Here is a 239,593-nt window from a genome sequence, read left to right as displayed (position 1 = left end):
CCAGTGGGGGCCATGCAGGAGGCAGCCCATTAGTGGTTCTCATCACTGATGTTTCGGTCTTTCCCTTTCCCTTCCTCCCTGACATCAATAAAAATATATATTTTTAAAAATAAAAGTTTAAAAAACAAAAAAATACCTGCCAGTTAGGGATGCCAGGCTGGCATCAGCCCCAGAAGGTCCAGTGGCAGCACCACCACCTCTACGACAACTGGGTGCCGGAGCAGAGGGGGTGGTGCAGGGGCGAGCGAGGCCCATCGGGGAGGCCGCTGACCTGAGCTTGCTACAGGTGTTTTTTAGGTAAACCAGGCCTGAGCCCCCAGGAAGCCCCGAACCTCGAGATCCAGGATGCTCGCATTCCGTGCCCCATGAGAGATGAGGGCTAAGCCGAGGTGGAACGCGGGCTTGCCTGCCCACGGGCTGCATTTTGTGGTGGTCACGGTGGCTTAGTTTCATTTAAGGACAGGGGCGATTGCAGATTATACAACGACACAGAAGCCTCCGCCCCCCCCCCCCCCCCCTGAGATTCGGCATTCCCTGGCTAAACTGGCCCAGGTAAGAAACGGGGGCGGCCCCGCGCGTCTGCGGACGCGGGCCGGAGGTAGGCCGGGTGGAGGGGGTGCCTACTCCGCTTGTCAGCACCGTCTCCCTGCCCCAGCCGGGCCCTGGGAATCCACGGGCGGGCTGGGCGGGCGTCCCGGGGACACGGGACCTGGGACTTTCTCCCGCTCCATTCTCTGGCCTGGCGCGTGTCTGACAACCCACGCGGAGGAAAAGCTGGTGCCCGGGGTGGAATCCACAGTCGTGCTCCGCAAGGTGCGCTCTCGCTCTCGGAACCGACACGCTGGGGGGTGGGCGAGGCGAGCTCCCACTGACAGGGCTCCGATCGATCGGCGGCCGGACGGTAACGCACCGTGAGTTTCATCACTAACCTCCGTCCCCACACTCCGCGCCTGTTTTTGCGGAGGGGGCCGTGGGGCAGCCCAGCGGCCAGGCGGCGCACAGCTGCCAGCAAGCTGTGGGGAGCAAAGTCCTCCGCGCTCCGGTCCGCGCCGGGAAACTACAACTCCCAGGGTGCCCCGCAACGGACGACCACGACTCCCAGAGTGCCCCGCGCGCCCGCGGACTACAAATGGGTGCACGCCGAGCCAGCCCGCCAGTGAGCGGCTCCCGGAGCGACCCGGCTACCGGACACGGGCAGGCCTGGCGGGCGCGCGCTGATTGGCGGCACGGGCGGCGCGTGGGCTACGGCGGCCGGCAGGGGGCGGCGGCAGTTGGCCTTGGGTCCAGAGGCGGGACCGCGGGCCTCGGGCGCGGATAGCCCGGCGGGCTACGACTCGGCCGCGGCGAGGTGCGGGCTGGATCATGAGCGACCGCGGCGGCGCAGGCGGCTCCCGGCGCCGGAGGACGGGGTCGCGGACCTCGAGCCAGGGCGGCGGCGGCGGCCCCGCGGCAGCGGAGGAAGAAGTGCGGGACGTGGGCGCCGGGGGGGATGCGCCGGCCCCGGCCCCCGAGAAGGACAAGGGCCGAGACGCCGATGTGGGCAGCGGCTCCTGGGACCTAAGGTGAGCGGTGCCACTGACTCATAACCTCTGACCCCTGACCCAGGCCCCCGCGACCCTCCCTGTTCCGGGGCATGGCCGCGGCAGCGCCAGCTCCGAGCCTGAGAGCCTGGTCCCCGGACTTCGCGTAGCCAGGGGTGCCCCTGGGGCGCCCACAGGGAAACTGAGGCCTAGGGGTGCAGGTCGCCTGCCGGGGTCACTCAGGCGGGGGCGCCGAGGGGAGCCGGCAGCAGCCCCGCTTGCAGACCCTCCTGCATCTGCGCATCCTCAGGGGGGTCAGGAGCCTGGCGGCGTGGGGGGGCTGGTCCCCGCCGAGCTCAGGTTCCCTCGGTTCATCCGGAAGGAGACGGTTCGGATCTGGGGTTTGCGATGAGCGGGGTCTCCTGAGGGCTGTGAGGGTGCCTTAGGGGTGGGGGGCCAGCAGAGACGGGCTGCCTGATGACGGGGGGGGGGGGGGGGGGGGCAGTGACAGGCTGTCCCCTGGAGGAGGAATCGGGGTCCCTTCCTTTCCCGGCGCTTTCATCCCTCGCCCAGCGCTTGGCGGGCTGGGGCCCTGCTGTTCCAGGAGGAGTGTTTGCTGTGAGGATCGCTGGGCCTTGGTTGGGTGCAGGAGGGGGGCCCACCCCCAGGTGGACAGAGAGGAAGGGACGGAGGAGCAAGTCCAGGCCGACAGGACCTGGCTCCCCCTTCGCCGCCCGGGGCGGGGGTGGGGTGGGGTGGGGTGGGGTGGACTAGAGGTTATCGAGGCGGAAGCGGGCAGTCGGTCACCGGTTGGCAAGGATTTGCTCTCCGTGGTTGAGAACTGAGGCTTTCCTCACGGACACCCTGGGGACGGGTGGGCGAGGGCGGCTGGGGTGTGGGCACTGCCCCTGCCCTTGGAGCGCTCACAGTCCACCTGAGCGATAAGATAATCCCCGCCGCGGAGCAGGTGAGCAAAGGTCAGACACGAAGTTCATGAGGGCTCCAGAGAGGGATGCTTTCTTCGGGCGGGGTGGGGCGGTGTGGGAGGGGGTGCTGCTGAGGGAGGCTGCAAAGAATGGGGGTTCTCGAGGCCCTCTGCTAGCTCCCCGAGTTATTCTCCAGGGGGCGCGGGCATGGCTAGCATGATCTCTGGAGGAGGTGGAATTCCGACCTTTTGTGTGAGATGGGGTGGGGGCGGGCATGCTGGCTCCACTCTGGGAGAGGCAGTCACTGTACATGGGCCGGAACCGGTCCTGTCCTTTGCTAGCTGGGCGAGGGGGAGCCCACCCTGGAGGCCTGGACCCCTGGGAACGGAGCAGACGGTGGCAGGGATGGGCTGCCCAGGGCTGGAGGGGGAGCTGGTGACCGCATTCCCTCCTGGTTTCCAGGCCATGCAGGCCATGTGTGCTTGTCTCTCAAACCAGGATGCCACCAGGTTCGGGGTCCCTGGGGCTGTGGCCATGGTTGGGGGGTGGGGGCTGGGGGGCTGAGCCTGCCTTGCTCTGGCTGCCTTCCTGGGATTGGCCTCTGGCACTAGGCCTCCACCTGCCTGTCCTCCTCCCTTCTGTGTTGCCTGTTCTTTCCCCTTCCTGCTCCGCCCCCCCCTCCTGCTCACCTGCCCAGGCTCTGGTGTGAGCTCATTTCTTCCAGCCCAGGGCCAGGGTGTGGCTGTGGGCAGGAAGGAGAGGACACCCCTTTCTGCCCTGCCTGGCTCACTCCTTCCCAGGGCTCCACACACTCTCCCTCAGTGCAGGGCTCTCCCAGGGGCTTTGTCCCAGGGGTGCCCTCTGCCTCTCCCCCCTTCCAGCAGGTCCGAGGCTTGGGGAGCTCACTCAGCCACCTTGCACCAGGCTTGGCCCAGGGGTTGGGGGGTGAGCTGGCACTCTGCTGCCCCTTTGCTCCGCTTGGCCCACGAGCTGGCCCACGTGGCCTGGGTGTGGCTCACAACCGGGCCTGTGCCTCTGCACCTGCTTCAGACCTTGTTGGGCCTCGGTTTCCCTGTGCCCAGCCCCCGGTGCTGATGTGCGGGTTGCGTGAGGCGACACACATGATGGTTAGAAGGGCCCTGCTGGCTGCTGGGCCTGGGGCGTGGGTGTGGGTGCTGGCAGAGGCTGGAAAGCCTCCCCAGGAGGGGAGAGGGTGAGAGTCTGGTGTGGGGCGGAGCCTGCCTCCGGAGCCAGCGTGCCTGTTTGCTCTCTGGCCCTGCTGCTGATGCCTGGCCAGGCTGGGCCTCTGTGGGCCTCTGTGGACGGTGTGCTTTCTCCCCTGGCCGGGGCCTCTGACCTGGGGTTGACGAGGCCAGGAAGCTGGTGGAGGGCCCTGAGGGGTGGCTGTGGGCTGTTTGGGGAAGGTCTGAAAGGGTTCTGAAACGTTCTGTGTCAGATTGGAAAAACCCTTTGTCCACCCCTATTTTCATCTTGGAGTCTGACGCAGATAAAGCCAGCACAGTCTTGGTGGCCCAAAGGGGGCAGGGGTCACGGTGTTGTGAAAGGCCCTGTGGGTGTGCCCGGCTGGTTCCAGTGAAAGCCAATGGGCTTGAACCTGGGGGAGGGTGTCTGGGACAGGCTCAGAGACCCTCCTCTCTGGGGAGCTGGGCCTCGGACCCCTACCCACCTCTCGGAAAGGCAGGTGCAGGGCCTCAGGGGGAAGAGGGCCTTGGGTGGAGGTCACAGCCTCCCTGTGAGGCCAGGACGGACCTGGAAGGTGGTGCCAGGAGGCCAGGGAGAGGCTGGGAGAGGCAGGTGGGCCAGGCAGGTCCAGCCTGGGTCGGGGAGGCAGGAGTGCGTGACCACTGTGTGGGCTGAAGAACGCTGAGCAGCATCTTGGCTTCTTGGTCCCTCGCCTCCCCATCTGAGTGCTGACCCCAACCACAGCCAGGCTCGCCACTGCGGCCGGCCTGCTTCGCCATCCGGTGCCTCAGGCAGAGATGTGTTTGCAGGCGGGAAGGGAGGCCCCGGCCTCACCTGTTACAAAACTGGAGACCTTGCTCAACGTTTGTGGGGCTTCCTGCTGGCGTGCTGCTGGGGTGAGGCTGTGTACAGCCTGTGAGCCAGCTATGGTGCCCCCCCCCCCCCCCACGGCACCTGAGGGTCAGGCAGGGACGTGAGGGTCCCCCATCCCTAGCACTGGGTGGGAGCAATCCTGCCTGCTTCTATGGGAGACCCCAGCCATCAGGTGCGCGGCCCCCGATGGGCTCCTCTCGGCCCCCAGCCCAGCAGGAACACCACGCTGACCTGTGGTTGGAGGCCACAGTACCTGAGAGCTGGCCACACTGCTCCCCGAAGGTCACACCAAGCTGGGTGCTCAGCTGGCCCTGGCAGGGTCCCTGTGCCCGCTGAGCTGTGTAGGCCAATGTGGGGAGGTGGTGGTTTGAGGGGGGTCCTGTCAGCTCCCTGGTAGGTGGGATGGGCTGCCCACCCACCTCTGCCCAGCCTTGTTGGGTGGACTCTGGCTGTGGACCCATCACACTCCGTAGCTAGTGTGGGTGGCAGCAGCGAGTGGCCTCTGGAGCGAGGCTGGGTCTGGCCTACAGTGCTCTGGCCGACGTTGCCCTGGGCTGGGCAGGCCCCTGCCTGGCTCCCCTCAGACTGTCAGGGGGCGGGTTGGAGTGGGGAGTGGACACAGCTGCTGGGCTGGGAGGGATGAGTTGCCCAGTGCGAAGGGCTGGGTCTGGCTGCCCCCAATCGGGGGGGGGGGGCAGCTTGTGGCCCTCCCCGAGGCTCTCACTGCCTCCTGCCCTTCAGGTGCCACCGCCTGCAGGATTCTTTGTTCAGCTCGGACAGCGGCTTCAGCAACTACCGTGGTATCCTGAATTGGTGTGTGGTGATGCTGGTGAGTGGGATGGTGGCTGGTGGGTTTGTGTGGGAGGCTTCTGTGCTGTGAGCTGTGGCTGAGGGGCATTGGGGAGCAGAGAGGAGTGAACAGGAGGGGTGGCTGGCCCTGGGCTGATGGGCTGTGGGGTTGAGGATGGGGTGTTCTGTGGGTACGGGGCTTCCTTGGCAGCATGTGTGAGTCGTTTTGGGGTCCCAGAAGAATCCCCTCTGCTCCTGAATGGCCCTCGTGGGTGGGGAGCCCCTGGCTGGCCTGGCCTGGGGCAAACAGGGCTGAGAAGATGGCTTTTGGGCTCAGCACAGCAACCCAGCCACTGCTCTACGGGCCCCAGTCCCTCTCCCTTAGCCCGGGTCATAGGTGCCCCCAGGAAAATGCCTCTAATGCACCTTGTAGCCTGGCTGAAGCCCCTGCTGCTGGGGCCCAGTTCCTGCTGGCACCTTGTGGGGGTGGGACTGGCAGTGCTGGCCCAGGAGCAGCTGGAGTCCAGGGCTCAATGGGCAGAATGCAGGGTGGGGCTGGGAACAAGGGTCTGTTTGGGCTGATATGGCCCCAGGCCTTCAACCCTCGGCCCGAGACACACCTGCCCCAAGGCTCCTGGCTGCCCCTATGGAGGCCCCAGGCACACCACACCCTCCCTGCGCAGTCCTAGGAGGCGCCCTGGGAGCTGTGGGCGCACTGCCTGGTGGGTGAGAGGCTGGTGGGATGGGGTCCTTGTCCTCTGGAGCCATTGCAGGCCTGGGCTGGGCTGGCAGAGGCCTGGCAGCGGGCAGCACTGCTCGGCTCAGCCCCACAGCCTTTCCCCTGCTTCTGGAGCCTCTGCCATGCCCGCCGCAGATGTGCGCCGCCCTCTCTTGCAGATCTTGAGCAATGCACGGCTGTTTTTGGAGAACCTCATCAAGTGAGTGTCTTCCCCAGGGCCCTGGCCCCACCCCTGAGGCCCCCCTCACCTGCTCAGGCCTTCATCTCCCCACCCCCAGGTACGGCATCCTGGTGGACCCCATCCAGGTGGTGTCTCTGTTCCTGAAGGACCCCTACAGCTGGCCGGCCCTGTGCCTGATTATTGGTGAGCTGGGCACTGAGGAGGGTCTTGGGTGGGGGAGGGCTTACTGAGCCTGAACCGCCCTGTGCTCTTCTGTCCTCAGTGGCCAATGCCTTTGCTGTGGCCGCCTTCCATGTGGAGAAGCGCCTGGCGGTGGTAAGCAGTGCCCGCATGCCACTGCCTGGGCCAGGGGTCCCCTCCTCACAGGCCTGGGCTCAGGGCAGGTGCCACCCTCCCCACTGTGTGTGGCTCTCCTGGGAGGGGCTGCACCCTCGTCCTGGCAGCCTTGCCCAGGGGACCCGTGGTCCAGGGAGTGGGCCCTGGCTGAGTGTTGCCCCTACCCCCCAGGGTGCCCTGACGGAGCAGGTGGGACTGCTGCTGCACGGGCTGAACCTGGCCACTATTCTCTGCTTCCCAGCGTCTGTGGCCTTCCTGCTGGAGTCCATCACGCCAGGTGCCCCCCATTCCACCTGTCCCATCCCAGCCGGTCGTGGGGGGACCCCAGGAGAGCCCAGGCCAGCCTCAGGGGCTGCCCCTGGCCGCAGCTCTCCTGTGGGTGGTGTGGGAGGCCACGGCCTGACCCTGCCTTTCCTGCAGTGGGCTCCGTGCTGGCCCTGATGACGTATACCATCCTCTTCCTCAAGCTGTTCTCCTATCGGCACGTCAACCTGTGGTGCCGAGAGCACAGGGCTAGTGCCAAGGCCAAGGCCGGTGAGGCTGCCTGCCAGGGGCGGGCGGGACTGGGCAGCAGCAGGGCCTCACCTTGTGCATCCCTCTCCTTCCTTCCCTTGCCACCTCCCAGCTTCTACCGGGAAGAAGGCCAACGGTGGGGCGGCCCAACCCTCGGGCACCGTGAGCTACCCGGACAACCTGACCTATGGAGGTGAGGGGCCTACAGCTGGCCTGGAGGTGTGGGACAGGGGTGGGGTCCGCAGGCTGGGCCCTGGTGCCAGCTCTGCCCTCCCGTTCCAGATCTGTACTACTTCCTCTTTGCCCCAACGCTGTGCTACGAACTTAACTTTCCCCGCTCCCCCCGTATCCGAAAGCGCTTCCTGCTGCGGCGGCTACTTGAGATGGTGAGGCTGGGGGTGTGAGGGGCTGGGTGGTCCCAGATGCTGGGGCTCAGTTTGCTGCTCTGCTTCCTCCCCCAGCTGTTCTTCACCCAGCTCCAGGTGGGGCTGATCCAGCAGGTATGGGAGCAGGACGGGAGGGTGCAGAGGGGTGCCTGGTGCTCTGGGTGGAGCTGATGCTGTGCCCTCCTTTGCAGTGGATGGTCCCTACCATCCAGAACTCCATGAAGCCCTTCAAGGTGAGTGGCCAGGCTCCCCTGTGGCTGGAGGGGGTGTGGCCTGGGAGCCAGCTGAGCCTTGTCCCCGCAGGATATGGACTATTCCCGCATCATCGAGCGCCTCCTGAAGCTGGCGGTGAGCAGGCTGGGCTTGGGCAGGGGGCGGGGCGGGGGCACTGAGGGGTGGGGGTTCTGAAACCTGACACCACCTGTCCCCCAGGTCCCCAACCACCTCATCTGGCTCATCTTCTTCTACTGGCTCTTCCACTCCTGCCTGAATGCTGTGGCTGAACTCATGCAGTTTGGGGACCGCGAGTTCTACCGGGACTGGTGGTGGGTGACCTCAGTGGGGGCTGGGGCTGGGGCTGGGGCCAGGGCTGGTCATGGTGCCTTCTGATCATGGTTTCTTACCCCAGGAACTCTGAGTCCGTCACCTACTTCTGGCAGAACTGGAACATCCCTGTGCACAAGTGGTGTCTCAGGTGGGTGTGTGGTGGGTGGTGGGAGGCCCTCGAATGGACCTGGGCACCTGCCCACGGCCGCCTCCTCCCACAGACACTTCTACAAGCCAATGGTCCGGCGTGGCTACAGCAAGTGGGTTGCCAGGACCGGGGTGTTCCTGGCCTCGGCCTTCTTCCATGAGGTCAGTGCTTTGTGGGCACCCTGCTGTGGGCCCGGAACTGGGGTGCTGTGGCCCCGAGGAGCCAGCTGACAGCCCTCTCTCCCCTCACCCAGTACCTGGTGAGCATCCCTCTGCGCATGTTCCGTCTCTGGGCTTTCACCGGCATGATGGCTCAGGTGAGCACCAAGGCCTCTTCGCCTGCCGTTATGTGCCCGGGGCAGCCAGCCCGCGGTTACCACAGTCAGCTGTGTATCGTCCCCAGATCCCGCTGGCCTGGATAGTGAGCCGTTTCTTCCGTGGCAACTATGGCAATGCAGCCGTGTGGCTGTCGCTCATCATCGGGCAGCCAGTGGCGGTGCTCATGTACGTCCACGACTACTACGTGCTGCACCACGAGGCCCTGGCGGCAGAGGCCTGAGCTGCTGCCCACACTCCTCACTGCCACCTCGCCTGCCTCACTGCCCATGGCCTCCTTCTGGCCCTGGGAGGCCTCTCTGCCCCTATGGGGCTCCTGCCCCTCAGGAATGGGAGCAGCAGCACAGGCCAGTGCCTCAAGGACCTGTGCTGACCCTACCCAGGGTCCGAGGGTGTCAATAAAGTACTGTCCAGCGTAAGCTCGGCCTGCTGAGGGCGCTGGGTATGGTCTCACCACCTGATCCAACAGCGCTGGCTGTGGGGGCAACTGCTCAGCGACTCAGAGGGCCTCAGTCTGTGCTCTTGGGATGGGGGACTGGGTCCCTAGGGTCCATTCGCTGGGAGGACAATGCCCTCAGGGTGGGGGCCAGAGGGGCTGGGCAGATTGCACCTGACATCATGGGTGGCAACTCTCATTGCCTGAGGTCTGCTGTGTCCAGACTCTCTGCCCAGATGCCCATTAACATGTGTGGGACGTGGCTCAGAAGTGGGTGCCCAATTCTCCTAGAAGTGGAGCTGGGCTTGGGGCCGGGCCTGGAGGGGGTCAAGTATTGGCGCCAATCCTTGCCTGGGGTCTCCCCCTTGGTGGTGATGTACCCATGGGGGCAGGGGCACCTGCCTCAGGAGCAATGTCTGCATGACCCGAGCGGAACAGCTCTTCCCCCCCTGCTCTCCTGGCCTTGGGCTGGGCTGTCCCCATGGTGTAGCATCAGGACACTGCCCAGACCCTCCTACCTGCCAGGTGGGAGGCAGCCTGGGCCTGTTCCCACCTTACCTTACTGGATCTGGCTCAGGATAGAAGAGCCTGGGGCTGTGCCAGGTCAGGTGTGCCGATTGGCAGCTGGGCCCCACAGGGAGCACCTGAGATGCCCAACAAGAGCCCACTCTACCCAAGTCCTCTCCCTTGGGCCTTAGGGGCGGGGCCTGCTGGGGCAGTGCCTCCTGTCCCTGCCCACGGAGGATGGTGAGCACTGGGGAAGCTCCTGGGCGCTGTAGGGTGGACTGTGCCTCCCCCACCCCTTGGCTGACAGCACAGGAGCCAGACCCTCTTCTCCCAGAGCAGGCCCCGCACCCAGAAGGCTCTGCTGAGCAGACAAGCCACATCCCCAGGGGCTCCTGGTGGGAGGCGGGGCAGGGGTCCTGCAGGCCCTAGAGCGGGTGTGCTGGGCATCCTCCTGGCCCCTGGGAGGAAGTGGCCACAGGCCAGTGTAGAGCTCGTCTTGTCCATCCACGGCCATCTACATATATACCTGTATGTTTATTTCTATGAAGGGGGAAGGGGACTCATGTAAAAACCAAAATACACTTTGTGAAAGCCACAGTATTGGTCAGTTCGGCGTGGCTGTGAAGCCCCAAGCAAGCCATGGCATGCGGGGCTGGGCCTCACTGCTGACGGAGACCAGCTGGCCCTCCTGAACCCTTTAGGAGACAGTGGGGTCCTTGGCTTTGGGGGGCTCAGAGCCCGTCAGCAGGGAGATGGTGGGGTCGTCTGCATAGTCGTCCCCCTCTGAGAAGTAGGAGCCCTCCCCCAGCTCGAAGAGCACAGGCAGGTCGCTGCTCCCCACGTCCATGGGGCCGGGGTCCATCAGGAGCAGGGGCTGTGCTGTGTAGTGCACCAGCTGCTTTCCTGGGGGTGGGGATGGGGGGCACGGTTAGGATGCTGGTGGGAGGGGACGGGAGGGGACGGGAGGGGTGCAGGTGGGCTTGCTCACCTGAGTCGGGGCTGCTATTCTCTGCCTCGAGAGGCCTGGGGGGATCCTGGGGAGAAAGGAGCTCCTGGATCTGCTGGGGCAGGAGGGTTTTGAGGGTTCCTGCTCCCCCACCCTCGTCACCTCCCCCCACCCCACCCCCACTCTACACACACTGGCCAGGCTGCTGTCCAGGTCCGGCAGGTTCATGTCTGGCACTGTCACCGAGGGGCTGAACAGCTGGGAGAGAGGAAGAGAGTCAGGCTGGGCCTGCGAGCAGGGTGGGTAGCGGCAGGTGGGTGAGGTGGGACTCACGTCCAGCAGGGCACTGGTGTCCACACTGAAGCCGTGGCTGCTCAGCATGGTCTGCAGGTTGTCCAGGTTGGAGTCCATGGCATCCAAGTGCTCACTGAGCTCAGCCCTGGCCGGGTGAGGGGGCAGCTGAGGCATCACTCCAGTGCCTTCACCCTCAGCCACACCCCCCTGCCAGAGGGCTCCCCTCAGCCACACCCACCCCTGCCTGGGGCCAGAGCAGCAGTGTGTGGACAGGGCCTGGGTGCCTGGCAACTGGGGGGAAGAGTGGCTTGGGCCACACGGGCTGGCCCGCCCCTGCCGGCCTCCAACAGCATGAGGCTGGGCCAGGAGGGTTCAGGCCTTGAGCAGCCCGAGGGCAGCTGTTCAGGCTGGAAGTCTTGCCTTTGCATGGAACACAGTAGGGAGGGGAAGGCTGTGCTCAGTGTGAGGTGGGCCAGGCTTCCCTCGTGCGGGTGGGAAAGACCCAGGTCTGGCGGCTGTGACCTAGAACGTCCGGGCCATGGGGCGCACCGAGGACCCAGGAGTGGCCAGCCCGCCTGAGAGAAAGCCAGTTTGCACAGTAGCAGGGACCTGGACAGACTAGTAGCCGGGCTTGCCCGGAAGGCCCCTCGCTGTCGGCCAGTGATTTGGGGAACAGGCTTGGGCCCTGCAGGCGGCCTGGGATACTGTTCACCAGGCTCAGCCAAGTGGTCCTCAGCTGGGGAGGGGCCCGAGCTCTGGAAGAGCCTCCTCCCTCCCCAGTGGGGACGTCGCTAACCCTGGCTGGAATCGGCCATGCAGAGAGGAGGAGGGGTAGGGGAAGAGGCGGGCGACCCCAGACATCTGTGGAGTGCGAGCCAAACTGCAAGATATAAAGACAAGAGCCCCATTGCAGCCGGGCCCAGAGGGCGCGTGCCCCCGCCCACGTGCCTGGCTCTGGTGGCAGGGCCTCTGCTGGGCAGCAGGACCAGGTGACTGACAGCTGAAGCCAGGGTGGCCCAGAGAGCAGGTGCAACAGGCCACCATCCTCGGCTCCTGAGTGACAAGGCTGTGGGAGCCAGGCTGGTCTCCAGCTCCCTCCCCAATCCCAAACTCGGAGCTGAAGACCATGTCTGCAGCCCTGTGCCCAGCCCTCCAGGACAGTCCTAGCCAGAAGCCCCAGGCACGTCCGGGGGGAGGGAAGTGGAGGGCAGCACTCACTTGTCCAGGCAGGCTACGCTGAGGCACTTCTCAGGGGCCGAGGTGGGCGGGGTTGAGGGGGGCCGGCCCCCCACATCTGGGAGGGTTGTGGCTGAGGCAGCTGGGGCAGGCTCACTCTCCCGCAGAATGGAGTCAATGAGGGCAGTTGGGGACAGGGGGGTGTCCACAATGGAGGACTGGCGCCCAGGACTCGCTTCCTCCACCGGGGGGCTCCGAGGAGGACTGGGAGGCTCCTCCTTGACGTGCACCAAGGGGCTGCTCGACAGGGGCCTGCGGGTGGGGGCACAGGCGTCAGCAGGCACCTCTGTGGCCCCAGCCCTCTTCAGACCACAAGGGAGGTGGCACGGTCCCCACCGCTCATCTATGCTCCTGCCGGGAGAGGCCACGGGGCTACTGGGAGTCAGCTCGGTGATGTCGGAGATGATGGGTCCGGAGCTGGAAACGGCATCTGGGGAGTAGAGGCTGGAGCTGCTGTAGGCCGGGGACGGAGCCTGCCATCAAAGGACGGGACACATGTGGCTTGTGCCCAGGCAGCACTGTCCCCGCCAGGCCAGCTGTGCCCAGAGCTCACCGAGTAGGGACCGGAACCGTGGATGGGCTCCAGGGAGTACTGCCGGCTGTACTTGGGCAAGGAATGTGCTGAGCCACTGTCGTTCAGCATCAGGGGGCTGCGGGGAAGGGTGGGTTAGCTGCCTCCTGGCCCCGGTGGCACCCAGGACCCAGTGCTGAGAGACGGGCACCCGCAGCGCCTCACATCTTTCTTTTCACCCCCAGGATCCGGTTCGACTGCACCAGCGAGATGAGGAACTGGATAAGCTGTGGGGGTGGGGGGAGGTGCACAGTTAGCCCAGCCGAGGAGGTTGACAGCAGGTGCCCTGCAGGCCCACCGTGTACCTTGTTGACGACTTTCTGCTGCTGGGCGTGCTTCTGCCGCAGGCTGGCCACCTCCCGCCACAGGGCCTCGTTTTCACTGCAACAGACCAGGTGCAGTCAGTGGGGCCAGGTCCCAGGAGCCCCAGATTGAAGGGCTCCACAGACACTCCACCCCCACCCGGGCAGGTGCAGGGCTGTTGGTGACCACACATCGCTAGCTTGTCTCTCCACTACGGACAAGGATGGGCCATGGAATGTGACCCGGGCAGGCCAGACCTTGCTGCCACTATCCCCCTCCTTGCTCACTTGCACCTCAAGGGAGGGATGCTCAGAGTCAGGTGGGGGGAGGGGATCAGCTGGAGGCTGAGGTCAGATGCAGGCGGAGTGTTGTCTGCACCCCAGAATCCTGCTGAGACCTACTGGGGGCCTTCTTGGCCAGGTGAGCTGGCTGACCCTTGAAGGCCTCCCCCACCCTCAACCTTAGCCCAGCCTGAGGACAGGAAGGCAGGCCAGAGGGACAGTGGTAGCCCAGCTCTTCAGGCTGCAGAGCAGCATATAGGGTTGATCTGTTACCTTTCCAGGGCTCAGAACCTGAGTGTAGCTCAGAGGTGGCCCAGGGAGTGGGAAGAGCCAGGCGAGCCCACCCTCCCAACAGGTGAGCAGGGTTATGAGCAGGTCTGCCCTCTGCTGGGCCAGCCCTGCCCCCGCCCCCCCCCGGCCCCCCGCATGTTTTCTTGATAGAGTGGACCCTCTTGGCCTCACCTAGAGGTGCCCTGACTGAAGGCCATGCTCATCTGGCCCCCAATGTGAAGAGTCAGAGCCCAGGAGCCACCTCTATGACACAGGGGTCACAAGAGCACCAGCACCTGCCCCCCTGAGCAGCTTTGAGGTGACCCTGAGCCGAGGACACCACCCTGGCTGGGGTTCCTGAGGTCCCCAGGGCCCTCACGGGCATGGGAGGACACCCAAGCAGGCATTTCTGAGGGTCTCGGGTGAGGGGGTAGCACAGGGCTGTTATGTGGTCACCAGACATGAGCCAGGGACAGGGATTCCAGAAAGTACCTGCTCCCTGCTCCCCAGGCCTAAGGTGGGGAAGGCAGGAGAGGGGACGTCTATGCTGAGTGATGCCAGGGACAGTGGGAGCCAGCAGGAGGGGCCTGGCCACCCTGGTCTGCGGGGAGGGCCTGGAGGGCTGGTGTGAGCAGGCGGAGAATGGGGCCAGTGCTGTGAGGAGCCCAGCTCCGCATGCTGCTGCAGGAGTGGTCAGACCCCACCTCCCGGGGAAGGAGGATGGCCTGGCAGGCGCCTCGAGGGCGTGCAAGAAAAAAACCTAACTCTGGGGAGCAAAAGGCCCGAGCGCACCTGCCACACCTCCTGCACCCTTGTCTGCCCCACCTGCCGCCCGCTCCCCGTGGGACCTACTGCTTCATGGCCAGGAGCTTGGAGTCCATGCTCTCCTGCTTCCCCTTCATCAGCTGCACGTCGGTCAGCAGCTTGGTGACACTGTCCTGGTGAATCTTCATGTCCTCACTCTTCAGGGTGGACACCTGGGTCCCCACAGGAGGGTCACTGTGATGGGCCCCACAGAATCGGGGGGTCTGGACACGGGGAAAGGGCCAGGGGCTGCAGCCTTGAGATCGGCCTTCTCTGCAGCAGCTGGTGCGGCACAGGCGGGGGTCCATGCGGACAAGCGGAGGGGGCCATCAGGAAGAGGGCTTGGAGCAGCCAGGCCAGGCCAGCAGGGCACCAAGTGGATGTGGCAACCCCACCGCCGGAGGGAGGTCAGAGGGTGTGGGGACAGGGAGGCCGCTACTTACGCTGGTCACCTTCCTCTTGATGTTCTCGAGGAGCTGCTCCTGGCCGCGCAGGAAGCAGGGGTGCTGGAACTCGGTGTCGTCCCGCTCCGGCTTGACCAAGCCGCCCTGCTCGATGTGCACCACCTTCCGGAAGCCATCTGCACACGACGGGACACGGGCAGCTCTGCCTTAAGACTGGGACCAGACCCCCCCCCCCCCCCATCTCAGAGTTCCTGCCCGCAGTGGCTGGGCAGTCTGGCCTGAGCCCCCACAGAGACATGGCCTCTGGACCTCAGGTTCAGGCTCATGAGGACTGCTTGCCCCCAGGTGTGCTGGCTCCATGCCACACCCTGGAGAAAAGGGACCGGAACCCGGTGGCTCCACCCTCACCACAGGCAGGGTCACTGCTGGCGCCCCCCCCCCCCCCCCCCCGTGGCGGGCGGGCACTCACACATGTTGAGCTGCCGCACGAAGCTGGCCATGTTGTTGTGCTTGAAGTACTTGGGCAGCACCTCCTTGGCAAACTGGCCCTGGTCATACACGTGGAAGCTGTTCCCACTCTGCCAGGAGACACGCAGGCGAGTCAAGCGCAGCAGGTGAGGGCACAGGGCCTCCGCGAGCAGCAGGCAGCCGCACTCCCTCCTGTGGGGCGGAGGCCACGGGAGCCGCTCGCCTGAGAGATGGGGACCTCATCGCAGTCAGGGTGCCCCGCCCAGGGTCCTAAAGCTTCCCCAAGGCCACTCCAGGAAGCACCACAGCACTGCAGGCCCATTCTCTAGGGCAGTGGTCAGCAAACTTAGTCAACAGAGCCAAATATCAACAGTACAACGATTGAAATTTCTTTTGAGAGCCAAATTTTTTAAACTTAAACTGTATAGATAGGTACATTGTTATTAACTTAATTAGGGTTCTCCTAAGGCTTAGGAAGAGCCACACTCAAGGGGCCAAACAGCCGCATGTGGCTCGCAGTTTGCCGACCACGGCCCTAGGGGAATCCGCTTTAGCTCAGCAAGCACCTGAGAAGAGCTGAGACCCCATCTAAGGCAAATGGGTCCCTAATTCCAGTGACTCTGGAGGAAAGCTGTGCTCAGAAACGCAACTTCCTCTTCCTCTGGGCATCTGAGTTGAGAAACAGGCTGTACAAAGCCCCTGCACGACCCGCTTCTCCATGTCCTTCCACGAGGGGTCAGGCAGGCCCTGTGACGGCGCAGGGTGACACGCGACCGTGCCTGTAGTGACATGCAGGGAGCGCTCCCCACCCCGGGGGAGGGGGAGAGGGTTAAGGAGATGAGGGAAGGCCCGGATGGTCCCTGCAACATTAGTCTAGGCCTGGAGCACTTTTCACTTTTTTTTATTTTAGAGAGAGAGGAAGAGGAGAGAGAGAAAGAGAGAAAAATTGATGAGAAACATTGATATGTTGCCTCCCATATGCGCCCTGACCAGGGATTGAACCCAAAACCCAGGCATATGCCTGAACCGGGACTCAAATCTACAACCCTTTGGTGCAGGGGATGATGCTGCAATCAACTGAGGTACCCAGTCAGGGCAGCGTTTTTAGATTTTCTTTTCTTTTTCTAAATTTTTTAAAAATATATATTTTATTGTTTTTTTTACGGAAAGGAAGGGAGAGAGTTAGAAACATCGATGAGAGAGAAACACCAATCAGCTGCCTCCTGCACACCTCTTACTGGGGATGTGCCCGCAACCAAGGTGCATGCCCTTGACCGGAATCGAACCTGGGACCTTTCAGTCCCAAGGCCGACGCTCTACCCACTGAGCCACACCGGTCAGGGCTTCTTCTTACTTTTTTAACACTTTTATTGATTTTAGAGAGAGAGGAAGGGGAGAGGGAGGGGGAGGGGGAAATATCAATGTGAGAGAGAAACATTGATATTGGTTGCCTCCTGCACACACCCCAATGGAGATAGAACCTGCGGCCTGGGTATGTGCCCCGAGTGGGAATCAACCGGCGACCTTTCAGTGCGTGGCACAACACTTAACCCACTCAGCACACCGGCCGAGGTTACATCTTCTTCTGTTAGATGCCTTAGGACAATCTCCAGGGACTAAGTTATTTAAATAAGCTTTGCTGGCTTTGCTGTTTGTTTGATTTGACCCACAGCTCTCCCAGTATAAAAAGCCTTTTCTCTAGGATGTCTAATTTTCTTACTTTGTTAATCCTCATCCGAGAATTTTTTCCCATTGATCTTCAGAGAGAGTAGAAGGGAGAGAGGGAAGTAGGGGGAGGGGAGGGATCGAACCTGCGACCCTTTTAGTGCGCAGGCCGACACTCTAACCACTAAGCAAAACCAGCCTGCACAGATGTCTACGTTTCATATCTTCTGGCTGCCTAAGACAGTGGATAGCCCTAGCTGGTGTGGCTCAGTGGGTGGAGCGTCGGCCTACAGACTGAAGGGTCCCAGGTTCGATTCTGATCAGGGGGGCATGCCTGGGTTGCAAGCTCAGTCCCCAGTGGGGGGTGTGCGGGGGGCAGCCAATCATTGATTCTCTCTCATCATTGGTGTTTTTCTCTCTTTCTCGCTGAAATCAATAAAAACATATTAAAAAAAAAAAAAAGACAGTGGATACCAATTGGGAAAACTTAAAAGGAAGATCTGGGTAGAGATATCAAGAAGAAATAATGGCCCCAAACTCCCCCAAACTGAAAAATATCCAGTAAGCTAAACGAACCCCAAGACGGGTAAATGCAGAAATCCACACCTGGACACTCCACAGGCAAACTGCAGAAGCGAAAGATGAAGGGGACCGGGAAAGCAGCAGGAGAGGAGACTCCTCACGACGAAGCTGCTTCCGCCAGCAACCACGAGGGCAGAAGCCACGGGTCAAGTAACGGTGCTGAGGCACACTCCCTCCAGGGAGCACACCTGCCGTTCCCTTCTCCCTCTCCTTCCCCCACAGGCATGTACCCCTGAAGCTCTAAGTGACCCCACGAGACCTGCACCCCGGGGAGCAATGGGCACCCTCGGAACCTGTCTCCAAGGCTCCCTTTAGTCCGACTTCCCCGAGCGAGCGACCAAGCAGCCCCGCCTGGGCGCCCCGGGCTTTCTCCGGGCCCTTCGCCGCCCTGTCCCTGGGGTGTGCGCTGTGCTCAGTAAGACTAACTGTGGAAAGGGAAGGAGCGAGTTCCACTCCGGGCCGGGCAGTGGGAGCCGACCACCGAACCACTTCCATGTAAAGCAAGCAGCGCGCACTCAATACCCTGGTCTCTGAAACTGTCCCAAAGGCGAGTAACAAACGAAGAAACATTTATTCAAGAAAATCTACTAAAATTCTGTAGGAACAGTGAGTCTGCAGCACTTGAGCCACAACCCACTCCCCCTTCCACCCCAGTGCCTTGGTTGATGCTACGCTTGGAGGGGCACAGCCAAGACGACGGACTACTCTCCCTCCGGCCCCACCCAAGGCGACCGCAGCTCACGAGGGAGCAGGCACAGCGCCTCTCACCCGACCCAGCTCCCGGTGAAGAGGGGAAATGCCCGGTGATAGCAACCGAGAGGCTGGGGGTCCCCTTCATGTTGCTCCCATCCAGGGATGGAGGCTCTCACGCAGGCATGGCAGCTGAGAACACTGGGGCTCCCACCACCCCCACCCAGCTAGCAGGTAGGACAAGCACCCATGCCAGGAGGGGCAAGCTGAGAAGACAGAGGCTACTGCCCTGTCCAACACCCCAAGCAGCGACTCAGAGATTTGCTCGGGGGATAGGCAGTCCGAAGGCTAAGTGACTCGCGCATGCGCCAATCACAGGTGTGTTTCGATCTGTCACCGTCCATCGTGAATTTGGTTGACGCTTCTATTACAGAGAAAAGGTGAAGAGTGATTGTTAAAATATTTCTTCTAATTAATTTCTGCACTGGGACACTAGTTAATAAATAATAATACAAGGATGAACTCTGTGCCTTGGCCATGGTGGCTCAGTTGGTTGAGTGGTGTCCCATGCACTGAAGGGTGGCCGGTTTGATTCTTGGTCAGGGTTCTGGGTAGGCTTGGTCCCTGGTGGGGGCCTGCAGGAGGCAGCAGATCCGTTTCACTCTCACATGGATGCTTCTCTCTCCCATTCCCTTTCTCGCTCTCTAAATGTCAACGTTTTCTAGGAATGGAGAGAGTCTTATGTCTTACTTTCCAATCTTTATGTCTTTCATTGGTTTATCTGCCATATTGCGTGACCAGGAGGTCCAATGCATTGTTAAAGAGCAGGGCTGCACCCGACTGTGAGCCCTGCAGGAGTGGTCAGTCCAAGTGTGGCTGGGGCTAAGAAAGCAGCTGGAGTGGGGCCAGAGCTTTCACCCCGTGGGCCTTAGCGGGCAGTCTCCAGTCGGAAGACCTGGAGTTCCTGGCAAAGGCAGGCAGAGAGCAATCAATGGCTGGATGTCAGCAGAGAGAACGTCGACTTCAGAACTGGCTCAACGATTCTCTAGCTCTTACTTCAAGTTTCTTGATGTCTTTGAGACTCAGTCTTCTCTACAAAAGGGCCATCTGTCACCTCCCCGCATGGCTGTGGATGGAGCACAGCTGATACACAGGAGTCAACAAGCACAGCTGTGCTACCCAGCGGTGGTCATCGGTGCAGCCACCCTGGCTCCGGGAGGCACCGAGAGCCTCCAGCCATGCAGGGCACCTCACATTCTGCTCCTGGAGTGCTGTGACCTGGGGCACCCCTGCAGCATTTTTCACCAAGGGCGAGGCCCACAAGGACCTGTTGGGTCCTGCCGGTTGTCTGAGAATGGGCTTGGCAGGCTTTCGGGCCACGGCAGGCTGAGCCAGGGAGGCGGGTGGGCCTATCTGCCATGGGAGCTCTGAAAACAGTCCACGGCCAGCCGAGTGCCCAGGTGTGACCAGGCCAATTCATGGAGTGGTCTCATGGGGAGCTGGTGACCTAACTGCAGGGACTGCTCTGCTCCAGACTCTCCAACCAGAGACCAGCCCCTCGAGTGACCCTCTGACCACTGGTGGCCTCTGACACAGGCCACGTGGGACGGACCCGGACTTGGGGACCTCCAGTCACCAGGTCTCTGGGACTTCTCCCAGCCACACACAACCGTTAGGGTCATTCCTACTCGCAGCGAGAAGAGAACGGCACTGACCAGGCGGGGACTACAGTGAGGCCCCGAGACACCAGGGCCAAAATTTAAGCAGGGCCTCCCAGTACAGGAGGCCCTCGTACTCCAAGTAAAAAGAAGTGCCTCCTCCAACTGTTCGAGTGCTCCCGGCCTCATCTGACCACGGTCCTAGGCTACACAGACTGGGTCAGACACGCAGGCTCCAGCTGTTCTTCGTCCCGGGAAGAACTTGCCAACCGGGCTCACGGCCGCTGTGGGCACCGTGAGTGGAGGCCGCCACAGGTCTGATCGTATCGGACTCTTCTACTCAAAGGCTTTGCCCAGAACACAGACTGCGGGTCCTGGGAGTATGCCGGCAGGGCTCCCCCTACAGACCTCACAGTCTTTCCTTTTTTAAAATACGTTTTTATTAATTTCAGAGAGGAAGAAAGAGGGAGAGAGAAACATTGATAATGAGAGAGAATCATTGATCGGCTGCCTCCTGCCACCCCACACCGGGGATCCAGCCTACAAGCCGGACATGTGCCCTGACAGGGAAACCGAACCGTGACCTCCTGGTTCATAGGTGGACACTCAGGCGCTGAGCCACCCGGGCCGGGCCGCCTCACAATCTTTAAGCGCAAACAGCAAGCCGATTAAGGGGCAGGACAAGTCATCCTGGTAGAATTAAGCTCAGATGTCCCTCCCCGAACTGGGGGAGAGTGTTCCCCGAGAGCTCAGGAAGGAGCAGGAGGAGGAAGGCAGAAGAAGGGAAAACAGAAACAGGGGCCATTTCCTCTGGTCAAGGGAAGGGTGGGAACGGGCCTGGGGAAGGGGGCGCCCGCCGCAGGACGACTGCCCTGGGACCAACAGGAATGTCTCCAGCGGGACTTCTAGCCTCTTTATTTCCAAACACTCTTCCCGCAGGGCCGCGCTTCAGCCACCAGCCGGCCCAAGGGCAAGAGCCTGGCTCGGGGGGGCTGCTTCCAGCCCAGCCTTCCCGCCTCCCCCAAGAGCTCAGGACTAGGAGCGGGAGGCTTAACGGAGCCAAGAACCCGCCTGCCCTCAGCGGCCCGGGCGCTCGGAGGCACCGGAGCCCCGGCTGGACGTGGCGGCGCAGCCAGGATGCGAGCGAACAGCAGCCTCGGCTCTCGCCTCCAACTGCAGACACAGCCCTGACGGGCCCCGCGGCCAGGCCGGAGCGGCCGTCCCGCAGGCTCAGGCCTCGCCTGTCAACAAGCCCGCTGCCAGGCAACGGGGCGCGGGGCGTGGACCGAGACGCCGCCGGGGGAACGAACACCCAGGCTGATCTGGGGAACCAGCTCGCTATCCGGCGCGGTCTGCACGTCCACCGGGCTTCCCGGCCTTTCACTTTCCGTTTCCGCGCCGGAGCAGCGCCCTCGGCTCCGTGAGCGAATCCTGGTTTCCGCGCGGCTGCCGACCGCACCGCCGGGAACGCAGGGGAGAGGCCGCCGGGACACCACTGCCACTAGCGACGCGGGGCGCCCGTCGAGGCACAGGCGCGCCCCGCAGCTGTCCGGCCGGGAGCAGAGCCCGGGAAGGGCAGGCCCACCTCCTCCCTCCCCGCCCAGGGGAACTTGGCGCGGGCAGGAGCCGGCGGGAGGCCTCGGACGCTCCTTCCCCCTCGGGCCCTCCGTCCCCACACCCGGCGGCCGAGGCGGGGCCTGCCCTGGCCTCCCGGGGGCGCGCCCGCCCTCACCGGGCTCCAGCAGATGAGCGCGTCGGTGTCCGGGTCGCTCACGAGGGTCCACAGCTTGGTCAGGAAGGCCGGGACGTTGCTGGGCCCCGCAGCGCCGGAGCCCACGGGCAAATCCATGGCGGGGAGAGGCGGGAGTAGCGACCGCAAAGAGAGGCCGGGGCCGGGCTAGCGCCGCCGCCGCGTCTGTAGGCCGGGCCGCGCCGCCGCCGCCGCCCGCTGCGCAGACACGGCCCACAGGCCTGGCATGGCCGCCGCCATCTTGCGACTGGCGCCCCCACGCCGGCGCCGCCTTTCTGCGTCCGCACGTCCCCAGGCCCCGCCCCGCACGCGGCGCGCCTGCGCATCCCGGCTGCGCTGCGCCTGACCAATCAGAGCGCGTGGGGCGGGCCTTCCGCGCCATCTGACCCCGCCCCCAGGCCCACGCGACCGAGTCGCTGCCGGAAGTGGCGGGACCCGCGCGGATCATGGTGGGCGCGCGGGGCACGGGGTGCGCGGGCGCGGCGGCGGGAGCTCGGCCCGGGAAGCGGCCTCAGGAGCCGGAACCAGCGTCCGAGGAGGTGACAGCTGGCGCCGCGGAGTGTGAGCGGGCGGCGTGGGCCCCACGTGGTGGCTGGGGGCGTGGACCGAGCTCGCGTGCGGGAACGTGAGCGGGAGTCTGTCCTGCGGGGCCGGCGGCCCTGGGGGCGTCCAGGGCAGAGCGCGCCTCTGGCGCCAGGGGCGGCCGGATGGGAGCGGAGGGGACGGTCCGTGGGGAGGAGGGGCAGCAGCAGAGGAACAGCCACGGGAACCGGCCCCTCGCGCAGCCGCCTCTCGGCCCCGGAGCTCCGTCCCCGCCAGGGCCGATGGCAGCCGCCCCCGCGGGAGCTCGTCCGTGTTCACACGTCGCTCACGTGCGGAGGCGCCGGGAAGGGAAAGGCTGTGAGACTAGGACGCCTCGTTCTCACTGGACTCACGGCCACTGTGCGGTCCGGCCGGACCCCGCTCGGCAGTGGGGCTGTCATCCGACCGGGTCCTCCCGCGCGGGCAGGGGAGCCTCCGGCCGACTCCACGCAGCGGAGTTGCCTCGCTTTGCGGCGCGTCCTCCTGCTCCCCCACCGGCCGGCCGGCCGCCCTGGGCGCAGGCTCGGCCCTGATGCCGTTTGTGCTGCTGCTGCCATTGCGCGGCCAACTGAGCGTGGGAAGGAGGCAGCGGGGAGCCGGGCCGCCGGCCTCTGTGCTGCTGAGCGGAGCGCCGCGGGGTCCCCGGTAGTGAGGCTGTCGTTCGGCGAGAGGCACTGACAGACAGGACTCCACTCAGCTGCTTCCTAAATGTCTGCAAGTTCCGTTTTGCAAAGAGGAATTTCTTTTTCTTTTCAAATTTTTAAAATTTACTCCTTAGAGGGAGGAAGGGAGGGAAACATTGATTGGCGGGGTTGACGCCCAACCAACGGAGCCACATGGGCCAGGGTTCTTGTTCCACTTTCAAAGGCAGTGACAGGCCCTGGCTGGTGTGGCTCAGTGGACAGAGCATCAGCCTGCGGACTGAAGGGTCCCAGGTTGGATTCCAGTCAAGGGCACATGTCTGGGTTTCGAGCTCGATCCCTAGTAGGGGGCGTGCAGGAGGCAGCCGACCCATGATTCTCATCATTGATGTTTCTATCCCTCCCCCTCCCCCTCCCCTCCCCCTCCCCTCCCCCTCCCCCTCCCCCACTTGTTCCGGATGGGAACAAATCTAAGAAGGGGACAGTGTGAGATGCTGGGACTTAACTCTCCCTTCCGAGGGTGGTGGTCCTGCTGCTGGCAGAGGTGGGCTGTGCGGACGGCCTGCCCTGGCTTGTGACCTGGCCTTGGAGGCTGGCCACACTGAGCTGTGGGTCCGTGTGTGGCCAGGGGCAGGCTGTGGGTCTGCGGTCATTCACACTGTGCTCCTTGCAGCCTTCTCTCCTCTGGGCCCGTGCTCCTAGCCTCGGGGACGGCAGCGATTCTGGCCTGTCGGACAGCGAGGAGAGCGTGTTCTCAGGCCTGGAGGATTCTGGCAGCGGCAGCAGCGAGGACTCCACTGAGGGACAGGATGGGGCCAGCGGTGATGAGGGCCACCGCAGGACAGGGAAGACCGCTGAGCAGCAGGTGAGTGGCCCAGGGCCCCGCGCCGTGGGCTCCCTTGTCTCCATGAAATCGTCCAGGAAAGAGAGCACCTGGCAGGCCTTGGGGACACACGTCCTGCACGGCTTCCTCCCAGTTTCCTGAGGAACCCAGGCCCTTGTCGCTCCTCTGATGCACCTGGGACGCATCTGGGACCAGGTGGAACACGTGTTTGAAGCTGGGATGCTCTCCAGGGCACTCAGCCCCTGTCGCTAAGCTGGGTTTTTAGGGGCAAATCCTGAGGGATTCGCAGGCAAGGGACACGTGAGGGAGCCAGGCCACCTGTTCTGTGATGGTGGGGGAAGGTGCACCTCGCTCTTGTCTTGTTAGCAACAGGGAGAAGGGCTGAATTTAACGGAAACGCGTTTGTTAGGATGTTCTGAGGAACAAGCTTTCACTGTGACCACTGGCCCTGCGTTCGGAAGGGAAGACCTTGGCTTGTACAGAACTTACTCTCGCAACGGACACCAGAAAGCAGACTGGGTCCCTCTGTTTCCTTGGGAAGGAAAGATTTAAACCAGACCGAACCCTCCCACCGCCCAGGCTCTGCCTGCCACGCTGGGCGCTCAGAGGAGAGGGCGCCTTCATGCTCCTGATCCTGGTGTGTAGGGCTATGAGCAACTGTTTTTCCACATCTTTTTTAACTTTTTAAAAAAATCCTTACCCAGGGATATTTTCCACTGACGTTTAGAGAGAGTGGAAAGGAGGAGGAGGGACAGAGAGAGAGAGAGAGAAACATCAATGTGAGAGAGACATAGCAATTGGTTGCCTCCCACAGACACCCCAGTGGGGGTTGGGGATTGAACCTGCAACCCAGGTACGTGCCCTTGACCGGGAGTGGAACCCGAGATCCTTGTAGGGGCGGGCACTCTGACCACTGGGCCATGCCGCAGGGCTGCTCTGTCTGTTCTTTTCAGTCCCTTTTCCTAGAACTCCCTTTCAACCCAACTTTCCCGCTAAAACGCAGTTTACTGTCCAGCCTGAAGTTCCTTTCCTCTTTTCCTGGTGGAAACAGCTGTGTGTTTACCTGGCATGTCCTTCCCACGGGGCTGGGAGAGCACAGGCCATCCTGGCCTCAGATGTCCGAGCTCCCCCACCTGGCCGTGGGCAGGAGGAGCTCATGGAGGAAGAGCGCGGTGTCCTTGGGTGTGAATGAGGACGGGGCCACCACCTGGCAAGGCGGGCTGGGCGCTGGCTGCTCCCCCACCCTTCCTGCAGGAGCAGTGGCCCCAGCCCTACTGCTTGGCCGGGTGTCGTTGAGGGGGACTCCTCACTCATCTTGTGTCCGCTCTCCTCTGTGCACCACCCTGCCTCTGGCCCCCTGCGGGGGACAGCCTGTCCTGTCCTGTATCGCCCTGCTGACCTGAGTCCCTGTCTGCCAGGCCAGTCGCCCGGTCTGCTGGCTGCACTCTCCAGCTCTGTCCCACACTCTTTTTTTTTTTATTATTATTATTATTTTTTAATTGATTCTAGAGGGAGAGATAGAAACACCAATAACGAGAAAGAATCATTGATCAGCTGCCTCCTGCACACCCCTACTGGGGATCAAGCCCGCAATCTGGGCATGTGCCCTGACCGTAATCGAACCCAGAACCCTTCAGTCCGCAGGCCAACACTCTACCCACTAAGCCACACCGGCTAGGGCTGCCCCTCACACACTTGACAGCGTGTCAGTGTCTTTGAGCTGCTGGGGGCTCTGTGCCCGCGGTTGCACCTGGGCCCTGGAGGAGGCCACACTCCCCGTCTCCCATGTCCGCCTCCGTCCTCCCTGGCTCTCCACTGGCCACCCACACCCGTCTTCTCTCTCCTTTGGGTTTGACTGCTGGTTTTAGCCCCCCACCTTCCTCCCCCACCCCCACCTTCCCCCCCACTTCCCCCCCACCTTCCCCCCCACCCCCACCCTTCCCGGGGCCTCCACCACCTCCCAGCAGAGACGCTGGCCGGGTCACTGCCTGCTCTTGGTTCCACGTCTCGGTGGGTTTGTGCCTGAAGCCGTTTCTTCCCTTTTCTGCTTGTTTCGCTCCTTTTTCCTACTTGTTGTGTTTGGTATGGTCTTTTCTATTTACGTGAGGTCATTTTCTATTTTTCTTTAAATATATTGTATTGATTTTTTACAGAGAGGAAGGGAGAGGGATAGAGAGTTAGAAACATCGCTCAGCTGCCTCCTGCACACCCCCTACTGGGAATGAGCCCGCAATCAAGGTACATGCCCTTGACCCGAATCGAACCTGGGACCCTTCAGTCCACAGGCTGACGCTCTATCCACTGAGCCAAACCGGTCAGGGCCAGTTTCTATTTTTTTTAAGTGTATTTTTATTGATTTCAGAGAGAAAGGGAAAGGGAGAGAGAGATAGCAACAACAGTGATGAGAGAGAATCATTGATTGGCCGCCTCCTGCACGCCCCCTACTGGCAATCAAGCCTACAACCCAGGTACATGCCCTAGACTGGAATTGAACCCAGGACTCCCCAGTCCGCAGGCCGACGCTCTGTCCAAACTGGCTAGGGCTCTATTTTGTTTTTTTAACCTTTTGTGAAAAAATTCCCACTTTCATTAGTTTGCTTGCTGCAATCGAAAGAGACCTAGTAATATTTTGGCCCAATGAGTCGTATTTTCCAGATGACTGAGAGTGCTGTACACAGAACTCACTGTAGACCCTGGGAATGGTGTGTGGGGACCCCGGCCAGATCTGGGCTCCTCCACCCACAGCCCCTCCTCAGTCCCTGGCTGGGGCCAGTTGCTTACAGAGCCCTGCTTCCCACAGGGCAGGTTCAGGGGGCAGTGCCAGATTGTGCCTGAGCCCCTCCAGGGCATGTGGATCTGGTACCCCACCACCTTGGGGGTGTGCCTGAGGACCCGGTGCTGGCGGCCAGGACTGGGGTGCTGGGCAGGGACCTTCATGTCCGTGCTGGCATCCTTTCTGTTTGTTTTATGTCTTCCTGGTCTTGTTTCTTAGCTGAGTGTTTCTTTAATGCACTGCCCCCTGGCGGCTGGCGGCTGGCGGCTGCCCTGCAGCATGGGGTCTTGGAGGTGGAGGGAGGGGTACGTCGTGTCCCAAGGGGACTGCACATTGAGTCTTGTGGGAGTCGCTGCTGCACGCGGAACAGGGCACGTGTCTGCGTCTCCCGCCAAGATCCTTGGCCACCCCGGTGGCACAGATGCCGTGGGACTTGGCGCCCGAGGAGCATCGGGCAGGCTGGCGCTGTGGGCGGCAGAGAGCCATGGCCCATTGGGTGCTTGTTGAGATTCGCAGACAGCCAGGCCCAGGGCCTGGGGCAGGGGTGCTTGCTGGGGGCTTCGTGGGCACCAATGGCAGAGAGCTCTGGGCCTGGGTAGGGCAGAGGCTTGGGGGTCGCCCTCTGTATCCCCACCTGTGCCCACGCCTTCCGGGCCTTGCCCACCCACTTTGACAGGCGGTGCTGGGAGCAGGGGCAGGGGGACATGGAGACCAAATCCTGCCTGGGTCCTGGCTGGGAAGAAACCTAGGGTTCACCCTCCTCACACTGAAGGGAAAAACAGGAGGAAGAGCTGCCTGCAGGCCTTTGGCTCTCGCCGGGGAGCGGGGGCGGGGGGTGGGCTCTGGGCGGTGGAGGGCTCCTGCTCCCCAGCACTTACTGCCCCCGGGGGTGAGTGCGGACTGTTTTCCCCATCACCCCCTTCCAGTGCACTGGTCCCCCCACCCTGCTGGTGGAATCTGTTTTCCAGGTTGAGGTGTGAATGCTCAGCAACACCCACTCACTGACCTGGTGGATGGGGTCAGCCTGGGGCCAGGGATGTGGTGGGTGGGGCAGGGGCCTGGGGGCCGGCCCAGGTGCCTCGGGGCTGGCTGTGATGCTCCCCTGGGCCTGGGCCAAAGGCAGGGGTCTGCTCTGGGAGGGGCTGCTGTGGCCCCTGGGATGTGGCTGACAGCACCACACCTCTCTCAAGTGGGACCTCCAGCCCTCGCTTTGCCCCGGACCCCAAGTTGGCACGGCCTGGCAGGGCTGGTGGTGGGACTGTTAGGCCAGGATCCCTGCAGCCCCCTTTCGTTTCGGGGCTCAGGGACCCTGGTGGCTGGTTGCTGCCTGGTACCAGGTGTCGTCCCCTCCCGGGGGTCCTCTCCCAGAGCTTGGACATGGTGATGGGTCTGGCCCCTGACAGAGGACCCGGGCCGGGCCCCCACCCCCCAAAAGGCCCACTGAGGCCTGGGTGTTCCTGGTCTTGTCCTGAGGCCCCGGGCTGATTTGGAGCTTCTCAGAGATAGGGGGTGGCGGGAACCGTGACCTCAGAGTCAGCTGGATGGACAGTTTGTCCTCACGCCCCCACCACCCAGGAGGGGCCTGGGGCCTGCCTGGGGTCAGAGGGCGTTGGTGTCACTGGAGCACGTTCTCCTCCCTCCACAGGCTGTCAGCACCCCCTCCTCGCCCCCGAGGACAGAAGCGGTGGCAGGAGCACAGGACGAGTACGTAGAGGACAGTTCCGATGAGGAGGTAGGGCGGCGCTACGGGCAGGGGAGGGCAGGGGAGAGGGGAGCCAGCCCTCGGGCGGCCGAGTGGGCGTCTGGCCCCAGCCCCATTCCGGGTCTGGAAGAGAGATTTGGGGTCTGGGACTCATGACTACAGGAGTGTGTGTCATCGCGGGGGGAGGGGGTGCAGTGGCCCCATGCCCTGGCCCTGTGGGGGGCTGGCACGCCAGGGTCACACTCCAGGTGGCATTCCCCACACCACCCAGGCCTGTCACTCTGAGCCACCGTCTCCAGTGGAGGGAGATGGGCAGCAGCCCTGTCGCTTCCTGCAGAAACCCTGCCTGAGGGCCTTGCCCAGTAGGGCCCATGTCCTCCAGGCACAGGCTGGGCAAGGCCCCTGGATCTGGTTGCCCCTCAGGTTCACAATCTGGAGGGGAAAGTGGGGACCGTGTGATGTGGGGCCAGGGGTGCGCAGTCTGGGGTCCAGAGGTCCTGATGGGTGGGAGGGCGGGGAGCTGGGAGCTCTGAGTCCACGGTGGCCGTGGTCCTTGTCCACCTGTCCCCTCCCTGGTGCCTCTGGGTCAGGTGTGGCCTCGAGGCTGGGGGGCCAGGTCCTTGGCCGCAGGAGCACTTCCTGCCACCTATGGGGGCGGCCAGGCCTGGGGAGGGCGGCCCCCCACTTGCTTCCACCCCCATCCTAGGCTCTGCTGGCAGCGGCTGCAAGAGCCTTGGCTGTCCGCCCGATCCGGTCTCTGTGCGTTCAGAGAACAGAGACAAAACAAAATAAATTGGTTTCCTGGCCGGAGCAGCGGGCGCGCTCGGCGAAGGGGGGCCAGGCGGAGCGGCTCCCTGCCTGTCTCCCCTCCCAGGGGCTCTGGCTGTCGGCAGCCACATCCTGTCGGCTACTTTTTTATATTTGGTATTTTGAGAAATCGATGATGATTGTAAATGGAGTGCAGGCCGGGGGAGGGGCCTCCCACCTGGGGGAGGGGCGCTCCTGTCCTGGAGCCACTGCGGGGGCTGCGGGCGCTTCCTCGGAGATGAGTATCCCATATGGCGGCTGAGTGACAGGCGGGAGCCGCTCTGCCCGCCCTCTGCTGCCAGAGCAGCCCCCTGGTGGCTGGAGGGGTGGCCAAGCCCGGCTTTCGGAAGTCCGTCGGATGCCCCCACCGCCAGAAACGGTTGCCCCTTGGGTGCTCACGGGCCCGTGGCTCCCACCCTGAGGTGGCCGTGGCTGTGTCTCCAGAGTCTGAGCGATGTTGGGTGGGCTTGGGGAGGAGGCCCTGGAGGCTGGGGCGCGTGTGGTGTGGGGTGCGGCCAGGTCCCGGTGCTCCCTGGGCTGTGCCTGGTTGACTGGTGCCTGTGAGGCCAGGATCTGTGACCACTGCTCTGGTCAGGGCAGCCTTTCTCCCAAGAGTCTGTGGAGGTGGCCAGTGGTGCCAGGACCCCACTTGGCAGTGGGCAGGGCTGGGGGCTGGGGGACACTGGGGCTTCTGGGCCCTCTGGCTGTGGCCTCTGCTGGGCCTGAACCCCCCACCCCCCATCCAGACACTGCTGGCTTGGTGCCGCCTGCCTTCATGGGAGACGTGGTCCTGTCTTAGGACTCACACTCTGTCCCTTTCCCCAAGCTCCCTGGGCGAAGCCCCCGGATGTCTGCTGGTCCTGGCAGGGTCCTGGCCTGTGGGGAGCCCTGAGGAGCCTGTGGGCTCGTCTGCCCAGCCCCCACGTGTCCACCTCGCCCCTCTCCAGGGCACCGGCACCTCACAGACGTGATCTCATCCAGCCGCCAAGGCCCGGGGTGGGGGAGGGGCGCGGGGAGGGGGCTGGCGGTCTGCACTGCGCTGCCCCTCCTCTTTGTTTAAGCAGCTGGAGAAACTGAGGAAAACGGAGGCCGAGAGGGGCCCCCAGCAGGCCTGTGGCTGTGTCTCAGGTGAGGGGTCAGGGCCACTGTGAACTCTGGCAGAAAGCAGAGAGGACCCTGGGCCCAAACCATCAGTTGCGCCCAGGCCTGGATGGGGGCAGGGCTGTGGTGCTGGCTGGCTCCTTGGCCCCCCTCGGCCCCCCTCGGCTCGAGCTATCTCAGATCCGCAGGGACAGCCAGGCCTGTCTGCGTCCAGAACCCGCGATCCCCTCTGCTCTCGCGCCAAACGCCGTTAATGGCTTCTCCGAGCTACCGAACCGGCAGCTGCCTCCAGTGCTGGCGGCCTCCCGCTCCTCCGGGGCGCCCGCCCCGCCCGGCCGGCCGCGCTTGCGTCGTTGCTGGCAGCCAAGCAGGCGGCTCGGGTTTCTGAGCTGTTTGTGGGACGCCCAGCGCGGAGCCTGCTAGTGTCTCAGCCTCACAGACCGCCCCGCGCCCCGGCCCCCCTGGCGGCCTCCACCCCCCAGCCAGCCTCCGAATGGGGCCACTGGCCCCGGCTGCCCACGGCCTCGGCTTGTAGGTGGCGGGAGGGCTGGTGGGGTGATGGTCATGACCGCAGGTTGCCCCCTGGTCCCTTTGCCCCGGCTCCAGCTCTGAGCCAGGCCAGGGTGCGTGGGTGGGGCTCCTGCCCCGTGTGGAGAGAAGCCACCCGAGGTGGGGGACAGGCAGGGCTGGTGAGAAGGGAGCAGGGGGTGTCCTTGCCCCATAGGAGGTGTGCAGTGAGCACCCTGGGACCCAGCCAGGTCTTGGGTCTGTGCAGCAGCCGAGGTGAAGGTGGCCGCAGAGCCCCAGCCTGCTGGGTGCCCACTGAGAGCTGCTTTCCCTGGCACTGGGAGCCCGGGCGGGTGGGCGGGTGCTGGGCAGGGCCTCCTTCTAGAGCAGCGGTTCTCAACCTGTGGGTCGCGACCCCTTTGGCGGTCAAACAACCCTTTCACAGGGGTCGTCTAAGACCATCCTGCATATCAGATATTTACATGACAATTCATCACAGTAGCAACATGACAGTTATGAAATAGCAACGAAAATAATTTTATGGTTGGGTCACCACATGAGGAACTGTATTTAAAGGGCCAGAAGGTTGAGAACCGCTGTTCTAGAGGGTTGCCTGGGGCTTGGGTGTGCCCCCTGGGAGGCAAGCTCTGTGGGGAGGTTGGCAGGGGTGTGGCTCAGGCAGGGACGGCTGAGGGACCTGCTTGGGGCTGGGACAGGTCCCCTGCAGGAGGGGGGGCTGGGAAAGGTGTGCAGTTCCCAGGCCCAGGCCCAGCTTGAGGGCTGCTCTGTCTCTGAATAATGTGGCTTTACCGCTCTGAGGGGCCAGAGCCTGCACCCCCCTAGCAACGCTCCCTGGACCCTGGTCAGCGCAGGGGAGGGGCCGGAGGTTGGGGTCTCAGTGCTTTCTCCCTGCAGACCCCCTGGGGGCAGACTTGCTCCCCCAACAGCCGAGCAGGTCGGGGCGTGCAGTGAGCTTGGAGGGCCCTGTGTCTACAAGTGTCTGCTGGCTCAGGGGCGGGCCCAGCCAGTATGGCTTTTGTGAGGGACGGACAGCAGACGAGTGTGGGGCGCCTGGGCTGGTCTCGCAGAGCTGCCCTGCTCCTGAGTCCAAACCTAACGCGCAGCCGACGGAGGAGGTCTGCCTGGCCATCAGCGGGCCCCGCCTGCCTCCAGCCGCTGCTGGGTCCCCTCGGCCAGCGTTGCTCTAGGGCAGGACCTGGCTTTCTCAGCCCTTGGGTCTAACGACCAGGATTCATGCTGGAGCCTCCGTGGGTTCCCTGCAGCAGGTGAGCGGGGCCCTGAGATCAGACACCTCGGAGGAGCCGGAGGACTGAGCAGGAAGGCCCAGGCCTCCAAGACAGGCGGGAGCTTCGTGCAGGGGCTGCGAACAGGGCCGCATTGTAATCGGAGAGGGGCCGGGAAGAGCGAGCGGAGCGAGGGCGGCTGACCCCGCGCTCCCGGGGGACAGGTGGAGAGGGAACGAGGAGCGAGTGAAGGATTCCAGAGGTGGGCCGGCTTCCTCCCTCGCAGACAGACGGGCGGTGGCAGCCGGCCAGCGTACCTGCAGTTCCAATCTGCGGTCCTGACAGCTGCAGCCACTTTGGGGAGGGGGAGGGGTGGGCTCATCGGGCGGAACCGTCGCCGCCGCCTCAAGCAGCCACTGGCTGCCTTGTCCGGTGCAGTAGGGGTGGGGACCTGCCCCTGTATCCCACAGACTGATGGGGCTGGTCCCCGGGGCAGAGCCGCCCCAGGAGAGCGGGGCTGGGGCTGCCTGTGCCCTCAGCCGGGCCTGCAGCACAGGGCCTGACCTGGAGGGGCTGGCGTGCTCACCCTCGGGGTCACATGTGCTTCCTGGCAGACGCAGGTGCTGAGCAGGGTGGGGGCCGGCTGGCCGCGGGCGCAGGCGGCCTGGTGATGAATCATGTGGTGCCGCCAGCAGCTCGTTCCCCAGGCCGGGGACAGGGAGCTGACAGCCGAGGCCGATGGGAGTGTTTCCAGTCCAGCTTGGCCTGCAGAGGCGGCTGCTGGCCCCGGTGCGGGCGGCCCCCTCCTTTCCAGATGCCTGTGGGGCACACGGAAAGCCCTGGGTCTTTGTCCCTGGCCAGCGGTGGAGGGAAGGAAGCAGGGCTGCGGTGGGCGGGAGCACCTGCCACCCCCGGCCCAGCGGGCTGTGCAGCCAAGGGGACGTGCGTGGGGCCGCCCCCAGTCTGGTTTGAATTTCTGGAGCAGTGGAGGGTGACGGAGTGCTCCTCCCCACCCCCCTGCTGGCTGGCGGTCCAGCCACTGCTACTGGTGCAGCTCAGGGAGCAGCCGGGCCCGCTGCCCAGGCCCGAGGCAGCCAAGCTGCAGCCGCTGTTGGAGTCATAGGCGCGGCAGCGGAGGGCTTGGCCCCCGTGCACCCGACCAGCTGGGCCCTGGGGACCATCCCAGAGGCCTGTCCTCCCACTGACTTCCCACCTCCACACGTCCTCCTCCCGCACGCGCCCCGGCGGGTCACTGCCGCTGCTCCCCCTGCACACCCCTTACCAGCCTCCCCCCCCCCCCCCTCCCCGTCTGTCCTCCAGGATCCTCTCGGCCTCACTGCATGCCTCCCCTTCCCCGTGGGCACTTTGTGGTGGTGAGGGAGGCGCACAATGGCTACCCGTCATCGTGCGGGGTTCATGAAGGAGGTTTGTCCCCTGCAACCTGGGCCCAGGTGTGGAGATGTGAGGCCAGTGTGCCATGGAGCCTCCCACACCTGCATGGTGCTCAAAGCAGCAGGGGGTGCCTCCGACACCCCAGCGCACTGCCTGCCCAGCCTCCCCCAGGGCATGTTCTTGGTGTCCTGGGGTCCCAGGAGGGGAAGGGGAGCCTTTCTCAGCCCCCAGGTGGGTCCCGGAGTCCCCTGCTGGGTCCTGCTCCCCAGCAGGCCGGTGGGGGGACTGGTGCAGTGACTGAGCGCGCCCTCCGCCCTCCCTGGGCCAGCTGTGGGCTCCTTCAGGATTAAGGAGAGGAAATTTGGGGTTGGGTTTCTCTGAGTGGGACCTGCGCTGTGACTTTTTATCCTGTTATATTTCTATCAGATTGGACACAGCCCCCCTCTAGCCCTTAATGGCTCTGGCTTTGAGAATTTCCTCCAAAATTACACCACCGCTTCCTGTTCCGCAGTTCCCTGGAGCCCGTCCATGCAGAGGAGGGGGCAGCTCTGGCCCTGCCCTGCTGGGTTGCCCACGTGAGCCTCAGCACCTGGCCGCTCCCCTGGGGCCCAAGAGGGCATGTCCGAGAGGCCTGGCGCCTGCACTGAGGGCTGAGGCCCAGGGCTGGTACCTGCCCTTCGGCCGTTCCTCACACTCGCCAGAAGGCAGGCTGCTGGCCTGTGGGGTGGGGGGAGGAGGCCCACCTAGGGCCACCCCGCCTTTCTCCTCCCCTGTGCCCTTGGTGATCACAGCCGCTGAGCTATAATTGTCACCTGCAGGCTTTTAATGGTGAGCCAGCTGTGCACAGCCGGGGAGGGGCCCGTCGCCCTCCTCATTGGCAGATGGGGCTTTGGGGTAGACTCGGTGGTAAGTGGCTAGGGGTCTTTCCCGTGTGGGCCGAGTGCAGGGCTGGGCTGGGGGGCGTGTGCCCCAGGGTGCATGTGGGGCTGCCTCCTGGCCCAGGCCCACTTCTGCCAGGCAATGCCCCTCACTCAGCTTACCCACACGTCCATTTCTTGGGGCTCCATGGTCACAGGCTGAAGTGCCAAGGCCCTGAGATCCACACGAAGCCCTGGGCGCCATACAGGTCCTGAGAGTGGGGCCCCAGGGCGGGCTGCATCCCACCAGCCCTGTCCTCCCCCATCCCCCTTCTCCTTTGTCCCCCAGGCCCACTGCCCTAGCAGGAGGCGCCGCACTGTGCCTTGGGCCTGGGAAGGACAGCCGAGGCCTGGCAGGTGGGACCTGCCCCGAGAGCTGGGTGCCTCCAGCCCAGTGCGGACAGGGCGCGGAGAGAGACAGCCCTGGGGGCAGATGGGCCCGGGAAGGATTCTGGACCCTTTGAGAGGAAGTGGGCTCCCACTTTTGGAAGATACTGTTTTGTTTTTAATTATACAAAATTTCCAGACTTTATATTATCATATCAAAGACACAAGATGCCAACATGTAGTGACCAAAAGAAAACCCAGGTAGGAAGCCAGCGTGGACAGTTCCAGTGGCCTGGGCAGTGCTGTGGCCAGTTCAGAGTCCCGTCGCCACCTGCCTGTCCATCAGCCCCACTCGCAGCGGGAGGCAGAGCAGGCCTGTGGGTGCCCGCACGGGAGGCCTGTGCCCGAGTCAGGTCCATGGGGCTCTCCGGGGGTCGCCCAGTGGCATCAGCCTCTAGCTCCGAATCGCCGTCTTTCTGTCACGGTCCTTGCTCTGCAGAGGGGAGGGCAGTGTCAGGGCCTGGGCGCCTCTGGGACCCTGCGCCCACGGGCTGGCGGGCCAGGAAAGCCCCTTCCGTGCTCGCCCCGCATCCCCGTGCAGTGGGAGGAGAGCACACTGCGCAGCCGGAATTGTAAAATTAAATTTCCCAGATGTTCGGGCCCCAGGAGCTCGCGCGTGCTGTCTGGAGAGGAAGTGGGGATTGGGGAAAGCCGGGCCGTATTTTCTCCCGCTCGCCCTGCTGCTCCGGTGCCACCAAGCACAGCAGGAGCTGTAAATCACGGCCCTCGAGTAGCCCCCCCCAGCCCCTGCCAGCCTCCTGCCTTCAGACCCACAGCCACATCTGGGTGGGCAGCCCTGGGGCCCGGCTGGGCCAAGGGAGGGACAGCAGGTGCCCGAGAAGCCTTAGGCCAGGGCAGGGGCTGTAGCCTGGCAACTGTCCCCGAGGGGTCCTTCCTGCTTCCTTCCCCGTCCTGTGGAGGCAGAGGGCCCGGCATCGCTCAGACCAGCCCTGTCTGTGCCCTGCCTGCCTCTCAGACCCCCCTGGCCCTGGGTGGGCCGTTCTGGTCCCGTTCTGGTCCCGTTCTGGTCCCATAGGACCTGTTTGGGACGCACAGAAGGCCCAGCCCTGCCGCCTCCGCCTGGCCTCCTCCCTCCCTGGGACGCGCCCCTTCGGTTACAGGTGCTGCTGGGGGTGGGGGTGGGGGTGGGGACTGCTCCTTGGCCCTGCCTCTGCCCAGCAGGTGTGGGCTTGTAGGGGTGCCAGCCTTCTCAGGGCCCCGTCCTTGGGTGCCCTGCGTCCACACTCACCAGCTTCCTCTGGTTGCTGAGGCAGAAGGTGCAGATCTGCTTGGGCTGGGCATTCTCCGCATCGCGGGCCGGGGGCGGCAGGGGCGGTGGGGGGCTGCCAGCCCGCGCAGCGTGGAAGAAGGCGGGCCCCGAGTGGCAGGGCTGCCCATCGCCGCAGGCCTCGCCCACCAGCAGCACGTTGCCCAGGTGCGAGATGTAGCTGGAGGCCAGGCGCAGCGTCTCGATCTTGGAGAGCTTGCGGTCGGCCGGCTCCGTGGGGATGAGGGTGCGGAGCGCCGTGAAGGCCGTGTTCACGCTATTGGTGCGGTCCCGCTCGCGCGCGTTTGCCGTGTGCCTCTTCCGGGGCTCCCGGCCGGGCCGTCCTCCGGGGCCCGAGCCGCCCCCCGTCCTGCGCCCCCCGGCCCGTCTCCGGGCTCCCTGGAGGCCGCAGCGCGCGGCGTGCACGCGGCAGGGCTTCTCGTCGGAGCCCGAGCTCTCGCTGCCCTGGTCCTCGTCCTCCGACAGCGGGCTCACCTCTGGGTACAGGTAGCGGCCGGGCGGCGCCGAGCGCAGCATGGTGAGGGGCAGGGCCGGCGGGCACGCCGTCAGCTCCTCCGCGCGCAGCGCATGCCGCCGAGCCTCGTGGGCAGGCGCCCGGGCCGGGGAGGCGCGCGTCTGGGGCGCCCACGGTGGCGGCTGCAGCACCGCGCGCACGTGTGCGTCCCGGGCTGGAGTGGGGCCGCGGGCCCGGCCTTTATAGCGGCGGCGGCCCCTCCCCCTCGCGGCCCCGCCCTCCTCCCGCCGCCCCGCCCCTGGAGGCCGCGGAGCTGGGGCCCTGCGTCCCTTTGCCTCCCGGCGCCGCGCTGAAGGGGCACTGGCGTGGCCCGGAGCATCTTGCTGCCTCCGGGGGATGCGGGAAAGTGGGAGCCCCCTTCTGGGTGGATCTGGGGCTGTGCTGTGCAGCCCTCTCAGCCGGGCAGGAGGGTCAAAGGGGGCCCACGACCCCAGCCTTTTTCTCTGGCATGACCAAGTTAACCCAGCTGCCCTGGCCCAGGCGCCTGGCCACACCCTGTCTGTCTCTCCCTCCCATGTACACTTGGGCCTTTTGTGCCAGGAGTGCGGGGGGTGGGGGGGGGCCACAGAGGATTATTGAGGAGCTACAGTTCAGCCCCAGTTCCTGCAACGCCCCCTAACATTTACACGTGGGGTCCCCTGGTGGCACACAGCCTCCTCTGCACCTGCCCCCACCTGGCATCAGCTGTACCCTCCAGGTCTGGCACAAGCTGTGTCCTCTGCCTGGAAACCACCCCCCCTTTCCTGGCTCATGCCTCTTCTCTGGAGAAGCCTCTGAATGCCCCTCCACACCCCCTGCCCCTGGATCCGCACCCCCCCCCCCAATCTGTCCAGTTCAGAAATGGCCGTGCACTGGAGGCCCCACCCTGTGCAGAGAAGGAAGGGGCTCCTGGCACTGAACGGGCACACGGGTGCCGGTGCTGGGAGTGCTAAGGCCGGTGGGCAGGTGCAGAGGGTTCTGTCCTGCAAGGGCCTGGGCTCCCAGCTGGGCTCACTCTCCTCTGGGCCCCTCCCCCTGTGGCTACTGTTGCAGGAAGCGGCGCCTGGGCAGCAGTCTCGGTGCTGGGTGGAGGGAGGGTGGTGGCTGGCAGGGGCCTCGACCAGGAATGTGTGTCCAGGAATGCAGCTGCTCTGCCCATAGGGGGTGGCGGACAGGATGGGGGTAGCTGGGGGGTCTTTGCATGCCTATAGGCAGCATGCAGTGGCCTCTGCCTCCCCTTGGAGGGGTTGGCGGGGTCTTCCCTGCCTGTGGCTGCCCATTTTTGCTTAAGGCCCTGCCAGGGGAGGGAGCCCACGCGATGAGCTCACCCTTGTCTGTGGCTCCAGAGCCTTGGCCAGGGAATCCGGGGGGGCTCAGGGTCGGCACCACTTCAGTGGAAAATGTGAGGTGCAGCTCCGGAGTCTCTGGGCTGAAGGGGGGCAGCCTGGCCCCTGTGCCACGTCACGCCCAGGGCAGGCATGTGTCGGGGTGCCTGGTCCTGCCTTGAGGCCTGTCCCCTGGTTCTCGCCCTTCCCCCCGGCCTGTCTCTGAGGGGCTTGAAAAGGGCGGGGGAGGTGGCACGATGGCTTTGCAGTGCTGACCTGCTGCCTGCTGCCCTAGGACGTGCGGAACACGGTGGGCAACGTGCCCCTGCAGTGGTACGATGACTTCCCACACGTGGGCTATGACCTGGATGGCAGGCGCATCTATAAGCCCGTGCGAACCCGCGATGAGCTGGACCAGTTTCTGGACAAGATGGATGACCCTGATTACTGGTGAGCCTGGGGGGCAGGATGGGGGATGAGGGATGGGGGCTGGGAGCTGGGCTCTGATGGGTGGTCCCCCAGGCGCACAGTGCAGGACCGGATGACGGGGCACGACGTGCGGCTGACAGATGAGCAGGTGGCCCTGGTACAGCGGCTGCAGAGGGGCCAGTTTGGGGATGCGAGCTTTGACCCGTATGAGGTAGGTGGCTGTGGCTGTGGCTGGCCCCGGGGTCGGGACACTGTAGGGACCTGGCCACAGCCTGTGCTCGTCTCCCCAGCCGGCTGTGGACTTCTTCAGTGGGGACCTCATGATCCACCCTGTGACCAACCGCCCCGCTGACAAGCGCAGCTTCATCCCATCCCTGGTGGAGAAGGAAAAGGTGGGTGCCCTTCTCCAGGTGCGGCCACACTGCCTGCCCTGCCCTGCCCTGACCACATCTGTCTGCAGGTGTCGCGCATGGTGCACGCGATCAAGATGGGCTGGATCCAGCCTCGCCGGCCCCGTGACCCTGCCCCCAGCTTCTATGACCTGTGGGCTCAGGAGGACCCCAATGCCGTGCTGGGACGTCACAAGATGCATGTGCCGGCGCCCAAGCTGGCCCTGCCGGGCCATGCCGAGTCCTACAACCCGCCCCCCGAGTACCTGCCCAGCGAGGAGGAGGTGGGTCTGGCTCAGGTGGGGTTTGTGTCCTGGGCCCTGGCCCCAGCTCACCCCCGTCTCTGTGTCCACAGAGCCTGGCCTGGGAGCAGCAGGAGCCCAGTGAGCGGAAGCTCAACTTCCTGCCACGCAAGTTCCCAAGCCTTCGGGCCGTGCCTGCCTATGGCCGCTTCATCCATGAGCGCTTTGAGCGCTGCCTGGATCTCTATCTGTGCCCGCGGCAGCGCAAGATGAGGGTACACGGAGGCGGGATTCTTGGGTGGGGGCGTCTGGGGAGGGAGGGACACAAGATGACCGTGTGCTTCCCTGCCTCAGGTGAATGTGGACCCTGAAGACCTCATCCCCAAACTGCCTCGCCCACGGGACCTGCAGCCTTTCCCCACATGCCAGGCCCTGGTAAGCAGGGGGCGGGGGGAGCCCACTCCTGGGAGCTAGCTGTCCATGTCCTCACTGCCCCTTCCCTGCAGGTCTACAGGGGCCACAGCGACCTCGTCCGCTGCCTGAGTGTCTCCCCTGGGGGCCAGTGGCTGGCTTCAGGTGGGCCTAAAGTGGGGGAACCCCAACATGGGAGCCTGGTTGGGAGGGTGGGTGCTGAGGGTCTATCTGCTGTGTCCAGGCTCAGATGATGGCTCCGTGCGGCTCTGGGAGGTAGCTACTGCCCGCTGCATGAGGACTGTGCCTGTGGGGGGCGTGGTGAAGAGTGTGTCATGGAACCCCAACCCCACCATCTGCCTGGTGGCCGTGGCTGTGTAAGTGCGAGGCTGGGTGGGGAAAGGGGGCGGGCAGCAGGGACTGCCTGTCTGAGTGGCCACGCTTGGCTCTGCCTGCAGGGAGGACACGGTGCTGCTATTGAACCCAGCCCTGGGGGACCGGCTGGTAGTGGGCAGCACGGACCAGCTGCTGGGCACCTTCACCCCACCTGAGGAGCCTGCCCTGCAGCCCGCCCGCTGGCTAGAAGCCTCAGAGGAGGAGCGCCAGGGGGGCTTGAGGCTGCGCATCTGCCACGGCAAGGTGTGGGGCATGGGAGGATGAGGGGCGTGGGTTGTGGGTTTGCGGGGGGCAGAGGAGGGCCTGCTCAGCCAACCTCACTTCCTGCAGCCGGTGACCCAGGTGACCTGGCATGGGCGTGGGGACTACATGGCCGTGGTGCTGGCCACCCAGGGCCACACCCAAGTGCTGATCCATCAGCTGAGCCGCCGCCGCAGCCAGAGCCCCTTCCGCCGCAGCCACGGGCAGGTACAGCGTGTGGCCTTCCACCCCGTCCGGCCCTTCCTGCTGGTGGCCTCCCAGCGCAGCGTCCGCTTGTACCACCTGCTGCGCCAGGAGCTCACCAAGAAGCTGATGCCCAACTGCAAGTGGGTGTCCAGCATGGCTGTGCACCCTGCAGGTGAGGGGTGGGGCATGGAGGACGCACCCCTTGGGTGGCATGACCAGGCACCAGGTTCCCACCACCATGTCTGCTCCCAGGTGACAACCTCATCTGCGGCAGCTACGACAGCAAGCTGGTGTGGTTTGACCTGGACCTTTCCACCAAGCCTTACCGAGTGCTGAGGTGAGGCCCTGTGCTCGCGTGTGCGTGCATGTGCGTGTGTATGCGTGCATGGGCGGGAGGCTGTCATCCGCTGGGCCGTCCCCCATACCCCCTTCCCCGGCCTGCCCTCAATCAGGTCCCCTTTCCAGGCACCACAAGAAGGCCCTGCGGGCAGTGGCCTTCCACCCCCGGTATCCGCTCTTTGCATCCGGCTCCGACGACGGCAGTGTCATTGTCTGCCATGGGATGGTGTACAAGTGAGTGCTGACGACTGTCTCCCCAGGGGACTGCCCCCCAGGGGACTGCCCCTGTCTGAACCCTCCCCTCTCCCACAGCGACCTGCTGCAGAACCCCCTGCTGGTGCCAGTGAAGGTGCTGAGGGGGCACAAGCTGACCCGAGACCTGGGCGTGCTGGATGTTGCTTTCCACCCCACCCAGCCGTGGGTCTTCTCCTCAGGGGCTGATGGCACCGTCCGCCTCTTCTCCTAGAAGCCCTGTCTGTGCTGGGTCCAGGCACTGGCTCAGAGCCCTCAATAGAGACGCTTCTCCCCCGACTGGTGGTGTGGCCTTGCATTTGATTCCTGACTAGCGACCCCCACACCTCGCACACTCAGTCTTCCCAGTGGGGGACCAGCTGGCCTGTCCCACAAGGAAAGGCCACGCATTGCACCCCTGGTCACCTGCTGAGGAGTGAACAGCTTTATTGGAAGCCGGGGTGGGGGTGGGGGGGCCGCACAGACTGCCCGCCCTGCTTGGTCCCGTGTGGCTGGGGCAGGCACTCTGAGGCCCAGGCCAGCCCTGGCGGTGCTGCTTGTCGGGGGCAGCATGCCGGAGCCTCAGGCGAACTTCACCAGGCGGCCCAGAGTCTCGGCAGCTTTCACTCGCACCTTGGGGGCTGGGTCCTTGAGTAGGAGCTGCAGGGCTGGGGGACAGGAAGCTGCATTGGGGCGCCTCCGTGGCCCTTCAAGAACTGACTCTGAGCCAGGGACCCACTCAGGCAGTGCTAGGACTTGTCCCACCCCCTTCCTGGCGCAGGACCCCATGGAGCACTCCCCACCCGGTGCGTGGGGCCACCCGCCTACCACCCTCCTAAGACAGGCCTCTGCTGGGAGGGCTCAGGAGCCAACGGAAAGATAGTTTTTCCTTTTTTAGTGTTTTTTAAGCTCTTTTGGAACAGTTAAGAAGTTTCCGTGAATTACTAGAGACGATGAGGTCACCAGTGACAGGGAAAAAATCCTTGAAATCCAGGAAAATCACTTAGTCCCCCCTGGTGCCCACAGGGTCAGTGGGAGCCCTGTGCAGCCAGACAGGTGGGGGTGGCAGGGGGCCCCTGGGCCCTAACCTGGCGGGGGAGGGGGTGCTGCTCACCGGCAGTGAGCTGTTCCAGGTCCACCTGCGACTGCTGCTGGGGCTCCACATGCAGCACCAGGAACCCTGTGGGCAGGGGCTGGGGTCAGGGGGAGGGTCAGGCTCTGGGGAGGGTCAGAGAGGAGGACACTCACCTGTGAGCATGGGGGCAGCCGCTCGGACGTCCTCCCAGCTGCTCTTGAAGTAGAACAGGCTGGTGCTCACCAGGCGGCCCAGCAGGTCCGGGAAGTAGCACATCTGCAGAGGCCGGCCGGCCAGTCAGGCGCACCCCACACGGTCACACCCACGCAGTTCACACCTCCCACACCCACCCCCTCACCAGGTGCTTGCAGGCGGCATTGAGGAACTCGCCAAAGTGCAGGCCACGGCCGTCTTGCAGGTGCTTCTGGAAGACGTCAGCCAGCTCCTCACACTCCAGGTTGGGGCCGCACATGCGCAGGGCAAACCTGCAGGCCTGCGGGGCAGCACTCAGTGCCCTGCCCGTCCCAGCCCCACCTGGCTCTCCCCTCCCCCGCCGGCCACTCACAGCAGCCACAGAGGCCTGGGGGTCCCGCAGATGCAGCAGCAGGGGCACCAGCCCCCCCACCACCTGCTCCAGGAAGACGTCCTCACAGGCCCCATGGCAGGCCTTGTTGAGGTGCCCAAAGAGGCGGATGGACACAGAGCGGAACTCCATCTTCTCCTGCGGGGACATAGGTGTCACCCCCGGGCACTCCCAGCCCTGCCAACCACAGCACCAAGCCCTGGGCCCTTCCCCTCCACATCCTTGTCCTTGTGCTGTGGGTGCTGCCCGCCTGCCAGGGGCCTGACAGGCGGACACCGGGAGCAGAGGTGGAGCCAGGCCAGCATAACATTGGGCCTCCCAGGCCACATCCACTCTCTGGGAGGGAGCCAGGGTGACCCAGGGAGCAGGTGGGGCAGGAACTGAGGCTCAAGAGGCAGGAGGGCTGGGAGTGGGTTCCCTCCCCGTCCCCGCCCACCTACACTGTCGAAGAAGGGCCGGATGCGGATGGCCGTGTGCAGCAGCACCGCGCGCAGGTCCTCAGGCTCCACCAGGCCCAGCAGCTTGGCCAGGCCTGCCATGGCCTCCAGGGCCACCAGGCTGTGCGGGCCGTCCCCGTCGTCCAGCCCGCTGATCATGGCTGTCAGGAGCTGGGGGCCGTGGGCCCGCACCTGGGGACGCCCTGCACTCAGCTGTGTCCCCAGGTCACCAAGCCCTGGGGCCTGTCGCACGGTTCACAGAATCTCTAGACCCCGTGCACCAGGCAGTCTCCACACACACCCCCCACATCTGCCTGGGTCTCTCGGACCACAGCTCCACTGTCCCTCACAGTCGACCCCAGGGGCTGGCAGGCAACTCACCTTATCGGGGGAGCCGGAGGCGAGGTTGGCCAGGCCGCGGAGCACCAGCCGCCGTACACTGGCACACGGGTCCTTCTGCCGGGCGGCCAGGTTGTCCAGCAGCGACTCCAGGAGCATCAGGTCATTCACTACGTTGCTGGTGAGCAGCTGGAGGCAGGGGAGTGTGACCTATTCCCAGGGCCTCACTCCCTGGCCTGACCCCTCAGGGCTGCACCAACCACCCAACAGCCCCCTCCCCAACGCTCCCCAGTGCACTGGGTAGCCGAGTCCCAGGCCACTGTGAGGTAGATGCTGCAAAGGTCAGCTAAGGGCCAAGCTAGGCTAAAGGCCTCCCCTTGTCCTCCTTCCCACCTTCTGGCCCCAGCCCACCCGGCCCCATGGCGTGGCCTGGGCAAGTCGTCAGCACTGTCGGTGCTACTGGCACAGAGCAGGGGTGGCACCAGGCGTGGCCCTGGGGGCTGGGCAAAGCCAGGTCAGTGCCAGCCTGTGGGGGCTGCCCTCCCTCCAGGGCCCTGGTAGCCATCAGAGCAAGCAGCACCTACCTCGGCCAGGAAGGCTGTGGAGGTGACCCTCTGGGCCTCGTACACACTGCTCTGTGCGCCCAGCAGCGCCTTCATCACCAGGGGCAGCCGGGGGCCTGCAAACTTTGCCATGGCACTGGGGGAGGAGGCCACGCCATGCAAGGGTGGGGTTGGGCCAACCCGGAGCCCATCCTGGGCCAACTCCCCCATGGAAGGGGGAGGCCTCTTCCACATCAGAGCCCTCGGTCCCATGAACCTGTGCCCCCTGCCAGGTTCTTCCTACCCTCCCACTCAGACATGCCCCTCCTAGCCACCTCACCAGGCTCCATGGGGGCTCCTCTCCCCAACCCGCCCCTGCACAGTCCACACCTGATGTGCACAGCTGTCTTTATGCTTCCCCACCCCCACCCCGCAGGGGTGCGGCCCTCAGGGGTACCTGCTCTCAGGCTGAGCACTCAGGAAGCTCTACCACTAGGGGGCCTCACGTGTCCTCCCTGTGGGTCCCAGGGCCCCTAGCCATTGCCTCAACAGGGGCTGCCCACAGTGCTCACCTGGCCAGCCGGGCCACCCCATCCTCATGCCCTGCGGAGGTGCTCAGCAGCTCCCAGCCCCCCTCCAGCTCCACACGCTGCACCACGTCCTCGCTGCCGCCCCGCAGCAGCACGGCCCGCAGAGCATCCACTGCAGTGCTGGGGGGACAGGCAGCTGCACTCAGCCTGCACCCACACACACGTACACAAGTCCCAGGGCTGTGCAGCCCACACCCCACCAGCTCCCCCTCCCCACTAGGCACAGCCAGGCGGCTCAGATCCTCAGTGAAAACTGCTGCCCCCCACTCCTGAGCCTGGACCCTCAGAGTTGTTCCTGCACCTCAAGCCTTATCTTTCCCATGTGCACAGCCTTCCCCACTCAGGGGCCCCCACATCCTGCAGGAAGGGGCAGCAGTTAGGGCCCACTCCACTCCCAGGTATCAACTGGGCTGCTGTGCAAGTGATGGAGAGAACCTGCTTGCTCTGAGGACACATGGCCGCCAGGAGCCGGAACAGCTCCTAGGAAATGCCCAGTGCTGTCCACCCGCTTGGCCAGTCGGCAGATGGTAGATGTGGGCCGTACCTGCTGTCCCAACCAGAGCCCCGCAGGAGGGACCAGGCCCACAGGGCCCGGCTGGAATCTACTGTCGTCCCTCTCGCTGGGATAAGCCCCCAGCTCAGGCAGAAGCGTTCAGTTCAGTTCAGGGTCGGGGGAGAGCAGAGGGCCTGCACCTGCAGAGCCTCCCAGCAAAGCCTGTGATCCACAGGCAGCTTGGCAGGGTCCTCAGAACCACACAGGGAGCCCCTCCTCCCACACTGACCCCTCCCCTGCACACTGGCCCTCGGAGGTGTGTGTCTGCGAGGCACCCTCCCTGGAAGCTCCTGGCCTAAGGGCAGACACCCACCCAGGGGCCAGCGGAGAAAAAGCATGGAAGGCGACTCTTGCTCTCCCCTTTGCTGTCCCTGGGGTCTGGAGTCCAGTGGAGGCCCAGTCATGGGTGGGGCCTCCCTCACCGGCCACCAGGGTCACTGGGCAGACACAGGGCCATGCTGCCAGGGCCAGCCCCTCACCCTGCTCCAGGCTGAGACCAGCGCTCTGGGCAGCTCTCGGCTGCAACAAATGAAGGCGTCGGTCTGGCCTGGGAGGATGTGGACAATTTCAGGGAGGGTGCCTCCCTGCCGGTGCCTGCTGCCCGGAATTTCTGTGGATGTGGCATTTGCAAGGGTCTGACTCGCAGGCTGACAGCCTCCATCAGAGCCAAGACCTGTGCCTGGCTCTGCTCCTGTCCCAGCTCAGGGGTGGCAGCCCAGGGGCCCCCGGGGCGGGGTGTGTGGCCTGCGGCCTGCAGCCCCCACAGCTCCCAGCCATGGGGCAGCGTCCGGCGTGCCAGGCCCTGGGCTCGCTGGGTTAGTGTCCTCTGGTCCGTTCACATTTTCCACTTGGCCTTGCAGAGCTGGGCAGGCCCTGGCACACAGCCTCTGCGAGGCTTTACGAGCTGGTCCTGTGGCAGAGCAGCCTGCAGCGGGGGCGGGGTGGTGACACTGTTCCCGTGTGTGTCCCAGCCAAGGGGCACATCCAACCCGACACCTGGGACGCATAAGGAGGTGGCCCGGGCTCCCGGCCACTCAGCTCCGGGCTCCCCTTGTGGCCCGAGGTAGCGGTTCGGAGCCCTGAGGGGCCACCGTGTTGGGTCTGGTCTGGCCTCAGGGACCAAGACGGGCAGGCGGGCACCCAGACTGCTGAGCTCAGTGACCCACCCTCGGCGAGCAGCCTGTGCCCAGTCTCCTGCCAGGGCCAACGCCTGCTCGGCAGAGACCACAGGACCCTAGGCCCATGCAAGGGGGCGGGAAGTGGCTGCACAAGCTGACGCTGGGAGCAGCAGACCTGGGGGGGGTGGCAGTCAGGCTCCTGCAGAGCTGCTGCTGGAGGGGGGCGGGGGGCGGAGGACGGGGCTGAAAAGGCTGTGCTGGAGGAGTGGCTTCCTGCAGGCCCCACAGCACCCAAACCCTTCCCGAAGGAGGCGCCCTCTGCACCTGCCTGCCCGTCCCCAGGGACTGCAGCGCATCCCAGACAGTCCCCATCCCAAGCTTTTCCGAGGAGAGGAGGAGGGACAGCCTGGAAGCTGCATTCCCAGGACAGTGTGCCCCTGCAGTGTGTCACCAGGGAGACACGGCTCCCAGGCACAAGCTCTCCCCCGCGGCCTGGCGCACACACACCAGGGCACCCCAGTGCGGCGCGCTCACCACACGCTCTGCTCACAGGAAGCGCTGGGGCAGGAGCTGAGGACCTGTTACCTGCAGGGATCGAGGGTCCTGGAGGCCAGCGCTGAACTGCCGGCCCTCCGCTCCTTGGCCTGCAGGTTGCGGGGCAGCTGGACGCCCACCGTGCAGCTGACACGCAGCAGCAGCCCAGCAAACAGCTGGGGGTAGAGCTCGGTCACCGCAGGCCCGGACGCCGGAGCAGACATGACCTCGTGCAGCGCGCAGGTGGCCTGGGGACAGCGGCCACCTCAGGCTCACCCTCCCTTTGGGCCACATATAACGAGTGGAGGGCGGCCACTACAAAGGCTGGGCCCTGCCTCCTAGCACCCAGACTCGCCCACCATAGGTCGGGGGTGTGCGGGGACCCGAGGGCTGCCCAGCTGGGCCCTTGGGGTGGGAGGAGGCTCAGGATTCGTGTGCCCACCAGGGCACGGCCCCCGACCATCTGCTCTTGACTCCTCAGCAGAGAAGAGGGAACTCTCACAGCTGCTTTACTGTTGAAATCGCTGCCAAGCCAGGTTTATTTTTTCCAAAGGATGAAACAGAGTGGTCTCCCTTGGGGACCGACACCTGTGGGGCCTTTACGAGGCTGGGCTCCAAGCTTGCTGGCTCTGGGGCCCCAGGCAGCTGCCAGGTGCCTTGGGGGGCGGTGCCCAGACCACCTGTGGGTCAGCCCGCCAGGGAGCCAGGGAGGAGCAGGGAGCGGGGCGGCACTCACCGCCAGGGGCAGCAGCGTGGCCACGCGGTCGGGGGCGCTGCTCAGCAGGAAGGCCCGGCTCTCCTTGAAGGGCACGTCTCTGCTCATCTTCTCCAGCAGGAGCCCCAGCACCTGGGCGCTGAGGCCGGGCTCCACCGCCAGCGCCCGCCACAGGGAGCAGGTGTGGCTGGGGCAAGGAGGGTGGTCACCGTGAGGCCACTGCCAGCCCCAGCTAAACCCCCCACATGCCCACCACACTCAGCTCCAGCCAGGGGGAAATGGTGCCCTGACCTCAGACCTAAACTCACACCTCCCCTGACCCCAGGGGTCCATAAACAGAGGGCCTCAGTGAGGCGGTGGGAGGGGTCCCGGGAGCATCTACAAAACGCGCAGCATGTGGCTGAGACCAGGCACACAGAAGTCAGCCTGTGAGAGAAGCAGACGCCCCTGCAGTCGGGGCTCAGACGCACAGGAGACGGCTCTGATGTCAGCGTGTGTACAGAAGAAGTGACACACCAAATACCTGATAGAATGGGAAACTCTAAAAACGGAAGAGAAGCAACAGCCCTTTAGGAAGAGGGGCAGCGCTACTTGGTGGGCACGTGTGCAGCCTGGACGCAACAGAAGGGAGAAACAGGGACCTGGAGGACGGATGGGAGGAGCCAGCAGGACCCAGCGTGGGGAGAGGCCGCGGTGGGTCCAGAAGACGGAACTGGAGACAGGTCTACAGGCACTGACCTGGGTCCCAGGAGCAGAGAAAGAGACTGAAGAGAAGCAGGTTGAAATGTCCAGAACTCAGGAAGCTCAGCCCTGCCCAGCAGAATCCAAGGACCCCTGGGCCCAAGCAAAAACATGCACAAGCCAGCGACAAGGGATGGCTCCTGCGCATCCAAGGAGAGCACATGGCTCCTCAGACAGCTCGCCAGTGAGACTCAGGGGCCAGAGGCGGCACATCATCTGACACAGTGGTCACCGATGGTGGTCTGTGAAGGCCGAAAGGTTGGCGACCGCTGATCTCACACACACAGTGAAAGAAAACTTGCTAAACCAGAATTCCAAACGCTGCAAACAATAGTCAAGAAGGCAGCAAACGAATACATTCCAGGCCCTGGCCAGTGTGGCTCACTGGGTTTGGGCATCGTCCTGTGCACTGAAGGTTTGATTCTCGGTCAGGGCATATGCCCAGGTTTCAGCTCGATCCCCAGTGGGAGGTATGGGGGAGGCAGCTGATTGATTTTTGCTCTCACATCAATGTTTCTCTCCCCCATCCTTTCTTCTTTCTCAAAACAAAAAATCAGCCGAAACCGGTTTGGCTCAGTGGATAGAGCGTCGGCTTGCGGACTGAAGGGTCCCAGGTTCGATTCCGGTCAAGGGCATGTACCTGGGTTGTGGGCACATCCCCAGTAGGAGATGTGCAGGAGGCAGCTGATCGATGTTTCTCTCTCATCGATGTTTCTAACTCTCTATCTCTCTCTCCCTTCCTCTCTGTAAAAAAAAAAAAAAAAAAAAAAAAAAATCAAATTAAAAAACACACCAAACTAAACAAAAACAAGTACATCTCAGCTGACAAAGTGCAGTGTTTTCAGGAGCAGACCCTCAGCAAGGGAGCCCTGGAGGAAGCTCTTCAAGTGGGAGGACAGTGAGGGGCCGAGTTGTAGAGTGAGGAGCAAAACTTGGTGGCCCTGTGGAAAGACGCACATGCCAACCAAGATGGCAAGGACACACCCAGGGGACATGGGCGGTGGGCAGATGGACGGCCCATCCCCTGGCACCCTGGGCGGCCACACACTGCTGTGGGAACAAGGGGGCATGCTGGGCCCAATAACATGTTCCTCATGGACACTGAGACCGACCTTCACGTGATTTCACGTCGTGAAACATGCTCCTGATTTTCTCCAACCACCGATAAGTGTGAGACTCGTTCTTAGCTCACAGGCTGTGTAAAAATGGGCACATGAGATGTGGGGTAGGGCTGCACGTGCCAACTCTGACCCAGGTCAGCCCATTCCTGCCCTAGCCGGGTGCCCACAGGACACCAAGTGACCAGAAAGAAAGAGCAACCGCGCATGCGCCAGAGACAGCACATCCACGGGCTCCATCCACCAGGCCGCCCATGTCACCACGGAACCCTGTGACGACCTCAGGCTCCTCTGTGTAAGTGACGCCCCCATGAAAACTGAAGCAAAGGGATGGACAAAGAGCCACATGCAAACATGGAAGGGCACCACCCCAGAATGACCACTCAGGAGCTACGGTGACACCGGGCGGGCGGCTCCATGCAGGCACCTCCCCTGTGCCGACGTGGTCATTTTTAGAATGACCACTAAAGGGACAGAGGCAGAGTGTACAACCCCCAAAGCAACTGAGTGGAACAGATGACGTTACAGCTGCGTCAGCAAGATGACGAGGCCCTGAGATGGGAGGACAGAGGAGGCACCAGGCAAGCGACGGCTAAGATGCGCCTCAACGCAAACCCTCGCCAGTGAGGAGAGGTGCTTCGCCAGGTGATGGCTGTGGAGCGAGCGCAAAAGCAAGGCTGACAGGACCCGAAACACAAGGAGCACAGGGTCTCCAAGTGACAGTGGACCTCCATCAACAATGAAGCCAGCAAAGAAGGGAGCGCGGGCAGCAACGACCACCAATAGGGTGATGTGGTGGAGGATACGTGGGGGACAGGAGGATGGGCACCGATGGGAGCTCGGGAGCTGGGAGTGCGACACGGGGGACGGGAACCCCTTCCTGGCTCAGAGTGAGGGCCAGGCCCCGGGGTCTGCTCACAGATGGGGGTGACACCCTACAGAGACAGGCCAGGAGAAGTGGATGACACAGCTCGTGACCGAGAGCCCAGGGTGCCCACTGAAACCTAGAGGGTGTCTCCCCCCCGCAGGGACTGGGGTCTTGCTGGCTCCCAAAAGGAGGCACCAAGTGCAGAGGCACGTGGAAACTGGGGGCGCAGGTACCCCCGAGCCTGGTGCCCACCCCAGCAGCTGGTGGACACCTGGTACCTGTCGAAGGGCAGGGGGCTGCCCAGGAGGCTGGTCACCACGGCCACGCAGTGCTGGGAGGCCAGGACATACACGCTGTGCTGGGCGGACTGCAGCACGTGCTCCTCGCGGGTCTCCTGCAGCCTGGAACGCAGCACACTCATGATCTCGGGCACCTGCGGGCGGTGGGCGCTGGTCAGACCTGGAAGCAGGCAGCCCGGGAGCCAGGTGCTGTCTATATGGGGCCACGGGGTGGGGTGGGCAGCCCAGGAGCTGCAGGGCCCCTCATGGGGCTGGGGCCGAGAAGGGAGCTTGGTGCCCTCTGGATGTGTGTGGAGCACTGAGGCCAACAGGCCCTGACATTCTATTGAGGGTATCCCAGCCTCAGGCGCTCTGACCAAGGCAAAGGCGGGCAGTGGGTGGGGATGCAGGAGAGAGAGGGGAGGCTAACCGATCCCCAGACTGAGGCTGGGATGGACCAGGAGAGGGAGGGCCGTGGCCCCCACTGCAGAAGCCACTGGTGAGGCAACCAGAGCGAGGAGCCTCCTCAGGACCAGTGGGGCCCTACTGGCCTCCAGCAGGCTCCGTGTGGCCTCATCATTCTGGGTCCCCTGCCCTCAGCAGGTGCTGGCCCTGACCACAGAGACCCCCACTGCATGCTGCACACCTGGAAAACACCGTGGTATGAGGTGAAAACAGGGGAGACAGAGCTGCGGGGACAGGGCTGCTGGCAGACGGTGCACTCCACCCACCGCTGGGTCCTGGGCAGGGCTGGCCAAGTCACCTGCCCCATGGGAGCTCGAGAAGGCGCGGTGTGGCTGACGTGAACCCTCCCAGGCCAGGCCTCGCCTGCTCTTCCATGCAGTGTGTGCATGGGGTCCCCTCTCAAAGGGCTGGTGAATAGTGACACCTCGAGTACAGAACGGGGACCACTCTCCATGCCCCTTCCCCGAACCTGGGCATGGCCATGTCTCCTGGACCCGACGCCTCTGCTCCCAGCTCGGGCAGCGTGGCAGTGGGAGGTGCTGAGTCTGAGCTGTGCTTCCTGTTCAGGCCTTCTCCCGCCTCCCCAACAACTGAGGTGAGGAGCCTGCTGTGTGGTCCGTCTTGCCCTCTGTTCTTTACAACGTGCTCTATTTTGCGATCATGGGTCACATGTCACCTGCTAGAACCACATTTTCTGACCCGATGTCAGAGGAAGTGTCCAGGCGTCTCCTAGAGGTCCCCCTGCCAAGCTCTCTCATGCAGGAAGGGAAATGCGGCCCATGTGATCCCCCCCCCGTGGGCACCAGGCACTAGAGGCCACGTCACTGCAGCTGAGGTGTCAGGAGGCAGATCTGCTAAGGATGAGCCTGGGAGTCAGGAACCCTGTTCGTGTCTGACCCTGAGCTGGAAGGAGGTGGCTCGACAGCTTTCCCCCAGGAGCCCAGCAGCTGGCTCTGCATGTGGGGCGCCTGCCTTTGCCAAGAAGGCAGGGTGGTGGGGGGAGACCCAAAGTTATAAAACTCCTAGAAGAAAACGGGGAAAGCTTTATGACCCTGGATTTGGCGATGGTTTCTTTGACACCAACAGCAAAAATAGACATGGAACACATCAAACTTCTATGCATCAAAGGACACAATCAACAGAGTGAAAAGGCAACCTACAGAATGGGGAAACATACTTGCAAGTCGTACACTTGGTAAGGGGCTAATATCCAGAATATATAAAGAACTCATACAACTCAACAACAAAATCACACAGCCTGATTTATAAGGAGGAAAAGGACTTGAATAGACATTCCTCCAAAGAAGACATACAGATGGTCAACACGCCCATGAAAAGACCTCAGCATCACCTACGGTGAGGGAAATGCAAATCGCAACCACAGGGGAGCCCTGGCCGCTGTGGGTCAGCAGTTAGAGCATTGGCCCGCACCCCACAGGATCTAGAGTTTGATTCCTGCCGGGCAAGGGCATGTACCTGGGTTGCATGTTCAATCCCCAGCCGTGGTAGGGGCACATGTGGGAGGCAACAAATCCATGTGTCTCTCTCACATTGATGTTTCTCTCTCTCTTTCTGCATTTCCCTCTCTCTCTTCCACGCTCTCTAGAAATCAATGGAAAAAAGTATCCTCAGTAAGGATTAACTAAAAGCCCACAGGAGATGCCACTTCACACTCATCAGGACGGCTATAAAACAAAAGGGGCCGTAATCAGTGTTGGCGAGGATGTAGAGAAATTGGAACCCTCACGCACTGTTGGTGGGAATGTAAATTGGTGCAACTACTATGGAAAACAGGATGGTGGTTCCTCAAAAAACTCAAAACAGGTTTACCATATGACCTGCAATTCCACTCCTGGGTATCTACCCAAAAGAACAGAAAACGAATGCAAAGAAGATATTTACACACCATGTTCACAGCCTTATTCTTAAAATAGAAGCAAAGAGCTGGAAGCAACCCAAGTGTCTGTCGACAGCTGAAAGGAAAGACACGACATGGGACGCTATGAGTGCACTGGGGCCACCAATGGCCACTGCTTCCAGCTGGCTGGTCCCCCTCCACCTGCCCAGAGCCACAGGACACCTTCCTACCGCTCACATCTGACCTGGAAAAAAATGCAAAATAAAATCCAAACCTTCGCCCAGCAAACCCCGACTGTCACAGTTGTGCCTTCGTCCCAACCTCCTGCCATACTTCCCCTCCCAGGTCCTGAGGCCACCACCACCCCTGCCTGAGTGTCCGTTCCTCTCCAGCCTTATACCACACAGGGCCCTTCTGCTGCTAATCCCCATCAGCAAATTGCCTGCTCACCCCTCCCTGAGAAGAAGACATTTGCGATACCCAACAGAAAATTCGTGTCCCCAGGTATCACATACCGCTGCAAATCAGTAAGAAAGGCACAGACAACCCAGGAGACAGATGGGCCCAGCCTGCTGGGACGCTGGAGGAGCCAGGAAACGTGTGCAGAAACGCAACTAGAACTCATGGAAAGCCAAGGCACACCCACCAGAAAGGGGCCACCTGAGACCGGGAGCCTCCAACCTGCAGTCATTGTGGGGAGTCGCCCGGGCCAGTGTGAACCTCAGTGGCCTCTGGGTGAGCCCGCTGGGGGCCCTCTATCTCAGCCGGAGGCCTCACCAGCTCCACCCCGCGCAGTATTGTGCTTCCTGGTTCCGTTCCCCACCTCACTTTCTGAACAGTGACTTCTGCCAAATTCTAACCTCAGTCTTCACACAAAAGAGAATTTGTCCCTATTAGACCCGCAGGGAAAGGGGGCAGAGCAGGGAGCCCCCACTTACCCAGCCCCCGCCCCACAGGTCTAGACAGATCCAAGGTCCATGCCTAGCCACACCCCTTCCCAGACAAGCCACGCCCATAAACCTCCTCCCCGCCCCCCGAACACGCCCCGCCCCACCTTCTCCAGCAGCATGCTGCCCCGCTCCTTCAGCAGGCAGTTGATCATGACTGTAGCCGCTCGGGAGCAGTTCTTGTCGGGGTCTCCCAGGCTCTCAAACAAGGTGAGCAAGAGGTTGATGAGCTGATCCGGCGGGAGGCGCTTCGCGATGATCTAGGAAGAGGGCTGTGCGTCAGCAGAGCAGAGGAAGGGCTTCCAGACATAGCGCCTCTGGGCGGGGCCAGCGCCATTCAGCCTTCAGGTCCCTCCAGCCTCAACACCCTCTTCCTGGCCCTGCGCTGTCAGGAGCTCCTGCCGGGTGCCAGGGGCTGTGGCCCCGTCAGAGAAGCCCCAACTCTCCACTGGAGCCTGGTGCTCCCATCCCTGTGCCCCAAGCCCACTGCCCTGTGCTGCACCCCGCCCAGCGCCCTGCACCCCCACCCACGATGCAAGTCCCTCCCAGCCCAGACCACGAGCGGCCTCCCTCCATGGGTGCCTGCAGGTACCTGAGCGATGCTGTGGCAGGCGTGGAAGAGGATGGCGGGGTCGGGGTGCACAAGGCCGTCTTTGAGGGTGAGGAGCCGCTCGGCCACATCGTCCCGGTAGTCACGGGAGAAGCCTGCGAAGGCAGGAGGCACGTGGAGCTGGGCAGGACCTCCCTGGCCACCCGGGGCCCAGACTGCTCCTCATCCCTCCGGCACCTCTGCCCAGCCAGAGGCTCACCCTCGTAGCCCAGCTGGAGGTAGAGCAGGGAGTAGACACAGCTCACGGCCTCCTGGCGGGTGGCAGGCCACAGGTCCGCACACCGTGGGGAGAAGAGGCCGACGAGGAGGCCCAGGTTGTGGAAGGGCACCAGGGCCTGGAGAGGAGGGGTGGGAGGTGCTGTGGGGACACTGGGGCGGGGGCAGCCAGAGAGGGGAGCTGGGGCCCTGGGAATGTAGGGGGAGGGCAGGTGCTGCCTGTACCACTTAGGCCCAGCTGTGGACCCAGCTCAGACCATACACAGTCCACTGGGGCACCTAAGAGGGCCAAGCAGGAGACAAAGATGGAGCCCCACAGGCAGCAGAGGGGGCAGGGCTCTGATGAGTCCACCAACCCCCATGGTAAACCCCCTCCCCCAGAGGGCAAATCCCACCAGGGGAGGGAAACTGCAGGCCCCTTCACCCTCGCTGGTCCTGGTCCCGTTTTTCAGGGCGCTTTCTTCTCTCCTCAAACACTGAGCCTTGCGTCCTGCCCTGGGCCTTTCAACACCAGTTACGACCCCCAACTCACACCCCTCAGCCTTCCTGCCCCCTGCCCCCTTCTGGTCCTGGAGCCACCAGCCTGGGGATTCGTGGGAGGAGGGAGGCTGGAGTGTTGGGCAAAGAACCCTGGGGCCAGCTGCTGCTCTGGCGAGGTCAGATGTCTGTTACAGCTGGACGGGGTCCTGTGAAGACCAGGCACGAGAGCCTGAGGGGGAAAGCCTGGCCATGCACACACGGAAGGCAAGAGCCATTGGGAGACCTGGCAGATCTGGCCACATGAAGAATGAGAGCTTGGGCACATTTTTAAAAAATAGTAAAACAGCAAGAGAAAAAGCCTACAATCACCCTGATCGATGGAAAAAGGCATCTGGCAACCTCGTCTGTGCTCCTGATAGAAGTCCTCATTAAGACCTTGGCCGGGTAGCTCAGTGGGTTGGAGCGCCGTCCCTAATGCCAAGGCTGCAGGTGTGACCCCTGGTCAGCACACATACAAGCAGCATCCAAGGGACGCATAAATCAGTGGGACAACAAGTGGAGGGCTCACTCTCTCTCTCCCCTTTTCTCTCTCAGATCAATCAATTTCAAAATCAAAGTCCTCATTAAAATGTGTGGATGTGTGGAGCATGAGAAAGAGTAAACGTGGCCCAGCAGGTCAAGCCTTGGGCTCAGCAGTGAAACTTCCCAGGAGGGGGTGTCGTCTCGTCGTGTCCCCAGCGCGCTGGATGGAGAAGGGACAAAGGTGCAAGTACCGGGGGGAAAGCCAAAGCCCCAGCGTTTGAAAGGGGATATGCAGCCTGGGATGACAATCTGAGAAGCACAGGAAACTCGCTAAAAGCTCATTACAAGTAACAGAGGAGTCTTGCAAACTCCAGTTCCCTCCATAGCAACAATCAGCAGTACTTAGGCCCCGAGAACAGTGACACTGACAACCACCGCTACCCTGGGGAGGGCTGGAGGCGCCCACCCTCAGCCGCTCCTGGTGCAACTACTGTCCTCGGGTTCCGTCACAACTGCCACAGGAACCCCAAACCACCTGCACGACGGCCTCGTAGGACACTGGAATTCTGGGAGAGCGCACACACGAGCTCCGAGTCTCACCAAACACTGACATGCATACACTGGCTCTCAGGCCAGCTCCAACCACCCGCGGAGCTGTCCCCGTCTCTGCCTTTTCTAAACATCCCCTGTGGTCAGCTCCGTCTTTGCCTACCTGCTGCTTCCGCCTCCAAAGCCCTCATCTTCTCCTCTACACCCCGCTCCCCAGCACGCGTTCCCTCACTCGGGGACCATAATACACATCAGTCCTGGGTGACATGTGGGCTCCGTCAGACTGAACTCCGAGTGGCCAGCCCCGAGGACACTCCTGGCCCTGACCGGCCTTCGTCCACGTCTTCAGAAAGAGCACAGACACTGTCGGTGTGGGATGAGCCAGGGGTGGGGGCTCGATGACAGCCGGGAAGCCCACTGAGTGCTTGGGAGCAGGAGGGCAGCCGACGCAGGCCCCAACCATGGGCCCCAGGAATGGGATGCCCAGGAAGGTGGGGGCGGAGTGTGGTGGGGGCAACTGTGTGGTCACTGCCTGTTACTCACACTGACGTGCAGGTGCTCCAGGAAGAACTGCAGCAGACAAGCGCTCAGGCCCAGCGCCCGCACCCGCTCGTAGCCCCGCGGGGACTTGATCCACGGGCTCAGGTGCTGGGGAAGATGGGGGTTTCACACGGGTGCCCAGGGACAGCCCAGGAGGCAGGGGCCTGTGCGCAGTGGGCAGGTCAGCGGCCCTGCCAGGCCACCCTTCCAAGCTTCAGGGGCCAGCAGGCCACATCAGGGTGGGTCACCACAGCTGCAGCTCAACCCTGTCCTGCTGGCCTATATCACACACATGGCCCCCCAGGTGGACCCAGAGCTGGGCCTACAGAGGGATGGGGAGTTCCCAGGGAGGGAGACGGCATGGCCACCACCTGCCATCCCGGCGTCTCGATGGCCCCAGACGATCAGAAGCTCACATCTGGGGCACCTGCAGGGTCTCTGCGTCCCAGCACCATGAGATGATTGAAATGCGGGAATGGGCTCCAGGCCGCATCTGGGTGAGGGCCCACTCCACCTGCACACCTACCCACAAACCCCAGCTGCAGAAAGCACCAAATGGCCCCTGTGCTGCCCTGGGGCAAGGCGGGCCCTGAGAAACAATGGAGGATGGTTGCCAGGTGCCCACTCCCCCGGACAGTGCCCCTCACTGCACACCTCCACCATGAGCTGCAGGCCCTGGGGGGTCATGTTCCGCCGAAGGATGCTCCTCAGCAGATCCTCAAGGGTGTGCATGGTGTCCAGGTACAGGAACTGGAGGGAGGGAAGGGGGCGCCGGCCCACCAGTGACCACACCGCCCACCGCAGCCTCTTCTCTGCCCCCCACAGACATGGGCGGGGGTGAGGGGCACGTGGAGATACCTCCTGGGGGCCACCCTCCCCCTCAGGCTCGGGCGGCACAGCCATGATGCTGTGCAGACAACTGTGGATTATGTCCGACTGCACCTGCTCTTCCAGCTCAGGCTCCAGGGAGCTGAGGGGTAAGTTAAGGGTGGGGTCTGTCCAGCCACACACACCCTCACGTGACCCTGTGCCCTCACCCCAGGAGCCCATGCCCAGAGGAAAGGATACACCAGGTGGGTGCAGGCGAGCATGGCCTTCTTCCGAATGGGTGTTCGCAAGGAGTCTGGGGGCTCTGCCTTGATGAAGTCCTGAGGGGCAGCACGTGACAGCCCTGAGCCAAAGCACCGGCTCTCCTCCCCATCCAGCTTCCATCAGGCTGTGCCAAGTAGGTGCTGGGCCCTCACTGCACATGCCCCAGCCTCCCCAGACCCGCCTCCCCTCGTCCGAGTCAGCGCCCTGCAGCCACCCCAGGCACCCCAGACCCGTGTGGCCTCACCATCATCTGGGCCACCAGCTCCGCCTTCCTCGTGAAGTGGAAGGAGCCGGCCTGCGCACTGCTACAGATGGCCTGGCACACCATGCACATGCTCTGGACAAGGCACAGCTGTAGGCCCGGGTCCTGCAGGGACAGCAGGCTGCAGGAAGTCGCCGACACCTGCTCCCCAGCCACTGCCCCTGGGTCCACAGGGCTGAGCCCATAAAGGAGGCTGCCCACAGCAAGAGGCCAGACCACACGCCCCTGTTCTTAAGGGTTTGTCAAAGCCACAAGGACAAGAGGGCGCCTGTGAAGGCACCTTGAGGCACTCAGCTCTCTGCCTGGCCCAGGCCCTGAGGCCCCTGGTCATGGCCGTGGGAAGACCCTACAGGCAGATGGTGAGCTCTGTCCCGTGTCCCCTGCATCCTGTGGCTGGAAGGGCCCCCGAGGTGGGAGAAGGAAGCACACCCAAGAAGAGCCCACCAGATGGGGATGCCCCTGCCTGTCCCACTAACTGGCCTCTGAGGGTTTGGGGAAGGTAGTGAGGACAGCTGTCCGGGGGGCATGGGTGGAGCCCCCTACTCTAATGGGCTGAGGGGGACGGCTCTTAGGACAGCCCCTCCCCCAGCAGCCCCAGGAGAACAGAGCGTCTGTCCTCGAGGCGAGGGCCCGGTGGTCACAGAGGGGCTTCCGGGTTAGTGCCAGTGGTCCCAGCGGGAAACATGTTAGTGAGGCCAGAGGCCACTGTCGCTGGCTCAGAGCTTAGCCCTTTCCCAGAGCAGCTGTGAGGCCGGCCCCGTGAACATCGGGGAGCAGAGCCAGGAGAGGGACTTAGGTCCACAGCTCCCTGCCCTGCCTGCCAACCTGCCACCACTACTCAAGGGGCAGAGGCCCTCTCTTCCCACTGCCATCCAGGGCCGGGCCAGAGCGGGGAGGGGCTGCTCCAAGGTACATGAGGGCGCCCCCTAGCTCCTCCCGTGAAGCCCAGCCCAGCCCAGCAGAGAGAGAAAAGCACAGTCCACGCTCATCTCCTACACACTGTACCTTGGTCTCTACCTTTATTCCCAGAACCTGAACAACAAAAAGTGAGAGGCATTAAAATGTGCGATGCCAGGTGGTGGCGTCAGTGCCCGCCCTGGACGCCGCCCTGTGCCCACCTTGGTGCTGAAGCACTGAAACATATTCCGCAGGATGTCGGACTCGGCCCGGGCCAGCACCAGCTCGCGGGGGGCCTGCGCCGCCACGTGCCCGTAGCACAGGATCAGCGTGCCCTTCACTCTGTCCACGTCGTTATCGCTCCGGTCCTGGGGGTGGGGGGCAGCAGGCCTCAATCACACAGTCAGCCCCTCTGTCCCGTCCCGCATCCCACACCCCACACAGGAGGCCTCCCATGCAAGCCCCAGTCCCTCTGGAAGACGGCAGGGCTGCCAGCAACATCAAAGGCTTAACCGACCACACCAGCCCTAGGGAGAGCCCCTCCATTGGGAACAGCAGGACAAGCCAGATCTAGGTTCTTTGGGCACCAAGGGACAGAGATCAAAGGTCTGAGCAGGGAACAAGGTGGGAGGGTCAAGCAGGAGGAAGCAGAGCCAGGGTCTCTTCTGTCCTTGGGGCCTGTCCACACCTACACGCACTCAAGTGTGGGCCGGCCCCGTGCAAGCAGCCCAACCCTGAGAGTCTGTGACTGGGACAGGCCTCGGGTGCAGGCACCCAGTCCTCCTGTAATGGGTTTTGGCAAGAACGAAGCCTCTACCGGCCACCAGGGGGCAGAGGTGAACAGACAGCCAGGGGAGGCAGCAGCTTTCATCCTGCCACCCAGACTGGGGGAGGGCTGGGTGCCCCTTGTCACCGGCTGAGGGGAAACCCACACTCAGTCGCCCCACCCACGAGGAAGCAGAGGCTGGATGCAGCTCCCCACCCCAACCCTGGCCTGCAGGGCACCCAGAGCCAAGCCGCCCCACCACCCCAGACGCTAGAACCCAGGCCAGTCCCACCAGGCCTCCTCCCCGGACCGACTGCTGCACCTTAAAAATGTTGAAGATGCCAATGGATTTTCTGAACACATCCGACCTCACAAAGTCCTCCAGCTGGGCCAGGGTGTCGTCCAGGTGGGAGATGGCACAGATCCCAAAGCAACAGGCCAGGCCCTGGGGAGGTGCATGGGGCACTCACACTGGGAAGGGATAGACAGGGGCTTGGGGGTGAGGACAGGAGGAGCATGCATTATGCATGCACACTGCACACACCATAGGGTTGCATCTGTGCACAGCACACACATATGCACTCAGACCACACTCACTAGTGCCTAAGGGAGAACAGTGAGCACTGCCAGCCAGCCGTGGGCCCAGGGCTTTGGGGGTGGGGGTGTGGGGTGCTGGCACCTCGCGCTCGGCCTCCTCCTGGTATCTGGCTGTCTCCAGCAGCTCCTGCAGGAGTTTCCTCACCACGTCCTTACTGGAAGCAGCACCCAGGGTGGTCCCCACACATTTGTACAGGAAGTTCTGCAGCAAACCAGGGCGTGCACTGTGCGGGTGCCGGTGGAGGGCGGCCCGGCACTGCCAGCCAATGTGGGAGGGGCTGTTGGGAACCCGTGGTTCTGGCCACTGCCTGAGCGGGGAGTCTCCAGCCACCAGCCACTACGAGGTGGCTCATAGGCCTTCTCTTCTCAGCTCTGCCAGAGCTACAAGGGCCCAGAGGTGGGCTCAGGCACCAAGTGATGCAGAATCTAAGCCCAGGAACTTGGACCAAAGGACTATGTCCAGAAAACCCCAGCAGGCTATTTGCCCCCACTTTCCCAGGGTGCCCCTGACCTGGGCACTTTCTCTTGGACCCCTCTCATATCTTCCCCTGGGGCTTCCTCCCCCGACACACACCTTCTCCTGGGGCTTCCTCCCCCCCCACACCTTCTCCGGGCTCCCTCCCCCCCCACACCTTCTCCTGGGGCTCCCTCCCCCCCACACCTTCTCCTGGGGCTCCCTCCCCCCCACACCTTCTCCTGGGGCTTCCCCCCCACACACACACCTTCTCCTGGGGCGTCCCGTTGTAGCAGGGTAGCTGCTTGCACATCTCCAGGCTCAGCTGGCAGATCCATGTGTTGTCAGACACAACAGCAAGACTATCCCGAAGGAACTGCAGGGAGGAGCAACAGGGAGGCTGGGAACTTGGCTTCCCAAACAGGCTGGGGAGGGTGGTCCTGTGCCATGGTTCTGAACGGTGGTGGGTGACCCTCGAGTCCAGGCAGACATGCAATGAGTTAGGGTGCGGACAGCTCTAGGCCAGGCAATGGAAGACAGAAGGCGCCGTGGCCGGGCAGCTCAAAGCCCCTGTAATCTGGCTGTCAGAGCAGGACGGCAACCTGTGACAGTCCTCACCCCAGACACCCATCTGTCCCTCCACCAGGCAGGCCACTCAGTCAGGGCAGGTGTCACAACCCTAGAAGGTTACAGCCGCCAGCTCTCCCCACCCAGGCTGGCCACACCTCAGTCCCTTCTCCCTTCTCTCACCACCAGCAGCTTTTCCTCCCATTCCTTCTGTGACAGGGTCTTCGCAGTATGTTCTGCAATGACAACCACCAGTCAGCCTGCCAGGCAGGACCGTCACACAGACAAGAATGGAGTGTTCAGAACACCCAGCCCAGGCCCCGCCCAGCACCCCCACCTGACTCAGACCCCGCCCAGCACCCCCACCTGACTCAGGCCCCGCCCAGCACCCCACCTGACTCAGACCCCGCCCAGCACCCCCACCTGACTCAGGCCCCACCCCACCTTCCAGAGCACAAAGGAAACCCAGAGGGGCCCACACCCAGATGCTCCCGAATGACAGTGACACCAGCAGGAGCACCCTTGGGTCTAGACCCTCTCTGAACCCCAGTGGAGGCTACTTCTTCTCAATTAGGGAACCCTGGTCCTCACAGGCCAGAGCTGCCCTGACAGGCAGAGAGGGGTGCAGGGCCCCCACCTCCGGGGCCTCACCTTCCAGGTGCTCCAGCAGCAGGGCGATGGTCGTTGCCCACCGCTGACCCAGCGAAGGGTGGATGTCCCGATGCAGGACGTTCAGGAGGCACAGCGAGGCCGCCCCACGGCCCCCCCCCAGGTAGGGGCTGGAAGACACGGTCTGCAGAGGTGCAGGTGGGAGCTCGCGGCTATGCCGGACCACAAGGCCACCCACGAGGTACTGGGGTGGAGGCAACAAGCCCCCCAAGACACAGCTCCCCATACCCAAGTGGGATGCCTGTCTGGCCCCCATTGCGAGGCAGTGTTCTCTGCTCGGCCATGACGGCGCCGCGAGCACCGGGGACCCAGGGACAGAGGGGAGCGCCCACTCCTCTCCCGATCCCTCGGAGGGAGCCGCATCGCTCACCAGAAGCCGTGTGGCTATGGCGTATGGAGATGGCAGGGTCACTGCAAGGGAGACAGGAGGCTCAGAGGTGCTTCCAGGGAGAGGTGGGTGGGGGCGGGGCTAGCGAGGGGCAGGGCCTGGAGGGGCGGGGTCTAGGGAAAGCGCACACTGGCTGCGCACCGTTGGCGTCATACTGGATGAGGGGGGCCTCAGCCGCTGCCTCCTGCCTCTTCTGGGCCAAGTGCACGAGGCTCCGGCAGAGCGGGGTCAGCGCCCCCGTGAAGCGCACGGGGGTGAGGAACTGGAGCAGGTGCGGCCAGAGGACCTAGGGGCAGTGCCATGGTCAGTAGAGCGGCCTCGGGGGCCACAGCCTTGGGGAGGCTCCTCACCACCCCACCCCCGCAGGCCCCGCGGAGCTCAGGAGGCTTGGCCAGTCAGTAGGCCCTGGACCCAGGGGCCGGAAGGGCGTGGTCAGTCACAGGGCGGGGCGCACACTCACATCGCTCATCCTGTCCACGGTGGTGCTGACCAGGTAGAGGGTGCTGACGCTGATGTCCCGCACGCTGTCCGCCGGGGGCTCCTCCTCGCCGCTGGGCTTCTGATGCTGGGGGCGGGGGCGGGCCATGGGCTCTGGGCCGTGAGATCAGACCCTGCCCAGCCACCACCCAGGGGAGACCCTGTCCCCATGGACGGGAAATGCAGTCTGCACCAAACTCGCCCAAGAGAGCAGGCTCACTGGCTTAGGTCTAGTCTCCAAAGTAAAGGAAACCCTGCGCATGTCCTGTGGGCCACTGACTGCCTGAGGAGTAACCTCACCCCCGACTCTGGCCCTGCTGACATGGGCAGAAATGGGGGGCCTCCCTGGAGACGTCACTACCTGAGAACACGCCCACGTCGACCAGGAACAGACTACAACCTCCAGACAGTGGGGGGCCTCCGAGAAGCATGCATCCAAGAGGGACCAGCTTCCCAGGGCTCTGCCTGCCCGGCCACTCCCGCTTGGAAGCACCAGCGCCCAGCACCACACTCAGCAGCGGCACTGACTGCGGGGACTGTTGACACCTCTCACGGGGATGTCAAAGCCAAGCGCCACACCAGGGAAATGTAGGCCTGGAATGGAAATCTTAAAGCTCACTCTAAAAATACACCAAATACACAAAACAACTTGGAAGGCCTGACCACCCATTAGGCCAAAACAAGTATCTGAACAGACTCAAAAGCAGAACTCTACCTCGCCAGACTCAATGCAGATGACGCAATAAAATTACAAATCCACAATAGTCTGAAAAGCCGTTCCTCTAGAAAATGTTAAATATCGTAAGAGAAACTTTGGGTTGGTAAAGAACCCAAACAGGAATTGCAAACTACCTGACAGTGGACACCGAGACCACATCAAAGTCCATCAGGAGCAGAAACATGAGGACACAGACAAGAACATACTTACCCTGAAGAACATACTAGTGTCTTTCAAAAGGCAGAGTTTTAATATTTCAGAAGCCCAGTTAATTGCTTTGTTTTTGTAATTTATAGAGCATGCTAGTTAGTAAATCCTCGCTTAACCCCAGGGCTTTCTCCTATGTCGTCTTCCAGAAGTTTTAAGTTTTAGGTTTTAGATTTAGGCCCAGGATCCATTTTGAATATTAATTTTTTTAAAAATATATTTTTTATTGGTTTTTTACAGAGAGGAAGGGAGAGAGATAGAGAGTTAGAAACATCAATGAGAGAGAAACATCGATCAGCTGCCTCCTGCACATCTCCCACCGGGGATGTGCCCGCAACCCAGGTACATGCCCTTGACCGGAATCGAACCTGGGACCTTTCAATCCGCAGGCCGACGCTCTATCCACTGAGCCAAACCGGTTTCGGCTTGAATATTAATTTTTGTTTGAATATTAATTTTTGTTTTGGCTGAGGTTCATTATTTTGCATATTTGTCCAATTGTTTCAGCGCCACTGTTAAGAATATAAAGACACCATGCAACAGAGTTGTCAGAACATGTTTACAAACCCCAAATCTGACGGAGAACTTGTACCCAGAATACGTAGAGAACACTCACTACTCAAGAACAAGGAAACACACAATCCAACTCAAACACAGGCAGCGGCTGTGACCAGACAATCAAAGAAGATACATGGGGCACGTGAGCGCCTGAGACCAGGCCCAGAGCAGGAGGGTGACCAGGCCCCGTGCTCCCCAAGGCTGGCGGCAGGGATGGCGTGACCACCCCGTAGTGCGTTTCTTTCACCAGGGTCTAGCTTACTCTCCCTCCAGAAGAAAAGTGGGGTTTGCTTAGTAACATTTTAAATAGAAAAGCCTTAAAAAGAGCCCCGTGCCTGTTCCGTCTCTCCTGTCTGAGGAATGACCACTGGGGAGCAGAGGCCCCAACTGACTCTAAGAAAGCTGCTGGGCCGAAACCGGTGTGGCTCAGTGGATAAAGCGTCGGCCTGTGGACTGAAGGGTCCCAGGTTCGATTCCGGTCAAGGGCATGTACCTGGGTTGCGGGCACATCCCCAGTGGGGGGTGTGCAGGAGGCAGCTGATCGATGTTTCTCTCTCATCGATGTTTCTAACTCTCTATCTCTCTCCCTTCCTCTCTGTAAAAAACCAATAAAATATATTTTTTAAAAAAAAGCTGCTGGGCCCACTCTGCCTGCCCCCACCTGGGGCCACGCACCTTCTGGTGCCCACTCTCCAGCACAGCAGACAGGTCCCAGCCCCAGCAGGTGGTGGGGCCCCTTACCTGGGCTTCGGGGGGCAGTGCACACTGCTGCACGATGTACTCCAGCATCGCCTCGCCCCCAGGCTGCTCCAAGTAGCCATGGTGGGCCATGGCGCTGATTACCTGCACCACCGCCCGCTTCACCTGCACAGAGGGACAGGCCTGGACAGTCCAGTCTGGACACAGGGATCTCACCCCTTTCTCTGCCTGCACCTGTGCCTTTCTCACAGCTCCTCAAAGGTGTCTCACATTCGGGGCTGGGCTCCTCCTACCTCCTCCCCTGCTCTGTCTCACCCTTCAGAGGGAGGTCCCTCAGTCACCAAAACTCCCCTGGGAGTCCTGAACCTGCCTTCCAGCCCCTCAGTGGCTCCACCTGAGGGCACGGCCAGGTCACTTCCTCCAGGGCCACATCGCTCCAGCTCGGCCTTCAAGGGGCTGGCAACTGAGGTCTACATGATGGGAGTCTGATAAAGACCCTGGATGCAGGCCAGGGGCCCCCAGAGTGGCAGCCTCTGTGCAGTCGCATCCCTGCCCACAATTCCACGGGGCTCACATCCCAGCCTTGTGGGCCTGCCCCATGTGCTTCCTTCACAGCTGAGGCTGCTCTGTCTTTTCACTGTAATGAGCCATGACTGAGGATGGCAGCTCTCGTGGGTTCTGGGGTCCTTCTAGAGAATTCTCCAACCTGAGGGTGGTGTTGGGACCAGTGCCTAACTTCATGCCTGGGAACTGTGTCAGGAGCAAGGCGTGGGACGCCCAGACACACAACACCTGCACACACTGATGCTGAGGGCCGGCTGAGGGCCGCACCCAGGCCGCGCTTAGCTGGCCGCGCCCCTTACCTTGCTATTGGGGTCCAGAAGGGGAAGCCTCATAGAGGAGAGGATGAAGGGCTTCTTAACTTCCATTTGAGCAGCTGCAAGAAATGAACAGGTGGCTCAGCCTCCCCATTGAGACCAAGGCCAGCTGGCCTGTTCACCACCAAGAGTCCCAAGGCCCTGTGGCCGGGGTCCAGCCTCAGCATGGCCCTCCACGTGGAGGCGAGGGGAGTGTACAAGCAAAGCCCACCACTTCTCTCCAGGAGACAAATAACATTTTTTCCCATTAAAAAGCTAGAAAGGTTGGCAGTTTAGGGCAACAGGACAGTCAAGGAAGTGTGAGCCAAAAATTTTATAACCAACAAAACTGACCAAGTATAAAGGCCCAACGATTCTCTCTCATCATTGATGTTTCAGTCTCTCTTTCCCTCTCCCTTCTCCTCTGAAATCAATTTAAAAATATGTTTTAAAAATATAGAAGATGGGCAAAGATGACACAAACCATAGAAAGTCCCAAACAAGAATTCTGAAACAATGCAGTGGGAGTTCCTTATTCAGGAGCCAGTGTGCTGCAGGATGGGTCTGTCTGGGCTGCCACTGTCCCTGTCCCTGCCCCTCCCCAAGCTGCCTCACATCCACGGTGCTGTTAGCACCCCGGCCTGACCCTGACCCTCACGGGACGGGGTCAGCACCCTTGCTCCTTAGCAGGCCAAAGAGAAGACCCTGCCGACACAGGGCCACATGAGGTCTCCATCACCTCTGCTCGCCTCTGCAGCCTGTTCACGTTAAAAAGCCCTCCCAGCCCATGGACTGCAGGCCTCACGTGGCCTCTGCACGCAGGCGGTAGCAGGGCAGTTCAAGCAGCACTGAGAACACAACTCGGTGCGAAATAGGCTCCAGCTCCATGCTGGGCAAATCAGCCATCAAAGCAGGAAACCTGGAACCTTCCATCCTACTGTGAGGAAACCATCAGACACAAGCAGACCTAGGGATATTCTACAGGACAGCTGGCCCCACTTCCCCGAAGGCCCATCCAAGAGGCAGCTGACCAGCGTGCGACCATCAGATTCTTCAGTAACAATGAGTGAGGCCAGAAGAAAGGGAAGGAGTGAGCACCACTCCAAGGACCTGGAGGAACCAGCCATGGTCCTCCAGGCAGCTGCTGCAGACGTGGTCTGTCTCCTCGTGTGACTAAAGGCCATCCATTCAGGCCCGGGGTCAGGATGCAGCATCCAGCATCTGCAGCCGGTGTCAGAGGCAAACTTTTCAAAATGTTTGCAATTTTGCAAAATCGGAAGTTGGGAACATTTCTAAAGAATTCAAAGCGAGACGCCCCTCACCAGCTTCTCGGCCCTGCCCTGTGTACTCACCGGCTGAGTTGATGATGTGCCTCAGAACCTGCAGGGTGCCCACGCGGGTCCTCTCATTGCTGGTGTCCAGCTTGGGCAGCAGGAAGGCCAGCAGGCGTTCGGGCGAGCAGCATGCTGCAGGGGAACGCACAGACAGTAAGGATTTGCCCCTGCTCCTTGCTGCCTATACCTCCAAACCTGCCAGCAGGGGGCACACTTGGGACTGAGGCCCTGGCAGCCCCACCCAGGCCCAGGCAGAGGTGGACCCACGCCGAGGCTGCCACCAGGCCCAGGCCCAGCCCCAGACCAGGCAGCCACTCACCCAGCACTGTGAAGCAGCGCAGCACCTCCTTCTGGTTGCTCGTCACCAGGGGACTGGAAGTCTCCACAGGCACACAGATCTGCGGCCAGGGACAGGGGTAATGATGGCACTGGCGCGGGGGGGGGGGGGGGGGGGGGGGGGGGGGGCCGGAAGGGCAGGCCACGTGCTCCTGACAAAGCACCCAGCTCACACACTGCTGAGGGCCCCGGGCGTCTACCCAAATCAGCCATAGCCAGGCGCAGGTCATGGGCTGGCCGCACCTGCGGGGTGGGGTGGGGTGGGGTGGGGTGGGGTGGGGTGGGGTGGGGTGGCGGGACAGGGAGGCTGATGGGATTTCCGAGCATGCAGCTGGGCTGTCTCGAGGGGAAGGAGTTTGCCGGCTTCAGTAGAGCCCAGCTTGTGAGCCAGAGAGGTGATTGTCAGTTCAGGGAAGCCCTGGCCCATAGGCCCTGCCCATTTGTGCTCAGCCAGTTCTCAGAGCTGGAGAAACAGGAGCTGCACTAGAGGTCCCCATTGTAGAGCCCTGACCTGGTCACAAAAGGCACTCCTCCTGCCTGCTCTGCTGTGAAGCTCTCACTCTGGAAGAGGAGAGCCAGGTCCTGAGGACTCTCAATCAGTCCTAAGCAGTCCTGCGGCCAGGAACCACGCCTCTGCCTGCAGCCACGGGAGGGAGCCGTGGGAGCAGAGTCTGCAGCCCAGCAGGGAGGGCAACCACCTAGGACCCCATCAGAGCCTCTGGCAGCTGCTCTGGGGTGTCTGGCCAGTGACTGTGAGATACATAGTTTCTGTTTAAGGTGCTACGTTTTACAGTCACCAGTTACAGTAGTAACTAATGTAAATTGGTGGTCACGTGGAAGAAAGGCAAACCTGGATTCTCACTCGCTTTTCCCTAAAAGAAATTCCGGCAGATTCAACAATACAAGTACAAGGAAACGGGAGAATCTGACAAGCAAGTGTGGGATCAAGGGGCTGAGTATAAGGAAACCTGAGTGTAAAACAGAAGACAGATTAAGGATGATGTGAAAATTATGTTGCAAACAAGTATCATAAACAGCCCCAAAATAAAGGACTTCTTTTTTTCTTTTGTCCTTTCCACAGAGCAGTGATCTGTGGAATGCTGTTGATGTGTCTGGTTAGTTCTAAGGGGGTGCACTGACTCAGTGCCCACGCGAATGGTTTCTGGATAACAGCCATCCACACCAGAACCACTGAGTGCTCACAGGTGACAGGAGCTGCTCTAGGGGTGGACACAGCTGTGAGCAACAGACAGAACACAGCCTCACACAGGGGTCCCTCTGGCGGGAGGGCCAGCGAGCAGTCACTGATAGAGTTGACCCCTGAACTCGCGGCGTCAGAGGCGCTGACCCCCAAGCAATCAAAAATCTACACATAACTTCAACTACCCAAAAACTTACTAATAGCCCATTGCGACCAGAAGCCTTACCAATACCATAAACAGCGATGAACACACACTTTGTAAGTTACCTGACTGGAGGCCAAAAACTTTTAAAGATGTGATTTAAAAAGTATAGAAGAGCTGGGCTGGTGTGGGTCAGTAGTTGAGCATGAACCAGGAGATCACGGTCCGATTCCCAGTCAGGGCACAGGCCCAGGTTGCAGACTCAATCCCCAGTGGGGGGCAAGTAGGGGGCAGCCGATCAATGATTCTCTCTCATCATCATCGATGTTTCTATCTCCCTCTCCCTTACTCTGAAATCAACAAAAAATATTTTTAAAAAATACAATAAAAATAAAAGTAAAAGGTCAGTACCAAGGGGAAACACAAAGCGGGGACCAGGACTAGGGAGCAATGATAAGGACAGTCCATCCTCTCACCGAGCCACACGTCCCATTTGTCTCCCTCCTCCTAGAACTGGGATGAGTGGGGTCTTTATTCCCTTGGCACTGATGGGAATGTGCCTGTCTCCCACGCAGTAGGACGCACGCGGAGGGTGTGGGTAAACAAACTTTATCAGGTTAAAGGAAGTCCGCTCGGATCCCAGCAGCTGAGAGTCCTAAGGGTAACTGAGAGCTGACCTTTCTCGGCATCGACTGAGGTCAGAGACTATTTCCCCTAATCCATGTCCATGTGACACAGGAGCCCCTGCCAAGTTCCCACGACCCCCACACCTCTCCCTGGACCAGGCCCTCCCAGGGCCCCCCAGAGTGCTCCCTGCAACTCACCCCGTGCCAGTGTGCCCTCCACAGGCACACCCCGAGCACCACTCCTGCTGCCTACCTGAGCGTGCAGAGCGGCCAGGAGCGAATCCAACTGGACCTCCAGCGTGCGGCTGCCCACGCTCACTGCCGCCTCGAGGATCTGGCCCAGGCTCTGCTGGGCAGAGGGGCCGTCAGTCCTGCCTGAAGCCCCCAGCCCTGCCCCACCTCTACAAGTCAGAGGGAGGGGAGGGATCAGGAAAGGGGACATGGGGAGAGGCCAGTAGTACAGGTTCCCGGCTTCTGTCCAGTGCAGGAGGGGAGAAATGTGGCTGGTCCCCACTACCACTGAACCTGAGCGGCTCAGGGCACTCCTGCTCCCATCGGAGGGGATGTTCTTTACCAGACCCTAGCTGAGCTCTCACCTTGGACACGTGGGAGGTCTCGGCGTGCTTCTTGTAGAGGGCAAGGACTCCGGGCAGGAGCTTGGGGAGCTGCTCCTCCAGCTTCTCACTGGGCAGCAAGTGGCTCATGGGCCCCAGGGCCTCCACCACAGCGAGCCGGAGCTGACGGGGAAGCAGGACAAACCATGCGGCAACGCTCACAGCCCACCAGGGACAGAGTGGCCAAGAGCTCATTCACCAAGAACCCAGGGCTGATGGGAGGAAACCACATGACAGGGTCCTAATGGGGCTAGGCCACATACTGTCACCAGTCCTCGCCCTCCCGCAAGGCATCATGGGGTGAGGACGGGAGGTGGTGTCCATGGCAACTGGGGCTCAGAAATCAGTGCACTCTGAGGGGACCTGCAGGTGAGACTGCACAGGGCACGTCTCCTCCCTGATGAGATCCGCACCTCCTGACTGAAGGGCACTGGATGGGGACAGGTGTACACAGATAGCTCCATCCCTCCCCGCAGAAGAGCAGAGGAGCCCAGGCAGTGGGAGGGGCCTGGGTGGGCAGGCTTGGGGGGGAGGGGGTGGCCAGCAAGGTGAGGCATACTTTGGCTTCGCGGCTCTGCAGCCAGTGGTGAAAGAGGGTGTCATAGGCACTGCTGATGTCGGAGGCAAAGGTGTCCTTCCTGACTGTGGGGTCTGGGGCTTGGTCCAGGTTGGCCAAGTACTCAAGGGTGCTCTCGCTGAAGCGCTGCAGGGCTGCGGCAACCGGGTGGTGAGTGGCGAGCGGACATGGGCTTCACACCTAGTGTGCGTGCTGCCCCTTCCAAACCGATGACCACCCCAGAGCACCGTCCAGGCTGGGATTCCTGGACTACACTGGGCAAGCACTGTTCCCCCACGTTCATGTCCAAGCCCCTAGGACAGGGCCTTTTTTGGAAATAGGGTCTTGGCAGATATAATGAGTTCAAACGTGGTCACGGTGGGGTGGACCCTCATACAACAGGGCTGTGTCCTCATAAGACGAGAACACAGACACAGGGAGACCAGTCACCCTTCCTCTCACTGTCCCGCCCTCCTCCTGAAGCCTGAAGGACCCATGGCCCCCACAAAGGGGTCCTGAAGACAAAAGGTCAAGGAAAGGTCAGGCAGCACCCAGCACCCACCCTTTAAAGACACAGCTGCCCTGGAGGCCCCGACTTACCACAGCAGAACACCACCCTCATGGAATCGTGCTTGGCCATGCCCAGCATGGGCAGCATGGTGCTCAGAACAGACGTCAGGAAGGGCACCATGCCGAACACTGCAACAGATGGGTGTCACAGCAGCCCTGCACCACCCCTGCCTGTCTCTCCCACACCCTGTGCCCACCACACGCTGTAGGGCCTTGAGCTCTTTCTGCTCAGCCCAGGGCAGGTGGCAAGGCTGCTGAGACAGGAGGAACCGAGGTGCCAACAGGGCTCAGAGGAACTCACGGGTCGCTCGAGAACGTGGGTGAAGGGGTGGAGGCCAAGTCGACACCTACCATTGAAGACTGAGAGGTTGGCTAACGTCTGCACCACGAAGCAGTGAGGCAGGACCCCGGGCTGGAACTTGCCCAGCATCTCCTCCATCACCATGCCAACAAAGCGCTTGCCCACCGCCACGAGGACGCTGCTGGCAGCCTGCTGCCAGTCAGAAACCAGGTCCTGCAACGCCAGAGAAAATGTGTCCTGTCATCCCAGCCAGGAAAAGGGTGCGGGCCCTCACCCTGCAGTTGCCCGAGAGGCAAAATGTACAGCCTGTCCTCAGTCGCGCTGTCTTCAGGCTCCACAGTGAGCGCTTGCCCACTCCAGGCGCCACTGCAGAAGGAGCACAGCTCTGGGAGAAGGGACCCATGCTGAGCCTGGCTCCGTCCCCCAAACATCGAGATGCGGGCACTGGGCCTCTCCATTCACCCGAGAGCTTAGGAATTTTCTTCTGCTTCGGTTTCCACCTCTAAAATGACAGGGTGCCCTGACCGGTTTGGCTCAGTGGATAGAGCGTCGGCCTGCGGACTCAAGGGTCCTGGGTTTGATTCCAGTCAAGGGCATGTACCTTGGTTGCGGGCACATCGCCAGTAGGGCATGTGCAGGAGGCAGCTGATCGATGTTCCTCTCTCATCGATGTTTCTAACTTTCTATCCCTCTCCCTTCCTCTCTGTAAAAAATCAATAAAATAAATTTTAAAAAATAAAATAAAATGACAGGGTGGCCCTCCCCACCCAGGAGGGCGGTCAGTGTGCAGAACCGAGGGGCCAACCCCGAGGCAGCCAGACCCAAACCCACATGCTAGCATGCTGGGCAAGAAAGAAGCCCCTGAGCCACGGCCACATCCGGCAGGGGCAGCGCCTGGCCTCTGAGGGGGCTTGGCCAGCAGCACATACCTTCACCTTGGTCATCTCGCTGGAGGCCAGGAGGATGATGGCCCTGGTCACGTCCTTGCCCAGCTCACTGATGTGATTGCTCACGATCGTCTCCATGGCCCTCAGGACCATCGTCCGGTAAGGATGAGCCAGCTGTGGAGAGAAGCCATGGAAGGGCCCGGAAGGTGAGCTGAAGGCCCAGGCATCCCGCCAGGGCCTCCAGCGCTCTCCACGGGGGTTGCTCAAAACATCACCCCTCTCTGGCCCAACACGGAGCATTCTTCCTGGCCCTCAGGACCTACTTAATGCCTTGCACATAACAGAGGCACTTGGTCTTCAGAAGGGCCCAGGCGACCTGTGCAGCCCAGCGAAGAGCCGATGGTGAGCAGCGGATCCTGCCATCCCATGTGGCGCTCTGAGCAGTGTGGTGAAACTCCGCCCTGCCCAGGTGCGAGTCCTCCCTCTGTCCGTGCCCCCAGGATCTATTCACTCCCCGCCGAGTGGGCACTGAGTACCCATTGGTTATCAGGTCGAATGCTATGGTGTTGCAGTGCTTGGGTTCAAGTCACCCTTATTATACTTAGTTAGGAATGGCCACAGAGCGCAAAACTAGTGATGCTGATGCCAGGTATGCCAAAGAGAGGCCGTGTTCCCACTAAGCGCAAGGCGTGTAGGTACAGGAAAAACAGTGTGTACAGAGCTCAATACCATCTCAGAGTCAGGCGTCCACTGAGGGTCTTGGAACGTCTCCACTGTGGATAAGGGGAACCACCGTACAGCCAACAGGCAGCCCCAGAGCCTGTCCTGCCTCTGATAAGTCAGCCAAGTCTGTAGAAGGCCCTGCCCTCCTCCGCAGCCCACTCTGGAGGGTGTGCCCACCTCCCACCCCTGCCCACGTGCTCCTGTCATTGTAGCTGATGAATGGCTTTCTCTCCCTTGGTTGGGACAGCACAGACCCTGGCAGGGAGAGCCATCCAGTCTCCAGCCAGTGAGTGAAAGGGGATGGCCACACTAGGCCTTGGCTCGCCAGCGACAGGAGCTGCAGCTGAACACCCAGTCTCGGGACGGTACCAACCCTCAGACCCCCCCTCTGCCCCCCTAGTGCCTAGCCTGGAGAGAGCTTGGACTTCAGCTTCCTGCCCAGTGACTTATGTGCCCAGCCCCTCCCTTCAGACCTCAAGGCCCCGCCCCCATAGTGCAGGCCCCACCCCCAGAGCAAGCTGACCCTACACGCCCCGCCCACAGCCCAATCTCAATACACTGTCCACACACCACAGGCCCCGCCCCAAGAACGGCAAGGCGTGCCCTGGTCCCACACCTTTTCGTGCTGCCGCAGGTGCTCCTCGCAGGCGCTGAGCGTCTCCTCTGGCTGCGACTCCCCAAGGGCACACAGGGCGCTGCATACCTGCTCCTGCACCAGGGGGTCCTTGTCGGTGACGGAGTCCAGCAGGATGGTGGACAGCTCTGCAGCGACAAAGCCCACGTGCGTGCTCAGGCCGGTGGGAGGACTCAGACCTGGTGCTGGAGCGGGTGGGGCGCCTCCAGGGCCCGCCCACCACTGCACTCACTCTTCACGTAGGGCTCGCTCATCGCGGGGGTCTCGGAGGTCTCGGCTTCCTCTCGCCCGGTGCGAACATGGACAGCGCCTTCTCAAACCTGGCGTAACCAGGGCACAAAACTGAATTCACAGCCTCCTGGATCGCATCGCATCGCGGGCAGTCACTATGTCTGCGAAAAGAGCACAACTTAAATGCGGGGTTCTGGGGGGCGGTCTCTGCTGCGCTTGGGCTGCTCGCGGGGAGGAAGACCGCCCTCCCCTCCGCAGGTCCCGCTGGTCCCAGCTCTCCTGTCCCGCACCCGAGGTCCTGCAGCAGCTGTCGGCCCCCAAGGCCCATCCCTGGGCAGGCGAGGTCACTGCCTTCTCCCACAGCACCTGCCTTCACTCTGAAGGTCAGGACGTACTAAGGCCTGGGGTCCTGGGGGTTGTGTGTGGCAGGGAAACCTGAGGGCCAAGAACAGGGCCCTGAGCCGCTGAGCCAGGGTCCCCCAGGCGGAGATTAAACGAGCCCCTGGGGGCTGAGAGGGCTGGACAAGCAGCACCTGAAACCACAGCCCGCGGAGTTGAGAGGGGCAACTTTCAAACATCAGGTGCCTCCAAGCACCAAACCACCACCTCCATTAACCATGCAGGGCCTCCGACCGCCACCGCCTCGCCACCCTCAGGCCTCCGTCATACTCTCCCAGGAGCTGTCAGGTCAGCGGGCCCAGGCCCTTGGTGCAGCAGCCACCTGCTTCCGAACACACATGTCCTCCGCTCGCTGGTGAGCCCACTGCCCTTTGTTCCCTTCACCAGGACTGCGGTGCCGCCACTGTGTGCCTGTGCACAGGCGGGAAGAGGCAGCGTGAGGCGGGGTGGGGGGGGTGGGGGGTGGGGGTGGGGGGTGGGGGGGGAATCAAATATGGGAGAATCCAGTTCAAGGTGGCAGATGGATCCTACACATTCACCCGTCACCACGACTCAGGGTAGTGACAGGAGAGGGGTGTGTTTTAAGAGAGTAAACTCACAAGAGCACTAGAAAACAAGAAAGATGAAATTGGCAGACCAGAAACTTCCAGGGATCCCAGGCGGACAGGAAGAAAATGGAGAAGACTGGTTTGAAGAGGATGGATCCACAGGGCATTTCTGCTTTCTTTCTGGAAAGCAGTTGAACATCACAAGGAAAACAAGAAATAAAAATATGTATTCCGTTTGGGCAGAGCAAGGAAAAGGCAAAACCTCAAACCCCACAGGCTGAGGGCGGAAAAGCACCGTGGCTGTCAGGTGGTCGTGAGGCTCCTGAAAGGGCCCACAGAACCCACTTCAAAAGGCGGCACCCCTCAGAGGGAACCCAATCCTGCGTTCCCAGACCTGGTCTAGTCCAGGAGGTGGGCAGCCCGTGCCTGGGCAGAGGCTTTGCCCCGTGAAAAGCCACAGCTGCCTGTCTCCAGTGCTTTCGACAAAACAAGGGCTAAACCAGCTCCAACTCACCCAGCTGGGAAGGCCTCTGATAGGAGTGCGAAGGGCCATGCTCAGCCAACCCAAACAGGAGCAAACGAAAATAAGTCAGCATAAGAGACGTCAGCTCCCAGCCCCATGGGAGTAATGGACCCAGTTCCTCCCAGCCAAACAACTGGAAAACTGGACAAAACAAATGGTGGTGGACATCAGGAGTGAAGGGCAAGGGACCGGAGGTCACCCCAGCTCACTGCCGGGAGGGCCCTCTCAGGCCGAGCTGCCATACCCCTGGGGCTGAGGAGGTGGCCTGGGGCAGTCTCCAGAGGCCTAGGCCTGCTGGACTTTGCAGCTTTAGGACCAGAGAGAATTCCAGAGACCTGCACAGGGTCCCTGGTCACTCGGTTGTTATATTGGGCAGTGCGGGGCAGCAGAATCACGTTCCCAAGATGCCCAGTCCGTCCTCTCCAGAACCTGTGACTATGGTAGGTTTGGAGGCAAAAGGGATCTAGCAGATGGAATTAAGGGTACAGACTGGGGTGGGGTTCCCCTGGACTATGTGGGTGAGTCCTTAAAAGCAGACAGCCTATTTCAGCGGGGGAAGGAGAGGCCAGAGGAGGAGGCAGTCAAAGCCCTGCCAGAACTCAACCTTCCACGCCTGGCTTTGGGGATGGAGGGAGGAGGCTCCAAGCCAAGGCACGTGGGTGGCTCCAGGAGCTGGAAACATCCCTCAGCTTATAGCCAGCAAGCAAACAGGGACTTCGGTCCTACACACACAAAGAACAAAATTCTACCAACAACCCAAAACAGTAGGAAAAGGATCCTCCCCGGAGCCCCCAGGAAGGAACTTAGTCCGGTGAGATCCCTGGCAGGCTACTGACCTCAAGGGCTTTAAGATAGTGTCTACCCAGCCAGTATGGCTCAGTGGTTGGGCATCAACCTATGAATAGGAGCTCACGGTTGGATTCCCAGTCAGGACACATGCCCAGGTTGCAGACTGGATCCCCAGTGTGGGGGATACATGAGGCAGCAATCAATGATTCTCTCTCCCTCTCCCTTTCCCTCTGAAATCAATTTAAAAATTTTGTAAAAAAAGAAAAGATAATAAGTGTCTGCTGTTTAGGCAGTGATGTTTGTGGTTACTTGTTACAGCGGCCTTAGAAAACGAATACACCACCATGTTTGAGAAGAAAATCCCAGGCCAGGAGAGCCACCCAAACAGGTGCGCAGAAAAAATCCCGTGAGCTCCTGGCAGCCAGAGGGGGCACCAGAACTCCCAGGGCAGCAGGAAGAGCACACACAAGAAATGTGCCTCTCCCTGGCCAGTGTGCTCAGTTGGTTTGGCATCATCCTGTGCACCGAAAGGTTGCTGGTTTGATTCCGGGTCAGGGCACATGCTGGGTTGTGGGCTCGATCTCCAGTAGGGGGCGTGCAGGAGGCAGCTAATGGATGTTTCTCACATTGATGTTTCTCTTTTTCTCTCTCCCTTCCTCTCTCTCTAAAAATCAATAAACTATTCTTTTAAAAATTAAATTATAATAAAATAAAAAGGATTTGCCTGGGGTGTTTCGTCTTGAAGGGTGTCTGCTGGTTTCTGTTCTAAAAGGGCTGCACTTAATACCAGTCTCTCAGGTACCACTCATGATCTCTGCCACTCAAACTGATAATCACTGGGCCTGGTTGCGAAGAATAATGCAGAAAGGATATTCAAGTAGAACCTGAAGACGTTTCGTGATTATTTCTGGTATTACATGTTTCATCGTTCATAAGCTGATGGCCATTTATGAAAGATACTGGGAGTCAGAGGAAATCACCATGATTCAACCCGAATTATTGGGGTGTTTTATTAACATGGATCAAATTGTTGCCTCAGTAAGGAAGGAACTGAAACTCAGGATGGCCTTAAACCTGGACACCCTTGGGCCTTTTTAAAGTCTCTTGAGCATTTTTTAAATAGAAATAAATTCTAGCTTTACAAAAAAAAAAGATTTGCCTCAGTAAAGAATAAAATGAGTCCCACACTAAACACCATAGTCTCAGCTAACAAAGCTAAAAGCAGGCCTAGAAGGGTCAAACCACTCCCATGTAACTTAGCCACATCCCAGCACCAAGCTCAGGAATAACAGGAACACAAAACTATCCAACAGGGTAAAATAGCAATGTCTGACATTCAATAAAAATTACCAGGCATTCAAAGAAGCAAATATACATACAACCCATAACGAGGGTGAACCAATCGATGCAAACTGACTGGAAATGATGCAGAGGAAAAGTTAATAGACAAGAACATGTAGACAGTTATTATAACTGTATCTCACATATTCAAGAAACCATGGGCAACCTGGCCAGGCAGCGCCTCAGTTGCCTAGAGCATCCTCCCGATAGTCCAAGATTGAGGGTTCAATCCCTGGTCAGGGCACAGACGAGAATCAACCGATGAACCCATAAATAAGTGGAACAACAAATCGCTCCCTCTCTCTCCCTGCCTCTCTCTCTCAAAAAGAAATCAATAAAATAAAAATTTTTTAAAAGAGTTTAAAAAAAGAAGAAGCCATAGTCAAAACTTGAATATGTTAACATGAAGTTAAAGTGGAAGGATGGAATAGAAAAATGAAGCGGATACTAGTTATAAGAAAACTGGAGTGTCTACATTAATATCAGGCAAAGTAGATTTCAGAGACATACAATCCTAAACACTTACGCATCTAATCATAGAGCTTCAAGATACACAAAGCCAAAACTAATAAAAATGCAAGGAGAAATACACAAATCCAAATTATAGTAGAGATTCCAACACTCCTCTCTTGATAAGGAAGAGATAATGCCAACTCGACACAAATTCTTCCAGGAAAATGAAAAGTAAGGGAATACTTCCCAACTGACAGAGGCCAGCATTAGATTGATAATAAAACCAGACAAAAACAATAAAGAAAACATAATAAAACTATAGACCAATATCCTTCATAGATACAAATGCAAAAATTCTGAACAATATTTTATCAAATCATATCCAATATGTAAAAAAGGATATGCCATGACTAAATGGGATTTATCCTATGAATACAAGGTTAGCTCAGTATTTTTATGTGCAGCCAATGTAATTCACAGTAACAGACCAAAAGAGAAAAACTAAATACGGACAGTCCCTGACTTCCGATGCTTCAACTTACAATCGTTCCATTTCCCGAGGGTCAAAAGCAGTCGTGTTCCGTGGAGTGGACACTGTCCGGAGCCGTAACTCTGATGTGCTTTCTCGGGCTAGTGGTACGCAGCTCCGGGCAGCCACGGGCACAGGGTAAACAACCAACACTCTACCGTGCTGCCTTCAATGCGTCTTTAAATACAGGTTTTTACTGATTTTGGAGAGAGGCCCGGTGGTCTGTAGGATGGCACTGGACACTCCGGGGATGACAGCACCACCGCCCTGCCCTCCACGACAGACCTATGAGCACGCTGATGGCCAGCGAGGCCCACACGCCAAGGGGAAGGGGGTGCACAAACAGGCAGGGGCTGGAAGGCCCCCGCGTCCTGCAAGGAGGCGCTGACGCTGACGGCACCGTCACCTGCCATTTGCATGGCTGAGCGGGTCTGGGACACACGGTCAGTTAGCAGCTAGTTAGTGGTGGGGCAGGACTCAACCAGGACTGGCTGCCCCCCCTCTCCACCCCAGGGCCAGGTCATGGGGGCAGGCCTTCCCTCCCTGCATCAGACACAGGAGTAAAGAACCAGCTTCCTGGCGCTCAGGCATCCAAAGGCCTTCAGCCGACGCCCTAGGCACCTCCGCACATTCCCACAGCCCCGGGTGCGGGTGCGCCCAGGTGAGTCTGTCTGGAGGGGTGGTGCGCTGGGAGCCTGGGAAGTCAGGACCCAGTTCTGGGTCAAGAGGATGCTCCCCCCCCCCCCCCCCAGCAGGCCCTCCTGACGGAGCCCGAGCAGTCAACTCCCAGAATCGCCAAGAACCTGGGCTGTCACAGCCCCCGCCCCCCCACAACACAAGCCACCAGGCAGCCCCCACAGCCAGGCCTGCAGCTCCGTGAAGAAGCTCATTTCTCACGCGTCCAGAAGCCACAATTCCCTGAGCACAGAAGCCACAGGGCACCCCCGGAGCCCTGACCTGGAGAGGGACCCCACCTGGAGGAGGTCCCCACCTGGAGGGGGTCCCGCGAAGCTGGTGCAGGGGCCGCTGCGCACCCCCAGGCAGCAGCCCCACCGCTCACCTGGGCCTGGGGAGGGTCTCCTGCTCCAGGCGCCTGGGCCCCCCTCGGACACTGACACCGCAGGCGCCGGCACACAGGACCCCCGTCCCGAGCGGGGCCATCAGAGACGGGCTGGGCCCCAGCCGTCCACAAGCGGACACGCGCCTCCCGCACACGCACCGGCGGCCCGGGCACACGCATGGGCTCCGCATCTCACACATGAGCACCCCACGGGGACCCCCGAGGACACGCCGGGCGGCTCCGCTCGGGTCACTCCGCTGACCCCCGGGAGGAGAGCGCCTGCCTGCTCCCTGGAGGCCGGGGCCGGAGCCGAGCGGGGACAGCACGGCGGGCGGGACTGCGGGTGCCCGGCCTCCCTCCTGCGGCCGCCTCCTCCCCCGGCGCCGACCGGCACCCCTGAGCCCTCTGCCCCCCCCCCCGGCCCCCGCCGGCGAAGGGGAACCTCGGCGAGGCCGCAGCCCCAGAGCCCCAGTCCGGGCGGGGGCTCCGCCGGCGCCCACCGGGGCTGAGTCCGGGATCCCGCCCCGCGCGGCCGCGCTGACCCGCAGCCTCGTGATCGGCCCGCACCTGCCTCCCGGCCTCGCTCCCCTTCGCGTCGCAGGGAGAAGGGAGAGGACACCGGGCCGCGAGCTCGGGGCTCAGCTTCACACTCAGGTCCCCGAAGTCCCCTCGGGCAGCAGGACGTGGAGCCCAGGCCCCGGGCGGGTGACGAGCGATCGGACCGGGGCCCGCGTGCCTCCCGGCAGGGGACGTGCACCCGCACCGGCGTGAGGAAGCAGGCGGCGGGCAGCGCCCGAGACTCTCTTCCGGGTGGTGACGGGGCCACCAGGCCCCGCGGGACCTGGCGCACCTGAGCCCGGAGGGGGCGGGCTCGGTCCCGCAAACCCGGGACCTCCCCGCGCTCCCCGGTGACCTTGGGGAAGCGCCCCCCTGACCCGGCCTCCAGCGCGACCCGGACGAGGCGGCACCCCCCACTCCCGGGCGCGGGCTTCCCCGAGGGGCGCCTCCCGAGCGGGGGCTGAGGGCCCCGGTCCCCGCCCGCCGTTTACCTCAGGAGGAGCGGCCGCAGCGGCCCGGGTGCAGCCCTCCCGCCTTGACGCGCGAGAGTGGGCGGGGCTTCGTGTTGATCCCGCCTCGCGGCCACTATCCGCCAATCGAGACCCGGCGCGCGGCGGCACGGGCACGCCCCCCTGCGATCTCTGCGTTCATTGGTGGGAGGCGCGTCCCTCTCGCTCGCACCCCGCCCACCGAGCCCCAACGAGCGGCAGTGCGCAAACTCCGCCCCGCGCGCGGCCCCGCCCCGGGCGGCCGGGAGCCTGGGCTCCTGACTGTTGGGCTCCATCGCGCGGGCACTGCGCAGGCGCGGGTTTCGTCAGTGCGGGACGCGTTCTCCTTGCTCACTCTCCTCTCTGTCCCCCACGACCCCTACTCACAAGACACCGTCCCGCACAGCAGGGAACCCATCAGAGACGCGGGCTCGGCGCGTGATTGAGCCCAAAGCCGGTCCACATACCTGACCGGGTACACATGCCAGGTGGCCCGACCTGGGAACACACGGCGCATGCTCTGTAGCTCTCATGAGCGCACACACTGGGCACCAGCAAGCCACCGCGCACCGGAGCTCCCGAAGCCGCCGACCTCTCCTCCAGCAGGTACTAGGTGCACCGGTTAACAGTAAGGATCAACCATCACCCGCTAACAGTGCGGATCGACCATCAACCGGTTAACAGTGCGGATCGACCATCAACCGGTTAACAGTGCGGATCGACCATCAACCGGTTAATAGTGCAGTTTAATCATCAACCGGTTAAAAATGCAGATTTTTGTAAACAAAGAAAACACAATAATTTCAAGAGAAACATCAAAAGCGCTTTGTTCAAAGTCATGTCCATCGCTAGCTACACATCCCCCCATCTTTCAGGTCATTTGTGGAGACCGTCCCAATAGAACTTTTCTTGTTTTGAGGCAGACCATTCAGAGACCCAATTTTCCACTTCTTCCTACGTTTGGAAGTGCTGCTCATAAAGTGCGTGTGCCGTCGATCGGAACAAGTGGTAATCTGAAGGAGCAAGGTCTGGTGAATACGGCGGGTGGGTTCATGCTTCCCAGGCAAGATCTTTTAACGTGTCTGTAACTGGTTTTGAAGTGTGTGATGGTGCGTCATCATGAAGCAAAATTACTTTGCCGTGTCTTCTGGCCCATTTTTGTTGTTTAACAATCAAAGCGTGGTTCAAATTGATCATTTGTTGTCGTTAGTGATCAGTATTAACGGTTTCACCTGGTTTTAGAAGCTCATAACACACCACACCTTCCTGATCCCACCAAATGCAGAGCAGTGTCTTCTTTCTGAAGCGATTTGGCCTTGCAGTCAATGTTGATGGTTGACCTGGATCAACCCATGATTTTGTGCGTTTGGGATTCTCAAAATAAATCCACTTTTCATTGCCAGTCACAATCGATGCAAAAAAGACTTTCTTTCATGCGGTTGAAGCAACATTTTACTGATGACTTTTCAGTTTTCCATTTGTGTTTCATTCAGTTGATGTGGCACCCATTTTCCTTCCTCTAAAATCCTTCCCATTGCTTGTAAACAATCAGAAATTATTTGCTGAGCAACATTTGATCTTTCTGCAAGTTGTTTTTGAGTTTGACACGCACCTTCATCCAATAATGCTTGTCATTGTTGGTCTTCAAACTTTTTCGGTTTACCTGGACGTTCTTTGTCTTTCACATCGAAATCATCACTTTTAAAGCATTTATTTTTTTTAAAATATATTTTATTGATTTTTTACAGAGAGGAAGGGAGGGAGATAGAGAGTTAGAAACATCGATGAGAGAGAAACATCGATCAGCTGCCTCCTGCACATCTCCTACTGGGGACATGCCCGCAACCCAGGTACATGCCCTTGACCGGAATCGAACCTGGGACCTTTCAGTCCGCAGGCCGACGCTCTATCCACTGAGCCAAACCGGTTTCGGCACTTTTAAAGCATTTAAACCAGCGTTCACGAGTATCTTGAGATGGAGCAAGTTCACCATAAGCTTCCCGAAGTATACGATCACTTTCAGCAGCACTTTTCTTCAAAATAAAGTAATGAATTAAAACTTTCTGCAAATGCTCTTTTTTTGGCACAAAATTCGACATTTTTAAGCATAAAAATATCTATGATGTTAACATCTTCAGAAAATTTGGCATATGAAGTTTTGAAGCTTGTTGTCAATACAACAAAATAGCATACATATCAAATCGCATATATATCAACATATGTGTAACTCCATCTATTGAAAAAAATCCACAATATTAATCCGACCTACCACACACACATACACACGCACACACGCACACACATGCACACACATGGAGGCCAACAGACCCTGGAAATGAAGACGAGCAGCTCTCTTGGGTCTGGAGAGGCAGACAATACACAAGTAAAGATCCATAAGGCGCACGATGTGCTGTAAGGGGCGCGGCTCCGGCCTGGGAGAGGGGCCCGCATTCTGGGCAGAGACACTGGCACCTGCAAAGAACCTGAGGCTGAAATTGCTTGGATGTGTTCACAGACCAAAATAAAGGAGGAAGTGACCTTCTAGAAGCTCAGGAAGTGAGCAGTGCATTTGGAGAAGGAAGTGGTCAGCGGCAGGACATCCAGGGTGCAACAAGTGTCTGCAGAGAGCTGTGGGCGTGGGGACAAGGCAGCAAAGTGGGGCTCCAATATGAGGACAGGTGGCAGCTTAACAGTGAGGGGAGGGGCATTTTTCCACAGAGAGGACTTCAGCCTGTTTCTTTTGTTTTTTGTTTTTTTAATATATTTTTTTATTGATTTCAGAGAAAGAGAGAGAGGTAGAGAGAAACATCAATGATGAGAGAAAATCATTCATTGGTTGCATGCAACCCAGGCATGTGCCCTGACCGGGAATTGAACCGTGACCTCCTGGTTCATAGGTCAATGCTCAACCACTGAGCCATGCCAGCCAGGCCAGCCTGTTTCTTTTGTAGGGATAGAGCCCAAAGGAGGGGACAGAACTCAGATGGCTGAGTGAGGCGTGACAGATGGGGCTGGCACCTCAGAAATAGCCCCAACCCCAACCCCAACCCACCACTGTATCCCCACCAGGCTGGAGGGGAGAGATCAAATGGGGCATGTGGAAGTGGCCAGGGGGAGGGGGGCGTTCTCCCCAGCTCACAGCTGGCCGGCTTGCTCTCCTGCAGAAGCCCTGCCTCTGCTCCCCGTGGCCAGTGCCTGCCATGCCCTGCTGGCCCCGCCCCCTCCCCAACTCAGCCAGACTTCAGTCCCCAAGCACACACATTGCCCAGCACTATCACAGCTGTCATCTAACTTCTATTAAATTGCTAATGCCAATCTCCCTTCCTCAACGGTAAGCTCTACGATAGGCCCATATCTGCTCTTTGCTTCCCAGAGCTCAGCACCACGCCCAGCCTGTGCTGGGTGCTCAGTGAATGTCCCTGGAATGGAGGGGTGACCTAGGGTGCAGAGAAAGAGGAGGGTAAGATGGACTTTGCAGAAGGATGAGGCTGCGGACAGACTTGCTGGCCTCCAGTGTGTCCTGGGTCCTGGTGGGTGCAAAGGTGAGAGGGGTGTGGGCAGCAGCGCAGCCACCCTGGGCCGGAGCCCCACATTTCTCCCTTGTGTGGCTCTAGCTCTAGACAGGGCCCTTCTCCAGACCTGCCAACACCTGAGTAGCAACCCCATCTTAAATCCCCTCTGGCCCCGCCAGGATGGTTCACCTTAACCCATGAGCCAGGAGATCAGGATTCGATTTGTGGTCAGGGCACATTCCGGGTTGTGGGCTCCATCCCCAGTATGGGGCATGTAGGAGGTAACCAATCAATGATCCTCTCATCACTGATGTTTCTCTTTCTCCCTCTCCCTTCCTCCCTGAAAAAAACAAACAAAAAAACCCCATATTAACCCTCTGCTTGGAATACCTGGAGTAGCTGCTGCTCTTTTCCTAACCTCTAGGTCAGCAACAAACCAGCTAGTTTATCCACATTTGCTATATCCTAGGCAATTTGCCAGACATAGGCTGTGGGTGAGTAAGGGAATAGCAGCGCATAAGCCTTGCTCCCAAACAGCTCACAGTCCAACAGGGATGAAAAAATGAGCCTGGGCCTCCCGGGAAGAGTATTCCAGGCCGTCCCTGCAGCAGGCCCGCCACTCCTGCCAGGAGTCCCAGTGGGGGACAAGTCAGGTCCACAGACACCAAGCCTCCAGCAGGGCCCAGGCCCTGTGGGACACTCCCAGAGCAGCCGTCCTCCGGCTGTGCCATCGGTTCACGGCAGAGAGACTGCGTATTTGGGCCTGAGTTCTGTCACCTTTAAAATGGGCATCACCTGGTTATGCTCCGATTTTAGATCCTGAACGTGCACTGGCTGCCTCCTGGAACAGGCACATCAGGTGGGGTCTGTAGAAGGCAGGAGGTGCGCCAACTATGGCCACTTGGCAGAGCACCTGGCAGGCATAGGCACTCAATAAATGTCACCTGCTACTCCCTTTGGTAACAGTGCTCACAGAAGACTCTCGAGGGCAGGAGAAGGCAGGGTCATGGTGGCTGCTCTCTCCGGAAGCTGCAGGGATTGGGGTGGGCCCAGGGGGGTCCCCCTTCCTTGGGGCTGTGTCCTTGAGTCTGCAGAGAGCTCTGTGCACCGTTGCCCAGGCAGGAGAAGCTTCCAGGCCTCGGCAGAGGAAGGCCAGTGCTCCCCTCCCCCAGCTGCCAGCTCGGGACCCTCCCAAAGGGCAAGGGGTGCAGTTAAGATAGTTGCTGGCAAGTGCTGTCCTTTCCCCCTGACGCTAGCCCTCAGGGGTTCTCACCACGGAGGGGGCCCTTATGCAGGACAGGGCTGCTTTCAGCAAGACGCTCTGGACAGGCAAGTCCTGGGGACAGAAGGACACCCCTCTGAGGGCACAATGCAGGTGCAGTTCTAGAACCCTTCATTCTAGAACCTGCCCTTCTTTCCCAGAGCTGTCCCTCCCCACAGCCTCAGTCCCCACCCTGAGCTCTCGGCCCTGGCCACTCCCCTGCCTCTGCCCCAGTCCCAGCAAAGCTTTTCAAAGCCACGAGGGGGTACAGGTCCTGCCGGGCCTCCTGCGGCCCTGTCACCCCAGTCCCTCAGATACAAGTCAGGCCTCTGCCACGCCCCTCCCCCTACCCCTCCCAAGAGCTGGACAGCCCCAGCTCCGTCCACAGTGCCCTGCCCTCCATGAAGGGCAACAGCAGGCGAAAGCTGGACCAGCGAACCTTCATGGCCCAGGTGCGTGAGTGCAGGGACAAGGGCTACCTGCTCTCACCCAAGAAGATCGGCTCCGGGGCCTTCTCCAAAGTCTACCTGGCCTACGCCACCCAGGAGCGCATGCAGCACAACCCCCGGCTGGCCTCCGACCTGCGGGGCAAGCGCCACAGCATGGTGAGGCAGCCGCCGCCTCCCCGCCCAGGGCTCCGGGTGCCCTCCAACCCAGCCCTAGTGGGCCCCATCCTAACCCTTCTCAGGCACCTCCCAGCCGCTCTGGCTTTCCCCCAATCAATCCCACATGCTCCCTGGAGGCCCAGGCTCCCCAGGCTGACCGCTTGGAGTCCTTGGAGACCTGAGGAAGTGCCCTGATAGGAGGGAGGAAAAGGCCGGCGCTGTCTCCCAGGGCTCTGCTTACCCCCCGCCCCTCACCCCCACCAAGGTCAGCACCGTGCACAGGACCTGGGCCCTGCCCTGTCACTCCCTGCCCTGGGCTGTGGTCTGCCCACAGCCACTCCCACACACCCCTACAGGTGGCCATCAAGATCGTCTCTACTGCCGAGGCCCCTGTGGAGTTTGCCCAAAAGTTCCTGCCCCGAGAGATCTCATCACTCAACGCCACGTATAAGCACCTGAATGTGGTGGGCAGAGACCTCCAGATGTCTGACCCCATCCTGCCCACCCCCTGTGCCAGCCCTCACCACGCCTGCCACCCACCCAGGCCTGCCTCCTTCCCCATCCTGACACCCCAATCTAGGGCACCGACAGTCCCTTTCTGGGGTGCTAGCAGGCGGGTGGGGTCCCGCAGGTGCAGCTGTACGAGACCTACCACAACAGCCAGCGTGCCTACCTGGTCCTGGAGCTGGCGGGCCGCGGCGACCTGCTGGAGCACATCAACACGGTGTCCGAGCACCGCCGCTGCCCGGGGCTGGAGGAGAAGGAGGCCCACAGGCTGTTCTGGCAGCTGGTCAGCGCCGTGGCCCACTGCCACAGCGCGGGCGTCGTGCACCGGTGAGGGTGCCCGCCCAGCCCACCCCGGCCTACAGGGAGAGGCAGGCCCACCAGAGCCAGGCCCAGCCCCACCTGCACTTCCTCACGCAGGGACCTGAAGTGCGAGAACATCCTGCTGGATGACCAAGGCTTCCTGAAGCTGACAGGTGCGCCCTCAGCCCAGCTCCCGCCTGGCCCAAGCCTGTGCTGACCCCTGACCCAGCCACTCACCTCGCAGGAGCCCCCCCCACCCCCACCGGTCTGCTCCAGAGTGGCTGACCTTCAACCCTCCCAGGAGGCCTGTCCCCGACCCTTGCCTACAGCCACCCTGCAGGCACCCCCACCCCCATGCCCACCACACAGCCCTCCCTCCCTCACCCCTCCCCGTTGCCCCGACTGCCCCGCCCCCGGCCCCCTGCACAGACTTCGGCTTCGCCAACCAGTCGGCGCTCAAGAACGCGCTGCTGAGCACCTTCTGCGGCTCCGTGGCCTACACGGCGCCTGAGATCCTCATGAGCCAGAAGTACAACGGGGAGCGGGCAGACATGTGGAGCCTGTGAGTGTCCCCCGGGGTACCCCGCGGGCCAGGGTCCGGGGCGGGGTGGGGGCCGCCCCAAGACCCCCGCCCCCAGAGGTGTCATCCTTTACGCCATGGTGACCGGGAAGCTGCCCTTCAAGGAGCGCCGGCCGCACCGCATGCTGCTCCTGATGCGCCGCGGACCCGCCTTCCCGCCCGGCCTGTCCCCAGGTGAGCCCGCCGCCGGCAGGAGGCCTGGGCGGAGGGGCCATTCTGCGCCCGGAAGAGGGGAACAGGGGAGAGACTCCGCTGGCACCCCCTCGCCCCACCCCTCCCGCCCGCTGGTGAGGGGGAAGCTGGGAGAGGCGGTGGCCACCCCAAAAGGAAGCCCAGGGCAGGCTGCCGGCTCTGTGCGCGTCTCCCTATCAGTGACGGGGCGCGGAGGGGGGGGGGGGGCGGTCCGAGAGGGCAGCGGCCAAGGGGGCAGACGCTGCAGCCCTCGCCCTCGCCCTCAGAGTGCCAGGACCTGATCCGGGCGCTGCTCCAGCTGCGCCCCTGCGCGCGCCCGGACCTGCCGCAGGTGGCCGCTCACCGCTGGATGCTGCCCGCCCCGCCCGCGCTCTTCCGCTCGGCGCTCGGCGCTGCGCCAGGTGGGGCGGTGCCCGAGGGGCGGGCGGCAAGGCTACCCCTCGGAGCCCCGCCTGACCCCCCGATGCGTCCACAGCAGATAATCCGGCGGAGCCTAGAGAGGACTCCGAGCCCACCAGGCCGCTTCGGCAGCTGCGTCGCCAGCAGCAGCAGGGGACCCCCAAGAGTGCCTCCGGCCCAGCGCCCCCGCCCCCGGAGGCCCGCCCTAGCCGAGGGGCGGGCTCTGCCTCTGCTGGGCTGGGGCTCCAGAGCATCGCGAAGGCCAGCCCCCTTCGCCACAGGCCCCCTTCACTGTGCTCCCCGAGCGCCCTCAGGAGCGCGCCGGGGCACCGCCTGGTCAGCCGAGGGCAGTGGGTGGACAGGGTGGAGGCCACATAAACCGTTTATTCTGTGGAGCCGAGGTGTGAACCAGCGGCCGGGGAACTGGGGAGCCTCCTTAACTGGGGAGAAGGCGTCCACGCTCCCACGTGCCAGAGCTTCAACGGGGAAGGAGAGTGGGAGGGACCGCGCGCAGGGAGACACCAGGCACCGTGAGCACCTGAGCGCCGCCTCCAGGGGCTGGCACAGCAGGAGACAGAGGGCGCGAGGGGTGGCAGTGCTGAGGACCCCTGGGGAGCCTTGCCGGGCCACAGCACCAGGGCGTCCGGGCCTGGAGGGCAGTACTTGGGTCCTATGCAAAAGATAGCAGTAAATTTGGCGAGAGGCCCAGGAAGGGCATATAGAGGGGTAAGGGCCACAGATAGCCTACCAGGGACAGCCTAAGTGACTAAGTGATTACTTGGAGGATGCAAAGTAGGGGGACCACCCATGGCGGGGGGGGGGGGGGGGGGGCGGGCGCTAGGTCTTGTGCAGGCAAGGAGCTGCGGGAAGAACAGGGTCTGGGTCAAGTGGAAAGGTGGAGAGGATGAAGGGGAGGCAGCACCCCGCTAGTGCTCCTAGGACAGGCTGGGGGGGGGGGGGTCGGGGTGCAGCTCTCGGAGAGCCCAGGGACAGGCTGCAGCTGGTGAAGGTCTCAGGTCAGGCCATGGAGGCTGAGGGTCAGCAGAGGGCCCAGGTGGAGGGACTTGGGTGGGACTGGCAGGAAGGGGCACTGCTCACACCTGGTGGCAGCCTCGGCCCCGTGGAACCCTGGGACGAAAACGCCAGCTGGCCTCTCAGGCTTGCAATGTCCAGCCCTCCCCCTGCCCCCCCCCCAGCTCTGGAGGACGTGCATGGCTCCCCAGGCTAGCCCAGCGGAGGCACCTGAGAACCACAGGACCTGGCCAGCTCCTCTGAACAAGTTACATTTTAAAAATATATATATTTTTATTGATTTCAGAGAGGAAGGGAGAGGGAGAGAGAGAGAAACATCAGCGATGAGAGAGAACTATGATCGGCTGCCTCCTGCACGCCCCATGCTGGGGATGGAGCCTGCAACCCGGCTCAGTGTGCCCTGACCTGACCGGGAATCAAACCGTGACTCCTGGTTCATAGGTCAATGCTCAACCACTGAACCACGCTGGCCAGGCACCAGCTGCATTTTTGCTCAAGCAACAGGGCACAGGGAGGTGCCCGCAACCCTCCAATGTTTCAGGGCATTAGCCCGAGAGCCCTCAGCATGAACCCAGAGCTTAAGTGTAGCTCTGCTTCTCAGTAGGGCACAGCCTCGGAGCAAGGTGACCCAGAGCCCTGCAGGCAGCTGCAGGAAGGCCTGATCTGGGAGGCCAGGACGGGTGGGCTCGTCAAGGTGGGCCTGGAGCTGGCGGTGGCCTGTGCAGGTGCCTCAGGTGGGTGCAGCCCCCTCTGCCTGTGGCTCTGGAGATAGTTCCCGCTCCTGCTGCTCCCGCAGGCACTGCTCCTGCTCCTGGCGGTCCAGCTCCTGCAGCTGCCGCTCCACAGCCTCAGGCACCTGCACTTCCAGCAGGTTTTCCATGCCACGCTCCGGCTCATCCCCAATCAGCACCTGCAGCAGCAGAGGCAGGTGAGCAGGCGCTGGCACACCGTGGGCACGCCCCACCCCCCTCCTCCTCCCAAACCCTGCACCCACCTGGATGAGTTTCTCACAAGTCCCCCGCACATCAGACTCAGGCTCCCAGCTGTGCAGCTCTCGGAGAATCAGGTAGGCTCCCTGGTCCCTCACCTGCTGCCGACCAGGTGCTGTGGCCGTCAGCTGAGAGAGAGCAGACGTTAGCCAGATGTCAGCGTATATGTCGCGGGGTGGGGTTCCTGCAGCGGGACCCCTACTCACCAGCATGATGGCCTCAATGAGCATCTTCCGGATGTCAGCGTCAGGCTCCCGCTGCTTGTCTGGTGGCAGGTACTGCAGGTCCACGGGCAGCCCTAGGGGTGGATGTGGGAGTTCTTGGGTCCCTGTGCTGGGCCACCGGGCCAGACCCCACCTTTGTCAGCCCCATCTGTGCTCAGCCACTCGCGCTAGGTGGTTTCAGGAGGGGCCCTGATGGGGACAACTCCTCCCCCTCCCACTCCTGTCCTCCCCTCCTGCTAAGCCAAGCCTGAGGCTCCACCTAAGCCACTCACGCTCCATCTCCTCCTCAGAGAAGTCCTCAGGCCCAGCCAGGGGCAGTAGCAAGAAGGGGAGAATGTCCACCTCGGGCCCCAGCAACCATTTGTGGTGTCCTGGAGGGGGTAAGAGACAGGGATGGGGGCCACTCCAGTCTAGAGAGGCCCTAGAATTCAGTCTCCCTCTCCATTGCCCCCCATCGCAACAGCCCCCCAACCCCCAACCACTCACGGTGTTCGAAGCAGCAGTTTCGCAGCGTCCCCACGACCCCGCCCCTGCGCACTGTGGAGTCGGGGTACTGGGTGAGGGGCAGCAGCCGCTGGACCACGCACCTGAAGGGAGGGGCCAATCAGTGCTGTCCCTGCTCACTCCCCTCCCCGCGGGCCGCCTGGGGCGCACCTGTCCCGGTCCAGCAGGAAGGCCCTCGCCGCGGGTCGCTGGCTGAGGTTGGAGAGCACCGGCCCCAGGTAATGCAGGGGCGCGCGGGCGTTGTAGTCGGGCGTGCACAGCGCGCGCACCAGCCGCTCCAGGCCGGCCTCCCCGGGCTCCGCGGCCGTCAGCGCCTCCATCAGCGAAGCACACGGCGCCGGCTCGCGGCTGAGGTTGGCCAGCACGGCGGCCGCCTCCTCCGCCCAGGGCCACTGCGGGTCCAACGCGCGGCCGAGCAAGCGGGCGGGCAGCCCGGGCGCAGCCGCCAGCAGCGACTCGTGCAGGCTGGGGTCGGCGGCCAGGTTGACGAGGGCGCGGGCGGCGTCGCGGGCCGGGGCCGGGGCGGGTGCCGCCGCCAACTCCACCAGCGCCCGCAGCAGCGCCGCCTGCCCAGCCAGCAGCGTCCGGCCCGGCCCCGAGCCCGTCAGCGCCAGCACGTGCCCTGCCGCCGCCTCCTGCAGGTCCGCCCGCACGCCGGGCGCCAGGAAGGGCAGGAGCTTGGCCGCCTCCGCCGCCGCCTCCGGAGACAGCGACCCCTCGGTGCCAAGGCCACCGGCCGGCGCGCCCGCGTCCGCCGCAGCCTCCCCCGAGCCTCCCCGCATCTCGCGATCGCCCGGGAAGCTCCGCCCGGGTCGGTGCGCCGCGCCCCGCCCCGCCCCGCCACTGGGTCCACGGCCCTGCCCACCAGGAACACGGAAGCCATGGAGGCCAATCCGAGGCCGAGGACTCTGTGAGGGGGCGGGGCCAGCTCGTGGGCGGGGCTTCGCCGAGGCGCGGAGCATTGTGGGACCTGGTGCCGGCCGGAAGCGGCTACCTGGTGGGAGGACGGGCCCTGGGGCCCCTCTGGCGCCTTCCCCGGGGTGACCCGCGGCCCTGCTGGCTGCCATCACGTGCCCCCCCATCCTGGGCTGGGCAGAGGCCCACCTTCGCTGGGAGAGACACGGTCAATGACATTGACTTGCAGTCTTAGACCAGCCTCGCATTCCTGCCTAACCCCGTTTTGTTCATATATTTTCAATTTTAGTATTTAAAAAAAAATATTTTTATAGCCCTAGCTGGTTTGGCTCAGTGGATAGAGCGTCGGACTGTGGACTGGAGGGTCCCAGGTTCGATTCCGGTCAAGGGCACATGCCGGGGTTGCGGGCTGGATCCCCAGTGGAGGGCGTGCAGGAGGCAGCCGATCAATGGGTCTCTCTCATCATTGATGTTTCTATCGCTCTCTCCCTCTCCTTTCTTCTCTGAAATCAATAAAAATGTATTAAAAAATAGTTAAAATGCTAAATTTTATTTTTTAAAAATATATTTTTTATAGATTCTAGGGAGGAAGGGAGAGGGAGAGAGAGAGAAATATCAATGAGGAGAGAGAATCATGGATTGGCTGCCTCCTGCTCGCCCCCTATTGGGGTGGAGCCGCATGCGTCCTCGCCTGGAACCAAACCGCAACCCTTCCTTCCTCAGGCCTAAGCCCTAACCACTGCGCAACCAGTTCCGGGAGACCGCTCTTCTTTCCTATTACAAGGTTTTCCCCATTTATCCTTTGTCGTGGATTATTTATGTACTTTACTTTCACAGGGTTACAAGCCCCTTAAAAGATGGGTATTGCCCTAGCTGGTTTGGCTCAGTGGATAGAACTTCAGCCTGTGGACTAAAGGGTCCCAGGTTCGATTCCAGTCAAGGGCACATGCCTGGGTTACAGACTCGATCCCCAGTAGGGGGCGTGCAGGAGGCAGCTGATCAATGATTCTCATCATTGATGTTTCTCTCTCTCTCTCTCTCTCTCTCTCTCTCTCTCTCTCTCCTTCCTCTCTGAAATCAATTTAAAAAAAAAAAAGACACAGTGCCTTCTTAAAAAAAAAAAAAGATGGTATTATTTTTATCTGCACTGAGGACTAGGATGCTAGTCCCAGGAGCAGTGAGCCCCTGAAGCCTGTAGGTAACAGGTCCAAGAGCTGGGATTGGCCCCCGACGCAGGCCCATGAGGAGGGCACCCCACAGCCGCAGGCCCGACCTGAGCTGTGTGAGTCCCGTGGGAGCGGAGGAGGTGCCACCCTTCCAAGGACACTACGTGCTCCCCGCATGCAGATCCGGCCCCTAAAAGCAGAACATTTCTGGGGAGTGGAGTGGGAGGTTATGGGTAACACAGGTAAACGGTGCCCTCTGGTGGGCACTTTTGAGACATAAAAGTGCACCTTCAGGGCCCTCTTGTAGTCCACAAGTGTTTACAGAAATCACCAGCTAGGGAGCTTTAAATATTTCCAAGATAAATGAAAAGGTAAAAAAAAAAAAAAAAAAAAAAAAAAAGGAAATAATTTCAAAGTTAAAATTACAAGAGTTGGCCAGGCTGGCGTGGCTCAGTGGCTGAGCATCAATCCATTTTTTATTCAGCAAATATGTCTATCTTTCCCTTCTAAGTGTTCTGGTTACCTTGTGGTACACTTAGAGTTTTATTTCCAATATTCAGATCGTCTGAAAGTTTCTCCTGTCAATAATGTGAGGAAGGGGTGCAGCTTCACCTTCTATCTGCACACCCTGTGCTGAGCCCTGAGCCCAAGTGTTGAGATGAATACTAATTAATTTCATTCTCACGGCAGTCCTGTGAGGTGTCCCCTTTCATAGATGGGGAAACTGAGGCTTACAGTAACGCACCTCACATCACACAGGAAGTGGAGTAAATTTTTTTTTCCTTCTATTTTGACTTCTATAGTGAAAATCCCATTCTGGCTTTCTGTCCATTTTTTTCATTAGGTTGTGTGATTCTTCTTCTTGTTATTGACTTGTAGAAGTTCTATGTTTTGAGGGTGAGTCATTTTTAGTTACATGTGGCCTGCCTTTTCACTCTCTTTTTTTTTAATTAAATCTTTATTGTTCAGATTATTACATTTGTTCCTCTTTTTTCCCCCCATAACTCCCCTCCTCCCAGTTCCCGCCCCACCCTCCGCCCTCACTCCCCACCCACTGTCCTCATCCATAGGTGCACGATTTTTTGTCCAGTCTCTTCCCGCATCTCCCACACCCCTTTCCCCCCCAAGAATAGTCAGTCCATTCCCTTTCTATGTCCCTGATTCTATTATGATCACCAGATTATTTATTCACTTGATTCTTAGATTCACTTGTTGATAGATGCATGTTTGTTATTCATAATTTGTATCTTTACCTTTTTCTTCTTCCTCCTCTTCTTAAAGGATACCTTTCAGCATTTCATATAATACTGGTTTGGTGGTGATGAACTCCTTTAGCTTTTCCTTATCTGTGAAGCTCTTTATCTGACCTCCAGTTCTGAATGATAGCTTTGCTGGATAAAGTAGTCTTGGTTGTAGGTTCTTGGTATTCATCACTTTGAATATTTCTTGCCATTCCCTTCTGGCCTGCAAAGTTTCTGTTGAGAAATCAGCTGACAGTCGTATGGGTATTCCCTTGTAGGTAACTGAGATTTTTTCTCTTGCTTCTTTTCAGATTCTCTCTTTGTCTTTTGCTCTTGGCATTTTAATGATGATGTGTCTTGGTGTGGTCCTCTTTGGATTCCTTTTGTTTGGGGTTCTCTGCGCTTCCTGGACCTGTAAGTCTATTTCTTTCACCAGGTGGGGGAAGTTTTCTGTCATTATTTCTTCAAATAGGTTTTCAATATCTTGGTCTCTCTCATCTTCTGGCACCCCTATAATTCTGACGTTGGTACGCTTGAAGCTGTCCCAGAGGCTCCTTACACTATCTTCGTATTTTTGGATTCTTTTTTCATTTTGCTTTTCTGGTTGGGTGTTTTTTGCTTCTTCGTATTTCAAATCTTTGCCTTGATTCTTGCGCTCCTCTGGTCTGCTGTTGGGAGTCTGTATAGTATTCATTATTTCAGTCCGTGTATGCTTAATTTCTAGTTGGTTCTTTATCATAACATAGAGGGTCTCATTAGTTTTCTTGAGGATCTCACTACATTTATCGGCAGCTTCTAGACAGTTCTTAAGAGACCTTAAAAGTGTGGTTCTGAACTCAATATCCTCCATTGACAGTTTTGTCCTGTTTCTTTGTCTCCGCATTTTTTATGCTTTCTTGGTGCATCCCCTAGTGGTCTTTGTGCGAAGTCTTGTTGTAGTTAAGCCTTGATTGTTGACGGCAATACCGGGGGTGATTTGACCTCCAGGCTAACTGGCTATGAGAGTCAGCTGTGTCTGCAGTGGGAGAGCTTCTGTGCTGGATCTCTAGGGCGGTGCTAATCTAGCGTTTGCCTGAGGCTATCTGGCAAATGGCTCTGTGCAGAGCTTGGGCAGGGCGGGTCCCAGGGGATCTACAGGGCAGGCCGGAGCAAGCAGTTATGGCTGCTCTCAGTTCCATCCCCAGGGGCTCTGCCTCTCAGAGCCCCAGCAATGGCTGCAAACCTCGGAGAGAAAGCTGCCTTCGAGTTCCGCCCGAAGCCAGACAGTCCCCCTTCTCCCGTTTGAGTCTGTGTCCCTAGAGACTCGCCCGGATCTGGAGCTCAGAGTCTGAAACTCCCTCCTGATTGAAAACAACAACCATGCCCTCCACCTCCAGCCCGCTCCGCGTGCACTCCGCACCTGAGTATTTCACTTCAGCACTGCGCCTCCTCTGAGTCTGGGTATGGTATTCTCTTTCCTCCTAGTTGTAGAATTTCCACTCAGCCAGCCTTCCTGTGGTTCTGGATGATGTCCGTTCCGTCTTTAGTTGTTTTTTAAAGTGGTTGTTCGAGGCAGGAATCTCCAGCGTTAACCTATGCCGCCATCTTGGTTTCTCCCTCTGCATATCCCTTTTCACTCTCTTAATGCTATATTTCAGTTAACAGATTTCTTCATTTAAAAATAATTGCATATTGTTATGTATTTTAAAATATTAATGTTTTCATTTATGGTGGTTATTTTTTTACCTGTTTACCCTTGCCCTACTTTCTCATATTGTTGTTTTGTTTGGTTGTTTTTTGTTTGTTTTTTGTCATTGTTGTTTTTGGTAATCCTCCCTCACCCGAGGATAGCTTTTCCATTGATTTTTAGAGAGTGGAAAGGCGGGAGCGGGGGAGAGAGAGAAACCTCGATGTGAAAGAGACTCATTGATTGGTTGCCTACCACACAGCCCCGACCAACCGGGGCCAGGGATTGAACCTGCAACCCAGGTATGTGCCCTTCATGGGGAATCGAACCTTCAACCCTTCAGTGCTGGGTAAATGCGCTAACCAATGAGCTACACTGACCAGGGCTCATTTTTTACTTTTAAAAGCTTTTGTTGCTTTTATAATTTGAACCATGAAAACCAGTAGAAGCAGACCACCATAGGTCGCACAAACCCCTTTTAAAATGGTTCCGCCCTGCAGCTCTCCAGGCTGGCACCCTGGCCCTGCTTGGCCTCAAAAGAACCCTCTACTCGGCAGCCCCATATCAGGACCCCCTGCGCAGCCCGGGGGTGATGGGGAAGGTGTGGGAGGCCAGCTGTAACCAGAAAGCCATGGGGAAGCAACCTCTAAAGCCGGAGGCTGAAGACACTCACAGGAAGGAAACTGCTGCCCGGGCAGCCCAACCGAAGGGTGTGAACGCCAGAACAGGCCCTTCCCAGGCGGCCAAGTCGCCGGTGTGCACGGGAGTCCCTGGGAGGCTTTCCAGACCCTGCGCTTCACAGATAGTCTGTCCCCGGCTGGTGTTAAGTTCAAGGTCCTGAGGACACGGCCCCTTTCATTGCTTTTTGGACGAGACAGGAGTCCTTCTAGCCTAAAGGGAACGATGTGCCAACAGATTCCCAGTCTCTCCTGCATCCAAAGACCACAGCCCCTGCCCGGCTGGCCTGGCTTAGCGGTTGAGCTTCAACCTATGACCCAGGAGGTCACAACTTGATTCCCGGTCAGGGCACATGCCCGGGTTGTGGCTCGATCCCCAGTGGGGGTGTACAGGAGGCAGCCAATCAATGATTCTCATCATTGATGTTTTTACCTCTCCCTTTCTCTCTGAAATAAATAAAAATATATTTTTTTAAAAAAAGACTGCAGCCCACCCACACCTGTAGCCATCCAGACCCCCTCCTCTCCCCGGAACACCTGGCCACCGGCTGGCTTGTAGTCCGCCCTCCCTTCTCGCCCTCAGTAACTGACGGAGAAATGCTGGTTGATGCCTGAGCAGGGACGAGCCCACACTAGGGCTCGCTGCCTGGGTGGACAGGCCTGGCCCCCCATGGGCTGACCACAGCCCCGACCCTGTCCCACCCACTCCACCAGCCACCCCTCCCTGCCCACCCTGGTGGCCCCCAGAGATGGTCATGGCACCTAGTTTGCTGGCTGGACTTTATTCCAGTCCCCAGTCTTGGCCAGGGGTGGACAGCGGGTGGAGAGCTGTGTCCTGAACCCCTGCTGGAGGGCAGGTGGGGCTGGGACCAGGGTCCGGCCAAGGTCGCCAGCGGGTCAGCGGTAGAAGTCCGGGTCTGCAAGGTCCGGCAGGAAGTAGCGCTGCAGGGCTGGCTGCAGGAGCGGGGGCGGCAGCGGGCGGGCGGGCCTGGGCCAGTCCACGGGGAAAGGCCGCAGCTCCACCCGAGGCAGAGGCAGCTTCAGCGTCCGGATGCAGCCGTCGAGGGTGCGGCCCTCACCGTGCCGGGCCAGCACCCGGCCTGGGGTCGTCAGGGCAGTGAGGCCTGGGGTGAGGTTGAGGCCCCGCGGGACCCAAGCTGGGGTGGGGGTGGGGTGGAGCTCAGGGTCCAATCTCTACCCCTGTCCCCACTCACCCCTCAGTCTCACTGCAGATCCCTGGAGCTTGATCTCCTGGAGCCTGAGAATGGGGTCAAGCCTAGGGTGGTAAGAAGGTGGGTGTGAGCCCTGGCTGGTGCAGCTCAGTGGATAGAGCGTCAGCGTGCAGACTGAAGGGACCGAGGTTCGGTTCCAGTCAAGGGGGACATGCCTGGGTTTCAGACTTGATCCCTAATAAGGGGCATATAGGAGGCAGCCAATCGATGATTCTCTCTCATCATTGATGTTTCTCTCTCCCTCTCCTTTCCTCTCTGAAATCAATAAAAATATATTTTAAAAAATAAAAATAGCCGAAACCAGTTTGGCTCAGTGGCTAGAGTGTTGGCCTGTGGACTAAAAGGTCCCAGGTTTGATTCCGGTCGAGGGCATGTGCCTGGATTGCGGGCACATCCCCGGTGGGGGTGTGCAGGAGGCGGCTGATCGATGTTTCTCTCTCATCGATGTTTCTGACTCTCTATCTCTCTCCCGTCCTCTCTGTAAAAAATCAATAAAATATATTAAAAAAAAATAAAAAATAAAAAAGAAGGTAGGTTTGACTGAGCCAGGTCCCCAGCCCCCTGTGGGCCCTGCCCCAGCCGGTGCCCGGCGCCCTCAGCCGCTCACAGGTGATCGCGGGGCTGTGGCACCACGGCGTTGGGCGGCAGCACGTGCAGCCTCTGGTCCCCGGCCGCCTCCTGCACGCAGCTCCTCCGCTGCTTGCAGAATAAGTTGAGTGCGTCAATCGGCCCCAGGTCCAGCATCTTTGACCGCGACCAGTCTGTCTGCTCCAGCGGCAGTGGGTGGTCAGGCATCGCGTCGGGCGCCGAGGAGCGCACGTGGATGTCGGGCACGGAGGAGAAGGGCATCAGGCTCTCGGAGAACGTGCGGTGGCTGTGGTAGACGGGGAACGGCGAGACCAGCTGCTGGACCTGGGCATCCAGGTCTCTGGGCAAGCCCGGCTGCAAGGGTGTCCAGGAGACGGTGGAGAGAGTGGAGTGCACCGAGTGCCCCGAGGAGATGGGCGACAGCACAGTCTCAGAGACCTTGGGCAGCACCTCCGACAACCTGGCAACTGACGGCTGCAAGGCTTCTACCTGCGGGGGAGAGGGGAGGGGGTGGGGGCAGGAGGCCGAATCGGGGTGCTGCTCCTGGACCCCAGCTGGACCCCGCTGCAGACTCCCTCCCAGGAAGAAGCAGGAAGATCCCGAGAGAGGCGGGACTAGGAGGACAGGTGCCGTGGATCTAGAGCAGTGGTTCTCAACCTTCCTAACGCCGCGACCCTTTAATACAGTTCCTCATGTTGTGGTGACCCTCAACCATAAAATTATTTTCGTTGCTACTTCATAACTGTAATGTTGCTACTGTTATGAATCGTCACGTAAATGTCTGATATGCAGGATGTATTTTCACTGTTACAAATTGAACATAATTCAGGGGATTGTCAAGGGCGGGGAAAAAAAAAGCACACATATGTAATACCCTTTGTAATACTTTAAGCAAAATAAATAAATAAAACTAAAAAAAACCCACAAAACAAAAAAAACCAAATTGAACATAATTAAAGCATAGTGATTAATCACAAAAACAATATGTGATTATGTATGTGTTTTCCGATGGTCTTAGGCGACCCCTGTGAAAGGGTCGTTTGACCCCCAAATGGGTCGCGACCCACAGGTTGAGAACCGCTGATCTAGAGCAAGGCAAGGCCTCCCAGCCTCCCCTGCTCTCCCTGCACCTGGGGAAAGCCCTGGGAGAAGGCAAGAAGAGGTTCCACTGGCAGGTCCCCCTCCTCCCACCTGCAGGAGGTGGGTCATCTCCTCCAGCTTCTGGGAACAGCAGCGGCGCAGCACGGCCTTGCAGTGCAGGTCCATGTCCTGCACCCAGGTCATCATCTCCCTGAACAGGAAGCCCTCCGGGTCCTGGAGGCCCAGCCCTTCCAGCAGCTTCTTGAGCTCTGGCCTGCAACAGGTGAGGGCGGCTCATGCCGCGTCCCCCAGCTCCTGCCTCCCACCCCTGCTGCCGAGGAGGGCGGGCGGAGGGCGGCCTCACCTGCAGGAGGCCGGCGAGTAGAGGAGGTAGGACATGAGCTCCAGCACCACCTCGCGGGATTCCAGGGAGCAGGCCAGCTGCAGCTGCAGAGCCAGCATCACAAACTGCCTCTGGGTCTTTTCCTGAGCACGGGCAGGAGGGCAATTTGTGGGGCCGGCCTGGAGCATGACAGGGCGGGTTGGGGCGAGGCGGGAGGGGTGGGGCGAACCTGGAGGTTGGGGGGCTCGTCCAGGTTGAGCAGGTACTTGAGGGTCTCCTGCAGCTTCTTGTAGAGGGTTTTGCTCATCTCAGGCAGCAGCCTCAGCAGCGCCCGCAGGATGTGCACACGGTCCTCCCAGGAGGCCTCCTTCAAGAGGTCCATGAGCCGCGAGGCCAGGCCGTCCACCGTGCCCACCTCGGGGTATGCCTGCAAGGACAGCAAGCTGAGGCGCTGCCCCTGCGCCACTCCCCCCTCCCCCCAGCCAGCTTCCCAGCCCTCCCCCCCCGCCCCCCCCCCTCAAACCTCCAAGGTGAAGATGGGGAAGAGCTTTTTGAACCAGTTCTGGATGACAAAGAAACGCAGGAACCTGGGCAGGTGCCCGTAGCGCAGTTCCCAGAGCGAGTGCCCGAGGCGGTGCTGGTGGCGGCGTAAAAAGGTCTCTGTCCTGGCAGTAGTCTCCCGGACGCGTCTCTTGGCCAAGGACTCATATTTCTGAATGGTGCTGGTGGCGTGGAGGGCCGTGGTGACCACTGAAGGCCTCGCTTCTCTCTCTACTCTACTCACCGCAGCACTGCTGGGGGCGCGCCCCTGCGTCACTGCCGACTTCTCCAACGTCAGCAGTTCCTGGGAGAGCTCCGGAGATGAGAGGGGATAGTCCAAGGTCCAGTCCAGCTCCAGGTCCAGGTCCAGGTCCAGGTCCTCATCCCCCTCATCCGACCACTGGATCTGGCTCCTGGTGTGGGGCTGTCTGTCCCGCAACAGCCACAGGTCCTCCTGGCTGCCCGCTGGCTGCAGAGGGGACAGCATCACTAGCCACTGGCACGAGTGGCACCCCCCTCGCCCCTGCTGCAGAGCCCTCCCCTGCCCACAGGGCGAGCACCAGCCCCGCCCCTTGCCTTAGAGGAGTCTCTGGCGGTCAGCTGAGGGAGGTTCCCCAGGCCGCTGACCTCCTGGGGCAGCCACATCTGCTGCAGCACCACGGAGTTGGGGACCCAGCCTGGGAAGTGGATGGGCCTCCGCAGGTTCTAGGGGTAGAGGACAGCCTGGTGGGCGAGGACCTGACTTCTGCCCTGTTCCAGAGGCGGTCTGGGCAGAGCACCTGCCACCGCCCAGCTTCCTGCCAGGCCTCCAGGTGCTGAACGGGTGCCCCCCACACAACACACAGGCAGGTGGAGCCTTCAGAAATCACAGGGAGCCCTGGCTGGTGTGGCTCAGTGGATAGAGCAGCGGCCTGCAGACTGAAGGATCCCGGATTCGATTCTGGTCAAGGGCACATGCCCAGGGTTGTGGGCTCGGTCCCCAGTGTGGGGTGTGCAGGAGGCAGCCCATCCATGATTCTCTCTCATCACTGATGTTTCTATGTCTCTCTCCCTCTCCCTTCCTCTCTGAAATCAATAAAAATTTATTTTTTTAGGAAAAGAGAGACGATGGGGCGCATCATCAGGGTGACCTCTGCAGAGAGGGCCTGGGCGGGGGGGGGTCTCACCTTGTAGTGCTGAACAGAGGCAGGAAAGAAGCCCCCAAGGTCGGAGAGGAGCTCTTTGGGCCGCCTTCCCAGCAGCAGCGGGACCTGGGGACGGGCCAGGGGCTCAGAGCCCAGCGGGGACTCAGTGCCCCCCTGCAGCTCTGCCCTGGGGGGCGGCTTGTAGCATCCCCTGCCCGGCCCCTCACCCTGTGCTTCAGGTGGGAAGACGGTGCTTCTGGGGCCGCAGGCGTCTCCTGTCGGAGCTGCTCCGACTGCAGCTGCAGGTCCATGCTGAGGCCCAGGAAGGAGCTCAGGGAGGAGTGGGCCAGCAGCTGGGGCACGGGAGGAGTCAGGGTGGGGGGCAGGGTCCTGCAGTCAGGGCAGAGGGGTGGCAGGGGTGGGAGGCCTCACCTGGGATGCCCTGCTGTGTTCCCGCTGGTGGGTGGGTGGGATGGGCAGGGTGACTCGGGGAGGGTGGGGGAAGCGCTGGCTCAGGGCCCCCTGGTCCCGTGGAGGCAGCATTTTGGGAGAGTCAGTGCAGAGCCCGGCCTTCGCCAGACTGGGGGTGACACTCGGCAGGGTGGACACATCTCCGTTCTTCTCCACTGTGATGGCCATGCTGGTCCACTGCTGGGACTCTGTCTTGGGATGCATGCCCTGGGGGTGCAGGCAGGGCAGGGGGTGGTGCCAGAGCCCCAGGATGGAGGAAGGGGCTGGGTCCGGGCTGGTGCGGGGAAGCACCCCACCCACCAGCAGGGCTGGGCCGTAGACCAGATACAAGTAATTGTCAAAGGCCTCCAGTTGCTGCTTCCAGGAGAGCGGGGCCGGGGCTGCTGGTACCACTTGCCCCCGTCTCAGCTGTTGAAGGTCTTGGTCCCGGGCTAATAAGGGTTCCAGGTCCTGGGGCAGGGGGTCAGAGGTCAGCCAATTCTTCGCGGAGTCTTGCCATGTGCTGCCCAGATAACCACAGGATCCCAGGCCTGCCCCAGGGATGTGGCCCAAGCCTGGGCAGGGGGCAGGGCCGGGCATTGGGGTGGGGAGGGGTCAGGATCCACCTCACCTCCTTCAAGAGCGGCTGCTGAGGTACTGCCGTCCAGTGGCGGATGAAAGACAAGGCCGAGCTGCAGACAGAGATGATAGGAGGTGCACTAAGCGGGACTTGACTGAGGCCGGGACAGTCATTCAGGAGGGTGGCCAGGCCCCTGAGGGGGCACAGGAGACAGGAGGGGGGGTGCCAGGGCTGGGACAGGCTTGAGGTGGCCCCAGGGGCCTGGGAGCCCTGGGACTTCGTGCTGGGACACTGGGGGCACACAGCCAGACCTTGAGCCAGGGCAGCTGGGTGGGAGTCTCCAGGTTGGCTCAGCAGGCCTGCCGGCTGAACTGAGGCTGGCCACCCCATGCAGGCTGGCCAGCCTCTCCAGCTGGACTGAAGTCAGAGACTCCTGGGTGGTCAGCGGCAGGGGGAGGTCATCGAGCCCATCGGGGGGCTTCTGGCACAGCTTCTGAGCAGGGAAAGGAGCCTGGATCCCCGCCCTGGGAGGCTTGTGTGCCCGCAGCAGCCCCCCCCCCCCACACACCTCTGGGCTCACGGCACACCTTAACCAGGTAGGTTGTGGGCAGGTAGAGCCTGTGGGATACCAGGCAGAGGCGGGAGCCCAGGGCTAGCACCAGGTCCCCATTGTTGCTGGAGAAGGTCAGAGCTTGAGGCGCTCCATTCAGCTGCAGGAGTCTGCAGGGGGGTCCAGGGCATGAGGCCAGCCTTGCTCCAAAGAGCAGGAAGCACAGGGAGCAGGAGGGTGAGAGGCTCTCTCCCCTGTTCAGTCGCTAGACTCTGCTGGGGGCGAGGGAGGGGCGCCCAGCTGTCTGCCCCCAGGCTCCCAGCCGGCCATTCCCGCCCTCCCTCCCTCCCGCATCAGGGCCCAGCCCACCGCAGCAGGCGGTTCTCTGTGGTCCAGATCCGCATAGTGCAGTCCAGGCTGGAGGAGGCGTACAGCTTGAGTGTGGGGCAGCAGCACAGGCCTGGGGGCGAGGCTCGGAGTCAAGAATCAGGGCCAGCCCTGGCCAGTTTTGCTCAGTGGATAGAGCCTAGGCCTGCAGACTGAAGGGTCCTGGGTTTGATTCGGGTCAAGGGCACATGCCCGGGTTGCGGGCTCCATCCCCAGTGGGGAGTGCAGGAGGCAGCCGATCAATGATTCTCTCTCATCATTAATGCTCCTATCTCTCTCTCCCTCTCCCTTCCTCTTGTGAAATCAATAAAAAAAAAAAAAAAAATATATATATATATATATATATATATATATATATATACACACACACACACACACACACACACACACACATATACATACACTAGAGGCCCGGTGCACAAAAATTTGTGCACTCCGGGGGGATCCCTCAGCCCAGTCTATGCCCTCTTGCAGTCTGGGACCTCTCGGAAGATATCCACCTGCTGGCTTAGGCCTGCTCCCTGGGGGATAGGGCCCAAGCTGGCAGTCAGATATCCCTCTGGCAGCCCGGCTGCCCTCGGGGGATGCCCACTTGCCAGCAGGGAGCAGACCTAAGCTGCATCCTTAATGTTGCTGAGTAGGCGGGAGAGGCTACCACCACCACCGCTGTGCTGGCAGCCATCAGCCTGGCTTGTGGCTGAGCAGAGCTCCCGCTGTGGGAGTGCACTGACCACCAGGGGACAGCTCCTGCATTGAGCATCTGCCCCCTGGTGGTCAGTGTGTGTCATAGTGACCAGTCATTCCCAGTTGTTCTGCTGTTAAGGTCAATTTGCATATTACCCTTTTTATAGGATAGAGGCCTGGTGCATGGGTGGGGGCCAGCTGGTTTGCCCTGAAGGGTGTCCAAGATCAGGGTGGGGGTCCCACTGGGGTGCCTGGCCAGCCTGGGTGAGGGGCTGATGGGTGTTTGCAGGCTGGTCACACCCCCTTCAGGGTGGGGGTCCCCACTGGGGTGCCTGGCCAGTTTGGGTGAGGAGCTGAGGGCCGTTTTCAGGCCGGCCAAGCCCCCTGACGACGGAAGCTCCCAGCCTCTTTTTTTCTTTATTTTTTATTCTGGGATTTATTTACCTTCTATAATTAAAACTTTGTAGCCTTGCTGAAACCGGTTTGGCTCAGTGGATAGAGCATCTGCCTGCGGACTGAAGGGTCCCAGGTTCGATTCCGGTCAAGGGCATGTACCTGGGTTGCGGGCACATCCCCAGTGGGAGGTGTGCAGGAGGCAGCTGATCGATGTTTCTCTCTCATCGATGTTTCTAGCTCTCTATCTCTCTCCCTTCCTCTCTGTAAAAAATCAATAAAATATATTAAAAAAAAAACAAAAAAACAACTTTGTAGCCTTGAGTGGAGCTCAGAGCCGGCCAGAGTGGGCGGAAAGCTTGGCTTCCTCCATCGCCAGGGGCAACCCAAGCCTACTGCTCACTCTGGCTCCGTGGCCACAGCCGGCTGAAAGCAGGTATCTGGGGTTTATTTATCTTCTATAATTGAAACTTTGTAGCCTTGAGGGGAGCTCAGAGCTGGTTGCGGCAGGTGGGAAGCTTGGCTTCCTCCATCACTGGGGCAAGCCTCCTGCTTGCTCCAGCTCCGTGGCTGCCGGCCACCATCTTGGTTGGGTTAATTTGCATATAGTTGCTCTGATTGGCTGATGGGCATGGCTTAAGGCGTAGCGAAGGTACAGTCAATTTGCATGTTTGTCTTTTATTAGTGTGTATGTGTGTATATATATTTATATGAAAAGAACCACCACCTGGCCCCACCCCTCGGCCCTGCCCCCTCACCAGTGATGTGGTCCAAGTGGTCGTCCTGGGGTCGGTGGTCATAGCGCTGGCTGCTGCGCAGGCCAAACTGCACCAGCCCGTAGGTGGCGCTGTCGGGATCCTCGAAGGCCACCATAATGTTCTTCCGGAGAGCGCACAGCGCCAGGGCGGGGTGGCAGCAGGAGAAGGTGCGTAGCGGGCTCAGGCTCTCCTCCGAGTAGGGGAACATACGCCACATCTTCACCGTCAAGTCCCCGCCTACCAGGTGGGGCAGAGCCAGCACTGGGCCTTTGTGCAGGGAAGGGGTTCCCGGCTCTGGGGCAGTGGGAGGGGGTACTGACCGGAGGACACGACGCTGTTCCAGGTCGATGCGACGGCAGTGACCGGACCCGGGCTGTGCGCCTCTGTGTGGAAGACGGGCTCCAGTGTGTGCCAGCTGAGCACCGACAAGGTGCCATCCGTGTGCCCCACCAGGGGCAGGTACCTGCAGGCGACACCAGCCTGTTGGCACGGGCCCCACAGGCCCGCCCGGCCCTCACTGGCTCTGACACCTACCTGTTCTTTTCTTTTCATGTACATCCTTTTAAAAAAATATGTTTTTATTGGTTTTTTAGAGAGAGAGGAAGGGAGAGGGGGAAGAGAGAGAAACATCAATGAGAGAGAATCATGGATCGGCTGCCTCCTGCACGCCCCCCACAGGGGATCCAGCCCGCAGCCCCAGCATGTGCCCTGACCGGGAATTGAACCTACAACCTCTTGGTTCCTGGGTCGACGCTCAACCGCTGAGCCAGACGGCTGGGCCACCTACCTGTTCTTCTCCTTCCATGTTCGGACGTCGCTGTGGCCCACCTCACCTTTGTGCTGGCGCACCGTCTCCCAGCTGGAGAACGCGCTCCTTGGGTCAGTGAGGTGGCTGTAGAGGTGCAGGCAGCAGGGCCGGGGCGCCGGGAGCGGCAGCGGGCTCTTGCGGAGCAGCACGCGCATGGGGCTGCACGCCGCGTTGGCCCGCACCAGGTGCCCGGCGCGCGTCAGCAGCCACAGCACCTCACGCGGCAGGCAGTAGGCCACGGCGGCGGCGCAGTCCTCAGGCCCGAGCAGCAGCGCGCTCACTGTGCGCCCCGTCTCGGGGTTCACCAGGTAGACGGAGCCATCGGTGCAGGCGCACACGAGGCGAGCTGGCAGGTATGGGGATAGGGGCAGCTCGGGCGCCACCTGCAGGTGCAGGATGGGTGCGGAGAGCTGCGCCAACGGTGAGTATAGCTCGCGCAGGCACCACAGCTCCACGCTGCCCGCGCGCACGGAGAGCACCGGCCAGCCGGGGCTGGCGGGCGCCAGCAGCTGGTTCACGCTCTCTGACCGCGTGCTCTGGCCCCAGTAGCTCAGCATCACTTCGCCCACCTGAGCCACCGCCTGCAGGTCCCACGTGCGGAGCGTCCCGTCCCCAGAGGCGGACAGCACCAGGGTCGTGTTGGGGAGCACGGCAATAGCTGTCACCGGGCCTGCAGGAGGGCGCGTGTCACTCGGGTGCACCAGGGACTGAGAGAGGGGAAACTGACCAGCTCGGGTGACGATAGAGAGAGAAGCTTGGCCAGAGATGGCAGAGATTCTGGACAGCGCAGCGCTCTTTACGGCTGGGTGGGGCGAGCAGGGGCCTCGAGAGCCACGGGGCGGGGTATACCTGTGTGGCCCACGAACACCATCCGGATCTGCCAGTCAGCCCCCCACACCTTCACTGTGCTGTCTCGGGAAGCTGTCACCATGGCCTCCATCTCCGCGCAGTACGCCAGGTCAGAGATGGTGCTGGGGGAAGGCCCGGTGGACTCAGCATGGCCTCCCGGGAGCCTCTGCACCCTGCCCAACTGGCTTTCCCTCCCCCGACTCCCTGGGCCCCCTCACGTTTTGTGGAGATCCTGGCGCACGTCTGTGACAGTCCAGGTGCGCAGATCGAAGGTGAGCACAGCCGAGCCATAGGCCGCGAAGCAGCGAGGGATGTAGTTGGGAGCCAGGGGCCCCAGAGCCAGGCGCGTGAGGGCACCAGCGCAGCTTAACTGGGGCTGCAGCGAGGGCCCGCAAGGCAACAGGCAGCGACCCTCTAAACGGAACTTCCAGAGCGCCAGGCCTCCGCCCGCCTCCGCTACCAGCAGCAGGCGCAGGTCCGGCACCGGCAGGCAGCAGATGGGCTCGCGGCGGGGCGGCCGACCCACTCTTGGCTCACTCAGCCACAGCAGGCTGAGGTCTGGCTTCAGGATGGCCAGCCCTGCGGGGCCCCAGCCCACGAAGCGGCTCATGGAGCCCAGTGGGCCCCGCACAGCCACCAGCCCCGTGAGTGGCACGGGGGCCGGCAGCGTCCCGAGAGCCCAGCCGTCCTCTCGGTGCAGGTGCAGGCAGCCCGCCCCGTCCAGCACCACAAAGCGTCTCCCCACCGGGTCCTGCGCCACCGAGCGCAGCCCGTCCGCCACCTCCAGGCGGCGCAGCGGCTCCAGTCCGTGCGTCAGGCGAGCCACGCGCAGCTCAGATCGCTTCTCCTGCGGGCAGGCCGGGTGGGCAGGCGGTCAGTCCACTGGGGGTAGGAGGGAGAGAAGGCGCCCCGCCTCGGGAGCCCAGAGGATGGCTGGCTCCTGCTAGGGACCCCGAGGGGAGCCGCCAGGCCAGGAGCGAAGCCTCCAGGCAGATGCCGTGGGCCAGGCGCACCTTTTCCACGACGTTGCGGAGGCTTCTCCGCAGCAGCAGCCACAGCAGGCGGGCGCGGGCGCTGGGGGCCGTGCTTCTCCGCCAGGAGCTCCTCAGGAAAAGCTTCGGGACCAGCTTCGTGAACGACAGCTCTGCGGGCCGCGGGGCAGCGCCGTCAGTCACCGCCACTGCGCGGTCTGGGCCGCCAGCCCGGAGGGTGGCGGGCAGCCGGGGACCTCCTGGAGGGCCCGGTGGGTGCGGGGCTGCCCGAGGCGCTTTGGGTTCCGGCTGACATCGCGCGTGGGTGAGGGCCAGGCCGCTCACCATGTTCTTCGAGCAGCCCGGGGTCTGGGACGCCATAGTTGTCAGTGTCATTCAGGTCTGGGTCCAGAGTCATGTCTTCTACTGAAAAGGTGTGGCCGACATCGGACACATCCGTCTCCATTTTGGCGGCTTAACAGCCCCTACTGCCCGTTGCTAGGATACCAGGGGGCATAGCCCCGCCCCCACGCAGGCCCCGCCCCCACGACACGCAGAGCCCAGGTCCACAATAAGTCACATAAACTTTTATTGGAAACAAACAAGCTGCAGCAAAGTGACACTCAGTGCACGCTGCCCAGTGGGCGAGGTGGGGGTACAGGTGGGCGCTGAGAGCAGCCCAAGCCAGGGAGGACGACTGTCAGGCCTGCTTGCTGGGTCTCAGGCCCTGCGGGCTGGAGTGTGCAGGCCCAGGGTACAAAATACAAAAATAAACTCTGTGGTCCAGCGGTCCCTGCCTCAGTCAGTTCGTTTGGGCAGGGCAGCGGCTGTGCCCACCAGGCCCCGTGCTGTCTGTCCAGTCCAGCCACAATGTGGGCAGCAGAGCCTGTGGGGGTGAGTGGCCGTCCATAGGCTGGAACCAAAGGGCTAGGCGGGCAGCTGGAGCTGGAGCCGTGCCAGGGTCTGGCCAGCAGCTGGGGAGGCCCTGGGGCCCCTCAGGTGGGCAAGTCCAGGCACTGGCTGACGCTGGATGAAGCTGGGCCTCTGCTTCTCCTCCTCACATACAGATCACCGGGACTCTGGGCAGAGGGCGGCAGCACACAGGAGCCTTGAGGAGCTAACACCCAGGAGACCAGGCAGAGGGCCCCACCCCACCCTGCCCACCCCACGCTCCAGGGAGCCCGTCTGCCGCCACCATCACACACCTGTCCTCCATGGGGCTGGTCTCCTCGGATCCGCCTTCATTGCCTCCATCTCTGAGTTCCTCCTCCTCCTCCCCCAGCTCCATGTCCAGCTCATTGCCTGCCTCCGAGGGTGTGTACGTGGACCCACTGGGGGAGGGGGGAAGCAGTCTTAGAACTGCCCACCCTGGCCTGCTGCTGTCCCCAGAGGGGACAGAGTCAGGAATGGGGTGGGCCTAACAGGAAGCTGGGGGAAGGGAGACGCCAACCTGATGGAGCGACAGCTGAAGAAAACAATCCGCTTAAGCCGCTTGTTGTAGAAGAAGTAGTTAAAGGACCAGAGGCTGCCGTCTTCCCCAAAGGGGTCCGAGTCCAAGTCCGGGTTGTAGCTGGATAGTGTGGAGTGAGACGGGTGTGAGGCCCCAGGCGCCACGCACACCCAGCGCCCACCTGCAGGGACGCCAGCCCACCTGTAGATGTCACACTCGGCCAGGCAGATCTCCTCGTCCACTGCATTCCACAGCTGTGGCTTCAGGGCCTTGAAGTCCTCCCGCACAGCCGAGAAAAGGCTGCAGTTGACCGCATTCACCACCTAGAATGGGCACAGCTCGGCTGACTAGGTGCCAGGACAGCAGGCATGGACTGGGTTAGGGGCCAGTAAAAATGGGGAGGACAGTGTGAATAGCTGTGGGTGGGGGAGCCCTCACCCAGCTGAGACTGGGCTCCCGGCTGAACTCGTGGCTCCGGGCCGTGCTGAAGTCGTAGTCGGGGCGGAAGGACTCGTTGAGCGTGGCGATCAGGTAGAAGAGCGTCTTGCGGCTGCACGTGTCGCTCAGGGGGCCCTCATCCTCGCCGCCTTGGCTCTTGCTCAGTCTGCACAGAGGAGCGTCAGCCCAGCACTACCCTGCGCCCGACAGCCCCCGTGGGCAGGCCCTGCCCAGGCTCACCTGCTGGGGCTGAGGCCCGAGGTCTGGGGTGGGGACAGGGCCTCCAGCACGTGTGGCTGGCCTTCCTGGCAGAACTGCTTGAACATGTGCTTGTCATCTCCCGCCATCTTACAGGAGTAGCTCTCGATCCTGCAGGGTGGATACAGGTGGGACCGTGGCATGCCACCCCAGGTTCCCCTCAGGGCCAGGGCAGAGGGAGCTCTGAGACCCCAGCTCCTCGAGCCCCACCCTCACCTGCCAATGATGTGGGCATCTCCAGTCTCCACAGTCAGCTGTGAGTTGATGGCCTCGAAGCTCGAGTTCTCCAACAGCTTCATGTCCTTGGGGAGGGCGTCCTGTGCTCTGAGGGGCTAGTGCTGCCCTGAGGACAGGAGGCCAGTCCATGGGTATCTGGCCCCAGGCCCTCTCCCTTCAGCCTTCTCTCGGGTAAAGGAAGCCCAAGTAAACAAGCTAGGCCCCGCCCACAGCCTGCTCCCAGGCCCAGCACCGGCCGGAGGCGATGCGATCCTGTTACCTGAGATGGCAAGTCCAGGCCCCAGCGCAGCCACACCCCCTGCACCTCTTTGGAGTCCTGGGTCGGGCTGGGGGCCCACAGAGATCCTCCTCACCCCAAGACTGCTGGGTTCGTCTCTTCCTTAACACTCCCCATCCCGGTTTGGAACCCGGACACCTGGGGCCCGGCTCGGGCTTGAGGTCACTTGGACTACGCGCTCTTCCCTGTTCTGCGGGCGGCTTTATAGCGAGGGGAAGAGGAAACGTGTAGCCTCCTCTGTTCTCCAAAGTGTGCCTAGCTTCTTCGGGAACGGAGGGAGGGCTCACGGCCCCGGAACGGCACGTACGCGGGCCGCTAGCGCGCTCCAGAGTCCGCCCCGCAGCGCCCGCCTCCCCGCCGGGCCTAGTGGAACCCCCAGCCTAGCCGCGGCGAACTACAAATCCCAGAAGGCCGTGCACCCCAGACATGCGCAAGGGCAGACGCGAGGCCTGCTGGGGTCTGTAGTTCTGGAGGCCCCTATACGACGCCGAGCACAGGGCGGACACCTACTTGCCTGCTGCTCTACGCTCTATCTGGCCGGGCAGAGCCAGGCCGGGTCAGGTCGGTTGGCGTCGATGCAAATGAGAAGGCGGTGCGGGCTCCGGGCAGCGCGGGATCCTCAGGATCGGAGGGCGGCGCCGCGGCCTCCGCTCGGGCCGCACTGTATCCGGAGGAAGAAGCTCTGCGGCGACATCCCGTTACTCCCGGCCCTGCCGGCCGATCCGGGCTGCCACCGCGACATAACCTCGCCCCTGCACGACGCCCGACTATCGCGATGGTTCTGCCCGCCGACCGCCACAGATCGCCCCAGCTAACGAGCTAGCGACCGACCGACCTCTGCCTCCCCGGGCCGGACAACAACAAGCGCCCGCAAGGCCCAGCCCCACGCCTCTGAATGGCCGGCTCCAGCCGCTGCGATCGGGAGCTCCGAGAGCCATTGGGAACGTTACCCGCCGCTCAGTCCCGTCTTTTACATCTACTGGCTGCAGCACCTGTCCGTCACTCTTCTCGCCGCCCGAACCCGTCTTCCTTCCTAGCGCCTATTGGTCACGGCTCCTTGCCTGCCCCGCCCCCGCTGGCCGCCAGGTTCCCAGGAGAGGCAGCTGATCTGCGCGGTGTGGGCGTGGCCGGGCTGCGGGGCGCTGCGACCACCGGAAGGGGCCTGGGAGTGGCGTCCAGCTCTCGCCCGGGTAGACACGGGCAGCTGGGCTGCAGCTCTCCCGCCCGACCCAGCCTTTAAGGCGACGGGACCACGCCTGCCGTCTAGTCGTGGCCGGCGCATCCGTCCCTGACACTTTACCCCGACGTACAAGCCTCCAGGCCCAGCCTCGACCGCCCGTGTCCGAGAGCCTTGGACCGAGTACATCCTGATTAAAGCCGGAGGGTCCGATCTCCCCCTTCCCTCCTTACACCCCGGCCTTCGACCCGCTGGCCGATCCCGGAACCCCAGACTCGCAGCCTCGGTTTCCGGCCGGCACAAGCGCCCGGCGGTCCCAGCCCACGGAAGCGAAGTCGGACGGCTGAGACACGGCTGGACCCGAGATGGTGCCGCCGGCGGGCGGAGCGGCGGCGGCCTCGGACCCGGGCTCGTCCACGGTGCTGCTGACTGTGCACGCCGCCGTGAGGCCGCTGGCCGCCGGACCGGACGCTGAGGCGCAGCTACGGAGGCTGCAGCTGAGCGCGGACCCCGAGCGGCCCGGGCGCTTCCGGCTGGAGCTACTGGGCGCGGGGCCCGGGGCGGTGAGTGGGGGCTGCAGCCCCTCCGCTTGCCGTGGAGTCCCCGTAGCAGGACACTTTCCCGGCTCCGTTTCCTCCCCTGCGAACGGGGGGAATGGTGCCCTCACCTGGATAGGACTCCGGTGCGTTTCCTAAGAGAAGCCGTAAGGCGCGTGGGACAGCGCAGTGGCCAGGCCTGTACCTCGTGCCTTCGGTCCCACGTCTGTGCTTGCGGGAGGCCTGAGCTCTGCCTCTCCCACCCTCAGGTCGGTTTGGAGTGGCCTTTGGAGTCCGTCTCCTACACCGTCCGAGGCCCCAGCCAGCACGAGTTGCAGCCTCCACCGGGAGGGCCTGGGGCCCTAAGCCTGCGCTTCCTCAACCCCCAGGAAGCCCAGCGGTGGGCAGCCCTGGTTCGAGGTGCCACGGCGGAGGGACACAATGGTCAGTGCTGTGGGGCAAAGGTTCATTCGGTTGGCCAGGGACTGTGCTGGGAGGGCGGGAGTCTCCCTGGCCCTCAGGCCTGGATGGGGAAGGTAGTGGGTAAAGCTGGGCCCAGAGCTGGGGCCTGGAGGACCCGACTGGTGTGGAGGGGCAGCGCCAGCAGGCCCAGGGCCTGGGGCGAAGACCGTCTCAAGAGCCGCGGGAAAGTATTCAGTGGGAGAGGGACAGGCTCAGACTGCGCTCCTCAAGGTTGGCTGCGACCTGCACTCGTGGGCGGGTGCAGATAGGGCTGGAGAGAAGGATGTTTGCAGAGATGCTTAGGAGATGAAGTCGGCTGGGTTTTGTGGGTGTTTAACTAGGAGAGTTAGTGGTTGGGACAGAAAGACGGGGAACCAAATGCCCTTGGGCTCCCAGAGAGGAGTCCTGTGTGGAAGAGCACGGACGGGAGTGGGAGTGGTGAGTCTGGGCTGGAGGGGGCCTCTGGAGAGGTGGGAAGGGTTAACCGGGTTCAGCAGGAGTGACGAGCCCACAGATGCATCAGAAGAGCTGCCAGAGGAGCAGGAGGAAAACCACACCAGATGATGTGCCGTAGGCCAGACAGCAGAGCAGTTGTAGAGGGAGAGTAGCTCTTCCATTCACTCCGTCGCCAGGTGTATCCCTGGTCCCGTTCCGGACTCAGCACTCCCTGAGGCCTTGGAGACCGAGCATGAATAAAACGTCCGAGTCTGCTCTCTCGGAGTCTTTGGTTCTAGAGGGGAGGCAGACACAGTGAGTAAATAAAATTGTCAGATGGTGGGAGAGATGGGAGTGGGAGGGAGGCAGTGAAGGTCTCCTTAGGTGACACCGAGTGAAGTTGAAGATGGAGGTGTGATCCATGTGGCCAGAGAGCAGTGGGTGCACAGGCCCTGAGGCAAGAGCATGCATTGAGACGGGGCCAGCTGGTGCTGGGTGCCTGGGAGCACTGCTTGTCTCAGTGGGCAGACAGGTCAGAATTCTGAGGGGCTGAGCTGCCTCAACTCAGGTGGGCTGGGCCTTAAGCGGAGGGAAGGGGAGAGACAGCAACCAGCTCTGTAAGGACACCCAGGGCAGACAGTGGCCTGAGAGGGCTTGTCTGGGATCAAGAGTCTGAGGTGTGCTGATGGTAGAGGAAGGAGAGGGGATGGAGGCCCCTGAGGGCACCAAGAAGAGGCCATGCTGACTGCAGGGCTCCGACGCACCTGCTTTGGTTCTCCTGTGAGGTCAAGGGAATAGCCCCGGCTGGTGGAGAGGGCCTGTGGCAGCCAGGAGAAGTCTAGCCTCCGTGGCAGAGGGACACAGGTGGGACCAGATGGCAGGGGGTCCAGAAGGCTCCAGAGCACAAGTGCAGCTCCAGCTCTGAAAGGACTCAGCAGGGACCCTTGGAAAGGCCAAGGCTTGAGGGAAGGCCGGACTGAAAGTGTGGCCAAGGCAGAGCCCTGGCATGAGCTGAGGGGAGGAGGGAGGAGGCAGGAGGCAAGGGTCTTGGACACCTGAGGTCAGAGAGCAGAGGCCCAGGTGAGGTGAGTACTCAGCGGGGAGGCTGATCTCGGGAGACCACCTGCCCACCCCACGTCTTCCCTCCTAGGCAGTGACACCCTGCCTCCAGCCCTGGGCCCAGAGACGTGCCCTGTTTCCCCACCCAGTCCCCCTGAAGTGCACACACTCAGGGCCCCCAAGATGGATGGTCCAAGTTCTGGAGACTTGATGGAGAAAGGTAAAGGCAGGTTGCCAAAGTGGGTGGGGCAAGCAGCCATGCCCAGCTGTGATGGTGCACTCTCTCCTTGTAGAAGAGCTGGCAGGGCGCCTGGCCCAGGCCATTGAGGATGGAGATGAGAAGGGGGCAGCCCAAGCTGCAGCCCTCCTGGCCCAGCATCATGTGGCCCTCAGTGTCCAGCTCCAGGAGAGCTGCTTCCCTCCTGGCCCCATTAGGTGAGACCTGGGACTTCGTCCTCACCCCCATCCCAATCCTCCAGGCACCCCATCATTCTCTGAACCGAAATTCTGGCCCAGGCTACAGGTCACAGTGGAAGATGCTTCGTCGTCTGCCCACGTCTCACTGCAGGTCCACCCCCACTGCACCATCTCGGCCCTCCAGGAGCAGGTGAGCACGGGGTCTGGGGAGCCCTGCTGGAGGCAGGGACCCTGGGTGACTGCCTGGCCCTGACGCTCTGGCTCCAGGTCTTCTCGGAGTTTGGCTTCCCACCAGCAGTGCAGCGCTGGGTCATTGGCAAGTGCCTGTGTGTGCCCGAGCGCAGCCTCGCCTCCTACGGGGTCTGGCAGGACAGGGACCCTGCTTTCCTCTACTTGCTCTCAGCCCCGCGAGAAGCCCCAGGTCAGTCCTTGATGGTGTTGGGTGAGGAAGGTGGGGTACAGCTGACAAGGCCCTGAGCCCCACCCCCTCTACCATAGGACGCAGCCGTCAGTGCCCCCAGAAGATGGATGGGGAACTAGGCCGTCTATTCTCTCAGACATTGGGGCTGCCCCAAGCTCCTCAGCCAGCCAGCTCCAGCCTCCCCAGCCCGCTTCAGGTAGGCAGGAGCCAGGTAAGGTGGGCCTGGGCAGCTGTGGGCATCGGAAGGAAGGGGTCAGCAGCTACTGTTCCTCCTCCGCAGCCCGGCTGGCCCTGCCCTTCCTGCACCTTCATCAATGCTCCGAGTCGGCCTGGCTGTGAGATGTGTAGCACACAGAGACCCTGCGCTTGGGACCCCCTTCCTGCAGCCTCTACCCAGCAGTCACCAATGGTACCGGAGGCAGGGAAGGGGGTGGGATCGGGAGGACAGCAGAACAGCAAAATGACTCCTCTTCTCCCTACCCCCAGGTCACAAGGAGAGAGGACGGCCCTTCCCTTCCAGGCCCGAGGTCCCTGGATGCCCTTCTGAACCTCTCAGGGGACCTCCACTGACAGCTCCCTGGGGACAGATCCAGAGATGGGGGGAGGGGCCATGAGCCAAAGTCATTAAAGATTCTTCTGAGCCAGCTGAGTGCCCCCACTTTGTGCGGACTGGGCAGCTGGGAGGATGGAGCAGGGCAGTGCCACCCAGGACACCTGGCAGAGAGGGCAGAGTCTGGCTCTCAGCTGGGCTGCCCAGCCGGGTCCAGGTAGCTACTCAAGAGCTTACTTGGACCCCAAGTCCCAAGAGGCCTATAGGCATGGTGCTGAGACCTTCTCACACACTGAGAGGGTTGCAGAGCCCTCACCCACCACCCCAACTGCTGACCACTGGGCTAGGGCCCTCTGTGAGCCCCACTCCCAGCCACCATGCCTCCCCTCCTCCACCTAGAGCCCTTCAGGCATGCACCCTTTTCCTTTCTCCCACTCAGCTCTCTGCTCTCCTAATTGGCCACCACTCCTTAGGGCTGCTCCAGCCAGGATGCCTTAAATTCCCTTCTGGGGACAAGAAAAACTCAGGAGCCCTGAGCCAGGGCCCTGTGCTACTGCTAAGGCAACATGTCCGTGGCCCTCCTACCACTGACAGACCCACTGCGGTCCCCCTCCCCAGCCGGCTGCTGGCCTGGACCCGTGGCAGCTGCCTGTTGATTGCTAGGAGCACTGCACTTCCCACTCCCCTCCAGCAGGGCCCTTTCTCAGTGGACCTCCCTAGCGGTGCAGCCAGAGACCAGGAGCACATTCTGGGCTGGCTCTCCCTGCTTATCTGCTTCCTGAGCAGAGGTGAGAGTTTCTCCCTCCCAGCCATGCCCAGCCCAACAGCTCCCTCAGCTCCTCCTGCAGGCCAGGCCCCTCCCTCTGGAATGCAGCCAAGGGCTCCCTTCCAGCTGCCCTCAGAACGAAGGCCAAGGGGTTCAACACTGACACTTGGCTGGTTTCTCTGGCAGATCCCTGGGCCATGTCCAGCCAGGCCCTTTTCACCTCTCTCCCTACCCCAACGAGCTGCCATCTCTAACAGGTCTCCGCTTCCTGTCTCACATACAGACCTGATGGGACTCCCAGCCAACAGTCAGTGCCACACGGCATGAGACAGTCCTGCAAGCTCCAAGGGCAAGGGTCTTACTCTGAGTCCCCTGCAAACTACACTCTCATCACACAATAGCCCAAATATATCTATTGAGAAACTTAATTTATTTCCATGATAGAAGCTGAAGGATCTGGAGCTCCAGCCCGGTCTCCTGCCCCCTCCCCTTTTGTCCCAGAGAAGAGGGGCTTGGCCAAGAGGGCCAGCTGGGGTCTAAAGAGACCCAGGGTGGCTTCTTGGCTTGAAGGCCCATTCAAACAGGATGGCAAGCAGACCTTCGGCAGGGTCACTTGGGTGGACGATATGCCAGCTTCCGGCTCTTCAGTACTGACCACTTATGCCGCTTCATGGCGTAGACCAGGGGCAACAGCAAGCCCATCATCATCAACATCTGGGGATGAGACAGGCTCAGAGAAGGGAGGCAGAAAGGAGCCCTGCCCAGCTCCCAGCCTCCCTCTGCCATGCCCACTGTGCCCCCTTGCCCGATCCTTTCACCTTGAGCCCCATGCGTTTCCGATGGTCATGCTCTGGCTCGGATGCCCAGCGCAGGAAGGTGCACACATCCTTGGCTACCTGGGACATGGTAGCTGGGGTGCCTGGACCAAGGACAGGTGGTGAGGGCTACCCTTGGGGCCCCTGCCCAACCTAGGATACCCCCAGAGCACCCCTTCCATGGCAGATGGGTCCCCGCCCAAGGCTTCAAAAGGGATGGGACCCCTCGGGACACAATGGCCTGAGCTGGTCAGGGCAGTGAGGCTGCCCACAAGCACACACAGACAGTGCCCCAACCAAGGAGAACCCAGTGGGGAAAGTAGGGACCTCACCATCGTCAAACTCCAAGACCTCGTCGTAGATGGGAGGAGCCATGCCAATGGACTGGCCAGGGAAGTAGGGGTTGAAGTACAGGCCTTCTCGTAGCGACACCCCGGTGGGCGGCTCACAGTAGCCCGTGAGCAGGGAGAAGACGTAGTCTTCGCCACCGTGCCTAGGACCGAATCCATGCCTCCTCAGCCTCTGGCAGGAGTCGGACCTGCCTCCCCTCCCGCCAGCCCTGCGGGAAGCCTGTGTACCTAGCTCGCACGATGTAGCTGAGGTCAGGGGGCACGGCTCCGTTGTTGGCTGCTCTGGCAGCCTCAGGGTTGGGGTACGGTTTGGGTAAGTAGTCAGACAGCTTTCCGGGTCGCATGAACATCTCCCCATCATCATTGGGGCCGTCCTGAATCTCCACCTGTCACGAGAGCACCATCACCCCCCTGCTCTGTCCTCCACAGAGGGAGCCCCAATCCCTGGGTCCTTGGCACCGTCCCCAGGCACCCCACCTCTTCGGCCAGGGCTTTAGCTTCATCCTCAGTGTAGCACACGCCCACCAGGTGGCGGTAAGCCACGTAGTCCATGCTGTGGCAGGAGGAGCACACCTGCTTGTACACCTGGAAGCCCCTCCGGATGCTAGAGAGAGGGAAAGGGTCAGTGGTGCCCGGGGCCCACCCCACCCAGACACCCCCCGCCAGCCAGCCGCGCACCTGGTGTGGTCCAGGGAGGAGAGGAGGCCACGGTGAGACCACGGGTAGCTGGGGGGGTGCAGCTCCAGGTCGCTGGCACTCACCGCCGTGTGCAGAGCCACGGCCAGCCCCGCACCCCCTGCCGCCAGCATGCCCAGCGCGGACAGCATCACTTTTCGGCCCCGGGACGGGCCAGACTTGGACGACAAGGACACTGCCTGCAAGAGCCGCGCTCAGCGCCTGCCAGGCCACCGCCCATCCCATTCATCACCCGGCCCTGCAGACCACACCGCGCCGCTGCCCCCCCCCTCCGCGCCGCTGACCCCTCGACCGTGAGTCCGCCGGGGACGAGGTGTGGGCCGGGGATCACGCCCCAAATGCTCGGGGTGCAGGGGCAGGCCAAGGTCACAGCGGCGGCCGAGGTCAGGCTGAGGTCACTTCAGGACGCGGGCCCCGAGCGGAAGGCGCGAGCCCGCGCGGGCCTGGGCGCGCCCCCAGGGAGAGCCCTCCGCGCCGCCCCGGCAGCGAGCCCGCCCCGCCGCCCCCACGCTCGGCACGCGGCGCCACGGCGGTTGGGAGGAGTGGGCGCCCGGCCCGGTCCCAGGAGGCACCGAGGTCAGCAGGCAGCGGCGGCCCGGCAGGGCGCCGGGGGGCCGGGGACGCTCCCTGCCGTCTGGCCCGCGCCCGGAGCCTCCCCGCCGTGACCTTCAGGGCAGTGGGGCCGCGCGGCGGCCGGGGCCGGGCCAGCGCTCACCTGAGGCGTCCGCAGCGGGAGCTGCCCGGGCCGCGCCCCGCACAGCAGCCCCCGGGCCCGCGCGCCGGGCAGCCCCGCGCCCCGTGGGCCCAGCACCGCCCCGCGCAGCGAAGCCGCCGCCGCCGCCGCCATCTTGGCCTCTGCAGCGCGGCCGCCGCTCCCGACGGCCCCTGCGGCGCCACGGGAGTTCAAAGCTCGCGAGAGCCTGGAGCGTGGGGCGGGGCTAGAGTCGGGGCCTGGCGCCGCCTCGCGATGCCCGTTGTCCACCGTCTCCCTGTGGCCGCGATCACGGTCAAACCCGCGTCTCCGGGCTCAGCGGACATGCGCCCCAATGCCCGGCGACCCCGCCTGGAACCCACGGCGTCTCCTCGGCCCTGGCGCGCTGTTACCCGTGCGAGTCCCGGCCCCGCTCCCGGGGTTGAGGGCTGGCTCGCCGCTGGCGGCTGCACAGGACACGCGTGGGAAGTGCTGGTGTCAGAAGGGGGCGATGGAGAAGCTGACCCGGGAGGCCACTACACAGCACGGCTCCAGTCAAGTGTTTAGGTTCTATATTCGTCCTTCCTACAACTGACCCACACCCTTACCACTGGACTCTTCTGAAAAAAAAACCCAGCCCTGACCGGTTTGGCTCAGTGGATAGAGCCTCGGCCTGCGGACTGAAGGGTCCCAGGTTCGATTCCGGTCAAGGGCATGTACCTTGGTTGAGGGCACATCCCCGGTAGGGGGTGTGCAGGAGGCAGCTGATCCATGTTTCTGTCTCATGGATGTTTTTAAGTCTCTACTCCTCTCCCTTCCTCTCTGTAAAAAAATCAATAAAGTATATATTTTAAAAAATCAAGTGACGGTGAACATAAAAAAAAAAAAAGAAAATGTATTTTTTAAAAAGTGACTAGAGGGCCCTGGCCGGTTTGGCTCAGTGAGTAGAGCGCCGGCCTTGCAGACTGAAGGGACCCCGGTTGATTCCGGCCGACGGCACAGGCCTGGGTTGCGGCTGATCCCCAGTGGGGGCGCGCAGGAGGCAGCCAATCAATGATTCTCTCATCATTGATGTTTCTCTCTCTTTCCCTCTCCCTTCCTCTCTGAAATCAACAAAAATATTAAAAAAAAAAAAAAAAAGTGACTAGAGGTTCCAGGTAGACCTTGGGGCCCAGCAGGCAGACAGGCTGCTAGTCACAGTGGGTCTCCAGCACCCTTGCCCCACGCCCATCCCCACATGCTGGAGGGTACACATGCCCCTCAACAGGGACTAGCACGGACCTCTCTGCAGACAGGTCCCAGAGAAAACCCCCTGGGTGCTGGCCCTGGGAGTGCATCCACTGAGCCCCCACTGTGGAGCCAGGGAGCCAAGGGGTCCACGGGAAGACAGGAATGCAGGCCCCACCACAGGCACAGGCCTGGGCAGGGGTTGGGGGCTGGGGCTTCCTCCTGGGGACTCCCCAGCCGCCAGCTGCACTGAAGGGACGTTGGCCAGGAGTTGACCTCCAGGCAGCGCAGCTCTGCCTCCAACAGGGAGGCCTGTGCGGACCGGACTCATCTCAGCCCTGTGCGGTGCTGGTGGGGGCACTGGGCCCTCCCACAAGAGGCATTTCCAGCCTGAAATGTCCACCTATGATGGACGGGCCAGGGCATCACTAAGGGCCACCCTTCGCTTTTCTTCCCCCTAGAACGGACACTGGATCCTAGGTCCTCTCAGAACAATCAGCACTTCTCTCCGTGCCGACCCACCAGCGCCCTCCCCTGGGGGGCTGCACCCCTGTCCACTGTTTCTGGGTGGGCTCCTGTGCCCCGTCCATCGTGGGTGCCTGGTCTGGTTCCGCTGAGAAAGCTGGGCCAGGTGCTCCTCTCTGCTCCGTCCTAAGCCCGCTCACAGCAAGGTCCTGGCCTTGGCTGGACCCCCAGGCCCCACACCCAGCCTCCTCTGCAGGGCTCCAGCTCCCACACCTCTGCCCACTCAGCCCCAGCACTGACTACGGTGGTGTTGTGAGGTCTCTGGACGCCTCAGCTCCCATTAGACACCCCTGCTGCCCACTGTTTTCTCTTATCCAGCCCTATGCCTCCCACAGCACTGGACTGGGATGCAGACCTCCGGGGTGAGCCAAGATGCCGCCCAGTATGTGGACCGGGGCGGTGCCCTCCAGGAAGGAGCTGTGCACGAATGCCAAGCCCTGCAGGCAGAGCTGCTCCCCCACAGGCCCTGGAGCCCACAGACAGCAGGTGGTGGGTCAGGAGCACAAAGGCAGCTCAAACAAGACATCTGTTTATTTCCTAGGAAGGAGACCATGGGGGTGTTTGGGGAGTTCCTGCCACAGTCTTCGTGCCACAGGGCAAGCAGACATCACTTCCAGAAGAGAACATTCCAGAAGAGCAGCCAGCAGGGGTAGAGGCCCAGCGCCAGCAGCGGGAAGAGCAGGGCGCCGTAGACATGGTGCTCCAGCACGCCCTGGGCCAGCGCCGCCAGGAAGAGCTGCCAGCCCTCGGCCAGCGACAGCGGGGCCTCTTGCAGCTCCCGCCACAGGAACAGGCTGCCCAGGAGTGCGGCTGCTGGACTTGTCAGCACCAGCAGGGCAGCATAGAGTGGCCTGGGTGGAGGAGCAGGGTCAGGGCTCTGAGTTGGGGGCACAGGCAGGAAGTTGGTATGAAGGGGTACTGAGTGAGGGCATAGTCCGTGGTGAGGGGCCCAGGCCCTGGAAGAGGTGGGGGGGAGGGGGGAAGGGCTGGAGGACCAGTACATACCGGGGCCCCCTGGGCTCAGTGAGTGCAGCAGCGGGCACCATGGTGGCAGCCAGCAGGAAGCCCAGGGAGAAGTTGGTGAGGGCGATGCAGGCCAGCTGGAGTGCCAGGTAGATCAGGGCTACCAGCTTCAGTGCCATCCAGCCCTTGTCTGGGGCTTGTGTGCTTACCACACTGAAAGGGAAGGGGCTCAGAGGCAGCCACCTGCATGGCCAGGGGGCCCCCTGCCTGTGCCCACCCAGCCCAGCTCCTCACCGGTGGGTGTTGTGGGGAAGGGCCAGGCCGGCGGCATAGATGGCCAGCAGCGTCAGCACCACAGCTTCAGCCTCAGCCACAGGGAAGTGCTGGGCGGCCACGTGCTGGCCCAGCACTGGTAGGACGTAGAGGGCCAGGCCCATGGCCTGTGAGATTAGCAGGGGTGCCACCAGGGAAGCCAGCCCCAAGCCCTGCAGGGCACACAGGCGGTTGGAAATGGGCCCTGGGGCCAGGTGAGCCCAAGGGTCCTCACCACCATCTCACCTCCCGGGACCCTGGAAGCCCACACTGGGAGCAAGAGTGGAGGGACCATCACCTGTGCTGGGGGGAGGGGAGGACCGGGTCCAGAGGCTGCCCCAGCCTCCTTAGGGCCCCCTCCAGCCTCGTGCAGCTGCATCCACAGTTCCAGGGCGTGGCCTAGTCAAGGACTCTGACGAGAGGTGTGATGGCTCCACCCAGCAGGGAACCCAGAGCTCACCCTGCCTCCCTCACCCCGAAGATGAGGGGCTCTCCCTAGGCCAGTGATGGGAACCTTCTGAGCTCGGCGTGTCAGCATTTGGAAAAACCCTAACTTAACTCTGGTGCTGTGTCACATATAGAAAATTTTTATATTTGCAACCATAATAAAATATATTTTTGATATTTATTTTCTATATTTAAATGCCATTTAACAAAGAAAAATCAACCAAAAAAATGAGTTTGCATGTCACCTCTGACACGCGTGTCATAGGTTCGCCATCCCTGCCCTAAGCCTAGAGGGGAGGGACCTGAGGGAGGCTGGTCACAAGTGGACTGGGGTGCAGAGGATATCTTGAGACCAAGGACCAGGAGCAAGAAGCCAGCCGCAGGCATGTAGAGGCCGATGGAGACAAAGCGGGAGAGGGCGGGGAGCAGGTAGAAGAAGAAGGACTGGTGCAGACGCTCCAGCAGGTGGTTGAGCTTCCGGAACATGCCCTCCAGAGCCCTGCAGGTGGGAGACAAGGTCAAGGCCGGCCAGGGCCCAGCCACTCCCACCTCCAAGCAGGGAACGGGAGAACCGGAGACACTCACTTGCCCACGGCCACCAGGTCGTACTTATACTGGCGGAAACTGTTGATGCCACGGAGGGTCAGAGCCTCCACACGGTAGCGCAGGAAGAGGCCGTGGGGCCCGTGGGGGCGGCCGGAGGCCTGTTGCAGAACCATGAGCAGCAGCGTCTGCAGACCCTGCAGTGGCCCATCTGATGTCCAGTCCTGGGGCTGCAGCTTTGAGCGTTTGGAGAGGAGGTCAGACACCACCCCTCCCCGCCACCGCCCCGCCTCCCCAGGCAGGTGGCCCTACCTTGCCCTGCAGTGTGCACAGCAGCCCCCCTTTCTGGCAGAAGGTCTGGAAGAGGTTGAGCAGGTCAAGGTTGGGCAGCTGCCCATTGAGCCCCTCCACGGCCACGTCCAGGCTGGTGACCACATCGCTGCTCAGCTCCAGGGCCACGGCTGCCTGGATGGCCCCGGCGCGGCCCTGCAGCGGGGAGGACTGCATGCCTGTGGGAGCAGGTGAGTGAGCTGCCCTGGGGGCTGGTGCGGGCAGGGCCGGAACGGAGCGAGGGGCAGGGCAGCGAGCGCACCCACCAGTGACGTTGACGTCGTGGTAGGCTTCCAGCCAAGCCTCGGTGCCCAGAAGGTCGTGTTCCGTCACCAGGAAGATGATGTCTTTGGCCCAGTAGATCTGCCCTGCGGGCCGGACGCAGGGTCAGCAGCCCCCGAGGCAGTGGCCGAGCCCTGCCTGGCCAGGAGTTGCCCAAGACTCACCCCGGAAGTGGGCAGCCAGTGCCAACAGCAGTCCCACCGCCTGGCTGTTGGTAGAGTCGGGGCCACAGGGCACGGTGAGCACCAGAGACTCGGTGCTGGCGGCGCGCGGGGCCCGCAGGATGCCATACACGTTGGTGCCCGACACCATCTGCGGGGGTATCGGTGGAGCAGCTCAGCGCCCCGGGCGCCGTAGAACCCGCACCAGGGGTCTCCCTGGCCCCGAGCCACCCCCAAGGCGCTCTTGGGTCCCGGGCACCCCGACCCCCAAATACATAGCGCTCGTGGGTCTCATCCGGGAAGGGCAGCTTCCGGGAGAAGCTCTGCGTGTAGACCTCCAGCCCCACGGACCGCATCGTCCGCTCCAGCCAGGCCGCCGGCAGCGCCCTGCGCACAGACAGCCTCTGGGTAGACCCGGCCCGGACGACTGTGCGTCCCCTCCGGGGCCCCGCCGCTCACCCCAGCTTCCGGCGGTGGGCCCCGAAGTCGCGGGCCCAGGCGCGGGCGCGGTCTCCGCCCGCAAACTGCTCCTCCACCATCGTGGAGCCCATGGCGTTCTCCGACATGTAGGTGCGCTGGGTCAGCGGCGGGAAGGCCAGCGCGAGGAACCAGGCGATGCCCGCCGCGTAGCTCAGCACGCTGCGGGGAGAGGGGCCGGGGGCCGGGGTCAGGGGGTCCTGGGAGCCGGCCGACCCGCCACCGGGGCCGGGAGGCGGATCCCCGAACCGCGCTCGGGACGGGAGGCGGGACCCTCACCAGAGAGGCGCGTTGAGGCGCAGAACCAGGCGGACGAGCGCGCGCCGGCGCACCGGGTCCGACAGGAGGCCCATGGCGGGCGGGGCGGCTCGGGCCGCGTTCCCGCCGCCGCTACCGCTGCCCGCCGGGTGCCCCTTCCCGCACCACACGCCGGGCGCCGCGGTTCCGGTGCCGGCGGCCCTCGCGCAGCCGCGCAGGCGCAGTGCCTGCTCACCCGCCCGGGCAGAGGGGCGGGGCGGCCGTGGAGCGCGGGTGCCCGCGGCTGCTACGGGGGTGCCAGGTGTGACGCCGGTGGGGCGGGTGGGACGAAGGAGGCTTCTGGGGACGGCGGCCGAGGCTTGGACGGACTCGTTCCTGTGCTGATGTCCCGCAGACATGGCGGTGGGTGCCCAATGGAATCACCCGTGAGCCCAGCACGGAGATCATGGGGTCAGGAGGCCATAGGAAGGGGCTGATGGCACTCCGAGCCAAGACGGGCTTCAGGAAGCTGGGGGCCTCCAGGTCGGGAGGTGCCTGGGATTTTAGGGGAGAAGCAGCCTCCGGGTGTGGCCTGCAGGGCTCGTGGCCGGGGCTCAGGCAGGGCTGAGAGCAGGAGGTGGAGGGAGGGAGTAGTGTGTGTCCCACTGAGGACGGTCAGAGCTGAGACCACTCCAGGTGAGAACATTTGTCTGCTGTACTTTTGGAGCCCAAGGTAAGCAGGACAGACCCCAAAGAGTTCTTAGGGGGAAGGGGGCCATTTAGTGCCGGCATAGTCCCTAGGATGTGGGACACGCCCCCACATCCCCATGGTGGACACCCACAGCCAGCGGAGTCTCCCTCAGCCCGTGTGCCGGGGCCCTGCACGGCTGGGCTGAGGAAGAGACTCCACGGTTTAATGGCTCCCTGACTGCCTTGAACCCTTCTGGGCATTAGCTGCTCTCTCCACCCAGGGACACGCTCCCCCCACCTTCTTCAGGATCTGAATTCTGAGGCTGCGAGAGAGACCTAGTTCACGTGGGGGGAGGCCCCTAGTCACCTCCACCAGCGGGCACAGGCTGCGCTCTCAGAATGAACTCCCGTGGGGATCAGAGTATGGTGTGTGGATTTTATTCTGGGCACAGGTGGCAGGATGCTCAGTCCCCCAACAAGATAGAGGCCTCGCGTACATGCTGCCGGACCACTCGGTCCAACAGGGTGTGCACATCTCGGGCAGCCCGGGCAGCGGCCTCCAGCACCCGCTCCAGGTGGTCCTCATGCAGCCTGGCATCCATCTCAAGCAGTGCGATCTGGCCCGAGGCTGGCAGCAGGGCCAGGGCCAGCTGGGGGCCGCCAGCTGCTTCCTCTACGTGGCTGAGGTCCGCCAGGGCTGTGCCGTCCACAAAGCCCGCTGAGCAGGCACACACAAAGTCCCGCATTGGTATCCCCGCATCCAGCACGGCCAGCGTGGCTGCATTCACACAAGCGGCGTAGGTCCCACCGTCTGCCTGCAGCACCTGCGGGGAGCCCCATCCACAGCGGCTTAAGTCCATGAGGCTGCCCACCCTCACGCCCTCCACCTCCCTCCTCTCCCCAGGTCGAGGGCGGCTGCCTGCTCACCTGCACATAGATGTCAATCTGGGAGCGTGGGTGCAGCTGCGTAAGGATAGCTGCCTCGAAGGTCTGACGCAACTGCAGACCCATCTCGCAGGACTTCCGGTCCCCATGCGGCCGCCGCTTGCGCTCGCCGGTGCTGAAGGTGGCAGAGCTGTACTGACAGTTGACCAGGGCCCTGTCGGGGAGGGCTCGGGACCGGGAGCCCCGGATCTGAGGGGAAAGGACAGATGAGCCAGGCCCGCGCCTCCCAGCTCACGCTACGCCTTCCTCCGGCTCAGGTCCCAAACCTCGGCCTCCCCCGAATCTCCCTCCAACGTCCCAACAAGCGCAACTACTTGACCTCAAAAACAGAGGCCACGCGAACCATCTCTAAGCCACCATCCCCTCCCTCTGGGTCTTAACAAGCCTCCCTGTTCCCGTCCTCGCCTCATCCCCTCCCAACCCATTTTTCACTTGTAGCCAGAGCCAGTCTGTTGACAAATGCCAAGTCCGATTCCGTCTCCTCTGTACAGCCACACGCTCCCAAAGGCTCCCCATCAGGTAAAATCCGAAATCTTTTCCCTGGTCTGCAAAGCCCCGAGGTCGTGCCTCCCTAGAGACCCCTCAATCTCATTTGGAATTGTTCTCCTTCTCCCCGACCAGCAGCCTTTCTGCTCTGCAAAGACGCCCCGCTTGTCTCCACTCCCTCCGGCCTTTCCCCTCCAAGTTCCCGCTCCCGGAGAGCGGGGCTCCTAGACGCGTGCGTTGAGCAGACATTTCTTCGGTGCCTGAGCTGGCAGGCGGTTAGCAGCGCTAAGACCGGCAAGGAAACCGGGGTTGTGTGTGTGTGTGTGTGTGGGGGGGGGGGGGTGTTATTTCAAGTCCCTGTGCTTACGGAGCTTATGTTAGTGGAGAGACAGAGTGAGAAAAAGGAATGAAATTGGTGTCTGAGGTGACAGGTGCAGAAAGGCAGGGCGCGTGCGTGCAGCTGCGCGGTTGTAGGGCACAGGACTTGGCAGGTGAGTAAGGGCGTCCGGGGAGGTGCGGTGCAGACGCTGAAGTCGGTAGCGAGGGGAGGACTCGAGGAGAGCGCGCAGGGGGGCAGCGGCCGATGGAGGCAGGACCTCGCGCATCACAGGGCTCTGGCTGCCACTCGGGTGAGCCGCGGCCCTCAAGCCGTGCCGCGTAAACGGAGGCGCGCGCGGGCCGTCGCCCCCGGGGCTTCTTTTCGGTGGCCGCCCCCCCCCCCCCCCCGCGCAGGTCGCCCGGCCCACGCCGCCCACTCGCCTCGTGCGGCCCGTAGACCACGGCCAGCGCCTTGGTGTTGCCCTGCTCGATGTAGGCCGAGCCGTCGGCCTGCGAGAACACGCCCATCCGCGCCTGGATCTTGCGCAGCTCCCCGGCGCGCCGGCCGTCCACGCGGTAGCCCTGGTCCGACAGGAGCTCTAACCCCGCCATGCCGCCCGGCCGCCACGCCGGCCCCGCTTCTCGGAGAACTACGGTTCCCAGCGGCAGAGACGCCCCGACTCCAGACCTGGCGAGGTCTACGGTTTCCGGCGGTCCGGCTCTCCACTTCCTGCCCTAGAGAACCATGGTTCCGGGAAACCTGATCCCCACTTCCGGTCTCAGAGAACTACAGTTCCCGGCGGCGCCACTTCCTCACTTCCGGTCCCGGGGAACTTGGGCAGTGCCCGCCCAGGACGCCGGGCTGAGCCCGAGGTCAGCAGCCGAGCTGGAGGTCCGCGGGGGCAGAATTCCCGGTTCCCACGCCGGCCTGGTCGCCCGCGTAGGGCTCGCCTTCGCTCGTCTTTGGATCCGGGAGTCCCCTCGGAGGCTCGCAGGCGCAAATGCATCTATTTGTCCAAGAAAACACACTTTCTCTTACTGTTTAGTGTTTGCATTTGTTCACTTGAAAATAGACACATGGGTCCTGACTGGTGTGGTTCAGTGGATAGAGCGTCGGCCTGCGGACTGAAGGGTCCCAGGTTCGATTCCAGTCAACGGTACATGCCTGGGTTGCCGGCTTGATCCCCAGTAGGGGGCGTGAAGGAGGCAGCCAATCAATGATGATCTCTCATCATTGATGTTTCTATCGCTCTCTCCCTCTCCCTTCCTCTATGAAGTCAATAAAAATTTATTAAAAAATAAAAATGTGACCATGTGTATGCATAATACAAAATCATGTGTCTACTCAAGTGATGACGAACCTATGACACGCATGTCAGAGGTGACACGCAAACTCATTTTTTTGGTTGATTTTTCTTTGTTAAATGGCATTTAAATATAGAAAATAAATATCAAAAATATAAATCTTTGTTTTACTATGGTTGCAAAGATCAAAAAATTTCTATATGTGACACGGCACCAGAGTTAAGTTAGGGTTTTTCTTTTTTTTTTTTTTTTAATATATTTTATTGATTTTTTACAGAGAGGAAGGGAGAGAGATAGAGAGTCAGAAACATCGATGAGAGAGAAACATCGATCAGCTGCCTCCTGCACATCTCCCACTGGGAATGTGCCCGCAACCAAGGTACATGCCCTTGACCGGAATCGAACCTGGGACCTTTCAGTCCGCAGGCCGACGCTCTATCCACTGAGCCAAACCGGTTTCGGCAAGTTAGGGTTTTTCAAAATGCTGACACGCCAAGCTCAAAAGGTTTGCCATCACTGGCCTAGGGACTAAAAGGTCCCAGGTTCGATTCTGGTCAAGGGCATGTATCTTGGTTGCAGGCTCAATCCCCAGTGGGGGGTGTGGAGGCAGCTGATCGATGTTTCTCTCTCATCGATGTTTCTAACCCTCCATCCCTCTCCCTTCCTCTGTAAACAATCAATAAAATATATATTAAAAAAAAAAAAAAAGAAGAGAGTCCTATATGTTTTGTTATGTAAACCCAATTGTTGGCCTGGGGTGCCTCCCCTGACCCCGAGAACCTGCAGTCCTCAGATCTCTTGTAGGGCCTGCATGTGAGGCCTCTTACAGGGTGCCTGCCCTCTGTGACAATGCCACTCCCTGCACCCCTGTAACACCCCCACCACCTGGCACAGGTGGGTGGGGACCTGGACATGGTGGCCAGATGAGCAGGTGGGGATGACTGGCTCTCTACCCCTCTCCTTGCAACACAGTGCTGGGCTGGGACGAAGAAGCTTTTGTCACCCTGCTGGTGTGGCTCAGTGGATAGAGCATTGGCCTGCGGACTGAAGGGTCCTGGGTTCAATTCCGGTCAAGGGCACATGCCCAGGTTGCAGGCTCCATCCCCAGTAAGGGGCGTGCAGGAGGCAACCGAGATCAATGATTCTATCAATTGATGCTTCTGTCTCTCCCTCTCCCTCTCCCTCTCCCTCTCCCTTCCTCTGAAATCAATAAAAATACGTTAAAGAAGAAGCTTCTGTCCTCCAGGAGGGATCTTCCTAAGGGACCCCAAGGCCTGGGCGGGACCCCACTGGTCATGTGGCCGTGGCCCGTGTGCCTGCTCCAGGTGGTTGGACTCACTGGGCCTGGCCCTGAAGCTCCGGAATGCCCGGAGCCGGGGGGGCAGGGGGGTGCTGACCTCACAATGGCGGGGTCTCCGTCCCTGGCTAGCCCGCTGCTGCTGGTAGCTGCTGCCCCCAGCCCCCCCACAATGCCGGGCATGTCCCTCCTCAGCAGCTACGAGGGTCTGCGCCAAGAGATCCAGCGGCTGGCCCAGGAGAACGAGGAGCTGCGGCGGCTGGTGCAGCTGATCCAGGAGAACCAGGAGCTGAAGCTGGTGCTGAGGAACCGCGGCAGCAGCCTGGGCTTCTACAGCTCGGCGCTCCTGGCGGAGGTGGCCTCCAGCCCCCGGCTGCCCCGGCGCAGGACCCTCAAGTTCAAGGATGCCGAAAGAGGTGAGCGGCACCGGGCACGGGGGCTGTACCAGGGGCCGCCAGGCCTCACGTATTCGGCTTCTGCCAAGACAGTTAAAAGGAGGGAAACCGCCCGCCTGCATGGCTCCGTGGTTGAGTGTTGACCTATGAACCAGGAGGTCACGGTTGGATTCCAGGTTTGGGGCTCAATCCCCTGTAGGGGGCGTGCAGGAGGCAGCCCATCAGTGATTCTCTCTCCCTCTCCCTTCCTCTCAGAAATAAAATATATATTTTTTAAAAAAGAAAGAAAATGGAAAGAAAGCGGGACTCCAGGTGGCTCCTGGGTCTTGGCCAGACGCTGCAAGTGGGCAGCTGCCTTGGACCTGGCAGGTGGGAGGTGGCCCCAGGCCTCACCACACTCTGGAGGCCTCGGGCGCCACGGAGCCAAGGGGATGTGAACCGAATAACCAGGGCCGGCTGCCTGTCGCTGCTGCAGCCAACGGAGCAGAGGCCGACGGCACTGAGTCCAGTCCTGCCGGCAGCGCGGGGAGCAGCAGGCCGTCCACAGACACCTGCTCTGCACCCTAAGGGGTGGACGGAGAAGATGACAGGGGGCAGGAATGACAGGCGTGGGGAGCAGGCCAGGGGCTGGGCCAGGGGCGGGAGGGGCGGCCAGTGGGTAAGCTTTCCCCGACGGTAGGCAGTTCTTGAATGAGGATGGACGCGGGCTCCGAGGCCGACTCCCAGGTCCAAGGCCGACTCCCAGGTCCGGGCGCACAACCCCCGGCCAGGCTAGCCTGTCCTTTCTGTAACCAGAACTAGGCAAGCACGGCTAACTGGCCATGGTTAGTATTTCCCGTAACCATAGCTGGTCCCCAATATTCTATTTTTGCCCCCAACAGGGAGACACGAGTGGGTGCGCTGGAGGCGCAAGGCTTGGCGGCCAAGGTGCCTGCAGCCAGGCGGTGGGGGAGGGGACGCGCCGGCTGGAAAGGCCCCCGCCCGCCAAGGCCCCCGCCCGCCGTCCGGGTGGCTGCCCGCCCAGGGCAAAGGCAAATCCGGGCAGGCAGAGCCTGACGCAACCCGGAGAGCCCGGCGCACCGGGACTGGTCGGGCGGGGGGCGGGGGCGGGCCCGCTTCCGGGCCGAACGGTGCGGGTGTGGGCGGTGCGTGCAGCCGGGACAGACGGCGAGAGACGCGCAGCCACCCGGCCAGGTGGGTCCCCGCACCCGGACCCGCCGGTCCACCCTCACCGCGCGCTCCGCTCCTCCCCGCCCCGGCCGCTCTCCCCCGCCCCGTGGCTGCGCAGGCTCCACCTGCTCCCGGTCCGGTCCGTGTCCCACAGGCCTGGGCTCCAAGGTCGCAGCACTGGGAAGGGAGCTCCCCCCCCCCCCCCCCCCCCCCGCCTCCTGGTGCCAAAGAGACGGGACCCCAGGGCCAGGGCTCCCCCCTGACAGGCCCCATCAGGGCCGTGAGGGGGCGGGGGCATCAGGCCTGGCCCTGGCCCTGGCCCTGCCTCAGGCTGCCTCTGAGCCTGGTCCTGCAGCTCCGCCTCCTCCCAGACGTGGATGCCTCTCCCAGCTCTGCCGCCTGTGGGTGAGACCTCTCTACCCTCCTCCCAGGGTGAGCCCCTCCCCGCTGACCCCTGGTCTCTGCCCAGTGTTCCCAGGACTGCAGCCTGAGGAGTTCCTGCTGGACTCCAGCCCCGTCGCCATGGGCAGCCCCGAGGGGCGCTTCCATTTTGCCATCGACCGCGGAGGCACCTTCACGGACGTCTTTGCCCAGTGCCCAGGGGGGCATGTGCGGGTCCTGAAGCTGCTCTCAGAGGACCCTGCCAACTACGTGGACGCCCCCACGGAGGGCATCCGCCGCATCCTGGAGCAGGTGGCGGGGGGGGGGGGGGGGGGTGGGGGGTGGGGGGGGGCAGAGGGGCGGGGCGGGGAGGGGCCCAGGGCCAGAGGCCTGACCCCACCGTGGTCCCCAGGAGGGGGGCGTGCTGTTGCCGAGGGACCGGCCTCTGGACACCAGTCGCATCGCCAGCATCCGCATGGGCACCACGGTGGCCACCAACGCGCTGCTGGAGCGGCAGGGGGAGCGGGTGGCACTGCTGGTGACCCGCGGCTTCCGAGACCTGCTGCACGTGGGCACCCAGGCCCGGGAGGACCTCTTCGACCTGGTGAGCTCCCCCAGGCCAGCAGGCGGCTGGGTCCTCGTGGGGTGGGCAGTCCGTGGAAGGGGCAGTGCCAGCCCCAGGCCAGCAGCTGATAGGCAGCGAGGCGGCTCTCGTGCTCCCAGCACTCAGAACGGCCACATGTGCTGTTCCCGTCACGCTGGGCCCAGGTGTGAGGTAGTCCACGCCGGCCTGTTCCCCTCTGGGGGAAGGAGCTGCTTTTGCGGGGGAGCTGCGGGAGGGTGGGTGGGGGGGTGGGCAGGGAGCTGCCTCCTGGGTGGGCTGTGCTGGGGCCGCCCCTTCTGACTGTCTCCGGGGCCTGCCCACGGCCTGTTGGGACACATTTCCTTGCCTGCACGGCCCACCGATGCAGGACCCCAGCAAGCACCCTCAGGCCGGGGCCCCCCCGCTAAGCCTCTGCCACCCCCAGGCCGTGCCCATGCCCGAGATGCTGTACGAAGAGGTGCTGGAGGTGGATGAACGAGTGGTGCTGTACCGTGGGGAGCCAGGCTCCGGGACGCCTGTCAAAGGTGTGTGCCTCGCCCTGGCCGGTGTGGGTCAGTGGACAGAGTGTCGGCCCGCGGACTGAAGGGTCCCGGGTTCGATTCTGGTCAAGGGCACTTGCCCAGGTTGTAGGCTCGATCCCCAGTGTGGGGCGTGCAGGAGGCAGACGATCCATGATTTTCTCTCATCATTGATGTTTCTCTCTCTCCCTCTCCCTTCCTCTCTGAAATCAACAAAAAATATAGATTTTTTAAAAAGGTGTGTGCCTCCAGCCCTAGCCGGTTTGGCTCAGTGGATAGAGCGTCGGCCTGCAGACCCAAGGGTCCCAGGTTCGATTCCTGTCAAGGGCATGTACCTCGGTTGCAGGCTCCTCCCTGGCCTGGGCCCTGGTCGGAGGCGCGTGTAGGAGACAACCAATCGATGTGTTTCTCTCACAGGGATGTTTTTCTCTCTTTCCCTCTCTTCCACTCTCCCTAACAATCAATGGAAAAATATCCTCGGGGGAGGTCTGAAACGTAGACAGGCGTGTGCCTCCGCGGCAGGATCCCGGGACCTCTGATGGGCAGTGGTGGCCTCCTTGCAGGCTGCACGGGGGACCTGCTGGAGGTGCAGCGGCCCGTGGACCTGGGGGCCCTGCGCGGGAAGCTGGAGGGGCTCCTGGCCCGCGGCATCCGCAGCCTGGCCGTGGTCCTCATGCACTCCTACACGTGAGTGCGTGTGCCGGGTCCAGGGCTCCTGGCGGCACCTCCCCCTCTGAAAGGCCTGCTCCAGGCCCTGGGTTTCGGCCCCAACCAAGGCGTTGGGGAAGTGGGGGGCATTAGGCCTGGAGCCCCAACCTGCCCAGCCCTGGCCTTGCCTCGGACTGCCTCCTCCCAGAGCCCCTCCCAGACCTGGATGCCCCTCCCAGCTCTGCCCCCCCTGGGGTGGGGGGCGAAAGCCTCCTGAGCAGAAGGCCAGGACTGAGTGGGGGGCAGTGGGTGGGCGGTGGGGGCGAGGGTGGGAAGGGCAGCGCTGCAGGTCCTTGTCGCAGGTGGGCCCAGCATGAGCAGCAGGTGGGCGCGCTGGCCCGGGAGATGGGCTTCACACACGTGTCGCTGTCCTCGGAGGCCATGCCGATGGTGCGCATCGTGCCAAGGGGGCACACGGCCTGTGCCGACGCCTACCTCACCCCCGCCATCCAGCGCTACGTGCAGGGCTTCTGCCGGGGCTTCCAGGGCCAGCTCAAGGTGAGACCCCCGCCTGCCCGCTCCAGCCCCCCATCCCCGGTGCCTGCCTGGCCCCTCACCGCCTGCTCACCCGCCCGCAGGACGTGCAGGTGCTGTTCATGCGCTCCGATGGCGGCCTGGCGCCCATGGACGCCTTCAGTGGTTCCCGCGCGGTGTTGTCCGGCCCCGCTGGGGGTGTGGTTGGCTACTCTGCCACTACCTACCAGGCCGAGGGTGGCCAGCCTGTCATTGGCTTTGACATGGGAGGTATGAGGGCCGAAGGGTACGAGCCTTCCAGGGGAGGTTCCGCAGCCGGTGGGCAATGCAGGCATCCAGGTCTGCGGGGTGACACTCACCACCAGATCCCCCACCAGGCACATCCACCGACGTGAGCCGCTACGCGGGGGAGTTCGAGCATGTCTTTGAGGCCAGCACGGCGGGCGTCACCCTCCAGGCCCCCCAGTTGGACATCAACACCGTCGCAGCTGGTGGGGGCTCCCGCCTCTTCTTCAGGTCAGCTCCCCACCTGGGCCAGGACCCCCTGCCCTGCCTCCCAACCCGCCTCCAATTCCAGTTGTCCCTCCCCCAAGGTCTGGCCTGTTTGTGGTGGGGCCGGAGTCTGCAGGAGCCCACCCTGGCCCCGCCTGCTACCGTAAAGGTAAGGTCTGGGGTCCCCTTGCAGGACCCTCCCCTGCTGCCCAGGCCCACCCACCTCTTCAGCCCCCAACTCCACACTGTGCACACCTCCCAGGGGGCCCCGTGACCGTGACGGATGCTAATCTGGTTCTGGGCCGCCTGTTGCCTGCCTCCTTTCCCTGCATCTTTGGGCCGGGAGAGGACCAGCCTCTGTCTCCGGAGGCCTCCCGAAAGGCCCTGGAGGCTGTGGCCACCGACATCAACAGCTTCCTGACCAACGGGCCTTGCCCCGCCTCCCCACTGAGCCCAGAGGAGGTGGCTATGGGGTTTGTGCGTGTGGCCAATGAGGCCATGTGCCGGCCCATCCGTGCCCTCACGCAGGTACGCCGCCTGCCTTTGCTCTTGCCCCCCAGCCCCGCCCCCGGCCCCTCCCACTCAGGCAACCCCCTGGGGGTGAGGGGTCAGGAGCTGAGCAGGGTAGGTTAAGCCCCTGACCCTCCTCTGGCTCCCTAGGCACGAGGTCACGACCCCTCGGCACATGTGCTGGCCTGCTTTGGAGGAGCTGGCGGGCAACATGCCTGTGCCATCGCCCGGGCCTTGGGCATGGACACTGTGTACATTCACAGGTGTGTCTGAGCCTGGGGCCTGGGGCCCAGGATGGGGGACGGCCAGGGGAGGCTCCCCTCACCGCCCTGTGGCTCCGTCTCCCTAGGCACAGCGGGCTGCTGTCAGCACTGGGGCTGGCGCTGGCCGACGTGGTGCACGAGGCCCAGGAGCCCTGCTCCCTGCCCTACGTGCCCGAGACCTTCATGCAGCTGGACCAGAGGCTGAGCCGGTTGGAGGAGCAGTGCGTGGACGCCCTGCGGGCCCAGGGCTTCCCCAGGTGGGGTCCTGGGGGCTGGGCTGGGCTGGGCCCAGGGCTTGCAGCATCCCAGGTGCCCTCTAGGCTGGGTCAGCACCTGACTTCCCCGATGGTGCCAGGCCCCCTTCGGGCAGTGCTCAGGGAGGAATGGACCCTGAGGCTGGAGGAGGTGGGACGGGCGTCCTCGTGGGGTGCCCGTGTGAGGGTCCCACCTGTGCACCCCGCAGGTCCCAGATCCACACCGAGGGCTTCCTGCACCTGCGCTACCAGGGCACGGACTGTGCCCTGATGGTGTCCGCCCACCAGCACCCGGCCACTGCCCGCTCTCCCCGCGCTGGCGACTTCGGGGCAGCGTTCGTGGAGAGGTACGCCAGCTCGAGGCCTGGGAGCCCTGGTGGGTCGCCTGCTGGCCGGGCCGCGTGGCCCTGACCGCTCCCTCGGGCCGGTGGGCGCAGGTACATGAGGGAGTTCGGCTTCGTCATCCCTGAGCGGTCGGTGGTGGTGGACGATGTGCGGGTGAGGGGCACTGGCTGCAGTGGCCTTCGCCTGGAGGACGTCGCCAAAGCCCAGATGGGGCCCCCTCGGGTAGACAAGGTCAGTGGCCCTGCCATGCATACCCACCTGTGCCCTCGGGGACACGGGCAGGTGGGGATGGGGAGGCGGGGGACCTGGGTGCTGGGCCTCCTTCACCCCCCCACCTCCTCAGATGACCCAGTGCTACTTTGAGGGGGGCTACCAGGAGACCCCCGTGTTCCTGCTGGGAGAGCTGGGCTATGGGCACAAGCTCCAGGGACCCTGCCTGATCATCGACAGCAACAGGTGGGCTGAGGCCGGCCAGGTCGGGTCCTGGGGGTACAGGTTGGGGCCACAGCTCTGGGGGCCTGGCAGGGGGTTCTCTGGCCCGAGGCTGCAGGAATCTGGACTCTAGGGTCCCATTAGGTGGAACCCCCACCTGGGGAAGTGAGGTTCCTGGTTGGGAGTGGGGTCTGGCTTGGCCCCTCCAGCCGCCCTGTGCCCCTGCCCCCAGCACCATCCTGGTGGAACCGGGCTGCCAGGCAGAGGTGACTGAGACCGGGGACATCCGCATCTCGGTGGGGGCCGAGACCCCCGGCACGGTGGGCGCCCAGCTCGACCCCATCCACCTGTCGATCTTCTCCCACCGCTTCATGAGCATCGCGGGTGAGTGTGCCGTGCCACTGTCCTCCCGGCCCTCCTCCCGGGGGGTCCGGTGGGGGGGTCTGCCAACCAGGCACAGGCGGTGCAGAAAGTGTTGCCGGGCAAGGGGCAGAAGCAGGATCGTGGCTGTGACCGGCCGAGCAGCGTGGCCCTGGCTCTGCGCTGGCACCGCCTCCCTGCACCCGCCAGCCGCGGGCAGGGCATGCTTCCCTCCGACAGCAGCCTCTGGGTGTGGGCAGGAAGCAGGCTCTGGCAGTGAACCGACCTGAGCAGGGCCAGGCCAGGGGGCCCAGGACTTGCCTGGCAGGGCAGGGACGGATGTGGGACCCCAGGTTCTTGCTGGGGCTCCAGGCCGCGGTGGGGGAGGGCGAGACCTGGCGTCCAGGTGGGCCGCCAGCGCCTTTGGGGCCTGGCTCAGGGCCGTGGGTCCTGCCGCTCCTACTGGGGGCGGAGCTGTGGTGAGGTGGGGCCAGCAGCACCGTCACTTGTTCCTCCAGAGCAGATGGGCCGCATCCTGCAGCGCACGGCCATCTCCACCAACATCAAGGAGCGCCTGGACTTCTCCTGCGCCCTCTTCGGGCCCGACGGGGGGCTGGTCTCCAACGCTCCCCACATCCCTGTGCACCTGGGCGCCATGCAGGAGACCGTGCAGTTCCAGGTTGGCCAGGTCCCTCTTCCTGCCCTTCTCATCTGCCCCACCCCAGCCCCGCCCCTTCTCGACCCCCAACCTGTGTCCTGGCTTCAGATCCAGCACCTGGGGGCTGACCTGCACCCTGGAGATGTGCTGCTGAGCAACCATCCCAGCGCCGGGGGCAGCCACCTGCCAGACCTGACGGTCATCACGCCGGTGAGGGCCTCTGCCTGGGGACCAGGGGGAGGGGGGAGGAGCGTGCCAGAGGGGGCAGGGAGGCCAGACAGCTGACTGCCCCTCTCCACTCCTAGGTGTTCTGGCCGGGTCAGACTCGACCTGTGTTCTACGTGGCCAGCCGCGGGCACCACGCCGACATTGGGGGCATCACCCCAGGCTCCATGCCCCCACACTCCACCGCCCTGCAGCAGGAGGGCGCTGTCTTTCTGTCCTTTAAACTTGTCCAGGGAGGCGTGTTCCAGGAGGAGGGTGAGTGGAAGTGGGCCTGGGGCTGGCGTTGGGGATTCAATGGGCTGCTGCCTCCAGCCAGGCCGGGGCAGGTACGAGGCACAGCCCAGGGGCCCAGACCTGCCTTGAGGTTGGGGGAGCAGGTGGCGACTTGACCAGAGGCACTGAGCTGAGCTCTGCCTGGGCCCGGGAAGGAAGGCCTTGGTGGTCTTAGGGGCCGGGAGTTGGCTGAGATACTGCAGGGACCAGGGCAGGAGGGCAAGGAGCCTGTGTCCAGGTGTTTGCCATCTGCCCTGGGTTGGCACCGAGTCTGGGGGCTGTAGGCTCTTAGAAGGCGCAGATCTAAGTCATCGGGTGGTAGGGCCGCGGCGGCTGTGAAAGGCCCAGCCAGGTGCACGCTGGTCTGCCTGTGCCCCTTGCCCACATGCAGAGTGGAGGGGGGCCAAGGGGGTGGAATGGGGCAGCTGCAGTTACCCGGGGGGTGCTGAGCCTTACCTGGGCAGCGAGAGTAGAGTGGGGACAGCTGTTGGAGGTCGGGGTTGGTATGTGATGGGATTTGGAGGTGGGGGACAATGGAGTCTGCTGCACAGCTGGAGGGTGGAGCTCTGGCTCTGAGTGGGTAAGAGCTGCTGCGGGGATGGTGGGACCGAGGGGCAGTGGGGCCCAGGAGGGAGGAGCAGCAAAAATACAGAGCGGGTGCCCGGCTGGCGTGGCTCAGTGGGTGAGAATCAACCTATGAACCAGGAGGTCACAGTTCAATTGGAGGTCAGGGTTCCATTCCTGAGCAAGGGCACATGCCTGGATTGCGGACTCGATCCCCAGTAGAGAGCATGCAGGAAGCAGCCAATCAGTGATTCTCTCGCATCATTAATGTTTCTCTCCCTCTCCCTTCCTCTCTGAAATCAATAAAAATATATCAGAAAAGAAAATACAGAGCAGGGTTGAGGCTGTAGCAGTCTGAGAGCCCAGGGCGCATCCCAGCGTGAGAGGAAGTGACAAGGCAGGATGGAGGGTGGGGTAGCAGAGCCGAAGAGAGTGGCCTAGGTTTGGCTGCTCCCTTGGTCAACGGGGATAAAGGGGAGGGGGCAGGGATCATGGGAGGGACATGTGCAGGAAGGTGGCAGAGGACCCAGCAGCCGGGTCCTCAGAGAGGACTCAACCTAGACTCTAGGGGGTCTTTCCTGGTGTGGAGAGGGGGCCCCTGGGGCAGGACCTGCACTGTTTACTGGGGGCTGGAGTCTTCATCCAGTTGCGGGGGGGGGGGGGGCGGTTGCTGCACAGATGGCCACATTGATGCTCTTTTCAAAGCGATTGGCTTGGGGGCAAGTGGGGGCTACAGGGATGAGGGCCGTGTGAGTGGGGGAGGGTCAAGGGAAGTGTTTTTTTCCCCTGGGAAAGGGGAGGTGGGACCAGAGAAAGCTTGAAAAGAGTGGGCCCAGGAGGTGAGGAGGCAGGACAGGAGGCAGCGAAGGAGGGAGGAGACTTTGCTGAGGGACAGTTATGCCCTGACAACCCCCCGCCCCGCACCTGCCTGCCCCAGCCTCCGGGGCTTGTGGGGGCTGAGGTGTGGGAAGGAGAAGGCTCCGCGGATGGAGGAAGGAGTGGGTTTTCAGGGTGCTGGAGGAGCCAGCAGGGCTGTGGGGAGCCAGTGAAGGGCCAACATGGGGCCCACAGTGCCCAGCTGGGGTGCAGCAGGTGGAGAGCAGGGCACCAGGCAGCCCCCGGGCTTGGAGGCTGGCTCAGTGGTGACTCCGTCCACGCAGCGGTCACCGAGGCCCTGCAGGCCCCAGGCAAGATTCCCGGCTGCAGTGGGACTCGGAACCTGCACGACAACCTGTCAGATCTCCGGGCCCAGGTGGCAGCCAACCAGAAGGGCATCCAGCTGGTGGGGGAGCTCATCGGGCAGTACGGCCTGGATGTGGTGCAGGCCTACATGGGCCACATTCAGGTGGGTCTGGGGCACGAGCAGGGGGGCAGCTCTGTGCCAGCCCAAGGCAGCCGGGGGGGGGGGGGTGCTTGCCCCACCCGGGAGGTGGCACGGCTCCCTCTCAACATTCTCCTTGCCAGGCCAACGCGGAGCTGGCCGTTCGGGACATGCTTCGTGCCTTTGGGTCCTCCCGGCAGGCCCGGGGCCTGCCTCTGGAGGTGTCTGCCGAGGACCACATGGACGATGGCTCCCCCATCAGACTCCGCGTGCATATCAACCTGAGTCAGGTGCGGCTGCCGGAACCCGGGACCCGGGGGCGGGGCGTCGGTGGCATGGCCCCCTTATCGCTGAAGGCCTCTCTCCGCTCCCCTCCGGTGGGCAGGGCAGCGCGGTGTTTGACTTCAGCGGCACGGGGCCTGAAGTGTTTGGCAACCTCAACGCACCGCGGGCCATCACGCTGTCTGCCCTCATCTACTGCCTGCGCTGTCTGGTGGGCCGCGACATTCCGCTCAACCAGGTGTGCAGGCGTGTCCCGCGTGTGAGGTCAGCGGGTCGGCCCTGAGCCCAAGTCACCCTGAGCAAGCCCGGGGCAAAGCCAGCCCAACAGCCCAATAACAGGCTGAGGATCCTCGAGGTGCTGCGGGTGGTGGCTGGGACACAGATCTCCCCATTGACCCTGAGAGCTGGCCCCGCCCTGCACAGGGCTGCCTGGTACCGGTGCGCGTCGTGATTCCCAAAGGCTCCATCCTGGACCCTTCCCCGGAGGCGGCCGTGGTGGGCGGCAACGTGCTCACGTCGCAGCGCGTGGTGGACGTCATCCTGGGGGCCTTTGGGGCCTGCGCCGCCTCCCAGGTGCGGGTGGGCGCGGCGGGTTTGCTGGGGCGGCGGGTGGGGGAGGGAGGCAGGGACGGGCCTCGGACTGGGCGCGCGGGGAGCGGACACGGACGCTTCCCCAGCCTCAGTGACCGCTCATCCCCGCCAGGGTTGCATGAACAACGTGACCTTGGGAAACGCGCACATGGGCTACTACGAGACGGTGGCGGGCGGCGCGGGCGCGGGCCCCGGCTGGCACGGGCGCAGCGGCGTGCACAGCCACATGACCAACACGCGCATCACGGACCCCGAGATCCTCGAGAGCAGGTGCGGGGCGGGGCGGGGAGCTGGGCGGGACGTGGGAGCCGGGCCCGGATTGGAGGGCGGGGGGAGGGCGGAGGCGAGGAGCCAGTCCTGCGTTGGTGGGCGGGGCGGGGGCGGGGCCGGGACCACCTCTCTGAGCCGCCGGCCCGCACAGGTATCCGGTCATCCTGCGCCGCTTTGAGCTGAGGCTGGGGTCCGGGGGCCGCGGCCGCTTCCGGGGCGGCGATGGTGTGGTCCGCGAGCTGCTGTTCCGGGAGGAGGCGCTGCTGTCCGTACTGACGGAGCGCCGCGCCTTCCGGCCCTACGGCCTCCACGGTGAGCGCCCCGCCCCCGCCCCAGTCGGTTTCTCCCCCGCGCCCGGTCTCCTTACCCAGCCCCCCTCCCTTCCTGGCCTCCTGGGCCACCCCAAGCCTCGCCTCTCCCTGCAGGGGGTGAGCCCGGTGCCCGCGGCCTAAACCTGCTGATCCGCAAGGACGGCAGGACGGTGAATCTGGGCGGGAAGACGTCGGTATCCGTGTACCCCGGGGTAAGCTCTGTCTTCTGCCCCGTCCCGTCTCCGTCTCCCCAGCGGCGATCGTCCCACAGAGGGGGCACAGAGTTGCAAAAGTAACTAGCGACCCAGTTTAATTCGGCTTCTGGAGAAAAGGAGGCCGCAAACCCGGCTCCATGGCTCGGGCTGGGCTGTGCGTGGGCTGCTGTGGGGATGGGACCGCGGGGGGGGGGGGCGGGAGCTGGGGACCACGCCTGCGCTGAGCCGTTCCTCTGCTCCACAGGACGTGTTCTGCCTCCACACGCCAGGTGGCGGGGGCTACGGGGACCCCGAGGACCCCGTCCCACCGCCCGGGTCGCCCCCGCAGCCCCCCTCCTTCTCCACGCGCGGCAGCGTCTACGAGTACCGCAGGGCCCAGGAGGCTGTGTGAGGGAGGCCCCGCAATAAAGAGCCACTCAATCGTCCTGCTCCCGCCGCTGCGGCCCGCCCGGCTCACGCTTTGCCTCCGCGCCCATCTTTCCCCGGGCCTCGCGGCTGTTGCCGGTGCCTACGTGCATCGAAACTCGGAGCCGAAGTCCCACGGCCAGGTGGTCAGTGAGCCCTGCCAGGGCGGTGCTGAATGTCACCTGTTCTGCTTCCTGGGGGGCGGGAGTCAGGTTGAGGGGTCGCCCCAGCGCCAGCCGGCCCGGCGTCCTGATCTTGGGCACTTACTGGGCTCAGCGGGCCGCTGGGCACTCCCCGGTAGGTGATGTAATCCAGGCGCCGGCCCCGCCAGGGCTTCGCCCGGGGGCCGCCGTGAGGAGGGCCTGCCAGGTAGCGGTGGCGACCTTCCTCCTGCTCCAGGGCCCTGAAGAGGGGCGGTGTCATCAAGGCCAGGGCGCCCCTCCGTTCGGGGCTGTTCGGACGGTGCCTCGCCCCCAAGTCGCCACTCACCTCCGCAGCATCTCTGGGGAGCAGGCCACGGAGTGGCGGAGCCTGGATGTGCGCAACATCGTTCCTGGGGGCGGCGGGGGAGGCTGGGTCAGTGGAGCGCGGGTCAGCAAGCCCTCCTCCCGGGGCCTGTCCCCCGCCGGAGCGCCATACCCAGGGCCCACGGCTGCTCCCGGCGGGTGTCCAGCCGGCAGGGGTCCCGGAAGCGGCTGAAGAGGGGGTGCTCCTGTTCCCGCGCGTCACCTGCGGAGAATGGCCCGCGCTAGGTGGGCGGGGCCACGACCCTGCCCCGCCCCGCCCTGCCCCTCCGCGGGCGCCCCTCACTTCTGCAGCAGTTGTCAAAGTTCAGGTCCCCCAGGAGCACGCTGAAGGCCACGGTTTCATCGCTGGGGCGGCTCTCGGCCTCAAACTGCTCGGCCCAGTTCAACAGCTGCGTCAGCTGTTGACAGCGCAAATGTCCGTCCCCTGCAGGTGGGGGCGGGGGGGGGGAGGAAGGCTCAGTTCAGGGTGCCCTTTAGAATCCGGAACACACAACCGAACCTCCCCACCACCCACCCTGCCCATCCCCTGTGAGCCCACCCAGGCGCTCCAGGGATTCGCGGTGTCTGGGGCAGCGAACAAACGGCGGGGGAGGGGGGTCCATCTGCCCACGCGCCCACAATCCCGCCCCCCCGGGCTCACCACTCGGGGCATGCAAGTGCGTGCAGTGCAGGAAGCCCACGATGCGGCGCCCGTTCAGGATGCCCACCTGCGCCTGCAACACCACGGACAACCCAAGCAACCCTCTCCTGTGGGACCCCACCCCCTCCCGGCCTCCCGGAGCGCAGCCGCGGGTGGGCGGGTACCTGTGCAGAAAGAAGGCCCTTGGAGGCCAGCGCGTCCTCGCGGCGAGCCTGGGGGAAGGCCCGGAAGGCGGCGCGCAGCAGCGGGTAGCGCGAGGCCAGCAGCAGCCCGCTGCCCAGCACTTTGAGGTGCGGCCCAGGCTGCAGGCCGAACGTACCCACGTCATGCAGCACTGGGCCCAGGTTGGGTGCCAGGCGGCTCACCAGGGGGCGCGCCGCGCGCAGGTCGAACACCTCCTGCAGGCACACGAAGTCCAGGCCCTCCGGCAGGGCAGCCGTCAGCACCCCGCAGGGCGCCCCCGGCTCGGGCGGGCTGCAGCCCGTGGCCCCGTAGCGCGAGGGCGAGGAGCGGAGGCCGGCGAGCAGCAAGGCGCCCGCGACGTCCGCTCGCCGCTGGGTGTGCTGCAAGTTGCTGAAGCGCGCCAGCCCGTCGGGGAGCAGGCACAGGTTGGCGCTGAGAAAGCCGAAGCAGCGCGCGGGCTCCGCCGGGGGGCGCCAGGGCGCGGGGGGCGCCCAGCCTGGCGGAGGGGGCTGGTAGCAGAAGGGGCGGCGCCAGGCCTGCAACGGCAGCCAGAGCAGCAGGCCTGGCAGCGCCAGGGGCAGGCCGAGCACCACCAGCAGCAGGACTGCCGCCCCGGCCCACACGGCCAGGCGCAGCCCGTCCAGGCAGGTGGGGCGCACCCGTGGAGCCCAGCATCCCAGCAGCTGGTCCAGGGCCCAGTAGGCGGGGAAGAGCAGCGCGCGGGCGAGGCCGTGGAGGGCGTGCAGCACAGGGTGCGGGAAGGGCGAGGGCCTGAGGGCGCCGGGCACCGGGGGCCAGTCCGGCTGAGAGTGCATGGCGCGCGGGGCTTCTCGGCCGGCCGCGGGCGCCTCAGCGACTCATCTGCGAGTTGACCTGCAGGTGCGTCCGCCGGAACTGGTGCGGGGCCGCAGGGGCCGAGGCCAGGGTCAAGGCCAGGTGGCGCAACCTGTGCGCGGACCCGGGAAGGTGCCCGAGAGCCTGGGGACGCGCGCACGGGCGGAGATTTGCGTCCTGGAAACCGCCCTCTCCCCCGCGAGAAATCTCGTTGGCGGTTGAAGAGAACAAAAGGGAAAGCGAAAGGGACACTGGCCTCGCAGTCCCGCCCCGGTCCTCCTCGCCCCGCCCCTCCCCGCCCCTCCGAAGGCCGCATGGGGAACTCCTAGACTCGGAAGAGGGAACGCGGGCCGGGGCGCAGCCCGCACCGGGCGGAGGGTGATCCTTAGCGCGGGCACAGCGCTAGCGAGGGGCGTGCGGTGGGCGCTGCGTCCTGCTCCCTCCCGCCTCATGCACGTCCGCGTGGAATTGCCCGGGTGTTCCTGCTGCCAGACATTGGGATGTGCCCCACTCCACCCCCGCCGTCTCCCCAGGGGCTCGGTGTCCAGCCCTTAAGTCAAAAGAGGGGTCCCCAGTGAAGGAACGGTCTCCAGGCTCTGAGCGGCCTAACCAGCCGCCCAAACCGCGCTCCGCGGAGCCCCCCGAGGCCGGGCGCACAGTAGGACGGCTCTGTGACCCTACCCCACGGAGCGTCCCAACTGGGGGGAAGGGGCCGTTGGTTCCACCCTGCGCGGCCACTCCCCCCGCCCCCTCCTGGCACGAGGGCCCGTCTCCGTTACCTGCTGAGTCTGCTCCCACCGGCTCAGGTGGTGGCCAGGGAGCGGCCTCCGACTGCCGCTGGCGTCGCTGGGCCCCCCCTTTCTCACTGACAGCAGGTTCTTTTTTTTAAAACCATGTTTTTAAATAAATATTTTTATTGATTTCAGAGAGGAAGGGAGAGAGAGACATAGAAACACCAATGATGGGAGAGTCATAGATCGGCTGCCTCTCACACGCCCCCTACTGGGGATGGAGCCTGCAACCCCCGCATGTGCCCTGATGAACTGAACCAGACCTCCTGGTTCATAGGTGGACGCTCAATCCCTGAGCCACTCCTGGGGCCGAGCTCCCCTGCTCTGTTCTGCTTTCCCATCCTGCCTCTGCCCCTGCAGCAGGTGGGGGCTGATCTCGGCACCCGGTGGAGCTGCCTCTGCTTTCTGCACCCCGGGTGCCTTGGGAAGGGGTCCCATCCCCCTGGGCCACCCATGCCCAGGTCCGTGGGAGGCTTTCTCCTGGTTCCCTTCCCTCCCTCTCATGTCCCCGTGCCTTCAAGAGGGTCCAGAACTCCCCCCCCCCCGCCCGCCGCCATTTCATCGCTGCCTGGTCCAGAAGGAGGAACTCCCACAGCCACATCCTCCTCTTGCGTCCAGTCTGCCTTCTGCATTGCACCCAGGCCTCAGCCCACACTTGTGGCCAGCGGTGCAGGCACTGCCACAGCCCTTCCCTGCCAGCTCAGCTCCTTCCTGCTTCCTGCTCTTCCCGCCAAGTCTCAGGGCCTCTTGCTGCTCCCACGGCCAGGCCAAGGGAGCCTTGGGGCCTTCTGAACCTCCCCTCGGCCAGGCAGCTGCCCCAGGGCCGGCAGGACTGACCAGGCAAAGGGGACCGGGCAAAGGGGAGCGGGCACTGGGAACCACCCAAGGAAGCAGCACGGCCAGGAGTGCGGGCAGGCCCTGCGGCCAGCATCCGTGGGAATCTTTAATGTCTACGCGTGGGGGAGCTGGACGAAGCGAGCCTGGGCCGGCGGGGCAGGCTGCCGTCACCAGATGAACATGGGCTTGCCGTCGTCGTGGGCCAGCTGGCTGAGGCAGGAGAGCAGCAGCAGCGCGTCCGTGAGCATGCTGGGGTGCACCGTCTCCACCAGCACGCGCTGCAGGAAGTCCACGGTGTAGGAGCCGCCCTCGGACACGGCCAGCTCGGGCCGCTCGCGCAGGATGCCGTAGGCATTCACCAGCTGCTCGGTCAGCGCCGGGTGCACCCGCCCGTTGTAGCCCAGGCTCTGCAGCCGGTTCATGATGCTCACGTAGCGCTGGGTGAGCGTCTGGCACAGCTCCTCATCCAGCTTGTGGTCATTGGGGTTCAGGGAGGCCTGGGAAGAGGGAGGGGACGCGGTCAGGTGAGGGGCAAAGGTTCCCTAAGCCCCATCCCGGGATCCATCACCACTGGGGACTCAGGATGGAGCTGAGGCCAAGAGGAAGCGAGGACCCAGAGCGAGAGCGAGGCCGGGAGCCTGGGTTGGAGGGTCAGTGAGGGAGCTCTATGCCCCCAGGGCGCCTGGCCCACCAGACGCCACTGGGGGGCTCTCCCAGGCTTCCTCCTGGCCCCTGCCCTTCCTCTCACCTCTCCAGGCGCCTCCTTCTCTGCACCCGGCTCAGGCCCAGCTGGAATCACTCCCGCCTCATGCTGACATGACCACCCCAGGCCCAGAGCCAGCCATCCTGCCCCAGCACTGGGGTCCTGTTGTCCCTCAGGTGTCTGCTCCTGGGGACTGGCAGCGGCTGGGGGTTGTCTCCACCTACGTCTTCATCACCTGTGCTCCCTAGCCAGGTGGTGGCTGCGTCCTTCCTCCCCACGCCCCCCGCTGTGGCCTCCTGGACAGTCACATGACACCAGGCTCAGAGGGCCCTGCACTCAGCTAAATGCTCAGCTGTTGCACTGGGTCCTGCACATGCTGTGCCTGTCACAGGTGCAGTGGCCCCAGGCCCGCAGAACTAAGGGTCTGACGTGGGCGTCCGGTAGGGTGTCTCCCTGCCTGAGCCCTTCTGTGGTTCCCACTGCTCCCGCTTTCGGGGCCGGGGCCCCCATGCCCCCTTCCAGCCACTCCCGAGATGCTAGCTCCTTACCTGACGGGAAGGCCCAGACAAGACGCTTAGGCATCACCTCCTCCAGGAAGGCCACTCTGTCCTCCCCCCAGGTGGTCATGTGAGCAGAGCATTGGGCTTAGGGCTGGGCTCAGCTGAAGTGACCCCTGACCTCTGGCAGGTGACACTAGAGCTCTAGGCTTGGCTCTTCACTTCCTGGGCAGCCTGTGTCCCTGATTCTAGCCTCCTCTCCTGGCCCCCGTGGGAAGGACTTCCAGAGCTCAGCCAACGATGGAGGGTAAGCAAGGGAACTGTCAGCTCAGGATGGTAGGGAGCACCGTGGGTGCACAGCTGTGGGCCGTGCCGGGAGGAGCCCCAAGGCCTGGTCAGCCCGGGGCCCTGGCTGAGCTCCCGCTGCGCGAGGTCTGGGGCACGGATCTCCGGAAGGAACGGGAGGTCAGTGCGGTCCAGACTGAGCCCACCCTGCAGGGTGCTGGGCCCTGGAGAGCGGTGTGGGCTGAGAGACCCGGCCAGGGCTGCCCCAAGGAAGTGACCCTTTAAGAGGGGAAGGGGAGCATGTGGGGAAGAGTAGAACAAGCACCCTGGGTGGGGGAGCTGAGGGCATGGCCCCCCACACCCCAAGGTGCTGAGAGCAGAGCAGAAGGAAGGGCCCTGTCCTGAAGGGATGGAGGCTGCTGGTGGGCTTTGGGGGGGGGGGTGTTTTTGTTTTTTAAAAATTAATTAATGTTTTTGCCGAAACCGGTTTGGCTCAGTGGATAGAGCGTCGGCCTGCGGACTGAGGGTCCCAGGTTCGATTCCGGTCGGGGGCATGTACCTGGGTTGTGGGCACTTCCCCATTGGGGGATGTGCAGGAGGCAGCTGATCGATGTTTCTAACTCTCTATCCCTCTCCCTTCCTCTCTGTAAAAAATCAATAAAATATATTTTTAAAAAAATTAATGTTTTTATTTTTGTTAATCTTCACCCGAGGATATTTTTCCATTGATTGTTAGGGAGAGTGGAAGAGAGAGGGAGAGACAGTGAGGAACATCGATGTGAGAGAAACACTTCGATTGGTTGCCTCCTGCACGCGCCTGGACCAGGGCCCGGGCCAGGGAGGAGCGGCAACCAAGATACCTGCCCTTGACCAGAATTGAACCCGGGACCCTTTGGTCTGCAGGCCAACACTCTATCCACTGAGACAAACAGGCTAGGGCGACTTTGTGGTTTTAAATGCTCAAGCTGACCATGGTAGGGATGGACAGGGTCTGGCCATAGAGGGCGAGGGCTGGGTTCGTCCACCCTGCAGGTACTCTCCGAGGCAGGCGGGGGTGGCAGACACAGGGCTGTGGCTGCTCCCAGACTGTGTCCCCAGCAGCTGCTGAGCAATAGAACCTCCCCCTCTGCCCTAGATCCTGCCTCATCGTCCACTCTGGCTGGTGTCCCACATGTAGTTCCAATTGTTACAGATTTTTACTGCCCTCCCCACCCTAAATACTTTATTTAAAAGCAAAAGAAATGCAAAATAAAATGAAGTACTCTACCCAAGAAACAAAAATAGCCCAGCCTGTGTGTCTCAGTGGCTGAGCGTCGGCCCATGAACCAGGAGGTCATGGTTTGATTCCCGGTCAGGGCACATGCCCGGGGGTTGAGGGCTCCATCCCCGATGGGGGGCGTGCAGGAGGCAGCCGATTCATGATTCTCTCTCATCATTGATGTTTCTGTCTCCCTCTCCCTTCCTCTCTGAAATCAAAATATATTAAAAAAGCAAAACAAACACCAGGGATTGGTGTGGTTTATGATAAGAATATCTTATCTCGAGTCTCAATAGGTTAAAGAGAAAAGGGAGAGAGGGGAAGTCATGTGAGCATCTCATCAGAGACAGAACAACATTCTAAAAAAATCCGGTATTTGTTCACGATTAAGAAAAAACACACCAAAACTCTCAACAAAGGAGGGAGAGGGGAAATTTCTTAACCTGATGGGGCAGATACTGAATCTGGCTCATCTGGTTTCTGTTCTAGAGCCTTCTAGCGCCCTCTGACTTCCAAGGGGCTGGAAGCTGAAAACCACCTTTTCCCGACGCCCCTGTGACCTGGGTTTCTGCAATGGTGTGTCCACTAGGAAGGTCCCTGGTGTGCTGGCATTTTTCCTGGTTGCAGAGCAGGAAAAGCCCACTGTTGTCTGCTTCCCGGAGCTTCTGGGCCATGCAGACGTAATAACCCTTCCTGCTGACACCAGCTCGAGAGGGATCTGTCGTCTGTAACCGGGAACTGACTGACCTGGCAAAAAGCCCGGCCGGCGGGGCTCAGGGTTGCGCAATGACCTATGAACCAGGAGGTCAGGGTTTGATTCCCGGTCAGGGCACATGCCCGGTTTGCGGCCTTGATCCCCAGTAGAGGGCGTGCAGGAGGCAGCCGATCCATGATTCTCATCATTGATGTTTTTTTCTCTCTCTCCCTCTCCCTTCCTCTCTGAAATCAATGATTAAAAAAAAGAAAAAGATATTTTTTAAAAGCCTGGAGCACACATCATACTTAACAGGAAGTGTTCCTCATCAAGTCAGAAGCAGGATGAGGTTGCCACATCATCGGCTTCTCATAACTACTGTACAAAATGACTGTCTACGTAGAAAACTGAACTGATGATATGTGAGCTCTGAAAACTAGTGAGAGGCTTCGGCTGGACAACTAACTCATTACACAAAAGTCACAAACATTCCCGGAGCCATTGAGGGGACGCGGGGGGCACCACGGGCACCACACTGAAGGGAAAGACTGAAGGCACCTTAACAACAGGAAAAGACAAGCTCATAGCTGGGCCAGATGAACCCCCTGTAAGCAGTCACTCCTGCCCAGTCACCCCCACTCCCCCAGGGGGATGGTGCGCAGACACAGGTGGCCTAGAGGAGGTGGCCGGGAGCACAGGGGGCTGTTTCCCAAGGGGAGCCCACGTGCATGCCCCCTTCCAGTCTGGGGGGAGGCCTGGGGGGCCATTGCAGGGGCCGAGGGGGAAAGCGCAGACCTGACCATGCTGGGCCGCTCCCCTGCCCTGTTCTCTGGGGAGTCAGTGCAGCTGGGACCACGGCCTCCCGCTGGTAGGTGCCCGGGCACTGCTGGCCACATGGACGGAGCGCAGTCCTTCCTCCGTCCCCGGTGCCCTTGGGTTACACTGCGCTCGCCTGGCTGGAGTGCGGCCCCCAGCAGCCCCTCAGCGGCCAGCGCGCTCCCCGTTCCTGCCGTTGCCGCAGGCCCTCTGGCACATACCTGGATGATCTTCTCGGGGATGTTGGAGACGGTAAAGCCGTAGAGGCGCACGCGCTCCGGGAAGATGCTGGACAGGATCCTGCGGTCCAGCTGAAACGCGATCTCCCCCACCAACCTCTCCAAGGCCAGCTGCTTCGGCTCTGGGGACGGCAAGGGGTGGAGGGGGTGGGCAGTGGCGTGGTCTATAGCCCAGGCAGGTGCCCGGGGGGGTCTCCGAGGGCGGCCAGGAGCCCCCAGACAGGTGTTAACCCCGGGACAGCACCGACCTCGGGGACTCTCGGGGAACTTGCTGGTCTTGCGGTGGGCCAGCTTCCGCTCCAAGTCCAGGATGCTCTTCCGAGCCGTTTCAGAGCCGCGTGGGCCGTTGACAGAAGCAGGGGAGGAGGCGGTTCGGGGTGGGGAGTGGGGGTACCGTGGAGGGGAGGTAGCTGAGGGCCGGGCCGAGGAGGGGTTCACTCGGGTGCCAGAGTGGGTGGTGCCCTGGGCAATGTGGGCGGTGTTGGAGGGGCTGTGATTGGTGGCAGCTGCGGGAGCAGGATCAGGGGCAGAGAGGACGATGGCGGGGGTGGCTGGGGTGGTGGGGACGAGGACAGCCGCCGCTGGTCCCTGAGGGGCACCCGGCTGAGTCTGGGCCTCTGAGGTGCTGAAGGAGAAGGCGTTCGCGGAGCCCGGTGTGCCCACGGCGCCGACAGGGGTGGAGGTCTGGATGGGCCCACCCACGAACGTCATGCTGAAGGACTCGGGGTCCTGGGTCGGCAGGGGGTGCTCGGTGGAGAGGGGGACTGGTGACAAGGTGGGGCAGAAAGGAGAGGAGGAGGGTAAGGGCGAGGTCGGACCGGGACCGGCCTGGTGGGGAGCCCCTCCCCCGCACCACTTACTTTTGCGGGTGACAGCAGGCCCCGCAGCGCCAGCTGAGGGGTGGGGTCCAGAGGCGGGTCCTTGGGGGGACTCTGCCAGCCGCACCCGGGGGGCCTCCACATTGGTCGCGGGGTTGGCCAGGTTCTGAGAAACACCTGGGGGGGCAGTCGTGGAGGTGAACAGGGGGCCCACCAGGGGGCTGCTTGGCGTCAGGGAGCCGGTGGAAGGCAGGCCCAGGCTGCTGGTCAGAGTGGCCGCTGGGGACGCCCTCATGGAGCCGCTCAGGTGGCCGTGCGGAGTCAGGGAGCCGGTGGAGGGCAGGCCCAGAGAGCTGGCCATGGCGCTCTGCATGGACGTTGCCATGGGGTTGGCCAGGAGGCTGTAGAGCGCACTGTTCTGCGACATGGGCCCTAGGGAGGACAGCAGCATGCTGATGGGGCTGGGCTGCGGGCTGTTTAGCATGTCGGCCATGGGCGCCAGCCCCACTTCATCCAGGGCAGGTTCATTGGCTGCGGCTGGGGCCGGGGACAGGAAGACACCTGGGGGACACAGAGAAAGCACTGAGACCCCAGGTGGGCCCCCGGGGGAAAGGGCTTTCTCCCCGTAGTGGCAGGGCCTGGAGCTGACCAACCTCTCTGAGCCTCACCTCCCAGTTGGAGCCCCAGACCAGGGTCCGGCCCCTCTGAAGGAGCCTCGTTTCTCCCAGGCTTCTTTCCCTAAACACCTGCTCCCCAGCCACACGGACCTCCCACAGCCGCCCGCCCCTCACAGGTGCTCCCCGCGCTAAGCTGCTGACCCCCTGACAAGGATAGAGGAGAGTCAAAGTGACCCCTTCATTCCCTGGTGGGGAGGGGTGGGCCCCGGCCTTCTGACCTCTGTCCTGGCAGGGACAGCCTCCCCTGGCCAGGTGGGGGACCCTCAGGGAGGCCAGCGCTAGAACAGGTGTGAAGCTTCATGTGGTACGTGCCCTTGACTGGGAATCGAACCCACAACCCTTCAGTCTGTGGGCCGACGCTCTAACCATTGAGCACCGGCCAAGGGTGGTAAGTTATAATTAATTGATTTAGATTTGTGAGTTGAAATCTTCCTGGGTTTTAGGACAGTATCAGACACTAAAAGAGAATGTTAGGTTCATTGCATTTATATGTTTATTTTATGTGTAAGAATTACTTAGTGTCCAAGGAGGTTTGTTTGTGACCTCGGACAATTTAGGTTAAAAGAAAAGCCATGCGCCCTAGCTGGTTGGCTCAGTGGATAGAGTGTCAGCCTGTGGACTGAAGGGTCCTGGGTTCGATTCCAGTCAAGGACATATGCCTGGGTTACGGCTCAATCCCCAGCAGGGGGCGTGCAGGAGGCAACCGATCAATAATTCTCTCTCATCATTGAGGTTTCTCTCTCTCCCTCTTCCTTCCTCTCCGAAATCAAAAATATTTTTAAAAAAGGAAAGCCATGCTTTCGATTTGCAAATGTCGTTTACAGTGTTTTCAACAGTTTAACGGAACGGACTCACTGTCCCCAGTGCTTCCAGCAGGGCAGCTCGTCCTTCCCGCGAGACCAGGACTGGGAGTGGCCCCTGGGGTCTCCCATCCTCACTGCGCAGGGGCAGGTCGGGGCGCCCTTCGCACTGTTGGGACCTCCACCACATCGCCTCCCCCGCCGGCCTCCAGCCCCCGGCTGCAGCCGCCTCCGCCTCCACCGTGGTCCCTCCCGGGTCTGCCCACCTCTCGCGGCCTCTCCGGCCTCAGAAACCCCAGTCCAGGCAGGGACAGAGGGGCAACAAGGTGGCAGGAGGGGCGGGCCCTGACCTGCAGAGACCCAGGTAGAAAGGGGCCCTGCACGGGGCGGAGCGAAGACAGATGGGCGTGGCTCTACAGGGGCGTGGCTCAGCACGGGGCGGGGCCGCTGTGGAGGCGGGGCTAGAGTATTGGGGCGGGGCTATGGCGAGGGGCGGCTCTCGCTGTGAGGGCGGAGCGATAGTATCAGGGCGGGTCCGGGTGGGCGGGGCTCCACACGGGGCGGGGCTCCACACGGGGCGGGGCTCCACACGGGGCGGGGCTCCACATTGGGCGGGGCCCGAGCGGCTGGGCGAGAAGACGCCTGCCTCTGACGCCTGTGGACCAAATGGGGAGGCGGGACGCACTGAAGGTAGACAGTGAGCAAAGGCGGCTCTAGCCAAGTTCTGAGGGGGCTGAGGCAGCGGGAGGGGGGCAAGGGAGAGGGGACAGGGGCGGTCTGAGGGGAGACGGTCCTGAGCGGAGACGGTCCTAGGGGAGATAGGGGTCCTGAGGGGAAATGGGGGTCCTGAGGGGAGACAGTCCTGAGGGGAGACAGTCCTGATGGGAGACGGTCCTGAGGGGAGAGGGGTCCTGAGGGGAGACGGTCCTGAGGGGAGACGGTCCTAGGGGAGACGGGGGTCCTGAGGGGAGACGGGGGTCCTGAGGGGAGACGGGGGTCCTGAGGGGAGACGGTCCTAGGGGAGACGGGGGTCCTGAGGGGAGACGGGGGTCCTGAGGGGAGACGGGGGTCCTGAGGGGAGACGGTCCTGAGGGGAGAAGGTCCTGAGGGGAGACGGTCCTAGGGGAGATGGGGGTCCTAGGGGAGATGGGGGTCCTGAGGGGAGACGGGGGTCCTGAGGGGAGATGGGGGTCCTGAGGGGAGATGGGGGTCCTGAGGGGAGAAGGTCCTGAGGGGAGAAGGTCCTGAGGGGAGACGGGTCCTGAGGGGAGACGGTCCTGAGGGGAGACGGTCCTGAGGGGAGACGGGGGTCCTGAGGGGAGACGGGGGTCCTGAGGGGAGAAGGTCCTGAGGGGAGATGGCGGTCCTGAGGGGAGACGGTCCTGAGGGGAGACGGTCCTGAGGGGAGACGGGGGTCCTGAGGGGAGACGGTCCTGAGGGGAGAAGGGGGTCCTGAGGGGAGGCGGTCCTGAGGGGAGACGGTCCTGAGGGGAGACGGGGGTCCTGAGGGGAGACGGTCCTGAGGGGAGACGGGTCCTGAGGGGAGACGGTCCTGAGGGGAGACGGGGGTTCTGAGGGGAGGGGGGTCCTGAGGTGAGACGGTCCTAAGGGGAGATGGGGGTTCTGAGGGGAGGGGGGTCCTGAGGGGAGATGGGGGTCCTGAGAGGAGACGGGGGTCTTGAGGGGAGACGGTCCTGAGGGGAGGGGGGTCCTGAGGGGAGATGGGGGTCCTGAGAGGAGACGGGGATCCTGAGGGGAGATGGTCCTGAGGGGAGGGGGGTCCTGAGGGGAGGGGGGTCCTGAGGGGAGACGGGGGTCCTGAGGGGAGAGGGGTCCTGAGGGGAGACGGTCCTGAGGGGAGACGGGGGTCCTGAGGGGAGACGGGTCCTGAGGGGAGACGGGGGTCCTGAGGGGAGGGGGGTCCTGAGGGGAGGGGGGTCCTGAGGGGAGAGGGGGGTCCTGAGGGGAGGGGGGTCCTGAGGGGAGATGGTCCTGAGGGGAGACGGTCCTGAGGGGAGAGGGGGGTCCTGAGGGGAGATGGGGGTCCTGAGGGGAGACGGTCCTGAGGGGAGATGGGGGTCCTGAGGGGAGATGGGGGTCCTGAGGGGAGACGGTCCTGAGGGGAGATGGTCCTGAGGGGAGATGGTCCTGAGGGGAGATGGGGGTCCTGAGGGGAGATGGGGGTCCTGAGGGGAGATGGGGGTCCTGAGGGGAGATGGTCCTGAGGGGAGATGGGGGTCCTGAGGGGAGAAGGTCCTGAGGGGAGATGGTCCTGAGGGGAGACGGTCCTGAGGGGAGATGGGGGTCCTGAGGGGAGATGGGGGTCCTGAGGGGAGACGGTCCTGAGGGGAGACGGTCCTGAGGGGAGATGGGGGTCCTGAGGGGAGACGGTCCTGAGGGGAGGAGGGTCCTGAGGGGAGATGGTCCTGAGGGGAGACGGTCCTGAGGGGAGATGGGGGTCCTGAGGGGAGAAGGTCCTGAGGGGAGATGGTCCTGAGGGGAGATGGGGGTCCTGAGGGGAGACGGTCCTGAGGGGAGACGGTCCTGAGGGGAGATGGGGGTCCTGAGGGGAGACGGTCCTGAGGGGTGAAGGTCCTGAGGGGAGACGGTCCTGAAGGGAGATGGGGGTCCTGAGGGGAGACGGTCCTGAGGGGAGAAGGTCCTGAGGGGAGACGGTCCTGAGGGGAGATGGGGGTCCTGAGGGAGGGGCCCAGGGAGGAGGATGCTTAGGGGAGGGTGTTTCCAGGGGCCCCTCCACCCCCAGCTCTTGCTGAGCCCCCTCAGTGTGGGCTCCCCCTCCAAATGCTTCGGGAGAAGGCGGAGAAGGGGGCGCTGCCCAGGGATCCGCAGATGCGCCCCTTTGGGCCTCGGCACAGGCTCCCTGTTTCCTCTGTCCCCGCCCCCCTTCCCGCCCTGCCTGCCCCCACCTTGCTCTCAGCTCTGAGAGACATTTTTGAGGAAAGTGGGTCGTGCTTCGAGGCCTGGGCTCGCACGTGGCGTCCTCCGCCCTGCCTGCCTCTGCCATGTCTTGCGGCCCAGCTGCCCTGGCTCCTGCCCCCCAAACCAGCAAACTCGGGGTGTCTGCCTCCTGCAGAGCAGCTCTGCACGCCCCGCGACCCCCCGTGACCTCCAGCCCTTCTCCTGTTTCTCCTCCTCCCCTCCCTCCGGGCTCTCCCACCTCATCGCGGACAAGGCCATCAAGAGTCCTGAGCGAGTGCTTTCTTCCTCTGTCAGTCCTCACTCAGGATGTCTCCCATTGAGTTTTGGAGACAGTGGGAGAGGGAAAGACAGAAATATCAACGTCGACTGAGAGAAACAGGTCGATCGCAGCCTCCTGCGCACGCGGACCAGGGCTTTTGGTCCGCAGGCAGATGCCCTGTCCACGAGCCAACGGATGGCCATCAGCACTCCCCGCCGGCCATGCCTCCGCCCTCGGCCCTCCTTTTGCTGACGCTGCCCCTGGGGAGTGCCCCTCGGCTTCCCTGGCCTCGCACCCTCAGCTGGGCTCCCTCGCGCTCTTCGCAGGCTCTTCCACCTGCCCTGACTGGGACCTGCTCCTCCGTCTGCCCTCACTGTGCTCCTCCTCAGAGGGTCTCCCTGTGTCTCTCTGGCCTTGCCCTCTCTCTCCCCCGAGCTCAGGTCCACACGCTGCGCGAATGTCGGAAAGTCAGTGTGTGCCACACGGTCCTCATGCTCTTCCCCCCAAACCGCCGCAGGTCCTGCTGCCAAGCTCACCCGGGCCAGAGCACAGACGGGGCGCACACTACAGTCTACATAATGCAAAGTTACCCACGGAGCTAACCACGTGTTACATGGTGGCCTAGCTTCCTACCCGACCAATTCACCTTCGCAGCAACCTGAAAGGTCAGGGTTTGGTTGAGGATTTTGTACCTGGAGTTCGGTGCCACAATGTGGTCGCTTGGGAAGAGCTGCCCCCCCCCCCCCCAAGCTCTCACCCCTGTTCTTCCCATCTGGGCTGGGGGAGGGGAAGCTGGCACATGTGCTGTGAGCACCACAAGCACTCCCCACCCCCACCCCCCCATTCCTCCTAAATGGGGGTGGGCTAGAGCTCTGCCTGGAGGGTGTAGGAGGGAGAGATGTGCACAAGAGGACAGGGCCAGAGAAGGGGAGGGGGGTCCAGAAAGAGGAATTGAGGGCCAAGTTCCCTAGAGGAAATCGAGAGTAAGAGCTTGACCCCGCGAGGAAGGCCAGTCACGAGGAAGGCCAGTCGCAAGGAAAACAGGGCAAGGCAGTGCCCAGAAAGAGCCTCGGAGGCAACTCAAGGGTTAGGCTTAGGCTTGGGCAGGGCCATGGGCATGGAGGGGTCTGCAGTCTCAGGAGTGGCGCCATTGGCCACTCAGCTGCCCCAGCTGGAGCCACAGAACATTCTGGACTCCCTCTTTTTCATGCCTCACATCCAAGCAGCTAGTTTTCTTACAAAATAACTTGAATCGATTTTCTTCACTGTTAGTTCACGCCCTCCTCTGTCACCTGGACGATTGCACAGCCCCAGCCTAACCCTTCTCCCTGCCTCACTCTTGTCTTCCTTGATTCCATTTCCCCGCAGCAGCCGGGATGATCTTTCTGAAGCACAAACATGACTACTCTCCCTTAAACATCACTGGCGTTGGCATGTTGCCTTTAGGAACAAGTCCGAGCCCCTTAGTGTGGCACTCGAGTCCTTGGCAACTGATGCCCGCTGACCTCTCTGCCTGTATTGTTTACCTCTTGTTGGCCCCAACACACACACACATCACACACCCTAGCGCACACACCTTCATACATATCACAAAAAAAACCCCACACATTCACACATTATCGCACAACTCAAAACAGTCACACACACCACACACAGTACACTTTCACGTACTCATAGCATGCACACTTTCCCACACTCCCAACTCCCTCAAGCCGCACATACCACATGCTCACACACACACACACATTCTCATATACACCTGTACCACACACCCCAGTCACATACCTGCCCCACACACTGCAGATACATGCCACACAATACACATACACATCATACTACACATTGCACATTCGGACCACACACACTTGCACACCACATTCACATGCTTGCACACGTGCTAATGACTGAGACAACAGGTGATTCACATCACACATGCTCATTACCTCCCCCCAATCAATACCCACACCCATAACCTCTCACACGCAGACCACACACTCAATACACAACACACACACACACACACACACACAGAGGCTGGGCTTTCACCACACTGATCTACTTCTCATTCCTGCACCTCCAAGGCCAGACCTTCCACAAGTTGCTCCTCCTCCTGGAATGTCCCCTGCCCCCTTCACCACTAGCTGACGGGGCTCACCTCCGGAAAGCCTTTCCTGGCCCCCTACGCCTGACCCTTCAGGAGCTGGAAAACCAGAAGTGGTCCCGGATTTTATTAAGAATAAACCTAAGTGCTTGCTTCGGCAGCACAGATACTAAAATTGGAACGATACAGAGAAGATTAGCATGGCCCCTGCGCAAGATGACATGCAAATTCATGAAGCGTTCCATATTTTAAAAAAAATAAAAAGAATCAAACCTAAGAGGAGAAGGCTTGCTTGGTTAGCCTGGGGGTGGAAAATCAGAATCTAGTTTTTTAAACTATGAGATTTCTTCAGCCTTGTACCTCCCTGTGCGGTTAGTGGCAGCTGAACTTTTCAAACAAAGGGGCCTGTGTGTGTGTGGTCAGTCAGTGGGGGACTGTTAGACGGGTCCCGTGCCACAGCCCGGGTGGATGGCAGGGAACCCAGCGTGGTAGCTTTTCCAGAGCAAAGGAGAGAAGGCTTGGAGCTGAAACAGTGCGGGGAGGAGCAGACGCGAGGGCTCTAGCATCCTGGTGGGAAGGACAAGGTCTGAACCAGAAATGTGTCGAGTTTGGAGCGAGCTGTGTTCCAGGGACTCACTGGGCCTGCCAGAGCCTCTGGGGGTCTCCACTCCTGGCAGAGGGCGGAGGCCTGCAGTGGGAAGGCTGGCTGAGGGTGGAGGGCCCGGAGCCTCCTGGAAGCAGCAGTGGTTATGCTGAGCCAAGGGGGCTCCAGGTGCTCTTGGAACTCAGAAAGAGAGCGTTGCAGTCCCAAAAGGGTGCAGAGGTCAGAGGATGGGGCACCTAGGATGCCACCTGTGCCCTTTCTACAATAGACAGCGGTGTCAGGCCCACCGCCCAGGAGGCTGTAGAGGAGGCTTCAGGGCAGAGACGGGAAGAGCAGAGTCCTCCCAGGAAAGGAGATGCTGTCACACCTGAGTGAACAGAGCGGGGCCCCAGCAGGCAGAGTGCAGGGCAAGAAGGATGTTGTAAGGCAGGGGGAGAGGTGTGGATATGACAACCGCCCGCCGGCATTTCATCACCTCCTAGCCCTGTACAACCATTACCAACACCCTGACAGCCACTGACTCCTGTTGCCACACCCCGAGATCTTGCACCCCCAGAAATCCTCTCTCCCGACTCTTCAACGCCAGCCACTTTCTGCCCACAGTTTTCCATTCGTCTGGCGCCTGCCTCCTTCCTCCCACCACATTCAGCTTGCGCTGCGGCCGCTTTGGTCTCCTGGCCTCTGAGTGCCATCCCGGCTCAGTCCCTAAGATCCAGGATGAACTCCACGGATCATCACTGCAACTGCTCCCCTGAAAACACCTGTAACTTTGCCCGTTCCTGTCTCACCCGACTCTGGAAATCTCCAGCCCCAGGGTTCTGTCCCGCACTAAGTCCCAAACCTCCAGCTTCCGTCCTAGTTTCTGTCCTTGGCTTCTGGACTTGGGTTGTCCATCGCCTACTGACCATCTCTGAGGGGAGGGCAATGGGGGAGAGGGACAGGGGTGCCGAGGAGGAGGGATGGAGGGGAGGAATGGGAGGCTGAGAGTGAGTGACATGACATTTGGATTCCAGAGCTGGGAACTCCGTAGTGTACGGAGCTGCTGGGAAGTTCAGCTCGAGGGAGGCAGGCGTGTGGGCTGGGGCTCCTCCCACCAGGTGCCTCATTTTGCCTTTTGAGTCTAAGGGTCCTGTGTCCTCACCCTCCCCTCACCTGGCGGGGCCACCGAGTAATCACCTGTGTGTTATGATCTATGCCCTTCTCCCGTGACTCCTGAGACCCCAGCACCGTCTCTCCTCTTTCGTGCGGCCTCACCCTTCCCTCCCTGCTCTCCTTGACTTCAGGCCTCTGATAGTTACCCTGGCGTTGAGTAGGTCCAGTTGACGCCTCACCAAGCCCGCTGCTGAACCCGCTGAGGCCCAGGGCACCTGCTTGCGTCTTGATGGCCGACTTAAGCTCGTGATTCTCCCGAATGAGCCGCACCAGCTTCTTCAGTTCCTCGTTTTCCCGCACTAGCCTCTCGATCTGATGCCGAAGCCCCTCATAATTGGTGAGTAGAGACATGCCCCAGGGCAGCGGGAAGGGCGCGGCCCACGGGAGGGCACTGCACCTGGAGGCTGCCCAGGGCCCCGGGCCTTGCCCGGGCTGGAGGAGGGCGCCAGAGTTTGCAAGTTGTAAGGCTGGCCCAGTGGGTATTGTGAGGTCAGAGGCTGTCCAGACAACTTCACTCTCATGGTGGCCCCTCTGTGAAGCTTCCTCACACCCGTGGCAAGCTAATCACTGGCCTCCAGGCAGCGATTCCTCCGAGGTGTGTTCCGTGTTGGAACGCTTGCCTGGCTCTGTCTGGTTAGCTCTTTAAGGCTGTTTTTACTCTCTGGATGCTGAAGGCAGGGATGTGGGACTCCCCAGAATTCAGCAAAGGGCCTGGTGCAGTGTAGGTAGGTAACCAGTGGATTTCTATTGAATGGAAACTCATCACCCTCCCTCCTGGCCAGGGTGCCTTTCCTTCTGATCTTGGGCACACCCAGGTGTTAACTGTCAGCCTTCACCTGAGGACATTCTATGGACACCTGGACACAGGGCCATGCTTTCTCCTGACCCCGGTGTTCAGAGTCCGTCTCTGACTGCCAGCCCAGGGCTTCCTTGACCAGGCATCTGGCTCCCTATAACTTGGAGTTTCCATTTCTGGTGACTTGAGCTCCCCTCTTCCAAATGCCCCGCGGGGCCCTCTCTGCACCCACACCCCCGTTCCCTGGCTCCTTGGATTTTCCTGACTGTGGTCCTTCAAGAACCCGACCGCACTCCTCGTCAGGTTCCAAGAAGTCAGACCTCTGAGTCCTGATTGCACTTCATTTTTTAAGTGCTACCTACACAGACAACTTGTGGGCCTGACCTTGGGAGTCAGGCAAGGCCATGTCTTCAGGATCTCCATGGGCTCTGCGGGCGTCTGCTCTCCAACAGAAGAGGATGGTGAAGTCCAGGTTTAAGCCAGAGGGCACACTCCTAGTGGGAGGCTGGGGACGAGGACAAGGTTAGAGATCAGCCAGGACTGGGGTCAGTCTGAGCTGAGCATTCTACCTGGACCTCACAATGGGGGCGGGGGGCTTGCCCCCACCCTCCTCCAACACCCTGGACTATAATCCCGGCTGAATCACTGTGGCCCTGGGAACCAGTGCCTAGTTCCCTTCAGTGGAGAAGGCCTCTGCTCTTTGTAGAACATCCCTGCTGGGCTTCCCTCCAGCAGGTGAGGTCGGCTTCCTATTTAGCCTCAGTCCTCTCCTCCCTCTAGTCTTGTCCCCTGTTGGCCTCTCCTTGGGCTGACTCTGTCTTTACCAGCTGTGATGGTTCCATTTTATGGGTCGGTTGGGCTGGGCCGTGGTGCCCAGGTGTCTGTGTGAGGAATTTTGTAGATGTGATTGACACTGACAGTCATGGCTTTAAAGAGGACGACTCTCACCTGGGTGGGCTTCAGCCAGCCAGTCACAGGCCTGACCTGCAGCACGCTGAGGGTTTCAGGGAAGAAGGGATTCTTTCTCAACCGTCCTGCAAATCCCGTCGGAGTTTCCGGCCGGCTGGCTTGCTCTACAGATTTCGAACTTGCCAATCTTGCAATTTGTATGAACCAATTCCTTCAAGCTAATCTTTGACTAGATAAGAACTCTGACTGATACACCCTCTCTATTTCCCTTTGCACCACGCTTCTTTCCTCAAAAAAAATAAATAAATAAATATTGAGCACTGACTGTGTGTCAGGCGTTGGGTTAGGAGTCGGGGGTTCAGTGCTGGTCACAATCTGGCACTGCCCCTGCCTTATTGACTGTAGTGTAGCGGGAGCAGCTGTGAACTGAGTAATCACCTATAAATGCCAAATGGCCAGGGTGATGAATGCTGCTCGTTTTGCTGGGAGCGGGCCTCATGGTCGGGTCGGACCCGGCCAGGCCAGCTCAGGGCAGCCTTCCCTGAGGAAGTTCTGAGTGAGATGGCATCGAGGGCCCTCTGGTGTGGGAATGCGGAGGCTGTTGGGCAGTGGCCTCACTGAAGGAACTAAAGGGGCAGAGGAGGGGATGGGGCATAGGGGGAAGGACACACGGCCCAGGTGGTGATAAGGCCTTACGGCCCCAGGCTGATGTTGATCTTCATCCTAAGGGCCTTGGGAAGCCCTTGAAAGGCTTAAGGGAGGGGCTGAGGGAATGGGCTGAAGGGGAAAGAGCCAGTCATCTGAGAAAGCTGCGAGGGCAGCTCTGACCCAGGGGAGTGAGACGTGGGCAGAGGTGGTGGAAGTTTAGTGGGTACCTGTGGACTGGTCTTGGGCATGAGCGAGAGCAAGGACGGCCTCATGGTTTCTGGTATGGGTGCTGGAGCTGCGGGGTCACCAGTCACCCTGCTTCTGCCTCCAGCCTCTCCGTAGACTGCAGGGCTCAGTAGAGACCCCCTGGGCCCCCAGCACCTGAGCTGGAGCCCTCGGCCTTTCTTTGTACTTACCTTCTCCAGGCTCACCAGCTCTCTCTACTCTTATTTCCTCTCATTGCAACTTTCTTACCTTTGTTGTTGTTATGTCAGGGTTGAGTTTGGGATAGAACAGCAGAAGCTTGGAGAGCAAGGTTATCAGCGTTCATTTGGGTCACGTGTTGGGAGGAGCGAGCCTGGGGAGTGAGAGCTGCTGGGCTGTGCTTCCTCGTCCTCTGTCCAGCTCTTCTGTCTGAGCTCTGGGACAGCGTGGCTTTGGAACGGCCCTTGGCTCCTGGCCGCCAGGAGGTCTCACCTGCAGGAGTCACAGGAGCCTCCTGGTGTCCATCCGGGGTCTGTGCTCCTCGTGAATTTGCTGTGAGCAAACCTTCAGTGTTTTCCTACTTGCTATGCTGACCCTCTGGTTGTGGGTCACTGGCTTTTGCGCAGTTTGTCCCCATTCAGATTTGCCCATTAGACTCAGCTGGCTTGGCGAGGCCTTTGGGGACCTTTGCTCCCATTTGGCTTGGGTTCTTTGTGGGGTTAACAAGCTTCTTTGCAAAGGCATCTTTTCAAGGCATAAAGTTGCTGGAGGACAGGGACCTTTAACCTGAAGCCCTCTGTCCATACCTCCTTCTACCGCCCATCCAGGCAGACAGTATGAATGCCGTCCTGCAGGTGAGGGGTCTGAGACACAGTCATGTCAAGTTCCTGGGCTCTCCCCCAGGTCCCCAGGACCAGCCCGTTTTTCCTATGTTTTTCCAGCTGTCAAGGATGGGGCTTGCTGCAGGCAGCCTCGTCTCTGGCCTGCTTTGGCTGCCTCCTGCTCACCCATTCTGCTGCAGCCTTTCTCTCCACACCTGCCCAAGGGGGGTCTTTCTGACCCCTTCCCCCATTGGATCTAGGCCAGTGATGACGAACCTATGACACGCGAACTCATTTTTTTGGTTGATTTTTCTTTGTTAAATGGCATTTAAATATATAAAATAAATATCAAAAATATAAATCTTTGTTTTACTATGGTTGCAAATATCAAAAAATTTCTATATGTACATGGCACCAGAATTAAGTTAGGGTTTTTCAAAATGCTGACACGCCGAGCTCAAAAGGTTCTCCATCACTGATCTAGGCTGTACTCAGAGAGAAGACCAAGGTGATGGGGAAGGAACCTCAGGAAGTCGCAGGAAGGGGGTGCTAGAAAGGCCTTAGTAGGATTTGGCTGGAGTGGCGCCTGGGAGGACTTCAGGAAGCAGGGCTTTGTTCTGGACTGGGTGCTGTCTGGAAGGGGAGCCACTCGGTGACTGGGTATCTCAACACGCCTCTGGGAGGAGGACAGACTGGAGACAGGCCCAAGGCGCTCAGAGGAGGTAGGGCAGGGTGCGCTCTGTCTTCCTGGCTTGGGCGGGGCTCGTGTTTTGTCTGTGTTCAGATGTGATTATGGAGTGGGCTGCTTCTTTTTTTTTTTTTTTAAATCTTCACCGGAGGATATTTTTCCACTTATTTTTAGGGAGAGTGTGAGAGAGAGGGAAAGACAGACAGAAACATCGATGTGAGAGAAACACATCGATTGGTTGCCTCCTGCATGAACCCCAACCAGGGCCGGGGCTGGGGAGGATCCTGCAACCGAGGTATGTGTTTTTGACCAGAATCAAACCCAGGACCCTTCAGTCCACAGGCTGACACTCTATCCACTGAGACACACCGGCTGGGGCTGGAGTGGTGTTCTTGTCTTGACAGGTCGCAGAGGGGCTCTGACGCTGGTTTGAATGTTGTTTATATCTAAACGGAGAACACCCAGGCCTGTATCTGAGAGTGCCGGGCAGCTGCTAGTGTCACCAGGGCCTTGCTGATAGGCCCAGCCAGTGCCCAGAGGGAGGCCGCTTCCTTCCCCACCTGAAGAATCAATGTGGTTGACCTCACAACTGCTCTGGTTCCATTCCTTCGTGGATCAGTGTGCGCCTTCTGCACACCCACCCGCCCGCCGCTGGCCCGCCCAGTCGTATCAGAGCTGCCCCTTTCCCCGCCCTGGTGGGTCACAGCAGGTCATAGTCCACTAACAGAAACACCCGCCTGCTTTGCCCTGAACCTAGCCTGACCCCTTCTTGGCACTAAAAACTACCTCCCAATGCCCCTGCCCCTCCCCCAGCACTGCTCCCAGCTCTTCTCTGGCATCCTCAGTGCTTCTTCCTCCTGGCTTTCTTCACCTGTTCGCACCTGCTCACCGTGGCCTGGTCATTCTGTGGCTGGATTCGTCTGGCTAAACACCCAACTGTGGCCCTGCCAGAGTCCCCTTCCCCGACAGAACAGGTCTACGCCCTTAGCCCCGTGCTGGTCTCCCTGCTGCAGTATGGACCTCCTGCTCCTTGCCCGCCCCTGCCCCACAACTTGAGGCCCCAGCTGTCCCCAGGAGCCTCCCTCATGGGTGAGCTTAGCCGAGTGTATCCTCCTTGAACCTGAGAAAATACTGTCCTTGCACAGTTCACCTGACGCTCATGCCTGAGCTCCTTCTGCCTTGACTGCTGCTCTCTTTAGCCACGTGAATGCTCCATGTTCCCTCTTTCGGGGGGGCAATCCTGCTGGGTCTGAGCTCAGAGCTCTGGCGGGCAGGGCCCCCTCGATAAGGAACTGCTCCTGTTCAGTAGGCAGCACAGAAGAGGTGGGGGGAGGAGCTGCGTAGCCTGCCGGTCAGTGCGCAGCATGTGAACAAACCAGAATGACTAAGGGTGGCTGGACAGCCGCTGTAATGGGCCAGGTGGATGCGAAGAAGGGACCCCCCCCCCAAAAAAAGGGGGCCCAGGTGGCTGGGAAGGCAGTCCGCATCCCCGCCCAGGGAAGCGGGGCCTGCCTGTGGCTCAGGCTGTACAAGGTCAGGTCTGGGAGTGGAGGGCGAGGGGCTAGCGGGAGGCCAGCTGGAGCAGCCTGAGGGCATATGGCAGGACTGTGTTCCAGGAAGGAATCTGGACTTCATCCTGCCAGCAACCGTCAGGGCCTGAAGGAGGCAGGTGGTGTGATCAGTGTTTCAGAGAGAAGGTTGGTGGAGTGGAGCTGACAGGGGAGCACGGACGGGCAGGCCTGGGGAGGCCAGGAAGGGGGCAGGGAGACAGGAGTTGAGGCAGGAGAAACACAGGGGAGAACAGCCCATGGTGGCCTGGTGCCTGGGTGGTACTGTTGAGGGAGATAACACAGGAGCAGCAGGTTCGGGGGGAGGATGGACTTGGTTTTGGGCAGGCCTCAGCTGAGGTGCCTGCTGACATTGGGGGGGGGGGGGGCGCTGGCTCCCGAGTGGATCTTTTCACAGATGCTGAGGTGCTGTGCCAGTTAAAGGAGGGGGTGATGGATTCCCAGGGAGAAGGTAGAGCCCCAGGAGGGGTCTCAAGCCAAGCAGGATAGAGGGGGTGCCATGGGCTAGGAGCTCAGGAAGGCTCGGCAGGAGGTCCTCAGACAGAGCTGAGCCCAGGGTGGTGGAGGGACCCATCTTTGGGGAGCCAGGGTGAGGACATGGACAGCCACCCGAGGGCCAGGGTGTAGATGGGCAAGGGCTCTGGAGCTGTGGCAGCAAAGCCACGGGAGGACATCAGAACACGCTGGGCTGAGGGTCTCTGAAGGGGGGCACCTGTCGAGGCCAACGGAAGGTGCCGGAGGCAGGTGGAGAGCCCCACTGAGGAGCCCTCAGTCTTTGCCCAGCTCTCTGCTGGGAGCTCTCGTCTGCAGGCTTCTCGTGGGGAGGGCGGAGGGCTGGGGAAGGCCTTGGTTGGAGCCAGGCCTGGACGGCATGTCTGGTACCCAAGGATGGGCTCCCTGGGGGCCCTGCAGAGACGGAGTCTGAGGAGCCTGGCAGGGGCACTGCTCTTCGGCCTGATGGTCAGGGTCTCACCTCACGCGGTGCAGGTCCCAGGAGGGAGTGGCAGACACAGCCGGGCCACTTGCCATCATGTCACCCAGGCACCCTACTTAACTTCCAGGAGCCTCAGTGTCCTGTCCATCCCCTGGGAACACTGGCTCCTCCCTTAGGACGTGGCTGGGAAGATTGCGAGGAGGGAGGCGGGAGCGTGGATGGGGAAGGATTAGCTACTGCCATTCACTCTGCTGCAAGCTAACGCCACCATCGAGGCCTGGTCCTGCCCCTTCATCACCCTGGGGAGGCCGAGCCCCTCCTCGCCTCCTGGAAGAAGTGGCACTGAGAAGAGTGACAAGAGGAGCAGAGAGAGCAGAGGGTCCCATTTATTGGAATTTTAAAGACAGCAGAGCGAGAGAAAGGCATCCTTCTCCCCCGGAATATTCCATCCTCTCTGCCCTCAGGGCTCAGCACAGGACCGAGACCCTCACCCTGCAGGTCCCCCAGAGAGCAGCACTCCAGGGTGGGGGTAGGGAGAAGGGGATACTTGATGCCAGGCGGGGAGCTGGGACAGGAGGTGAGACGTGCACCCTCACCTCTTGGCTCGATCCCTCTCCCCTGGGACCTGGTATTGCCCCCTGGGGTGGGCTGGCAGACAGGGCTCATGCAACAGTGAGTGGGCAGGAGGTGGCACAGAAACCTAGCCCCGCTGCCCTTGGTCAGAGCGGGAGGGCTAGAAGGGGCCATGCTGGCCACAGCGGGTCCAAATAGAAGTATCTGCGGTGTACACACAGGAGGGTTGTAGAGGGGCTTCCTCTGTCCCAGGCTGCATCCGGGGAGAGAGAGGGGAGGTCCAGATGGCACTGCCACGCCAGCCACACCGCCCGCGTGGGGCCCCCCACGTGGCAGGGCTCGGGCTACTCCTTGGCGCGGCCGATGATGGTGAGGATGAACAGGAAGATGTTGATGATGTCCGTGTACAGGTTAAGCGCCGCGAACACGTACTCCTCCGGGCTCAGCGACAGCTGCTTGTTCCCCAGCAGCAGCTGGGTGTCCACTGCCAGGAACTGAGGTGACAGCATGCAGTGCTGAGGGACCTGCCCCCCCCTCCCCCGCCCGGTGCCCGCCCCAGGTGGCCCCTCACTCACGCAGGTGAAGAGCAGCGCGCCCAGCGAGGCGTACACGATCTCCAGGATGCGGTTGCGGATGAAGATGCAGAGGATGGCGAAGACGATCAGCACCACCATGCTCACCAGCAGCACGCCCATGCACGAGGTGAAGTCGTAGCGGGTCTGCGGGGACAGCGACAGCAGGCCCTGGTGCCCCCTGACAGGCCCCCGGCCAGCAGCCCCCGCCCCCGGGGAGCCCTCCCAGCATGGAGAGACCCCCACCAGGACCCTCACCTGCATGGAGAAGATGACCACCGTGAAGCAGACGATGGTGGTGATGCCCACAGCCATGATGACCGCCTCGGTGTTGTAGAAACTGGCGATCACGCCCACCATGTAGGACAGGCTGATGGTCAGGATCGACTGTGGGGAGACGGGGCCTTGCGTGTGAGGGCTGCTCCAGCCACAACCCCTCTCCCCCTTCAGTGCAACAGTGGGAGTGTGGGGGGGAGGCAGGGCCCTGGCGGCCAGGGGCTCAGGATCTGGAATTACCAGTGCAATGAGGTTCCAGGGGTGCTTTCGGCGGAATTCCCCACAGCAGCTGAGGGCGATGAGGGAGATGAAGAAGACAGCGTAGGAAACATAGTAGGTCCAGACATTTTCCTGGACGAAACTCTTCACTTCCTTGACAAACGTGAACACGGCCACGGTGGACAGAGTCACGGACAGCTGCACGGTCAGCACCAGGAACACCTGAGGAAGGAGCCACTCAGAGCTGCCCAGCGCTGCTGCCCCCCAACCCCAGCCCGAGCGAGGCCCACCTTCCGGATGAAAGCCTGGCGGATGCTCTTGTCGTCCCAGTTGGTGGTAGGGAAGTCCTGGTTGTCATAGTAGGACGGGGGTCCCTCCTCGTGATAGGTCCCATGCAGAGGTGCTGGGGAGCAGGGGGGCCGGGTCAGGGCCGCTTGTGGGTGCCTGGAGCCCCTGCCCTCCCCATGCCCCTCCCGCGCTACTCACAGCCAGAGTCCTGGATCGGGAAGGCCTGTGGCTGTCCGTAGGGGTTGGGGGGAAAGGGGCTCTGTGGATATGGCCCCTGAGGGTAGCCCCCTTGGGGGTAGGGGCCCTGGGGGTAGGGACCCTGGGGGTAACCTGCCTGGGGGTAGGGGGCCTGAGGGTAACCCCCTTGGGGGTAGGGACTGGGGCCCTGGGGATACCCTGGCTGGGCGTAGGGGGAAGGCTGGAACTGGGCTGATGGGTACGGGGCCCCAGGGTAAGGAGCCATGGGGGGCGGGGGCACCCCAGGATATCCAGGGTTGGGGGGAGGATAGTTGTCCCCGGACACCAAGAAACTCTTCTCATGAGGCATGGCCTCAGGTTCTGTGGCTCCCCCTGGAGGAGAGAGAGAGAACAGTCAGCCTGGGCGACTTGTCCCCCGCATCCTGGGGCGGCCCCACCTGCTGCCGAACCGGAGAACCGGGAGGGCCCGCGACCTTTGCCTCTGGGCCGTCCCGAGCCCCACGCACAGGGGCCCTGGGCCCGGGAGGGTCGGGGGTGGCTGGGCGTGGGCTTGCCGCCCAGAGGCCGCTCCAGACCAGTCCAGGGGCAGGGATGGCCGTCCGCCTGGGGTCTGGCTCCAGTTTTCTTAGCAGCAGCGGAAGGCCTTCTCCCGACGCGGGAGCCGGGAAGGGTGCGGCCGGGGCTGGGGGTGTGTCCGGCCGCCTCTCCGCACCCCTGCCCGTAAGCGGCTTTCCGGGGGGAGCCGGCGGCTATTTCTATCCCAGAAAATCCCCGGCATCTGCGCGGGGCGGGCGCTGACCTCCGAGAGCGGCCGCCCGGCCCTCGCCCGGTGGGGGCAGCGGGCGGATCGGCTGCGGGGTGCCTGCCAGTGGGGTACGCCAGCGACAGCGGGGTGCGGGGGTGTGTGGGGGATGGAAGCAACCAGAGGCCGTGCGGGGGAACAAAGCGGGCGCGGGGGAGAGGCGAGGGGGGGCGGCGGCCACGGAACCTGCTCGAGGGCGGGGTGGGCCTTCCTGCCGGGTCGGGGGGCCTCAGGCCGCGGGTCTCGCCGCCACCGCAGCGCGTCGTGCTCTCCCTCCCGCTCCAGGCCGCGGGCCTCCGACCCCCTCACCACCCCGGCCCCAAACGGGTCGCGAGCCCCGGCCAGACCGACCGGCTGACCGCCGGGGGCGCCGCTGGCGGCGCAGGGTCCGCGCGGGGGCGGGGGCGGCCGGCCGGCGGCCCAGCAAGGGGCCTGGGTGCGGGGCTGGGCCCGGTACTCACCACTCGCGGGGCCTCAGCAGGTCGGTGCGTACGGTGGCCGGTGCGCGGCCGCGCGGTCGATGGCCGCTGCGCCCGAACCCGTACCCGCAGCCGCTCCGCAGCCCGCTCGGCTGGGCCTGCGCCTGCGGCTCGGAAGACGCAGCGGGGCCTTGTGACGAGGCGGGGCCGGCGCGGGGCGGGGCCTGGGGGCGGGGCGGGGCCTGGGGCGGAGGGGGCGGGGCCTGGGGCGGGGGCGGGGCCTGGCGGCGAACGCGGGGCTTGGGGTGGGCTTGACCCGCGCGGCTTCTCTCCAGGCTCGCGCCCCACACTGTCCCGAGAGGTGGGCTGGGCCGCGGGGCTGAGGACCTCGCAGGCTGACGCTGCCCGGCCAGCTGGGTCCGGGGCTGACATGTCATCGCAAACCCGGGACCCCCGAGGCTGCCGGCCCGCTCCCTCCCTTCTGGGCCCTAAACGCCACTTTCCCTTCCATCAAGCCTCCCGCGACCCGGGGCCTGGTTACTCAGTCGCTCCTTCGCCTGTCCCGGGAGGGCAGGTCATTCCAGTCCCACAGGCTGCAGTCCTCACACCGGGTCGCTGCCAAGGGGCCGAGGCTTCACTCTTCCCTCAGCTCCAGGGCCGTCCTGCGGGGGTGCTGGCGGCCACAGCCAGGGACACCCCTGCTGCAGCCTCTCCGTCTGGGGCCCGGGGCCTGGACAATGCTGGCTCCTGATTGTTGGCCTCTCCCAGGCCCTGCAGTGGTTGGGAAAGGCTCTGTCCTGTGCCCTGATGTGCTGGTTCTGTGGTTGACACCTGGGTCTAGCGAGGGCGAGCCCTGATGGGCACCTTTTGCATGTGCTCGTGGCTGATTTCAAGCTGCCACCAGTGTGACAACCAGCTCCTAAACCTGCAACCGTCCGGCCATGACACCAGCTGCTCCAGTGCCTGCTGCCCGGGCGCTCTGCCTGCCGCAGGGAGCAGCAGGCTGGCTGAGTTACCCAGTGCGCTAGGAGGTGGCGCGTTCTGCGAGGAGAGAAGACAGAGCCGGCAGGGAGGCATTCGTGCGTGGCGGGACTAAAAGCTCCTACCATTTAGGAAACAATAGAAAACGACAAAGATGAAGTTGAGGTCAGGGCCTTGGAAGTGGCCTGTACAAGGTCCTTAAAGACTTCCAACTTCCGCCCTGGCCGGTTTGGCTCGGTGGATAGAGCGTCAGCCTGTGGACTGAAGGATCCCGGGTTCGATTCCGGTCAAGGGCATGTACCTTGGTTGCGGGCACATCCCCAGTGGGGAGTGTGCAGGAGGCAGCTGATCGATGTTTCTCTCTCATCGATATTTCTAAATCTCTATCCCTCTCCCTTCCTCTCTGTAAAAAAAAAAAAAAAAAAAAAAAAAAAATCAATTAAAGACTTCCAACTTCCAGTTAAATCTGCTACTAAGAGCAGGGTAAGGGGCAAGGGTGGCCAGTGGCTCTGTGAGAAAGGCCAGTGCAGGGACAGAGGTGGATCAGTCTGCTGTTCTGCAGGACCAGGCTGGGGCTGGCTGAGCATGGGGAGTTTAGGGGGGACGGGGCCACAGAGGGAACTGGGGCTCAATGAGGCAGGGCCTGGCAGGCCCCCCAAAGGACTTTGGTTTTTCCTGTGAGTGACTGGCTTTTCTCATGCCCCAAGCTGCAGCAGCTGTGGGTGCCGCCTCCCAAGGCTGGCTCTGCCTGCCCCGTGGAGGAGGGACGGTGCGGTGGGTGGGGGTGGCAGAGGGAGGTCCCTTAGAAGGTCGGTGCAGAGAGAGATGATGGAGGCTCAGACCAGGGTGGGGGCAGCCAAGAGGCCAGGTGTGCTGCCGGGCGTGCAGGGTGCGCAGGTCCCCTGGAGGAGCAGCAGGGGTGGAGGCTGATGGGTAAATGGGAGGTGGGAGGGAGCACACAGCCGTGAGCACACACCTCTTTGAGAGGCTGGGAGGGAACGGAACATGGGGGTGGGGGGCAGGGCTCTGTTGCGAGAGGGAGTTGGATTCTCAAGGTGAAGCCGGGGTGTGAGCACTGCCGCGGGCCCCGTCTGCACCCCCACCTCCCTTTCTGTGACGAGGATTCGCTGCGGCAAGGCACAGTGCCTGCACCTTCGGGGGTTGGCCATGATGACAACAATATGACGGTGGAAGACGGGAAGACTGGGCAGGTGCACAGACCAGGGAGAGAGCCAGAGGAGGGCGTCGAGGAGGCAGAGGAAGGCTGTGCTGGGAAGCACTTGTAGGTCAAGGGTGGGAGCTGCTCGCCCTCAACATGCATTAGTGTGAGGCCCGGCCACCTGCTGGGTTTAAAGGGCGAGGAGCTGGCTTGGGGGCAGGCACGGGGAGTTGAAAGCAGCCTGAGCTAGGGGCGTGCCTGGGACCCACCGGCTCAGGCTGTGGGGCAGGGGAACACAGGCTGAGGTCCCTGGGTCTGGGCAGTGACCAGAGCCCCCTGGTGGACTTAGTAGGAAGGGTGATTGGCCATTTGAAGATTCACAGAGAGAGGCCAATGGGAGTGGAGGACAGTAGGGGTCACTCCCCCTACCCTGCCAGTCAGTGGCAGGTGGGACAAGGGCTGGTGGCTGGGCGGAGTGGTCATGCCCAGCCCACGCCCCCTGGGGCTTTTCAGACTGAGGGGGGGGGGGGCGGCTGCCTGAGGACTTGCCTGCGGGAGGCAGCCACCCAGCCAGCTGCAGGCCCCTCCCTTCCTCCTCCCCTCAGACAGTTTCACTTTTGTTTCCTGAACCAGGACTTCTGCCTGCACAGCAGGCTTGGGGCGGCCCCAGCAGCCGGCCCTGTAAGTGAGGGTGTGGGTTGCCCATGATGAAGGGGGTGCCGGGAAGGCTGTGGGGGCAAGGGGAGCTGGTGGGGGTTGGAAGGGGTGGGATTGGACTGTGGGGCGGCTACCCTACCCGCTGGTCCCCGCCCAGGGTTGCGATGGCAGAGGCAGAGGAGGGGGTGCCGGCAGTGGAGCTCAGCGGGCTGCCCCCCGACATCCCGGATGAGCTGCTCACACTCTACTTTGAGAACCACCGACGCTCTGGGGGGGGCCCTGTGCTGAGCTGGCAGAGACTTGGCCACGGAGGCGTGCTCACTTTTGAGGAGGCGGCAGGTGAGGGGGCTGATGGAAAGGGCAGCCTGGGCACCGTGGGCCACCAGCCCTGACACCCCGCCCCGCCCCTGCCCACAGACGCAGCTGGGGTCCTGGCCCAGAAGGAGCATGTGCTGCAGGGCGCCCGGCTGAGCCTGCGGCCGGCCCCACCCCGCGCGCCTGCCCGCCTGCTGCTCCAAGGACTGCCCCCTGGCTCCGCACCCCAGCGCCTGGAGCAGCATGTCCAGGCCCTGCTGCGTGCCGCGGGGCACCCGGAGCAGCCCTGCCGTGCCCTGGCCAGTCCCCGACCAGACCGGGCCCTGGTCCAGCTACCGAAGCCTCTCTCGGAGGCAGGTGAGAGACGGGAGGGGGCAGGTGTGCCTGGGGGGGGGGGGGGATGAGCTGAGCTAACTTGCACCTTCCCCACAGAAGTCCGTGTGCTGGAGGAGCAGGCTCGGGCCCTGGACCTGGAGGGGGCCCAGGTATCCCTGGCGCAGGTGCCCCAGGCCCGAGCGGTGCGCGTGGTGGGGGGCACTACCCCCGTGGACCTGCTGCTGCTGCAGCTGTACCTGGAGAATGAGCGCCGGAGTGGCGGGGGCCCCCTGGTGGGCCTGCGCAGCCTGCCAGGGCCCCTGGGCACCGTGGTCTCCTTCCAGCAGTGGCAGGGTGAGTGGGGCTAGGCACACCCGCCCACCCCTCTCATCCCTCGGACCGCTAACGGGCCTCCCGTCCTCTCCCTTCCCTCAAGTGGCCGAGCGGGTGCTGCAGCAGGACCACCGGCTACAGGGCTCTGAGCTGAACCTGGTCCCCCACTACGACGTCCTAGAGCCCGAGGAGCTTGCTGCGGACGCCAGTGGAGAGGACCACTCGGCCGAGTTGGGGCCTGGGGCCACTGAGCATGCCTTTCTGGAGGCTGGAGAGCCAGCGAGGGCACTGGAGGGTGTGGGGACTGTGACCTTGGGCTCTAAGGAGGCACCAGGCCAATCAGGAGCCCCGTTAAGGACAGAGCCCATCGGGTCTCTGGGGCAGGCCGTGGGGTCCTCGGATCAGGAGGGGCTGGAGAGCCTGGGGCTCCCGGGGTCTTCAGGGCAGGCAGAGCCGGTCAGCTCCAGGCCTGCAGAGTCCCCAGGCCCCGTGGGCTCAGTGGAGAATGCCCTGGGGCCTCCAGAGCAGGTGGGATCAGGGAGCCTGGAGCCGGGGGCGCCCCCGGAGCAGGAGGGGCTTGTGGAGATGGTGCTGTCGATGGAGCCGGGCACCATGCGCTTCATGCAGCTCTATTACGAGGACCTTCTTGCTGGCCTGGGAGATGTCGCCCTCTTCCCACTTGAGGAATCAGATATGACCGGCTTTCGAGTGAGTGACCTTTGTCAATTCCTTGCCTTTGGCCCCCTCTCCCCCTGAAGCTCTAGGGACCTTTCTGGTGCCCTGAACCTGAGAGCTGCCCCCTCACCCCTCGCGTCCTGCAGCTCTGTGGAGCCCTGGCCCCGTGCCAGGCAGCGGAGGAGTTTCTGCAGAGTCTGCTGGGCAGCATCAGCTACCACGTGCTGAGCCTGAAGCACCCGGGCAGCGCCAGGTTCCTGCGGGGCCCCGAGGGGCAGCACCTGCTCCGGGAGCTGGAGGCTCAGTTCCAGTGCGTCTTCGGGACCGAGCGCCTGGTCGGGGACGCCCTGGACACAGACCCCGCAGAGGTAGCGTTGGAGCCTGCGCCTGTCCCTCCCTTTCCTCACTCCTCAGCCCGGCGCCGCCTCCACCCCTGCTCAGAGGCCAGAGAGGGGTGAGGGCCCGTAGACTCTAAAGTTCTCTCCTGACAGGTGGACCCCACTGAGGCCCTCCAGGCCCTCCCTGGCCAAGCCTACACTCCGTGGCCCCCCGACAGTACAGTCAGTGACCCGGAGAACCTGAGCCTCGGTAGGGCTCCCTGGGACACCAGTACATCCTGTGGCCCTTTCTTGACCTCACTCTCTGCCTTGCTTTGCACGCCCACCTGTCTTGTGACCCCATATCCCCCGAGCTCCTCATTTTCACCTATTCCCCGATGCATCCTACCCTTCAGCCCCACCTTGGCTGGGCTGGACCACTCACCCAGTGCCTCTCCCTGTCCCCAGAGGAGGTCCGAGAGCTACTGGCCACTCTGGAGGGCCTGGACGGGGAGGACTGGCTGCCCCTGGAGCCTGGGGAGGAGGAACCAGAGGAGCAGCCAGAGGAGGAGCAGCCAGAGGAGCAGCCAGAGGAGGAGCCCGTGGCCCCCAGCACCGGGGGCCCCCAGCACCTGGAGGAGGAGGCGGCGCTGCAGCTGGCTCTCCACCGGTCCCTGGGGCCGCAGGGCCAAGCGGCTGAGCAGGAGGAAGCTGCTGCGTTGCAGCGGGCGCTGGCCCTCTCCCTGCTGGAGCCGACCCCCCTGGAGGCCGAGGAGGAGTTCCTGGGCGGGGGGCCTGGTGGCCAAGCCCAGCTGGTGGTGCATGTGGCCTTTGAGCAGGACATGGACGAGCTGGACCGGGCACTCGGGGCTGCCCTGGAGGTGCACCTCCGGGAGGAGACAGTGGGGCTCCGGGGTCACACGCTGCCCGCAGAGCTGCTTGCCCGCCTGGAGCGGTGCCACGGTGTGAGCGTTGCCCTTCACGATGACCGCGCTGTCCTCCGTGGCTTTGGGGCCCAGCCCACCCGTGCAGCCCGCCACCTAAGGGCACTACTGGCTGGCCCCCGGGGTCAGAGCTTGACCTGTCCTTTGGAGGCTTTGCGCCCCACCGGTGAGCCTGCACCTGGGACAGGGGAGGGTGGGGCGGGCTAGCTCTCTGAACCCACCCGTGCCCCGGGCATGGCCCAGACCTCCTTTCTCCCCATGTGTCAGGGCCACAGCAGAGGCCGAAGGGGTCCTGGGGCAGGCTGGAGTGTCTGGCTGAGGACAGTCCTGAGTTCCAGGAGGTGGTGCAGACTTTCTATGACACCCTGGACTCTGCCCACACCAGGATCCGCATCGTCCGGGTGAGTCTAGTTCTGGTCTTGTCAGCCCGTGGCCTCCTGGGCTCCTGGCACCGTTTTCGCCTTGCAGAGCCTGTGGGCTGTCGTTTTTGCCTGTCAGGGTCAGCTGGCCAGGAGCCCGGCAGGGGGCAGGCTGGGAGCTGTTGGAGGAGGGAAGAGCACGGGCTCCCAGACCATTCCCTGCCCAGGGGCCGTTCACAGAGTCTGGGTTGGGGCAGACAAGGGCGTAGAGGTGGCCGGAGGCTGTGTCCCAGACCTGACAGGCTTGAGCAGGGCCCTGCGTTGCCAGCTTAGCTCACCAGCGATGCCATCTTGTGGTTGTTGCAAGGATTACTCACTCCACAGAGAGTGCCCGTGCTGTTCCGGGTCTCTTCTGCCTCTCACAGTCCCTCCAGCAAGAAGAGGGCTGGCTGGACCGGCCGGTGTGGCCCAGCGGATAGAGCGTTGGCCCACGGACCAAAGGGTCCCGGGTTCGATTGTGGTCAAGGGCATATATCTTTGTTGCAGGCTCCTCCCCCGCCTGGGCGCTGGTCAGGGCTTGTGCAGGAAGCAATCAATCGATGTATCTCTCTCACATCGATGTTTCTCTCTGTCACTCCCTCTCTTCCACGCTCCCTAACAATCAATGGGAAAATAGCCTCGGGTGCGGGGTAACCAAACAAAGAGAAGAAGAGGGCTGGCTGCAGGGCCGCCGCCTCCTCCTGTGTGTTACTTGCTAACTGAGGCATCTCTGAGCGTGGGTGCGCCTCACAAAAGGGTGGGACCCCCATGGGAGCCAGAGGGAAACCCCAGGAGAGCAGGGAGAAGAGGCTGAGGAAGGGCTGGGGAGGGGCAGGTGTTGCAGGGTGGCGAGGCCCAGGGCATCTGCATGGCCAGAAGGAAGGGCAGGAGGAGGCTCTGCCGGGCTGGTCAGCTGGCAGTGAGGGTGAAGGCAGGGCTGGAGCTGAGGCTGGGCTGGGGGAGGAGGGTGACTCGGCGGTGAGGACAGGATCCAGTCTGAGAAGGAGCTGGTGATGGGAGGAAGGAGGGGGAGGAGCAGCTGGAGCAGAGGGCAGGGCTGAGTGCTCATGGGCAGGCTCACGGAGGGCGAGAAGGGAGAGACAGCGAGAGCTGGGCCCATGCGCCAGTGATGCCAGCCAGGTGCTCTCGACTCTCGATGCACAAAGTGTGGGTGGACCCAGCACCTGGGAGACCTGGAGCTGGTCAGAGAGACAGGACCTCTGGCCTTCCCCAGACCCGCCCTGTCAGTTGCCACCACCTGCCACCACTGCTTTCTTGGAGATGACCGCTAACCTTTGGACCAAGTACATTTCCTCTACTTCTGCACCTGGCAGCTGTCCCTTCTGTGCGTGGGGAGGGGAGGGACACACTGCAGCCGCGTCCCTGGCTCCCTGCACGTGTGGTCAGTTACGTGCACTTGCGTCTCCCAGGCACCGCATGTGTGACTCTGGAGGGTACACTTGAGTCTCTTCCCCTGGCCCCGCTCCCCCACTTCCCCTGGGAAACTGTTTCTCGCCCCCCTTCCCGCCCTCACTTCCTCCGCCGTCCACCGCACAGTGTGGTCGGACACATCATCTTTATTCTGTCGTCAAGGTCGACAAATGAGCTTTGTCGTCTATTCTGCAACCATCACAAAGCCCCATCCTTGGGCTGCAGGTTGATGGATACAGAGATAATGGAAAATGTCTTTACCATTGAGCCACAGAGCACATGGAGAAATGCATCCTAGTGATGAAAACAGGATTGTGTGAGAGAGGATACGTCAGGGTTCAAGGACGGGCGGCTCTTCGCTTTCCTCGCGCTCTCCATTCTTTTCTGTGCTGTGCTTGGCGCTGGGTCGCTCCTTGTGCTCCTGGCGGCCCTCTTGCACAAATCTTGTTTTCTGTTCAGTAGAAGTATGTCCTTGAGTGGGTACTAACCATCTTTTTTTTTTTTAATTAATTTTGAGAGAGACAGGAAGAGAGAGAGACCTTGGTTTGTTGTTCCACTTGTTCATGCATTTATTGGTTGATTCTTGTGTGTGCCCTGATTTGAGGGGTGGGGGGGAACCGAACCCACAACCTTGGTGGATTGGATGATTCTCTAACCAGCTGAGCTACCCAGCCAGGGCCTGGTAGTAACCATCTTGAACTTTTAAATTTTGTTTGCCTTTTACAATGAGAGGTAATTTATAACTATAATTTGATATTGATGCCAAGTATTCTTTCAAACAAAAGTTGCATTTGTGGTTTTTTTAAACATTTCTGTTCACTTAAATGAGCACAGCTGGTTCTTGCCTATGTTAACGTGTCCTGATTTTGTCCTCACCAATAACAGCGTGGCTGCATATAGTGTTCAGGATCAGAATATGTCTTCTTTCCAGGAATCTTGGAAAAACATTAGTCTTTTTCTTTAAAAATGTTTGCTCTGGAAAGTTTGAAAAAAAAATCTCTTTAGTTTCTTAGCGCCCGGTATCGCCGGGGAGACGCCCGTGTGAGGATGCAAGACTTTTTCCGTTTGTGCGTTGACGTTGGTGTGTGTGTGGGAATGAGTGGTCTTTCGCTTTGAAGGTTGACAGTTTCTGGCAGGGACGTGTCCTTCCCCACTGTCCTGTCATCTCATGGGTCCTTCCCACCTGGAGACGCCACCTCCAGCTCGGGGCACTGCGTTCGCACCTCCCGTGCTCCTGTCACCTGCTGTCCTCTTCCTGTGCAGCTCCCTTCGCACGGGCCTCAGCCTCCTCCCTCACCGTTCTCTCACAGTTTCCACTCTTTTCTTCAGCTCTGCACTCGGAGTCCCTCCTTAACTCTAGCTCCAGGATCTGATTACTATCTGGCCTCCCCGCTAGATTTCGTTCAGCAATTTCATTCTTTAGAAGAGTTTTTTAAAAATTGTTTTTCAGCCCGAGCCGGTTTGGCTGTGTGGATAGAGCGTCGGCCTGTGGACCAAAGGGTCCCGGGTTCGATTCTGGTCAAGGCCACATACCTTGGGTTGCAGACCGGGGTGCGTGCAGGAGGCAACTAATCGACATGTTTCTCTCACATCGATGCTTCTCTCTGTCTTTCCCTCTCTCTTCCACTCTCTCTAAAAAAAAAAGGTCAATGGAAAAATATCCTCGGGTGAGGATTAGAAATTTTCTTTTTCAGGTAATAGTTCAATTCCATTCTTAATGTAAGAACTCGTTAATTTTCAGAGTACTTCTCACATGCGCTAGTTTTGTTTTGTGGATATGCTATCTTTTGCATCGCCCTGCAGAGACTGTTAGAATTTCCTTATGAACTGTGTGGGTCGCTGCAGCTCGTCCATGGCTGGCGGTGTGACTGATCGCCTGGTCTTCCCAGCACCGCGAGGCCCAGGGGTGTCTCTTGGTGTTGGGGGTGAAGTCCTGGCGCCGGGGAGGTACCTGGCTCAGCTCCTCTCTGCAGAAACCTGTCTGTGGTGCCCAGAGCTGGTGAGTGCTAGGGCCTCCTGGAAGGTTGGCCCTGCGGTCTCCCCAGACCCTGACCTCCTCCAACACAGGATATATATATATATATATGTATATATGTATATATGTTTTTATTGACTTCAGTGAGGAAAAGAGAGGGGGAGAGATGGAAACATCAATGATGAGAGAGACTCATGGATCCGCCGCCTCCTGCACGCCCCACACTGGGGATTGAGCCCACATCCCGGGCATGTGCCCTGACGGGGAATTGAACCGGGACCTCCTGGTTCACAGGCCCACGCTCCTCCACTGAGTCACGCTGGCCTGGCCAACACAGGGTTCTTGGTTTCCCACCCCAGCGCTGTCCCTTTGGCCCAGAGGGTGGGGCGGGTCTCCAACTAACCCTGTGGCCGCCTGGCAGGTGGAGCGCGTGCTGCACCCGCTGCTGCAGCAACAGTACGAGCTGCACCGAGAGCGCCTGGAGCAGCGCTGCGAGCAGCGGCCGGTGGAGCACGTCCTGTACCACGGCACGTCGGTGCCCGCTGTCCCCGAAATCTGTGCCTACGGCTTCAACCGCAGCTTCTGCGGCCGTAATGGTGAGCCAGCCGGGGAAGCCTGGGTGCGCGGGGGGGGGGGGGGGGAGGAGGGGCGGGCTCTGTCCCCTGGGGGCCCTGACCCCAGCCATTTGGCCCGCAGGCACGCTCTACGGGCAGGGAGTATACTTCGCCAAGCGCGCCTCCCTCTCCGTGCAAGACCGCTACTCGCCCCCGGACGCCGAGGGCCACAAGGCAGTGTTTGTGGCGCGGGTGCTGACCGGGGACTTCGGGCAGGGCCATCGCCAGCTGCGGGCGCCCCCTCTGCGCGCCCCGGGCCACGGGCTCCTGCGTTACGACAGCGCCGTGGACTGCCTCCGCCAGCCCAGCATCTTTGTCATCTTTCACGACACCCAGGCGCTGCCCACCCACCTCATCACGTGCGAGCGCATACCCGGGGTTCCCCTTCGGGACCCCTCTGGGCCCTCGGGCCACTCCCCGGACTCCTAACCCCAGCGGTCTCTCTCGGCTCTGTCCCGCTCGGCTGGCCTCCTGCTCTCCCCAGGCCCCAGCTGCACGCAGCCTTACGGATCTGCTGCCGGAGCCGCCCCTGCCTCCTGTCGAGGTGCGGGGACGGGGGGAGCAGCGCGGAGGGCGGAGGGCTGGGGCGGGTCCCCTCAGGGCCGCGCCCAGCCACCAGGGGTCAGCAGAGCCCAGGAGGAGGGCTGACTGCCCACACCCTCCGCCGAGGCCACACCTCGCTTAAGCGCGACTCTGTTATTTGAATAAACGTGGAACCAGGCAGAGGGACCTGCTGGAGCAGCTAGTCCTTCCGACCTCACTGGAAAGGTGGGCGGGACCTCCGCGCGGTTAGGGGCGGGGGCCGGGGCAGAGCCCGCTGCTCCCCTGGGGCGGTCCAGGGCGCACCCCACGTCGCCTTAGTGTCACGCACGCGCCCCCAGCAACGTCTCCTTGCGGACCGGCCCACCCGTGTGCGAGGGGAGGGGGCCGTGCCTGGCGACAGGGGCTCCGCCCAGGCCGAGCCGCGCTCGTGTTGCAGTCCCACCGCCTCCGTGGGCTCCCAGCCCCGCGCGCACTCGGGCGCCCCATCGCTCAGGCGGCGTTCGGTTGGGAGCCTGGGCGGGGCTCCGGGCTCGCCCCGCCCGCGCCGCCTCCGTGACTCTCCGGGTCCAGCAGTCTGGCTGCGGCGGCCGAACCTCGCTGAGCTGAGCCACCAGGCACGTATGACCGGGTCCGATGGAGAGGCGCGCGGCTCACGGGAGCCTCGGGGTGGGTGGGGGCTCTCCGGCCTCAGAACGAGGGGCTCCGTCCCGGAACTAGGCGATACGAGGCGGCCCATCCTCCCTCGGGAGGACTCCACCTCTGCGCCCCGAGACTGCGGAACTGGTCGGGCGGTGCCCAGGGTGTGGACAGGAAAGATTGTTGGGGAGGCCCGGCTGACCCCAGGGTGCGGGCGGGGGGCTGGAGCACAGGCGGCCGGTGGAGGAGCTGGGAGAGGCGGGGCGGAGTGGCCCCCTGGGGTGCCCCTGTCTCCTCCCCATACCTTAGCCCGAGGGCCGCGGCACAGAGCCCACATTGTGCCCCCACGCCACCCCACCCCCGCGGGAACAGAGCCCCATTCACCCCTCGCACGCCAGCGCTCTTGGGGACGGGGAGCTGGAGTGTGCACGCGTGGGTGTGCGTGCGCTCGGGCAGCGCCGGCGGTGCGAGTGCGGGTGTGCATGCTCGGGTGGGCGCTGAGTGGCGGCCCGGCTCCCTCCCAGCCCTGCCGCAGCCCGCAGCCAGCTCCCGGGCCCACGCCGCTGCGGCTCCGGCTATTTATAGTTCACTGCGGAGAAGCGTGCGGGGCTGGCGGTGGGGCCTTGGGGAGTCTCAGAGGCTGAGACAGCTTGGAGGTACAGCGCCATTGTCCAGGGGATGGGGTCGGGCCTGGAGGGGAGGGGCAGCGGTCAGTGCTTCCTGATGGCCTGGTTTTCCTGGTGGTCAGAGGATTAAAGGAGACAGGGGCCAGGTGTGGGGTTGTGGGCATGTGGTGGCGGGTGTCTGAGTGATGCGGTGGAGGGTGGGGTCAGTGTCCAAGTGGAGGTAATCACCCCTCCCCTGCCGTTGGTCAGGGTAAAGGGTAGGGGTCAGTGTCCTCTGATGTGTGAGCTCCTGGGTGACAGCAAAGAGGGGTCAGCGTTTGGGTGACTAAGAGGAGGGGGGCAGCAGTGGGGGGAGGCACTGTCCTAGTGAGGGCCTGGAGGCAGTGAGGTCAGTGCTTGGGAGGGGTCACTGTGTGTTGTCCGAGGGATGAGCTGGAGGGGGTGGGGCCAGCTGTGGTGGGTGGAGAAGGTGGGGGTCAGTGTGTGATGAAGTGGGACACGGGGGGCAGGGTCCCGTGTCCAGGTGATAGGGTGGGGGGGGGCAGTGTCTAGGTGAAGAAGGTGCTGGGTCGGTGTGCAGTCTCCCCAGTGTGACCCCCTCCTGCTCCCTCTCCCGCAGGCCATGTCGGGGGAGGACCTTGAGGTGCGGACAGCGGCCGAGGATGGCTCCTCCAACGGAGGCAGCGGCTCCCCCAGCCCCGGGGACACCCTGCCCTGGAACCTGGGCAAGACGCAGCGGAGCCGGCGCAGCGGAGGCGGCTCGGCGGGCAATGGCAGCGTCCTGGACCCAGCTGAGCGGGCAGTCATCCGAATCGCAGGTAAGCGAAGGCCTCGTCCTCCCGTTTCTAAGCGCTGGCTGGTTGCCCTCGCCGCTGCGGAGCGCTGCGCTGCGTGCAGGTGTAGGGGCTGGAAGGACAGGTGAGGCCTGCGGGTCAGAGAGGGCCCTCCAGTCCCCGCGATTGCAGGCAGCACAGCGCCACCTACTGGCCGCACCGGTCTCTGCACAGGGCCTGAGGTTAAGCTGCTCGGCGGCGGCGCCATCACAGGCCTCATGACCCAGCCCAGCGCCCCAATGCCCTGAGGATACTTTCTTGGGTTCCTGGGGCAGAGCTGCCTTCCAGGCCCCTGGTCTTGGCTGCCCCCATGAGGGGCGGTGGAGGCAAGTCCTCAGGACAGGAGGGCCCCTCCCTGCGCCAGGGCCTGGCCATTCTGGGGAGGAGAATGGAAAAGCCAGGTAGAGGCCTCCCGGGGAGTAGGCTGGCAGCTGGACAGTGGCCCCTCCCTTGAGGAAGTGGGTGGCTCGTTCTGGAAGCCCCCCAGGATGTGCTGGGCACAGGGGAGCCCGTGGAGGGTCTCTATGCCAGGCTGTGGAGTCCTGACCCCACCCACTATTCAGACCCGGATGATGATGAGGCCTTTGGAGGGCAGGGCTGGCTCTGAGGGGGCTGAGCGGGTGGCCCACGGCGTGTGGGGAGAGGCTGGGTGGCCAGCTGCTGAGCAGGGATGGTGTGGGCAGCAAGGGACTTTGGGGGTGGACACACAGAGGAGCAGGACAGGGCGGAGGCTGGCCACCCACCCCCATCCCCAGGGGCAGGTGTGAAGGGGACCCATGACCTGACAGGTTTTTTTCAAGCGTCACATATGGATTTTAAAAGAGGTCCCTGCCCTGGGTGGTGAGCTCAGTGGTTAGAGACCAGCACACGGAAGGGTCGCAGGTTGGGTTCCCAGTCGAGGGCACAGACCTTGATTGAAGGGTTGAAGGGTCCATCCTGGCCTCAGAGGCAACCAACCCAGATCGCTCTCTTTATCCCCTCCCCCTCTCTTCCCTCCCTCCTTCCCACTCCGTAAAAAAAAGAAATCAGTGGAAAAGTATCCTCAGGGTGAGGATTAACAACAACCAAAAAAAGAGGCCCTTTTTCCCCAAATGAAAGCAAATCAGGAATGTCCTTCCACACCCTCGCCTTCCTCCGCGTGGTCCTGCCCCAGCAGTGGGCACCCAGCAGCCAAGGCCAGGGCAGGGCCTCGGGCATTGCCTGCTGATGTTCTTAGCATTGATGTGCACCCACTTTCCTTCCTTTAAAATCGTTCCCGTTGCTTGTAAAAGATCGGAAATTGTTTGCTGAGCAACGTTTAATCTTTCTGCAAGTTGTTTTTGAGTTTGACACGCATCTTCATCCAATAATGCTTGTCATTGTTGGTCTTCAAACTTTTTCGGTTGACCTGGACGTTCTTTGTCTTTCACATCGAAATCATCACTTTTAAAGCATTTAAATCAGACAGCGTTCATGAGTATCTTGAGATGGAGCACGTTCACCATAAGCTTCCCGAAGTATACGATCACTTTCAGCAGCTCTTTTCTTCAAAATAAAGTAATGAATTAAAACTTCTCACAAATGCTCTTTTTTTGGCACGAAATTCAACTTTTCTTTATTTTTTTGAATTTTTGTGAGTTTATTTGAGCCAAACTGTCGACATATGCCGGGAAGCAGAACCTCAACAAATTGTGATAATGCTCCGGAGAATGGCGGGGTTAAATTTGTATTTATACAATTGCAATCAAAGGAGGGACGTAGGTGGGTTACATGAAATTCATTGGTGATAGATTAAGGAGGAGGGATAAAGCAAAGGGGGAAACCCCTGGGATTGTATAAAAAGTAAAATGATGGGCACATACATAGGTGGGTGCAGGATCAATTAACATGATAATGGAGGAATTTGTGGCATCTGTCCTGGCACCCAGCACATTTGGTTGTGCCCCAGGGGCTCCAGAAAAAGGGAAGTTACAAGTTACCCAGACATTTCAAGGGTATGTTATCATAGATGCAAAAAGACAGACAGGCTCAGTTAAGATAAAGGTTGACCTTGTCAGTGAAGATACTGGCCTAGGACGTAACTGCCCACCATCACTGCTGTAGTTAAAGTTTAAATTCAGACCATCCTTAGGTCTCTGAGTTTGCAAGACTGCCATGCAGGACTCCCCTGAGCTGTCAGGTCAGCATGTGGCCCCTTTCGTCCACACATCCCCCTTTTGGTCAGAAATCAATCCAAAGGCTGCATTGATGACCAACCTTTTGGTTGGATAATGGAGTCCCACGGTGCTAGGAAGGCTCATTCCTAGGATGTCTCAGTGTCAGCATGTCTTGCTGAACAGGTGGACCACTGGGGATGGGGCAAGACCATAACCTTAGATGGCATTTAAGGTCGAATTTTTATTATTCAAAAAGGGCAGGTAAATGGGAGGCAGTCAGGTCCTATACGTCCTTGTTAAAAAGTATTCTGGGTCATTTCTAATTTTTGAGCCACCATGATCCGAGTCTCTTTGCTGTTTGTCAAGTTTTGTTTTTCTGCATCTAGTATAACATTTACATATCAGGAACAAAAGTAATAATATTAAGCCAACATTCTTTAGGAACAGAAAATGTCTACTACTAGACGAGGAAAAGCCTGAGGGTAACAAGCATCCCAGCCAACCGAAAGACCCTTTACATGTATCATCATAAATTTTATTAAGCTAAGTATATGTTTTCCAAAATATCTATGATAACACCTTCAGAAAATTTGCCATATGAAGTTTTGAAGCTTGTTGTCAATACAACAAAATAGCATACATATCAAATCGCATATATATTAACATATGTATAACTCCATCTATTGAAAAAAATCCGCATTGTTAACCAGTATACCTAGTATGTTTTTTTTTTAATATATTTTATTGATTTTTTACAGAGAGGAAGGGAGAGAGATAGAGAGTTAGAAACATCGATGAGAGAGAAACATCGATCAGCTGCCTCCTGCACACCTCCTACTGGGGATGTGCCCACAACCCAGGTACATGCCCTTGACCGGAATCGAACCTGGGACCTTTCAGTCCACAGGCGGACGCTCTATCCACTGAGCCAAACCGGTTTTGGCCCTAGTATGTTTTTATTGATGGAGAGGGAGAGGTAGAAACATCAATGAGAGAGAAATATGTATTGGCTGCCTCCTGCACGCCCCCTACTGGGGATCCAGCGCACAACCCGGCCATGTGCCCTTGACTGGAATCCAACCCGGACCCTTCACTAGGCAGGCCAAGCGCTCTATCCATTGAGCAACACCAGCTAGGGCTCAAGCCGGGTTTTTAATTTTATTATTATTATTTTTTAAAATATATGTTTATTGAGTTCAGAGAGGAAGGGAGAGGGAGAGACAGAAACATCAATGATGAGACTCACCGATTGAGACGCCCCCCACTGGGGACCCAGCCCGCAACCCTCGCATGTGCCCTGATCGGAAATCGAACCGGGACCCTTCATTCCGCAGTCCTGCGCTCTAACCACTGAGCCCACCGGCCAGGGCTGAGCCCTTTCTATGTTGATACCAATTCCAGGTCCAACGTTGCGAGGGAGGGGTTCTTAGTGGAGGCGGAGGGGGAGAAGGGAGGGTGCCCGGGTGATCAGGTGAAGTAGCCGGATCCCACGGGGTTACGGAGAGGTCGGGGCTGGAGAGGGCGGGGCTGCCAGGGGCTGGGAGCCGGACCCGACGGGAGAATTCAGGCTGTTGGCGCCCCGACCCGGCCAGGAGGCCAGGACGCGCCGTGGGGCAGAGCGTGGAGCCCGCGGAGCCCGGTCCAGCCGCGCCAGCCCCGTAGTCGCTCGGCGGGTGGCCGCAGCTCCCCTGGGCCCGGCGGCCCCTGGCCCCGCCCCGCCCCGCCCGTGGGGCATCCTGGGTGCGGGGGGGGGCGGGGGCGGACACTTTAAGCGGCGCCGGCGGCCGCGGGGACAGAGTGGCCGCCGAGGGCTGGAGGTTCCCTCCGCGTCGCAGCGCCCAGCCGCGTCCCGCGCCCGCCGCCCGCATGGCCGCCCCGCTGCCGCCCGGCCCGCCGCCCGACGAGCAGGACTTCGTCCAGGCCTACGAGGAGGTGCGGGAGAGGTACAAAGGTACGCGCGCCGGCGGGCCCGCCAGCCGGTCAGCCTGGCCTCGGACACCCTGTCCGCGGCGGCTCCACATGGCGGCCGGACAGAGCCCCGTCCCCTGTCCGCCCCGCTCGGCCCCGCAGCCCGCGCCCCGCGCCCCGCGCCCGGGAAGAGGCCGGCGAGCTCCGCGCAGCCCCCGCTGTCATGCCCTTAATAGGGCATCGCGCCGCGCGGTAGGTGGGGTGGGCCGCGCGGCGGGGGCTCCTCCCGGCCGGTGTCCACGTCCCGAGCCCATGCTCAGCGGGCACGTGGGTCCGGGCTGTGCTGTGCCTGCCCCTCAGCCGGAGCCTCCCACATGGGGCAGGGGCGGCTGCCACCGCCTGGCAGTGGGTCGCATAGCTGTGGCCTCTCCTCACCTCCCAAACGGGCAGCGCCCAGGCCGCCTTCCTCCCTTGGCAGGGACCCTTGTCACGCCCCTCTGCCTGCCGTGGCCGCTGTGGGCTGGGGAAGTCCGGGCAGCCCCCTTTCCTCGGGGGAGGAACCGCATTATGGCTTTTGTCTCCATGACCCCGGACCCCTCTGGACCCGCGAGATCCAAACTGCTGTCAGCTGCCTGCAGCCCGGGCCGGGTCCCTGCCGGCCCCCAGGCTTAGGGGTCTGGGAATGAGCCCCTGGAGAGGGGGAGGGAGGGGCCCTGGGGATGGCCGACCAGAGCGGGCTCCAGCTCCACGCGGCTGGTTCTGCTGGCTCTGCCCCAAGGGCAAGGGCAGCTCAGGGAGAGCTCCTCTGGGGTTTTGCCTGGAGCCTGTGGAACTGCTCTGCACCCACTGACACGGCCCAGGCGGGAGGTGCCTCTGGGCCCAGGGCTCATCTCTGCTGCGGGGAGGGTGGGGGTGGGGCTGGGGGTGGGGGCCCTTCGCCAATAGCTTTCGTTGGGTCCTGAGTGGGATGGATGTGCTGTGAGGTTCTCCTTGTGGCCAGTTCACCTGGGCCAGGTAGGACCCTCCTGTGACAAGGGGCTCGGAGTCTGACCATGACACCCGCAGGGAGGGAGGGTGCACCCGGGGCAGGTGCAGGGCAGGGCACAGCTCTCCTGACAAACCCTGGACAGAGCTGGTTCTGAACTGGCCACTCTGTTGAACGCGGGGACACCTAACTGTATACACAGGCTTTATTCGAAATCCTCGGACGGGTCAGGTTCGGGCTTGCATGTGGTTCCATCCAGAGCCTGTCCTGGCCCGAACGCCTCCCAGGAGTGAGCTGTGATGGGCCTGGGGCTTTCCGTCTCGGTCGCCAGGGTTGGTGTTGGACACACGGGGCTGCCTTGGCCCATGGTCCCTTCCTGGGCTTGTGGGTGACTTAGCCTGTCCCTCCTGTCTGCGGGTGCCTGGGCACCTGCCTGCAGGGAACTTGCTGGAATCATGGGGCAGTGCCCCGTGTGGCCCTAGCCTGAGGGTGGCTGAGAGTTGCCAAGCAGGAGAAGAGGTGCTGGGGGTCCCCATGCAGCCGGGGGTGTCTGGTGCAGGAGTTGGGAGACCTTCTGGGGCGTAACAGGCACCCCCAAGTCTGCTCTGCTCCTGGCTTGAGCCCAGGGACTAGGTGAGCGGCTGGGCCGGTGCCTGTGGTCATGCCAGGGCCACGGCTGAGCTCCAGGAGTGGCCTAGAGGAGGCTGGAGGTGGCGAGGCTCCCGGCCCATGGCTGACCGTTGTGAGCCCGTGGGACCTACTAGAGGCCTGAGACCTTGGTCCCCCTCTCCCTGGAGGTGCAGGGTGGCCCCTGGGAGCAGGGGAGGGTGCGCACGGCCCCTGAGGTCAACCGGCTAGTGACTGCCCGGGGCTGGGGTGTGGAGGAGCCCCTTTCCTGTGCTGGCTCTGCCTTCTGCCAGCCCTGCACGCCCACTCGTTGTCCTTCGTTGGCCCATGAAGGGCCCTGGCTTCTGCCCCCTGGCCTGTTCCCCCCAATGGCAGTCACCCCCTCCTCACCGTCCCCTGTTCTTACTCACCAGACTCAACTTCTGTTCTTCCCTCCAAAGGTCAGCCTCTAGCCTCTCACCCCAGTGACCCCCCCCCACCCTTTAGGCCCCACCCTGGACACGTCACCATCCCGGGCTCAGCCCTGGGAATCCCAGGGCATTCCATCTCCCAGCAGTCACTGATCCTCCCAGAACATTCTTGGTTTCCTGCCAGCCAGAGCCCCTTGCCCCTCCCCACCCTCCTTGCCTTTTCTCCAGGGCAAATTCCTATGGGGCTGCCGCCCCTGGGTGGGTGTCCCCCGCCAGCCCAGCTGCAAGGGGCATCCTGCCTCTCAGGTCCCCAGAGCCTGGCCTGCTGCACCAGGGAGCCTGACAAGGCTGGGGGTGGGGGGTGGGGGGCAGGGGTGCAGGGCAGGGGAGGGTTTGAGGTGAGCAGGTGAATGTGGGAGGGGTGTCTGCAGAAGGAGCCTCCCCTTCAAGGGGTGCTGTGTGCACAGGGCCAGGGGCCTCTCCTGGGGTCAGGGCGTGAGGTGCAGTGGAGGGTGGGGTCGGGGCCGGCCTGGAGGGCCTGGGAAGCCAGGGAGAGACTTAAAGGTGTCCCCTCGGGGCTGGGAGCAGGGTGACAGTTCAGTGTGGATCAGACTGGAGGCGGGGCCGCAGAAGGTGAGGCTGGATAGAGGTCAGCAGGAGGTCGCTAGTGTCAGCCTGTCTGCAGGGCATGTCTGACTTTCTTTAGAGCTCAGCTGAAGGTGCCCCGGCCGGCCGGCGCGCTCAGTGGTTAGCATCGACCTATGAACCGGGAGGTCACAGTAGATTCCTGGTCAGGGCACATGCCCAGGTTGATGGCTTGATCCCCAGCGTGGGGCGTGCAGGAGGCAATCCATCCATGATTGTCTCTCATCATTGATGTTTCTCTCTCTCCTCCCTTCCTCTCTGAAGTTAATAAAGATATTAAATAAATAGATAAGTAAAGCTTAGCTGAAGAGGCTCCCCCACCTCCCTGGCAGGCCCCAGGCCATTGTGCCAGGCACCCTCCTTGTATGTCTCGCCCTGTCCTGTTCTGGACTCTGAGCTCAGTTATCTGTGTCCCTGGCACCAGCCCTAAGCCCGCAGCCGGCATGTGCAGGGTGCTCCCATGGGGGGGGGGTGCCATGCCGTCATCTTTGGGGGCCAGAGCTCAGTTGGCAGGAGCAGAGGCTGGCAGGTAACTGTTGCTCTTGGGAGAGGGCTTTTGGCCTGTGTTTATTGTCAGAAGTGAACGGTGCTCAGAACCCGCAGAACAGCAAGCGCTATGGGAGTCTGTCCAGAAAAACGGTTCAAGTCACAGCGTCACAACTCCGGCCCCCAGTCCCACTGGCTGCGGGGACCACAGTGTGTGTGTGTGTGTGTGTGTGTGTGTGTGTGTGTGTGTGAGAGAGAGAGAGAGAGAGAGAGGGAGAGAGAGAAGGAGGGAGGGAGGATATGAGTCCGGTGGTGTTTAGCATATTAATAGACTGTTGACATCACCTGACGCTGGGCAAACCCTGATCTGCTTCAGTCCCACGTGCTGGTCCGGACGGGACAGTTCAGGTACAGGTGTCCCTCCTTCACCGTGGCCACGGGTAGTGCTTTTTCTTTACTCATTGAGGCTGTGGCCACCCAGCACCGAGCGCCTCTGTCGGCACCATTTTCCCCGCCAACTGGGTGTTGGTTAGCGTTACTCAGCCATAAAGAAACGGAGGCTTGTAGTGTTTTTTGTTTTGTTTGCTTGCTGGTTAATCCTCACCCGAGGATATTTTTCCATTGATTTTTAGAGAGAGTGGAAGAGAGAGGGAAAGACAGAGAGAGACATTGATGTGAGAGAGACACATCGCCTGGTTGGCTCCTGCACGACCCTGACCAGGGCCTGGGCCGGGGAGGAGCCTGCAGCCGAGGTACGTGCCCTTGACCAGAACTGAACCTGGACCCTTCGGTCCGCAGGCCGACGTTCTATCCACTGAGCCACACCGGCCAGGGCTGTAGTTTTGTGGGTTGTTTTGATGTGATGCCATCATACACTTAATAGATGACACTTGATGGATATTTGGGTGGTTTCCACCTTGTGGCTGGTCTGAGCAGTGCTGCCGTGGACCTTGTGTGTGAGTTGCTGTGCTTCCGTAAATCTTTATGGTCTTCATCTCTCCTGGACAGACACCAAGGAGTGGAATTGCTGGGTCAGGGGTCGTTCTATCTTTAGCTGCGTGGAGAACTGCCAGGTCGGTCTCCAAGCACTGCACCCCCTGCGCCCCGGGAGCCTCACCCGCACTCAGCACTATCTGCCTTGTTGACTGTGGACATCCAGTCGAGTGGGTGTGAAGTGGGCCGGGTGCTGGTTCTCATTTGTGCTGCCCGATGCCTGGTCGGCCACGCGCCTTCTCGAGCTCACTGGCCGTCCTGTGTCTTCTTTGGAGAAACCTTTGTCCAGATCCTTTTTCCATTTTTAGGAAATATATTTTTATTAATTTCAGAGAGGAATGGAGAGGGAGAGAGAGAGAGAAACATCCATGATGAGAGAGAGTCGTCCATCGGCTGCCTCCTGCACGCCCCACACTGGGGATGGAGCCCGCCACTGGGCATGTGCCCCGCCCCGACCAGGAATCCAACCATGACCTCCTGGTTCATAGGTCGACGCTTAACCCCTGAGCCACACCTGCCGGATCCTTTGTCCATTTTTAAATTGGGGTTTTATCTGTGCATGATTAGATTGTGAGTGCCCTTTACGGATTCCTGATTCGAGCCCCTGATCAGATAGTTGATTTGTAAAACTGTTATCTGATGCCATCGGCTGTGTTTTCACTTTCCTGATTGGCTGTGTTTTCACTTTCCTGATTGTCCTTCGCAGTGTTTCATTATGGCGAGCCCACTTTATCTATTTTTTGTTTTCTTGGTTGCTAGTGCTTTAGGTTTTGTTGCCTATTCCAAAGTCATGAGGATTTACGCCTGTTTTCTTTCAAGAGTTTTATAGTTTTAGCTCCTGTGTTTAGGCATTTGCTCCATTTTGAATTAATAATTGCGTGTGGTAGGAGGTAGGGTCCACCTTCAGTCTTTTCCATGGAGGAGCCCGAGGGAGCTGGGAGCAGGGGCCGGGATCTGAGTGCTGTGGGAAGGGACGCAAGGAGGCCAGGGAGGGACGGTGCAGGCGGCCCAGGTGCCTAGACACACCACGGCCTGGGGCCAAGGGCAGGCCCACAGGGGGCAGGGAGGTGCAGGGTTGGGTGCCTGGTGGGCCATGGGTGCTGGTGGGGCCATGGGTGCTGGTGGGCTGGGTGGAGGGGGAGCCAGGAAGTGTTCTAGGTGAGGTGAGGAAGGCCCCCTGGGAAGACTTGGGATGCTAGCCTGCAGGGCCTGCGCACCTTCACCTCCCTCTCGTGTAGGGAGCTTGGGCAAAGGGACCTGGGCCAGGAAGAGGGCAGGCACCTGCTGCCTACTCTGGCTCCTGGGGTGGGCAGGTCCAGGGCCGAAGCGGCAGGAGAGGAGGGACCTAGAAGGACAGTGGGGCTGGGGGGACAGCTGGGTTCTGGAAGTTCTGGACCGCAGGGGTCGGGGGGCAGCTGGTGGAAAGCTGAGGGTGGTGTCCCCAGCAGGTGTCCTTGAGCACGAGGCCACTATCATCTTTATTCTCTTCTTCCTTTTCACATGAGTGTGCATGCTGACCTTTTGAAACGTATCTTTGTTCTTTTTCTGAGTAAATGAATGACTACATGGGAAGCTCATGAAACAGGCAGGGGATTAAGTATCCAGAGATACAATGGGCCTCACTGTTGCTGTCACCACAGGACTCACCCCTGAGCTGTGTTCCCGGGCTGCGTAACAGAGTGACACGGGCTAAGACAACAGAAACGGATTCTCTCACGGCTCGGGAGGCCAGAGTCCAAAACCAAGGTGTCGGCAGGGCTGTGCTTTCTCAGAAGGCTCTAGAACAGTGGCCCTCAACCTTCTGGCCCTTTAAATACAGCTCCTCATGTTGTGACCCAACCATAGAATTATGTTCATTGCTCCTTCATAACTGTAATGTTGTTACTGTTATGAATCATAATGTAAATATCTGATATGCAGGATGGTCTTAGGCGACCCCTGTGAAAGGGTCGTTCGACCGCCAAAGGGGTCGCGACCCACAGGTTGAGAACCGCTGCTCTAGAACCTTTCCGGCCTCTCAGGCTCCTGGGGGCCCTTGGCATTCCTTGGTGTGTTGCCTACAATCTCTACCCCCATCTTCACATGGCTTCCCTGTGTGTCTCCTCTTCTCTGTCTTATGAGGACACACGTCATGAGATTTAGAGCCCGCTGACCAATCCAGGGCGATCGCCCGAGATTTGTAATTACAGTTGCAAAGCTCCTATCTCTATATATAAAAGGCTAACATGCTAATTGTCCAACCATCTGACTGGTCACTGTGATGCACACTGACCACCAGGGGGCAGACACTCAATGCAGGAGCTGCCGTGACATGCACTGGCACCATGGAACTGGCACCCACAAACCAACACTCAGCTTTCCCCAAGTGGGACACAGGCCCCGCCACCACCCCCAAGTGACACCCCACCAAATTGCAGCCAACACTGCCAAGACCCCATGGCGCAAAATGCAGCCCACAGCCCAGTCCAGCCCGGAAACGGTTGCTGTGGGCACAGGGTAATGATGTCACATAGCAACACCCGGCTTCCTCTCCCTAGCGACAACTAGCCTCCTTGGAGTTTCTTCAGCCCAGGAACACGATTTGCTTTACAGCCAGGTGCAAACATTTTACACTTTCACCAAATGTCTGTGAAGCGTTTTCCCGTGCCTCATCTCATTTGATCCTCACAGAAGTCCTGAAGTAGGTAGACAGGAGACTCGGTGGAATCCTATTTTCTTTTCATTAGCCGGAAAACAGATTTAGAAAGTTTAGAAACTTGACCCAACTGAAAAGAAGTAAGAAATGGTGGGCCTTGAAAATGACTTCAGGTTTTCTCACTGCGCAGAATATAGTCAAACGCGGCTGCAGTTAAATATTTTACCCTTGGTTCTCCCTGCGTGATCTACAATAATAATCTGCTTCGTGTTGATATTTACTGCTGTGTTGCTGACAATTACCTGAAAGACAAATTGGGGTGCTTCACTGGGCTGGAAAAAGTTTAGCTACATCAGATAGCAGGTCTAATTAAGCAAGTTTATTCTATATCTGTAAAAGGCTAAGTTGACTCGCACATGCATGATACATATAAAGCTCTCGCTGGCACCAATCGTACCATGTGTTTCTGTCATTGTCGATCGTGAATTTGGTTGACACTTCTATTGTAGAGAAAGGGCGAATAGTGATATTAAAACATTTCTTCTAATTGCCTTTCAATGTGCATGAATTTGTACACCGGGCCACTAGTTTCCAAATAAGATCACAGTCACAGGTACCAGGGGTTTAGATGTGAACTTACCTTTCGGGGGCCACCATTCAATGCCCTCCCCAACTCACCCTGCACTGGTTTGGTTGATGTTCTGTAAAACTTCCACATCTTTTTTTTTTTTAAATTGATTTCAGAGAGGAAGGAAAAAGGAGAGAGAAACATCAATGATGAAAGAGAATAATTGATTGGCTGCCTCCTGCATGCCCCATACTGGGGATTGAGCCCGCAAGCCAGGCATGTGCCCTGACCAGAAATGGAATTGTGACCTCCTGGTTCACAGGTCGACACTCAACCACTGAGCCACACTGGCCTGGCTGTTTGTTGTTTTTTAAAAATGTGCACATTGTGCCCTGGCCAGGTGGCTCAGTTGGTTGGAGCATCATCCTTTGCACCAAAAGGTTGAGGGTTTGGATCTCAGTGGGGGCACAAAGCTAGGTTGTGGGTTTGATCCCCCATTGGGGCACGTATGGGAGGCAACTGATCAATGTTTCTCACATTGATGTATCTCTCTTTCTCCCTCTTCCTTCCTCTCTCTCTCAAAAATCAATAAACATATCCTCAGGTAAGGATTTAAAAAAATATGCACAGTGTTTTGTCATATAACTTAATATATTTGTAATTTTGTAATTAAATATGATAAAAATTTAAGAACAGGGCCTGCTTAAGGCAAAGATAACTTTTAAAAAATATTTTTATTGGTTTCAGAGACGAAGGGAGAGGGAGAGAGAGATGGAGACGTCAATGATGAGAGAATTATTGATTGGTTGCCTCCTGCACGCCCCTTACTGGGGTTCAAGCTTACAACCAGGGCATGTGCCCTGATCGGGACTCAAACCGTGACCTCCTGGTTCACAGGTTGATGCTCAACCACTGAGCCACGCCGGCCGGACTGATGATGAAATATTGTGGACACATAACTTCTTTTTACTTACTGCTAATTGGACATCTTTCCACAACATTAACTTACAATGTAATATTCCTCTAAATGGTAACCCTATCATTATTTAAGCGAATCCCCTGTCATAGAACGTTAAGGTTATTTCTATTTTGTTTTATTCTCTGGGATTAGAAACTGCCGCAGTGAACAGTTTTGTAGCTGGATTGCTGTGCGTGGCCGTGACAGTTGTTACACATGGAATTTCTGGGTCAAAGGGTACACACAATGTCGGCTTTATCTCCACCCGGACACCAGTGTCCACCCCTCAGATTGGCAGAGGTCCCACACCTGGATTTCTGGGCGGTGGTGGGGCAGCGTGGGAAACGGGCCAGTGGGCGGCGTGTCTGTCAGATCTGAAAGCGCCTGCTCAGGCGACAGACGTCGCTGGAGGACGGGGCTGTGCTGCACGCCCAGGCGGAGACCTCCATGTGCGGGTGTGTGAGGCGCCGCATTTGTGTTAAAAGGGGGGAAACCATTGCCCGGCCGGCGTGGCTCAGTGGTTGAGCGTCGACCCATGAATCAGGAGGTCACGGTTCGGGGTTTGATTCCAGGTCAGGGCACCTGCCCGGGTTGTGGGCTCCACCCCCATTGGGGGGCATGCAGGAGGCAGCCGATCAATGATTCTCTCTCATCATTGATGTTTCGCTCTCTCTCCCTCTCCCTTCCTCTCTGAATTCAATAAAAATATTTATTTTTTAAAAAGGGGGAAAACCAAGAATCCTGTTCATGTGCCCGCTGTTCCATAAAGAAATTCCAGAGGATAAACGGGAATTGGGGAACAGTGAGCCCCCACGCGTGTGGGTGGGAAGGGGCGGTCAGGAGGGGCCGGCAGTGCCCTTGGTGGTGGTGGTGGCGTTGGGCGAGGGTTCTGTTCGCATACAGTTACGTGTTTCAGTGTTCGCTGGGTGTCGAAGTGGCTTCTCCCCGCAGTGCCTGAGGGCTCGCCCCACACCCGCCGCTCCCTGCCCGAGAGCTTCACCCACAGGCGTGCGTGCGCAGCAAGGCGCGGGGCAGAGTACAGGGCCATCGGGCAGGTGGGTCTGAGTCGCAGTTTTGGCAAATGCATCCGTGACCTTGGGGACCTTCTGGACGTCACTTCCCCCGGCCCGTGTATTCCTGTGTGGTGCTGGCTTTCTGCCCTTAAGTTCCTACTGGTGTTTAGTCATCACATTCCACATTATTTTTTAAATGTCTCTATTGATTTTAGAGAGAGGAAGGGAGAAGGATAGAGAGATAGAAGCATTGATTGGCTGCCTCCTGCACGCCCCACATCGGGGATCAAGCCCACAAGCCAGGCATGTGCCCTGACCAGGAATCGAACCAGCGACCTCCTGGTTCATGGGTTGACGCCCATGCACTGAGCCATGCCGGCCGGGCCACGGGACTCTGTCCTGCATGGCTGATGAAGGCCCCCCTCCCCCCGCTGTTGCTGGCCCCTAAGAAAGCCCTTGGGCCTCTCAGAGGCGGGCTCTTTTGTTGGTTTAGACCAGCCGTGGGCAAGAGCGAGGGTTCTCTTGCTCTCCCCTCCGCTCCTTCACCAGCAGCGGTGTTAACATGGCAACGTCGGGAAACACGGCCGCAGCTCCTTCTTCTGAGTCCAGTTTAAGAACCCACTGTGGCCCTCGAGTCAAAAAGTTTGCCCACGGCTGATTTAGACAGATCAGTGTGGCTTGTTTGGGTGCTGAGAGGAGCGCAGTCCCAGTCCTCCCATGGCCCCGCTCACCTGGGTCCACCCACAGGCAGAGCCAAGGCCACCACCAACCGCAGAGGTGCCCAGAGGGCCCTTAGCCTCCGGCCCAGAGGGCCCTTAAGGCAGAGCTGAGGGGCACTGGCTTGCTTCCCACTGGCACCGCTCGACCTGCCGTGTCTGCCTGAGTGGCCCAGGAGGCGTCTCGGGTTTGGAGGGACGTCTGTTCTGGGGTTACCAGTGCGTCCTCTTCCCTAGAGCACTGGCCGCTTCTTACAATCGGAAATGTAGATGCCTTTTGGTCAGATGACTTGTCCGAGTTTTTGAGGTCAGCGTACATATTTTTCCTTAATCTTCACCTGAGAATATTTTTCCCATTGCTTTTTTTTTAAGAGAGAATGGGAGAGAGGGAAGAAGAAGGAAAGAAACATCAATGTGAGGAGATGCATGCATTGGTTGCCTCCCGCACTCGCCCTGGCTGGGAATCGAACCCGTGACCCTTTGGTGCGTGGCTCTCACCTTGAGTTACACCGGCCGGGCAGGGCTCTTACTGGTGAAGTGGAGCTCTGTCGGCAGCCTTCCTGGGAAGCAGTCATCCTTGAACTGCAAGGTCTCCTTCCTTTCCCGTGGCGACGCCTGCAGGTCCAGGCCTGGGGTCCGGGGATGAGGCAGCTGCCCCTTCGGCCCAGACAAGCGTCTCTGGGTTAGAGACGCTGCTGTCCTTGCCAGGAGGGAACGCAGAGGGTGGGCCTGACAGGAGGCCTCCGCTGGGGGCCGAAAGGGGGTCCATTGCCCAGAGAGCAAGGCTTCTGTGCCCTGCACCCTGGCTTGGCCCTGGGCCCTGGGAGGTGATGGTGCAGCCCAATGTGACGGCTTGCTGAGTGGCAGAGGCTGGGTGCCGGCTGGCGACCAGATGGACACGCCATCTTAGGAGTGAGCGTGTGGAGGGCATCTGGAGTCATAGGCAGGGGTGAGGCGGCCCACAGGAGCATGTGGGTGGGGGCGGGGCCTAGAGGAGGGGCCAGGGTGCAGGGCAGGGGCAGAACCACCCATGGGGGGCATGGATCCCGTGATGATGGGCTGACCGCGAGCAGGCCTCCCGCCCCTGCCCTGGTGGGACCCACCTTCGCACCCGGAGTGCTGGTTGGCAGCCACGTGGAGGCCCAGACCCATGGGTAACTACTTGAGGATTTTCTTCCATTGACTTTTAGAGAGAGTGGAAGGGAGAGGAGAGACAGAGAAACACCATGTGAGAGAGACACATGGATTGGCTGCCTCCCGCATGCCCCCCCCCCAAAAAAAACAGAGCCGGGAGCCTGAATCTGAGGTACAGAGCCCATGCTCTAGCCACTGAGCCAAACCGGCCAGGGCCCGATGGGCAACTTCTGTCGGGAGCGAGGGATCGAGGCCAGGAAAGCCACGTGCACGTGCCTGCAGGGCCCCTGAGGGCCTGGGATGCGCCTGGGCCGGGCGGGTGGTCCTGGCCATCCCGCCGGAGTTAGACGCCCGGGGGTGGGGGGCGGGGGTGGGGGCTGGCAGGGAGCATGCCCGGGGCCTTGCCCAGCATCGATCCGCCGAAGCCCCGCCCAGGCCGGCACGCCCCGCCCCCGCCTCCTCCCCGGGCTGCGGCTCTGGCCCGGACAGCGCGGTGCGGGGCTGGACTCTGCGTGGCGTGTGCGAGGCCGCCCTCGGTGCCGCCGGAGACATGGACCCCTCGCGAGCCATCCAGCACGAGATCAGCTCCCTCAAAGGTGCAGGCCGGGCTGGGTGCGCGGGCCAGGCTTGGGGTGCAGTGACCTGGGTGGGGTGCAGCCCCCGCAGGGCAGGGGTCAGGGGCTGCTGCAGGGACAGCTTCGGGGATGGGGCGCTGGAGCGCGGAGACCTCAGGCCCAGGCCCCGTCGGGGCACCACCAGGGGTGGGGTCCGCCCGGGACTGGCCGGGGCGCCTCCCGCCGCTGCCCTGAGGCCGGGCGGTGAGTCGGGGGCGGGGCGGCTTCCGCGGGGCGGGGCGGGGCAGAGGAGGGAGCGGGTTTCTGCAGCGGGGCGGCCCCTTCTCCCGGGACTCCCCGGAGCCCAGGGCCGCCGGCCACCCCACCGCCCAGCGTCCGAGGGGCGAGGGGCGAGGGCACAGGCAGGGCCTAGGGGTCTCCGTGCAGAGGCGCCAGGCCGGCTGGCCCCGGGCAAGCCCACACTGCGGCTCTTTGTTCGGGGCGGGCTGGCCGGGGCTGCCCGAGGGCCCAGGCTGGTTGCTCTGGAAACCTGCAGGGGCCGGAGGGTGGGCAGGGGCCACCTCGCTGCCCGCCTGGCCCTCCCGGTGCTGAATCAGCAACTGCGGCTGCAGCTCTGCAGGGGGGGGGGGCGGGGCGGAGAGGGGCGTCCTCCCAGCTCGGCCGGGAGGGCGGGGGGCGGGGAGGGGGCGTGGCGGGCCGGGAACTTCCCGTTCCTCGCTTCTCCGGGCACCGCCCCTCACCCCGCCCCCCTCTCCCCCTCGGGGCGTGTGGGAGGCAGGGGATTCCCCACCGCGCTCCGACCCTCTCTTGGGGCCCCAGGTGACTGCACCCCGCCGCTCGGATGGCCCCGCTGTGGCGCAGACCCTGCAGCCTGAGTATTGAGGTCTTAGGTCCGAGCCTTGGCTGTGGCCTGGCACCGCTGGGGGAAGGGGCCTAGGCTGGTTTGGTCGAGGAATCAATACCTGGAAGATAGCAGGGATGTATGGGGTGGCCATGGAGGGAGGGCAGGAGGTCAGCGTGGGGCTGCGGGGTGCCCACGGGGACCCTGAGAGGAGGACAGGCCGGGAGGGTGGGCTTGCTTTGGGCCCAGGGTTGGGCCACTGGCCCGCGTGCTGGCCTGGACCACAGCGGTGTCGGCTCCGGAAGCCACAGCCCTGGTGGCGGAGTCCGCAGGCGCTGCCCACTCCCGACCATGTGCGCTTCTTCCTTGACCCGAGCTCCACCCTCAGGAGCTGGTCCTCCTGGGGCTGGCGCCCTTCCCGCCTGTGGGGGGAGAGTGTCCGCAGGGAGCTGGCAGCGAGGGCCGGGCGTGGGAACGCTTGGCTGTGCCTTCAGAGTTTCCACCGCCACTGCTGCCTGCGCTGCGCTCCGTGCGCCTGTGCGTGTGTGTGTGTGTGTGTGTGTGTGTGTGTGTGCTCTCATTCGCGTGTGAGTGCTGGCTGGTGTTTGCAGCAGGCTCGGTGGTGCCATAGCAACGGCTGCATAAACCTGCCCCACGCGCTGCCTCTTGGCTGCAGCTGCCGCAGCCGCAGGCGCCTCCTACCTCGGGATCCCCACCCCGCCCGCCCTATTTATAATCAGTTCCCGGCTGGTGGGAATGGGTGTGTCCGCTTGGGGGAGGGGGGAGCCCGCAGATCCGGGTGTGGGTCCGTGTGGGTGGAAGCGTGGCTGTGTTGGGGACTGGGGTGTGGGGAGGGATGGGGGTGGCACAGGATATCCATGGTGGAGCCTCAGTCCTGGGGCCTGGAGGTGGCTGATGGGTGTGGCTGGGCCCGGTTCCCGGGCCCTCTGGGGAGCCGCTGCCCTTCCCCCACCCTGTACTTGTCCCCCTTCTGCTTGGGCCCCTGACCCTCTGCTATGTCGTGCTCCTCTGACCAGCCTCTGTCCAGCTGGCTCTCAGGTGGGCACTCGGGACGGGCGGGCATGGTGGCCAGGGGCCTGGGCCTGGGCCTGGGGTGGCGGGACTTGGTGACTTTGATTTCCGGTGGCAGCTGAACGTGTCTGGCCTCCGACAGCTGGCCTGTGGGGCGGGGAATGGATGGAGGCTCCACACCCTGCTCCCCGGGGCCCCATGTTCCTGGGTCGCCTGGGATCGGCCTGGGAAGTTTTAAATAGGGTGGCCATTGTCTCAGCCCTGGTCCGAGTGGGGGTTGCTTGATGGACAGCAGCCAGCGGTGCCCACGGCCCTCCTGACCATGTGCTCAGCGGCTGCCCTTTGCAGTTCTCCTCAGTCCTCTTCCCCAAGACCCCAGCCCGCCCTCCCCTCGGGCCCGGCACCCCCTTTAGATCTTGTGAGCCCATGAAGCCCTGGGACCACCACCCTGTGTGGGGTTCCCTCCTGCCCTCTGCTCCCCACTTCCCTCCGCCCACCTTTGAGATTCTTGGTCCCTGGCTACTCCCCCCCCCCCCCCTCCGTCTGGGGGACCTTGAAGGAAGTGTTCTGAAACTGATGTAATTTCTGATGTTGGAGCTGAGTGGCCCGGGAGGGAGGGAACGGGGGGCTGCCCCAGGGGTGGCTGCTTCGGCGAGGTGCCCCCACTCTCCTAGGGGCCCTCCGTGGCTGCGGGTGGGAGGGGCCGGCTATGCTGCTGAGTCAGAGGGGGCCGGCCTGGGCGTCCTGGAGGGAGGGCAGGCGGGAGGCTCTGCAGGCGGTGGGCAGGCCCAAGTGCCGGCAGGAATCAGGAATCGCAGGAGCCAGGCAGCCAGGCAGCCAGGCAGCCAGGCGCCAGAGCCTCAAGTCCAGCGCCCAGGCCCCGAGCCCAGCACCAGGCCTGCCCACCTGCCCGCCCGCCCGCCTGCCGCCCCAGGCCCCTGCTGCTCCTTTGCTGAAGAGCCTTGTCGGCCTCCTCCCTGTGCTCCGCCCGTGCCCTCGCCCCGCGGCTCCGCAGCCATGGTGGCAGGCATGCTCATGGCCCTGGACCAGCTGAGGGCCATTTACGAGGTGCTCTTCCGGGAGGGTGTGATGGTGGCCAAGAAGGACCGGCGGCCCCGCAGCCTGCACCCCCACGTGCCCGGCGTCACCAACCTGCAGGTCATGCGGGCCATGGCCTCCCTGCGGGCCCGGGGCCTGGTGCGGGAGACCTTTGCCTGGCGCCACTTTTACTGGTACCTCACCAACGAGGGCGTGGCCCACCTGCGCCAGTACCTGCACCTGCCTCCGGAGATCGTGCCAGCCTCGCTGCAGCGCGTGCGCCGCCCTGTCGCCATGGTGATGCCGGCGCGCCGCACCCCCCACGTGCAGGCCGTGCAGGGTCCCTTGGGCTGCCCACCCAAGCGGGGGCACCCACCTCCCGAGGATCCTGTCCGTGAGGAGCGGAGGGTCTACCGCCGAAAGGAGCCCGAGGCGGGGGCCTCTGAGCCCCCTGTGGTGCCCGCCTCCACCCCTGGAACCCTGGCGAGGCCTGGCCCGGAGCCTGCCCCGGCCACAGGTCAGCCGCATCCTGGCCCCAGCCATGGGGAATGGGAGGGGGAGCGGGGGGCCTCGGCCTGGGGGCTGGAGGGGGTGTAGCACAGGTGGGGGCTTTGCTCACACCAGCAGGTGGTGCTCTCTCTGCCTGAGGGTGCTGGGTGCCCTGTATTGGGCCACGTGGCTCCTCCCCTGGCTTGAGGACCTGGGTGGGTCGGCCCAGGAGGAGCACATGGGCCCCTGCCAGCCCATCCCCAAGCGCAGCCTGGGGCGAGGGGTGGGGCTTGTGGCCCTGGACTGGCAGGACCAGCTGTTCGCCCAGCCCTGCCCCTCTCCCCAGGGCTGCCCTTACCCAGGCCTGTCTGAGCCTAGGCCTTCTCTGTTCCTGGCGGCGGAATCCAGAGGAGGTGCTGGGGTGCACGGGGTGGAGCTGCTGTCCAGCAGTGTGGCCGGGCAACCTGCCTGACCTTTCTGAGCCTCGCGTCTGTCCAGTGGGGGTGACCCCTGCCCGCATGGTTTTGTGGCTCAGATGTTGTGACTGGTGTTTGGCTGGCTTGGGGTTGGTGATGGCCTAGGGGGCAGCTGGGGTGGGGGAGACAAGCAGACCCCCGGTAGGAGCACACTGGCGGCCCAGAGGCCAGGGCATGGCGGGCACGGGCCCAGCCCCAAGTCGAGGCAGGTCCTTTTTGGTGGGAGCTGGGTCTCAGAGGATGGGACAGGTCCTGCTGTCCCAGGGGTTGCCAGCGACCCCTGGCTGTGCCCTTCTCTGTAGCATCCTTCTGCCCCTAAGCACCTGTGCTGACAGGACCCAGGTGGGTGGTGACACGTGTCCCATGGGCTCAGGAGCTCATGGGCCTTGGTGCTGACGTGGTGGTCCAGGCCCCCCAGCACCAGGCCGGTTGGACCCTGCTTCCCTCGTTGTGTCTCGACACCTGAGGCGGAATTGACATCTGAGGGGCTGGGAAGGGGGCATGGATTCGGGGGCCGGGTGAATGGAGGTCATGGGACCCAGTGTTGAGCAGGAGCCCCCGTCCTGGCCTGGCCTGGGTTGGACCCACCTGGTCTGTGCTGTGGGAACCCCCTGGGCAGTTTGGTGGGATTGTGGGGTTCAGGGGCCACCTCTGGCTCTCCCGTGGGCTCTCCAGCTCCTGGCCATGGGATGGCTGTTCCCATAAGGAGATGAAGGCGCTCGGCCAGGCAGCCGGCCAACAGTGACTGGTCAGCACTGACCAGCTTTGGAGAGGCCAGGTCCCGGCCTTTCCTCGCCACACCCTGTGCCTCAGTGGTTTGCAGACCCCCCGCTCCCTCGTCTCTGGCCCTGGTGTGGGGACCCTGATCCCCTCCCTCCTTTTCTCTCCTGCTTCCTCATCTGGGCGAGGTTGGACCGCAGGGCTGCTGGGCAGGCATTTGGCAGCAGAACCAGAGGGGGCCTGGGTGTGGCCGCAGTGGGCAGGGGAGGGCACCCCCAGCCCTGACGGAGGTGACTCAGTTCTCCCTTCCCTGCCGCAGCCGCAGCCACTGCTGGTGGCAGCTCAGAGTTTCCAACAGGAAATGAGCTCCAGCCCCGGCTGAGTCAGGGCCGGCGGGTGGGCTCCCCCTCCTCTTCCCCTGGGGCCCAGCCGGACCGGGGCCCCTCTCTCGGTCCCCAGGGTGTGGCCTGATGCTTCCTCGTCCTCTGCAGGTCGTGCGTGAGGGCTCCGCACTTGGGCTGACACTGGGAACCTCCACTTCTCAGAGCTTTTATTATTTTTATTTTTTATTTTTATTGGTTTCAGAGAGGAAGGGAGAGGGAGAGAGAGAGAAACATCCATGATGAGAGAGAAGCATGGACCGGCCGCCTCCCGCACGCCCCACACGGGGGATGGAGCCCACAGCCGGGGCCTGTGCCCCGACCGGGAGTGGAACCGTGACCTCCTGGTTCCTAGGTTGACGCTCGACCCCTGAGCCGCGCCGGCCGGGCTCGCAGCTTTAAGATGGTCGAGGAGTGAGCCCGCAACGTCTCCCCCAGGGCACTGCCGAGGTCAGGAGCTTGTGGGCGACTGCACTGGTTCCCAGAATGCCCTGGCCAAACGGGCCGCCTCTTTCCATCAGCCCTGGCCGGGGAGCCCTGGTCGCTGCAGGCCAGTCTCACTGCCCCAGCCCGCCCTGGGCCCTGGTGTTTGCTCCTCGGTGTGGGAAGGTGTCTACGGCTCTGTCACCCCCGTACCAGCCAGACCCAGCCCAAGCCCCTGGCCCAGGGCGCCCCGCCATCTGGATGAAGGGGCAGCTTTTAGGGGTGACCAGGGAAGGCCCCTCTGAGGAGGTGCCCTGAGCTGAGCCCTGACCCATGAGGAGGGACCTGCTTGGCCACCAGCCGCCAGCCCAGGGTGGGACGGGGAGGCCTGGCGGCCGCAGGCAAGGAGTAGGCTGGCCCGTGGCCCTGGCTACCGTGTGGTTCGCTTTGTGGGGTGGGATGGGTTTCTATAAATGACCTTCATTTACATCTCCAAGCAGATGCCCGTCTCCAAAATCGAATGTGAAGCCAGACATTTATAGAGAGAAGGCGCCCTCTGAACGGTGTGCGTTGCCCATGGGCTCCCACCCGCTGTGCACCTTGATCTCCCCACAGCCCCGCCCTCCGGGGGTGTCGAGTCAGCGCACGGAGCTGCCTTGCTCTTTTGTAGGCCCCGTGTGGCTGTGGGACATTAGGGTCTAGTCAGCTTTTTTTTTTTAAAATAATATATTTTTATTGATCTCAGAGAGGAAGGGATCGGGAGAGAGAGATTGAAACATCAGTGATGAGAGAGAATCATCAATTGGCTGCCTCCTGCACGCCCCCCACTGGGGGTCACACCTGCAGTCCAGGCATGTGCCCTGACCAGGAATCGAACCCTGACCTCCTGGTTCATAGGTAGACGCTCAACCACTAGGCCACGCCGGCCGGGCCAGGCAGTTTTATGTGAGTCCCTAGGTTGGCGTCTGGGTCCTGTGTGTGCTGGGGGATATCTGTAGATAGAAGTGGGTTTATGGCAGGATTTGGGTTGCCTTTCACCTGGTCCTGCAGTGGCTGGTGGGACCATGGTGGAGGAGGACCACTGAGGCAGGGACATGGGTGTGGCTTTGCCCAGCTGGTCCTGGGGAGGGGCAGAGAAGGGCCGGCTTTGGGAGCTGAGGGGTTGAGGGTGGGAAGTCCAGGGCAGAGTCTGTGGAGAGGAGGGGGCCGTGGGCTGGGCAGGAGATCACAGTAGGGGAGACTGGTGCCCCCGGGGCCCTGCCTGCGGGTTCAGAGGGCTCGGGGCGAGCATGCTGGCCCACTGCACCACCCAGGCCATTCTGACCCGTTGGCCAGCGGGCTTCAGTGCTGCTCCCCTCTGACTAAGGGGTGGCTGTGAGGAGGAGTCAGGGCTCCCAGAGCTGGGTGGGGAGCCCTCCCTCGGCCTCCCACCCCTTCCCTCCTTCCTGCCTCCCTTCCTTTCCTCTCTGCGGCTCGGGCTTGGAGCAGCCTGGCCGTGCTCGGCGCCATGGACAGGTACAGCATGGAGGAGCTGATTCAGCTGGGCCAAGGTAGGGCAGGGCCTGGCCGGGCTGCAGGCGTGCGGGGTGGGGGGACCCAGACCTCCAACTGGGCTGGGCTCCCCAGGCGGCTTGTGGCTGGGGCCCAAGTGGGGGTGGGGGGACTGGAACTCGGGGATGCAGGATGAGTGCGGCTTCCGCTCAGAGCTGCCAGGGCGTGTCTGGTGTGGGATGGAGGTGCCTGGCCCTGGCCCAGGTCTCTGTAGGGGTGGAGGGCTGCCCTTGCCCTCAGGAACTGGCCCTGGCCTCCCGAGCCCGATGGGCTCCTCAGAGCTGGCCAGGTCCCCTCAGATAGGAGTTTCTGAAGCAGTGGGTGGGTCTCCCGCGTGGACCAGGGGGCCCCTGCCCGCAGTCCCAGGCCCAATGTGGTTTGCTGGGCGTTGCTGCAGGCCGACCAGGCCCCCAGAGGGACCTCCTGGGCTCCAGCCACCCTGTGTGCCCGCAGGCCAGCTCCTCACCCTCTCTGTGCCTCGGTTTCTCATCCGTCTGATGCTGGAATAGCACAGGACTCACTTCCTAGGGTTCTGTGCGGGTTAAATAGGACCGTGCTGGACACGGAAGGGCCACAAAATGCCATGGAAACCCTGTGTGCCGTCCTCAGCCCTGTCTGCTGGGGCCTGGAAGGAGGGGGACAGGAGGTGACCCCTGTTTCCTGTTTCCCGGGCACATGGAGTCCAGGCCAGTCCAGGATGTAGCATGGGCCTGCCTGCTGGCGAGGACCTCCAGCCCTGGGCCTTCCACAGACCGGGGCTCCTGGGGGTGGGGGTGGGGGGGCAGGGGAGACCCCAGGAGTGGCCTGGAGTGGGGAGGCACAGCCCCTTGATGGGGGACTCCTTTATGTCTGTGTGGGTCTCTGGCCGGCCAGGTGACGTTGGGGCGGCTGTCTGCACCCCTTGCCCATACGGCCTTTTCCAAGTGCACCCCACTACTGCTCAGCTGGGGGTGCACGGCCACTCCATAGGGCCTGTGCTGCCAGGAGACTTCTTATTATTAGAACGGCTGTGGGAGCCGGGGGCTGATGCTGGGGGGCGCCACCCAGCCGGACTGGCCTCGCCGAAGACCGTGGGCCCCGGTGGCCTCGCTCTGCACGTCATGTTCTAAGTCTGGACAGATGACGGGCCTTGCTTGTCCTCGGATATTTATATCCCTCGGGCCCCCTGCCCACCCTGTCCCTCCCCCACGGCCACAGGCGCTGCTGCTGACCGCGCACGCCCGTGCCCTCCCTCCCGACACCGCTGCCCGCTCTCTGCCGCCTCTGAGGGGCCTGTGACCCTCCCTCACCCGAACCCACTCCCGTCTGCCCCGAGGGCTTTCGCCGCCGCCGGCCGCCGTCCCCAATGAAGGTCGTGCCCGGTAGGTGAGAGCCCAGCCGGGCCGGCCTCCCTGTCCCATTTCCCTGCACACAGCCTGCCCTCCCGGGCCATCCCCGCCTCCCCCATCCCTCCTGCCCTGGGCCCTGTTTGCTGTCCCATGTGGGGGCCTTGGGACTCTGTGGAGCACTTGTCTTGGAGGTGGTTAGATCAGCTACAAGCCTGAGGCTAGCGGGGCCGGGGGCCCTGGCATGCATCCCCGTGGAGCCTGGCAGCTGTCCCCAGGGGGCACCCTCGGAGGCAGAGTGGGGTGTTTTGAGCACTGATTGGGGTCACCCTCCTGGTGGGGGTGGGGGTGTCCCGTCCTGAGGCCGCCTGGGCTGTGCCGGGGGTGCCTTTCTTGGCCAGGAGTCACCCACACCGCACTGCAGGCCCCTCCTCCCGCGGGTGTGGCTGTGGGTAAACAGGGGTTAAGGCTCCCGCTAACCTTGAGCGGGTAGCTGTGCGCAGGGACAGCTGAGCTGGGCTGGGCAGGCCGGGTGGGGAGCGGTGCCGAGTGACAGGGAGGGAGGAGGGGCGGAGGCGGTGGGAGCCCAGTTGGTGCAGGGACAGCTCTAGTCCCAGCCCGGCCGGCGGTGCTGCAGGCGGTCCTGCGGGCAGGGCGGTCCCCCGCGCCCCCCTGGCCCGCCCTCGCGCAGGGAAAGGCGGGGGCTGCCGGCCTCCGCAGCCAGCGCCCCACCCGGAGGGCAGCTCCGCGGGCTCTGGCCGCACGCAGCCTGGGGCCCCGCGCCATGGAGCCCTCGGGCGGCTTGTTTCCCTCCCTGGTGGTGGTGGGCCACGTCGTCACGCTGGCCGCCGTGTGGCAGTGGCGCCGGGGGCGCCGGCGGGCGCAGGAGGAGGAAGGTAAGCCGCCGGCGGCGCTGCCCGGGCGCTGTCACCGGCCACGGCCGCCGCCCCTGCCAGAGGGAGCTGGAGGCGGGGCGGGCGGGGGCGCGGGCCGCCTCCTCTCACCCCTGCATTTCCTCGTCCCCTCCCCTTCCTGTCCCGAGCGGAGCCGCAGCACGTGGCCGGCGGACAGCGGTGTTGCCCCTGCCGCCCACCCGGCACCGGAGACCCTGCGGCTCCCCCCGGTGGACGGGCGCGGAAGCGGGCGCTGGGGTGGGTGGGCCGGGCCGGGGCGCCCTTCGCCCCCTCGGCAGGGAGGCCTCCAGCCGCGAGGGACCCGGCGAGCACGAGCGGCTGTCAACACGGCCGCAGGGAGGTCCGGCCCACTGGGAGGCTGGGCCGCACGGAATGGAGGCAGGTGCCTCTGCACCCTCTGCCCAGGACACCGGGGCGGGCAGCCGGGCGCCCCCCCCCCCCCCAGCTCAAAGTCACCGCTCTGGGCTGCAGCCCGGCAGCCATGCCCAGCACAGCGCTGCCCGACACAGGACGGGGCGGCCGGCCTCCGCTCCCCGAGGGGCTGGGGATCTGGCTGCTGGCCACAGGGACTGCCCGAAGGGGGACGGGCCCAGCACGGCCTGGGGTGCGGGCCTCCTCCCCGGTGGGGGTGACGGGGCCACCCCCTGGCAGGCCCGCTCGGTCTCAGCCTGGGCGCCAGACCCGCTGGCCCTGAGGTCTGAGTCAGGATGGGGCTCCTAGGCGTGGTTTTGGGGGGCTGGGGAGCGGCTGGTGACTCAGCTGCGGTCAGTAAGTGCGCAGGCCAGGGCTGCTCCCCTGGGTTTGGCCCTCCGCCCACTCTCGCCCTGCCCCCCAGTGGGGAAGGGCCCCGCTCCGGCCCCTGTCCTGGCTGCTCCCTGCCCCCTGCCCCGTGTGCCCTGGGCTTGGTGTCTTTGTCCCGTTTTGGGCTGTTCTCCGCCAGCGCCTCCCCCCCCCCCCCCCCCCCCCCGCCTCTGGCGCATCCCGCCGGGAGCCTCCTCTCGGGGAGTTCCCCGCTCCTGGGCGTGGGGGGGGGGGTTCCCTCCCTGGGAGCCTGGGCAGCCCTGAGTTCCCAGGCCCCTTGGTCCTCGTGGGCTGCCCGCCCGGCCCCCAGCCCCCCAGGGTTAGCAGGGTCCCGTCCCTGCAAATGGGGGTGCGGCTTCCGGTCCCGTGCTGGGCGGGGCGCCCCGCCAGGGGCAGGTTCTTCGGGTCTGGGCGGCTGGCCCGCCGCCGGCAGCGGGGGAGGGAGCGAGCGCAGAGCCGGCTCCGCGCGGGGGCTGGGAGCAGAGGCACCGCCGCGCCGCGGGCCGCCTGGGGGGCGATCCCGGCCCGACTCATGGCTGCGGCCGGCACGTGGGGGGCGGGGGGCGCCTTCGCCGCCCGGGAGGCCCTGCTGGAGCGGCCGTGCTGGCTGGACGGGGGCTGCGAGCGCGCCCGCCGGGGCTACCTCTACCGGCAGCTGTGCTGCGTAGGTGGGTGCGGCCTGCGGGGACCGGGCATGGAGGCTGGTGCAGGAGCGGCGGGTCTCCCCGGGAACTGCTGCGGGGGGACGTGGGGGGGGGCGGTGGTGCGGGTCCAGGTGCAGCCCCGCCCCCTGCGCTGTCCCGGAAACACCTGCGAGGAGGCAGGTGCGGGAGGAGGAGGTGGAGGGAGGTCCCGAGGCCCAAGGGGCGGGGGCGGGGGCGGGGCCGCGCTGCGGGGTCTGGCCTTGAGCCTTGAGCCTTGGGCCCTGGGTCCTGGGTCCTGGATCCTGGATCCTGGGCAGGAGGCAGCCGGGACGAGGGCGGAGGGAAGCGGGCGCCGAGGGCGGGGTCTGGGCCTGCCGGGCGTGGGCTCCCCCGCAGACCGTCTCCGCGGGGCTCGCTGTGGGACTCCGCCGTCAGTGCCCACATCTGTCTCGGGGGCCGCGATGCCCCGCAGGGGCCTTGGGCAGCTCTAGGGGACGCTGATCCGGCGGCAGAGGGCAGCGGCCTGGGGGAGTTCAGGGGCCAGGCACATGCGTAGGAGCCGGTGCTGGGCAGTGTGTCCTGGGGGAGGGGGTCTGTGGGGGAGGCGAGAGGATGAACTCTGGGACCCCAGAGGAGGGAGCCTCCCGGGGGTGGGGGCCCCTTAGTGGCGGGGAAGGGGGGGCTGGGGCGGGGGGCGGGGCTCACACCAGTCTGGGATGCCAGGCGCTGGGCCTCTGGTCGCCTCTTCTGGGTTCCTGATCCTCCTCCTGACCCCTTGCCAGGGGCCCCTGGTGTTGTCCCCTAACCCAGCTGACCCCTCCCCCTGCAGGCAGGGACCTGCCTCCGTTCCTGCTGGCCCAGCCCGGAGCCTGCCTACGGCGGGTGCTCAGCACAGACCCCTGAACTCTGACCCGCTGCTGGGTCAGGGGTCCTAAGAGGCTCCGAACCTGGGGAGGGGCCGGTGGGGGTGCTGGGGGCTGGAGAAGTTCTGGGCGTGCCCTGTGCTGGGAGCAGCGGCCAGGCCCTGCCCAGGTGAGGGTCGGGGAGTGGAGGAGGAGGACGAAGACCTTGAGGGAAGGTGGGGGCACAGCCAGCTCCTGCAGGCTTGGGCCCCGCCCCACAGGCTGTGGGCGCCCTCCTGTGGCCACAGAGGGGCAGCAGGGATGGCGGGGCGGGGGCGGGGTGGGGGGGTGGGGGGGCTTTTCCCGGAATGAGGCCCCAGTGCAGAGGTGGGAGGGGGGTTGCCCACAGCTGGATCCCATCAAGCCAGATGCTCGACTGGAACATTCCTGCGGTCGGGGCGTGCATTCTTTCCTTCGTGGAGAGAGCCCCCAGTCCGGCCGTGGGCAGCCCCAAGCCTGCGCCCTTTGCTCCGTCTTCCACCTTTACAGCCGAGGAGCTGCTATCTGTGAGCCCTGCCCAAAGCAAACATCCCCACCCATCCTGCGCCCACTGCCCAGAGCGGCTTCCTTCCCAGTGAGTCACAGGGGCCCCCTCCCCAGCCCTGACTCACTGGCAGGGCCCCATCCCAGTGCCCCCCACTTCCCCAGGCTCTCCTCCCAGCACAGGGCAGAGTTCCTGCAGCTCAGGCTGGGCGGTCCTGCCGGTGAGTCAGCGCTCAGCTATGCGCCGCTCTGCTCACCGTGGGCTCTGCAGACGGGGCGCAGCGGGATGGGCAGCTCGGGAAGCGCCAGGCCTGCCCAGCAGCGGAGTGGCCCACAGTGGGCCTATGAGGAGGTGGGGTTTAGGGGGCAGTGGGCCCCCCCCAGGCCAGGAGTCACTCGGTTTAGGGAGCCCCTCCAGCAGGTGGGGTAGGCAGGCAGGGCGGCCTGGCCGGGGCACCCGGGGCCCAGCCCACCCTAGCCCCACGCCCTGTGCTGGGGGTGTCCCGGGGCGGCCGTGGGTCTGCAGACCGTGTGCAGCCCCGGGCGCCCACAGCCCCATCCGTCGGGCAGCTGTGGGCAGGGTGGGTGAGGAAACCCCTGGGTTTCCTGTTTCAGCCGCGGAGGGTGGGGCCGTGGGGGAGGGGCTGCCTTCCCGCCGGAACACTCCCTCTGGGGGGTGGGCCGGGTGGGGTGGGGCTCCTGGGCGGGGACAGTGGTGTGGGGAGGACGGGGCAGGGAGTGGCCCCAGCGACTTGGCTGGGAGCTGAGCCCACTGCTTAGTGCCTAGCGAGGGCGTCCTGTGCTGTGCAGCCGACCGTCCGTGCGCACCGAGGGCGTCCGCGCAGCACCTGGGCCCGGGGACCAAGAGCGAGGGCGGGTGGCGCCATGTCTCAGCACCGGCTCCGTGTGCCCGAGCCCCAGGGCCTGGGCAGCAAGAGAACCAGCTCAGAGGACAACCTCTACCTGGCTGTGCTCAGGGCCTCCGAGGGCAAGAAAGGTAGTGGCTTCGCAGGGCAGGGCCCACTTCCTGTGGCAGGAAGCCTGGCTCCGGGTGGAGGGGGCCGGACGCTGAGGGTCTGAATTTGGGGGACAGACTCAGACAGGGCCTGGGACCTGAGGGAGAGGGCTGGGCCCATGTTGGCAAGGCTGGCAGTGGCCTCTGGGCCTTGGGCATAGGGTCTTCGTGGCTGGGCTCTCTCTGTGCCCCGGAAAAGGCCCATTACCCGGCTGGGAGGACATGGCTGGGTCCTGGGGGAGACTCTCCGCTCAGGTGTCTGGGAAGCGCGTGTGGGGACGGGGCAGGCTGGGACTTGTGCGCTCTGGGCTCTGGGCTCTGGCTCTGGCTCTGGCTCTGGCTCTGGCTCTGGGCGCGCCTGCCAGCCCTGGACCCTCCCATCTCTGTCGGGAGACAATGGGGGGATTGAGCAGTGGGCACCTGGTTTGGCCTCCTGCTCCCCTCCCTGCCTGGACGGGGCTGGCTGGGCCAGTCTGGTGGGGCGCCGGGTCTGTGTGACTGGGTCTGAGTGGTGGTCGCCTCCGGAGCTCATCAGGCCCCAGGTGACCTGGCCTTGTCTCTCGCAGATGAGCGGGACCGTGTGCAGAAGAAAACCTTCACCAAGTGGGTTAACAAGCACCTCATCAAGGTGGGTGCCTGCGTGTGTGCACTTGGCGGGGAGACGGCAGGGAGGGAGGCGAGGAGACAGGGAGGGAGGATGCCAGCCCCCCGGGAAACCAGAGCTGTCTGACCTGCCAGAAGGTGCCCCACCCCTGCCCTCAGGGTCCCGAAGGCCTGGGAGCTCACCTTTCATCTCCAACCTGTGATTTTCTCTCTGCTTCCTCCTGTCTCCTGTCTCCTCCTCCTCCTCTCCTTCTGGACTCTCCTGGTCTCTCCTCACCTGCCCTGTAGCACTGGAGGGCAGAGGTAGGTGCCTCTGAATACGCAGGGGGCACCGTCTGTGGGCCCCCTGCCGCCTGCCCCTGGGGTCCTGCCCCTGGTGGCTCTGGGGAGCCTGTGGCCGACACCCCCCCTGTCCCACAGGCCCAGAGGCATATCAGCGACCTGTATGAGGACCTCCGCGATGGCCACAACCTCATCTCCTTGCTGGAGGTGCTCTCGGGGGACAGCCTGGTACGTGCGCCCACTCGCGCCCTCTGTGGCCCCGCCTGCCTCACCTGGACCCCCCTGTCTGCCTTCCTTCCTCCAGGCCTTTCCCACAAGCCCGTTCTGCCTCGCCCGGGCTCGCGCCTCCCGGGACCTCTGGTCCAGGGTCAGGCCCAGACCCCTGCTGCTTTCCTCCCCGAAACCCTGATACAATAACCTCACGCTCTACTCTGCTTTGGTTTCTCTGCTGCTTGGACTCTGAACCTTGACCTCTGCCCTTTACCCTTTGCCCTGCTCTGGCCGGGCAGCCAAGAGAGCGGGACATAATCAGGAGCTCGCGCCTGGTGAGTGGCTGTGCCCGCTGGCCATGGCGGCACATGGGCTCCCTGAGACTGGAACCCAGCTCACCTGGCCCAACCTGTGCCTGGCACCTGGGTGGGCAGATGGCGGTGCATCTAGCTGCCCGCTGTCCTGCCCGGGGCCAGGCCTGGGACCCGCCAGCGCTGCCACCACTGGGCAGGAGGACCCCTCCCCCCATGCCACTGCCCTCCGCCCGCAGCTTCCTGGCTATTGTCTCCTCCCCAGCCCCTTCCTTCCTTCCCTCAGCCTGGGCCTGGCGGCTGGCCTTCCCAAACCCCGCTGGGCCTGGCCTCTGGGTCCATGGCCCCCTTTGCAGCTGGAGGGGGGGTGCGCGGGAACCTGAGACAGGAGAGGGACGGTGACCACACGGGGGAGGACCTCGGTTCAGGGGTCCTGAGGGCGGCGGGGCTGCGCCTTTGCCCTGACCCTGACGCCTCCCTCCAGCCCCGAGAAAAGGGGAGGATGCGCTTCCACAAGCTGCAGAACGTGCAGATCGCCCTGGACTACCTGCGGCACCGCCAGGTGAGGCCTCCTTCCCGACCCCACAGCCCCGCCCCTGCCCCAGCCTCCCTGCGGGCACCACTGAGGGCTCCTCGCTTGCAGGTGAAGTTGGTGAACATCAGGAACGATGACATTGCCGACGGCAACCCCAAGCTGACCCTCGGCCTGATCTGGACCATCATCCTGCACTTCCAGGTAGCGGGCCGCCGCCTCCCCCTGTGGCTATGGCTGCTGCAGCTCCGGAGGGACCTGGACCTCCCTGCTGCCCCCGCCCAGCCCGCACCCCAGCCCGGGGCTGCCTCTCTCCAGCGCCTGCCTACCCTGTGCCCTCTGGCCCTGTCTGGGCAGGGCCCTCAGAGCCGCCCTGCAGAGGAATGGAGGCTCCGGAGGAGCACCCGCTGCACCGGGTGACTCATCCGTTGCCTGCCCGGCTGCACAGGAAGCCACAAATCTGAGAGCTGGGCAGGCAGAGCCCTGCTGGCACGGCAGCTGAGTCAGAGAGGCGTGCAGGCCGGCAGATGAGAGACAGGCAGGCCGTGCACAGACAGCCAGACGGGCTGGCGGGCCAGGCTTGAAGGGGAGGACTCCGTGCAGGGCCGGGCTGGTGCCATGGCCCCAGCATGCCCAGGCCGGGGCTGCCAGGCGTACCATGCCCAGACCCAGAGACCCTCCCCGCAGCCTGCAGCCAGAGGGGGACTGGCGGCCCTCCCCTCACCCATAGCCTTTGCTGGGCCTGAGCTGGGGGAGCTCTGGGGCCTGTAGCTGCTTTTCTTGCCCCCCCTCCACCACCTTGGGGGGGCTCAGGCCGTGCTCCAGGTTCCATCTCCCCAGCGGAGGGAGCCCTGGGCATCTGCCGTGTGTCCGCAGGGTGGCCGGGGCCTGACTTAGGCCCCCGCAGCTGCAGGCTGATGTGGCCTGGGCTTCTGGGGCTGAGGTGTGGTGGGTCCCAGCTGTTCAGGAGGGGACCCGAGGCCCCCACGCACCCTCTCTGGGCCTGGTGGTGGCCGGGTGCCACAACTGGGACCCGAGCCCTCGCTGCCCTTAGGCAGGCGGCTGTGGGGTGGTGGGCTCGGGCAAGGCGGACGGCGTGGCTGAGCTGCTTCTGCCCACCGTGGGGCAGATCTCGGACATCCAGGTGAGCGGGCAGTCGGAGGACATGACGGCCAAGGAGAAGCTGCTGCTGTGGTCCCAGCGGATGGTGGAGGGCTACCAGGGCCTGCGCTGCGACAACTTCACCACCAGCTGGCGCGACGGCCGCCTCTTCAATGCCATTATCCACCGGCACAAGTAGGAGCCGGGCGGCTGCAAACAAGTCGGGGCAGGGAGGTGGTGCAGGGGCGGCTCTCCCTGACAGGAACCCGCAGCCCCAGGGGACGGGTGCCCGTGCCAGCCTGCCTTGCTGGGCGGATGCAGGCCCAGCCCCATCACACCCTGCATGCCTCCACCGGGCCCTTCCAGAGGCCCACAGCCATGAGCATCTGCCCCGTGTGGACTCTCCAGGGGGTGTGGGTGGCCCGGCCACGTGGGAGATGGTCCTCAGGGGACCTCCGCGCCCACCCAGGACCTGGGGCCTGCGGGGCAGGGTGGCTGCAGGGCGCCCAGCTGACCGGCACCCTCGCTCCGTGCACTCCACCTGCACCTGTGCCCACACAGGGCTTTGAGCACCGGGGACAGGCCCAGAAGGCAGAGGGCTCCTGTGTGGGCGGGCAGGCCGGGCAGCGTGGGGGGGCAGCGTGTTTTCCAGGGTGAGTGTGGGGACGGATGACACGTGGAGGGTCTCTCTGTGTGCTGATGAGTCCGCGGGCCTTGCCGTCCCCGCGACCCCGCCCGCCTGCCCCACTGATGGCCGGCTTTGCCCACAGGCCCATGCTCATCGACATGAACCGGGTGTACGGTCAGACCAACCTGGAGAACCTGGACCAGGCCTTCGCGGTGGCCGAGCGGGACCTGGGAGTGACCCGGCTCCTGGACCCTGAGGGTGGGTGCCGCTGCCCCTCCTCCCGCCCCTCCCCTGCTGCCTGCGTGGGGCCCTCTGACCTCTGACCTTCCTCCCCCAGACGTGGACGTCCCTCAGCCCGACGAGAAGTCCATCATCACTTACGTCTCGTCCCTGTACGACGCCATGCCCCGGGTGCCGGACGCGCAGGATGGGGTGAAGGCCAACGTGAGTGGGGGCTGGCGGGCCCAGGTGGGGTGGGGTGGGTGGGGGTGGCCCCGACGGCCCTGACGCCCCGGCTCCCCCAGGAGCTGCAGCTGCGCTGGCAGGAGTACCGGCAGCTGGTGATGCTGCTGCTGCAGTGGGTCCGGCACCACACGGCCGTCTTCGAGGAGCGCAAGTTCCCCTCCAGCTTCGAGGAGATCGAGGTGGGCCGTCCTGGCGGGCGGGCGGGGGTGCGGGGGCCTCGGTGGGAGCCCAGGCCTGGCTGCTGACAGCTCTGCCCCCGCAGATCCTGTGGTGCCAGTTCCTGAAGTTCAAGGAGACAGAGCTCCCGGCCAAGGAGGCTGACAAGACGCGGTCCAAGGGCATCTATCAGTCGCTCGAGGTGAGCGGGCCGCGGGGTGGGCGTGGGGTCGGAACCGAGGTCCGGAGAGGCTGCCGAGGGGCCTGGCCTCACTCCTGAGCTGCAGGTCGGTGGGGTGGGCTGGGTGCCTGGAGGCCGGGGGGCTTGGCACCCCCACCCCTCTGCTGGCCCAGGCCTGAGTGTGGCTCCTGCCCACAGGGGGCAGTGCAAGCTGGCCAGCTCAAGGTGCCACCCGGCTACCACCCGCTGGACGTGGAGAAGGAGTGGGGCAAGCTGCACGTGGCCATCCTGGAGCGGGAGAAGCTGCTCCGCAGCGAGTTTGAGAGGTGGGCGGCGCCCTGGAGGCTGCGGTCGCTCGCGGGCGGGGCCCTGCGGTGGCGGGGAAGCCACCCGAGGATGAGTCACTGGGAGGAAACCCCCCCCCACCACCACCCAGGGCGGGAAACCCACACTGGGCCGGCGGGACAGTGGGCTGCAGGCCGGCGGGGAGGCCGGGCGCAGGGGCACTGCTCTACCACCCGGAGCCGGCGGGCAGTCCCCTCACGGTGGTCCCTGGTGTTGGGCCTTAGGCTGGAGTGCCTTCAGCGCATCGTCAGCAAACTGCAGATGGAGGCCGGGCTGTGCGAGGAGCAGCTGAACCAGGCCGACGCCCTGCTGCAGTCGGTGAGGGGGGGCAGGGTTGGACTGGGCAGGGGAGGGAGGGGTACGGGGGGGAGGAGCCACACCTGCCCCGCCTCCTGGCCCCGAGCTCCTCCCTCCTGGCCTGTGGCCAACTCTGACTGCTAGTTGGGCTGAGCTGGCTCTGGGCACCAGGCAGGACCCAGAAGAGGCGCCGGAGGGTGTGGCAGGGGTGAGGCCCAGGAACATGGAGGGGCCGTGACTTTCGGTCATGAAGGGACTGGCTGCTTGGACCCAGTGAGGCCTCTGGACAGGATCCTGGTCCCCTCGAGAGCCAGGGCTGGCGATTTTTTTTTTTTAAATATATTTTATTGATTTTTTACAGAGAGGAAGGGAGAGGGATAGAGAGTTAGAAACGTCAATGAGAGAGAAACATCGATCAACTGCCTCCTGCACACCTCCTACTGGGGATGTGCCCGCAACCCAGGTACATGCCCTTGACCGGAATCGAACCTGGGACCCTTCAGTCCACAGGCTGATGCTCTATCCTCTGAGCCAAACCGGTTAGGGCTGGGCTGGCGATTTTTAAAAAAATACATTTTTATGGATTTCAGAGAGGAAGGGAGAGGGAGAGAGAGAGAGAGAGAAACATCAGTGATGAGAGAGAATCATGGATCGGCTGCCTCCTGCACGCCCCCTACTGGGGATCGAGCCCGCAACCAGGGCTTCGGAATCGATCGGTGACCCTTCAGTCTGCAGGCCGGCGCTCTATCCACTGAGCCACACCGGCCAGGCAGGGCTGGCGATTTGTGCATGAGGAAGATGTGCAGGGAGGGCAGGGGAAAGGCCGGGGCCGGGGTCTGAGTCATGGCGACCACCACGCAGGACGTTCGGCTGCTGGCCGCGGGCAAGGTGCCCCAGCGGGCGGGCGAGGTGGAGCGGGACCTGGACAAGGCAGACAACATGATCCGGCTGCTCTTCAACGACGTGCAGGCCCTGAAGGACGGGCGGCACCCGCAGGGCGAGCAGATGTACCGCAGGTGGGCTGTGTGCCGCCCGACGGGGGGCCCCGGGGGCTGGGGGGCAGCCGGTTCCCTGCTCACCCCCCACCCCCCGCCCCCAGGGTGTACCGCCTGCACGAGCGTCTGGTGGCCATCCGCACCGAGTACAACCTCCGGCTGAAGGCGGGCGTGGCCGCGCCCGTGACCCAGGTGACGCAGGTGACCCTGCAGACCACCCAACGGCGCCCCGAGCTCGAGGACTCCACGCTGCGCTACCTGCAGGACCTGCTGGCCTGGGTGGAGGACAACCAGCGCCGCGTGGACAGCGCCGAGTGGGGTGTGGACCTGCCCAGCGTGGAGGCGCAGCTGGGCAGCCACCGCGGCCTGCACCAGTCCATCGAGGAGTTCCGGGCCAAGATCGAGCGGGCGCGGAGCGACGAGGTGCGTGGGTGCCGTGGGGCGGCCCTCGGGGTGGGCCCGGGCCCTGGCCACGCAGGCCTCACCCTCCTGGTCGCCTGCAGGGTCAGCTCTCCCCGGCCATCCGGAGCACCTACCGGGAGTGCCTGGGCCGGCTGGACCTGCAGTTCGCCAAGCTGCTGGTGAGCGGGGCCGACGCGTGGCGGGCAGCAGGGACCGGGGGCTCTGGGGCTGGAGGCTACCAGGGGCCAGGGCTGGGGGGGCCGGCGGTGGGGGGCGGGCCGTCCCGTGGACATGCCCTGCTCGCCTCCAGAACTCCTCCAAGGCCCGGCTGCGGTCCCTGGAGAGCCTGCATGGGTTTGTGGCGGCCGCCACCAAGGAGCTGATGTGGCTGAGCGAGAAGGAGGAGGAGGAGGTGGGCTTCGACTGGAGCGAGCGCAACGCCAACATGGCCGCCAAGAAGGAGAGCTACTCGGTGAGGCGGCCCCGCACCCCCACAGTGCACCCCAAGGCTGGGCAGGTCCAGCTCCAGGCCCCACGGGGGAGCTCGAGGGCTCAAGTGGCCTTGCCGGGAGCCGGGCAGACCGGTGCGGCCCTGACACTGACCCTGAGACCGGCTGCCCTTCTGTCAGGCCCTGATGCGTGAGCTGGAGCTGAAGGAAAAGAAGATCAAGGAGATCCAGACCATGGGGGATCGGCTGCTGCGCGAGGACCACCCTGCTCGGCCCACAGTGGAGGTGGGGGCTGCAGGGACTGGGGGCTGAGGGGGGCCAGGGCTGCAGGGACAGGGGCTCAGGGGACCAGGGCTGCAGCGACAGGGGTTCAGGGGACCAGGGCTGAGGGACAGGGGCTCAGGGGACCAGGGCTGCAGGGACAGGGGCTCAGGGGACCAGGGCTGCAGGGACAGGGGCTCAGGGGACCAGGGCTGCAGGGACAGGGGCTCAGGGTCCCAGGCTGAGGGACAGGGCTGCAGGGACCAGGGCTGTGGGCCCCAGGGCTGTGGGCTCCGGGTGGCAGGGCCAGGGCTGGAGGCTGACAGGGACCCGTGCACAGTCCTTCCAGGCGGCCCTGCAGACCCAGTGGAGCTGGATGCTACAGCTGTGCTGCTGTGTGGAGGCGCACCTGAAGGAGAACACCGCCTACTTCCAGGTGAGCCCGCCACACCCGCTCAGGGCGGTGTCCCCGGAGCCCCTCGACCACCACGGGGGCATGCGCGCCCCCCCCCCCCCGGGCCCTGCACCGCCCAGCTGTGGCACGTGTCCCAGGCCCCGGCCCGAGCCCAGCCTGACCCCTGCCCACTGCAGTTTTTCTCAGACGTGCGGGAGGCCGAGGAGCAGCTGCGGAAGCTGCAGGAGACGCTGCGCAGGAAGTACACCTGCGACCGCTCCATCACCGTCACGCGCCTCGAGGACCTGCTGCAGGATGCCCAGGTGAGCGGGCGGCGCAGGTCGGGGGTGGGGGCGGCGGCAGGCAGGGCGGAGAGGGCTCCAGGGGCGGGGGTGGTGCTTTGGGAAGGTCCCTCTGGGAGTGGAGGGGCCCGATGGGGCCGTCAGCACATGGGATGGGTGTGGGGGACAAGGCTGGCAGCGGGCATGGTGGTAGCAGGTGTCTGGCCAGAGCTGGGAGGAACCCTGCCCCCTCGGGGCCCCTGGGCAGCTGCTCTGCTGCAGCCCTTTCCCCGAACATGGTCCTTGGGCATCTCGGCCTGATGCCTAAGGGGCAGGCACAGTGAAGGGCCGAGGCGGGCAGAGGCGGCATGCCCTGGGCTGGGGTGGGGCACCCAGGAGGGGCCCTGGCTATTCTGGGAGTGCTGGGGGGGCGGGGGGAGGAGAGAGATGCAGGCAGCTCCAGGTGGACTCCTGACCTGAACCCCTGGACAGTCCTTGGTGGGTTTGCCCCCTTGGAGGGCTGAACGGAATGGGAGGAGGGGGTGACCTGCCAGGAGAGGGAGGGGGGAGAGGAGACAGGATGTTTGGGGACCAGGGTGCAGCTGGGCCCGTGCCCTGGAGGATGCAGCGTGTGACCTGGGCATCCGTGATGGCCAGGAAGGAAGGAGCTTCAGTGGGAGCCCTGGAGGCCACGCCTGGGGCCCTGCCTTGGTCACGTGTCCCGTTTCCACGTGCCTGGCCCCTCTCCGGGCAGGGAAAGGACCCCTCTTCTCAGGGTGGCGGTGCCCAGCGCGCCGGCTCATTGCACGGTGGGGGTGTGGCCTCACGGACTGTCCCCTGGGCACCTGCTGCCTGGACGTGGGGCGACGGTCTCTGAGCGGCCCCTCCCCCTCCCCTGCAGGACGAGAAGGACCAGCTGACCGAGTACAGGGGGCACCTGTCAGGCCTTGCCAAGCGCGCCAAGGCCATCGTGCAGCTGAAGCCCCGCAACCCGGCCCATCCCGTGCGGGGCCGCGTGCCGCTGCTGGCCGTGTGCGACTACAAACAGGTGGAGGTGAGGCGGGGGCGCCCGTGGAGGGCGTGGCCGAGGGGCCCGGCTGGGGGAGGCGTGGTCACACTGACCACTCCGGCTGCCCCAGGTGACCGTGCACAAGGGTGACGAGTGCCAGCTGGTGGGCCCCGTGCAGCCGTCCCACTGGAAGGTTGTCAGCAGCTCTGGGTCCGAGGCCGCCGTGCCCTCCGTGTGCTTCCTCGTGCCCCCACCCAACCCGGAGGCCCAGGAGGCCGTGGCCAGGTGGGTGCCTGGGTCTGGCTGCTGGAGTGGGTGGCGTGGCCGGGTGCCTGGGTCTGGCTGCTGGAGTGGGTGGCGGGGCGGGTGCCTGGGTCTGGCTGCTGGGGCGGGTGGTGGGGTGGATGGGTGCCTGGGTCTGGCTGCTGGGGCAGGTGGCGGGGTGGACGGGTGCCTGGCACCTCTGACCGAACCCGACCTGCCAGGCTGGAGGCCCAGCACCAGGCGCTGGTCACGCTGTGGCACCAGCTGCACGTGGACATGAAGAGCCTCCTGGCATGGCAGAGCCTCAGCCGGGACCTGCAGCTCATCCGCTCCTGGTCCCTGGTCACGGTAGGACGGGCCATAGGGGCGTGGGGGGCGGGGGCTTCCGCCCGGGCCTGCCCCATGTGCTCAGCAACCTGTGCCCCCCCCCCCGCCCCCCACAGTTCCGCACGCTGAAGCCGGAAGAGCAGCGCCAGGCCCTGCGCAACCTGGAGCTGCACTACCAGGCCTTCCTGCGGGACAGCCAGGACGCCGGCAACTTTGGGCCCGAGGACCGGCTGCAGGCCGAGCGCGAGTACAGCTCCTGCAGCCGCCACTACCAGCAGCTGCTGCAGAGTCTGGAGCAGGGTAGGCTTGTGGCCCGAGCGGGCGGGCGGGCGGGCGGGCGGGCAGACAGCCGGGCAGCGTCTGAGCAGGTCGTGTCCCCAGGTGAGCAAGAGGAGTCCCGCTGCCAGCGCTGCATCTCCGAGCTCAAGGACATCCGGCTGCAGCTGGAGGCCTGCGAGACGCGCACCGTGCACCGCCTGCGGCTGCCGCTGGACAAGGAGCCGGCGCGGGAGTGTGCCCAGCGCATCGCCGAGCAGCAGGCAGGCGCCCGCCCCGCCCCTCCCCTCTCTGTCCCCCTGGGACTCCCGGGGGGGGGGGGGGGTGTCTGGGTTCCGTGCGCAGCTCATCTCCACTCCTCACTTCCTCAGAAAGCACAGGCGGAGGTGGAAGGGCTGGGCAAGGGGGTTGCCCGGCTCTCAGAGGAGGCGGAGAAGGTCCTGGCCCTGCCTGAGCCCTCCCCGGCCGCCCCCACGCTGCGCTCAGAGCTGGAGCTGACCCTGGTCAAGCTGGAGCAGGTCCGCAGCCTCTCTGCCATTTACCTGGAGAAGTGAGTGCACCGGTCGGCGAGGCACCCGAGGCCCTGACCTGGGAGGGCGCTGGGCAGAGGCCGCCCGACACCCCGTGTGGGCGCAGGACAGGCTGACGGGCGGGGGGTCTGTGGAGGGGTGTGCCAAGAGTGGTGCGGCTCAGTGGATAGAGCGTCGGCCTGCGGACTGAAGGGTCCCAAGCTCGATTCTGGTCAAGGGCCTGTACCTTGGCTGCGGGCTCCTCGCCAGCCTGGACCCCCGTCAGGGCGCGTGCAGCAGGCAAGCAGTGGGTGTTTATCTCTCGCATCGATGTCTCTGTCTTTCCCTCTCTTCCGCTCTCTCTAAATCAACGGGAAAATATCCTCGGATGAGGATAGACAAACAAAAAGGAGGTGGTGGGTGTGGACCAAGGTGGACGTGGAGAGAGGGGGTCAGCCCTGAGCCTTGAAGGCGGGACTTCCTGATGACTGGACCCGGGCTGAGAGGGGTGCTCCCTGAGGTGGGGGACTGCGGGAGTGAGGACTTGGGGGGCTCCCACCCGTGTGATGTCAGGAGCTGGGGGTGTCTGAGGAAAGTGTGGAGCCCAGGAGGGTGAGGAAGGCCCACAGGGGAGGTGACCCTTGGCAAGTGAGGTTTGTGGGGGCACCAGCCACCTCAAGTGGCTCCTTGGGTGTGGACGGGGTGGGTAGGCAGGGGGTGGGGCTGTGGATGTGGGAGGGGCCCATGCGGAGGTCCTTATGGGGGACCTGCCTCCCACGTCCTGACTCCCACCCCCGCAGCCCCAGTGCCCCGGGGAATGCCGAGCCCTCCCAGGCCTGTCCTCCCGCCAGCCTCGTCCCCCAGCCCAGGGCCCCCTTCTGTCCTCGGGCTCATCAGCCTGCCCACCACGGGGTTCGCTGCTTCTCTCACAAGGAGTGAGGACCCCCCCCCTCCGTCCCACCTCGGACTCACCGTCCACGTCCGGCCCCGGTCCCACATCCTTGTTTCCGACATGTCGTTTCTTAGTCCCTTCGATATTGTGGCAGCATGCCTACCTTCACCCACCCTGTCTTTCTTTCTTCTTATTTTATATTTTTATTTACTTTAGAGAGGAAGGGAGAGGGAGAGAGATAGAAACACCAGTGATGAGAGAGAATCCTCGGTTGGCTGCCTCCCGCACGCCCCACACCGGGGATCGAGCCCGCAACCCGGGCCTGTGCCCTGAACGGAATTGAACTGTAACCTGGTTCATAGGTCGACACTCAACCCCTGAGCCACGCCTGCCTGGCGTTACCCACTGTTTCTTCACTGAGGCTGACAGGTCCCTCTCCCCAGCCTGGGCGGGAAGGCCGAGAGCCCCCAGGCCACAGGTGTGAGCTCGCTGTCCGGCCAGCACGGCCTCCATGGCAGCGCAGGCATCCGCACCCCTGGCCCCGAGCACTCTCCCCTTGATCCTACCGGGAGCCCGCCCCCACCCCGGCTCTGAACCTGCTCTCCCCCAGGCTCAAGACCATCAGCCTGGTGATCCGCAGCACACAGGGGGCCGAGGAGGTGCTCCGGGGCCATGAGGAGCAACTCAAGGAGGCCCAGGCCGTGCCCTCCACCCTCCCCGAGCTCGAGGCCACCAAGGCTGCGCTCAAGGTACCACCATCAGAACAGCGCCTGGCGGAGGAACCCGGGGGGCCAGCCGCAGGGCCTCGGGCTGAAGCAGCACCGCCCCTCTCTCCCCAACAGAAGCTGCGGGCCCAGGCGGAGGCGCAGCAGCCCGTGTTCGACGCCCTGCGGGACGAACTGCGGGGGGCGCAGGAGGTGGGGGAGCGGCTGCAGCAGCGGCACGGGGAGCGGGACGTGGAGGTGGAGCGCTGGCGCGAGCGGGTGGCCCAGCTGCTGGAGCGCTGGCAGGCTGTGCTGGCCCAGAATGACCTGCGGCAGCGGGAGCTGGAGCAGCTGGGCCGGCAGCTGCGGTACTACCGGGAGAGCGCCGACCCGCTGGGCGCCTGGCTGCAGGACGCCAAGCAGCGGCAGGAGCAGATCCAGGCCTTGCCGCTGGCCAACAGCCAGGCCGTGCGGGAGCAGCTGCGGCAGGAGAAGGTAGGCCAGGGCCAGTGTGGCTGGAGCCGGGTGGGCAGGGGCGGGGCGTCCATGGCCTGTGCTGACCACCCCTCGGCCCCCCAGGCGCTGCTGGAGGAAGTTGAGCGCCACGGAGAGAAGGTGGAGGAGTGCCAGCGGTTTGCCAAGCAGTACATCAACGCCATCAAGGTGAGGCTTCTGTCCGGCCAGCACTGCCGAGGGGGTGAGCGTCGACCTATGAACCAGGAGGTCACAGTTCGATTCCCAGTCAGGGCACATGCCTGGGTTGCGGGCTTGAACCCAGTGGGGCGGGGGTGTGCAGGAGGCAGCCGATCAATGATTCTCTCTCATCATTGATGTTTCTCTCTCCCTAAAACCAATTAAAAATAATTTTTCTTTTTTCAAAAGTGAGGCTTTTGCCTCCTGCCACCCGGGTCCTGGGGCCTGAACCCTCAGGGGTGGCCCCAAGCACAGGCCTAGCTGTCAGGGCGGGGGCGGGGCGAGCCGGCGGCTCACGGTGTCTCCCCATAGGACTATGAGCTCCAGCTGATCACGTACAAGGCGCAGCTGGAGCCGGTGGCCTCTCCGGCCAAGAAGCCGAAGGTCCAGTCAGGGTCTGAGAGCGTCATCCAGGAGGTGAGGCGGAGGGCGTGGCCGGGTGGCTGGGGGCGTGGCCGGGTGGCTGGGGGTGTGGCCGGGTGGCTGGGGGCGTGGCCGGGTGGCTCGGCGGGGCTGACCCTGGCTGCCCCCCTCCTGCCCCCAGTACGTGGACCTTCGCACGCGCTACAGCGAGCTGACCATGCTGACGAGCCAGTACATCAAGTTCCTCAGCGAGACGCTGCGGCGCATGGAGGAGGAGGAGGTAGGCCTGGGGTTGGGGCTCCTGCTGCCCAGACGCAGCCCCGGGAGTTCGGGGGTCATCACTTAGCTCAGCCCCCCACTCCCTGCTGCCGCCAGCGCCCCACTCTGCGCTCGGCCTGCTCTCCACGGTGGCTGGCACCTCCTCCTCCGCCTCAACCTCCTCCTCTGCGTTTGCGCCTGCCCCACCGGCTCTCCTTCGGGTTCTTCCTCGGGAGCCCACGTCGCCGTTCCTCACTCCTCGCGGCTGCTGCTCTGGAAGAGCTGGGGTGCTGGTGGCGGGCCGGGCAGGGGTGTACTTGGGCGAGGGCAGGGGGGGAACCAGCTCTCCCGCTCCTCCTGGTGGCCTCGCCGTTGGTCCACCTGCAGCCTCCTCTGTGGTCAGCTGTAGGCGTTTGCGTCCTTCTGAGCTGGCGCGGTGGGCACCGCTGCCCCGCGTGGCCACCTTGGGGTCATGTCACGCGTTCACATGCTCAGGCAGGGCTGGTGGTGGTGCAGCTCAGGGCCTGCGAGCCTCTTGCTTCGCTCTCTCTCTCGTCTGTCTCGTCGCCTGTTTGAGGGAAGAGGGGCTGGTGAGCACTGTGGGGCTGGCTGCGCTCGCTGCCCTGAGTGTCCTGGGCGGGTGCACGCTCCCTCCCGCACCAGGCTGTGACCTCCGTCTCCCTCATCCCTCATCCTGCTGTCCGCGTGGACTGTGGTGGTGCCGTGTCCCCTGCGCACCAGGCTCGCACTCATTCTCTCTCTGGTTCTCTCCCTCTCTCTGCCGCGGCCACAGAGGTTGGCCGAGCAGCAGCGGGCAGAGGAGCGGGAGCGCCTGGCGGAGGTGGAGGCCGCGCTGGAGCAGCAGCGGCAGCTGGCGGAGACACATGCGCAGGCCAAGGCGCAGGCCGAGCGGGAGGCCCAGGAGCTGCAGCGGCGCATGCAGGAGGAGGTGGTGCGGCGCGAGGAGGCCGCGGTGGACGCGCAGCAGCAGAAGCGCAGCATCCAGGAGGAGCTGCAGCACCTGCGGCAGAGCTCGGAGGCCGAGATCCAGGCCAAGGCCCAGCAGGCGGAGGAGGCCGAGCGCAGCCGTGTGCGCATCGAGGAGGAGATCCGGGTGGTGCGCCTGCAGCTGGAGACCACGGAGCGCCAGCGCAGCGGGGCCGAGGGCGAGCTCCAGGCCCTGCGGGCCCGGGCGGAGGAGGCCGAGGCGCAGAAGCGACAGGCGCAGGAGGAGGCGGAGCGCTTGCGGCGGCAGGTGCAGGAAGAGACTCAGCGCAAGCGGCAGGCGGAGGCCGAGCTGGCCCTGCGCGTGAAGGCGGAGGCGGAGGCCGCCCGGGAGAAGCAGCGAGCCCTGCAGGCGCTGGAGGAGCTGCGGCTGCAGGCGGAGGAGGCGGATCGCCGTCTGCGGCAGGCGGAGGCCGAGCGGGCCCGCCAGGTACAGGTGGCCCTGGAGACGGCCCAGCGCAGCGCCGCCGCGGAACTGCAGAGCAAGCGGGCCTCCTTCGCGGAGAAGACGGCCCAGCTGGAGCGCACCCTCCAGGAGGAGCACGTCACCGTGACGCAGCTGCGCGAGGAGGCTGAGCGGCACGCCCAGCAGCAGGCCGAGGCGGAGCGCGCCCGGGAGGAGGCCGAGAGGGAGCTGGAGCGCTGGCAGCTGAAGGCCAACGAGGCCCTGCGGCTGCGGCTGCAGGCGGAAGAGGTGGCGCAGCAGAAGAGCCTGGCGCAGGCCGAGGCAGAGAAGCAGAAGGAGGAGGCAGAGCGCGAGGCGCGGCGGCGGGGCAAGGCGGAGGAGCAGGCGGTGCGGCAGCGGGAGCTGGCCGAGCAGGAGCTGGAGAAGCAGCGGCAGCTGGCGGAGGGCACTGCCCAGCAGCGCCTGGCCGCAGAGCAGGAGCTTATCCGGCTGCGGGCCGAGACCGAGCAGGGGGAGCAGCAGCGGCTGCTGCTGGAGGAGGAGCTGGGGCGGCTGCAGCGCGAGGCGGCCGAGGCCAAGCAGAAGCGCCAGGAACTGGAGGCAGAGCTGGCCAAGGTGCGCGCAGAGATGGAGGTGCTGCTGGCCAGTAAGGCCCGAGCCGAGGAGGAGTCGCGCTCCACCAACGAGAAGTCGAAGCAGCGGCTGGAAGCCGAGGCCGGGCGGTTCCGGGAGTTGGCGGAGGAGGCTGCCCGCTTGCGTGCCCTGGCGGAGGAGGCCAAGCGGCAGCGGCAGCTGGCGGAAGAAGACGCTGCGCGGCAGCGGGCAGAGGCGGAGCGGGTGCTCACTGAGAAGCTGGCCACCATCACCGAGGCCGCGCGGCTCAAGACAGAGGCAGAGATCGCGCTGAAGGAGAAGGAAGCGGAAAACGAGCGCCTTCGGCGGCTGGCGGAGGACGAGGCCTTCCACCGGCGGCGGCTGGAGGAGCAGGCAGCCCAGCACAAGGCGGACATTGAGGAGCGGCTGGCTCAGCTGCGCAAGGCCTCGGAGAGCGAGCTGGAGAGGCAGAAGGGGCTGGTGGAGGACACGCTGCGGCAGCGGCGGCAGGTGGAGGAAGAGATCCTGGCCCTGAAGGCGAGCTTCGAGCGCGCGGCCGCCGGCAAGGCGGAGCTGGAGCTGGAGCTGGTGCGCATCCGCAGCAACGCGGAGGACACGCAGCGCAGCAAGGAGCAAGCAGAGCTGGAGGCCACGCGGCAGCGGCAGCTGGCGGCCGAGGAGGAGCAGCGGCGCCGCGAGGCGGAGGAGCGTGTGCAGAAGAGCCTGGCGGCGGAGGAGGAGGCGGCGCGGCAACGTAAAGCGGCGTTGGAGGAAGTGGAGCGGCTCAAGGCCAAGGTGGAGGAGGCGCGGCGCCTGCGCGAGCGCGCGGAGCAGGAGTCGGCGCGTCAGCTGCAGCTGGCCCAGGAGGCTGCGCAGAAGCGGCTGCAGGCGGAGGAGAAGGCGCACGTGTTCGCGGTGCAGCAGAAGGAGCAGGAGCTGCAGCAGACGCTGCAGCAGGAGCAGAGCGTGCTGGAGCGGCTGCGCGGCGAGGCAGAGGCCGCACGGCGGGCCGCGGAAGAGGCCGAGGAGGCGCGCGAGCAGGCCGAGCGGGAAGCAGCGCAGTCCCGCCTGCAGGTGGAGGAGGCGGAGCGGCTGAAGCAGTCGGCGGAGCAAGAGGCGCAGGCCCGGGCGCAGGCACAGGCCTCTGCGGAGAAGCTGCGAAAGGAAGCCGAGCAGGAGGCCAAGCGGCGGGCGCAGGCGGAGCAGGCAGCCCTGCGGCAGAAGCAGGCGGCCGACGCCGAGATGGAGAAGCACAAGAAGTTCGCGGAGCAGACGCTGCGGCAGAAGGCGCAGGTGGAGCAGGAGCTGACGACGCTGCGGCTGCAGCTGGAGGAGACCGACCACCAGAAGGGCATCCTGGACGAGGAGCTGCAGCGGCTGAAGGCGGAGGTGACGGAGGCGGCGCGCCAGCGCAGCCAGGTGGAGGAGGAGCTCTTCTCGGTGCGCGTGCAGATGGAGGAGCTGGGCAAGCTCAAGGCGCGTATCGAGGCCGAAAACCGCGCGCTCATCCTGCGCGACAAGGACAACACGCAGCGCTTCCTGGAGGAGGAGGCCGAGAAGATGAAGCAGGTGGCGGAGGAGGCTGCGCGGCTGAGCGTGGCGGCCCAGGAGGCGGCGCGGCTGCGGCAGCTGGCGGAGGAGGACCTGGCTCAGCAGCGGGCGCTGGCCGAGAAGATGCTCAAGGAGAAGATGCAGGCGGTGCAGGAGGCCACGCGGCTCAAGGCTGAGGCCGAGCTGCTGCTGCAGCAGAAGGAGCTGGCGCAGGAGCAGGCCCGGCGCCTGCAGGAGGACAAGGCGCAGATGGAGCAGCAGCTGGCGCAGGAGACGCAGGGCTTCCAGCGGACCCTGGAGGCTGAGCGGCAGCGGCAGCTGGAGATGAGCGCCGAGGCGGAGCGGCTGAAGCTGCGCGTGGCCGAGATGAGCCGGGCACAGGCCCGCGCGGAGGAGGACGCCCAGCGCTTCCGGAAGCAGGCGGAGGAGATCGGGGAGAAGCTGCACCGCACGGAGCTCGCCACGCAGGAGAAGGTGACTCTGGTGCAGACGCTGGAGATCCAGCGGCAGCAGAGCGACCAGGACGCCGGGCGCCTGCGGGAGGCTATCGCCGAGCTGGAGCGCGAGAAGGAGAAGCTCAAGCAGGAGGCCAGGCTGCTCCAGCTCAAGTCAGAGGAGGTACCGGCCCCTCACGCTCAGGGGCGGGCTGGGTGGGGGGCTCCCGGGCTGAGGTCCCTTACCCCCGTCTCCCTCCACAGATGCAGACGGTGCAGCAGGAGCAGCTGCTGCAGGAGACGCAGGCCCTGCAGCAGACCTTCCTCTCGGAGAAGGACAGCCTGCTGCAGCGGGAGCACCTCATCGAGCAGGAGAAGGCCAAGCTGGAGCGGCTGTTCCAGGACGAGGTGGCCAAGGCGAAGACGCTGCGGGAGGAGCAGCAGCGTCAGCAGCAGCAGATGGAGCAGGAGAAGCAGCAGCTGGTGGCCAGCATGGAGGAGGCCCGGCGGCGGCAGCGCGAGGCCGAGGAGGGCGTGCGGCGCAAGCAGGAGGAGCTGCAGCGCCTGGAGCAGCAGCGGCAGGCGCAGGAGAAGCTGCTGGCCGAGGAGAACCAGAAGCTGCGGGAGCGGCTGCAGCGGCTGGAGGAGGAGCACCGGGCCGCGCTGGCCCACTCCCAGGAGATTGTGGCCTCCCAGGCCGCGGCCGCCAAGACCCTGCCCAACGGCCGGGAGGCCCCCGATGGCCCGGCCGCGGAGGCGGAGCCCGAGTTCGCCTTTGACGGGCTGCGGCGGAAGGTGCCGGCCCAGCGGCTGCAGGATGTGGGCATCCTGCGCCCCGAGGAGCTGCAGCGGCTGGCGCAGGGCCGCACCACGGTGGCCGAGCTGGCACAGCGGGAGGACGTGCGCCGCTACCTGCAGGGCCGCAGCAGCATCGCAGGCCTGCTGCTGGAGCCCGCCCACGAGAAGCTGAGTGTGTACGCGGCCCTGCAGAGGCAGCTGCTGAGCCCGGGCACCGCCCTCATCCTGCTGGAGGCCCAGGCGGCCTCGGGCTTCCTCATCGACCCCGTGCGCAACCGGCGGCTGACGGTCAACGAGGCCGTGAAGGAGGGCCTGGTGGGCCCCGAGCTGCACCACAAGCTGCTGTCGGCCGAGCGGGCGGTCACCGGCTACAAGGACCCCTACACCGGGGAGCAGATCTCCCTCTTCCAGGCCATGAAGAAAGACCTGATCGTCCGGGACCACGGCATCCGCCTGCTGGAGGCCCAGATCGCCACGGGCGGCATCATCGACCCCGTGCACAGCCACCGCGTGCCCGTGGAGGTGGCCTACAAGAAGGGCTACTTCGACGAGGAGATGAACCGCGTCCTGGCCGACCCCAGCGACGACACCAAGGGCTTCTTCGACCCCAACACGCACGAGAACCTCACCTACCTGCAGCTGCTGGAGCGCTGCGTGGAGGACCCCGAGACCGGCCTGCGCCTGCTGCCGCTCACCGATCAGGCTGCCAAGGGCAGCGAGCTGGTCTACACCGACTCGGAGGCCCGGGACGTGTTCAAGAAAGCCACCATCTCGGCCCCGTTCGGCAGCTTTCAGGGCCGGACGGTCACCATCTGGGAGATCATCAACTCCGAGTACTTCACGGCTGAGCAGCGGCGGGACCTGCTCCGCCAGTTCCGCACGGGCAAGGTCACCGTGGAGAAGATCATCAAGATCATCATCACCGTGGTCGAGGAGCACGAGCAGAAGGGACAGCTGTGCTTCGAGGGCCTGCGCGCCCTGGTCCCCGCCGCCGAGCTGCTGGAGAGCAGGGTCATCAACCGCGACCTCTTCCGCCAGCTGCAGCAGGGTGAGCGCTCGGTGCGCGAGGTCGCGGAGCTGGACGCCGTGCGGCAGGCCCTGCGGGGCAGCGACGTCATCGCGGGCGTGTGGCTGGAAGAGACGGGGCAGAAGATGAGCCTCTACGAGGCCCTGAAGAGAGACCTGCTGCAGCCGGAGGCGGCCGTGGCCCTGCTGGAGGCCCAGGCTGGCACCGGGCACATCATCGACCCCGCCACCAGCACCCGGCTGACCGTGGACGAGGCCGTGCGCGCCAGCCTGGTGGGGCCCGAGCTGCACGAGAAGCTGCTGTCGGCCGAGAAGGCCGTGACGGGCTACAAGGACCCGTACTCGGGGCAGAGCGTCTCCCTGTTCCAGGCCCTGAAGAAGGGCCTCATCCCCAGGGAGCAGGGCCTCCGTCTGCTGGACGCCCAGCTGTCCACTGGTGGCATCGTGGACCCCAGCAAGAGCCACCGCGTGCCCCTGGACGTGGCCTATACCCGGGGCTTCCTGGACAAGGACACCCGCAAAACGCTGAAGGGGTCCAGGGACGAGGCCAAGACCTACGTCGACCCCCGGACGCGGGAGCCGGCCACCTACGGCCAGCTGCAGCAGCAGTGCCGGCCCGACCCGCTGACAGGGCTGAGCCTGCTGCCGCTCTCGGAGAAGGCCGCCCGGGCCCGGCAGGACGAGCTCTACTCCGAGCTCCAGGCCCGTGAGGCCTTCGAGAAGGCCACGGTCGAGGTCCCCGCGGGCAGCCTCCAGGGCCGGACGGTGACGGTCTGGGAGCTCATCCACTCCGAGTACTTCACGGAGGAGCAGCGGCGGGAGCTGCTGCAGCAGTACCGCACCGGCAGGGTCACCGTGGAGAAGATCCTCAAGATCATCGTCACCATTGTGGAGGAGGTGGAGGCCGTGCGCAGGGAGCGGCTCTCCTTCAGCGGCCTCCGCGCCCCGGTGCTGGCCAGCGAGCTCCTGGCCTCCGGGGTGCTCAGCCAGGCCCAGTTCGAGCAGCTCCGGGATGGCAAGACGTCGGTCAAGGACCTGTCGGAGGTGGACTCCGTGCGGACGCTCCTCCAGGGCAGCGGCTGCCTCGCCGGCGTCTACCTGGAGGACTCCAAGGAGAAGGTGACCATCTACGAGGCCATGCGGCGCGGCCTGCTCAGGCCCAGCACGGCCACGCTCCTGCTCGAGGCCCAGGCGGCCACCGGCTTCCTGGTAGACCCCGTGCGGAACCAGCGGCTGTACGTGCACGAGGCCGTGAAGGCGGGCGTCGTGGGCCCCGAGCTGCACGAGAAGCTGCTGTCGGCCGAGAAGGCCGTGACGGGCTACAAGGATCCCTACTCGGGCAGCACCATCTCCCTCTTCCAGGCCATGAAGAAGGGCCTGGTCCTCCGGGACCACGGCATCCGCCTGCTGGAGGCCCAGATCGCCACGGGCGGCATCATCGACCCCGTGCACAGCCACCGCCTCCCCGTGCACGTGGCCTACCAGCGCGGCTACTTCGACGAGGAGATGAACCGCGTCCTGGCCGACCCCAGTGACGACACCAAGGGCTTCTTCGACCCCAACACGCACGAGAACCTCACCTACCTGCAGCTGCTGGAGCGCTGCGTGGAGGACCCCGAGACCGGCCTGCGCCTGCTGCCGCTGAAGGGGGCGGAGAAGGTGGAGGTGGTGGAGACCACACAGGTGTACACGGAGGAGGAGACCCGGAAGGCCTTCGAGGAGACGCAGATTGAAATCCCGGGTGGCGGCGGCGGCGGCGGCAGCGGCGGCGCCGGCGGCTCCACCATGTCGCTGTGGGAGGTGATGCAGTCGGACCTGATCCCCGAGGAGCAGCGGACCCGGCTGATGGCCGACTTCCAGGCCGGCCGGGTGACCAAGGAGCGCATGATCATCATCATCATCGAGATCATCGAGAAGACGGAGATAGTCCGCCAGCAGAACCTGGCCTCCTACGACTACGTGCGCCGCCGGCTCACGGCCGAGGACCTGTACGAGGCGCGCATCATCTCCCACGAGGCCTGCCGCCTGCTCCGGGAAGGCACCAAGAGCCTGCGCGAGGTGCTCGAGGCCGAGTCCGCCTGGCGCTTCCTCTACGGCACAGGCTGCGTGGCCGGCGTGTACCTGCCCGGCTCCCAGCAGATGCTGACCGTCTACCAGGCCCTCAAGAAGGGGCTGCTGAGCGCCGAGGTGGCCCGCCTGCTGCTGGAGGCCCAGGCGGCCACGGGCTTCCTGCTGGACCCCGTGAAGGGCGAGCGGCTGACGGTGGACGAGGCCGTGCGGAAGGGGTTGGTGGGCCCCGAGCTGCACGACCGGCTGCTGTCGGCCGAGCGGGCCGTGACCGGCTACCGTGACCCCTACACGGAGCAGCCCATCTCGCTCTTCCAGGCCATGAAGAAGGACCTGATCCCCGCCGAGGAGGCCCTGCGGCTGCTGGACGCCCAGCTGGCGACGGGCGGCATCGTGGACCCGCGGCTCGGCTTCCACCTGCCGCTGGAGGTGGCCTACCAGCGCGGCTACCTCAACAAGGACACGCACGACCGGCTGTCGGAGCCCAGCGAGGTGCGCGCCTACCTGGACCCCTCCACGGACGAGCGCCTCAGCTACACGCAGCTGCTCCGGCGCTGCCGCCGCGACGACAACAGCGGCCAGCTGCTCCTGCCGCTCTCGGACGCCCGCAAGCTGACCTTCCAAGGGCTGCGCAAGCAGATCACCGTGGAGGAGCTGGTGCGCTCGCGGGTCATGGACGAGGCCACGGCGCGGCGGCTGCAAGAGGGCCTGGCCTCCGTGGAGGAGGTCACCAAGACCCTGCAGAAGTTCCTCGAGGGCACCAGCTGCATCGCCGGCGTGCTGGTCGACGCCACCAAGGAGCGCCTGTCGGTGTACCAGGCCATGAAGAAGGGCATCATCCGCCCGGGCACGGCCTTCGAGCTCCTGGAGGCCCAGGCGGCCACCGGCTACGTCATCGACCCCATCAAGGGGCTCAAGCTGACCGTGGAGGAGGCCGTGCGCATGGGCATCGTGGGCCCCGAGTTCAAGGACAAGCTGCTGTCGGCCGAGCGGGCGGTCACCGGCTACAAGGACCCCTACACCGGGAAGCTCATCTCCCTCTTCCAGGCCATGAAGAAGGGCCTCATCCTGAAGGACCACGGCATCCGCCTGCTGGAGGCCCAGATCGCCACGGGCGGCATCATCGACCCCGAGGAGAGCCACCGGCTGCCCGTGGAGGTGGCCTACCAGCGCGGCCTCTTCGACGAGGAGATGAACGAGATCCTGACCGACCCCTCGGACGACACCAAGGGCTTCTTCGACCCCAACACGGAGGAGAACCTCACGTACCTGCAGCTGATGGAGCGCTGCGTCCCCGACCCGCAGACCGGCCTGCGCCTCCTGCCGCTGAAGGAGAAGAAGCGGGAGCGGAAGACGTCCTCCAAGTCCTCGGTGCGGAAGCGCCGCGTGGTCATCGTGGACCCCGAGACGGGCAAGGAGATGTCGGTGAACGAGGCCTACCGCAAGGGCCTCATCGACCACCAGACGTACCTGGAGCTGTCGGAGCAGGAGTGCGAGTGGGAGGAGATCACCATCTCCTCCTCGGACGGCGTGGTCAAGTCCATGATCATCGACCGCCGCTCCGGCCGCCAGTACGACATCGACGAGGCCATCACCAAGAACCTCATCGACCGCTCCGTGCTGGACCAGTACCGCGCCGGCACGCTCTCCATCACCGAGTTCGCCGACATGCTCTCGGGCAACGCCGGCGGCTTCCGCTCCCGCTCGTCCTCCGTGGGGTCCTCCTCCTCCTACCCCATCAGCCCGGCCGCCTCCAGGACCCAGCTGGCCTCCTGGTCCGACCCCACCGAGGAGACGGGCCCCGTGGCCGGCATCCTGGACACGGAGACGCTGGAGAAGGTGTCCATCACGGAGGCCATGCACCGCAACCTGGTGGACAACATCACGGGGCAGCGGCTGCTGGAGGCGCAGGCCTGCACCGGCGGCATCATCGACCCCGGCACCGGCGAGCGCTTCCCCGTCGCCGACGCCGTGGGCAAGGGCCTGGTGGACAAGGTCATGGTGGACCGCATCAACCTGGCCCAGAAGGCCTTCCACGGCTTCGAGGACCCGCGCACCAAGACCAAGATGTCGGCCGCCCAGGCCCTGAAGAAGGGCTGGCTGTACTACGAGGCCGGCCAGCGCTTCCTGGAGGTGCAGTACCTGACGGGCGGCCTGATCGAGCCTGACGCGCCCGGCCGCGTGCCCCTGGACGAGGCGCTGCAGCGCGGCACCGTGGACGCCCGCACGGCCCAGAAACTGCGGGACGTGGGCGCCTACTCCAAGTACCTCACCTGCCCCAAGACGAAGCTCAAGATCTCCTACAAGGACGCGCTGGACCGCAGCATGGTGGAGGAGGGAACGGGGCTGCGGCTGCTGGAGGCGGCCGCCCAGTCCAGCAAGGGCTACTACAGCCCCTACAGTGTCAGCGGCTCCGGCTCCACTGCCGGCTCCCGCACCGGCTCCCGCACCGGCTCCCGGGCCGGCTCCCGCCGGGGCAGCTTCGACGCCACTGGCTCCGGCTTCTCCATGACCTTCTCCTCCTCCTCCTACTCCTCCTCCGGCTACGGCCGCCGCTACACCTCAGGGCCCGCCACCTCCCTGGGGGGCCCCGAGTCCGCCACGGCCTGATGCCCCCCCTCGGCCCCCCCGACCCCCCCCCGCTCTGCATGTGGCCAGGCTCCCTGCCAGGCGCTGAGTCTTACTTTCTGTAACGTTTAAAGGTGTCTTCCTCCAAGCGGTGCCTCAAGTTTAACCAAAAAGACCAGACTAACGTGAATGTGCGTGCTGTCCAGGCAGCCCTGTGTCTTGGGGGACAGGGCTGGTCTACCCCACTGACCACCCCCCGACCCTTTTTCTCTACCTGCCACTCACCACAGCCAGGTGCCTTGCCGGGTCCAGGGCCCCCAGCCCAGCCCTCCTGTCTCCCCAGGGAGGTCCCGCCACCCTGTAGGCCAGCCCCGCTCAACGACCAACCAGCCACCAGTCCTGGCTGCTCAGGGCAGGGGCCACCATCCCTGGCAAAGCCCCTGGGGCTGGCGTTTTCTCATCTGGTCCAGGACTGACCTGCTGGCTCAGTGGGCCTTGGGGGGAGGGAGCGGGTCCTGTGTCAGCCGTCTCTTCCAGTCTGTCCAGAGCAGCCCCTTCCCCACGGGAAGATGAGGGTCCAGCCTGCAGGGCCAGCTGCCTGGGCTCTGCCCCCAGCCCCGGCCCCCAGCCCCCGACCCTCTCCTGAGACCCCAGGCCTCTGGCTTCTGCCTTCAGCCTCTGCTCCTAGAAAGTGCCTTCTGTGTTCTCCTCGCACACCCGGCCCCAAGGGCCCCGGCTTGGGGCGAGACGGGCCTCCGGGTGCACCTGGGGCCTCTGGCCCTGGCTGGGCACGGCTGGGGCTTCTGCGGGCTCTTTTCTCTGGGCCCATGGCTCCTGGGCCTCGAGTCCTGCCTAGGGTGCTGTCCGCCCGCCCGCCTCTCCGGGAGCTCAGCCCTGCGCTGGGCCCGGGGATGCTGGATGGACTGTCGGCGCTGACTCAGCAGCCCAGCCGGGCCCACCCTGCTCCGCCCAGCCCCGGCGCGGGGGACCCCCCTCCCCTCCACCCTCCAACTCAGCTTTGCATGTTCCACTAACCCGGGTGGGCGGTGGGGGAGGCGCCAGGCTTCCGGCTGCCTCAGGGCAGAACACTAACCTGACCACGGGCGGGCCTGCGGCGCCCACCCCAATAAAAGCAATTCCACCTCCTGTGGGTCTCGCCTCTCTTTTGTCCTGGGGTCGGGTGTGTGTTGGGGTGCAGGGGGCGCCGCAGGCCTCGGCTTAGAGCTTGGCCCCTGCACCCTGGCCCGGGGTTTGGAGCCGGGCCTTGGCCAAGACGCGGCCCTGGGGTCACGTCTTGGGCAGGAGAAACCCAGGCTGAACCACCCCGAGCAGGAGACAAGGTGAGGGGCAGGGCAGGGGCCAGGCCAGCTCCTACGCGTTCCTGCCCTGCTGGCCCTCCAGGGGGGACGCCCCACTGCTTAGCCCCTTAGCTGGGTGCACGGTTGGCACTTCCTCGAAGGGGGTGTCGCCTGATCCTGTACCAGTTGGCCATCGCCCCCACCCCCCGCCTGGAGGTAAGTCGGTCCCTGTCCGCCAAGGGGACCTGCTGGGAAGGATGCGGTCGAGAGCCCCGGTGGCCAGCACCCTGGCCCCTCACCTTCCGATTATTCCAGCGTCGGCAGGACTCTTCCTGGGAAAACTTACAAGAGGGGGGTCGAGGGGCAGCCACAGCCCCACGGAGCCGCTGGCCTGAGGCACCACGGATGTTCACTTGCTGTGCCCAGGGCAGGCCATGACCGGACACTCGCCCTGGGTCTGGGTGCTGGTGGCCGCACCCCTGGCGGGCTCTGCACTCCGTGACCACTTACAGCTGGCGTGGCAGCACTGGATGCCCCGGGCAGCAGCTGCCTCTGCCAGGGCGGCGGCCGCTCGGCCTGTGGTCCCCTGGACAGGAGGCACCACGGTGGCAGCGCCGCTGTGAGTTGAGTGAGACACGCTCTCACTGTGTCCCGGGCGGCAGTGTTTTCCTCCTCGAATTAGAACTGTTGTTTTTTCAGGTGGTTTTGTTTTTATGTGTTTTTATTTTATTTTTATGTTTTTGATCTGAGAGAGGAAGGGAGGGGGAGAGAGAGAAACATCAATGATGAGAGAGAATCATTGATGGGCTGCCTCCTGCACGCCCCACACTGGGGATCGAGCCCGCAACCCTGGCCGGTGCCCTGACCGGGAACCGAACCGTGACCACTTGGTTCCTGGGTTGACACTCAACTGCTGAGCCGCACGGCCGGGCAGGACGGCTGTGTTCCGACAGCCCAAGGTCACAGGGACAAGAAACCCCTGTCCCGTGTGCACAGGGGTCCTAGTGTCGGGCCACACACCTCCCACTCCCTGGTTCCTGTCTCCTAGAGCCACGACTCAGGGTAGCACCCACGGCCTAAGGGACAGTGCTGTGGTCCTCTGGGACGCCCCCTTTTTAAGAGCCGCCCAGCCTCTGCCGGCTGCTGCTGGGCAAGGCGTCCCGTGGCCCCGGGTCCCATGCTGCACCCCTCGCTGTTCTGGTTTGCAGGAACCCACACTGTAGACTGAGGCATCGAGCCTGGAACACTCAATTTCCCGCTGAGCTGCTGGTCGGTGTGTCTCTGGGGCCCCTGGAAGGCTGATGGGCTGGGCTGGGAGAGGGAGCCGTGCAGTCAGCCCGTGCACCTGGGCTGCCCTGGTCGTGCCCGGGTTCAAGTCATCGGCCGTGGGTGGCTCAGTGCTGCCAGTGCATGTAGGCACGGGACATGAGCGCAAACTTCCTGTGTCCACCCTGCAACCCTCCCCAGGCAGTGCAGTCCTGCCCCTCAGGTTCTGACCAACCAGCCAGACCATTTCCCCAGGTGACTGAATCCACATGAGCCCGGCCGAGGGCCCCGCTCCTGTCCACACAGATGACCCAGGGCTTCACAATACACAAAGCCCAAGGCCATAGAACTCAAGGGGATGGACAAATCCACAATTACAGGCTGCAGGGCCCCATCCTCAGTGCCTATCGGAACCAAGAGACGTGAAACCAGTGAGGTATTGGGGTCTTGAGCGACACTGCAAGCAGCCTGGCCTCATGGACATCACAGAACACTCCACCGTGTTAGCAGAACATGTTCTTTTTCCAGTGCACACGGAATACTTAACATATGTTCTGGGCCATAAAATTAGACTCGACAGGTTTGAAAGGATTCAGACATTGACAGCATGTTGTCTGACACAATGAAATTAAATTAGAAGTGAAGAGAAAAAAAAAAGAGAAAATCTGGAAATTCCCCAAATATTAGTAAACTAAATAATAGCTTCTAAATAATTGGGGGAATTAGAGAGTATTTCGAACTGAATAAAAAATTTTAAGATATTCAAGTTTGAGAGATGCAGCTAAAGCCGTACTTAGGGAGAAATTCGTAGCATTAAGTGCCTTTGTTAGAAAAGGAGAAAGGAGGTCTTGAAGCATTGACCTCAGCTGCTACCTTAAGAAACTAGAAAAAGAAGAGAAAGTTCAAAGTTAGAGAACGGGGATAAGGAAGATCAGAGCAGGAATCAATGAAATGGAAACAAAACAGGAATAGCGGGGGCCAAGGAAACTGACCGCTGGGCTTTGGGGCAATAACGTTAGTAAACCTAGTGAAACAGAAAAGAGAAGTTAAAAACCACCAATATCAGGAAGGAGGGGCGAGACAGCAGCACAGGTGGTAAAGATAAACGGAAGTTATGAACAACTTTCTGTCAAACTCGACAACCGAGATGAAAAAGACACATTTCTTACAAAACAAAGTCGGCCAGATCTCACCCAGAAACACCCGGGCGACCTGAACAGCCCTGTATCTATGACAGAAGAATTTGTCGTTTAAAATCCTTCCCACAAAACAAGCACCAGGCCCAGATGATTTCACTGGGGAATTCTACCAAATACATAAGGAAAAAATAGTACCAATTCTACACAAACTTCCCAGAAAATTGAAGAGAAGGGAACTAACTTGATAAAGGGCATCTATGAAAAAACCTACAGCCAATAGCACCTTTAATGATTAAAGACCCAAGGTCGCAGAAAGGGAACCATTGTATCAGAAGTTATAGACAGTGTCCATAAAGGTAAAAAGTGATCTATATAAAGGGCCAGGGTCGTAAGGACCGATTAAGACCGAAGGCTCCACCAGACCAGAAGTCAGTCCTGGGTTGCCATGGCGGCCCAACACTGACTGCCTAGGGGGCTGCGGGTCAGGCTCGGAGAGAGGCCTGCAGAGAGAGGCAGGGTCTCATCCGTAGCCTCTGGGGCAGCCGTTGATCAGAACTTGCTGCTCTTTCTCTCCCGGCCTGGCCAACAGTCGCCTCCATTTCTCTCCAGGCCTCCACTCTGGCTGCTGATCAGTCCCGCTTTTCTGATCAGGCCCCATTGATAGGCCCAGAGACGCTGACTGGCATAGGAACTGACCAATCAGAACCAAATCTGGGTCAACTGTGAGGAGCCAATGGCTGCCTAGGAGGCGGAGCTTTTGATGCTGACTGGCATAGAAACTGACCAATCAGGACCAAATTGGCCGGCAGAGGAGGGCAGTTGGGGGCGAGATCAGGCCTGCAGGGGAGGGCAGTTAGGGGTGATCATGCAGGCAAAGGCAGTTAGGGGTGATCAGGCCAGCAGGGGAGAGCAGATACGGGCGAGATCAGGCTGGCAGGGAGGGCAGTTGGGGGCGAGATCAGGACAGCAAGGGAGGGCAGTTAGGGGCAACCAGGAAGGCAGGCAGAGAGGGTAGGGGTGATCAGGCAGGCAGGCAGGTGAGTGGTTAGGAGCCAGCAGTCCCAGATTGTGAGAGGGGTGTCTGCCTAAGCAACTTACAGTGGAACAACCATGATGACTGGTTGCTATGCTGCACACTGACCACCAGGGGGCAGATGCTCAACACAGGAGCTGCCTCCTGGTGGTCAGTGCGGTCCCATGGGGAGAGCACTGCTCAGCCAGAAGCTGGGCTCACGGCTGGCGAGCACAGCAGCAGTGGCGGGAGCCTCTCCTGCCTCCGCGACAGAGCTAAGGAGCAGTGAGCCAAGTGGTAAGGAGCGAGCAGGCGGGCGGTAAGGAGCAAGGGACCCGGATTGCGAGAGGGATGTGTGACTGCTGGCGTAGGCCCAATCCCTGGGGATATTGGGCCTAAGCTGGCAGATGGACATCCCCCAAGGGGTCCCAGATTATGAGAGGGTGCAGGCTGGGCTGAGGGACCCCTCCCCCTGTGTGAATTTTGTGCACCAGGCCTCTAGTAATAAGAGTAAAATGCTTCCATCTTGGAAAGGAAGAAGTAAATTGTCTTTATTCACCAAGGACATGATCATCTGTGTAGAAAAACCTAACAGATTCTACAAAAAAGCTGGTAGACCTGCCAAATGAGGTTAGCGAGATTGTGGGACACAAGATCAAGATACAAAAGGCCATTGTACTACATTGCAACAGCGAACAATCAGAAACTGACATTTAAAAGGTCATTTTTAAAGAGCATCAGAAATATGAAGTACTTAGGAACAATCTGACAAAACTGTGCAGGACTTGAGCACCGAGGCCAGAGCATGGCGGGGGGATATTAAACACCGCAATTAGATCAGTGGGCCCACACCCCAAATGTGTGATCATACTAACCGATGTCACCCCAAAAATTTAATGTTAAAAAGGGGAAAAAATCAAATCAGTGGAGAGACCGCGACCTTGTTCATGGGTCAGAAAACTCAGTTCGGTCAGGATACTCTCCCCAAATCGAACTGTAGCTTCAATGCAACTCAATCAAAATCCCAGCAGGTTTGGATTTTTTTAGAAATTGACAAGCTGAGTCTAACGTTAATGGGGAGGCCTTGACCAGGCCGCTCAGGTGGTTAGAGCGTTGCCCCAACACGCCCAGGTTGCAGGTTCGATCCCCGGTCAGGGCACAGACAAAAAAGCCACCAATGGCCCTGGCTGGTGTGGCTCAGTGAATAGAGCGTCGGCCTGTGGACTGAAAGGTCCTGGGTTCGATTCCAGTCAAGGGCACATGCCCGGTTGTGGGCTCCATCCCCAGTAGGGGGCATGCAGGAGGCAGCCGATCCATGATTCTCATTGTTGATGTTTCTCTCTCTCTCCCTCTCCCTTCCTCTCTCTACCTACAATCAATACGTAAACATTTAAAAAAATGAAATAATAAAAT

General features: G+C 62.8%; 20 protein-coding genes and 1 non-coding gene across 60 annotated transcripts; 8 read left to right on the top strand and 13 right to left on the bottom strand.

Annotated features, from left to right (window-relative positions):
• The first annotated feature begins 1,362 nt into the window (after positions 1-1,362).
• On the top strand, positions 1,363-8,986 carry DGAT1 (diacylglycerol O-acyltransferase 1). The gene is made up of 17 exons (XM_036303835.1): positions 1,363-1,562; positions 5,264-5,351; positions 6,209-6,249; positions 6,329-6,414; positions 6,494-6,546; positions 6,739-6,844; positions 6,988-7,101; positions 7,193-7,273; positions 7,363-7,466; positions 7,542-7,580; positions 7,658-7,699; positions 7,770-7,814; positions 7,899-8,011; positions 8,095-8,160; positions 8,234-8,321; positions 8,414-8,476; positions 8,563-8,986. The coding sequence occupies exons 1-17, from the start codon at positions 1,363-1,365 to the stop codon at positions 8,716-8,718; spliced, it is 1,485 nt and encodes a 494-aa protein (XP_036159728.1). The 3' UTR covers positions 8,719-8,986.
• A 967-nt stretch (positions 8,987-9,953) lies between these two features.
• On the bottom strand, positions 9,954-21,627 carry HSF1 (heat shock transcription factor 1). 7 transcript variants are annotated; one of them, XM_036303829.1, is made up of 14 exons: positions 21,343-21,627; positions 15,017-15,125; positions 14,587-14,723; positions 14,192-14,367; positions 12,791-12,866; positions 12,651-12,712; positions 12,468-12,564; positions 12,251-12,387; positions 11,897-12,166; positions 11,475-11,558; positions 10,718-10,823; positions 10,577-10,642; positions 10,427-10,472; positions 9,954-10,341 (listed from the first exon to the last, which is right to left on the bottom strand). In XM_036303829.1, exons 1-14 carry the CDS (start codon positions 21,457-21,459, stop codon positions 10,136-10,138), a joined length of 1,689 nt encoding a protein of 562 aa, XP_036159722.1. In that variant the 5' UTR covers positions 21,460-21,627; the 3' UTR covers positions 9,954-10,135. The 7 variants fall into 7 exon arrangements, with proteins under 7 accessions (XP_036159722.1, XP_036159721.1, XP_036159720.1 ...); XM_036303828.1 differs by having other exon boundaries at positions 10,427-10,496; positions 10,718-10,811; XM_036303827.1 differs by having other exon boundaries at positions 10,427-10,496; positions 21,343-21,626.
• A 114-nt stretch (positions 21,628-21,741) lies between these two features.
• On the top strand, positions 21,742-40,547 carry BOP1 (BOP1 ribosomal biogenesis factor). Its single transcript, XM_036303825.1, has 16 exons — positions 21,742-21,899; positions 23,257-23,448; positions 27,846-27,932; positions 37,659-37,813; positions 37,886-38,003; positions 38,083-38,184; positions 38,253-38,465; positions 38,537-38,698; positions 38,778-38,858; positions 38,930-38,999; positions 39,079-39,211; positions 39,293-39,473; positions 39,561-39,849; positions 39,930-40,014; positions 40,143-40,250; positions 40,329-40,547. The coding sequence occupies exons 1-16, from the start codon at positions 21,807-21,809 to the stop codon at positions 40,480-40,482; spliced, it is 2,223 nt and encodes a 740-aa protein (XP_036159718.1). The 5' UTR covers positions 21,742-21,806; the 3' UTR covers positions 40,483-40,547.
• On the bottom strand, positions 34,353-36,200 carry SCX (scleraxis bHLH transcription factor). The gene is made up of 2 exons (XM_036303836.1): positions 35,507-36,200; positions 34,353-34,690 (listed from the first exon to the last, which is right to left on the bottom strand). Exons 1-2 carry the CDS (start codon positions 36,059-36,061, stop codon positions 34,652-34,654), a joined length of 594 nt encoding a protein of 197 aa, XP_036159729.1. The 5' UTR covers positions 36,062-36,200; the 3' UTR covers positions 34,353-34,651.
• A 122-nt stretch (positions 40,548-40,669) lies between the features above and the next one.
• Positions 40,670-80,046, bottom strand: MROH1 (maestro heat like repeat family member 1). 9 transcript variants are annotated; one of them, XM_036303819.1, is made up of 43 exons: positions 79,498-79,972; positions 73,290-73,449; positions 73,040-73,185; positions 71,743-71,874; positions 70,864-71,026; positions 70,543-70,641; positions 69,946-70,097; positions 69,369-69,509; positions 69,026-69,118; positions 66,787-66,865; positions 66,486-66,599; positions 65,140-65,213; positions 64,319-64,441; positions 62,078-62,182; positions 61,759-61,903; positions 61,600-61,640; positions 61,212-61,353; positions 60,744-60,796; positions 60,262-60,369; positions 59,622-59,741; positions 59,265-59,387; positions 58,398-58,544; positions 58,285-58,311; positions 57,262-57,384; positions 56,994-57,073; positions 56,784-56,895; positions 56,580-56,675; positions 55,929-56,033; positions 53,818-53,953; positions 53,601-53,713; positions 53,116-53,268; positions 49,739-49,893; positions 46,755-46,920; positions 46,070-46,266; positions 43,796-43,933; positions 43,266-43,380; positions 42,724-42,870; positions 42,346-42,534; positions 41,888-42,043; positions 41,681-41,815; positions 41,496-41,598; positions 41,362-41,427; positions 40,670-40,915 (listed from the first exon to the last, which is right to left on the bottom strand). In XM_036303819.1, exons 2-43 carry the CDS (start codon positions 73,309-73,311, stop codon positions 40,830-40,832), a joined length of 4,920 nt encoding a protein of 1,639 aa, XP_036159712.1. In that variant the 5' UTR covers positions 73,312-73,449; positions 79,498-79,972; the 3' UTR covers positions 40,670-40,829. The 9 variants fall into 9 exon arrangements, 8 of the variants coding, with proteins under 8 accessions (XP_036159712.1, XP_036159710.1, XP_036159715.1 ...); XM_036303817.1 differs by lacking the exon at positions 79,498-79,972 and adding an exon at positions 79,980-80,046 and having other exon boundaries at positions 56,580-56,895; XM_036303822.1 differs by lacking the exon at positions 56,784-56,895 and having other exon boundaries at positions 56,963-57,073.
• Positions 80,047-85,150: 5,104 nt separating this feature from the next.
• LOC118653063 (testis-specific serine/threonine-protein kinase 5-like) lies at positions 85,151-87,727 on the top strand. Its single transcript, XM_036303578.1, has 8 exons — positions 85,151-85,354; positions 85,711-85,818; positions 85,986-86,188; positions 86,279-86,334; positions 86,591-86,723; positions 86,800-86,915; positions 87,200-87,334; positions 87,409-87,727. Exons 1-8 carry the CDS (start codon positions 85,151-85,153, stop codon positions 87,708-87,710), a joined length of 1,257 nt encoding a protein of 418 aa, XP_036159471.1. The 3' UTR covers positions 87,711-87,727.
• A 991-nt stretch (positions 87,728-88,718) lies between these two features.
• HGH1 (HGH1 homolog) lies at positions 88,719-90,895 on the bottom strand. Of its 2 annotated transcripts, none has more exons than XM_036303844.1 (6): positions 90,232-90,895; positions 90,064-90,164; positions 89,850-89,987; positions 89,560-89,651; positions 89,359-89,481; positions 88,719-89,274 (listed from the first exon to the last, which is right to left on the bottom strand). In XM_036303844.1, the coding sequence occupies exons 1-6, from the start codon at positions 90,861-90,863 to the stop codon at positions 89,095-89,097; spliced, it is 1,266 nt and encodes a 421-aa protein (XP_036159737.1). In that variant the 5' UTR covers positions 90,864-90,895; the 3' UTR covers positions 88,719-89,094. The 2 variants fall into 2 exon arrangements, with proteins under 2 accessions (XP_036159737.1, XP_036159738.1); XM_036303845.1 differs by having other exon boundaries at positions 89,850-89,948; positions 90,232-90,894.
• A 5,622-nt stretch (positions 90,896-96,517) lies between these two features.
• Positions 96,518-107,563, bottom strand: WDR97 (WD repeat domain 97). The gene is made up of 22 exons (XM_036303858.1): positions 107,429-107,563; positions 107,126-107,256; positions 106,331-106,959; positions 106,113-106,234; positions 105,243-105,933; positions 104,776-104,918; positions 104,456-104,692; positions 102,603-102,693; positions 102,271-102,403; positions 101,995-102,176; positions 101,735-101,795; positions 101,086-101,574; positions 100,881-101,054; positions 100,696-100,779; positions 100,106-100,234; positions 99,513-100,025; positions 99,219-99,416; positions 99,011-99,132; positions 98,593-98,920; positions 97,586-98,250; positions 96,961-97,022; positions 96,518-96,846 (listed from the first exon to the last, which is right to left on the bottom strand). Exons 1-22 carry the CDS (start codon positions 107,547-107,549, stop codon positions 96,644-96,646), a joined length of 5,508 nt encoding a protein of 1,835 aa, XP_036159751.1. The 5' UTR covers positions 107,550-107,563; the 3' UTR covers positions 96,518-96,643.
• An 85-nt stretch (positions 107,564-107,648) lies between these two features.
• MAF1 (MAF1 homolog, negative regulator of RNA polymerase III) lies at positions 107,649-110,392 on the bottom strand. Of its 3 annotated transcripts, none has more exons than XM_036303655.1 (8): positions 110,254-110,392; positions 109,446-109,572; positions 109,212-109,340; positions 108,972-109,137; positions 108,735-108,856; positions 108,534-108,653; positions 108,289-108,414; positions 107,649-108,162 (listed from the first exon to the last, which is right to left on the bottom strand). In XM_036303655.1, the coding sequence occupies exons 2-8, from the start codon at positions 109,526-109,528 to the stop codon at positions 108,141-108,143; spliced, it is 768 nt and encodes a 255-aa protein (XP_036159548.1). In that variant the 5' UTR covers positions 109,529-109,572; positions 110,254-110,392; the 3' UTR covers positions 107,649-108,140. The 3 variants fall into 3 exon arrangements, with proteins under 3 accessions (XP_036159548.1, XP_036159549.1, XP_036159550.1); XM_036303656.1 differs by having other exon boundaries at positions 110,258-110,392; XM_036303657.1 differs by lacking the exon at positions 110,254-110,392 and adding an exon at positions 109,726-109,869.
• A 379-nt stretch (positions 110,393-110,771) lies between these two features.
• SHARPIN (SHANK associated RH domain interactor) lies at positions 110,772-114,894 on the top strand. Of its 3 annotated transcripts, XM_036303651.1 has the most exons (9): positions 110,870-111,483; positions 111,726-111,900; positions 113,504-113,632; positions 113,706-113,847; positions 113,929-114,019; positions 114,097-114,250; positions 114,328-114,446; positions 114,531-114,659; positions 114,737-114,894. In XM_036303651.1, the coding sequence occupies exons 1-9, from the start codon at positions 111,286-111,288 to the stop codon at positions 114,818-114,820; spliced, it is 1,221 nt and encodes a 406-aa protein (XP_036159544.1). In that variant the 5' UTR covers positions 110,870-111,285; the 3' UTR covers positions 114,821-114,894. The 3 variants fall into 3 exon arrangements, with proteins under 3 accessions (XP_036159545.1, XP_036159546.1, XP_036159544.1); XM_036303652.1 differs by lacking the exon at positions 113,706-113,847 and having other exon boundaries at positions 110,772-111,483; positions 113,892-114,019; XM_036303653.1 differs by lacking the exons at positions 113,504-113,632; positions 113,706-113,847 and having other exon boundaries at positions 110,772-111,483; positions 113,892-114,019.
• A 1,081-nt stretch (positions 114,895-115,975) lies between these two features.
• On the bottom strand, positions 115,976-118,299 carry LOC118653082 (cytochrome c1, heme protein, mitochondrial). The gene is made up of 7 exons (XM_036303654.1): positions 118,143-118,299; positions 117,410-117,606; positions 117,209-117,335; positions 116,960-117,117; positions 116,714-116,874; positions 116,385-116,485; positions 115,976-116,280 (listed from the first exon to the last, which is right to left on the bottom strand). Exons 1-7 carry the CDS (start codon positions 118,272-118,274, stop codon positions 116,176-116,178), a joined length of 981 nt encoding a protein of 326 aa, XP_036159547.1. The 5' UTR covers positions 118,275-118,299; the 3' UTR covers positions 115,976-116,175.
• A 2,079-nt stretch (positions 118,300-120,378) lies between these two features.
• On the bottom strand, positions 120,379-123,865 carry GPAA1 (glycosylphosphatidylinositol anchor attachment 1). Its single transcript, XM_036303729.1, has 12 exons — positions 123,665-123,865; positions 123,368-123,547; positions 123,184-123,295; positions 122,912-123,059; positions 122,732-122,833; positions 122,448-122,644; positions 122,178-122,371; positions 121,938-122,091; positions 121,444-121,539; positions 121,128-121,318; positions 120,876-121,046; positions 120,379-120,721 (listed from the first exon to the last, which is right to left on the bottom strand). The coding sequence occupies exons 1-12, from the start codon at positions 123,736-123,738 to the stop codon at positions 120,478-120,480; spliced, it is 1,863 nt and encodes a 620-aa protein (XP_036159622.1). The 5' UTR covers positions 123,739-123,865; the 3' UTR covers positions 120,379-120,477.
• Positions 123,866-124,728: 863 nt separating this feature from the next.
• On the bottom strand, positions 124,729-126,712 carry EXOSC4 (exosome component 4). 2 transcript variants are annotated; one of them, XM_036303731.1, is made up of 3 exons: positions 126,503-126,712; positions 125,240-125,446; positions 124,729-125,136 (listed from the first exon to the last, which is right to left on the bottom strand). In XM_036303731.1, the coding sequence occupies exons 1-3, from the start codon at positions 126,671-126,673 to the stop codon at positions 124,777-124,779; spliced, it is 738 nt and encodes a 245-aa protein (XP_036159624.1). In that variant the 5' UTR covers positions 126,674-126,712; the 3' UTR covers positions 124,729-124,776. The 2 variants fall into 2 exon arrangements, with proteins under 2 accessions (XP_036159624.1, XP_036159625.1); XM_036303732.1 differs by having other exon boundaries at positions 124,771-125,161.
• A 3,425-nt stretch (positions 126,713-130,137) lies between these two features.
• On the top strand, positions 130,138-140,704 carry OPLAH (5-oxoprolinase, ATP-hydrolysing). The gene is made up of 27 exons (XM_036303780.1): positions 130,138-130,252; positions 130,698-130,921; positions 131,022-131,213; positions 131,638-131,737; positions 132,295-132,418; positions 132,742-132,937; positions 133,018-133,183; positions 133,291-133,429; positions 133,507-133,574; positions 133,668-133,933; positions 134,066-134,178; positions 134,265-134,435; positions 134,642-134,779; positions 134,870-135,008; positions 135,121-135,233; positions 135,442-135,593; positions 136,088-136,248; positions 136,336-136,437; positions 136,533-136,707; positions 138,450-138,634; positions 138,754-138,900; positions 138,996-139,130; positions 139,316-139,465; positions 139,596-139,753; positions 139,905-140,065; positions 140,179-140,276; positions 140,524-140,704. The coding sequence occupies exons 2-27, from the start codon at positions 130,751-130,753 to the stop codon at positions 140,668-140,670; spliced, it is 3,867 nt and encodes a 1,288-aa protein (XP_036159673.1). The 5' UTR covers positions 130,138-130,252; positions 130,698-130,750; the 3' UTR covers positions 140,671-140,704.
• LOC118653133 (sphingomyelin phosphodiesterase 5-like) lies at positions 140,665-143,107 on the bottom strand. 2 transcript variants are annotated; one of them, XM_036303785.1, is made up of 7 exons: positions 142,016-143,107; positions 141,852-141,924; positions 141,495-141,635; positions 141,324-141,413; positions 141,174-141,237; positions 140,952-141,087; positions 140,665-140,878 (listed from the first exon to the last, which is right to left on the bottom strand). In XM_036303785.1, exons 1-7 carry the CDS (start codon positions 142,847-142,849, stop codon positions 140,696-140,698), a joined length of 1,521 nt encoding a protein of 506 aa, XP_036159678.1. In that variant the 5' UTR covers positions 142,850-143,107; the 3' UTR covers positions 140,665-140,695. The 2 variants fall into 2 exon arrangements, with proteins under 2 accessions (XP_036159678.1, XP_036159679.1); XM_036303786.1 differs by lacking the exon at positions 141,852-141,924 and having other exon boundaries at positions 142,171-143,107.
• A 1,106-nt stretch (positions 143,108-144,213) lies between these two features.
• Positions 144,214-158,974, bottom strand: SPATC1 (spermatogenesis and centriole associated 1). Of its 2 annotated transcripts, XM_036303784.1 has the most exons (5): positions 158,486-158,974; positions 149,849-150,367; positions 149,237-149,752; positions 148,971-149,110; positions 144,214-144,993 (listed from the first exon to the last, which is right to left on the bottom strand). In XM_036303784.1, the coding sequence occupies exons 1-5, from the start codon at positions 158,688-158,690 to the stop codon at positions 144,664-144,666; spliced, it is 1,710 nt and encodes a 569-aa protein (XP_036159677.1). In that variant the 5' UTR covers positions 158,691-158,974; the 3' UTR covers positions 144,214-144,663. The 2 variants fall into 2 exon arrangements, with proteins under 2 accessions (XP_036159677.1, XP_036159676.1); XM_036303783.1 differs by having other exon boundaries at positions 148,971-149,752.
• Positions 156,729-156,834, top strand: LOC118653180. The gene has a single exon (XR_004966792.1). It is a non-coding gene; the product is annotated as a U6 spliceosomal RNA (small nuclear RNA).
• A 6,285-nt stretch (positions 158,975-165,259) lies between the features above and the next one.
• Positions 165,260-168,454, bottom strand: GRINA (glutamate ionotropic receptor NMDA type subunit associated protein 1). Its single transcript, XM_036303787.1, has 7 exons — positions 168,297-168,454; positions 167,034-167,405; positions 166,838-166,950; positions 166,569-166,769; positions 166,311-166,439; positions 166,056-166,199; positions 165,260-165,974 (listed from the first exon to the last, which is right to left on the bottom strand). Exons 2-7 carry the CDS (start codon positions 167,380-167,382, stop codon positions 165,825-165,827), a joined length of 1,086 nt encoding a protein of 361 aa, XP_036159680.1. The 5' UTR covers positions 167,383-167,405; positions 168,297-168,454; the 3' UTR covers positions 165,260-165,824.
• A 1,816-nt stretch (positions 168,455-170,270) lies between these two features.
• PARP10 (poly(ADP-ribose) polymerase family member 10) lies at positions 170,271-179,091 on the top strand. Its single transcript, XM_036303781.1, has 12 exons — positions 170,271-170,446; positions 171,028-171,075; positions 171,209-171,390; positions 171,469-171,723; positions 171,799-172,035; positions 172,118-172,722; positions 172,836-173,057; positions 173,181-173,277; positions 173,475-174,116; positions 174,218-174,351; positions 178,176-178,350; positions 178,451-179,091. The coding sequence occupies exons 3-12, from the start codon at positions 171,216-171,218 to the stop codon at positions 178,795-178,797; spliced, it is 2,889 nt and encodes a 962-aa protein (XP_036159674.1). The 5' UTR covers positions 170,271-170,446; positions 171,028-171,075; positions 171,209-171,215; the 3' UTR covers positions 178,798-179,091.
• A 295-nt stretch (positions 179,092-179,386) lies between these two features.
• On the top strand, positions 179,387-234,611 carry PLEC (plectin). Of its 18 annotated transcripts, XM_036303765.1 has the most exons (34): positions 179,387-179,525; positions 180,793-180,991; positions 210,395-210,456; positions 210,720-210,734; positions 210,852-210,941; positions 211,719-211,796; positions 211,878-211,970; positions 212,896-213,062; positions 213,638-213,753; positions 213,833-213,939; positions 214,020-214,139; positions 214,223-214,318; positions 214,496-214,623; positions 214,867-214,960; positions 215,801-215,955; positions 216,039-216,357; positions 216,438-216,515; positions 216,647-216,808; positions 216,966-217,070; positions 217,387-217,482; positions 217,638-217,763; positions 218,623-218,775; positions 218,861-219,015; positions 219,216-219,342; positions 219,438-219,621; positions 219,703-219,860; positions 219,969-220,147; positions 221,609-221,747; positions 221,841-222,197; positions 222,282-222,365; positions 222,708-222,812; positions 222,940-223,038; positions 223,810-227,190; positions 227,271-233,507. In XM_036303765.1, the coding sequence occupies exons 2-34, from the start codon at positions 180,796-180,798 to the stop codon at positions 233,505-233,507; spliced, it is 13,761 nt and encodes a 4,586-aa protein (XP_036159658.1). In that variant the 5' UTR covers positions 179,387-179,525; positions 180,793-180,795. The 18 variants fall into 18 exon arrangements, with proteins under 18 accessions (XP_036159658.1, XP_036159659.1, XP_036159664.1 ...); XM_036303766.1 differs by lacking the exon at positions 210,720-210,734; XM_036303771.1 differs by lacking the exons at positions 179,387-179,525; positions 180,793-180,991 and adding an exon at positions 184,993-185,092.
• Positions 194,012-198,335, bottom strand: LOC118653136 (extensin-like). Its single transcript, XM_036303788.1, has 3 exons — positions 197,757-198,335; positions 195,584-196,268; positions 194,012-195,444 (listed from the first exon to the last, which is right to left on the bottom strand). Exons 1-2 carry the CDS (start codon positions 198,262-198,264, stop codon positions 195,769-195,771), a joined length of 1,008 nt encoding a protein of 335 aa, XP_036159681.1. The 5' UTR covers positions 198,265-198,335; the 3' UTR covers positions 194,012-195,444; positions 195,584-195,768.
• Positions 234,612-239,593: the final 4,982 nt, after the last annotated feature.

The sequence above is a fragment of the Myotis myotis genome, unplaced genomic scaffold, assembly GCF_014108235.1.
Source record: "Myotis myotis isolate mMyoMyo1 unplaced genomic scaffold, mMyoMyo1.p scaffold_m19_p_38, whole genome shotgun sequence".
Taxonomy (NCBI): Eukaryota; Metazoa; Chordata; class Mammalia; order Chiroptera; family Vespertilionidae; genus Myotis; species Myotis myotis.
Note: the sequence above shows the minus strand (reverse complement) of the source record. Positions and strands in the feature narration are given on the sequence as shown.

What these genes read in the sequence shown, in the direction of transcription:
- MROH1 (XM_036303817.1), bottom strand. Translation starts at nt 73,311, where the DNA reads ATGAGCGAGCCCTACGTGAAGA. An exon ending in GCGAGATGACCAAGGTGAAG is followed by an intron (nt 71,027 to 71,742) that starts GTATGTGCTGCT and finishes CTGGCGTTGCAG; the next exon opens with GACCTGGTTTCTGACTGGCA. An exon ending in CCACAGCCTTCCTGGCCGAG is followed by an intron (nt 42,871 to 43,265) that starts GTAGGTGCTGCT and finishes CCCTGCCTCCAG; the next exon opens with CTGCTCACCAGCAACGTAGT.
- LOC118653133 (XM_036303785.1), bottom strand. Translation starts at nt 142,849, where the DNA reads ATGCACTCTCAGCCGGACTGGCCCCCGGTGCCCGGCGCCCTCAGGCCC. An exon ending in GCACTTGCATGCCCCGAGTG is followed by an intron (nt 141,636 to 141,851) that starts GTGAGCCCGGGG and finishes CCCCACCTGCAG; the next exon opens with GGGACGGACATTTGCGCTGT. An exon ending in CTTTGACAACTGCTGCAGAA is followed by an intron (nt 141,414 to 141,494) that starts GTGAGGGGCGCC and finishes CATTCTCCGCAG; the next exon opens with GTGACGCGCGGGAACAGGAG.
- LOC118653082 (XM_036303654.1), bottom strand. Translation starts at nt 118,274, where the DNA reads ATGGCGGCGGCGGCGGCGGCTTCGCTGCGCGGGGCGGTGCTGGGCCCA. An exon ending in TCCTCCCTGGACCACACCAG is followed by an intron (nt 117,336 to 117,409) that starts GTGCGCGGCTGG and finishes CCCTCTCTCTAG; the next exon opens with CATCCGGAGGGGCTTCCAGG. An exon ending in CTAAAGCCCTGGCCGAAGAG is followed by an intron (nt 117,118 to 117,208) that starts GTGGGGTGCCTG and finishes CTCTCGTGACAG; the next exon opens with GTGGAGATTCAGGACGGCCC.
- GPAA1 (XM_036303729.1), bottom strand. Translation starts at nt 123,738, where the DNA reads ATGGGCCTCCTGTCGGACCCGGTGCGCCGGCGCGCGCTCGTCCGCCTG. An exon ending in ACTGGCTGCCCACTTCCGGG is followed by an intron (nt 122,834 to 122,911) that starts GTGAGTCTTGGG and finishes TCCGGCCCGCAG; the next exon opens with GGCAGATCTACTGGGCCAAA. An exon ending in ACTGAGCCCAGGGGGCCCCG is followed by an intron (nt 120,722 to 120,875) that starts GTATGTACTGGT and finishes TCCTCCACCCAG; the next exon opens with GCCACTCTATGCTGCCCTGC.
- EXOSC4 (XM_036303731.1), bottom strand. Translation starts at nt 126,673, where the DNA reads ATGGCGGGGTTAGAGCTCCTGTCGGACCAGGGCTACCGCGTGGACGGC. An exon ending in TGGTCTACGGGCCGCACGAG is followed by an intron (nt 125,447 to 126,502) that starts GCGAGTGGGCGG and finishes CTTTCCCCTCAG; the next exon opens with ATCCGGGGCTCCCGGTCCCG. An exon ending in AGATTGACATCTATGTGCAG is followed by an intron (nt 125,137 to 125,239) that starts GTGAGCAGGCAG and finishes GGCTCCCCGCAG; the next exon opens with GTGCTGCAGGCAGACGGTGG.
- BOP1 (XM_036303825.1), top strand. Translation starts at nt 21,807, where the DNA reads ATGGTGGGCGCGCGGGGCACGGGGTGCGCGGGCGCGGCGGCGGGAGCT. An exon ending in AGGACAGTTCCGATGAGGAG is followed by an intron (nt 27,933 to 37,658) that starts GTAGGGCGGCGC and finishes CTGCTGCCCTAG; the next exon opens with GACGTGCGGAACACGGTGGG. An exon ending in ATGGATGACCCTGATTACTG is followed by an intron (nt 37,814 to 37,885) that starts GTGAGCCTGGGG and finishes GTGGTCCCCCAG; the next exon opens with GCGCACAGTGCAGGACCGGA.
- HSF1 (XM_036303827.1), bottom strand. Translation starts at nt 21,459, where the DNA reads ATGGATTTGCCCGTGGGCTCCGGCGCTGCGGGGCCCAGCAACGTCCCG. An exon ending in CGTGCGGCAGCTCAACATGT is followed by an intron (nt 14,724 to 15,016) that starts GTGAGTGCCCGC and finishes CGTCGTGTGCAG; the next exon opens with ATGGCTTCCGGAAGGTGGTG. An exon ending in CTGGGGGTGAAAAGAAAGAT is followed by an intron (nt 12,565 to 12,650) that starts GTGAGGCGCTGC and finishes CCTTCCCCGCAG; the next exon opens with CCCCCTGATGCTGAACGACA.
- SCX (XM_036303836.1), bottom strand. Translation starts at nt 36,061, where the DNA reads ATGCTGCGCTCGGCGCCGCCCGGCCGCTACCTGTACCCAGAGGTGAGC. An exon ending in TCAGCAACCAGAGGAAGCTG is followed by an intron (nt 34,691 to 35,506) that starts GTGAGTGTGGAC and finishes TCCCCTCTGCAG; the next exon opens with AGCAAGGACCGTGACAGAAA.
- LOC118653063 (XM_036303578.1), top strand. Translation starts at nt 85,151, where the DNA reads ATGAAGGGCAACAGCAGGCGAAAGCTGGACCAGCGAACCTTCATGGCC. An exon ending in CGTATAAGCACCTGAATGTG is followed by an intron (nt 85,819 to 85,985) that starts GTGGGCAGAGAC and finishes GGGGTCCCGCAG; the next exon opens with GTGCAGCTGTACGAGACCTA. An exon ending in AGGCTTCCTGAAGCTGACAG is followed by an intron (nt 86,335 to 86,590) that starts GTGCGCCCTCAG and finishes CCCCCTGCACAG; the next exon opens with ACTTCGGCTTCGCCAACCAG.
- LOC118653136 (XM_036303788.1), bottom strand. Translation starts at nt 198,264, where the DNA reads ATGGCACCACCGAGCCTGCTGCAAACACCAGCCAGCACTCACACGCGA. An exon ending in ACATCCCTGCTATCTTCCAG is followed by an intron (nt 196,269 to 197,756) that starts GTATTGATTCCT and finishes TCTCTCTAAAAG; the next exon opens with TCAATGGAAGAAAATCCTCA.
- OPLAH (XM_036303780.1), top strand. Translation starts at nt 130,751, where the DNA reads ATGGGCAGCCCCGAGGGGCGCTTCCATTTTGCCATCGACCGCGGAGGC. An exon ending in CATTGGCTTTGACATGGGAG is followed by an intron (nt 133,184 to 133,290) that starts GTATGAGGGCCG and finishes ATCCCCCACCAG; the next exon opens with GCACATCCACCGACGTGAGC. An exon ending in GGGGCAGCGTTCGTGGAGAG is followed by an intron (nt 134,780 to 134,869) that starts GTACGCCAGCTC and finishes CGGTGGGCGCAG; the next exon opens with GTACATGAGGGAGTTCGGCT.
- DGAT1 (XM_036303835.1), top strand. Translation starts at nt 1,363, where the DNA reads ATGAGCGACCGCGGCGGCGCAGGCGGCTCCCGGCGCCGGAGGACGGGG. An exon ending in GAGTTCTACCGGGACTGGTG is followed by an intron (nt 8,012 to 8,094) that starts GTGGGTGACCTC and finishes TTCTTACCCCAG; the next exon opens with GAACTCTGAGTCCGTCACCT. An exon ending in CCTCGGCCTTCTTCCATGAG is followed by an intron (nt 8,322 to 8,413) that starts GTCAGTGCTTTG and finishes CCCCTCACCCAG; the next exon opens with TACCTGGTGAGCATCCCTCT.
- PARP10 (XM_036303781.1), top strand. Translation starts at nt 171,216, where the DNA reads ATGGCAGAGGCAGAGGAGGGGGTGCCGGCAGTGGAGCTCAGCGGGCTG. An exon ending in TGGACACAGACCCCGCAGAG is followed by an intron (nt 173,058 to 173,180) that starts GTAGCGTTGGAG and finishes CTCTCCTGACAG; the next exon opens with GTGGACCCCACTGAGGCCCT. An exon ending in CAGCTTCTGCGGCCGTAATG is followed by an intron (nt 178,351 to 178,450) that starts GTGAGCCAGCCG and finishes TTTGGCCCGCAG; the next exon opens with GCACGCTCTACGGGCAGGGA.
- SPATC1 (XM_036303783.1), bottom strand. Translation starts at nt 158,690, where the DNA reads ATGTCTCTACTCACCAATTATGAGGGGCTTCGGCATCAGATCGAGAGG. An exon ending in TGGACCTACTCAACGCCAGG is followed by an intron (nt 150,368 to 158,485) that starts GTAACTATCAGA and finishes TGTGTCCCCCAG; the next exon opens with GTGTCTTCCTGTCCCCGGCC. An exon ending in GCCTGCTGTCACCCGCAAAA is followed by an intron (nt 149,753 to 149,848) that starts GTAAGTGGTGCG and finishes CCTTGTCACCAG; the next exon opens with TCCCCCTCTCCACCGAGCAC.
- WDR97 (XM_036303858.1), bottom strand. Translation starts at nt 107,549, where the DNA reads ATGGAGACGGATGTGTCCGATGTCGGCCACACCTTTTCAGTAGAAGAC. An exon ending in TCCCCATCTTCACCTTGGAG is followed by an intron (nt 99,417 to 99,512) that starts GTTTGAGGGGGG and finishes CTGTCCTTGCAG; the next exon opens with GCATACCCCGAGGTGGGCAC. An exon ending in ATCTGCAGTGAGACTGAGGG is followed by an intron (nt 96,847 to 96,960) that starts GTGAGTGGGGAC and finishes TGACGACCCCAG; the next exon opens with GCCGGGTGCTGGCCCGGCAC.
- GRINA (XM_036303787.1), bottom strand. Translation starts at nt 167,382, where the DNA reads ATGCCTCATGAGAAGAGTTTCTTGGTGTCCGGGGACAACTATCCTCCC. An exon ending in GCCAGGCTTTCATCCGGAAG is followed by an intron (nt 166,770 to 166,837) that starts GTGGGCCTCGCT and finishes CTCCTTCCTCAG; the next exon opens with GTGTTCCTGGTGCTGACCGT. An exon ending in GCGCGCTGCTCTTCACCTGC is followed by an intron (nt 165,975 to 166,055) that starts GTGAGTGAGGGG and finishes CTGTCACCTCAG; the next exon opens with TTCCTGGCAGTGGACACCCA.
- HGH1 (XM_036303844.1), bottom strand. Translation starts at nt 90,863, where the DNA reads ATGCGGGGAGGCTCGGGGGAGGCTGCGGCGGACGCGGGCGCGCCGGCC. An exon ending in TTCCTGCTGGACCGGGACAG is followed by an intron (nt 90,165 to 90,231) that starts GTGCGCCCCAGG and finishes CCCTCCCTTCAG; the next exon opens with GTGCGTGGTCCAGCGGCTGC. An exon ending in CTTGTGAGAAACTCATCCAG is followed by an intron (nt 89,275 to 89,358) that starts GTGGGTGCAGGG and finishes CTGCTGCTGCAG; the next exon opens with GTGCTGATTGGGGATGAGCC.
- MAF1 (XM_036303655.1), bottom strand. Translation starts at nt 109,528, where the DNA reads ATGAAGCTGTTGGAGAACTCGAGCTTCGAGGCCATCAACTCACAGCTG. An exon ending in GATGCCCACATCATTGGCAG is followed by an intron (nt 109,341 to 109,445) that starts GTGAGGGTGGGG and finishes TCCACCCTGCAG; the next exon opens with GATCGAGAGCTACTCCTGTA. An exon ending in GGGAGCCCAGTCTCAGCTGG is followed by an intron (nt 108,857 to 108,971) that starts GTGAGGGCTCCC and finishes TGCCCATTCTAG; the next exon opens with GTGGTGAATGCGGTCAACTG.
- PLEC (XM_036303760.1), top strand. Translation starts at nt 199,685, where the DNA reads ATGGTGGCAGGCATGCTCATGGCCCTGGACCAGCTGAGGGCCATTTAC. An exon ending in AGGATGGGGTGAAGGCCAAC is followed by an intron (nt 213,940 to 214,019) that starts GTGAGTGGGGGC and finishes CGGCTCCCCCAG; the next exon opens with GAGCTGCAGCTGCGCTGGCA. An exon ending in GGCGAGCAGATGTACCGCAG is followed by an intron (nt 215,956 to 216,038) that starts GTGGGCTGTGTG and finishes CCCCGCCCCCAG; the next exon opens with GGTGTACCGCCTGCACGAGC.
- SHARPIN (XM_036303651.1), top strand. Translation starts at nt 111,286, where the DNA reads ATGGTGCCGCCGGCGGGCGGAGCGGCGGCGGCCTCGGACCCGGGCTCG. An exon ending in CACGGCGGAGGGACACAATG is followed by an intron (nt 111,901 to 113,503) that starts GTCAGTGCTGTG and finishes CTTCCCTCCTAG; the next exon opens with GCAGTGACACCCTGCCTCCA. An exon ending in CTACCCAGCAGTCACCAATG is followed by an intron (nt 114,660 to 114,736) that starts GTACCGGAGGCA and finishes CCCTACCCCCAG; the next exon opens with GTCACAAGGAGAGAGGACGG.